The 288358-nt window shown below is 40.4% G+C and overlaps 1 protein-coding gene and 1 pseudogene across 1 annotated transcript; one reads left to right on the top strand and one right to left on the bottom strand.

Annotated features, from left to right (window-relative positions):
• Positions 1 to 160461: 160461 nt before the first annotated feature.
• LOC124621776 (sorbitol dehydrogenase-like) lies at positions 160462 to 244108 on the bottom strand. Its single transcript, XM_047147212.1, has 8 exons — positions 243990 to 244108; positions 223594 to 223627; positions 191318 to 191482; positions 190972 to 191131; positions 176729 to 176913; positions 170437 to 170615; positions 170230 to 170351; positions 160462 to 160709 (listed from the first exon to the last, which is right to left on the bottom strand). Exons 1-8 carry the CDS (start codon positions 244041 to 244043, stop codon positions 160547 to 160549), a joined length of 1062 nt encoding a protein of 353 aa, XP_047003168.1. The 5' UTR covers positions 244044 to 244108; the 3' UTR covers positions 160462 to 160546.
• Positions 244109 to 279050: 34942 nt separating this feature from the next.
• Positions 279051 to 279168, top strand: LOC124623262 (annotated as a pseudogene).
• The last annotated feature ends 9190 nt before the right edge of the window (positions 279169 to 288358 follow it).

Genomic DNA, 288358 nt, shown 5'->3' with positions numbered 1-288358 from the left:
AAATAGCGATAACTTCGCCCACCGTCTCCCAGCATTACCTTTATAATACACTAATGGCCGTGAAATACGAATAAAATCAATAAAATTCAATTACAGAATGAAATATTTCGATAATGGCCACTGTAATGTAAATATGAAAATATAATAGAAGAACGTGCAAAAGAGAAATAATAAAGAAATAAATCAATAACATTAGAGTTAGCCACATGGTGCTCTCTACGGACACCTGTGCATAAAATATGTAGAGAAAAGATGGGTCAAAAGGACGCCGCCTTATAAAACTAATACCAATATTACTTATATTTATATTATCTAGTTCTTTGTCTGTTTTTACTTAATGTCACATCTGTATAACCACGTTCTTTTATGTAACATCTATGTCAATGTCTTATTCATTATTTACCCCCATTTATGTCCCTAAAATTAATCTATGCATGGAATTTTAAAAGTAATGTTCCATAAATGAACAGAAGTGTTAAAAATTTAACAGTATTACTAGTTCAAGCATAGGGGATCATGTAGAGCATAAATGGAAGTCTCTCTGCAACTAAACTGACTTGACGGAATCAGAAAAGTTGGATTTGGTGTCGAAATGGAAGGCTCCTTTGTGGTAAGAGTCCGTCGGTGATTAGGAGGCAAAGTGTTCGCATTTTCTGTGCTGAACGAGGCAAAAAGAGCAGCAAGATTACGTAATAGAGCCTCGGATATGAAAGCATTTTAGCTTATTGCTCATAGCTTACATTGGTTTATTCTGTACTACGAAAATCCGACGCTAAGAAGAGAGTTTTCAGAGCTTGTTACACAGCAAGTATATAGTTAACAGCGTATGTCGTATTATGTTGTGACTAAAACTTTCATCCTAGATCTGAGTCTAGTGACAGATCACTTTCCGGACCCTCAAGTTAATTGTTGAGTCAGATTTAAATTTCATGTTACAACCACAGACTTAATGAATTGCACTTGACAATTCTATGACATTTGTATGCTATAATAAGTAACTAGTTACGACTATTTAGACTATGTCAGATTCAGGGACCACCTGTTTCATTTGTGCTCTACAATGATCCTTGAGAAAACAAATAGTAACTATAGAAGAGAATATAATTATTACAAAATCATTTCAATGACAGATTCCCCTATAATTAAGCTGATGAAAGAACCTCACGTCTAAGTTAGTAGTGTTCCACTATTAGTAATCATTTAATTCAATGATCGTTAGTTTTCGGCTTTAAATGCAGATAGTAAGTATTACTGAGAGCCAGTTGTTGCCTAAACGTGTTAATACCCATTGTGTGTTGTTCTTGATAAACCACTGGCATATTGTTTGCTGAAGTGTATTACTGTCTAGTGACCTAAGCTAAACTAGTATTTCAGTATCAAGCAAATACCAATAGCTGACTTTCTTTATAAGCGGTGCAGATATCTGGTATATATTTGACTTATTTGTCTGGCAACCGATCTCTTTATGTAACTGAGGTTTACGTTATTGCTAACAGAACCTTGATTCGAATCCCGTTTGTTTTGCTTTTGCTTCCTTTCAACTGAAATCTCTCAAGAAAGGGAAAACAGACCCACACCTTTCCATTAAGCACGATCATGGTCATTTGCAAATCTGTTCACAGTGGTGACACTATCGGTGTATTGCTAATGTAGTAGTAGCCGACAGTGTTAAACTTGACTTACCCCGCGACAGGGCTAATAGTGCGTTGGGGGAGATAGTTACAACCAATAACCACAGTAAAGGTATGAAGATCGATATATATTCCGATTACAGGTCAAAGATACAATCAAAATTTTTGATTCGAAATATATTATGCCATAACATAATTTCATAAAGCAGAGTTAACAGGTACATTAGAAACAAGGGGATCAGCAACACTGACGATAAAAAATAAAAAGAACTACTAAAGAACAGGAAAGCAATAAACCACTGACATTAGAATTAGACACAAGGTGTCCTCTGTCCTAGAGCACTTCAGGCTCCATGTCACCGTCCCCAGCAGTCATAATGGGTATTTCTTCTTCTATTTATACTGCAGTTAAGTCATTTTTGTTGTTGTGCTTATTTTTTACGTATCCTCTAATGACTAAAAATGCCAGCGACTTCATGCTTCACACCAAACTATTCGAAATATGAGCACTGTTGAACTTATGTTCGAAGTATCGTGGTAACTATGAGCATAACGAAAAGAGATCCAGTTCATTATGAAGCTAGGACGTCAGACTATCAGATGCTAAAGACTAAATTTCTTTATCGAATAGTTTCCTCAACATCGAAAGAGCAAGACTGCATAGCGAAGACCGTCTGTGAATGCCAAAACAGTGGTTTCTAATGTCAAAGAAACGGTTACGTCACGGTCAGCTGTAGAAACTTTTGAAAGGACTGACGGATCCGTTTTGTTGGCGAGAAGAAAGGTGCAGGCTGCTTTTCAGTGATTTAAAAATTCGCAGGAGCGGACAAGTCGCAGTCAGGAGATGGTGACAAGAATAGTTGATTCACTTTCAAGTGGTGGGGTCGTCTGGGATGCAATATTCGACTCCTCAGCTGACCAAACGTAGCACTGAACTTCAGGCCAGGGAGCTGCAGTGTCTCCACTCTTCTCACAATACATTGAAGGCTACCATGAGCGTCGCTTGCAGCTCCGTCGTGTTAGGCCAAACAAGGGTATTGTAGTTCAAATTAAAGATAGGTTTCACTGCCTCATATTCTTCAGCGCTTCTTCAGATGTTTGGGATTCTTAGGTTCTTGTTGCAGACGAACCGTCATTGAGACTGTAATAGTCAGGTTGCAAGAACTTCATAGTTAGATGAGCGATTATTAAGCAACTCTATCTCATTTAGTAACTTTGCCAACTCGTAATTTTAACTAGAAATACTTAACAGAAAATACCTCATTGTAAAGTTCAAATTCACATACTTGTTTTTCAGTGCTTTATTACTTCAATAGTCATTTTTAACAAAATATATAGTATATTAAAAAATTTTTGAAGTTAGTAACACATTCAATTCCTTGCAACGAAAATATTATGTCAATTTCCACACCATCAGATTCATCACTAGGGCTAAATAAATGATAGCATTAGTTAATCCGTTGTGTACATTAAATTCAGGTTTTGTACGATTCATGATTAATTCAGATTCAGCTAAACTTCACTTTCACGTATACGTATACGTTTTATGTAATTAACTTTTCTTAATTCAGAATCAATATCGACACTATAGACAAAATGTAAACCAAATACTAGCCCACATGATACTCATATTTATCTGCTACAAAATAAACATTACCGTCTGAAAAGACATACAAATAACGTCTACAGTTGTAGTTACTACACCGTTTTTGATAATAAAACGTCAATAACTCATTCTTATAAGCAATATAATGAAAAACGGCGAAATATCTTGCCCCGCTGTTACGGCTGTACGACGCCAACAACTGGAACCCGAAATGCAGCCGTAGCAGCTGGTATAAAGCGACACAACTGACACGAGAAGTGAAAACAAGCCAAGAAAATAATTCTACAGACTGATCCACACACTTGTGTGGAACAGGGATTATAGGCCTGCGCCCGTCATTCTGTGTCCGTGAACAGTTAATTTAACATTTATAAATGAGCAGTGGCCAATCGCTCGGTATTTTACTGCGAAGAGCAGTTGCAATTTATTAGTCAGAATGCTCTGAGATTAATAACATCGATTCACAAAAATTTTATTCAATTCATAAAACATAATAATCCCCTTCCGCAGCTGAATTGTAGCGGGCACGCTATTCACATGTTGGACCTGGGTTTCAGTACTAATGACAGCAGCAATAAATCTGCCACGCTCTTCACCATGGGCGTGCGCAGGAACTTTTCCAAGAGGGGGAAAATTATCAGTTTTTGTATAACTGATTCAGTGAGTTTGGAAACGTGACATGCCGCAAAAACTACACAAAACTTATTCTGTCTCAAAAGATCGTAAATTATCTACTTAACATTTGTAAGGCAGATTACTTTAGTGCACAATGGTAACCATATTGCAACAGCATACGCAAACTACAACTTTTGTGTTAATGATATGAGTGTGGATGTCACCTTCTTGCTTCAACGATCTGAAATTATATTCTCATGTGATTAAACCCGTAGTATACAACGAGTTATAAAATAAACCTAGAAAATAATAACAAAAAATTATTCCCATTCATTTAATGTTAGTTTGGAACTAAAAAATAAAAATTGGAGATAGGAAAAACGTCAGTGCGACTGAGAAAATCCCACACTAATTGTTCTCGATGTGCAGAAACAGGGAATAAACGTAGAAAAAGGACTTTCTAAACTTGGATATCATATGCAAAACTTTTTTCGCTTATAAAACTTCACATCTCATCGTGTTAATATATTTAAGGCATTATTTTCATCCTTCATAATTTTTGCTGAGAGTGACGTAACTAAAGTTGAGTAAAACCAACATTCTTTGTTAGTTAGATAGAATGAAGCTCAGTGCCAGAAAAGTCTCGATGAATTTGGGAAATCTCCAAAATGTACCCTCAAAATGATCAGCAGAATGGATTATTAGCAACATAAGACTGAAACAAGTCAATCTTCGTCCCTCCAGTTTGTCACATTACCGGGCAGCCATGCCAACTGCAAAGCACAATTCATAGCTCTGTGGTGCTGTGTTACACCCACAGACTTTGAAAAGATCCCAATCCTCAAGAGGACATCTTTTGTATCATGAAATTCCAGACTATTATCCCTCTCTTCTAACACAGAAATTTGGATTTTCTTTTTCCGGCCAATGCAAATGGCTCTGAGCACTATGGGACTTAACATCTGTGGTCATCAGTCCCCTAGAACTTAGAACTACTTAAACCTAACTAACCTAAGGACATCACACACATCTATGCCCGAGGCAGGATTCGAACCTGCGACAGTAGCAGTCATGCCGTTCCGGACTGAAGCGCCTAGAACCGCTCGGCCACAACGGCCGGCCGCAGGATTCTAGTACGAGTCGTTTACGAGATTACTTATTTTGAATAGTTCTCACACCAACACTTGTACAATACCTGTAGTAACACACACTAAAGAGCAGTACAGTGCATAGCCTAGTTATGTAGATTCTGACCAATAACGAGATCATCACAGGATGTGTTCAAAGTGACCAACGACAGCGGCAATACACGCTTCCAGTCTGATATGGAACAACTGCTACCCACATGCTAGTCTTTCAGCGGAGATGTCCGAGCAGGTTGTGGTAATATGTCTTTGTATGTTGTTGTTGTGGTCTTCAGTCCAGAGACTGGTTTGATGCAGCTCTCCATGCTACTCTATCCTGTGTAAGCTTCTTCATGTCCCAGTACCTACTGCAAAGTACATCCTTCTGAATCTGTTTAGTGTATTCATCTCATGGTCTCCCTCTACGATTTTTACCCTCCGCGCTGACTTCCAATACTAAATTGGTGATCCCTTGATGCCTCAGACTATGTCCTACCAGCCGATCCCTTCTTCTAGTCAAGTTGTGCAACAAATTTTTCTTCTCTCCAATTCTATTCAATACCTCCTCATTAGTTATGTGATCTACCCATCTAACCTTCAGCATTCTTCTGTAGCACCGCATTTCGAAAGCTTCTACTCTCTTTTTGTCTAAACTATTTATCGTCCACGTTTCACTTCCATACATGGCTACACTCCATACAAATACTTTCAGAAACGACTTCCTGACACTTAAATCTATACTGGATGTTAACAAATTTCTCTTCTTCAGAAACGCTTTCCTTGCCATTGCTAGTCTACATTTTACATCCGCTCTACTTCGACCATCATCAGTTATTTTGCCCCCCAAATAGCAAAACTCCTTTACTACTTTGTGTGTCTCATTTCCTAATCTACACTCCTGGAAATTGAAATAAGAACACCGTGAATTCATTGTCCCAGGAAGGGGAAACTTTATTGACACATTCCTGGGGTCAGATACATCACATGATCACACTGACAGAACCACAGGCACATAGACACAGGCAACAGAGCATGCACAATGTCGGCACTAGTACAGTGTATATCCACCTTTCGCAGCAATGCAGGCTGCTATTCTCCCATGGAGACGATCGTAGAGATGCTGGATGTAGTCCTGTGGAACGGCTTGCCATGCCATTTCCACCTGGCGCCTCAGTTGGACCAGCGTTCGTGCTGGACGTGCAGACCGCGTGAGACGACGCTTCATCCAGTCCCAAACATGCTCAATGGGGGACAGATCCGGAGATCTTGCTGGCCAGGGTAGTTGACTTACACCTTCTAGAGCACGTTGGGTGGCACGGGATACATGCGGACGTGCATTGTCCTGTTGGAACAGCAAGTTCCCTTGCCGGTCTAGGAATGGTAGAACGATGGGTTCGATGACGGTTTGGATGTACCGTGCACTATTCAGTGTCCCCTCGACGATCACCAGTGGTGTACGGCCAGTGTAGGAGATCGCTCCCCACACCATGATGCCGGGTGTTGGCCCTGTGTGCCTCAGTCGTATGCAGTCCTGATTGTGGCGCTCACCTGCACGGCGCCAAACACGCATACGACCATCATTGGCACCAAGGCAGAAGCGACTCTCATCGCTGAAGACGACACGTCTCCATTCGTCCCTCCATTCACGCCTGTCGCGACACCACTGGAGGCGGGCTGCACGATGTTGGGGCGTGAGCGGAAGACAGCCTAACGGTGTGCGGGACCGTAGCCCAGCTTCATGGAGACGGTTGCGAATGGTCCTCGCCCATACCCCAGGAGCAACAGTGTCCCTAATTTGCTGGGAAGTGGCGGTGCGGTCCCCTACGGCACTGCGTGGGATCCTACGGTCTTGGCATGCATCCGTGCGTCGCTGCGGTCCGGTCCCAGGTCGACGGGCACGTACACCTTCCGCCGACCACTGGCGACAACATCGATGTACTGTGGAGACCTCACGCCCCACGTGTTGAGCAATTCGGCGGTACGTCCACCCGGCCTCCCGCATGCCCACTATACGCCCTCGCTCAAAGTCCGTCAACTGCACATACGGTTCACGTTCACGCTGTCGCGGCATGCTACCAGTGTTAAAGACTGCGATGGAGCTCCGTATGCCACGGCAAACTGGCTGACACTGACGGCGGCGGTGCACAAATGCTGCGCAGCTAGCGCCATTCGACGGCCAACACCGCGGTTCCTCGTGTGTCCGCTGTGCCGTGCGTGTGATCATTGCTTGTACAGCCCTCTCGCAGTGTCCGGAGAAAGTATGGTGGGTCTGACACACCGGTGTCAATGTGTTCTTTTTTCCATTTCCAGGAGTGTAATTCCCTCAGCATCACCCGACTTAATTCGACTGACAGCAAAGGACCTGGAAGAGCAACTCTACGGAAAGGACTGTGTATTGAAAGGAGGATATAAGATGTCTTTGTGTATGACTTGGGTAATTGGTATGTCCTTGCAAACAAAGTGTTTCAGTTTTACCCACAAAAAAATTTCTACAGGCGTCGAAGACAGGAAACAGCCCGGTTAAGGTACAGGTCCTCTGCGTCTAAACCAACGATTTGTAAACAATTCGTGAAGACATGTTGTAGTACTTCGTTTTTTGTGGGCTGGACAGCCATCGTGTTGGAATCACAAGTTCCTCCTAGTCTGCAGAGGAAACTCTTCTAACATCCGTGCAAGATGGTCTGTTAGTAGGCTGCAATACGTGTGTGCATTCAGTGAAAAACGGGTGTATGACTGATGGTGCACGATCCCACCCCACATGCTTACGCTCCATGGACCCTGATGTTCCACCTGATGAAGCCAATGGGGCTTGTCAAGAGATCAATAGTGCATGTTTTGGCGGTTTACTCGGCTATGATTGGTAAATGTCGCTTCATCACTGAAAAGGATGTATGATACATCTGGAGAATCCCGTCTTAATGCCAATGTACATGAGTTAACACGATACTCATAACCGTTTCCATGCAGCTCTTGGTGGAGAAATATGTGATAGGGATGGAACTTATGTCGATGGGGAATGCATAGGATGCTTGCCTGACTGGTGCAACTTCCTCGTGTGGTTATGTGGGAGCTAAAGTGCGGATCAACTGCAACAGCAGAAAGAACATTAATTTCCCCCTCTTCAGCCGTTACTTGCTTCCTTCTGTTACGTTCACGTACTGGTTGAAGAGGTTAATGAATGATTGCCCGGATGGTTGTCGTCTATTGGTATATCTTGCCGCATACACCGCACACGAACGAATTTCTTTCTTCCTACACACTCAGTAAACCATGAGCATGTCTGCTTTTTCCGCATTGGTAAATCCCATCGTCCACTCACGACCTATTACGTGGACTGTCACACACGAACTGAGTAGCAAGTCGCAGTGCACTCAATGAAAACACGAGCATACCTTAAGCAAACATAGCAACATCGTACCTAGCAACTATGCGGGTTGAAAAGTACAAACAAATGTCGCTTGGAAACTTTTAAAAATGCGATATGTCGTAAATGACTCGCACTAGAATCCTACAACAGACACCACTGACATTCTAATTTACCCTAGTTTCAGTTTGTTAACGTCAATAGGTATTGTTCCATTTACAAACATGTATGTTTCACAAAAATACACTTTCGAAGTGTTATTACAATCTGTTTGTTGGCTAACAGTACGAGCCCCTGACTTCCATTCCATTCTGTGAAAACCGTTCATCAGTAGCACTTTCCATTTCGGCAATATTGGCAGTGCAAGTTTTAAGTGATTCAGCCTGTAAAGAAAACGTGAGGTGTAAATACATTTCTACTGTCCATTTCATAAGAAATGTTATCCGTGTATTTTGACTGATCTTTTCTTACTATGTCCTGGATGGGTCATGCTCTGTGTGATAGTAATTCTTTGGTACGCCTGTTTCATGAAGACAAAAATTGATGAAGTGACTGAAGTTACGTTGAGATGTTGGACGAAACGAATTCATGGCTCCTGTCTATTGTTACGGCCGATGACTTTAAATCCAGATGCTGGCTACCAAGATGGACCATAACAAAACCGAGTGACGTTGCCTGAAGGATTTCTTTGGTACCAACTCCCCTGGTCATCTACTGCAACGTGTGTCTGATCCTGAAATGCTCCATCTCATAAAACAGAACATCTGTTAACCGTACCGCAACAAAATGTAATAACCAAAGACGTATGTTGATCATCCTCAACTGCAACGTGCAGTGAACTATACCACGAGGTGATTCAAAGTTGTTTTTAAAATCATTTACGAGCAATGGTTTACGTGTTCTTTCATGTCTTCTGCTTACAAAACTTTATTTGAAAGCCGGCCGCGGTGGCCGAGCGGTTCTAGGCGCTTCAGTACGGAACCGCGCGACTGCTACGGTCGCAGGTTCGAATCCTGCATCGGGCATGGATGTGTGTGATGTCCTTAGGTTCGTTAGGTTTAAGTAGTTCTACGTTCTAAGGGACTGATGACCTCAGATGTTAAGTCCCATAGTGCTCAGAGCCATTTGAAACATTTTTATTTGAAAAAAGAGCAATCTGATATGAAGTGACAGTTTTATCCAAATAACTGGATAGATTAGACAATACAACTACACTCCTGGAAATGGAAAAAAGAACACATTGACACCGGTGTGTCAGACCCACCATACTTGCTCCGGACACTGCGAGAGGGCTGTACAAGCAATGATCACACGCACGGCACAGCGGATACACCAGGAACCGCGGTGTTGGCCGTCGAATGGCGCTAGCTGCACAGCATTTGTGCACCGCCGCCGTCAGTGTCAGCCAGTTTGCCGTGGCATACGGAGCTCCATCTCAGTCTTTAACACTGGTAGCATGCCGCGACAGCGTGGACGTGAACCGTATGTGCAGTTGACGGACTTTGAGCGAGGGCGTATAGTGGGCATGCGGGAGGCCGGGTGGACGTACCGCCGAATTGCTCAACACGTGGGGCGTGAGGTCTCCACAGTACATCGATGTTGTCGCCAGTGGTCGGCGGAAGGTGCACGTGCCCGTCGACCTGGGACCGGACCGCAGCGACGCACGGATGCACACCAAGACCGTAGGATCCTACGCAGTGCCGTAGGGGACCGCACCGCCACTTCCCAGCAAATTAGGGACACTGTTGCTCCTGGGGTATCGGCGAGGACCATCCGCAACCGTCTCCATGAAGCTGGGCTACGGTCCCGCACACCGTTAGGCCGTCTTCCGCTCACGCCCCAACATCGTGCAGCCCGCCTCCAGTGGTGTCGCGACAGGCGTGAATGGAGGGACGAATGGAGACGTGTCGTCTTCAGCGATGAGAGTCGCTTCTGCCTTGGTGCCAATGATGGTCGTATGCGTGTTTGGCGCCGTGCAGGTGAGCGCCACAATCAGGACTGCATACGACCGAGGCACACAGGGCCAACACCCGGCATCATGGTGTGGGGAACGATCTCCTACACTGGCCGTACACCACTGGTGATTGTCGAGGGGACACTGAATAGTGCACGGTACATCCAAACCGTCATCGAACCCATCGTTCTACCATTCCTAGACCGGCAAGGGAACTTGCTGTTCCAACAGGACAATGCACGTCCGCATGTATCCCGTGCCACCCAACGTGCTCTAGAAGGTGTAAGTCAACTACCCTGGCCAGCAAGATCTCCGGATCTGTCCCCCATTGAGCATGTTTGGGACTGGATGAAGCGTCGTCTCACGCGGTCTGCACGTCCAGCACGAACGCTGGTCCAACTGAGGCGCCAGGTGGAAATGGCATGGCAAGCCGTTCCACAGGACTACATCCAGCATCTCTACGATCGTCTCCATGGGAGAATAGCAGCCTGCATTGCTGCGAAAGGTGGATATACACTGTACTAGTGCCGACATTGTGCATGCTCTGTTGCCTGTGTCTATGTGCCTGTGGTTCTGTCAGTGTGATCATGTGATGTATCTGACCCCAGGAATGTGTCAATAAAGTTTCCCCTTCCTGGGACAATGAATTCACGGTGTTCTTATTTCAATTTCCAGGAGTGTACGTTATGTAACCACACAAAAAGGTAAACCCTGATTACTTACTATTAACAAATGGTTGCATGACGGTTCAAATGTCTCTGAGTACTATGGGATTTAACATCTGAGGTCATAAGTCCCCTAGAACTTAGAACTACTTAAACTTAAGGACATCACACACACCATTAGAATCCTGCAACAAACATCACTGATACTGTAATTTACGCTACTTTTAGTTTGTTAATGTCAACAGCGATTGTTCCATTTACGAAAATGTATGTTTGCACAAAAAACTCACTTTCTAAGTATTATTACAATCTGTTTATTGGCTAACAGTACGAGCCCTTGACTAACAATCCATTCTACGAAAACCACACATTAATAGCACTTTCCATTTCCGCAATATTTGTGATGCGAGTTTTAGGAGATTCACCATGTATACATTATGGATCTGTATAAAGTGTGAGAGGTATTTGAATTCCCTGTGATTAGAGCATGACCTCACTGTTTTGTGTTACGTTGGTTACATGTGAGTTCATGCAGTCTAGATGAGAATTTGAATAATAACTTAGAATTCATAGTGTGAGATATCTTGCGAAATACCCTCATAAGCTTTGATTCATGTTATAAGTCAATAATGACGGAACACCAAGTAAAGCCAATTATAATGAGAATTAACTTCATCCTTAGCAGAGCGGTTAGCTCACAGCAGTACACAGTTGCCTCGCGCACAACGGCTGCGTGGAATTCCTTACAAGGGAAACTCCGCATCGCTCCCCCCTCAGATTTACTGGTAAGATCGCCCAGTGGACAGCAGATCAAAAGCTAAACACAAATCAAGCATGAAAACAGGAAGAAAGTGTAGTAAACTGTAAAACAAGAAAAAGCAAAATAGGAACTGTGAACGGTCCAAATCTACGAATTGCAATATTTAGGAAAGATAAACAGCCCCAGCGTTGTGGTGAAAGGGTTACGGCATTCGACTCCCCAGCGGATTAGCCGCGTTCGAAACTCCCTCGTGCCGTTTAATTTTTATTTTCACGGCATGAAATCATCCGGTCATTAAAATGTTTGTTCACTTTTAGTAGTCTTGGCGGTTGCATACTATACGTTGGTTGTAGAATATGTTTCATGTGGTAGGAATACGTCACCGTCGCAAGTAAACGTGATGAATAGTGACAGCAGGCGATATACCATAGAGACGTCTCACAGAAATGAAAACCGCAAATAAACAGGTGTGAACTATTTTACAACAAAGGAATTAAAGTCAAAACTTCCAAAACGGAACGCCACCTAGAGAAATTTGACATTCATGCGAACACTCAAATTAGGCAAGGAGGCATATCTCAGTCACCACGCGTACAAATTAGATGCGTCGGTAAGAGATTCCCATCATGTGACGCACGTGCTGTCACTAAAGTCGTGTATGGCACACCAAACGAGTTTTCCGATGGAGGCTGCGGTTGACTTGTCGCCTTGTCATCAAACGTTTGCGGTTCCCGTTCGAAAGCCAATTCCTTTCGACTCCCAATAGAGTAGTTGTGCAGAATCAACTGTCATTATAAGCGTCTTCCTTACACCCTGCCTCTGCAAACGAACATTACACCACGACACAAACACAAATTTGAATACAGTAAACAGAGAAAAAAAATCGGATGAAGGGAGGCTTGAACACAACTCGCTCACGTGGCAATCCAATACCGTGACCATCCTCTTTTTTTCTGGTCTCTGTTCGTTATTGTTCGGGGCATATGTCCCATGACAACTGCTCAAGTTTATCGTTGACCCATTCACGCAGCTTTTTTATTACAGAGGGCAGCTAACACACTGACCGGCCGCGACGCCGTTGCTATTTCACTATGATCTATATTGCACTTCATGTCCTTGGATCTTGTTTTTTTCAGAGTTCAGTACTCCTTCTTCCTTTTTTCCATGCGTGATACGTGTTCAGGTTTTGACGGGCTGTCCACTGGGCCCTATTACCACTAAATCTAAGTGGGGAGTGATGGGGAGTGTTCCCTGTTAGTGCAGGTCCGGCCACGGCGTACCAGACTTCACCCACACAAAGTGTGCACGCCGCGTGGGGGCAAGGCTCAACCTGTGTCAGCTTTTCTCTTCCCTTCCCGGAAATACATGGCATTGCACGACCTTCCACTTAGCACTGCGGTGTGGCATTTTTTGTTCGGTACACCTCTCTTCATTTCAGCGAATTCGGCAGAATCGTGGTGTTAGCGCTGATTTTCATTTGCCATTTCTTCGTCGTATGAAGGACGTTCACGGGTCCACTGGCTGTTGGCACAAAACGAGGCAGTCTAGCGATCCATCGTCACAAGCCTTTAAAAATGAGTAGGAAAGACAGAGGGATGAGAATCCTGATTATCTGTTTTGCAGTCGTATAACCGACGGGTACTGCAGATTCCATCTGTTGTTGCTGTTGTTATTGCTGTTATGGTTATGACGGTAATTCTGTCACTGGTCATTTCACTTCCACAGACATCCAGAGAATATTGATTGTCACTTCTTTTTTTATTGTCTGGAGAGCCGCTATCTGTTTGCCATGAATTTCGCCTCTGAGGAGGTTCTGACTATGTCATGTCATGTACTCTATTCTCTTGAGCTACTGTGGATGTTGATGCTATAGCACATTACGAGAAATACTGCAAAATATTAAAGACTGTAATACAGACATCAAAGCAAATATATTACAAGGAAAAAATAGTCATCTCGGATAACAAAATAAAGACAATATCGGATATAGTGAAGGAGGAGACAAGTATAACCAGACATGAAGAGGGGCAAATAGCATTAAGAGCATTGTGACAGATGTGTATAGTGTTGCAGAACTTTTTAACAAACATTTTATAACTGTTACTGGAAAGATGGGGTTGTCATGTTCTGTAGATGCCATGGGTGTCTCAGACCAGACATTTCAAGTAACTTACATAATATTAATTTGACCCTCACTACCCCAGCAGAAGGAATGGCCACCATAAAATCTTTAAAATCAAAAACATCCAGTTGGTATGATGAAATATCAACAAAGTTAATTAAAGGATGTGATTCTGAGATAAGTAACACATTAAGCTATCTGTGTAACCAGTCGTTTAGCAATGGAATATTTTCTAAATGGTTGAAATATGCTGAAGTTAAGCCACTGTTTAAGAACGGAGATAAAGAAATAGCATCCAATTTCCATCCAATTTCACTTTTGCCAGCTTTCTCAAAAATTCTAGAAAAGGTAATGTACAGTCGGCTTTATAACCATATTATCGTAAATAACGTACTGTCAAAGTCACAGTTCGGGTTTCTAAAGGGTTCTGATATTGATAAGGCTATCTACACTTACAGTCAAAATGTACTTAATTCATTAGACAAAAATTGCGGGCAACTGGTATATTTTGTGATCTGTCAAAGGCATTTGACTGTGTAAATCACAATATCTTTTTTAGTAAATTAGAATATTATGGTGTAACAGGAAATGCTGCAAAATGGTTCACATCTTATATCTTTGGCAGGAAACAAAGGGTGTTATTAGGAAAGAGACATGTATTATCATGCATCATCCAACTGGGAATTAATTACATGTAGATTCCCACAAGGTTCCACCTTAGGGTCTTTACTTTTTCATGTGTATATCAATGACCTTTCATTAGTAACGTTACCAAACGCCAAGTTTGTTTTGTTTGCCGATGACACAAACATTTCAATAAGTAGTAGCTCAAGTGTAGTCTTAGAAGGATCGGCTAATAAAATATTGGTGGACATTAATCACTGGTTCCTAACCAATTCCTTGTCACTAAACTTTGAAAAAACACACTACACGCAGTTCAGAACTTGTAAGGGGTGTCCCATGAGTATGTGCCTAACATATGATGACAGGCAGATAGAAGAAGTGGACAGTGTTACATTCTTGGGATTACAGCCCGACAATAAATTCAACTGGGAGGAGCACACCACAGAATTGCTGATGCATCAAAACAAATCTCTATTTGCAATGCGAATTCCGTCAGACACAGGGGATATAAAAATGAAAAAGCTGGCTTACTATGCTTACTATCACTCCATAATGTCATATTTGGATTGTTTTTTGGGGTAATTCATCAATACAAGCTAAAGTTTTATGAGCACAAAAACGTGCAGTAAGAGTTATATGTGGTGTGATGCAATAAGAGTTATATATGGCGTGAACTAAAGAACATCCTGCACAGGCCTGTTTATGGAACTAGGGATACTAACTACTGCTTCCCAATACATTTATTCCTTAATGAAATTTGTCATTAAAAATATATCACTTTTTCAAACCAACAGCTCAGTTCATGGAATCAATACTAGAAATAAGAATAATCTTCACAAGAATTTATAGTCAGTACGTAAAGGTGTGCATTATTCAGGAACACACATTTTCAGTAACTTGCCAGCAGACATAAAAAGCTTAGCACCCAATGAAATTCAATTTAAGAGAAGCCTAAAGGATTTATTGGTGACTAACTCCTGCTCCATTGATGAATTTCTCAGTAGAACCACCTGATTTTGTGTGTGTGTGTGTGTGTGTGTGTGTGTGTGTGTGTGTGTGTGAGTGTGTGTGCATAAAGTACAATTTAACTTCTGCATCATTTCAGTGCAGTAATGTGTTTATTGTAAATAAGTATTATAGTAGTTCTATTATATGTTTATTACCTTATAAATAAAAAAAAACATGTTCCATCTGTTCTAGCAATAATAGGTGACGAACTATTCACACACTACTCAACCTTGGCTGCATTTCTTTTACTTGTGACATGACATTCTATTTCCACTGTGGTAAAACTTTTTACCTACTATGGTTTTTAGCTGTTTTATTTCTGAATTAACAACCTCCCGAGACTACTTGCTTGGAACAATAATTCATTTACAGATTTCTGAACAATGCGTGGCAGATAAGACTCTAGGCACTCATTTACAAATTTACGATTACTGGAAAGCCACTGAAAATAATCTTTGCAAAAAAGTTCCCTAGTTGTGCATCTAATTGCAATTTAACATAAGCCTGGTGCTCTGTAGCAAAATTTTCTACCTTTAGATTTAAATTATCTACAGATTCAGCAATAGTTTTGTACTCTTCAGACAGCTGTTTCATATCGGTAGGTAAATCCTTGTTTGTATTTTTCAGAACAGCTACGTTATTATTTACTGTAGTTTACTCAGTTGTCATATTAGCTAGGTCAATGCTAAGTATATAAGATCGTAAATTTAATTTAGACATATTTGTAAACAGACTTGTTATTCGACTAGAAATTTCATTACCAAACTCATTACGTTTGGTGGAAATGTCCATTCTCTAATTTAGAGGACGGTTCATCAAACTTGCCTGACGTGTCTGTTGATAGTTCAGCGCAGATCTCAGTGGACAATTCATTTTCTGTGCTAGCATATCACTTTCAGTACACATTTCATTATGTGAGGTGGACATGTAATTGTTAAGAGTGTACATGTTAGTGGACATTTCATATGATAATTCAGTGGACATTTCATTCATCTTTTGTAACACTATGTACGACATAGCACATTTGTACTTCACTGGTAGTTTCCGTTGCCATAGCGTTAGTTATAAGATTAATTGTAGTATTGAGCACAATAATATTAATTTTGTCTTCACCTCGTGATTCACCTATGTGCACTAAATTGTGCATATTGCCTACAACTGTATCACCAAAATCATTTTCATCAGCGCTAGATTCAGCTATATGTTGTATTACGAGTTCCATTGTGGTTAATTGTCCTGTCTTTACCATAACAGCACAGCGTGACTGAATATTATTAGTTGTAGACATATAACACAGTTAAGGTGAATTAGTTTCAGTGCACAAGAATGTTTTCTCAGTAGAATATGGCTAAGCTAAAACGTGAAACGTCGCCATAACGCGCTCCTGTGACAATAATTCCTCCATCTTGTATGGTATTGTGCCTTACATCCTACTGTTAGACCTCACGATAATGAAACTATCTATCTTGTTATAGTAAGCAAACAGCCAAATGAATACTGATTGCACTGGCATTATTCTACACATAAGATATTGTAGTAGACTGTATTGTACTTACCTGATTTGATACGTTTAGCGAGTCAGCAATTTCTTTTATTTTGATATTATGATTTATCTTGTGGCTCCAATAAATGGTTTATCATTCAGTTCCTCCCTTGTTATACTCGACCGGTCTTTTGTATCATCATTTGTGCATAAAACAAAGGCAGACAGATTTCAGCGATGCAAAGTAATCAGAAACACAAACACACACACACACACACACACACACACACACACACATACACAAACACACACACACAACATACTTAAAACATTTACACAATTTATCTGAAATCCTGACTAACGGAAGCTAGTTCTAACATAGCCCGCGCTAATCTTTGCAAAGTTCTGGAAGCATTTTAATTGTTCTGTGGTGGAATATATTATAAGAGTTGCAATGGGAGTGGAAACGTCTCACATTAACTTTGAAATGAAATGCATTTTGAATAAAATTCCTGCTGCGCGTGTTACGGTCCTTGGTGCTATTCTGATGGAGTCAGCGGAAAGCGATAATCGAGTGATACGTGACCATGTGAAAACGCGGTACAATGCGACGAAGTAGGTCGCAGTGCACAGTAAGAATAACCGGACGTCGCTTTTAAAACAAATCAGACAGCAGGCTCTAAAATAAATTAAGTAATTAAGCAAGTAGCGGTGCGCGAGTGAATGAAATCAGTGCATCACCGAACTAATGCTTCACTGCAGAACTCAAGAGCTGAAACATAGAATGCACATATATTGATAATTAGTGAAAGATGTAGGGCATATGTAATGAACATTAAGTCATTGTATATAAAATACGATTACTGTCAAAAGTTAGCTTAACAGTGCAAATATGGACGTCTTGCTTTTAAGAAAACAGATGCTGGAAAGAAAAGTGCAAGACCTCGAAGGAAGCTAGTTTTTTTTATAAAACACCCGAACTAAAATATATCATTGATATCACTAAATCGAGATCAGAGATGTTTCTTCATAATACTCAAGTAAATAGATGAAAATTAATATGCTACAGTGTACTGCTACCATATTTACGATGCACTGGGAATTGAAGGCATATTCTGCGCACCGGGTATTGGAACGTCTTGGTAAGTGCTGGACGAGGAAGCGACAGGAAAATATTGAAGGGATTATTCTGGAATTGTGCTGTAGAGGTTCGCATCCAACTTGATAGCAGAACAGCGACAAAACTGCAGCCGCATGGAGGAATTTTGGCGTAATTTCCCGTGAACAGATTGACAATTAAGGAACGACCATATACGAGTATAACCGCCCCTCGCGGACGCCAATGCTATTCCCTGAAATGGCGTCAGACGAAAATAACTGAACAAGCTGTGAGCCATACGAGATTCATTGCTTTGTCTATAAACATTATATTAATAATTTTGTTACTGTATGTACACGATGGATCACAAGTAACATCGAAAATTGATTCGTGCGAAATTATACGATAACAGCAACAACAACGTTGCAGTAACTATGGGGCAGCGATCAAACTTTTTGCGAAAAATTGCGAATGTGTGATTACGATACGCCACTATGTTCAACAAAAAATAGTATCCTAGTTAGAACAAAAGTTTTTGAAATGTAAACTTCTCGATTAAGTCGCCATGTAATTGGGCTCAAATTCCAATCATGGCCTACCTTAACTTGCGCAACATTGGAGAATGTATTACATGAATGATGGGGCACAGGCATGTTTTGCTGCTGACAAAAGACGATATCTAATAGGCCAATACTGTGCAAGATACGTACGTCGAGCGCAGCCTGTCCTTAGCCTCCAGGATCTGTCTAGCGTCATCCCAAATGTGAAGTGTGATACGTTTCAAGACCTGGAGCACAGTAATCTACTGCCTTGTCAAAGTTTACGAGATGGTCGGGGGATGTTTGAAAGAATTCGTAACGCACTGCACAGACAAGTGCAGTATTGTCTCCGAATATGAGGACGACACGTATAAAATCTCCTTTCTTTCAGGTATGAGTGTACAGTGAATTTCACCGTGTAACGTGCTGAAATAGTATTGTATTCCTTGTGAAGCTAAGCCTTGCGTGAAATTTGAGGTCAAGTGGATGAAGGTTAATTGAAAGGGTTTCAATTTCAGTATATTTGTACTCAATAGAATAATATTTCATACTTTAGTCAGTGTCGCTCATACACACATACTCGTAATCACCTCGCAAACGGTTCGTTCGCAAACCCATGTTTACTAGCACGTTTTTACTTCTCTTCTACATCCACAAGTACATGATTACTCCGCAGTTCACACTCAAGTGCCTGGCAGAGGGTTCATCGAACCATATTCAGACTATTTCTCTACTTTTCCTCTCTCTAACGACGCGCTTGAAAAACGAACACTTAGCTCCGATTTCTCTTATGTTATTGCGATTATCATTTCTCCCTATGAAGATTGGCGACAGTAAAAAAAATTTCGTGTTCAGAGCAGAAAGTTGGAGACTGAAATTTCATAAAAAGATCTCGCTGAAACGAAAAACTCCTTTGATAATTGCCACACAAATTTGCGTATGATATCCGTGACACTCTTTCCCCTATTTCGCGGTAATATAAAACGAACTGTCTCCCTCAATCCTATCTGGTTAGGAGCCCATACCACAAAGCAGTACTCTGGCCGAGGACGGATAAGCGAATTTTAGGCAATCTTTTTAGCAGATCTGTTGCATCTTCTAAGTGTACTGTCAATAAGACGCGGTCTTTTTGGTTTGTCTTCCCCACAACATCATCTATGTGATCGTTCCAATTTAAATTATTCGAAACCGTATTTCATAAGTATTTAGTTGAACTGACACTCCTAAGATTTGTGTGATTTATCGTGCAACCGAAATTTAGCAGATTCCTTTTATTACTTGTGTTACTTTATCGTGCAAACGAAATTTAGCGGATTCCGTTTATTACTTGTGTTGATGACCTCACACTTAAGTTAGAGTCAATTGTGCTTTTCGCAAAGTACAGATATCCTATGAAACTACCGATATCCTATCTAAGTAATTTGCAATTATTGATTTTCATCTGCTGATGGCTGTCTAGACGGTAAATGACAGTGTCATCTATAAACAGTGTAAGAAGATTGCTCTGATTGTCTCCTAAATCGTTTATATAGATTAGGAATAAGAGAGGGCCCACAACACTTCCTTGGGGAACGCCAGATATCACTTCTGTTTTACTCGGTGATTTTCCGTCGATTACTACGATGGCGTGCTGAAAAGTAATACTTCCGAATTTTTTATGTGAAAACTCTTAAATCTTCTTAAATGAAAGAAACGTTATTAACATTCTACATCTTTATCCGTGTATCTATATATTTGCAGCCCTCTGCTGCTAGAGGGCTTCGAAGTGTAGCGTGCAACTGAAGTGTCGAGACATGTAATTCCACCTTTTACGCAACGACACAAACTCAGCACAATAGACTGTAGGGTGGTAGGACTGGACCAAGCTAACATCAGGTAATCACCATCGATAGTTGCACCGAACATTTTATTTGGTGCCTTTAAACAAAGGAACTTGACAAATAAAAGCATCACGTGTTTAAAATTACCACACATCTTTAAAAAGTACCGTTCAGGTGAAAATAAATTACTTCAGTTTTAAACATTTACAAAAACGCGCCGCTTATGGCCTATTACACATTTACTGAAATTAGTTAAATTTTATGTACTCTAAATTGTTATCAAGCTGAAGAACAATTTACTAAAATTTAACTAATGTACCCTTTCATTACGAAAGTGATTGTTATTGCCAAAATAATTCAGACTTCAGGCAACAATCAGATACCATGGCACACAGCAGGTTACTTAAATGGTAGGCACAACATAATTCAGCATATAAAACATAAAATTTCATGTGAGCAAAGAAGCTTGTGAGATTCAACAACTACGCTTAGAAAACGGACGCCCGCCCGCTCAGTTGTTTCCAATACAGGCTCGACGTGCACCCCCAGATGGGATCAGCAACGCTCACGAATGGGCACGAGAAAATGCCAGAAATAGTGGGTATCTCCAACAGACTGACATCTGCCTTAAATAACTAGAAACACAATAACTCATTACAGCACATCATCAGTAAAATTAATACATGAAATTAATTACAATATCGATCTACTCTCGTTGAAGGAATTCTAGTACCACCATCAATAGAATCCGTTTCAGGCTATTAAACGCACCATAACAACTGGCCTCTTAATAACTGGTAAGAATTTAGGAAACTACAGATTTCAAAATTATACACGTGTCTCTCAGACGCACCCTTATATATATATATATATATATATATATATATATATATATATATATATACATATATATATAGCGACTGCCTATCTGAACTGCGTGGTGTGATGTAAATACAACAACCAGGCGGTACTTAAACAAGGGCCAGCTAACTGCTTTCAATGGCGGATAATCCTTGACAGTAGGGATCTACAACGGAATGTCCCAGCACTCCAGACCCTCGTAAATATTAATGATCACACCACATACACGTTAAAACATTACGTATTAAACCAATTAAAATCAACACATTGAAAGCCAGACTCAGTAGGAGTAGCGACGGCCGCCCAACAAAATACAGTCAACCGCACAGAACCCAGTAGTGGATTCCGACCACAATTTACATGACAAGCAAGGTGCTTACCCTCTTGCTTGTTCGACAAGGCCAGCCACCGCAGACCCCGATGCCAGGGAACATGAAGCAAGCGGAAAAAACACTAACGGCTTCTCAGTAACCTCTCTTTCCGCGCCGGCGATATTTGCCAAGGCGCCGTCACCCGGTAACAGCCCCCTTTAGACGTGCCCTGCTTGCTGGATGACACCGGTCCTTAGCTATCCGCCATAGTTCCTAAAACGCCGTTACTTCTCGGCGTCCAAAAGCAAAATCACACGAGGTTATGGATTTTGACGCACTCCAGGAACTAGCAACGAAATGAGCGTAATTTATTTTAAAACACAGCTTCGCGCTGACAGCGTCAGTTTTTATGGAATCTCTTTGAGAGAAGTCACTTCTAAACAAGAAGTAATGGCACTGCAGATTACATAAAGTAAAATAAATCGTATATTTTCTCGAACATCAAATCTATAGATTATGCAGAAAAAAAGGCATCCATAAAACCTGGTAACGCTGTGGATGCGAAATATTTTCTCCCTACTCAAGGTTGTTTGCGTATAAAATATCCTCATTTAAGATATGATCTCCAAAATTTAAATTGTTTCTAATATAAAAGTCAGGCATTATTTGATTCGCAGCGCAACTATTTTTAGTCCAAGAATGACCTGTCCCAAAGAAAGTAACTATAATTTTGCCCTATTAGTGCGACGCAGCTAGCTCTTTATTCGCACGAAGTAATGGCCGCTATCGAGGGGGGATCTCAAGTTGATTCCGTATTTCTAGATTTCCGGAAAGCTTTTAACACCGTTCCTCACAAGCGACTTCTAATCAAGCTGCGGGCCTATGGGGTATCGTCTCAGTCGTGCGACTGGATTCGTGATTTCCTGTCAGGAAGGTCGCAGTTCGTAGTAATAGACGGCAAATCATCGAGTAAAACTGAAGTGATATCAGGTGTTCCCCAGGGAAGCGTCCTGGGACCTCTGCTGTTCCTGGTCTATATAAACGACCTGGGTGACAATCTGAGCAGTTCTCTTAGGTTGTTCGCAGATGATGCTGTAATTTACCGTCTAGTAAGGTCATCCGAATACCAGTATCAGTTGCAAAGCGATTTAGAAAAGATTGCTGTATGGTGTGGCAGGTGGCAGTTGACGCTAAATAACAAAAAGTGTGAGGTGATCCACATGAGTTCCAAAAGAAATCCGTTGGAATTCGATTACTCGATAAATAGTACAATTCTCAAGGCTGTCAATTCAACTAAGTACCTGGGTGTTAAAATTACTTCAGGCGCTTAGTCCCGAACCGTGCTACTGCTACGGTCGCAGGTTCGAATCCTGCCTCGGGCATGGATGTGTGTGATGTCCTTAGGTTAGTTAGGTTTAATTCGTTCTAAGTTCTAGGGGACTGATGACCAGAGATGTTAAGTCTCATAGTGCTCAGAGCCATTTGAACCAGTTTTTTGTTAAAATTACGAACAACTTCAGTTGGAAAGACCACATAGATAATATTGTGGGGAAGGCGAGCCAAAGGTTGCGTTTCATTGGCAGGACACTTAGAAGATGCAACAAGTCCACTAAAGAGACAGCTTACACTACACTCGTTCGTCCTCTGTTAGAATATTGCTGCGCGGTGTGGGATCCTTACCAGGTGGGATTGACGGAGGTCATCGAAAGGGTGCAAAAAGGGAAGCTCGTTTAGTATTATCACGTAATAGGGGAGAGAGTGTGGCAGATACGATACGCGAGTTGGGGTGGAAGTCATTAAAGCGAAGAAGTTTTTCGTCGCGGCGAGATCTATTTACGAAATTTCAGTCACCAACTTTCTCTTCCGAATGCGAAAATATTTTGTTGAGCCCAACCTACATAGGTAGGAATGATCATCAAAATAAAATAAGGGAAATCAGAGCTCGAACAGAAAGGTTTAGGTGTTCGTTTTTCCCGCGCGCTGTTCGGGAGTGAGTGGTAGAGAGATAGTATGATTGTGGTTCGATGAACCCTCCGCCAAGCACTTAAATGTGAATTGCAGAGTAATTATGTAGATGTAAATGTAGATTGCCAACTCCACTGGTCGACTTCAGTGCCATCTTTTTACTGCACAGATAATCTCCCCATCATCCTTCATTGGGCCAAACTGATAGAAGTCGGCAGGTGCGAGATCCGAGATGAGGAAGAACAGTCCAGTGAAGTTTTGTGAGCTTCGCTTGGATACGCACACATGTGTGAGACCCGGCGCAGTCACGAAGAATGAGAAGTTCGTAAGAAGTCCATGACTAAGGAATTTTGTGCTAGCGCACTCAAGCAGATGTAACTTCGATGGATTGCTCACGCGCTGCCTGCGATATGTAAGCTATAAGAGAATCTCAGACCAAAGAGCAGTGTTGGCTGCAGTAGGAACTGTGTGGCAGTTGGAGTAAGTAGAAGCTAGGAGTCGTGTGTATCGAGTTGGCTGGGCCGGACATGGGGAGCGATGGCGGTGCCTGAACGTTGTAGTATAAGGTAAAAGCAGCCTCGCGCATATGTACTACTGTTAAATCAAGCCCCATGTGAATATTATTTAAAAAACTCTCTTAATAATAATCTTTCATATAAAAATTAACTTTTGACTATCGTTCATCTCAATTTAAAGAATTTACTAATTTCTCCAATCCATGGTCATTCCGATTATTGTAAAGAAAAATCAGTTGTTTCTTTTATACATGACAAATCTATCGGCCAGCACTGCACTGGGCTGTGCCAGAAAAATTTATTATAGGAGCAGATATATACGCGTTATCTGGCGACTTCATTGTGGTAAGAATTTTCAATTTATCCGGAAGATCTTTCAGGGCCATGACGCAGCACTGCTGACGTTCAAATTTTTCCAGTTTAGATTCACAGTCAGTTAATTACTGAAAGGTTATAAGTGAGCCGCAATTTTATTGAGAGCTTAGTCACGTTATTATTGCGAAGTTACTGAATAATAAACTGTTGCCATGTTACGCTGAATGTGAATGATATAATTACACTCCTGGAAATTGAAATAAGAACACCGTGAATTCATTGTCCCAGGAAGGGGAAACTTTATTGACACATTCCTGGGGTCAGATACATCACATGATCACACTGACAGAACCACAGGCACATAGACACAGGCAACAGAGCATGCACAATGTCGGCGCTAGTACAGTGTATATCCACCTTTCGCAGCAATGCAGGCTGCTATTCTCCCATGGAGACGATCGTAGAGATGCTGGATGTAGTCCTGTGGAACGGCTTGCCATGCCATTTCCACCTGGCGCCTCAGTTGGACCAGCGTTCGTGCTGGACGTGCAGACCGCGTGAGACGACGCTTCATCCAGTCCCAAACATGCTCAATGGGGGACAGATCCGGAGATCTTGCTGGCCAGGGTAGTTGACTTACACCTTCTAGAGCACGTTGGGTGGCACGGGATACATGCGGACGTGCATTGTCCTGTTGGAACAGCAAGTTCCCTTGCCGGTCTAGGAATGGTAGAACGATGGGTTCGATGACGGTTTGGATGTACCGTGCACTATTCAGTGTCCCCTCGACGATCACCAGTGGTGTACGGCCAGTGTAGGAGATCGCTCCCCACACCATGATGCCGGGTGTTGGCCCTGTGTGCCTCGGTCTCCATTCGTCCCCCCATTCACGCCTGTCGCGACACCACTGGAGGCGGGCTGCACGATGTTGGGGCGTGAGCGGAAGACGGCCTAACGGTGTGCGGGACCGTAGCCCAGCTTCATGGAGACGGTTGCGAATGGTCCTCGCCGATACCCCAGGAGCAACAGTGTCCCTAATTTGCTGGGAAGTGGCGGTGCGGTCCCCTACGGCACTGCGTAGGATCCTACGGTCTTGGCGTGCATCCGTGCGTCGCTGCGGTCCGGTCCCAGGTCGACGGGCACGTGCACCTTCCGCCGACCACTGGCGACAACATCGATGTACTGTGGAGACCTCACGCCCCACGTGTTGAGCAATTCGGCGGTACGTCCACCCGGCCTCCCGCATGCCCACTATACGCCCTCGCTCAAAGTCCGTCAACTGCACATACGGTTCACGTCCACGCTGTCGCGGCATGCTACCAGTGTTAAAGACTGTGATGGAGCTCCGTATGCCACGGCAAACTGGCTGACACTGGCGGCGGCGGTGCACAAATGCTGCGCAGCTAGCGCCATTCGACGGCCAACACCGCGGTCCCTGGTGTGTCCGCTGTGCCGTGCGTGTGATCATTGCTTGTACAGCCCTCTCGCAGTGTCCGGAGCAAGTATGGTGGGTCTGACACACCGGTGTCAATGTGTTCTTTTTTCCATTTCCAGGAGTGTATATATATATATATATATATATATATATATATATATATATATATATATATTAACTGTTGGGAGGTTACAAGTTCTTTTCAATTTCTATGGCGACGAACACACTCAATTAGTTTCATCAATTTCCCAAGAGTAGCACAAGACATTTCCGAGCTGATCGTTGCACCATGAGGGAGTACGTATAATAGAATCACCACTTCAGAGTCCCAAAATATCTTAGCCATGACTTTACCGTCTGAGAGTGCAGCTTTGAACTTTCTATTTGGAGGAGAGGCAACGTCGCGCCACTCCATAGATTGTGTTTGTTTTCAGTTAGAATTGATGAACCCATATATCATAGTCTGTGATGATGTTCGACAAAAAGTTGTCAAGATCAGCAATGCCGCGCAGATGGTTCTTCGTTGTTCTTTACGGCCTTTAGTTAGGCAGCGAGGAACCCAGTGTACACACGCCTTTGAGTACCCCACCTGATGGAAGAACGTGTCAGCACTACCAACAGAGACGTCAACTTGAGCAGCGTGGTGTTGGATTGCGATCCATCGATCTCCTCGAATCAGCGCTTTCGCACATCCCAAAAAATGGTTCAAATAGCTCTGAGCACTATGGGACTTAACATCTGAGGTCATCAGTGCCCTAGAACTTAGAACTACTTAAACCTAACTAACCTAAGGACATCACACACATCCATGCCCGAGGCAGGATTCGAACCTGCGACTGTAGCGGTCGCGCGGTCGCACATCCCAACACTACAGGAGTCACAGCAGTGAGAGGCCGGCCAGCACACGGGAGAGTGGACAGGTTTGCACGTCCGTGCTTTTGTTCATTGTCAGGGCTCCGTAGACATTCCGCAAGCTCTTTATCTGTGATGCTCTGGTTTTCCACCGAAAGAAACGCAATGAAAGCTGTTTGCGACGGACGCACCTACTGTAAGGGCTAATGTCCCACAGCAAATTTAGCATTTTTTTCAGCTGAAACTGGCCGAGAGAAACGTGTGTTGCATTACTTATTGAAAGCCCCTCGTACCTCACGACGTCGCCAGCGCAGGAAAACAGTGAATGAACATATTACAAGACATACACTATGTGATGAAAAGTGTCCGGACACCTCGCTGAAAATGACCTACAAGTTTGTAGCTCCCTCCATCGGTAATGCTGGAATTAAGTGTGATGTTGGGCCACCCTTAGCCTTCATGACAGCTTCCATTCTCGCAGGCATACGTTCAATCAGGTGCTGGAAGGTTTCTTGGGGAATGGCAGCCCATTCTTCATGGAGTGCTGCACTGAGGAGAGGTATCGATGTCGGTCGGTGAGCCCTGGCACGAATTTGGTGTTCCGAAACATCTCAAAGGTGTTCCTTAGGATTCAGGTCAGGACTCTGTGCAAGCCAGTCCATTACAGGGATATTATTGTCGTGTAACCACTCCGCCACAGGCTGTGCATTATGAACGGGTGCTCGATTGTGTTGAAAGATGCAATCGCCATCCCTGAATTTCTCTTCAACAGTGGGAAGCAAGAAAGTAATTAAAACATCAATGTAGGCTTGTGCTGTGATAGCGCCACACAACACAACAAGGCGTGCAAGCCCCTCCCCCCCCCCCCCTCCATGGAAAACACGACCACACCGTAACACCACCGCCTTCGAATTTTACTGTTGGCACTACACACGCTGGCAGACGACGTCCACCAGGCATGCCACACCCACATCCTGCCATCGGATCGCCACATTGTGCACCGTGATTCGTCATTCCACACGACGTTTTTCCGCTGTTCAATCGTCCAATGTTCACGCTTCTTACACCAAGCGAGGCGTCGTTTGATATTTACCGGCGTGATGTGTGGCGTATGAACAGCCGCTCGACCATGAAATCCAAGTTTTCTCACCTCCCGCCTAACTGTCATAGTTCTTGCAGTGGATTCTCATGCAGTTTAAAATTCCTGTGTGACGGTCTGGATAGATGTTTGCCTATTACACATTACGACCTCTTCAAATGTCGGCGGTCTCTGACAGTCAACACATGAGGTCGGCCTGAAAGCTTTTGTGCTGTACGTGCCGCTTCACGTTTCCACTTCACAATCACATCGGAAACAATATACCTAGGGGTGTTTAGGAGTGTGGAAATCTCTCGTACAGACGTATGACGCAAGTGACACCCAATCACCTGACCACGTTCGAAGTTCGTGAGTTCCGCGGAGCGCCCCATTCTGCTCTCTCATGACGTCTGATGACTACTGAGGTCGCTGATATGGAGTACCTGGTAGTAGGTAGCAGCACAATGTACCTAATATGAAAAACGTTTGTTTTTGGGGATGCCCGAATACGTTTGATCTCATAACGTATATTACACAAATCTCACAAAGAAATTCGATCGTCTTAGAGAAGCTGAATTAGATTTTCAATGCAAAGGGAACTACGACTGCTTAATGCACCGCTGCCATTCACGTAGCTCCTAATGGCAATACCTGTGGTATGTGTCAAAAACCACGAGCTAATCATAAGCTATAAACCCACATAGAAAATAAAATCATTGTAGGGAGACTTCAGCTTGTAACAACGAACGAGTTTATTAGTCTGCTTTGCTGCACATTTGATTTCACTAAAAACGTGTGTTATTTAAAAGAACACATCTGTGACGGTAGCCGACAGCACAAAAGTAAATAAAGACATCAATAGAGACATTTCATACGCACATCTCAGTGTCAACCAGTATCCAAATTTCTCCACGCTGTGTGTGTCTCATTCGAACTTACAAAAACTTTGCACCAAGTAGCTTCAGCGGGAAACTGTGCTACCCGTATTTTCATATACTTATGACTTCAGTAGCTACAGACAGTGATATGACTTCGATAGCCATTGCGATTATAAGTTTTGAGTAATTGAGAAACGACAGATTCAAATGATCTCAACAACAGTTTGACAATGTGCGAAATTTGTCCAAACGGCGAGCTTTCGTGTTATCTTAGGAATAACAACGAATAAAGTGAAATTCTTTGTAGTGTGGGAACTGTAATCCACGACTGAATGCCACATTGTAAATATCAGAACTTCATTACTTTAATCAACGGCGAAAATTTAGGAACAAAATATTGTCGAGTGAAAAAAGAGAGATCTTACAAAAACAAGGAGAACACGTAATCAAAGATGCTGTAAACTCGTCCATCATGTGGACACAAAGATAGTCCACACTTTCAGTTATTTGTTCCACTGCTTGCGTCGCCACACAGTCCCCTCCCGTAGAGCGGAGCTCCTGGAATGAAAGGATACTTGTGCCGAATTATCCTGCCCACTTTAGTGCGAAACAGCGCCGGTGTCGATGAGTATGAGTGCTCGTTGAAAGGAGAAGTGCTTGTCGACGTGTGAGAGTACGCAGCGGCGGACTCTTAACTGCTGATGACGACAGGGCGACAGCTGGAGCCGGCGGCGTGGGGCCTGGTCAGCAGGGAAAGATCTAGAAACAGGCGTCGGCCGATGGAAAGGCCGCCGTTGCGCAGTGTCATCTGACGGAAGCAGGTATGCTGGTTTTACCCGTTCAGTGGAAACCCTGTTTGGCTTGAGAGAGTCATTGTGTGCGCGTCTCTTTCCAAAATTGGAAAGGGGCCGATGTAAGGCGGTTGCAAGGATACTCTAACGACATCTGTGCGGAGCATAACATAGGTACATTGAGCGAGATCTTTATGCACAAAAATGGATGGATTCGTATGGCAAGACGCCACTGAAGGTCGGAAATTTGCAATGCAGCTCCTCATTGGTAGGATCACTGAGCAAGGATCTTCAGTTTGATTTCCTTGTTGTGTAGAAAAAAAAAAATCCGACGGAAGTCTCAGCGTTTCGCAGTACATCATTTCTGCTGCTGAAGAGATGAGATCGATTTTGAACGTAGTCCACAGCCTGTGTAATACCAGTGGCAATGTCGGCAACTAGGAAGACTTTTGAAACATTAACGCCGACTTGAGTGTTCATTCCATGATACCTTTGCTTTTCGGTTTGTAGCTGGTGGAATGGTGATGACTGAACCCATATAAAGCAGCTAGTTCGTTGAACAAAGAAGACTCAAACTGTCACCCTTGTTCTATTGTCACGTCTGTCGGGCACCCAGCCCTCAAAATCCACGTTTTCAAAAACCCTCGTGAAACTGTCTCTGCAGAAATGACCATAATAGGCGTGGCTTCCACCCAGCGAGTAGACCTATCAGTGTCCTTGCACTGGGATGGTGGACCTACGAGGTCTATGTGGACATGAGAAAAACGGTCTGTTGGCTCTCAAAACGTGCCGAAAGGTTTGTGGACGTAGTTTCCGACTTGACCAACAGTCGTGGTAAGTGCATCTTAACCCACAAACGACAGTCACGTCGTAGCCCCAGTCAAACATAAATGCCTGTTACCAAACGAATAACCGTGTTAGCTCCAGAGCGTGCGCGGCCGTGAACCACTTCAAAACCCTTCTTTTGTACAATGGAAAAGGACGACAGGTCAAGGCCAGCTCTGCACAACGTCACACCAGGTGATGAAGTTACCAATAGGTACTTGTTTTAGCTGCATTCCCGTCGTTTGCTTCGGAACGAACTCTTCCAAGTCCTCATCTCCCACAGGTGACAGAAATCGGCAGTGAATTCTAACTGGCGAAACTGTCGAGGAGGAACTTCGAGGGTTCGTAAACGCCAAAGAAACAGGTTTATGGTCTATCAAGACAGTGATGTGGCATATCTCATCTTGTTGTCGGAAATGTCAAATTTCTTTGTAGACTCCTAACAGTTCTCGGCTGTGGGCACTCTGTTTAGTCTGTGCGTCAGACAACATGCGGGAGAAAAAAATCGAGGGGCTGCCATGTCCCTATAGCCACACGGCTAGTGTCTACGACCGCAGCCAATGCCTTTGAAGGAAGAAGGTGAGCAAGAAGTACTGTCTCTCACAAGGAGAATTTGACTCTGTGGAAGGTGACAACATTTCTTGTGTCCATATGGCGGGGCATTTTCCTCACGAAGTGTTGCCAGAAAGCGCTGCTTGAGCGGTGCCTGGACCGCCGCTGCTCGTGGTATGTGTTGCATGCAGAAACTGGCCGAGCCTAAGAAACGGCGTAATTGCAGATATGTTTTGGGTAGGGGAATCGATTGAAACAAGTGCATCTTAGACCGTAAGGACTTAATGCCTCCGTTAGTCACCCAATGTCCCAAAACGTCCACTGCTTGTTTGCTAAGCATGCACTTGCCACTGTTTATCTTCAGTCCATAATCAGAAAGCCTCTCAAAGATAATACTTAAATGAATTTCGTGCTCAACAGCAGATGCAGAAAAAATTAACATGTCGTCAAGGTACACAAATCAGAAATCCAACCATGGAGAACCTCGTCGACAAAATATCGCCATGTTTGTGTGGCATTCTTTAGGCCGAATGGCATCAGAACATATTCAAAGAAGGCAAATGGTATGATTACTACGCCTTTCGTACATCCTCTGCTGTTACCGGAATTTGATGATAGGCCTTCTGAAAGTCAACAATACTAAATATTTGTGAGCCTGCCCGAGTGGTCGTGAAACCATTCAAGTGAGGAATAGGTTAGCGATCCGGAGTGGTATGCGCATTCAGGTTACAACAGTCACCACACGAACGCCATGAACCGTCTATCTTCCGAACTAAGTGCGGGGGAGACGCGAAAGAACTGTCAGAACGTCTAATGATCCCCAAAGTTAGCAATTCCTCAAGCTCTTCCTTTGCAACAGCATAATTACTAGCAGGCAACCCAACAGGCCATATAAGCAACTGGCGGCCCCGGAATAGGTAGAATATGGTGTACAGTGTTATGTTTTACTTGGAACTGTTTTACTGGCAAGTGTTCTACTGAAAATGCTGGTGTCGTCTCCTGTGGGGGTCGATTGCCGCCGACCCAAAAGCGTCTCATAGCATTATCGTATGCCCATGTTCAACTCCATTCTTATATTATAACTGTTTCTTCCTCCCTTGCGTATTTCGTCATTTTATATCTCTTCTTTTACAAAGAAGGGATGACATGAAAAAAGTTGATCCCGTGAAAGGTTTAGTGGTTGGGTATTCGATTTCGGAATTAGTGAATGTAATTAAATTTAGCTCCAACCAGATATAAAGAAACATCTTATTTACGCAATGGCGTAAGTGCGTGAGACTGGCTGGAACACCTGTAATCTTATTGCGAAAAACTTAGAAGTTGTGCCATTGCCTGTATAACAAAGGGATGCCGTGACAGTGTTATTTGAAATTGAACCAATGACAAAATAATTCAAAGGCATCGGACTTTAAAATCCCCAAACTATAGTTCGAGCAGTGAGGTTCTAAGATATTTTGGCCGTGCAGTTCTAACAGCATTAACAATTTCTGCTGGCCAGATGCATCTCTTAGTTGTTGGCATATGACAACAGCCCATAGAAATCTAAAACAGTAATGAGAAACATGGATAATTATTTAATGTAGTGGTGATGAATGTTAATTAAATTATTACAACAACTGACTGAATTAACTTAAATGTATTTTACGATATTTACGTAAAAGTTGCACAGTAGCAAATGGTTACCGCACCTGTAACGGAAAAACGCCTCTAGTAGTAACTAGAGGTAAATCACAAGTGTGTCTCCTTCGCGGAAGAGAGGGAGGCGTGTAACAGTCATTCATTTATTTAAACAAAATATATCAGAGAGATTAGTTAAAGGCTCATAAACGCAGCTAATCGCCGCTTTATCGATATGCTGTGTGTGTGTGTGTGTGTGTGTGTGTGTGTGTGTGTGTGTGTCTCATATGGACACAGTTAGTTCATAACAGTGGAAAAAATCCGTACCGAGTAATGGCTCAGTGACGTTCGAGATCAGAAAAATCCACCAACAATTCTCTGAGAATACTAAACTGACAGTGGATGATTGTAGAAATACTGGAACTGTTCACTGCTCTAAACCATTATCCGACAGATGGACGACTTCTTTATGTTACAGGGAGAACACTGACGTCTGAACCTGTGTCAGTCAAATAAACCAGCTCGTTCCACTTATCCTTGATATACAGTGGCATTGGAACGCTGAGAAAAATAGAGTGCACATCAGCTGTGTTTAAGACATATATTGCCAACTCAGGGTATCACTCTGCTCTCACATAGCGGAGTACTGGCAGCAGACTTTCTTTTACTGGAGGCAGACTTGTTTGCAATAGTGGCTATGCACTGAACGGCAGAGCAATCGGTCATGCTTAATTCTGATTGCTGCTCCCATGTCGATAATCACATGGCTGCATGCATTAGCGCGCGAACTGTCCAAAGCAGGAATGACACTATCGCAGTTTTGCATGCTGGCTGACGTGGTAACGGGAGCTCCTCGGAGTTGCAGCAGAGCGTTGACGTTGCGATATAGCGCAATCACTTCTTTTGTGGTGAGAGCTGCTACTCCTCGACAGTGGTGTCCACAATCATACCCACGACGCCCTATTATCCAGCTTGTGGGGGCCCACATACGTCATTGAACGACACCGCATTATAAAGTTGATCCACAATCAGTAACTTCGAGTCAAAAGGTGAAGCGGCACCGGAAATCGTGGCGCTTTTCACCGCTATAGGTAACTGCGCCCGTCCAAATCTGTCATCAGAAACCTCGGTCGTGGAAACCAGTGATCGCAGGTGATGCCAAAAATAGTTTCACCTTGCAGCACTAGTTGAATGCGGGCGTCTGTCGGTTTGTACATTCGGTGAAGTACACTCGTCTTCTTGTATTTACATTTACCCTTAGGAAGCATGTTGTGCACTACATCCGATAACAACAACAATGTTTGAAAGTCCAAAGCATCAACAGTGAGGGTGAATTGCATGTTATCGTCTGAGATGCCATGGACCTCAAAGGAAAGCTCAAGAAAACGGGACCGAAGATCAGGCTGTTGTGGCGCTTGTACAGTGGTGCGACAAATATACAAGCGTTGGCAGAAAGTAATGCATCGCATTATTTTTCTTCACCAATTATTTATTGAACATAATGAGAATTACACACAAGAAAGAATGGTGTTTTATCTACACACCATATTTTTCCACATAATCTCCATCCCGTTTTATGACCTTCCCCTAGCGCGAAAGAAATGAGTGTACACCCTGCCGGTACTAATATCCAAGAGAGCGGACATCTGCATCCACACTTTTCAATTGATAAATGCAGCGCCAACTGGCGAGTCGTAATGCGTCTGTCCTCGTGAATGACAACGTCAGCTCGCTGCCGTGACAGCCGTGGATGGTCTCCCTCTAAACATCCTGCGTGGTGTCTGTTTGTTCTATATCGGGTCTCCCTACCACTTTCGCGCAACGACGCTCTGAGCGTGTTCTTTAGGGAATTGACTAGTTTGAACCTGGGACCTGTTGCTGGTAAGGAGACGTCAGACCACACATGACATGTAGAATTCAGAAGAGTTCAGTGAGACTAGCGATAATATAACCAAATACTTAATGATTTCAGCGTCAGCTCCACTGCACTCCCTGTAAAGGAATCTTAATACTAACTAACTTTAGTGGAAGGGGTTCAAGGCTTTCCTATTTTTAGTTAGCTGGTAAAATAACGTCGAAAAAGCAGCTAAGTTTACCATTGGAAATTTTATTCTACTCACAAAACATCGTTTATAAATTGCACTATTGATAAAAGGAAATGTTTTAATACAGGATGGTAAAAACCAACTGCGTTCAACAAAAGCCGTGGCCGGCCGCGGTGGTCTAGCGGTTCTGGCGCTGCAGTCCGGAACCGCGGGACTGCTACGGTCGCAGGTTCGAATCCTGCCTCGGGCATGGGTGTGTGTGATGTCCTTAGGTTAGTTAGTATTAAGTAGTTCTAAGTTCTAGGGGACTTATGACCTAAGATGTTGAGTCCCATAGTGCTCAGAGCCATTTGAACCATTTTTTCAACAAAAACGTGAACGAATATTCCCTGAGTGGGTTTCCAAGTTCTACAATGGATCGAAGGATGACCTATGCCATATCACATCTATAATCTAGGTTTAAATTAAGTTTCACAAAAGAGAAAACTATCCAAATGGTCTACAGTTACCCTCAATTATCTTTAATTATGTATCTAACTTGTCATAAATTACAGTGGCTGATGTGGCTTCTCAATAACTATATAACAGAAAAATCATCGCGTTTCAGATTTTTACTTCAAGTGGCAAATGTGAACACCATGAGCTTTAATTGACGATCGACACTAGTATTACGCAAAAAGGGGATGTAACAGATGAGACTTCTGCAGTTCTGAGTGAAGCTTTATGCGCTGTTATGCGGCATCGCGTGCGTTCATTACCTTGCCGGTGTTCGTCAGGGGGCGGCGGCCAGCGCAGCTCCACTCACCTCGCCGTCTCGGAAGTAACTCTCTCTCCTCACTTCTCCTTACTACAATTTACCGAAGTTGGTTTAAAAAAACTATCTGGCTGTGTTTTCATCTGACCAATCAGGGTCTCAATGTTAACCTTAGCCTACAAAAATTCTGTCTATCCAATGAGAAACGTTATACTTTTCGTGGTGAGGCAATGTTTTTTAAAGTTTGCAACGTAACAGAGACGCGAAACAGTCTCACGCTAAATCTTGCAGCTGGTGTGGTCCTTTTAGCGTTATCGTAAGACCTATACTGTTCTTCTGGAGGGCTCTATCTTTTAACATGGGCTGGGGGTGGTTCTAACGTAACAAAGACGCGAAAAAGTCTCACGCTAAAACTTGCGGGTGGTGTAGCCCTTTTTGTGTTATCGTAAGATCTATACTGTTCTTATGGAGGGCTCTAGCTTTTAACATGGGCTGGGGGGTGGTCCTAACGTAACAGAGACGCGAAAAAGTCTCACGCTAAAACTTGCGGGTGGTGTAGCCCTTTTTGTGTTATCGTAAGATCTATACTGTTCTTCTGGAGGGCTCTAGCTTTTAACATGGGCTGGGGGGTGGTCCTAACGTGACAGAGACGCGAAAAAGTCTCACGCTAAAAACTTGCGGGTGGTGTCGTCCTAGCGGTAAGTTGGCGACGTGGGTGTCCATCCGTCCCTTATTGTAGGGCCTTCCAGTTAACGCGGTTCTGCTCTCGGCTTCTATTCTCGCTTCTCCCCTAGGAACTGCGTCTGTCCCACGGTGGGAAGGTATGACAGGCATTTAGGCATTCTTGTTTTAGTCTGTGGTATTCCATTTGCTCACTCGTTACTCGTATTACTTTGGTTAATTTAATGTCACAATTTATTCGGAGCTATGTGATATGCTACTGGATTTGCTTATCATGTCAGGGTTTTCATGTGAGGTGTTGGATCTGCCTGACACCTTACATCCCTGACCGCTGCAAATCGTGATGCTCCGCCGAACCGCTTTCTGATGACCTCCGTGCCCAGCGACTAACTGTACCTTTGTCGACAGCAGATGTTCTATAGACTTTTCACAAGCGTTTGTGAATGTTCCCCACAGTTTCTTTCTCTGCAGTGAGAAATTCAATGACGGTACGTTGCTTTGTAAAGTACATCGCCTACAGACGCCATTATCAAACTCTCCTGCAGCTCGGAAGTGACGAAAATTTGGCGCGCTCACTCAGGAGACTTCAAATAATACATACATAACGTTTCGGTTTCGCAATCGTAGCACTTTTTTCAGCTGAGAAAAAAACGGTGTATTACTATCTGGACAATCCTCGTACTGCGCGGCGCGGAAGGCACGGTGCAACTTGGCGGCTATCTGTCTGCGAGCTGCATACGACGTGAGATGTCCGGCACTTGCTCGGAAGTTGATACTGGTCGTGCAATAGTATGAAAGTCTTCTGGAACGCCCAGTAGGTGTCTTGGGAGTGTAGCGCCCAAGATATTAGGCGAAATGATCTCGGTCTTGATTAATTTATCGTTATCTACATCTACATCCATACTCCGCAAGCCACCTCACGGTGTGTGGCGCAGGGTACCTTCACTACCTCTATCGGTTCTCCCTTCTATTCCAGTCTCGCATTGTTCGTGGAAAGAAAGATTCTCTGTGTGGGCTCTACTCTCTGATTTTAACCTCATGGTCTCTTCGCGAGGTAAACGTAGGAGGGAGCAATATACTGTTTGACTCCTCGGTGAAGGTATATTCTCGAAACTTCAACAAAAGCCCGTACCGAGCTACTGAGCGTCTCTCTTGCAGAGTCTTCCACTGGAGTTTATCTATCATCTCCGTAACGCTTTCGCGATTACTAAATGATCCTGTAACGAAGCGCGCTGCTCTCCGTTGGATCTTCTCTATCTCTTCTATCAACCCTATCTGGTACGGCTCCCACACCGGTGAGCAGTATTCAAGCAGTGGGCGAACAAGTGTACTGTAGCTTACTTCCTTTGTTTTCGGACTGCATTTTCTTAGAATTCTTCCAATGAATCTCAGTCTGGCATCTGCTTTACAGACGATTAATTTTATATGGTCATTCCATTTTAGATCACTCCTAATGCCTACTCCCAGATAATTCCCGGAATTAACTGTTTCCAGTTGCTGACATGCTATATTGTAGTTAAATGATAAAGGTTCTTTCTTTCTATATATTCCCAGCACATTACACTTGTCTACATTGAGGTTCAATTGCCATGCGTCAATTCGTTGTAGATCCTCCTGCTGCATTTCAGTATAATTTTGCATTGTTACAACTCTCGATATACTACTACAGCATCATCCGCAAAAAGCCTCAGTGAACTTCCGTTGTTATCCACAAGGTCATTTACATATATTTTGAATAGCAAAGGTTCTACGACACTCCCCTGCGACACACCTGAAATCACTCTTACTTCGGGAAACTTCTCTTCGTTGAAAATGACATGCTGTGTTATTTTATCAAGGAACTCTTCAATCCAATCACACAATTTGCCTGTTCGTCCACATGCTCTTACTTTGTTCATTAAACTACTGTGGGGAACTGTATCAAACGTCTTGCGGAAGTTAAGAAACACGGCATCTACCTGGAAGCCCGTGTCTGTGGTCCTCTGAGTCTCGTGGACAAATAGCGCGAGCTGGGTTTCACATGATCGTCTTTTTCGAAACCCATGCTGATTCCTACAAAGCAGATTTCTAGTCTCCAGAAAGATCATTATACTCGAACATAGTACGTGTTCCAAAATTCTAAAACTGATCGATGTCTGTTAATGGCAGGATCATCACTTATGATAACTACACTCCTGGAAATGGAAACAGAACACATTGACACCGGTGTGTCAGACCCACCATACTTGCTCCGGACACTGCGAGAGGCCTGTACAAGCAATGATCACACGCACGGCACAGCGGACACACCAGGAACCGCGGTGTTGGCCGTCGAATGGCGCTAGCTGCGCAGCATTTGTGCACCGCCGCCGTCAGTGTCAGCCAGTTTGCCGTGGCATACGGAGCTCCATCGCAGTCTTTAACACTGGTAGCATGCCGCGACAGCGTGGACGTGAACCGTATGTGCAGTTGACGGACTTTGAGCGAGGGCGTATAGTGGGCATGCGGGAGGCCGGGTGGACGTACCGCCGAATTGCTCAACACGTGGGGCGTGAGGTCTCCACAGTACATCGATGTTGTCGCCAGTGGTCGGCGGAAGGCTCACGTGCCCGTCGACCTGGGACCGGACCGCAGCGACGCACGGATGCACGCCAAGACCGTAGGATCCTACGCAGTGCCGTAGGGGACCGCACCGCCACTTCCCAGCAAAGTAGGGACACTGTTGCTCCTGGGGTATCGGCGAGGACCATTCGCAACCGTCTCCATGAAGCTGGGCTACGGTCCCGCACACCGTTAGGCCGTCTTCCGCTCACGCCCCAACATCGTGCAGCCCGCCTCCAGTGGTGTCGCGACGGGCGTGAATGGAGGGACGAATGGAGACGTGTCGTCTTCAGCGATGAGAGTCGCTTCTGCCTTGGTGCCAATGATGGTCGTATGCGTGTTTGGCGCCGTGCAGGTGAGCGCCACAATCAGGACTGCATACGACCGAGGCACACAGGGCCAACACCCGGCATCATGGTGTGGGGAGCGATCTCCTACACTGGCCGTACACCACTGGTGATAGTCGAGGGGACACTGAATAGTGCACGGTACATCCAAACCGTCATCGAACCCATCGTTCTACCATTGCTAGACCGGCAAGGGAACTTGCTGTTCCAACAGGACAATGCACGTCCGCATGTATCCCGTGCCACCCAACGTGCTCTAGAAGGTGTAAGTCAACTATCCTGGCCAGCAAGATCTCCGGATCTGTCCCCCATTGAGCATGTTTGGGACTGGATGAAGCGTCGTCTCACGCGGTCTGCGCGTCCAGCACGAACGCTGGTCCAACTGAGGCGCCAGGTGGAAATGGCATGGCAAGCCGTTCCACAGGACTACATCCAGCATCTCTACGATCGTCTCCATGGGAGAATAGCAGCCTGCATTGCTGCGAAAGGTGGATATACACTGTACTAGTGCCGACATTGTGCATGCTCTGTTGCCTGTGTCTATGTGCCTGTGGTTCTGTCAGTGTGATCATGTGATGTATCTGACCCCAGGAATGTGTCAATAAAGTTTCCCCTTCCTGGGACAATGAATTCACGGTGTTCTTATTTCAATTTCCAGAAGTGTATAATGCACAACTAAATATGGGCATGGTAAATATTACTGCTTTATTACTTTAATCAACAGTGAAAATTCAGGAACAAAATACTATAGATCTAAAACAGAGAGATATTACAAATGCAAGGAGAACCATGGAGGTAAAACAAGAAGGGAGCTGGCACTATGGACTTACGCTGCACGTTGTTTTGAAGCCAGAGTGGAGTGGGCCTGCCGCCAATTTAAGTAGCACAAAACAATAATAGACTACTGTTTACGATTGCTTCTTGCTCATTATTTCTGTTGTGAACATGTAACAACTGTTTTAAATATTAGAAATTATAATGCTTACATGAATAACATAGTGTTATAAAGGCAATTTCGAACGTTTTTCTGTTCTTCAATGCGTATTTGCTCTACTAATATGGCACATTCGACCTAGTTAATGTAACTTGTTTTTGTTGATATTCAGTTCAATTTATTATCACCCATTTTATCATATACCGGTACATGATATAGGAATTGTCATATGAAAGAGAGAGAGAGAGAGACTACAACTTATATTTTTAACAATTAAGGGAAATAATATTTTCTTAATTGTGCTTTAACATTTTTTTCATATTTATAACAACGAAGAAGGGAAGAAAGTGAAGTGAAAAAGATGCTTTCGTAACGCATTTAATCCACTTTTACTCTATTTGCTTCGATAGCAAATGAAGCTGTAACTGCACAGAGCTATATTTCCACGCACAATATTCTTATTTTATTATATTGTCAGTGCATTAGTCTCACTGTAGTTTGAGTATCTTCTCACTTTGAAATCTTACCTATAATTAATCAATCAGTGTGTGGCCTATAACATCAATTTACAGGGTAAAAAAGGTATAATTTTTAAAAGTCTTCCAGAATTGTGGAATGTTGCAAATGTGGTTAAGGGAATGCCTCAAACACTTAATACCCTGTAAAATTTTAATCTTTCTTTAATAGCTACGAAAGTATTTTTTTTAGTTATGATAGCTTAAACTATCTAAGATGTAGGCCTGCCTTTCCAACAGTAGCCTGTTTGCTTCTTTTTCTGGAATATTTATGTGTAGTAACTCCGTCAGTTTTTGAGGAATAATCAGATGCAGCACAATTGAAACTTATGTCTACCATGATCATCCGATTGATTTTATTTTTGAATTTCATTTTGAGGTTTTCAAAGTATATGAGCCTATACCACACATTTTTATGTACCCATAATTAGTTAGTTAGTTAATGAATTAGTTAGTTTCATGTTCCATGTATGACTTACACGACTCATTATATACTGACATCAATTTTTTTTATAAATATGCTTCCATGCTGATCATTCATTAGTTTTTTCGTTTTTTAAATTAAAGACAGACAGATGTTAGTAATTCCTGCCCATCACCATTTACACAATAGAGTAATAGATAACCTTCGGCAGAATAAAAGGGGTTGTCAAAGAGGAATGTTTTCTGTTTAGTTTCAAATTTTACTTTGCTGTCTGTCAGACACTTTATGTCAATGGATAAGTGATCGAAACTTTTGATTGCAGCATTGTGAACCCCTTGTTTGCGATACAGACAATCTTAATGTGCTGTAATGAATGCAGTTTTTTTTTCTCCTGGCATTGTAGTTATGTACATCATTGTCCCTGTTGAAATGTAGTGGTATTTACAACAATTTTCATGAGGGAATCACTGTACTGTGAAACAGATAGACTGCTTCTCACATGCCAAGCAGCAGGCAAGCTCGATGGAGAGAGTGTTCACATAAGTTTTCAGCCAAAGCCTTCTTCAGAAAGGAAGCAAAGCACACATACACATTCACACAATCGTACACACTAAACTAACACACACACATGATCGCTGTCTCTGCCTGTTTTTGCCACAATCTTTTTTAAAGGGGGAGGAAATGAGAACAGTGAACAGTTATCAGTGGGATGAATTTAGGACATGAGATGCTGTCTCAAGAATCAGCATGGTTACGTAGCCATGTGTTGTGTGGGGACAACACCATTGATACAGCGTGGTTCATTCATCAGAGAGATTTGGCAGGCAATGAAAAACACAGGAAAGTAGAGAAAGAACGGTCACTGAGTTAAGTAAGACAAATCTAAATTCTAATGACAGAAATAAATCCACTACAATAAAATATATCTACACTAAACCCACTACAATTTCATGTATTCAAAAAAAAAATATTGCTTGAATGTCTCCTCGTATGAATGAAATGTGCATCCTTTAAACTTTAGATTACGATTGGACCGATTAGCACACGTGTAAACAACTCAAGCTGGCATTTTTGATGAAACAGTTATGCCTCCATACATTCAAAGCACCCAACACAGTCGAAACTCAGCATAGCCACATCAGAGTGAAGTCACAGGAAGTGTCACCAGTATGAACCTATTGTTTAGGGCTACTTAAGATGGCGGACTTCAGCTTCAAGTTCGTGACGTAATGACAACGCACTTCCTTTTTCACCTCCATGAGGAGAACACACAAATAAAGATGCTTTTAACTCTTACGTCACGTAGACACAAAGACAGTCAACACTTTCAGTCACTTGTTTAACAGCTTGCGTCGCCCATAGAGCATAAATGTCTATGGAATGACCATTCGGATGCACAGACTGAGAATCCTGTTCGCAGCATCACCTGCAGATCACGTCACTTGATTTTGGGACGGCTCATTTTAGTTCCGTATAGCATACGTCTAGGGTTATACAGATAGATCACTTTCAGAAGTACTGTGAAACTTGGTATACTATGCCTTTTACAGACATCTTAATAATTTGATAATAGGAACTGAAATTGGCTTAAAGAAGTGAAGAGCAAGGGTATGGAGCTTTTTCGCCACAGTAACATAGCTCATGTTCCACTTTCTTCACGATTTTTCGATAACAGGATAACAAGTGCCGGCCATCAATGTTGCTTTTTTACGTTTTCTGTTGCACTCATTCATATTGTCTAATCTCTGTTCTAATTAATTAAGTTATTATGACACTGTATAGGAAACGCACACTACACACTTGCAAACTTTTCTAGCACTTGTCTCGTATTGTCCCGTAAACACATGGCCATAAAATCACAGAAATTGTCTCTACAATACTAGACTTTATAATAACATGCCTCGATATTTTTCAACGTATAAAGTGCCGAGATATCAGTACGACTTTACAATTATGCATTTGTTGTAGATACCCACGAAAGGTAACTGGTCGTCCTTTTACATACTTCTCTTTACATCTGTAGCAACGAAATGCTGTACCATAGCTGTTACAAAAACTGAAATGTGCAGAAATGTGTATAAAACAAGGCGAATCCGTGCAGTATTAAAGTTTCGCCATTACTGCAAATCGTAAAGGAGCAGCGTCGTTCCCAAATCAGCATAAAACAAGGGGAATAAGTGAAATATTCAAGTTTCGTCATTACTGCAAATAATAGACAAGCAGCGTCGTCCCAAAATCACATGGCTAACCCAATGTGATGTTGCCACAGTGGTAGTGTTGTTCTGTTGTTCAGTTGCCAACTTACAATTTCAACTTCTGTCGGGTGTCATTAGTTAACAAAAAATATCGACTACCGCAAATCCTAATTTCAAAGCAGGCAGCGGTTGGTCTGAGTTACACTTTTGTCAGCTTTCGATGCTCTCAGTGAATAAACAAATGGACAGTTAGATCATTCCTGTCGATGCAGGGGCGACTCTCTTCTTAAAGCATCGGTGAAATACCACTAAAACAATTGGTGGGGGGATGTGATTAATACTTTAAATGAAATGAATTTATTGGTGTCTAGTCCCATGTATCAAACAATGCACAAGATATAGGGCACTGTTATGTAACCATAGTATATAGGATGCATGAGAGAAAATTAACAAATAAAAATGTTTCTCCCTTTCCATGTACTTTGGGGGCACATTAAAACCCAAAAAGAGACTTTACTGGCTACTCATAAGACACATAAATTAAAGCCATTGGTTGTAAAATACTACTACGCAGCATTTACACTATAAGTGGTTTGCTGTAACAAATGATTTATTTCAATGAATTTATAAGAATACTTAAAATAAATTTACAAAGTGAGATTTCTTACTATCATACAAGAACTTTATTGGAAACAATGAAGGAAAGGGAAACATATTGTTAAGTAATGCTAGGTCCATTAGGCAGCGTAGAGTGTATATGTAGTTAGGTAGTTAGTTTCGTGTTCCATGGATAACTTGCACGAAAAACTGTAATGATCTGCAATGAGTCGTTTTATGTCCACGTTGCAAATTGATTTGTAAATATGGCTATTTGCTGATGATTAGTTTTTCTTGTTTTATTATTATTATTATTATTATTATTGCAGTATTAAATATAGAGATGTGAATTAGTAATTCCTTCCCATCACCTTTTATACATTACAGTCATAACAATTCTTCTACAGAACAGAAGCAGATGCCAAAGAGAAACTTTTTGAGCCTCTTTTCAAATTTTACTTTGTTGTCTCACAGGCATTTTTCGTCATTAGGTAAGTTGTAAAAATTGTAGTTGCAGTATTTTGAACCATTTTTTGTGCTAAAAACAACCTTAATGGGGAGTAAGGAACATCATTTTTCCTTCTGGTATTGTAATAATGTGCATTATTGCTCCGTTTGAACTGCACAGTTTATTTACAACAGACTTCATGAGACAATAAATATATTGCAAAGAAGTGGTCAGAACGACTAATTCATTAAACAGATTTCTATGAGATGACCATGGGTAAGTACATCATATTATCCTTAGCCTGCCCAGTTAGCCGAGCAGTCTAACGTATGGCTTTCCGGAGCGGGAAGGAGCGCCTGGTCCCCGGCACGAATCCGCCCGACGGACTTATGTCGAGATCCAGTGAGTCGGCCAATGTGTGGATGGCTTTTAGGCGGTTTCCTATCTGCCTTTGCGAATTTGGGCTGGTTCTCCTTTTTCCGCTTCAACTACACTATGTCGGCGATTGCTGCGCAAACACGTTCTCCATGTACGCATACACCACCACTACTCTACCATGCAAACATAGGGGTTACACTCGTCTGGTACAAGACATTCGACGGGAGGGGGAGGGGGCGGGGGTTCTACTGGAGGCCAAACTGCATAATAACCCTGGGTTCTGTGTGGGGCAGCAAAGGGCTGAGGTGGAATGCAGTAGTCTTCATGGGATTATGGACCACTGCAGCTGCGGCGGCGATGGATCCTCTCCATCGTTTCTAGCTTAACATACAACATATTATCCTTACAGCACGTTTTTTAACAACAAAGACTTCCTTTCTTCAAGATGTTACCCCAGGGCATTATTCCAAATGTGATTATTGAATGAAAGTTACTAATTTGTCTTTCCCCAAGATTTGTAATGACTGTAAGGGCCAATGTGCCTGAATCAAATTGTTTTAAGAGTTCCAAAATGTGCTTTTTCCAGGATAAATTCTCTTCATTATGGACATCTAAAGCTTTTGAAGGTTACAGCTTATTTATTATTTCCTCACAATGTGTTATCGTTATCATTGGTGTAGTACCACTAGAATTGCAGAACTGTATATGTTGTTATCTTTTAAAATTGTGGGTGAGACAGTTCAGAGAAAACAAGTGAATGATACTTTTAAGAAACTTGTTTACCATTTCTTCTTCTGCTATATGTATGCTTGGACTGACTACAGTACTATTGTCATCTTCAAAAGGAACTGATTATGCTTGTTGTATATGAGATGAATGAGGTTTACATTCATGAGGAACAATAGCGGACCTAAGACTGGGCCTTGGAGAACTCCATATGTGATTTTTCCCGAGTCAGAATAATTTCTCCAGACTACACTGGTTAATTACTAAGTAAAATATTTTGCATTCTTTTGGTTAGAATCTAGAAGAATATTGTGATTCACACAATGAAATGCCTTAGATAAGTCACAGAAAATACCAGGTGATGCTCTTTTGTTATTTCATGCTTGTCAAAATTTGGGTGTGAAAACATAAATGGCATTCTCAGTCTCCAGACTTTGATTTGCTGAGGATATTATTGTTGCTTGGGTCAGAAACTAGTCTAGAATACATCATGCTTGCAAAAATTTTGAAAAATGAGTCAGCAATAGATAGTTATTCACATCTCTCCAATCACCTTTCTGGTGACATCAAAGAACATTGGGAAGAATATTGTAATGACTGAATCATGGAAGGTTGCCAGAAAAAGAGAAATATCATTTAAGTATGAATATTAGCAGTAAGGTTTGTAACTTAGGTAGAGATGTACTGTGCAAATTGCTTTCATCAGTCCATTAAGAGTTCAAAAACATTGAGAAACCACTAACTTCATGACCACTGAGTGTGAACTGGAGGTAAGAAGTGATGCAGTTGCGTCATATTTGTAAGTAAACAGTCCAAACAATGGATATACAGGCCCTCAAATTTTAAACAAAGCAGAGTCCAAGAAGGGTTTTCCAGTGAATGGTTGCAGCCATGGAAGCCTACAGCAGATACTATGTAAGTGAGCATCAGGCTCAAATAGCTTTGTACACTGAAAAAGAATTGCAAAAGCTTACCTATACTTACCTCTGGGATAGGGTTATAGGTTTCCACTGTACATTAGTGTACAGGTATCTACGCTTGTATGCCACTTCTGTTATGGTACAGTTTACACTGCTGAAGATACCATAATTCATTGTGATCAGTACAGACGATGACTTTGTGACCTAGTAAAAAATTTTTAAACTTGTTGAATGCCCAATGTACAGCCAAAAGTCCTTTCTCAGTTACAGTGTATGTCTTTTCATGCTTCTGCAATATTCTCTAGCAAATGCAAGTGATATATGTTCAATAATACCTACAACTTCAACCTCCTGAAATAAATGAGCACCCAAACTAACATCACTACCATCTGACATAATACAAAAAAGAAGAGACAAATTCGGTCTGAACAATATCTGACTTTGACACGACTGTCCTTTGATCTCATCAAAAGTGTCCTGATATATCTGATTCCTGTCTCAAACTGTCTTCTTCTTCAAAAGTTCACACAGGCATGGAGCATTCAAAGCTTGGCTGCTATAAAATTTTCTATAGAATACAGTAAACCCAAATAATGATTTGAGTTGCTTTTTGTTGTGAGGAGCAGCAAACTTAGCAATAGCATCAAGTTTCTTTTTATCAGGTACAATTCCTTTCTCAGATATAACATGTCCTAAAATTTTTTTCTCCTTCCATACCAAATTTATGCTTATCATTTTCAAAGTCATACCTCCCATTTCCAATTTTGAAAACACATATTTTAACAGATCCAAATGTTGTTCCCAGGTCTTTTCAGTGACCAAAATGTCACCAACATACACAATTAATTTTGAACACACTTCAGTTCCCAAGACAGAATCCAGAGCTCTTATGAATTCAGCTACAGATTCATTTAGCCCAAATTGCACCAAACAGTATTGAAAACACTTGCCTCCATTAAAAAAATACAGCATACTTTCTAGAATTAATTTCAAGTGGAATCTGGTGAAATCCAGAGGTCAAGTGCAAACTACTCATGATTTTTACTTAATCTAATTTGTGTAACAGCTCGTCCATGTTCTCAGGGTGGTCGTTCTCTCTGATAAGAAACTTATTAAGATGTCTAGATGTAAAACAATTCTCATTCCACCATTTCTCTTACTTGCCACAACTAAAGATTATTGTAAGCGCTCCTACTTCTCTCATTTACTCCCCATGTTTCCATTTTCTGTATATCTTTCTCTATAGCTTTCCTTTTTGAAAATGGTGTACTATAATAGCCTTTCAATTTCCTTGGTCTTTTACTGAACACATTTCTACACTGCAATAACAAATTCCTGGTTGTTCTTTTTCTTGGTCATTAAGAATGTTAGCTTCGCTCACTTTACAATCTACTACACTTTCAAAATCCTGATCCTCAGTCTCATCAAAATTTATATCATCATAAAACATCTGGTGCTCACCTTGGTTCACAGTGTTTTGTGAATTGTTACAACTTTTCCCACAGTTTAAAATATAGAAATTAGTTTTCACATAGGTATTACTTTTAGGTTCCAAACTAAACAATTCTTTAGCATTCCATCCAAAACAAGCCTCAACTTTCACTATCCAGACTGCACCGAGAATTATATTTTCTTCCAAACTAGGGATCACTAAGCGTCCATGTTCAAAAGTCTTGTCTTCTATACTAAAAGTTAAAAGTACCTGAGATTTTACCAGTTTGCTTTGCTTACCTGTAGCTCCTCTTATCTTTACATGTACAATGGGCCTTTCCACAAAATTCTTACTATACTCGGCCTTGTCTCTAAATTGTTCAGATAAACCACAAATCAGATACCTGTATCAATGAAACAGTTCCCTTCCCACTGATCAATCTTAATTTTAATGTAAGGACACCCAAAAACTGAATCATCCTCTCTGTTGTCAGACACTTCACACAAAAAATCACTTTCAGTTTCTTAAAGTGCTCGATCCACACCAACTTCATAAGGTTTTATCAACTTTACAGGTATCATAACAATACTTTTATTCCTAATGTTGTCAGGTAAATATTGAACACAATGGATAGATTTCATGGCACAACTAATGTCACTTGTTACAGAAGGAACATAAAACACATTGTTGTCAAAATTACACTTCCTGCTTAGATCCTCTTTCACTACATTCTGCCAATTGGGATACAAATTCTAGCTAACCACAGGTAACTTATTCCAGAATGCACCTATATCTAAGTTATTATCAATCTGGTCCCACCCAAACTTCTAAAAGTTTTCACCTTTATTTTCCAGGCCCACAGATACTTCACCTTTACTGTTTGGATCATCACTCTGCATGGCATTTGTGAAAACCTATTCTAACTTGACTAGTATTCCATGACCCTCACTTACAACATCATATACATCACTTAACATGCATGTATTGTCAACATCAGTTACAAATAGCTCTGAAACTTAATTATTATTAAACTCCATGAATACCTGGTTCTCATCATCATAATATTCCTCCAAAATTACTTCATCAACAACATCACTGACAACACAAGTCTCATCTCCATCAGAGTCACTTACCTCACCTACATTCATTTGCAATAAGCCACCTCAGTCACTTCACAGCTCTCATTCACATCTACATAAAAAATACCACCTAGTTCAGATCAGATGCAGTCATCACCTGGTTTACATACATCAATAACACTGTTGTCCATCCAAGAAAAGAAATCATTAGTACATACTACATCAAAACTCTCACTACTCTCACATTCTGGTTTGTGATTAGAACTTACATCATCATAATTAAACACAGTATCCCAAAACTTTTGATCAAAACATAAACGAGAAATCTGATATTGCTTCTGTTCAATTTCAGATACATGTTCCATATCATTAATGCTGTTATTTTTGTCTAATTGCAAGTGTAGCTTGGGGTCCTGTGGTTGTTATGATTCCTCACCACAAAACTGTGGACCTTCATTGAGGCGAACTGCCATTTCCCAAGAAGTTACTTGTATGATTGTTTCTCCTATTAAAATGCCCATGGTTATTCCCATTATTCCTATCCTGCTGGTGTTCAGAATTTCTCTCTCTAATGACACTTTGATCCTGATGGAATTACCATTGTCTCTGTTTATGTGGTTACTCCCACTGTGATTTCTATTATTCCTATTATGGTGCACAGTGCCATAGCCAGCTTATCAACATATCATAAAAATTGTTCAAGACGATCATCAGGTCCATGTACTAAATTCCACTGCAATCTTTCTGGTAATCTCCTTTTAAGTGCATCAGTCAAGGTCATTTTGTCAAATGGTTTGTCAAGATGTGCTAATTTTTTAAGTTGATTCTTACTAAACTCTAAGCGCCACAATCAGGACTGCATACGACCGAGGCACACAGGGCCAACACCCGGCATCATGGTGTGGGAAGCGATCTCCTACACTGGCCGTACACCACTGGTGATCGTCGAGGGGACACTGAATAGTGCACGGTACATCCAAACCGTCATCGAACCCATCGTTCTACCATTCCTAGACCGGCAAGGGAACTTGCTGTTCCAACAGGACAATGCACGTCCGCATGTATCCCGTGCCACCCAACGTGCTCTAGAAGGTGTAAGTCAACTACCCTGGCCAGCAAGATCTCCGGATCTGTCCCCCATTGAGCATGTTTGGGACTGGATGAAGCGTCGTCTCACACGGTCTGCACGTCCAGCACGAACGCTGGTCCAACTGAGGCGCCAGGTGGAAATGGCATGGCAAGCCGTTCCACAGGACTACATCCAGCATCTCTACGATCGTCTCCATGGGACAATAGAAGCCTGCATTGCTGCGAAAGGTGGATATACACTGTACTAGTGCCGACACTGTGCAGGCTCTGTTGCCTGTGTCTATGTGCCTGTGGTTCTGTCAGTGTGATCATGTGATGTATCTGACCCCAGGAATGTGTCAATAAAGTTTCCCCTTCCTGGGATAATGAATTCACGGTGTTCTTATTTCAATTTCCAGGAGTGTATATAATATGTCTGCTTGTGTCTGTATGTGTGGATGGATATGTGTGTGTGTGCGAGTGTATACCTGTCCTTTTTTCCCCCTAAGGTAAGTCTTTCCGCTCCCGGGATTGGAATGACTCCTTACCCTCTCCCTTAAAACCCACATCCTTTCGTCTTTCCCTCTCCTTCCCTCTTTCCTGATGAGGCAACAGTTTGTTGCGAAAGCTTGAATTTTGTGTGTATGTTGGTGTTTGTTTGTGTGTCTGTCGACCTGCCAGCACTTTCATTTGGTAAGTCACATCATCTTTGTTTTTTTTATATATATATATATATATATATATATATATATATATATATATATATATATATACTATCGATTCAGATGTAGGTGAATAGTCTCGGATGTTTAACTGAATGAACTTCATATGATATTGTATTTGATCTGACTAGAATGTATCTGGCATACTTAAAATTCATTTTATTAATTGCACAATGGAACAGAACTTTAGTAGTTTAGATAAAAAAATTTTAAATGCTGAAAACAGTATGCTAACTGATGCAAATGTTTAGATCAAAAAATTTCAGTACTTCAGGAAAACTGCATTCACAACAACATGTATTCAAATATGGTATTGCATAGTCCAACAAAATTATATATATATATATATATATATATAGGGTAGTGCTAGAGTGCTAGAGGAGGGTGTCCCATTACAGGATGCTGAGAGCGAGCTCAGCTGCCTTGATGTTGTGATCATGTGTGGACAACCATGATAAATTATTCCCCCTATGAACTATCTAGAGCTTGGTTTGGAGGAAAGGGTTAGCTTGCTTATACCTCACACCATGATTCAGTTTGGTTACCTGCAGCTCACAACACCTCAAATGACTGTGCAATAGCTGAAACCCCAGAGACGGATGTATTTTCACACTGGAGGACACACTCTCATATCTCTGGAGCTCAGCGAATGATACCATCTTTCATCATCTGATCAACTGACTGTTTATGCACACCGGACACACAATGACAGTGATGACTTAAGGCATGGAATTCATGTGCCCATGCTTGATAGGACTGATGTGGTTGCTTCCTAAGGCAGTACAAGTCAACCCAGGGTGCAACGAGACATGAACATGAAGAAGGGCAGTAGAAGTGTCAAATGTTGTGGGTAAGCGAAAAATAGTTCCTCCTCTCCGTCTAAACAGTTTCTTACTTGAAGACACCAAGGAAAAGAAGCCCATAAGGTAAATAGTGCAGAAGATTTAATAGCCCCTCACCATAATGGTACATCTGTGAGGAAAGACAGGTTTGATCTTAAAATATACTATCTTAACATTCAAGGAGTGAGGGATAAGGAATTTTTTGTCAATAATCTTGGAATAGAAAATGGGTTTGACATTTTGTGTTTGAGTGAACACTTGGCTACTGAGAGTGACCTAACATTTGTTAAATTTGATAATTATAGTGTAGCCAATAACGCTGCAGAAAATTGCATTTAAGAGGTGGTGTAGCAATCTATGTTAACAAGTCACTTAGATGTTCAATCAATAGATTGGATCTAGATTTTTTGTGTGATGGACTGAAATTTGAAGCTGCTGGTATAGTTTTAGAAAGTTTTAAGTTATTGGTAGTATCCCTGTACAGATCACCAGGGGCATCGTCAGTGTATTTCTAGAGAAAATGGACCAGCTGTTGCATGTACTTGGTGAAACTAGATGGATAAATTATGATATTGTAATAGGTGGTGATTTGAATTCGGATTTTGATGTAACAGCACACAAATATAGTGTCACTGAACTTAAAAATCTACTAAGACAATCCAACTTACACTGTGTCAATAATAGGCCTACAAGAGAACAAGCATGTCTTGACAATATTTTTGTGAATTTTAAAACAACAGACGAATCATGTGATGTGTCAGAGTTTGCATTTTCTGATCATAGTTCTATAACCTTAAATTATACAAGTGGGTTCCCTCCTGATAAGACTAGTATAATTAAGGCTGTGCCAAAAATTGTGATCACCAGACCTGTCTCAGATGAAAAAATTCACAGATTTTGTAATTCCCTTGCTGACAGAGACTGGTTTGGCCAGTGTTCTGGAGACACACCACATACTTTGAGTAACAATTTGCTGGCAAATATACTATTTGATAGTTTTTTTAAAGTATTTTTGCCACACTTTAATGACTGCATTCCAACAAAGATGTTCAATGTAGGCCTAACTGATCGAGTCCTGAAAACTAAAGTTCCAAAAAGACAAAATACGTGGTATACAGAACAGCTGACCACTCTGAAAAACCAAGCTATGTTGTTGCACAATGTTTATTGTAGATTGAAGACTAATCAGGCTAAACTAGCCTATGTTACATGTAGGAATGAATATGAAAAAGCACACAATCTCAGAAGTATTGAGAAATTCACCAACAAGTGCAAAGCTGCTTGGAAGCTAATAAATAGTGTCACTAAAGATGAAAGAAATGTTACAACTCATATCTCTCCTCAAAAATTAAATGATTATTTTGTTAAATCAGTTGAAGAAGTAGGAAGTAGTATTGCTAAACCTGAAATCAGCTCATCACAGTTACTAGTTACTGTCAAAAAATAGTTGTAGATCATCAACAAATACAAATATCTTCAGTTTCTCTGAGATCTCAACAGATTTTGTATTAAGAATAGTGAAACAGTTAAAATCATCAGACAGTGTAGACATACATGACTTATCCTGTAACATACTGAAGAAAGTCATAGGCAGTATAGTGTACCCCTTAACACACTGTATAAACAAATATCTAGCTGAAGGATATTTTCCTGATGAGCGTAAACTGTCTAGGGTAATTCAGTTTATAAAAAGGGGATAAAGACTCTGCCTCAAGTTACTGGCCAATTTCCATACTCCCATCTTTTTCTAAAGTTCTGGAATGCACAATTTACAAACAATTATCTGATTACTTTGATAATATAGGAATTATTAGTGGATCTCAATATTGTTTTAGGAAAAACATGTCAACCATTGATGCAATAGATGCTGTAATAAAAATACATCCATCAAGTATTTGAGGATAAAGACTTTGCTCAAGTCACTTTTTGTGACCTAAGCAAAGCCTTTGACTGTGTATAACATATACTACTACTTGAAAAATTGGACCTCTATGGTGTTAGAGGTAATAGCCTTAAACTATTAAGATCATTTTTACAGAGCGATAAGCAAGCTGTCTGTGTTGGCAAAGGATTGTCCAGTGTAGAACTAGTTAAGGTAGGTGTCCGAAAAGGATCTGTACTGGGCCCTTTCCTGTTCCTAATAATGATTAACGACCTACCGTCATATATTAAATCAAAAACTGTACTATATGCAGATGATACAATTTTTCTGAACAACAGTAATGACCTCAATGGCCTTAAAACTTGTGTTACAGAGACAATTGCTCAAGCATCATACTGGTTTAAAGCAAATTGATTGTTGCTTAGTGAAAGTAAAACTCAGCAGATAGTATTTAGTCTAAAAGACAAGCTACTATCTGATGATCCTAGTTATGTTAGGGTTTTAGGGGTATATTTGGATGACAATTTATCTTGTGGTGAACATGTCAAGTATCTTAGTGGTAAGTTGTCTAGGGTAATCTATCTGTTAAGGTGACTAATGGATTTTGTACGTAGTTCAACAAAGATCCACCAACTGCTAACTCCATTCGGTGATGGTATGCGCCGTTTAAAGCTTCTGGATGCCTCTGTAAGGGGAAATCAACGGGTCGGCCTGCAGTGAGCGAAGAAACGGTTGAAGTCGACGAATAAAGCAAGCAGGGAGCTAAATGTACCACAGCCAACAGTTTGGAAAATCTTACAGAAAAGGCTAAAGCAGAAGCCTTACCATTTACAATTGCTACAAGCCCTGACACCCGATGACAAAGTCGAATGCTTTGAATTTTTGGCGCGGTTGCAACAGCTCATGGAAGAGGATGCGTTCAGTACGAAACTTGTTTTCCGTGATGAAGCAACATTTTTTCCTAATGGTGAAGTAAACAGACACAATGTGCGAATCTGGGCGGTAGAGAATCCTCACGCATTCGTGCAGCAAATTCGCAATTCACCAAAAGTTAACATGTTTTGTGCAGTTTCACGGTTTAAAGTTTACGGCGCCTTTTTCTTCTGCGAAAAAACGTTACAGGACACGTGTATCTGGACATGCTGGAAAATTGACTCATGCCACAACTGGAGACCAACAGCGCCGACTTCATCTTTCAACAGGATGGTGCTCCACCGCACTTCCATCATGATGTTCGGCATTTCTTAAACAGGATGGATCGGTTGTGGTGGAGATCATGATCAGCAATTCATGTCATGGCCTCCACGCTCTCCCAACTTAACCCCATGTGATTTCTTTCTGTGGGGTTTTGTGAAAGATTTGGTGTTTAAACCTCCTCTACCAAGAAACGTGCCAGAACTGGGAGCTCGCATCAACGATGTTTTCGAACTCACTGATAGGGACATGCTGCACCGAGTGTGGGAGGAACTTGATTATTGGCTTGATGTCTGCCGAATCACTAAAGGGGCACATATCGAACATTTGTGAATGCCTAAAAAAACTTTTTGAGTTTTTGTATGTATGTGCAAAGCATTGTGAAAATATCTCAAATAATAAAGTTATTGTAGAGCTGTGAAATCGCTTCAACCATTTGTAAAAACCCTGTGCATTGCTACAACACTAGGATGAATAGATGTATTTATACTCCAATACACAGACTCTCAAAATCACTGAACAGTTATGAACTAATGGGGCACAAATTACTTAATAAACTTCCACTAGCTATGCAAGATTTACCAGAGCAACCATTCAAACAAGTACTGTATGACTGGTTAGTTGCCCACCCATTCTGCAACATAAGGGATTTCATCAATTGTAATATTATACTGTAATAACAAAGAGATTACTCTTTTGCAACAGGAATTATATAGTAATTTATTATGACTTTGTAGGATTTCACCAATTGTAACATTATCCTGTAATAACAAACCTACTGTTCTTCTTCAACAGGAATTATATTGTATTATATGTATGACCTTGTCAATTGTAATATTATACTGTAATAACAAATCTATTGCTCTTTTGCAACAGGAAGTACAGTGTATTATAAGTATGACTTTGTAGGATTTCATCAATTGTAATATTACACTGTAATAATAAACCTATTGTTCCATTGCAACATGAATTATATTGTATTATATGTATGACTTTGTCTATTGCCTTAATGGTCTAATGACAATAAAATTATTCTATTCTATTTTATTCTACTCTATTCTATTCCATGGGTGTGCTTGCAATAGTACGTAGAAAGAAGTTCACACATATGGTCAAATGTTAAAAAGAGAGATCCTGCGGGGAGTGAGTTGACATTGGACTTGATACATTCTTGGTTGTATCCATGAAAGAAAAAGTTATGAGACAAAATAGCATCAGTAATCCCAAAAGTTTAGTCACAGATGTTTCTTGTATGTGTCCCATTCCTCAATGGACCCATTTGTAAGTAGAAAAGGGAGGCAGATAAACCATTGGTGCCACAGAGGGCAAAACAGCAGGTGACACAGACTGAGGAGCATGCCAAATAGACAAAACAGAAGCCGATGTTTGAAGTACCTGAGTTTGACTTCAGCACTTGTGATTGGTGGTGTAATACTATGATAAATGATTCTTGCTGTTCGACCAGCCAACATACAATGTCCTCCATAACACCATCAGCCATCTTGAGAATAAACAAAGGACCAACCAGAGTAGAAATTTGTGTGCAGAACAGGACCACACTTGTCATCAAATGTATTGGTTGGTTGGTTGTTTGGGGAAAGAGACCAGACAGTGTGGTCATCGGTCTCATCGAATTAGGGAAGGATGGGGAAGGAAGTCGGCCGTGCCCTTTCAGAGGAACCATCCCGGCATTTGCCTGGAGTGATTTGGGGAAATCACGGAAAACCTAAATCAGGATGGCCGGACGCGGGATTGAACCGTCGTCCTCCCGAATGCGAGTCCAGTGTCTAACCACTGCGCCACCTCGCTCGGTATCAAATGTATTGTAATTGTGTATAAGTACAACATGATCACTACAGGGTGCAGCACTTAAATCTGGACAAATTTCAATTTGAATATCCTGCAATGTCATAGCTCTGCTGGAGGTCTTGATTGGCATACTTGAAAGCCATAGGCAGCCAGTAAACAGTCAGAACCTCAAAATGCCCAAGATGTTATGGACAAATGCTGAGTACAACAGAAGTCCACGATTATTGAAAGTCTTAGTGCTGGGCATTTGCCCACTGAAATATTTCGATTCTTTGGGTACCCAAGATCAACTGTTTACAATACTGTGGCCAATTATAATACTTTGGAGAAGTTTGGGGAAGGTTCTGCTCACCCAGCAAGCAAACCTCATTGGAGAAAACATGTGTCTTGAACTGCAGCTGTCATCGAAAATGCTCAGGCACTGACCTATGGTATCATTTTATGGGAAACCCCATCAACTACTACATTTGGAATGCAGTCAAAAGAGATACTAATAAAATGAGGCACCCTAATGTCACATCTCTACACACCACTGTCAAAGCAGCATTCGTGACTATGGGCAGATTTGTTCAGAGAGTGCATGCGATCATTTCAGGACAAGATTGGGAGTGGTCACTGTTGCTTAAAGGGGTTACATTAAGTAATGTTACTCTTGAAAGATGCCACTACTAATACATAAAAGAACTGATTTCAGAGGGCCTGAAGCCATTGCTGAGGAAATTGGCATCAGTATTGAATGTCATCAATGAACAATGCATCATATGGCAGAGAAGGATCTCATATGGGCCATTTAGTCCAAAACTGGCTCTCGGATAACATTACCATGTTCTGTTCAATGGAGTTCTGACCCTCGAACAGCCAGCATTTGAACCCCATCAACTATTACATTTCGACTGAAGTCAAAAGAGATACCAATAAAATGAGGCACCCTAATGTTGCATCTCTACGCACTGCTGTCAAAGCAGCATTTGTGACTACGGACAGATTTGTTAAGAGAGTGCGTCGATCACTTCAGGACAAGAGTGGGAGTGGTCACTGTGGCTTAAGGGGGTTACATTGAGCAATGTTACTCTTGAAAGATGCCACTACTAATACATAAAAGGATTTTCATTTTTATTTGTATTTTGTTTTAATAAATTTCCTTTTTTGAAAAAATTTCATTGATTTAAGCATCACATACTGTAGACTGAGTAAAACTTTATTCCATGGAAGCATTAATAACTTGAACACAGTATTTAAGTAACATTCAGCAGGAACCAGTTAAGTACACAAAGGGCTGTAGCAATATACACAGAGAACCGATTACCAAGCGTAGCTCGGCTAGCCTTAAATAGACTGGGGCCCATGGCGGGCTCTGATTGTGATCTCACATACACAAAGAGATACACACACAGATATATGTGTGAAGTGCCCTCTGTGGATGACATGGCACTGCCGCATGCGCAGCCTTTCGAAAGTAGGCGGCGCACTTGTCACTGCACATATACAATATAATCTTTTATTAGTGATGTTAAACATGTCAAATTTTTATGTCTTGTAGTTGTGCATGACTTACACCACCAAATTGTTCAATGGAACTTGTATTGTTACACAGCTGGTGAACACTCATTCATGTACTAATCTCATGTAAACATCATTATATTTGTCAAATGTCATTCTATCTGCCAAGTATATCAATTATTGCTCATTTAACAGTCAGACTTATTTTCAGTTCAGTTTTTACTTTGTGAGAATTCTGTCCTGATTCTATACATACAACATACTATTTTTGCAGATATGAAGATTATGAAACACAAAACTTATTTTACCTATGTAACTGAAAGTGGATACTTGTTACACTATCATGTTGTTAAACAGTTTTGATTAATTTGTATGATGACTCTGTCATTTGATAAATCAACAGTACAGTATTACTATTCTGCATGAGATTATAAAACTACTGCTTATATATCATGTGGCTTCAGTGCCACCATAATTTGTGTGAAAGAATAAAAACAGTAATGACTGGCACATATGATGGTAACACTAGGTTAGTGGATTTTGTACACACTCCAATTTCAACCCTTTATTCTGTAGTTATATTGTTTATTTTATTTTGTTTCAATGGCAAATAAAATTTGTTATTATGTTGTCTAGATTTGTGATACATTAAGATATTCTTGTTGTCACTTAATAGTTTTATGGGGACTGGGGTTTCACACTACTGTGGCTGTGTGGGATGGTTTCGTGGTCATTCAGGCACTTTGGTCACTACAGTAGTCATTTTACATTGAACTCACATGTCATTTGATTTTTGTTTTTGGGGGTCTTTCACTTCCCCCTATCAACCAGTTCCCTGTGCTATCCCACTTTTATATCTTCAGCCAGTGTGCTGTACACATTCTATCTATGTATCCACTGTTCACACAAAGTATTTAATCTCCCTTTTCATTGACTGAGATGGCTCACTAGTTCTCTCCAAAAAATTTCACTGCCGCAAAGATAACTTCAGTTTATAGATATAAGATATCATAGGTTATACCTATTTTGCGAAAATATCTCTGTAAGAATAATTGAGTGGTTGACACAAAATAATCACACAATGGCTAGATACTTTGGAAACATTATGATTTACTAAAGAAAAGAAATCTGAAGCTTTTAAAGTTAATTCCACATTTGTTATTATGCTTCTAATTAAGTTTTGCCATGTGATTAGTCTTTGTGTAGTTTGTAAGTACATTTTCTAGTTATTTGTGTTACATGTGAATAATTATAATGCTATACCTTACAAAACTGCAATTATAATGAAGCCAGTTAATAGGAAGACAAGGAGTCAGACTTGTCATTTCTATAGTCATCAGTTTATAATGGTCATTTCCTTGGTAAAGCAGATGTGTTGTCAAACTTAATGGGAGTATTTTATACGAAGAGTAGCTTTTACTGATAATATTTAATTAATATTTTGAGGTATTTTGTAGCAGTGAGAAAGGCATATGCTTAGTGATACCATGTAAAATGATGAAGAATTTTGTCATAATTAAGATAAAGTAATATTCAATATACACTATTGATCATGTGGAGAATGGTGTGTCTGTAGGGAGATCTTGATGAGATGGATACTGATGCACTATTTTCAGGCTGTTGCAGTTAGATGAAAAGCAACTGTGAGTTGACGTGTTGAGGTTTATTATGAAGTACTGAGGATTTGTTATGAGATTATTTGATTATATGGATGTGTAAGGATTCTTTGTGAACAATAATAAAAATTATGGTGATGACTACATTACATAGTGGACAATTATGAAGTATTATGTGCATTATCAATGTATTGTGAGGAATTTGATGTGAAGTTAAGGTTATAGATTAATTATAGAGTGAGCAACATAAAATCAATCCAACAATGAAAAGTGCCAAGCAACATGAGTCTCCACAGAAATATATCCAAGAAGGGGGGAGGGGAGGTGGGGATGGAGGGGGGGGGGGGGGAAGGGACAAAATTCTAAAATTTCTATTTTTTTATGTAGTTTATTAGGCGAGTTTGAAGTTGTGTCATGGCCCAGACTAATTTCAACAGGAAGTGTAGCAAAAGTAATTGTATCTCAAATGATTCATAGCTGTCCACTTTGTACTTTGAAGGTACATTACTTTATACCTAAATGGTATGCATATTTCAGTAGTGTGTCTCAAATTTTTATATCATTAAGGGGCTCCGGAACGCCCTATACTTGCAATGTTAAAATAGCGCTTATAAATTACATCTTTCCTCACGAAGTATTTGAGGTAGGAAGTTGAACTTTTTACAGATTATTTATTGGAATATGGGCTACAACTTAACACAGGGATTTTACAAAATTTTAGTTCAGTTATTAAAGATGATTTTTTTTCAGTTGTAATGAAAATTCACAACATTTTCTTGCAATTTTTTATTTATATATTCAAGAATATACAGTTTTTTGGAAAAAGGCTGTGTTAAATTATGCAGAAGGTACTGTGTAACATTTACTGAAAGTTTGAAACAAATATGTTTGGAAGATCCTTAGAAAACATGTAATTAGTATGAGAAAATAAAAGTTTTGGGAATCGAGCGACAAAGATTGGATTAACTTTTTAGTGCATTCCAGGTCCATAGGATGGATTATCTTCATCCTCTGCAAACTCCTCCTCCAGCTTCCTCTTGTTCCTCCTCCTGTTTACTCTTGCTTGTATTTCTAGACTCTTTACAGCCCTGTCTGCAGCCCGAAGGCGTTCCTTGTCTAAAGCAAGCATCTCTCGTTGTTGTGTTCGTAGATTTTGCTACCATTTTCTTCAGTTGCAGTTATTGCAACACTGTTCCAAAAGGTGGTCATGTATGAACACTTATCACATTTCAGTTGTATTTCACTAGCAAGTCCTACGTGCTTTATTATGGAGAGTTCCAGACCAACTTCACTACAACGAATACATCTTACACAGTTTGAAGAAATTCCTTTGATTACCGACATATCAAATATTTCATTCACATCCCATAAAACATTCATAGTTTTCACTCATTGAACCAAGCTTCTTCTGTGAAGTATTTTCTTTCCCACTTTGACTGCTATGGGCAGGTGTACTTGAGAGGTTAGGTTCACTCACTTGGTTATCGTCTTTATTGTTTACAGTAATAACACATACCTTCGGCTTTCCAACATTTCTCCTTTTCTTAAAAGCCTTCAGAGGATTTCTAATAACTTTACTTTTACTCATTATTATACTTCAACAAAACAGAGACTCAAGAAACAGAATTAATTACGAATATTTTTGAGATAACGACAGAGTAAATAAACATGAAACAATCGACAATCACACCAGCGATATATATTGAACCATCACAGGTTAGCCACAACACATCCTTTATCTCACATCACTAAAATGTACCTGATGAACATGGGCGTTAACAATAACACCATTTGACAGCAGTTTAACAGCGCCACAGTGGGTCACGCCCATGTAGAACACATTTCAAAAAAAAATTAAAAATAGTTGTAGTCTTCGGAATTGAATAAATTATATATCTATTAAAAGGTAATAGTCTGCAGATTCAGAAAAAGCAAAAAAGTAAAAATTGAACTTTTCATGATTTTGAGCCTTTCCGGAGCCCCTTAATATCAATATGAATACGACTTTTTTATCCAACAATTTCAAATTATATCATCATATAATTACATCTAGGGTAACATAGGTAGAAAATATTCATGAAAATATGTATATATTGGTTATTTTAGTTGATACCGACAAGCTATTCTCAGTACCTATGAAATTTTATATTTCAGATTTTTAATTTCAGTGTCCACCTAACATTACATAAAAATTCAGTGTAACTAAGAATTTACTGTTAGATAACAACCAAAATAACAAACAAACAATGTCACATTTATGTTCTACAAAGAGGGGAAACAGGGAATATACATGTAAACACTTATTCCAGTTATTCATCTTTCATGACATCCATAACACTTTGCTTACAAGACTTCACATCTGTTCATGTTACTTCCATCGTCTGGTGTACTTAAAATTGAATAAGACATGTTATGAAAGCCACATTTTTTTGATATGGTTGCAAAACGTGTAACAAGGGCCAAAATCAACCGGATGAATGTGGCGAATTTCCCAAAACTGATGTCAGATTCACTGGTCATGCCAAATTATAACAACCTAGGACTGAACCACCAACTGCAGAATTCACAGTCCTATGACTGCATTTGGTGTTATTTGTAATCCATAGTTTGACAGGACATCTTTTTGATGTGGCAATTTTGCATTTTTTCCCCTGTCTACTATTGTAGTTAATGGTATTCTTTCAACTGGTGCATTTAGCTTCCAATATTAGGTATAAATGTAGCCATGTGGAGTGTAGCATGGCCATGTTCTTCAGAAAGCATGACAGTAGTGCTGTCTGACAAAACTGAATGTCTATTCAACAAGCCATCCTCATTCACATGAAATGGATAACTACTGTTGTGATTCCATTCCCCAGAAAAGGGAGGATATGTCCTTATGGGAAATGGGAGACAAATAACAAGCACATATACTGCAACTGTATGATGAAGTGATAGAGAAATGACTGAGGACAATATTTTGGATCAATTCTGTAAAGTTTCATGTCCATTGTGATTATAGAACATGACCAAAATCAACGTCACATTTAGGAATCAGCATAATTTCATGTGAATGACATGACAAACACAAAAGTCCAAGTTATATAGCGACTGCTAAAGTCACAGTACAGCATGGTAGACTCAGTAGTGTTAAATGTGCAGTTCAGTAAAGCCCCTGATAATCATTACTACAAACAGTTGAGACTTCTGTACTAAATAAAAAGCCTGACCCAAATTCCAGGGGGGGCACATGCCCCCTCTTGTTCTCCCTTTGTGGATGCCTATGCTACCTGAACCTATTTACGAAAGATTCACACAAGTAGAGCAGTTAGTGGATGTGGTGTATATTACTACTAATTGTTGCTGACATTTGTCAGGTGGCTACATGTCAGTGCAGTATGCATTTCATTGCAGTGCAGTATTGTGAGAGCAGTTGTCCTTGTGTAAAATGCCTTAGTCAGTTCAGAAGAGAATGGCTCTAATTGAGGCCAATACACATTCCTGATTATTAGAAGAAATATGTGACGTGTTTGTAGAAAAATTTTTGAATTCCAGCATCACAGTACAGAGTAGCACAAATGATGTGGCTTAAGAAATGGCAACCAATGGTTTTTTTTCCAAAAGCAAAATGAGATAGACAGCCTTCTGTTAGGACTCCGCAGGTCATTGCCAATCTTGAAAGAGGAAGTAAGTTACTACCAGTCTAAAAAAAAAAAAATAATAAATGCACAAGATATCTCAACTATCTTATGATAGACAAACATCCCATTGTAAAATTATTCATGAATTGAAATTAAAACCGTACAGCATTAAAACATCACAACAGCTGAGAGAAACAGACAAAACTCAAACAATCTGAATAATCCAACTGGCTTCTCGAAAATATTGTTGGTAGACAGATAGACCCTGTGTCTTATTTCATATCAGATGAGGTATGGTCTAGTTTATCTGGGCACATTCACAGAATAACAAGTATTGGATGCCGAGTATTGCATATGAATATTACAGGTTAAAGATTTATTTCTGACTGCACAATATAAATATTCTCCACATCTTTCATCATTCAGTGTGATTTGCCTGTCTAAAGCACAGATGCTCCATGCCTTCATTCTTCCATGTTGGTCAGTGATGTTCGGGCAGTAATTCACAGCCAAATGCTGATCATTATTTTTGGGATGCTGTTAGTTTCCTGGAGAAGTGTCTAAGGGGCTGTGTATCACCTACCACCTCTTGATGAAAGACCGCCCAAACAGCTGAGTTGCTGGCATCAGTTGTTTGTGTATAAGGGCCCACCAGAGTGTCAATCAGGGGGCCCTGAACTTCAGCTGTGTGAAGTAAATGTCATCAGTAGATGTTCGGGATACCCAGGAACCAGTAAAGTTCATGGTAAACTTGTGGTGGTGGTGGTGGTGGTGGTGAAATTGAAACAGTCTGGAGATGGTTTGATGCCCTCTGTGCTCAGAATGTGTTCAGGAAATGTAAGTTAATTTTTCTGCAATTGGAATTTTGTCTTGTTGATTACCACTGCTGCATCAACGGCATGAAAGGAATTTCAGGTCTCGTTCATGACTGAGGGAGTCAGTGTAGAAAATTAAAGTGTCATCAAGGTGCACACAACAGCAATCACTATTGAGAAGTACTCCATTTATAAAACACTGCCACATCTAAGTCCCATTTTTCAGTCTGTATGGCATTACCAAGAACTTGAATAAGCTGAAAGGTGTAATAATGGCTGCTTTACCAATGTTATCTGGATGCATGGGGATTTCATAATAAGCTGTGTGTCAGTCAGTCACACTAAAAACTATAGCTGCTGTGAACAAATGTGTGAAATCTGGAATATTTGATAATGGAAGCTGTTATGAATTGTGAGACTTAATAGATCTGTAGTCCCTGCATAGTCTCATGGAACCATCTCACTAATTTTAAGGACGACACCCAAGCACTGTCTGATGGATGGTTGATGCCTGATTGCAACAATTCATCTGTTGTTGTCATAGTTGCATGGAGAAGAGCTGGTGTGATGTGCTGTGCCTTGTGGGAAAGAGGTGGACCCGGGGTCATGTTGAAGTGGTGCATTGTGCCATTCCTAGTAGTTCACTGATAGCATCGAACTCCTGTTGAGTCAAGTGAGGGGCCAGAATGCAGTTACAAAGTGGAGATAGTGAGGCAGAAAATGTTGTAGTGATCTCTTTATTTTTTTGGCAAGATGAGTCATGTGTTGCAATCTCAACAGGCAGCAGGAGTGGGGCATGGCAGTCTGGTAGAGACATAGCTGTGTGCACCAGTGCCACTGTCTTGTGTGACATTCATTGGAACTGGTTGCAGGCATGCAAAAATGTGAGGAATGTCTCTTGTATTTGAAAATGCAGGTGTATCACAGCGAACTGATGAGAGTCTTGTAGAGTCGTTCTTGGATTACGGTGATGGTTTGTATCATCATAACACACTTTTGTAAAAGAGGACTGCTGTTGCCCAAGGCTGTAATGTATGTTGAAGGTGGGCACAAGAATTGGTTCACAACCCAGGATGGATTCTCATGCAACATGGCGGAATACGGCATCGTGGTAGAGGTCATGTGAAAGATTGAATTTGAGAAGGAAATCAACCCCAGTCACAGATTCAACAACATTGCCCATGTAAAAAGTCTTAAGTGCAATATAACTCATCTGTAAGTTGTACGGCTAGCTCCACAGCACTGTTTACAAAAATGCTGGCATTGTTACCCATGTGTAGTTACAGTCAGAAGCTTTCAGCTTGTGGTTCAAACATTAGATGGGGCACTGTGCACACATCCAACCCTCTGCCAATAAAAAAATACATGTGTGTGGAATGGCCCCAGATAGTTGCCCTTCAAAAGAAGTCACTGGGGTAGAAGTGAAACAACTTGGTGTTGTAGCCTAAGCTGGTGCACTTATCATGGGCAGCAATAGTAACTTGGATATGAGCTGATCTGCTAACAGTTGCAGTGGGCTGCACCATACTGCACATGGTACTAGCAGTGTTGTAGCCAGGGGGAGACAATATCAGTTGACCTGGAATTTTCTGCAGGTAATGTGGTGCCATTTGCAATCCATGACTCGGCACGTGGAGAGGGGACCATTCAGCTTCGAATGAGGTTGGGCAGCATTAAGATTTTTCAGATTGTGTGCCTGCTGATTGGGAGGTAGGGGCAGGAGTGCCCAAACTGGTGTCTGCCTGTGCTGTACCACTGAGTACAATTTGTCTGCTGGGGCAATTTTTTTTAGCTAATCACTCCACCTTGTGTGCAGTCATTGTGAGCAGTAGTTGAGGCAGAAGTTTGATGATCCATAATGTCCAGAGGCTCAGGTTCAGCATTAATGTGGGGTACACTAGCAAATACAAATGGTGGAATAATTGTGAAGGAGATCCCTCAGTGAGCTGCTCATCATAGATAACCTATCACATCTGCTGCTCAGGGCTGTGAGCGATCCATTGTAGCAGTGCTGTTTTTAGCGTGTCATAGTTATTGTGTGCTGGCAGTGAAAGGATGTCACTGATTAATTCCATGTGTTCTGTGACAGATCAATATTACAAACTTTGAGTTGTCATTCACAATACCTAACACAGCGAATACACACTGGGCTGTGGCGAACCATATGTCACTTTATCAGGCTGGAAATGCATATCTACACTGTCCTGTGTAACCTGATAATGGTTGTACCATCTGAGACAAATAACAAGGCATGACTGATGCCAAAACTTTTGTTTGTGGTGTGGTTGGACCTGGGAACATGGTATCAACGTTGCACTTTGGTTGTGCGTACAAAGTGATTGCTTCAAATCTCAACGATCACAGTGCGGTAGCTGCAAAAGATACTGTTGGCACCATATTCATTCACTCAAAAATTGAATGTGAATTGTCCATGACGCTGGTCAGCATGAGGTCTGCATGTAAGTTCACTGATAAAGGCTCCAGCGATGGCCAATGTTGTGTCATAGTCACTGTGTCTTGTGTTTGTATATGCTTCTTGTTCCGTATTCCACATTGTTTGTTGACAAAAGAAATGAGAACAATGAACTGTAGCTGGTATTGATGGGTTCAGAGCAATAGAGCTTCAAGAAACAATGAACAAAGTGAATTTTGTACCCATTGTTAATGAATAATGAAGTGATGTAAGACAGTATTTTCCAAATAACTCGGCATTCACTGCAGTTGAGGTCAACATTGTGGATGTTTTTGTCTGTGTAACGGAAGGGAGTACATCAATAACAACCACACATGAGTGTTATAGGATAAAAATTTATTTCTGAGAGCGCACTACAGAAAGCCTCTTTCTCTCTCTCTCTCTCTCTCATCTGTCAGTGCAAACTACCTGTCAAACACGCAGATGCTTCATATCTCTTCTTGGCAGCCTTGGCCAGCAGTGTTCTTTACCTTGGAGTTGCCACATGTCAAAACAAAAGTTTATCCCATGAGTTTGAAGAATTAAAAAAGGCCAATATGATCAAGCAATAGGGAATAACTCAAATGTTTCACTCACTTACATTCATGCAGCTTTCACAAATGAATGATTTGTCAGCAGTGAACAGTGGCCTCCTCTTTCCCCATCATTGTCTGCTTGTTATTCAGTGAGAAATCAATACAACTGACAACAGTGTTTTGCATCAGAAGACAATTTGTGAGATCAGTTGAGCACAAAAGTGCATCGATGCCCAGGGTGAGCTTTTTGAACAGTTTATGTAAGAATAATGTTAATAAATACAATATTTAAATTATGTATCATTCACAAAATTTCTATCCAACTTAATGTACTGATTCTGCAGAGGTTACATTATGGGTTTGGGTTTACGTTGCTCACCCTGTATTGTGAAAATGTGGTGTGCTGTCTTCATTGAGTCATATTAAATGTTTCAGTTGGTAAAATTCATTTATTAGAATAATTAAAAGTTTTGTCTTTGAGATGGTGAAATGTAATATGATATCTGTGTAACAGTTGATCTGATGATGATGATGATGATGATGATGATGATGTTGATGATGATTAGTGGTGCTTGGTTTAAACTGTCAAACTTAGTAACTATAATAATTATTAATTTCTTTCAGCTTTATAATATCTTGTAGATAATATGCATATATTTCTTGAATATTGTAATTTGTTTGCTCACTTTTTCAATTTTTAACACACACACTTAAATGTTACAAATAGCTGAAGTAATAAATATTTGATGAACGAAGCACTTCCAGCTGTAAATGAACCTTTATTTATAGGAAAATGACAAGTTTTATGATATCAAATCACAACCTTAGCTGTATGTACATCATTAAAACATTAAAACTACAAGATGGGAAGGAGAGGGTCTCAGTCTTCTCTTAATAAAATGCTGTTACCTGTAACAACCAGGACATCATGAATGGAATTCACCAGTTGAAAATGCTGGTATATTAAAACCACCTTAGCAGGAAGTGCAGACAGCATTCCTCCAACTGCCTTGCCATGCAGGGTTGTGGATTTAAGGCTTCTACATGACTTTAACAAGTAAGTAAAAGAATCCTGTGATGTTTTACAACTGCTACAAATTGGTATCCAGTTTGCACATATTACATGGCACTTTCAAATGAGGCATAGTCAAAACCAACTGGGAAATTGTGTCATTTCTGAGAGCACTTTATTATTTATTTCATGGTTTGGCTTCACAGAGGTCACAACACATTGAGATAACCAGATCTTCACCCTTTTCTACATCAATTTGTGGGACAAGATGGGTTGAAGATGCCAGTGAAGGTGAAACAGTTGTAGAAATTCTTATGTTACTAAGATAAATAAATGGAAAACCATTTCTGAATCATCAAATTTCAGAATTGTTACTGAAGCTGTCAACTACAAATTGCTAGCTCCAATACCGACATTCTTCAGTTCAACACTACATTTTTGGGAACCATTTTTACTTGATTTTCAGAGCAATGTCTTGATGGCTCCATATCTATGTGATGAACTTCATAGCTAACCTTCTGAACATTTTGGTGCAGCAAGTTGTGAAACTAGACATATTAAAAAGCAAAAACTCATCTTTAATGAAAATTGACTTGAAGAATCTAAAAAATCTGATTAACACAAGACAGATGTGTACTAAAAATAGGAATAAAATGTGAATGTATCTGAAGAAGTAGCATTGTTGCTAATGGAAAGCATGCAAACATGCCTCATTGGCATATGAGAGAAGTTGCAGGTAAGCTCACCCCTCAAATATGCATGCAATTTTCTGCTTTAATCCAAAAATCAGATTAAACCACAAAGTAACTCAAAGAACAATTGATAGTATGTCTCAAAATTTTGGTATCAAACAGAAGAATGTTGCGTTCAAAAGGCAGACTGTGCCAAATTTGAGTTGTGGAGATTTTCAGAGGAATAAAAAATTGAAGACAAGATGAAATCTTACAAGAGAAGTGAAAATTGTTTCTTTAAAGTCTGGACTGATGTAATCAAATTATATTCAAAGCAATTCTCAAATTTTGTAGATTTTGTGCTGATTATTTTAATAATGTCACATTGAAACACATATGTTGAGCAAGCTTCTCTATAGACTCCAAAATTATGGTTGGAAAACAAACAGAAGAAACTGTTATTGCTCAAAGATTCACACATGCTACACTCCAGGTCACTAAAGGGACTGGGAGTTTTGATATTGACGAAAGTCTTGGACAATGCCACTCTTCATACAAAGATGATATGAAAAATAAGGAGAATGATGGTGAAAGAGGAAATGAGGAATTATTATTGAACAAATGGAAGCAAGATGAAATCAAAGAATTACATACAAAAGAGCAAATATTTTGAGTGAATCTTCAAAGATTTAGGCAGAGATAGAAAATTTAAAGAAATGATTTATATTCATTTTTATTACGACAAATTTTTAGTTTGTTCCTTTAATCAGTAAGTAACAATGACTATATATGTTGGTTGACACCGAATTTATAATTTTTTTATTTCAAATTTTCTGTTGCCTGTAAATTGGAACATTTTTTTTTTTTTAATGTTAAGAGATTTGACCTTAGTTATGGTCTGTAATCTTGTTCATTAATTCTATTTCTTATACTTTGGTTGGTTATGAAGACATATAGTTTACTGTTTAAAAATCTTGAGATGTGGCTAAGGCCAATAAACCTTTATAAATTACCAGTTTGGAAGAATGTTGGATAACTTGGTTTGTATAGGTTTAGCAGGTCCTTATTATCATGTCACGCTGTTATTAGTTGAAGCCCTGTTCATTTCCTTATAAGATTATCTGTACTAATGTTAATAATTCAGTTATAAATAGACATATATACTGCATTTCTTTTAAATTTTATTAGAATACTAAAATTTTACATAAGTTATGTAGACAACTGCTAAAACAATCTAGTGATTATTGCCTCACGCAGCTTTTTGAACTTAGCAGCCATCAACCCCTCTTCACTGCAGTACTGCCACACATGTTTGCACAATGTGTGTTTCAAATGTGTTTCTTGATAATTTTAATTGTCATCAATTGCAGTATTATTTGGTGCAAATGTTAATAAAATCTTTCTACAATTTTAATAAACACAACAGATACACATAACAGAGACTTAAGTCGTCAATAATATATTCTTCTTCGCCAATAACAACAGTCTGCAGACGCTGGGGTAACTTTTCAACTCTGCAACTGTACATATCATATGTAATTCATTGTAATTAATGGTGCTTGTAAATTATGCAGATAATTTGCCTCTTGTTAATTACACCACCCTAATTTACAAAATTCCGGTATCCAAGGAAACGTGTGTATTTAATTAATGTAATCTGGTGAAGCATGATGTGTATACTTTGAACAAATTTTAGCAATAAATCCATACAATCACTAATTATGAAATCAAGGTAAAATCACAATAATTGTTGAAATCAGATTGTGAATTAATTTTCACACATAAAACCAAAGATGATGATAAATATAATATGTTATTTTACATTATATGTTATAACCTGTGCACATGCAACAATAGTTAGTCTAGATGAAATTGTTTTTAATTGTAAATTACATGTTGTAATAAATTAACAATGGTAACAACAATTTATCATCATCTTTGGTTTTATGTTCCTCCCCCCATGAACTTGCCATTGGTGGGAAAGCTTGCATGCCTCAGTGATACAAATGGCCATACCGTAGGTGCAACTACAACGGAGGGGTATCTGTTGAGAGGCCAGACAAATGTGAGTTTCCTGAAGAGGAGCAGCAGCCTTTTCAGTAGTTGCAGGGGAAACAGTCTGGATGATCGACTGACCTGGCCTTGTAACACTAACCAAAACGGCCTTGCTGTGCTGGCACTGCAAACGGCTGAAAGCAAGGGGAAACTACAGCCGTAATTTTTCCCAAGGACATGCAGCTTTACTGTATGGTTAAATGATGATGGCATCTTCTTAGGTAAAATATTCTGGATGTAAAATAGTCCCCCATTCGGATCTCCGGGCAGGCACTACTCAAGAGGACGTCATTATCAGGAGAAAGAAAGCTGCCATTCTACAGATCGGAGCATGGAATGTCAGATCCCTTAATCGGGCAGGTAGGTTAGAAAATTAGAAAGGGAAATGGATAGGTTAAAGTTAGATATAGTGGGATTTAGTGAAGTTAGGTGGCAGGAGGAACAAGACTTTTGGTCAGGTGAATACAGGGTTTGAAATACAAAATCAAATAGGGGTAATGCAGGAGTAGGTTTAATAATGAATAAAAAAAATAGGAGTGCAGGTAAGCTACTACAAACAGCATAGTGAACGCATTATTGTGGCCAAGATAGACACAAAGCCCATGCCTACTACAGTAGTACAAGTTTATTTGCCAACTACTGCTGCAGATGATGAAGAAATTGAAGAAATGAATGATAAGATATGAGAAATTATTCAGGTAGTGAAGGGAGATGAAAATTTAATAGTCATGGGTGACTGGAATTCGAGAGTAGGAAAGGGAGGGATGGAAACATAGTAGGTGAATATAGATTGGGGGTAAGAAATGAAAGAGGAAGCCGTTTGGTAGAATTTTGCAAAGAGCATAACTTAATCATAGCTAACACTTGGTTCAAGAATCATAAAAGAAGTCTGTATACACGGAAGAACCCTGGAGATACTAGAAGGTATCAGATAGATTATATAATGGTAAAACAGAGATTTATGAACCAGGTTTAAAATTGTAAGACAATTTCCAGGGGCAGATGTGGACCCTGAGCACAATCTATTGGTTATGAACAGTAGATTAAAACTGAAGAAACTGAAAAAAGGTGAGAATTTAAGGAGATGGGACTTGGATAAACTGACTAAGCCAGAGGTTGTACAGAGTTTCAGGGAGAGCATAAGGGAACAATTGACAGAAATTGGGGAAAGAAGTACAGTAGAAGAAAAATGGGTAGCATTGAGGGATGAAGTAGTGAAGGCAGCAGAGGATCAAGTAGGTAAAAAGACAAGGGCTAGTAGAAATCCTTGGGTAACAGAAGAAATACAGTATTTTATTGATGAAAGGAGAAAATAAAAAATGCAGTAAATCAAACAGGCAAAAAGGAATACAAACGTCTCAAAAATGAGATCGACAGGAAGTACAAAATGGCTAATCAGGAATGGCTAGAGGACAAATGTAAGTATGTAGAGGCTTATCTCACTAGGGGTAAGATAGATACTGCCTACAGGAAAATTAAAGAGACCTTTGCAGAGAAGAGAACCACTTGTATGAATATCAAGAGCTCGGATGGAAACCCAGTTCTAAGCAAAGAAGGGAAAGCAGAAAGGTGGAAGGAGTATATAGAGGGTCTATACATAGGCGATGTACTTGAGGACAATATTATGGAAATGGAAGAGGATGTAGATGACAATGAAACAGGGGGATTTGATACTGCGTGAAGAGTTTGACAGAGCACTGAAAGACCTGAGTCGACACAAGGGCCTGGGAGTAGACAACATTCCATTAGAACTACCGACAGACTTGGGAAAGCCAGTCCTGACAAAACTCTACCATCTGGTGAGCAAGATGTATGAGACAGGTGAAATACCCTCAGACTTCAAGAAGAATATAATAATTCCAGTCCCAAAGAAAGTAGGTATTGACAGATGTGAAAATTACCGAACTATCAGTTTAATAAGTCACTGCTGCAAAATAATAACGCGATTTCTTTAAAGACAAATGGAAAAACTGGTAGAAACTGACCTTGGGGAAGATCAGTTTGGGTTCCATAGAAGTATTGGAACACGTGAGGCAATACTGACCTTACGACTTATCTTAGAAGAAAGATGAAGAAAAGGCAAACCCACGTTTCTAGTATTTGTAGACTTAGAGAAAGTTTTTGACAATGTTGACTGGAATACTCTCTTTCAAATTCCAAAGGTGGCAGGGATAAAATACAGAGAGCGAAAGGCTATTTACAATTTGTACAGAAACCAGATGGCAGTTATAAGAGTCGAGGGGCATGAAAGGGAAGCAGTGGTTGGGAAGGGAGTGAGACAGCGTTGTATCCTCTCCCCGATGTTATTCAATCTGTATATTGAGCAAGCAGTAAAGGAAACAAAAGAAAAATTTGGAGTAGGTATTAAAATCCAGGGAGAAGAAATAAAAACTTTGAGGTTCGCCGTAGACATTATAATTCTGTCAGCAAAGGACTTGGAAGAGCAGTTGAACAGAATGGACAGTGTCTTGAAATGAGGATATAAGATGAACATCAATGAAAGAAAAACAAGGATAATGGTATTGTAGTCGAATTAAGTTGGGTTATGCTGCAAGAATTAGATTAGGAAATGAGATACTTAAAGTAGTAAAGGAGTTTTGCTATTTGGGGAGCTAAATAACTGATGATGGTCGAAGTAGAGAAGATATAAAATGTAGACTGGCAATGGCAAGGAAAGCATTTCTGAACAAACTTTCAATCTTAGTTTTTACGGAAACAGTTGATAGTTGTATCATCGTCCTTACATATGTAAAAGTCGTATCCTACACATCCTATCAGTATGCATCAAATGAGCGAGGGGAAACACATACGGCCCAAGTGTTGGCATGACAAGAAGCACTTGATATAAGTGCAAATGTATCTCACTGTTGAGTGATACAAGGATCAACCAACTGATCACCTGTATCCGTTTTTTTGCTTTCAGTACATCATGTACGACCGGTGCCTCTGGAGACATGGTGCATGAACCCACTGCCCTGCCTGGAAATAGAATGTCATGGTTTGAGGAATACTCCATGAATATCAGAGTGATTTTGTGGCCCTCCTTAATCCTGCTAACTGGAATGCCCTGGAGCCAGGAGTGTGTTCTTTAGACACAATTCCGATCAGTTGTAGGAGCCGCTTGATAGATTTAAGTGTCAGGAAGTCATTTCTGAAAGTATTTGTATGGAGTGTAGCCATGTATGGAAGTGAAACATGGACGATAAATAGTTTGGACAAGAAGAGAATAGAAGCTTTTGAAATGTGGTGCTACAGAAGAATGCTGAAGATAAGATGGGTAGATCACATAACTAATGAGGAGGTATTTAATAGAATTGGAGAGAAGAGGAGTTTGTGGCACAACTTGACAAGAAGAAGGGACCGGTTGGTAGGACATGTTCTGAGGCATCAAGAGATCACAAATTTAGCATTGGAGGGCAGCGTGGAGGGTAAAATCGTAGAGGGAGGGCAAGAGATGAATACACTAAACAGATACATTAGGATGTAGGTTGCAGTAGGTACTAAAAGATGAAGATGCCTGCACTGGACAGAGTAGCATGGAGAGCTGCATCAAACCAGTCTCTGGGCTGAAGACCACAACAACAACAATGACAATAACAACAACAATTGTTAAATTTGTATATAAAGTGACACAGCGAGAAAGTCAGTCAATCAGTCAGTCAGTGTTTTGATTACCTCAGAAGTCTGTGCAGTTCACTTAACAACTAAGTCAATAAACAATTTTGTGAAGCTTGAAACTTTCGAATGTTCTTATCAATCATCAATGAACCAGGGAAACACAAATTTAAGTTACGTGTTAATGATCCGAAGAGATCGTTACATGTGGTGGAGTTGAGCTGGGATTGATGTTTGAAGTTAGAATTGTGTTTATTCTACATCTACATCTACATGATTACCCTGCAATTCACATTTAAGTGCTTGGTAGAGGGTTCATCGAACTACAATCATACTATCTCTCTACCATTCCACTCCCGAACAGCATGCGGGAAAAACGAACACCTAAACCTTTCTGTTCGAGCTCTGATTTCTCTTATTTTATTTTGATGATCATTCCTACCTATGTAGGTTGGGCTCAACAAAATATTTTCGCATTTGGAAGAGAAAGTTGGTGACTGAAATTTCGTAAATAGATCTCGCTGCGATAAAAAACATCTTTGTTTTAATGACTTCCATCCCAACTGGCGTATCGTATCTGCCACACTCTCTCCCCTATTATGTGATAATACAAAACGAGCTGCCCTTTTTTGCACCCTTTCGATGTCTTCTGTCAATCCCACCTGATAAGGATCCCACACCGCACAGCAATATTCTAACAGAGGACGAACGAGTGTAGTGTAAGCTGTCTCTTTAGTGGACTTGTTGCATCTTCTAAGTGTCCTGCCAATGAAACGCAACCTTTGGCTCGCCTTCTCCACAATATTATCTATGTGGTCTTTCCAACTGAAGTTGTTCGTAATTTTAACACACAGGTACTTAGTTGAATTGACAGCCTTGAGAATTGTACTATTTATCAAGTACACGAATTCCAACGGATTTCTTTTGGAACTCATGTGGATCACCTCACACTTTTCATTATTTAGCGTCAACTGCCACCTGCCACACCATACAGTAATCTTTTCTAAATTGCTTTGCAACTGATACTGGTCTTCGGATGACCTTACTAGACGGTAAATTACAGCACCATCTGCGAACAACCTAAGAGAACTGCTCAGATTGTCACCCAGGTCATATATATAGACCAGGAACAGCAGAGGTCCCAGGACGCTTTCCTGGGGAACACCTGATATCACTTCAATTTTACTCGATGATTTGCCATCTATTACTACGAACTGCGACCTTCCTGACAGGAAATCACGAATCCAGTCGCACAACTAAGACGATACCCCATATTCCTGCAGCTTGATTAGAAGTCACTTGTGATGAATGGTGTCAAAAGCTTTCCGGAAATCCAGAAACACGGAATCAACCTGAGATCCCCTGTCGATAGCAGCCATTACTTCGTGCGAATAAAGAGCTAGCTGTGTTGCACAAGAATGATGTTTTCTGAAACCATGCTGATTATGTATCAATAGATCATACCCTTTGAGGTGATTCATAATGTTTGAATACAATATATGCTCCAAAACCCTACTGCAAACCGACATCAATGATATAGGTCTGTAGTTCGATGGATTCCTCCTACTACCCTTCTTAAACACTGGTGCGACCTGCGCAATTTTCCAATCTGTAGGTACAGATCTATCAGTGAGCAAGCCATTGTATATGATTGCTAAGTAGGGAGCGATTGTATCAGCGTAATCTGAAAGGAACCTAATTGGTATACAAACTGGACCTGAAGACTTGCCTGTATCAAGCGATTTGAGTTGCTTCACAACCCCTAAGGTATCTACTTCTAAGAAACTCCTGCTTGCAGCTGTTCGTGTTTCAAATTCTGGAATATTCCATTCATCTTCACTGGTGAAGGAATTTCGGAAAACTGCATTCAATAACTCCGCTTTAGCGGCACAGTCGTCGGTAACAGTACCATCGGCACTGCGCCGCGAAGGTATTGACTGTGTCTTGCCACTTGTGTACTTTACATACGACCAGAATTTCTTTGGATTTTCTACCAAATTTCGAGACAATGTTTTGTTGTGGAACCTATTAAAGGCATCTCGCATTGAAGTCCATGTCAGATTTTGCGTGTCTGTAAATTTTAGCCAATCTTCGGGATTTCGCGTTCTTCTGAAATTCGCATGCTTTTCCCATTGCCTCTGCAATTGAGTGATTGTTTCAAGCTATGTAAAAAACGTTAATGCAAGACAACTTTTGCCCAGAGAATTATTTGTGGTGACAGTTTGTGGAAAGATCAAAAGGAAAAAAAATCATTACCTGCTGTGAGAGGATCACAAATCATCTGTTTTGGATATCATTACCTGATGATAATGGACCAAATTCTCAGACTGTGCTGCTGAAATTCAAATGAGTAACTGTTCTTTTAATTTTCTAATTTTAAATAGTGTTGTGTGATGAGAACACGAAATTGAATGAAGAGAAGCATGTAGACTGTAAATTTGTAGAAAACAATTCAGACCTAGGATCGAGTGAACTACCATCCAGCAGTAATCCAAGTGAAGATCAAAGTTTTGGTGGAGAGAGTTCCAGTGAAAATGTCACCATGAGTACTCCAATTACACAGGGAAGAGTAGGTGGAGATAATTTGTTAATGCTATTAATTTTTTTTACTATCAAAAACAGTCTTGATCACAATTTATTTATTACAGTGACTGGTTTCTACTACTACTAGTGATTCTCCATCAGAAGGAGGTTCTTACTCATTGGTCTGAAGATGACCACAGTAGTGGTCAAAACCGGTCACCAAAATAAATAAATTGTGATCAAGACTGTTTTTGATAGTAAATGTTTGTAACACATTGATCACTGTCACTCCCATAATGTATTTAAAAAAGTTATTTATGCAGCATATGAAAGAATTGAAGGAACAGATGGGACAGATTATGCAAGATATTGGTCAGCAAAGTCAACAGGTACAGTAAGTCACAAGATCAACAGTCAAGACAGCATTTATGTGAACAAATGACAGAATTAAAGAATACTGTTACTGAAAATACCAATCAGATAAGGGAAATCAAGGAGGGTTTGGCAGCATTAAGAATTACTATTGAGACATGGCAGGGTGAACTCAGTACTTGTGTGGGAGTGTTAGAATAATGGGTAGATGTATTAGAAACTAATTTCACACAAGAGTTGTCCAAAAATGAGAAGATATTCGAAAAACATGTAGAAGCAGAAAATTCTAAACTTAGAGTAGAGGTTGTTCAGACTAAGAGAATTTTAGAAGAAAAAGTAGAAGCTTACAAAAGGAACTCTAAGTTAAAACTTACAAACATTACCAATTAAATAAATAATGAAGAACTGAAATGTGATGAAAAAGTAGATTTGTGTAAAAATAATGTTATAGATTTAAGTAAGAAACTTGTAGAATTACAAGAGGGTGTAGCTCAAAGAAATTTTGTTGGCAATATTAATTGTGTATGGTGGTGGAATACCTTTAAAATTCTTTCCAGGAGGTGGGAAATTGCATCCTGTTGATTTTTTATAGCATTGTCAGGATAATTTTAGTAATGACATCACAGACAATGTTAAAATTAAATTTCTTAAGCAATTTTTGGATGGAGAAGCAATTGCATGGGCCAATCGGAATGTTAATTCTACCATGTCATATGATGAATTTGAAATAAAGTTTTTAAATAAGTTTTGGTCAGAATCTGAGCAAGCTAGGATTAAAAGTGAGTTCTTGAATGGTCAAATGTATAGGGAAAGTGATGGTAGCTTGAAGTGTTTTTGTGAAAACCAGTTGAGGAAATTAGTACACTTAGACAAACTTTTTGATGAATTAATACAAATAGATGGCTTAAAAAGGAGATTACCAAAAAGAGTACAGTGGGAGTTTGTTTATGTACCAGACAGCTCTGTGGATCAGTTCTTGGGATATGAAGATAAGTCAGATAGAGCCTTTGAGAGAAATGAGAGGTTAAATAATGGCAGATTTGGCAATCAACCATGTGGGTGGTGGAATCAGAGCAGGAATCAAGGCAGGAGTGATAATGAAAACCAGAATAATAACAGTGTTTACAATAGAAGTGATAATAGATGGATCAACCATAGTAATGGGAATGGAAAGACAGGACATGACAACAGGGAGAGACCTTGGGAGAATAGTAACAGAAATTAGATAATCACCAAGCAAGACAAGGCAATTTAAACTGATGGTGCCTCATTGGGAGCCTGTCAGTTTGGGGTGAGAAAAAAGTACCAAAATCAGGCTAAACACCACTGGCCTAGAAACATTAAAAATAATTACATAATACAGAGTAATTGAAGATATTGGAGTAGAAATGACAGTACTAATGTAAGAAGAGCACATCAGATTAGCAAATTACAGTTTGACAGTAACTTCTGGAAAAGTATGAATGAAAGAATTGTGGATAGAAGTATTAGCATCTGTAAGAATGTTGAAGCAGTTCTGTTAGAGGAGGAAATTATTTCAAGTCTATATAATCAGTGTGGTGAAGAAGTTTGCAAAGGTTCTGATAATAATCTTGATGAGTTTGGATAAGGTAAATTAATGGAGAAAGAATCTATTCCTGTTAAGCACTTAAGTGATGATACTTTTACTGGTGTACTTGTCAACAATTCTGATGATCATACTAAAGTGGTTGTAGAAGTATCTAGTATTGGAGATGATAGCATGTGTGGTAATGTTGATAGTGAAAGTTTCAGTAGTAATGATGAATGGGAGGAAGAATTAGATGGCATGATGTATATGGAGGTTAAAGAAGATTTAATTAATGGTGAAGAAGATGATACCAGTAGAATTTGTGAAGAATATGAGAACCATATTGTACCAGTGGAAACTGGGAAGGTATCATCAAATAAGTAACATGTGGACAGCCATCATAATTTAGATGTGATGCTAGAAACTTTAAGGGATACTTACAAGGGTTACAATGACAGTGACCGAGTGAAAAGGGTCATCAAGAGTATTTGTGAAGAATTGCATTCCAACTGGGATGGTAGAACCAATCAGCAGGCTTACAGTGAGATCAGTTCTGGGAAAAGTAGACAGTGTGTAAAAGAGGGACATGACATCAAGCAATCATCTGACGTAGCTTTAAGTAAAATATAGACAACTAAGAGAAATTATGCATGCAAAAATGATATAAATGACATGAACTTTAGAGAGATTGAGGATGATTTGTTGCATGATGATGAGTAATGCAGGAAGGAAAAAGTTTCGGGATGGCCTTATATACATATAAAAGTTGCAAATTATTAGGGAGTTTGCCTCATAGATATGGGTAGTCCTGTTTGTGTCATTTCTGAAAAATTTAGATACCAGATAAGACATAGTGCTGACTTTGAAGATTATCCTGTTATTGGAAACAAAATTAAAGGAGTAACTGGTAGGCACAGCAAAGTTGTAAACAGGCAAGCCATAATACCTTTCACCGTTAATGATGTACAGTATAACCAAGGATGTTTTGTAGTCCCTAACCTCAATGAAAACATTTTGTTTGGAAGGAATTGAATACAAGGAGTAAATGCAGATTTTGATTGGAATAATAAAAAGTTAAAACTTACCAACCCAAAGACAGATGTAATACATGTGACTGAACTAAACATCCAAAATTGCCTAGAGAACAATTTTCAAATGAGTAGAGTGATTTGTGTAAATGAAAAGATTGACTTTAACGAGGAAGACAATGAAGAAGAATTAAGTGAAGGCAAGTAAGCTGAATTAGTGGCCACCAAACTAAAGAAAGCTGGGAGTCTAGGTAAAGAACAGACAGATCAGTTAGGTAGTTTGCTGTGGGAGTACAAAGATGTGTTTAGCTAGAAACCTGGGAAAGTGAAAAACTATGAATGTAGACTTAATCTAAAACATCACGAACCATTTTTTTATCAAAGTGTATGGAGTACCGATCTCAAAAAGAAAAGCTGTGGAGAAAGAACTACAAAACATGGAGGAGTGGGAAGTAATTGAAACGTGCAACCGTGCATACAATAACCCATTGATGGTAGCTTCCAAACATGACAATGGAATAAGACTTGTGCTCGATTCGAGACATTTAAACAAATACCTTGAGAGGGAAACTGATCACCCTGAGAACATAGACAAGTTATTACACAAATTCGAACATATGAAGTAAATGTCTAGTTTAGACTTAACAGCAGGTTTCCATCAGGCACCACTGGAGATTCAGCCTAGGAAATATACCGCATTTTTGTATGGAGGAAGATGCTATTGCTATTGTGTTGTACCATTTGGTCTTAATGTATCAGTTGCAGAATTTATTTGAGCATTAAGTTTTGCTCTAGGAAAATAATTGTTAAGCCTACTAGTCCTTTATGTTGATGACACACTTGTAACAGGATAGAGTTGGGAAGATCATATATGTTTGTTGGGTGAAGTATGTTATAGATTGAGACAGGGAGGTATGTCATTAAAACTAGAAAAGTGCAAATTTGGGGTTAAATAACTCAAGTTTTTAGGCCATCCCATCTCAGAAGAAGGAATCTTGCCTGATGAAGAAGAACTTGAACCCATTCCAAAATTTCCTGTGCCCAGGACTAAGAAACAACTTAAATCATTCTATGAAATTTGTGGCTACTACCATAAGTTTGTCAGCACTCAAGCTTGAAATGCACAATGTTTGAACAACTTGTTGAAGAAGAACACCATTTGGGTATGGGACAAGGATTGTCAGGAGACATTCGACAACATCAAGAAACAGATGTGCAGAAGTAAAATGTTATACAGACCTGATCTCACAGAGCCATTTTGCATCATGACTGACAGCAGTGACTACGGACTGGGAGCTCATTTGTTCCAAGAAAAGATAGATCAATAGCTTTTGCCAGTAGAACTTTACAAAAACATGAGAAATCATATACTGTCACTGAAAAGGAATTGTATGCTGTCTATTGGGCGTTCACCAAATTCAAGAATTACTTATTAGGACATCAAGTAGCAGTATACACAGACCATAAGGCTTTAATCTATACACAAGAGTGTACTTGGCATCACAGCAGGGTGACCAGGTGGGCACTACTCCTCAGCAGTTCAACTATAGAGTAAAGTATATAAAAGGTGAAGAAAATCTAATGCTGATGCTCTATCAATATTGCCAATGGGAGGAGAAGGTAAAAATAACAGTGATGAGTGTGAAAGGGAATTTCAGATTATGTATCTAAAAGGGGTGAAAGATGAAAATGAAAACAGGAAAATTTGTAATGACATCCATAGATATCAGAACCATGATTCCAACTGGGAGTTAGTTAAAAGTTATCTGGGTAAGAGAGGATATGAGAAAGTAGAGCAGTATTATAAAGTGCACAAGTGTATACTTTTCAGAAGATACAATGCAGACAGTGATGCTTGGAGATCGTGTTGGCCAGAGCAGTATATTGAAGTATTGATAAAATATGTACTTGAGAGTGTCGGACATTGTGGGACACAAAAATGTATCCAAAAGATCCAAGAAAATGTATACTTTTACAACATTGCCAAGAGAGTGAGGAAGCAATTATCTATATGTGACAGGTGCCAGAGGGTAAAAGTTAGTAATCAAACCTGCAAAGGATATATGCAAAACATTTTGCCAAAAGAGCAACTACAACTTGTAGCACTCGATTTTTATGGATCATTGCCTAAGGCTAAAGGAGGATTTTGGTACATATTTGTCATGGTGGATCTTTTTTCAAAATTCATTAAACTATATGGTAAAGAAAGCAACAAGTAAGAACATCATTTTGAAAATTATAAAAGACTATTTCACAAAGGTAGGAAAACCGAAGAGCATACTTTCTGGCAGTGGAGCACGATTTACCTATAAACTCTGGAAAGCATTTGTTGAGGATGAAAACATAAACCATATTCTAATATCTGCTTACCACCCATCAAGCAATCTGGCTGAATGTTACATGAGAGAAATATGGAGATTATTTAGAACTTATAGCAACAGATATCATGTAAGTTGGACAGAGTACGTAGACAGCTTTGAAGATATACTGAACAGCTTACAGCAAATGTCTGCTGGGTTTTTCCCATATGAAATAATGTATCACAAGAAACCACGGAATCTGATCAATGAATTAATTGGATTCCCAGCATGTAAGCTATGAGTCCACAGGAAAGAGAAGAAGTGGTCAAGAAAGTGATGGAACAACAAGGGAAATTGAGGAAAAACAGACATGATAAGAAGCTGAAACCTACAAATTTTGAAATCGATAATCTGGTCCTGGTGAAGAGACATGAAAAATCCAAGTCTATAAACAATAAATAAAGAAATTCTTAGATAACTATATCGGTCCATTCAAAATTCAGTCTATGCCATACCCAAATGCATACAAGTCAGTGTATCCAAAATCTGGAAGGTTATTTGGTTTATGTAATACAACTGAACTGAAGCCCTATAAGCAAGTGTCAAACACCAAGAAAAAAATAAGATGATGTAAAAGCCCTCAGGAGAACACCACATCTTTGTGTCAAGTGTGTGGTGAGCACTAGGTCTCCAAGCTGTGTAGCATTCTGTTTTCTTCTTTTACTCATGTATAAACCTGTAATGGAGTTATCTCTTACTGTAAATACTATCCATTCTCTGTAGCGTAAGTTTTCTGTATGTAATATGAGTATTGAGTGACATTATTTGAGGAATAATTTGAAAATGTAAACTGTGTACTAAAACTGACTTTCTCCAGTAATGATTGACCAATAATTTATAATTATTTTGTAACTCTTAAGATGTGTAAATAATGATTCTTTAAGCATTTCAGACAATAGTTACTACTACAGCAGAAACATAAGTGAAAAGGACATTTTAAAACTAGTTCATGAGAAATGAGTTGTGTAAAACATAGTGAGAAAGTTACAACAGCTTTGTAGAGATGAGAATGATATTAGGTTAAAGTGTGTACTATGTGTATAATAAGTATTGTAAGTGTTGTTAAGAAACGAGTTTCTGGCCTTCACACCCTGTTGACAATCTGTATTAGTAAATAACGTTTACTTTTTGTGTGCATGTTGTTAGCTTTGTGAACCTGCGATGATGTTCAGGAGATAATTAGTGGGACAATGTATAGTTCTGGGAATGAAAGACAAATTTCTAGATCCATAAGTGTGTGTACTGGCAGTGTGTAATAGTCATAGATAGCAATACTAGAGAAGGAAAGTTGCTACTCACCATATAGCAGAGAAGCTGAGTTGCGATAGGCACAACAAAAAGATTCACACAATTATAGCTTTTGGCGATTAAGGCCTTTGTCAGCATACACAAATGCTCGCGCACACACACACACACACACTCATGCAAATGCAACTTTGCACACACGTCTGCAGTCTCAGACAACTGAAACCACACTGCGAGCAGCAGCATCAGTGCATGATTGGAGTGGCGACTGGGTAGGGGTTAGGAGGAGGCTGGGGTGGGGAAGGGGAGGGATGGGATAGCATGGTGGGGGTGGCGGACAGTAAAATGCTGCAATTAAGATGGAGGGCAGGAGAATAGGTGGGGCGGGGGGGGGGGGGGGGTGAGAAGTGGAAAGGAGAGAAATAGAAAGAAATTAAAAGACTGGGTGTGCCTGTGAAATGACAGCTGCATAGTGCTGGAATGGGAACAGGGGGCTGAATGGGTGAGGACAGTGACTAACAAAGGTTGAGGCCAAGAGGGTTATGGGAACATAGGATGTATTTCAGGTAAAGTTCCCACCTGAGCAATTTAGAAACGCTGGTGTTGGTGGGAAGGATCCATATGGGACAGGCTGTGAAGCAGTCATTGAGACAAGGGATATCATGTTTGGCAGCGTGTTCAGCAACAGGGTGGTCCACTAGTTTTTTTGGCCACAGTTTGTCAGTGGCCATTCATGTGGACAGACAGCTTGTTGGATGCAGCTTAGCTTGTAAATCACATGACTGGTTTCACAGGTAGCCCTGCCTTTGATGGGATAGGTGATGTTAGTGACCGGACAGGAGTAGGTGGTGGTAGGAGGATGTATGGGATAGGTCTTGCATCTAGGTACATTTCAGGGGTATGAGCCATGAGGTAATGGATTGGGAGCAGGGGCTGTGTAAGGATGGACGAGTATATTGTGTAGGTTCGGTGGATGGTGGAATATCACTGTAGAAGAGGTGGGAAGGATAGTGGGCAGGATATTTCTCATTTCAGGGCGTGATGAGAGGTAATTGAAACCCTGGCAGAGAATGTAATTCAGTTGCTCCAGTCCTGGGTTGTACTGAGTTACGAGGCCTGACTTTGGGAGGTGGTGGGAGACTGGAAAGATAAGGCATGGGAGATTTGTTTTTGTACAAGGTTGGGAGGATAATTATGGTCAATGAAGGCTTCAGTGAGACCCTTGGTATATTTTGAGAGGGACTGCTTGTCACTGCAGATGCGATGACCATGGATGGCTAGGCTGTACGGAAGGGACTTCTTGGTATGGAATGGGTGGCAGCTGTCGAAGTGGAGATATTGCTAGTGGTTAGTAGGTTTGAAATGGATGGAGGTACTGATTTAGCCATCTCTGAGGTGGAGGTCAACATCTAGGAAGGTGGCTTGTTGGACTGAGTAGGACCAGGTGAAGAAAATGGGTGAGAAGTTGTTGAGGTTCTGAAGGAATGTGAATAGGGTGTCCTCACCTTCAGTCCAGATAGCAAAGATGTCATCAATGAATCTGAACCAGGCAAGGGTTTTACGATTCTGAGTTTTTAGTAAGGATTCCTCTAGATGGCCCATGAATAGGTTGGCATAGGATGGTGCCATGTGGGTGCCCATAGCCATGCCCCAGATTTGTTTGTAGGTAATGTCTTCAAGCGAGAAGTAATTGTGGGTGAGGATATAGTTGGTCATGGCAACAAGGAAGGATGTTGTTGGTTTGGAATCCGTAGAGCATGTGGACAGGTAGTGTTTGATAGCAGCAAGGCCATGGGCATTAGGAATCTTAGTGCACAGGGAGGTGGGATCAGTAGTGACGAGCAGGACACCGTGTGGTAAAGGGACAGGAACTGTGGACAGTCAGTGGCGGAAATGACTGGTATCTTTTATACAGGAGGATAGGTTCTGGGTAATATGTTGAAGGTGTTGGTTTTATGAGAGCAGAGATTCTCTCATTGGGGGCACAGTAACCGGCCACAATGGGTCGTCCTGGGTGGTTAGGTTTATGGACTTTAGTAAGCATGTAGAAGGTGGGAGTGCGGGGAGTGGTAGGGGTAAGTAGAGAGATGGGCTCTGGGGAGAGGTTTTGGGATGAGCCTAAGGATTTGAGTAGTGACTGAAGATCCTGCTGGATTACTGGAATGGCGTCACTGTGGCCAGATTTGTTGGTGGAAGTATCCGACAGTTGATGGAGTCCTTCCGCCACATAATCCTTGCGGTTCAAAACAAGGGTGATGGAGCCTTTGTCTGCAGGTAGGATTATAAGGTCAGGATCAGTTTTTAGATGGTGGATTGTGGTTATTTCTGTGGATGTAAGGTTAGTTTGCATGTTGAGAGATTTAGTGAATGATGGTGAGGCAAAGTTCAAGGTTAAGAAATTCTGGAAAGTTAACAGGGGGTGGTTTGGAGGCAATGGTGGTGGATCATAGTTGGATAGAAGAGTGAATTGAGTTAAGCAAGGTTTAATATTGGTCTTAGGTTGAGTATGATTGGTTGGGTCAGTGGCAAAAAAGTGTTTCCACTGTAGGGACCGGGAGAAGAAGAGAAGGTCTTTTACTAGTCCTGCATGATTGAATTTGGGGTGGAGCAAAAGGTGAGACCTTTGGAAAGGACTGATATTTCTATGGGACTAAGGCTTCTGGAGGAAAGGTTCATGGCCGTGTTGTGGGTCTATTTAGGTTCTGGATTCTGTGTGGTGGTGGGAGGGAGTTTTGGTGGGTGGGTAAGTGTAGTAGGTCTGCGGGACAGGCTTTGTCAGCTATAAGGGGACGTGGGGGAGGTTTGGAGGTTGTTGTAGAGGTGGTGGACAGTGGTACTCCAAGGTGGGAATAGGAAGTGAGCAAGATGGAGATCTTTTTGAGGTGGCGTTGTGCATGTTGGTCAAATTCCTGCACGGCAAGAGTTTCAATGTGTGTTATGGGTGCCAGGAATTTGGAATTACATAGCAGGAGAATTTTGCAGATGGAGAGAAGGTACTGCAAGGAGGATTGGGCTTGGTTGATATGGTTTTACAGGACTATGTTGGTGAGGGCTAAGGATTGGCGGAATCTGAACAGGCGAAGTTCCTTGTGGAAGGAAGGTTGGCAACCAGAGATGGGTAATTTGATGGTAAGGTAATTAGGGGGGATTTCATGAGCCAAGCAACAATGCAGGAACAGTATTTAGGACTGGGATCTGGCTAGGGATAAGGAAACTTTTCTGTATTGTTGAAGATGGAATGAGCGAGGATCCATGATGGTGCAAAAAAATGCGAAAAATTACGTAAAAAGTAGAAATACGTCAGAAAAATTATGCAAAAATACACCCAAAAACGTGTGAAAAATACGAAATGCACGAAATGAATGCACAAGGGGAAAAAACGAGATGAAATCTGCGGAAGGTGATGACAGCAGAAGGGGAAAACTCACTAAAATTGGCAAAGTCATAAGGATCAAAGTAGAGAATAACTAATAATTAATAAATATATGAAAATTACTGTGGGTAGCAGGTTTGAGGGGGGATAAGAATGAAGAAGGGGGATGGCAGATGTGACTGAATGAGGTGGATTTAGTGGGTGTGAACAGGGATAGAACGGAGAAAGTGTGGAGTGTTGGGAGGGGTTCATAGGTAGAGATACAAGATCATGTGGCACCAGAACGGTGTGGGAGATAACACGCAAAAATATGGGAACTTACGTAGGGAGAGTGATCAGTTTGAAAGTATAGGATTAATCATATTGACGGGAGTAATGTGGGACGTAAGATGCTGCACCAACAATCAGCATGGTCTTGAGGCTCTCTGTTGCGTACGGTCGGGATGTTTGATTCAGTGTGGATCGAAAGTAGAGCGTGCAGTGCGGTTTGTAAGGCAACAAGAGAAAAACAGAAAAGAAAAGAAAGAAGGATGGACATTGAGTACATCGATGCAAAAGAAAGTTCTTTGTTGTGCCTATCATGACTCAGCATCTCCACTATATGGTGAGTAGCAACTTTCCTTCTCTAACATTGTTACATTCTATCCTGGATATTCCATTGTTTGTTGGTCATAGATAAGTTAGTGTTGTCGTTTTCATGACATAATAGAATCTGGGAGTATATAAGATAATGAAGATTATTATAATTATACCCTGTAGAGCAGGTATTTGATTTGTGGGAAGTGATAGCATGTACAGGTGTTATTAAATGGACAAGTTTCACTGTGACAAAAGACATTTTGTGAAAAGTGTGTCATTACAAGATTGTGTGATGAGGAACAGCCTGTGAGTTTATGTTTGATATGATAAAGAGTTAAATGAGATCTGAGGTGTCAAAATACTGTATGGTGGAAGATACTGAAATACTAATAAAAAACAAAGGATACTTCTATAATTTCATTTTGTTCATTGACTTTAATCAGTATATAGTTAAATCTTTAAAGTTTATATATGCTTATCTTTGTGTGATTTTGTTTATAAATATGCTAATTGTATAGAATAATATGTAAATGATTTTGGTAGATTTATACCTGATGTGATCTTAATTGTAACCTACATGAGTAACTTGAGTAATGAGTTCATCCATGTTCCTACCTAGAGAACCGTATCCAAGATCCTTACTTGACCTGGAAGTAAAAAACCAGAAAACTGTGAAACTAATAGCGGACTGTGGTACTGCAGCATAGAGACTGCCAGAAATAGAGGGTTTGCAGACACAAGATGGACAGTGCAAAAGGACTGATGATTGTGAGCTGCCAATTCCTTAAGATGTGTGAAGTGAACCAGTGACTGGAGTGACAGCTAAAAAAAATTAATTTTTTCTATTAAAACAAATACTATGAAAATTAAAATGTATTGAAAATATGTGAGTTGGAAGCAGCAGATCATGTATATGTATTTATCAGTCATTCTTACAAGTAATACTTGTAAGAGTGGCTGGGTGGGGGGTTAATATAACTTTACAGCCTCCCCCAAGACCATTATGAAGTGTCTGATACCACATTTTTTATATGCATCCGTGTATTTATTGTTCAATTCAGCGCTTCCTAGGGCCTTTTATGTGTATTTTTATAGGTATCATTCAGTTCAGTTTGCCCAAAAAACCTATTCTTCTTTGCAAACACATATAGAATATTATGGAATGATGTACATTCTCATGATTGTTAGTGGTTGGTTGTTGTTAACAAAAATATATACATATTCCAAATTGAATATCAAAGTGTGAAATTGAAATACTAAATGTTTAGCAACAAATATTAAGAGGCAGTGGAAATGTTGGCATAAATGACTAATGCCTCTAATTACCATAATTTCAATTGGAAAATTAGCTGACACAAAAAACCTCAATCCAATTCAAAAGAAAATAACAATTATTATCCAGTGATGTAATTTGATTCGTTATTCATTTTTATTTAATTAATTGTAATTAATGGTGCTTGTAAATTATGCAGATAATTTACCTCTTGTTTGTTACACCACACTAATTTACAAAGTTCCGGTACCTAAGAAAACATGTGTGTATTTAATTTATGTAATCTGGTGAAGCACGATGTATATACTTTGAACAAATGTTAGCAGAAACATCCATACAGTCACTAATTATGAAATTAACATAAAATCAAAATAATTGTTGAAATCAGATTGTGAATTAATTTTCACACATAAAACCAAAGATGATGATAAATATAATATGTTATTTTACATTATATGTTATGACCTGTACAAATGTAACAACAGTTAGTTTAGATGAGATTGATTTTAATTATATTCTAATAAATTAACAGTTGTTAAAACTGTATATAAAGTGATGCAGCGAGAAGGTCAGTCAGTCAGTTAGTCAGTAGTTTTATTACCTCATGAGACTGTGCAGTTCAGTTGTCATCTAATGTCAATAAATAATTTTCTGAAGCTTGAAACTTTCGGATGTTCTTAGCAATCATCAACAAACCAGACAAATGAAAATTTAAGTTAAATGTTAATGATCCAAAGAGATCGTTGCAATATCAACAGTGACAAGGTACTATCAACAGTGATGGAACAGATCAATTGAAAGAGGATGTTACAACTACGACAAGGGACATCAAAAAGGATAGATAAGCACAAACTATTTGTGAAATTAATTTATTTGTGGACTCGTGTAATTGTTAACAAAATGAATAGAGACGAGGGTAGTAGAGATTTAGAAGTGAAAGGTGTAAAGCTGTAGAAATTAATTTATTTGTGGACTCGTGTAATTGTTAACAAAATGAATAGAGACGAGAGTAGTAGAGATTTAGAAGTGAAAGGTGTAAAGCTGTAGGATCCACCTAGACATGTTTGAACCAAGTGAAATCATAGTCAGCAAAGAAACAGTAAAAACTGATATTTTGCAGTTGATTTTGGCAAAACTAGAGGAAACGAAGACAGATAACAATAGAAAATTTAGTGCAGTTAATGATGAGTTAACTGAAATAAGAACTAAAAACAATAGTAAAATGGACAGGTTACAATACCATATAGACCAATGTAGTAATCAGGTTTCAGAGCTAAAAAAATGGGTTGTCAGAGGGACTAAAAAAGTGTGAATGAAAAAGCTGATGTCTTAGAAAATATTGTTATTTTGGTAAAAGGAGTTAACTGATAGATCTGCAAAACAGAAAAAAAAATGTTAATGATGTCAGAGTTGAACAGAAAACCTTATCAGCTTAGATCAAAAAATTTTAATTTGAAAACAATCTGCAAACTAATGTAAATGTTTTAGATCAAAAAATTTCAGCAGTTTAGCAAAACTGCATTCACAAAAATCTGTATTAAAACAATGGTATTGTGTGGTCCAACACTCCTCTCCAAAATTTTGCATCAGACAGTTTACATCAAGTGGATTTTCTGCACCACTGTAGAGATAGTTTTGTGTCAGGCATGGGTGACAATCAAAAAATTAAATTATTTAAAAGATGTATGTCTCCAGTAAATCTAAATTTAAGGCAGTGGGAAACTTATGAAAGTTTTAAAAAAAGTTTTTTAAATAAAATATAGGAATAGGGACAGTACTCTGAATGAGTTTTGTAAGAACTAACTTCAAAAATTAACACACCCTGACAAAACAATTGACAAAATTACATCGATTGATGCACTTAAAAGCAGATTACCAGAAACATTGCAGTGGACTTTAGTAAATGGACCTGACGATTGTCTTGAACAATTTTTATGACATGTTGACGGGCTGGACAGGGCAGTAGAAGAAGTATGAACCATAACAATCAGAATGATAGAAATCACAATGATAATAACTATAGAAATACTGATAATGGTAACTTCTATTAGGATCAAAATGCTAATACAGACAGAAGTTTTGAACAGCAGCATAACAGGAATAATAGGAATAACCATGGGTGATTTAATAGAAGAAACAATCATAAAGGTAATTATTCGGGAGATGGCAGTCCACCTCAATGGAGGTCCACAGTTTTGGGTGAGGAAACACAACATGCGCAGGACCCCCAATTTACACTTGCAATTAGACAATAATAACAGTGTTAATGATATGGCACAGGTGTCTGAAGTTGAACAGAAGGAATATAAGATTTCTCATCTATGTTTTCACCAAAATTTTTGGGATACTATGTTTAATTATAGTGATGTAGGTGCTACTCACAAATGTTAGAGTAGTGATAATTTTGATGAAGTATGACTGACGATTTCTTCTCTTGGTCAGAAAACGATGTTATTGATCTATGTAAATCAGGTGATGACTGTATTAAATTTGAACTAGGTGGTATTTTTTATGTAGATGTGGATGAGAACTGTGAAATAACAGGTTGGTAAGTCTGAGACTGGTTGCTTATTGCAAATGAATGTAGGTGAGGTAAGTGACTTTGAAGGAGATGAGACTTGTGTTATTAATGATGTTGTTGATTAAGTGATTTTGGAACAATATGATAATAATGATGATTATGATGAGTATCACATATTTGTGCAGTTTAAGATTAATGAAGTTTCAGGGTAATTTGTGCATGATGTTGACAGTTAAGGTAAGTGATGTCTGTGATGATGTAAGTGAGAGTCATGGAATACCAGTCCTGTCAAAGCAGTTTTTCATTAATGTCATGCAGAGTAATGGTCCAAACAGTAAAGGTGAGTTATTTGTAAGCCTAGAGAATAAAGGTGAAAATTGTTCTATGTTTGTTTGGGACCAGACTGATGATAAATAGATAAATGTGCAGTCTGGAATATTTTAGCTGTGATTAGTCAAAATTTGTATCCAAATTGGTGGAATGAAGTGAAAGAAGATATAACCAGGATGTGTAATTTTGACAGTAATACATTTTGTGTTCCTTCTGTAATAAGTGATGTAATTGTGCTATTGAATCCATTCATTGTGTTTAATCTTTACCTGACAACATGAGTGACCAAAGTAATGCTATGATACCAGTAAAGTTGACAAAACCCTGCAAAGACAGTGTGGATGTAGCATTTGATGAAATTAAAATTGATCTTTTGCATGAAGTGTCTAATAACAGAGATGATGATTCAGATTTTGGGTGTCCTTACATCAAGATTAAGATTCATCAATGGGAAGGGAACTGTTTGATTGATACAGGTAGCCTGAATTGTGGTGTATCTGAAGAGTTTAGAGACATGATTAAGTATAGTAAGAATTTTGTGGAAATGCCCATTGTAGGTGTAGAGATAAGAGCAGCTACTGATGAGCAAAGCAAGAATGTAAAATGTGAACTACTGTTAACGTTTAGTATAGAGGACAAGACCTTTGAACATGGGTGCTTAGTGATCTCTAGTCTAGAAGAAAATATACACTACGTTTGTAGATTCAAAAGTCTGTATAATTGTGTTTTGTTTGTCATGAATATAGTATGTTAAATGATGTGATTTCTAGAGTTCTGTCTTATCTATAGACAGAGATTAAATCTATTTGCAGATTCATGAGACTGTATAATGTGTTTTGTTTTTTCAGGAATGTAGTATGTAAGATGATGTTACCTCTAAAGTTTTGTCTTAGCTATTGACTGAGTTTAAATCTATGAAGCACTATATAATTACATTTTGTAATAGATTTGTGCTTTAGAATCTGATACATTTATGCCTTGACACTAAATGAGTTGACCCATTTGCAATTTTGAAATGGGACAATTTTCATAATTTGTACTGCAAAAATTGGGAATAGTATCTTAGTATATCTGTGTGCATTACCTTGTCAGTTTTTTTTTTTTTTTTTTTTTCATTGCATTTAACTCTGTTTATTAAAGTTTCATATGTGAAATGTCTCAAAAATGAGATTGACAGGAAATGCAAAATGGCTAAGCAGGGATGGCTAGAGGACAACTGTAAGGATGTAGAGGCTTATCTCACTAGGGGTAAGATAGATACTGCCTACTGGAAAATTAAAGAGACCTTTGGAGAAAAGAGAACCACTTGTATGAATATCAAGAGCTCAGATGGAAACCCTGCTCTAAGCAAAGAAGGGAAAGCAGAAAGGTGGAAGGAGTATATAGAGGGTCTATACATGGGCGATGTACTTGAGGGCAATATTATGGAAATGGAGGAGGATGTAGATGAAGATGAAATGGGAGATATGATACTGCGTGAAGAGTTCGACAGAGCACTGAAAGACCTGAGTTGAAACAAGGCCCCGGGAGTAGACAACATTCCATTAGAACTACTGACAGACTTGGGAGAGCCAGTTCTGACAAAACTCTACCATCTGGTGAGCAAGATGTATGAGACAGGCGAAATTCCCTCAGACTTCAAGAAGAATATAATAATTCCAATCCCAAAGAAAACAGGTGTTGACAGATGTGAAAATTACCAAACTATCAGTTTAATAAGTCACAGCTGAAAATACTAACGTGAATTCTTTACAGATGAATGGAAAAACTGGCAGAAGCCGACCTTGGGGGAGATCAGTTTGGATTCCGTAGAAATGTTGGAACACGTGAGGCAATACTGACCTTACAACTTATATCAGAAGAAAGATTAAGGAAAGGCAAACCTACGTTTCTAGCATTTGTAGACTTAGAGAAAGCTTTTGACAATGTTGACTGGTATACTCTCTTTCAAATTCTAAAGGTGGCAGGGGTAAAATACAGGGAGCAAAGGGCTGTTTACAATTTGTACAGAAACCAGATGGCAGTTATAAGAGTCGAGGGGCACAAAAGGGAAGGAGTGGTTGGGGAGGGAGTGAGACAGGGTTGTAGCCTCTCCCCATTGTTATTCAATCTGTATATTGAGCAAGCAGTAAAGGAAACTAAAGAAAAATTCGGAGTAGATATTAAAATCCATGGAGAAGAAATAAAAACTTTGAGGTTCGCCAATGACATTGTAATTCTGTCAGAGACAGCAAAGTACTTGGAAGAGCAGTTGAATGGAATGGGCAATGTCTTGAAAGGAGGATATAAGATGAATATCAATAAAAGCAAAATGAGCATAATGGAATGTAGTTGAATTAAGTCAGGTGATGCTGAGGGAATTAGATTAGGAAATGAGACACTTAAAGTAGTAAAGGAGTTTTGCTATTTGGGGAGCTAAATAACTGATGGTGGTCAAAGTAGAGAGGATATAACATGTAGACTGGCAATGGCAAGGAAAGAGTTTCTGAAGAAGAGAAATTTGTTAACATCAAGTATAGATTTAAGTGTCATGAAGTCGTTTCTGAAAGTATTTGTATGGAGTGTAGCCATGTATGGAAGTGAAACATGCACAATAAATAGTTTAAACAAAAAGAGAATAGAAGCTTTTGAAATGTGGTGCTACAGAAGGATGCTGAGGATTAGATGGTTAGATCACATAACTAATGAGGAAGTACTGAATAGAATTAGGGAGAAGAGAAATTTGTGGCATAACGTGGCTGGAAGAAGGGATTGGTTGGTAGGACATATTCTGAGGCATCAAGGAATCACCAATTTAGTATTGGAGAGCAAAGCGGAGGGTAAAAATCGTAGAGGGAGACCAAGAGATAAATACACTAAGCAGATTCAGAAGGATGTAGGTTGCAGTAGGTACTGGGAGATGAAGAAGCTTGCACAGGATAGATTAGCATGGAGAGCTGCATCAAACCAGCCTCTGGACTGAAGACCACAACAACAGCATGTGGACCCTTTTTAATCTTATATGATATGAGTTCTACATATTTGCTTTTGAAATATAAATATGGAGATCATATTCTGTGTGATGTGAAGAAGGTATTGGACAGCATATTTAGTACACAAAACAATGTTTCAGGATTTGATGTGAATGCTAGACAGGAATTTCCCTATCCATTGAAGCACCTGATGAGAACTCTAGGAAGGAAACTGAAACATGTGGGCGTATCCACTCCCCACACTGCTGCATGGCTGTATCCGGCTGGACTAATTGACTTAACAAGAGATCATAGGTGCTGGGTAATGTACGCAAGCATCTGTCAGCTACATCAGTGTTGTGACTGAGATGTGTCAATTGTTAGCCAAGACTGCCAAAGACAGTGTTATTTCACATAAATGTATGTTATTTTTCAAGTAGGAGGATTAACTTTCCAATACATTTTGTAACTTGAAACCAGCAATTTGCAATTTTTTTTTCCATTTGTAAGTGAATCTTCTAGATCTCTACGTATGTAGGTTAGTTTGTACGGACAGTCATCAAATAGTGTGGAAGACATTTACTAGTATAGACAATGTAACAAGATGTATACATGTCTGCTTTCATACACTGATTTTCGTCTTCAAGTTACTTGATTATGTCATCATTCAAAACTATTTATGACTCTGTTTACCTGTATTTATCCTGAGTGCTGCAACACTGTATCTAATTGGAACTTGAGTTGTGGGCAGATTCATGCTTGATCCTGTTTTGGGTACCCCCTGATCATCGTGACTGTGTGTGTGTGTGTGTGTGTGTGTGTGTGTGTGTGTGTGTGTGTGTGTACTCATGGAGAGAGTAAAACTATTGTCTGAGGTTAGACACTTCTTATAATTACTCTTTACTTATGATTGAACTTATTAATATAGTTATTCATTTTGTTGTGTCGAAATATTTTTTGGTGGTTTGTATCCAGTGTGGTTTGGATTGATGGGTCAGTCTCCACATTGTAAGCTTGGGCCCTATGTTTTTTCAGTATTTTGTCCTTTCATGACTCACTGTATTCTTAAACATTCTGGTTTATGTGGCTGATTGATTTTGTGCTATATTTCTACTCATGACTGAGTATATTCTTGTGGTCTGTACCTGTCATTGTGAGTTTTCTGAGTTGTCTCACTCATCGTACACCTAGACTCTGAATTTTTTTTCTTTTCTTTTGAAGATTTTGAAGGTTTGGTTTTACGGATGTAAACTTGCTATTTGTAACTCTAGTCATTTACCTTGTCTCTGTATTTATTTATATAGTTTAGTGTTGCAATGTTGTATTTTGACTTTGTATAAATTGTCTTGCGCAACTATGTTCCACAGATCTGAAAATCTGAATGCCATGTACTGAAATATGTATTGATGATCAAGATAATGTTCATTTGTGTGGCTCAAGGTAGAGCAAGAAAGAAAGCCTAATTAAACCTAACAAAGTAACAGTAAAAGATGTAGAAAAAACTATACTAAACCTAAAAAATAAAGTTTCTGTGGGATGGAATAGAATACCTGCCGGTCATAAAGCAGCTACAAATATAACAGCACACACACTACACAAAATAATTAGTCAATCACTTGAAGAAGGCTATTTTCCATAATTTCTAAAATATGCAGAAGTCAAACCAGTATTTAAGAAAGGCTCCAAAGATGATATGGGAAACTACTGTCCAATTTCCCTTCTTCCTGTGTTTTCTAAGATATTTAAAATGATTGTTGCAATTCAAATTCAAAATTTCTGCTACAAATATAATGTAAAAATCAGTTTGGATTCCAGAAAGGCAAAAGTACAATTCATGCAATCAATAAATTTGTACCTAAAGTTAGTTCCACTTTGAACAAGTCACAAAAAGCTGCGGGAATCTTCTGTGACTTATCCAAAGCATTCAACTGTGTGAATCTCTCCTTACTAGTACATAAAATGAAAAAATGTGGAATTATGGGTAGTGCCTTACAGTGGTGTAAGTCATATCTAATGGAGAGAAAGTAAAGGGTTTTCATAACTTCAAGCAAAGGGAAATACTCCTCGAAGTGGAGTACCATCTCACAGGGAGTACCACAAGGCTCAATTTTGGGCCCAATCCACTTTCTTTTTTATATAAATGACTTACCCATCAATATAAATTATCGTTCAGTTTTGTTTGCTGATGACATGTCAGTACTGGTAGAAAATAAAATCACAGAAGAAATTCCTAAAAATGTCATAGAAACGCTAGAAAACCTAGATGTTTGGTTCCATCTAAATGGCCTAAAGCTAAATATTTCAAAAACACAGCTGATGCAATTTAAGACAAAACAGTCTCAAATAAGTAGTATTCACATTATGCACAGAAGCTAGGAGCTAAATGGAGCAGAGCTTGTTAAATTCTTAGGAATGCATTTGGACAGAAACCTATCATGGTCCTCACACATAGATTATCTAAAAAATAAACTAAACAGCCGGGTGTTTTCTATGATGATCTTAGCCAATGTCACTAGTATAGACACAGAAGAAGTAGTATACCATAGTTACTTTGAGTCAGTACTGAGATACGGTATTGTTTTCAGGGGGAATGCTAGCAACATGACAAAAATATTAACTTAAAAAAAAAAATCAGAAACATATGCAGTGCAAAGCCAAGAGAATCTTGTTGGCCATTATTAAGAGATCTTAAGATACTGATCATTCCCTCGTTGTATCTGTATGAAATAATTCTTTTCACAAGTAATGACGCTAAACTCTTTTTGTCAAATAATTTCCAGCATAGTTACGAAACTAGAAACAAAGAAAGCTTCAAGCTGCCTGCACACAGGCTTAATCTTTTTGCACCGACTTCACATTATTGATGAAGATGCAAAGTTAGTTGTTTTTGCTGATGATACAAGTGTAGTAATAACATCCAAAAACCAAGAACTAAGTGATGTAATTGTAAATGATGTTTTTCACAAAATTATTAAGCGGTTCTCAGGAAACGGACTCTCTTTAAATTTTGATAAAACACAGTATATACAGTTCTGTACAGTAAATGGCACAACTCCAGTAATAAATATAGACTTTGAACAGAAGTCTGTAGCTAAGGTAGAATTTTCAAAATTTTTAGGTGTGTCCATTGATGAGAGGTTAAACTGGAAGCAACACATTGATTGTCTTCTGAAACGTCTGAGTTCAGCTACGTATGCTATTAGGGTTATTGCAAATTTTGGTGATAAGAATCTCAGTAAATTAGCTTACTATGCCTACTTTCATTCACTGCTTTCGTATGGCATCATATTCTGGGGTAATTCATTGTTGAGTAGAAAAGTATTCATTGCTCAAAAACGTGTAATCAGAATAATTGCTGGAGCCCACCCATGGTCATCCTGCAGACATCTATTTAAGGATCTAGGGATCCTCACAGTAACCTCACAGTATATATATTCACTTATGAAATTTGTTGTTAATAATCCAACCCAGTTCAAAAGTAATAGCAGGGTTAAATCTGACTTTGGCACAGAAAGGGGTAAATTATGCTGCCACAAAAGTCTTTGGTCACCTACCAAACAGCATCAAAAGTCTGACAGATAGCCAACAAACATTTAAAAATAAATTAAAAGAATTTCTAGATGACAACTCCTTCTACTCACTGGCTGAATTTTTAGATATAAATTAAGGGAGGGGAAAAAAACCAACTTAAACATTAGTGTCATGCAATATTTTATGTAATGTAATATCTTCTACAGACATCTTTTATTAACCTGACACATTCCACATCATTACGAAGTGTCGTATTCATGATCTATGGAACAAGTATTAATCTAATCTAATCTAATCTAATCTAATATGGGAATGAATGTATACAATAAACTGAAAGACAAATTTTAGAATGGTCCAAACTGAGGCAGTAAAAAGAGAATTGTATAACACCCTGGTGCAGCAATGTTAGTACTCTGTTGCTGAATTTTTTAATGAACTGACAATCTGAGCAGGATAAAAACAATAATAATAAATAATATTCAGATTTTATTGTGATTATATAAAAATATTGTATTCCATGTATAGAAGTTATAAGCTAATGAGTCTCCTGTACATAAAAACGATGATTTAACGTGTACATTATGAGACAATAAAATTCTGATTCTAATTATGATTATGACCTGTATAGAAGACATTTTTCTTATGTTTTCTGTAATATGTTGTGTATCAGATACTTCTATACATCTGTATTATATCTTTTGGCATCATTTTGTACACAGTTTGGCAAACCTTATAGTCTGTTAGCAAATATTGTAAACACATTGTTTCCAAGTTTTGTGAGGGGGATATTGTAAAGGACACCCTCCCCTAACATTATCTTTATTCAATAAAAGTGATAAACATCAAACATACTTTGTGCCTTTCAAACAGGTTAATATTATCTCAGCTGCTTAACTAAAAGAATTTCTATGATTTTTTATATCATGTCCTATATTTCAGGCTAAAATGTATAAAAAGAAATACTTTGTTACACTCGATATTTACTAACTCTATATGTACAGTTAAAATTACTCTTCTTTTTTTAGAAATATTTAGCACACTTAAAATTCCTATTATTAATTACACAATCTGACACTAATTATTAAATCGGTTTCTGTTTTCATTTATAAAATAATAAATGAAATTCGTTTGTCAACAAAATTTCTAAACTCTTTGGAATATTGTTAGTATGGCAGAACGAGGTAATAGTGGGCATGCCTCTGATGTGATCAGGTGTGTTTTTATGTTTGGCAATAACAATGTATTTTTGATAATGAAGTGGAAATTGTAAAGACAGTGTGAGATAGAAAAATGTGAAAAAATAAAAATCAAGATAAAAACAGGCAGTTCTTCAGTAGTTATTACACTAGTTGGAACCAAGAGAATCAATAATATCAAAAATTTCAGCCTCAAGAGTCAGCCCCTAAACATGAAGAACTGGAGCCAAGTATGTGAAAAGAAGGTAAGTTAAAAAGCTTATTGTAAATCATACTCCTCTCAAAGCTTATTGAAAGAGTTTATTTTGAAGAGTGACAGTCAACAAATGATGTGAGGGAGGGGTAAGATTACAAACTCCTGTATATATTTTGTCGGTCTAGCAGGATGCAGGTGGATGTTAGTGTGGAGTACTATCACTTCACACAGTCTTCGTGGTTATTGTTCTTTTTTTGTGTGTGTGTGTGTGTGTCCTCAAGGTGGCTTAGTTGTTGACAATAAAATGTCAGCAGTGATAGTTACATCTTGGGGAAGTAATTTGTAGTACACTACACCATCATTGTTCCGCCAGATGCATAACATTATCTTTTTTGGATGTATGCAGGTCTTTGCACAGTGAGTTGCTGCTTTGTTTGGGCTCAACCATTTCTTTCTTTTCCATGTGTGAGCATAATGATATCATTTCTCGACACCAGTAATGGGACAGGATAGGAAAGTTTCATGTTCTTCATGGTCAGTTGATGACGAGCAAGCAGAGATGCACATATGACCACACTGATTTTTGTGATTTTCATTAGTGAATGCAATATGTATATACCCCATTTTTGAACCTTCCCCATTGCATATGACTGTCACTTGATGATGGAAGTTCTTGAGTACACTGATGTGGATCATTATGCATTTAAATGATCTTCAGCAAACCCCAATTGTCTTCCTGAACATGAAGAGTCACTAATTTCAAAATGATCCTCTGTAAAATGAGAAAACCATTTTCTTGCTATGTCTGTCTAGTGGAATTATTCCCATACACAATGTAAATGTTTATGGCTGCCTCCACTGTCATGATCCCTCTACTGAACTCAAACAGAACAGTATGTCAGAAACGTTCAGATTTCTCCACTTGTCACTCCATTTTCAAGTGTCCACATTTCCATTCATTATCTCCATGTGACAAAACGACAATATGTAAATTCAAATAGTAACAGTGAACTACGAATAAAAAGTGACAATCAATAAATAAATCCTTACCAACTGGAATAGCAAAATGCAAAACAAAAACAGTATGAACTTATGCACCAACCAAATAATAATGAACCTGTGAGCCAATACAAATACTTACTAAATTGTAAGTTTTAACAGCATAATGCCTTATGTAATATGACACCTTTTACAGATCTATTCATTCTAGTGGATAGTTATGACTTACTTAGAAATGTACTCTCATTTTTACTGCCTCTTTGTTATCTTAATGTACATTTTCCAGTTTTGTGACCTTTGTTGTGCTTGACTGGCTATGAATGATATTTTACCCATACATTCTGTATGGATGTTGTCTTTTTAAAAAAAATATATTTTAACGATGTTTTCAGTCATTATGGCAGTTACATTAAACAAGAATTGTTTATAGTATTTATTCTACAATTAATTTTTCTTACAGCCTTCTGAACTTCGCTATAATTTTATGTGCAGTTTTTCACTTTGAATCAGTAAGTTTGATTCCTGTAAGCTGGTGTATGTGGCTATATTTTTATGTGCAATTTCATATCTTAAATATGAAGATGACTCATGTATAGCTGAAACTAGTAATCAAAACAAAAAAACATTTAAATAAATAATTTTTCAGTCTTGACTTTGAGGATTTTCAGTCCTGAATATAAAAATTCAGTACTTACTGTAGCATACAAGGATGTCTACTGTGTCTTGTCTTTTTATCTGTTTGATCCTCAGCTGCCTTCACTACTTTTTTGTCTCAAAGCTACCCAGTCATCTTCTACTATATTCTTTTCCCCTGTTCTAGTCAATCATTGCCTAAATTCTTCCTCAGAAACTCTCAATAACCTCTAACAATGGAATCTCCAGGTGGGAATATCAGCAATGTAAGAAAAGGTAGATTGCTATTTACCATAAAGAATCCATTTTAGGTTGCAGACAGGCACAATTAAAAGACACTTACATAAAGCTTTCAGCCACAGCCTTCATCAGTAAAAGAGACACACCCTCCATTCATACACACAAGTAAGCACACCACATGCATACATGACTGCCAACTCCAGAATCTTGGGCTTGAAATGCTGGAGTTGTTGTAACTGTTGTATGTTGCAGCTGCAGTCTCAGACTTAGGATGCAGAGTTGGCAGTTGTGTGTGCATGAGGTGTCCTTGCTTGTGTGTATGAATGGTGTGTGTGTCTCTCTTTTGGTGATGAAGGCTGTACCTAAAATTTTTATGTAAGTGTCTTTTAATTGTGCATGTCTGCAATTTAATATGTCGCCTTTACAGTAAGTAGCAATCTGTCTTCACCTACATTGTTGATATTCTCAACAACCTCTGGTTCTTTCAACATGATCAGGTCCCATCTCCTTAATTTCCTGCGTTGTTGGAATTCCTTAAGTTCTAATCTACAGTTCATAACCAATAAATTATGGTCATAGTGCCCCTATAAATGTCTTACAATTTCAAATATGGTTCCAAAATATCTATCTTACCATTACATAATGAATCTCAAAACTTCCAATGTCTCCAGGTCTCTTCAACACATACAGGCTTCTTTCATGATTCTTAAACCAAGTTTTTGGAATGATGAAATTATGCTCTGTGTGAAATTCTATCAGGTGGCTTCCTCTTTCATTCCTTTTCCCCAATACGTATTCACCTACTACTTTCACTTCTCTTCCTTTTCCTACTGTAAAGTTTCAATCCCCCATCACAATTAAATTTTCATCTCCCTTAACTATTTAAATAATTTTTACCAGAAGAAGGAGCCACTTGCTCCAGAAGCTTCTATACATAATACTTTTTATGCACTATGGGATCAAAAGTATCCAGACACCTGGCTGAAAATGACTTACAAGTTCATGGCGCCCTCCATCAGTAATGCTGGCTGGAATTCAGTATGGTGTTTATGCACCCTTAGCCTTGATGACAGCTTCCACTCTTGTACGCATACGTTCAATCAGGTGCTGGAAGGTTCCTTGGGGAAGGGGAACCCATTCTTCATGGAGTGCTACACTGTGGGGAGGTATTGATGTTGGTTGGTGAGGCCTGGCTTATAGTCGGTGTTCCAAAACATCCCAAAGGCATTCTGTAGGATTCAGGTTAGGACTCTCTGCAGGCCAGTACATTACAGAGATGTTATTGTCATGTAACCGCTCTGACAAAGGCCGTGCATTATGAACAGGTGCTCGATTGTGTTGAAAGCTGCAGTTGCCATCCCCAAATTGCGCTTCAACTGTGGGAAGCAAAAAGGTGCTTAAAACATCAATGTAGGCCTGTGCTGTGTTAGTATCATGCAAAAACACAACCACAACCACAACCACAACCATGAAAAACACAATCACACCATAACAGCACTGCCTCCGAATTTTATTGTTGGCACTACACACACTGACTGATGACATTCACCGGGCATTTGCCATACCCACACCCTGCCATCCGGTCGCCACATTGTGTACGACGATTTGTCAGTCCACACAACATTTTTCCATTGTTCCATCATTTAATGTTTATGCTCCTTACACCAAGCGAGGCGTTGTTTGGCATTTACTGGCATGATGTGTGGCTTATGACCACCGCTTGACCATGAAATCCAAGTTTTCTCGTCTCCCGCCTAACTGTCGTAGTACTTGCAGTGGATCATGAAGCAGTTTGGAATTCCTGTGTGATGGTCTGGATAGATGTTTGCTATTACATATTACGACCCTCTTCAACTGTTGGCAGTCTCTGTCAGTCAACGGTTGAGGTCGGCCTATTCGCTTTTGTACTGTACATGTCCCTTCACGTTTCCATTTCAGTATCACATTGGAAACAGTGGACCTAGGAATGTTTAGGAGTGTGGAAATCTCACATACAGACATATGACACAAGTGACACCCAATCACCTGACCACATTCGAAGTCAGTGAGTTCCACGGAGCGCCCCATTCTGCTCTCTCACAATAGCTAATGACTACTGAGGTCGCTGATATGGAGTACCTAGCAGTAGGTGGCAGCATAATGCATCTAATATGAAAAACATACGTTTTTGGAGGTGTCCGAATACTTTTGATCCCATAGTGTATGTGTGTTCTCCTGCCGCTACTTGGTGAGTTGATTTTTTTATCTGTCCAATTACATTATGTTTTCAAAAATTGATTGTTTTCATTGATATAAACAACTTATTTTATCACATCGTGCATTTCTTCAATCTTTCCATCATCTGCAGAGCTATTTGGCATACAAACTTGTACAACTGAGGTGGGTATGGGCCTCCTATCTATCATGGCTACACTCTATCCGGATAGGATCTGCAAAATGGCTAAGCAGGAATCGCTAGAGGGCAAATGTGAGAATTGAGAAATATATACCACTAGCAGAAAGACAGATACCACCTACAGGCCTACGAAAAAACAGAAGCAGCTATATGAATGTCAAGAGCTCATTTGGAAAACCAGTCCTAAGCAAAAAAGGGAAAGCTGAAAGATGGAAGGAATGTATAGAAGGTTTATACAAGGGAGATAAACTTGCAAGCAGTATTATACAAAATGGGTGAGGATGCAGATGAAGTTGAGATGGGAGATATGATACTGTGAGAGGAATCTGACAGAGCACTGAAAGACCTAATGTGAAATGATGCCCTGGTAGTAGATGAGATTCCATCAGAACTACTGATAGCTTTGGGAGAGCCAGCCATGAGAAAACTCTTCCATCTGGTATGCAAGATAAATGAGACAGGTGAAAGTCCCTCAGACTTCAAGAACAATTAGTATTTCCAATGCGTAATAAAGCAGGAGCTGACAAATGTGAATATTAACAAACTAGCAGTCTTTGCAGAAGAATTGAAAAATTGATAGAAGCCAACCTTGGCAAGATCATATTGACCTTAGATTTATCTTAGGACATAGGTTAAGGAAAGGCAAACCTACGTTCATAGCATTTGTAAACTTATATAAAGTTTTTGACAATGTTGTTTACTGGAATACTCTCTTTGGAATACTGAAGGTAGTAGGGGTAAAATATATGGAGCAAAAGGCTATTTACAACTTTTACAGAAAGCAGACAGCAGTAATAAGAGTCAAGGAGCATGAAACAGAAGCAGTGGTTAAGAAGGGGGTGAGACAGGATTGCAGCATATCACTGATGTTATTCAATCTGTACTTCAGCAAGCAGTAAAGGAAACCAAAGAAAAATTTGGAGGTGGAATTAAAGTTCAGGAAGCAGAAATAAAAACTTTGAAGTTTGTTGATGACATTTTAATTCTATCACAGACAGCTAAGGACTTGGAAGAGCAGTTGAATGGAATGGACAGCATCTTGAAAGGTTGATATAAGATGAACATGAACAAAAGCAAAACTAAGATGACGGAATGTAGTTCTATTAAGTCGGGTGATTCTGAGGGAATTGCATTAGGAAATAAGTTGCTTAGAGTAATAGCTGAGTTTTGTTATTTGGACAGTAAAAGAACCAATGATGTCCAGAGTGGAGAGGTATAAAATCTAAACTCGCAATAGCAAGAAAAAAATTTATGAATAAGAGATGTTTCTTAACATCAGATACAGATTTTCTGAAAATATTTGTATGGAATGTAGCCATGTATCATGTTGAAACATGGGCAATAAACAGTTCAGACAAGAAGAGAATAGAAGCTTTAGAAACGTGGTACTACAGAGAAATGCTGAAGATCATGTGGGTACATCACATAACTAATGAGGAGGTACTGAACAGAACTGGAGAGAAAAGAAATTTGTGGTACAATCTGGCTAGAAGAAGTAGGGAAACGTGGGGGGTTAAAATCATACAGGGAGCCCAAGTGCTAAACATAGTTAGTAGATGCAGAAGGATGTAAGTTGCAATAGTTATTCGGGGGTGAAGAGGCTTGCATATGACAGATTAGGATACAGAGCTGCATCACAGTGGTCTTCTGACTGGAGACCACAATGACAGCAATATAAAAATTATGACAGATCACTTGTCTTCAGTATTCATAATGTCAACAAATATGGCACGATATAGTATTTCATATTTTATAAGTATTTTCTTTCATATCTGTGATTTACACTACTAAACAAATACATTGTAATTAATTATGCACACATATTCTAATTGTTATCCCTGTATCCTTTTGAAACAAGGATGTTTTAGCATCACTCTGTTCACTTTCAATTTCTTTGTTTACACAGGACTATTCTCTCAAGTCATAATGACATGGCACTGAAAAAACAATAACATTTGTTTGCCTCAGCTCATACAATTTTCTTTTTAATGAGATTAAGAGATTAGTTGTTGATCAAATTTTTTGACATGTAGTCTGTATCAGTCCATTGTAATACTTAGGATACCACTCCATCCACTTACATGAATGTTTGGGTTCTATGTAGTTGTGAGTGTGAGTGTGTGCTCTTCCACTAGAGAAAGTGCAAAAGCTCAAAAGCTAATATAAATAGTTTTCTGTTGCATGTTTCTATGTACCATACTTCAGTCAGCAATAGGTGAGTGGTTGCCTTTTCTTTATTTTATGTGTTGTACCATCCAGGAATTTCCATTGTTGTGATACATTCCAAAACTTATCAGTTTTTTAATGTATCAGAAAGTTTTAAAAAATGTGTCATCAACATCATTTCTTATCTTAGAATACCAATATCATCAATCACAGGCAGAAATATTGGAGAACGTTAGTTGAAATGAAAGCAGATCTACACCCACCCACAAATGAGTATTACAACAGAAAAATTATCTAACCTGTGGGAAGCAGTTTACAATAAATTAGTGGAGTCAGCTGGAATCTCACTGAAAATATCAGAAGCAGCATTTTAACTGTTTTTTTAGTTTCAGGTTTGATTCCATTACATTAACCTGGAACCATTTTTTTGAAAGGAGAGTGCGAGCCTTTATGGACGTCAAAAAGTACTTGTGGCTTAGGAAATGAATGCATGAAGGTCAAGAAGTGATATATAATGTTTGATTGGAAACATCAGAATGGGACTGAATTACTATGAAGGACAAGAGATAAGTACTTTGTTTTTATATACATATTTTTCTGCATCACAGTGACTACAGAGCCACAATAGGTCACGCAGTATTATTTTTTTGTATTCAACAGAATGCAAGATCAGATCATAATGACCAAGCAAGGATCAGTTTTGAACGTGAGATTGGCATCATTAAATGGAAATGTTATGACCAGTAATCTGTTTGGTGGAGGAAATTATGATCTGATTGGACATTGTAATATACCTAATATACAAAGACTTAATGAAAACTTTGATTCCCTGACATTGTGTATTACAATACCTCACTTTAAAATGATAGGTATTGTGGTGATTCGTGAATTTCATAAAAATGACACTAAATTGGATACTAATTATCAGACACTATTACAAAATAAAACAAATGATGATGTATTTTAACAAACTGTGGCATTCATTGTAGTTATGGGAAAGATTGAATTAGTGAAAATGGTAGGAACAAAATATATGGTATTAATCATCAACTGTAATTATTCAAATAATTGGACTTTTATGAATGTAGTTTACTCATTCAAGAAGTTATTCTGTTGCTTTCAAATGAAGGCACATATTGTAAAACGTAAATTTAGGATGAAAGCTGTAAAGAACATTCTATCTTAATGACTTTATTAATTAAACTTGTATTGTTGTAACCAGATATACGCTTAATTATAAAATTCTAGGCATCTGTTACAAATTCTGGCAATCAAAACCTGTTTCGTTTTACCCTCTTAGCCTTCAATTATTGTTAGGAATGTGAGTCATTGTGTAATTAGCGTGTATTAATTAATTTTGTTAAGTTCATTATTATACTCATATTTAGATGGAATTTTCACATTTAAAAACACTTTTACATTATAAATTTCGCATATTATTCAATTCTGTAATTTTAGACATATTATTCTGTGTAATCAGAACATCTTAGCTTTGGAACTTTTAATTGGAAATATGATTAAAAATATGTTGTCATTATTAAGTAATAATGGTCCAAGTGACCATCCATTATTTAGAATATATAAATAGGGAAGCAGTGAGGCTGCTGTATCAGGCAGTTTGAGCTGATATCTTGAAGTGTAACCTGTGTTAGTTACTTGAATACTATTTCATTAAGGCTTAAAGTTGTGAAAAAGTATGTTTCTTGATTTGTGAACCAGTCAGTTGTTTTACGAAGACATACTGTACAACTCGGCCTCTTTGCAATGTGTCATTAAGGATTTGATCAGCTGTTACAAATGGGAGAATAAATGTTTAAAAACTGGAACCAATCACTTTCACTGTAAACCACATACTTCGTGAAGATCCAGGCAATCTACGAATATTTCAGTTATGTGGAGAAAACTTTTGTTTTAACCTTCTACTTATTTTTAGATTAGATTAGATTTACTATCATTCCAATTGATCCGTAGTGAGGAGGTCCTCCAGGATGTGGAACATGTCAGAAAAACAACAATACATGACAAATATTTAAACTAAAACAAATAAGCTAATGTACCATTCCACAGGTCCCAAGTGGAATGATCGTCATTTTTTAATGAACACTAAGAGTCATTTTACAAATACTATTGCACTGAATTTAAAATAAAAAAGTTTTTTATTTATTTATAAGGTAAGAAACATGTAATACAACTACTGTAATACTTATTTACAATGAACACATTACTGCACTGAAATGGTGCAGAAGTTAGATTATACTTACACACACACACACACACACACACACACACACACACACACACACACACACACAAATTTTCAGTGAACACATTACTGCACTGAAATTGTGCAGAAGATATGTTGTACTTATATGCAAATCAGTTGGTTTTCCTCAGAAATTCATCAATGGAGTAGAAGGAGTTGGCCACCAATAAATCCTTTAGGCTTCTCTTAAACTGAATTTCATTGGTTGTTAAGCTTTTTATGGCTGCTGGCAAGTTATTGAAAATGTGTGTTCCTGAATAATGCACACCTTTTTGTACAAGACTAAGTGACTTTAAATCCTTGTGAAGATTATTCTTATTTCTAGTATTGATTCCATGAATTGAGCTATTGGTTTGAAAAAGTGATATATTTTTAATGACAAATTTCATTAAGGAATAAATATATTGGGAAGCTGTAGTTAGTATCCCTAGTTCCCTAAACAGGCTTCTGCAGGATGTTCTTGAGTTCACACCACATATAATTCTTACTGCACGTTTTTGTGCCCGGAAAACTTTAGCTTGGCTTGATGAATTACCCCAGAAAATAATCCCATATGACATTATGGAATGAAAGTAAGCATAGTATGCCAGCTTTTTCATTTTTATATCCCCTATGTCTGACAAAATTCGCATTGCAAACAGAGATTTGTTAAGACGCTTCAGCAGTTCTGTGGTGTGCTCCTCCCAGTTGAATTTATTATCAAGCTGTAATCCCAAGAATTTAACACCGTCCACTTCTTCTATCTTCTTGTCATCATATGTTAGACATATACTCTTGGGACACCCCTTACAAGTTCTGAACTGCATGTAGTGTGTTTTTTCAAAGTTTAGTGACAAAGAATTGGCTAGGAACCAGTGATTAATGTCTTATGATTCTAGATAACACCAGATGACATGCACTTTTGATAAATCATTTCATCTGTCTTCGAAGTTTTGAGCATTACCTTACCGATGAGTAGATAATAATTAAGTAGAAGTGTTAAAACATCTTTCGAGAATGTTCACAGAAATGAAAAATGAACTAAGTAATGATTTAGGCAGTAAAATAGATGAAACAAATAAAAGAACTGAACTCATAAATGGAGTAATGTAATGAAGTAAGCAGTGACTCAAGTAGCATGATCAAAGCTTCAAACAGTGAATTAGGTAATGATTTGAGTGGTGGAATTGCTGCTTCAAACAAGGAGTTAAAAGAGTTTACATTTCAACTTTTAAAAAACAGTAGTTATATTGCTGACATAAAAGAATATCTTGTCAGAGAAAAATCAACCATTGAGACAGAGCACAAATAGTTTGAGTTTCAGGTTAATTTATTGAATACTGAAATTGTAGAGGTTGAATAAAATATCATGAATGAAATTGAAAAAACTGCAAAAAAATTTTGAAATCAAGTTTTAAGATTTTAAATAAGCAAAATCTAGATGAGAAACTTGCAAATTTGGAATCCAAAATAGATTATCAGATTTCTGTAATTAATACCAAGTTTGAAGAAGTTGAAAAAATTGTTGCTATCAATGTAGATGCATGCAATAGTAATGTGTGTAATGTTAGCAGAATTTTTTTTGAATTCCACGAGAGTTTTACCAGTAACTGTAATGGAATGTGGGTAAATGTACCCATTAAAAGCTTTTCTAGAGCTAATGAACTCTGTCCCATTGATATTGTATGTTGTTGCTACAATTTTGTTTCTGGTATGACAGACATGTTTGGAATAAAATTTGTAAAGAAGTTTTTAGTTGGGGAGGCACTGTCATGTGCACATCAACACAATGCTTCAGATATGATGCACAGTGAAACTGAAAAATTTTTGTTAACAAATTTGGGTTAAGTCAGGACAGGCTTAAGTTAAAAGTGAATTTCTAGAGGGCCTGATTATAGACAGGAAGTGAAAGCATGAAAGATGTTTGTGAAAAAATAGAGGGTTAATTCGTTTGGACAGACCTTTAAAAGAATTAACAGAAGTAGGTGCATTAAAAAGGAGATTTCCAGGGAAAGTATAATGAGATTTAGTATATGAGACTATGATTCTATTGAATAGCTACTAAAGTCTGTGGAAAAACTTGACAGGACCATGTAGAAAAAAGAGAGACATAATTTCAGTGAGGGTGGATTTGGTGGTTTTCTGCCAGTGGGTTGGAATCAAAATTATAATGAGGGAAATTATGGGAGAAGGTGGATGTGTAATTTCAGGGGCAGTTTGCAAGGAGGTGGTGACAGGAGAGATTTTTAGGAAAATTGCAGGAACAGGAATGGCAACAGGGAATTTACAAATAGAAATAAGCCAAGGGAAGGGAAATATGGGCCACATGAAAGCATGTCTTCAAGATGGCGACACATGTGGACATACTGGTAAATCGCTCAGTAAATATCAGTAGATTACCATCAGTAAATTGTCTACTGTGTGGAAAAGTGATAAAAGGCATCAGAACATGTGTAGCAACACATAAATGGTATCATTCATATTGCTTCATGGAAGCAAATCTTACTAAAAATTTGGATGATTGCGGGACCGGTTGCAAAGCCCTCAAGCTGCCTTAGATATGTGTAATGCAAGACTCGAAATAAGTATGAGGTAAGAACCACAAAACGACTTAACTAAAGCCAGACGATATGCTGAAATGCTGAAAAGTTTGATTCAGCTTGTCGACACACCAATAGAGACACAAAACTGTGAACAGGAGTGTGTGTTTATTAGGCCTAAGAAATGCTCCTACCCTGTGTTAAATATGAACGTGTATCTTGTTCCACTAATGAACAGATATGAGACATTAAATTCAGACAGTCAAAAGCCCTGAAAAAAAAAATCTCAGCGCTGCAGGAAACTGCTCATACATGTCTATCAACCAAATAGTGCCTGTTGCAGCTCGTTACCATTATTTCCTGTTAAACAAAAACATGGTGTTAACAAAATACGTGACAACAAGGAATGGAAGACAGAAAAACAAACAGTGAAGGAAAAAGAAGAAATTTATGTTCTATCAATGAGTCATGGTAAGGGACTAGCTGCAATCGTGTCTAATATCCAATCAGACTATAAAGTCACTGCAATTACAAAACCTGGAGCTCCTTTACAAGAAGTGCTGAAAAACTGTGAAACTGCAGTAAAAGGTGGTGTGAACTGTGTCGTAATTGGAGGACATAACAATGTGTATAAAAATGAGAGTGGCATTGCTGTAAAAGCACTGAAAGAATCACTAGGAAAAATGTTACAAGCAAAAGTATTTGTTGTAAGCATTCCTCACTGACATGACTTAATTGAAAACTCATGTGTAAATAGTGAAATCATTGCAACAAACCAAAACCTCAGAAAGGTCTGCAGCAGTTTTGTGCACACAACCTTCACTGAGGCAACCAGCTCTGTCAGAGAGCATTTTACAAGACATGGACTGCATAGAAATCTGCTAGGCAAGAAAGTCCTGGCCAAAGAAATCCTCCAAGCAATAAAAGCGGTAGGGGTAGACAAGCACAAAAAACTTGTACCACGTACAACAGGTTCATTGCCAATGACAAAACACATGGAGAAGGCACCAACAGCACATGAGGAAGGAACATCTCTTGCTTCATCTCTAGAAGACATTAGGCCTACATTAGCATCAGAATGTGAACCATCGTTGTTACCATTGGCATCATCAGAAGCAGTAGTAGAAAATGTATCAGCTATAGAAGCACCTCCACAAACCACAGCAAAAGTTACACCAGCAACAATAACTACATCCCTGACAAAAGGAGGGAAGAGAACTACAGCAGAAGAAGTAGTAACAAGTGTTGTGGGTAAGCGGAAAACAGTGCCTCCTCTCTGTCTACATGATTTTTTAGTGGGAAAAATTATATATAAAAACAAAGATGAGGTGATTTACCGAACAAAAGCGCTGGCAGGTCGATAGACACACAAACATGCACACAAAATTCAAGCTTTCGCAACAAACTGTTGCCTCATCAGGAAAGAGGAAAGGAGAGGGGAAGACGAAAGGAAGTGGGTTTTAAAGGAGAGGGTAAGGAGTCATTCCAATCCCGGGAGCGGAAAGACTTACCTTAGGGGGAAAAAAGGACAGGTATACACTCGCACACACGCACATATCCATCCACACATACAGACACAAGCAGACATATTTAAAGACAAAGAGTTTGGGCAGAGATGTCAGTCGAGGCAGAAGTGTAGAGGCAAAGAAGTTGTTGAAAGACAGGTGAGGTATGAGTGGCGGCAACTTGAAATTAGCGGAGATTGAGGCCTGGCGGATGACGAGAAGAGAGGATATACTGAAGGGCAAGTTCCCATCTCCGGAGTTCGAATAGGTTGGTGTTGGTGGGAAGTATCCAGATAACCCGGACGGTGTAACACTGTGCCAAGATGTGCTGGCCGTGCACCAAGGCATGTTTAGCCACAGGGTGATCCTCATTACCAACAAACACTGTCTGCCTGTGTCCATTCATGCGAATGGACAGTTTGTTGCTGGTCATTCCCACATAGAATGCGTCACAGTGTAGGCAGGTCAGTTGGTAAATCACGTGGGTGCTTTCACACGTGGCTCTGCCTTTGATCGTGTACACCTTCCGGGTTACAGGACTGGAGTAGGTGGTGGTGGGAGGGTGCATGGGACAGGTTTTGCATCGGGGGCGGTTACAAGGATAGGAGCCAGAGGGTAGGGAAGGTGGTTTGGGGATTTCATAGGGGTGAACTAACAGGTTACGAAGGTTAGGTGGACGGCGGAAAGACACTCTTGGTGGAGTGGGGAGGATTTCATGAAGGATGGATCTCATTTCAGGGCAGGATTTGAGGAAGTCGTATCCCTGCTGGAGAGCCACGTTCAGAGTCTGGTCCAGTCCCGGAAAGTATCCTGTCACAAGTGGGGCACTTTTGTGGTTCTTCTGTGGGGGATTCTGGGTTTGAGGGGACGAGGAAGTGGCTCTGGTTATTTGCTTCTGTACCAGGTCGGGAGGGTAGTTGCGGGATGCGAAAGCATTACACCAACAACCTGAAAACAGCTTTCGCATCCCGCAACTACCCTCCCGACCTGGTACAGAAGCAAATAACCAGAGCCACTTCCTCGTCCCCTCAAACCCAGAATCCCCCACAGAAGAACCACAAAAGTGCCCCACTTGTGACAGGATACTTTCCGGGACTGGACCAGACTCTGAACGTGGCTCTCCAGCAGGGATACGACTTCCTCAAATCCTGCCCTGAAATGAGATCCATCCTTCATGAAATCCTCCCCACTCCACCAAGAGTGTCTTTCTGCCGTCCACCTAACCTTCGTAACCTGTTAGTTCATCCCTATGAAATCCCCAAACCACCTTCCCTACCCTCTGGCTCCTATCCTTGTAACCGCCCCCGATGCAAAACCTGTCCCATGCACCCTCCCACCACCACTTACTCCAGTCCTGTAACCCGGAAGGTGTACACGATCAAAGGCAGAGCCACGTGTGAAAGCACCCACGTGATTTACCAACTGACCTGCCTACACTGTGATGCATTCTATGTGGGAATGACCAGCAACAAACTGTCCATTCGCATGAATGGACACAGGCAGACAGTGTTTGTTGGTAATGAGGATCACCCTGTGGCTAAACATGCCTTGGTGCACGGCCAGCACATCTTGGCACAGTGTTACACCGTCCGGGTTATCTGCATACTTCCCACCAACACCAACCTATTCGAACTCCGGAGATGGGAACTTGCCCTTCAGTATATCCTCTCTTCTCGTCATCCGCCAGGCCTCAATCTCCACTAATTTCAAGTTGCCACCACTCATACCTCACCTGTCTTTCAACAACTTCTTTGCCTCTACACTTCTGCCTCGACTGACATCTCTGCCCAAACTCTTTGTCTTTAAATATGTCTGCTTGTGTCTGTATGTGTGGATGGATATGTGCGTGTGTGCGAGTGTATACCTGTCCTTTTTTCCCCCTAAGGTAAGTCTTTCCGCTCCCGGGATTGGAATGACTCCTTACCCTCTCCTTTAAAACCCACTTCCTTTCGTCTTCCCCTCTCCTTCCCTCTTTCCTGATGAGGCAACAGTTTGTTGCGAAAGCTTGAATTTTGTGTGCATGTTTGTGTTTGTTTGTGTGTCTATCGACCTGCCAGCGCTTTTGTTCGGTAAGTCACCTCATCTTTGTTTTTATATATAATTTTTCCCACGTGGAATGTTTCCTTCCATTATATTGATTTTTTAGTGGAACACAGTAAGACGAAGAAGCCCATAAAATAGGTAGTGTAAAAGATCTTATAGCTCCTAACCAAACTGTTCCTTCTAAAGGCGATAACAGTTCTAATCTTAAAATTTGTTACCTGAATATTCAAGGAGTCAAAGACAAAGAATTTATTGTAAATAATTTTAGACTAGAGAACAAACTTGGTATTTTTTGTCTGATTGAACACTGGACAACAGAGAGTAAACTTACAGCTATCAAATTTGATAACTATAAAATAGCAAATGGTTACTGTAGAAAAGTGCATAAAAGGGGTGATGTGGCATTGTATACTAACCAGTCACTCAGCCACTACATCAGTATGTTAAATCTAGACTATTTGTGTGATGAACAGAATTTTGAAGCCACTGGTATAGTTAGCCACAATTTTAAGTTAGTGATAATAGCCTGATACAGATCACCTAAGGATGACATTAGTGTATTTTTAGAGAAACTGGACATGCTATTAGATGTATTTAGAAAGACAAAATGGCTACATTATGACATTGTAATAGGTGGAGATTGGAATGCAGATTTTGATGTAACAACAGCTAAACATAGTGTCACTGAACTCAAAAATCTTCTAAGACAGTACAATCTACACTTCATCAGTAATAGACCCACAAGAGGTGAAGCATGTCTTGACAATATCTTTGTCAGTTTCAATACTACAGAAGAATCATGTGACGTGACAGTATTTCCATTCTCAGGTCATGATTCTGTAGCATTAAATTACACAAGTAGGTTCTGTGCTGATAAGAGTAACAATGATAAGCCTGTCCAAAAACTGCTAATCACTAGATCGGTCACAAATGATAAAACTGACAGGTTTTGTAAGTCCTTTACCAACAGAGACTGGTTTGGCCAATGATCTGGTGACACAAATCATGGTCTATGTAAAGATCTGTCACCAAAACTAATATTTCAAAGGTTTTTCAAATCATTTTGACACAATTCAATGAGTGCATTCTGATAAAGAAATGCAAAATAATCGACAAAGGCTCCAAAGGCAATGGCATAAACAAACAAAACCCATGCTACACTGCACAACTAACAAATCTGAAAAACCATGTTATGTTGTTGCACAGTATACATAAAAATCTAAAGACTGACCATGCCAGATCAGCCTATGTTGAATGTAGAAATAAGTACCAAAAAGCCATCGTGGAAGCCAAAAGAGCACACAACTTCTGCAGTATTGAGAATTCCACAAATAAATGCAATAGTGTTACTAAAGATGAAAGAAATAAAAAAATTGGTATATGCCCTCAGAAATTCAATGATTTCTGTATTAAATCAGTGCAAGAAGTAGGAAATGCCATCACCAAACCTGTCATTAGCTCATCTGAGATTCTTTCAAAAAATGTCTGTAAACTGCTAGTAAATACAAGAGTCTTTACCTTCTCTGAGGTCGCACTTAGTCTCGTCTTAAAAATAATTAAACATCTGAAATCATCTGAGAGTGTAGACATATATGACATTTCTTGTAACATTCTAAAAAAAGTAATAGATTGTATGTGCATCCTTTAACATCCTGCATAAATAAGTATATATATATGAGGGATATTTTCCTGATGAGCTAAAAGTGTCTACAGTAGTCCCAATATCTAAAAAAGTTACAGACCAATTACCATAGTTCCAGCTCTCTGTAAAGTGTTTGAGTGTGTAATACACCAACAGTTATCTGTGTACTTTGAAAATGCAGGAATAATTAGCAAATCACTGTATGGTTTTTTTTGTCAACTGTTGATGCTATAGACTTGATAGTCAAACACATACATCAAGCGTTTGAGGATAAATGATTTGCTCAAGTCACCTTTTATTATCTAAGTAAGGCTTTTGCCTGTGTAGAGCAAAAAATACTCCTAGAAAAAATGGAGTATTACGACATTCAAGGTAACAGCCATAAACTATTAAAATCATACCTACAGGATCGCAAGCAAGCTGTTTGTGTAGGTAAAGAATAGTCCAGTATTGAATTAGTTAAAATAGGTGTACCACAGGGATGTGTACTAGGGCCTTTTATGTTCCTAATAATGATTAATAATCTGCCATCATTCATTGAGTCCATGGCAGCACTATACAACTTTACTTCATTGTAGTAATGATTTCAGTAGTCTCAAACCTTGTGTTGCAGAGACAATGGCTTAAGTATTCTAATGGTTTAAAGCAAATGGCTACCTACTGAATAATAACAAAACACAGCAGATGGTTTTTAGTCTAAAAGGCAAGCCTCCATCAGATGATACTAGTTGTGTTAAGTTTTTAGGGATATATATAGATGAAACATTATCCTGGAGTCCACACGTACAATATGTTAGTGGTAAATTGTCTAGAATGATGTATTTGCTATCGCAACTTATGGACTGTGTACCTAAAAATTATGTTAGAATGTCATATTCTGCATTTTTCAAAGCATCCTAACATATGATATTACAAAAGAAAACCATGAGGGTAATTGCTGGTTCTCCATATAAAGCACACTGAAAACCATTGTTCTGTGAATAAAAAAATCATGACTGTAATAAACCTATACATTTACTTTAATGGAGGGAAACATTCCACGTGGGAAAAATATATCTAAAAACAAAGATGATGTGACTTACCAAACGAAAGCGCTGGCACATCGATAGACACACAAACAAACACAAACATACACACAAAATTATAGCTTTTGCAACCAACGGTTGCTTCATCAGGAAAGAGGGAAGGAGAGGGAAAGACGAAAGGATGTGGGTTTTAAAGGAGAGGGTAAGGAGTCATTCCAATCCCGGGAGCGGAAAGACTTACCTTAGGGGGAAAAAAGGATGGGTATACACTCACACACACACACATATCCATCCACACATATACAGACACCAGCAGACATATTAAACTCTTTGCCTTTTAATATGTCTGCTTGTGTCTGTATATGTGTGGATGGATATGTGTGTGTGTGCAAGTGTATACCCGTCCTTTTTTCCCCCTAAGGTAAGTCTTTCTGCTCCCGGGATTGGAATGACTCCTTACCCTCTCCTTTAAAACCCACATCCTTTCGTCTTTCCCTCTCCTTCCCTCTTTCCTGACAAAGCAACCGTTGGTTGCGAAAGCTATAATTTTGTGTGTATGTTTGTGTTTGTTTGTGTGTCTATCAACGTGCCAGCACTTACGTTTGGTAAATCACATCATCTTTGTTTTTAGATATATATATTTACTATGTTTTACTTCACACAAAAAAGGAGTTACCAGAAGCAAAACATAGAGAAAATTTACATTTCTACAATACAAGAAGGAGCAGATGCTTTTATACTTCTTACCACAGACTGTCAAAGTCACTTAACAGCTATGAACTGATGGGGCACAAATTATTTAATAAGCTTCAACAATATGTACAAGAACTACCTGAACAAGCATTCAAACAAAAACTATATGAGTGGTTAGTTCCTCACCAATTCTATGACATAAACGATTATTTCAAATGTAATATAATTTTGTAGTATTAATGACATGCCTCTTGTTTTCTTTGAATTAACAGTTATATTGTACTATATGCCTGATGTTGTCTATTGCTGTAATGGCTGAATGACAGTAAAATTACTGTTCAGAGTACAGCATTCACATGTGCTACTGAGAATACACACCTATTGTCTGTGTATTGAATACTTTTGCAATACTTTGCAAATGTTAATTTAAGATGTTATGATTTTCATAGCATGCTATGTGGAATTTAATTATTCAAAATAAAGTCACAGTTCATACAGAAAATCTAGAATTTGCATAATTATCATTTACATTCATCAGAGCTCAGTGCTTATATGTCTGACAATCATGATAGGTGGGCACTGAGTGGTCTAGATTGTCAACTGCACTAGATCTCACTGTACAAAAGGACGTGAACTTGTAATCTTATGACTGGCTGAGTCCAAATGCAGCCAATCAGCTTTTGACTTTAATCTATTCAGTCTTGCATTTTCTATCTTGACCAGTCTCATTAAGAAATTACTTAAGACCAGTTTATGGAACAATGTATATCAAAAAGTCAAATAATAGCAAATTTATTCCCTCTTTAATTGACTGAATTATTAAAATATGCTTGTGTGTTCCCAGTACCAAAACCAGTTTTTTACAATACACAAACTTCCCTTACATATGTTACTTACAGTCAGTATCTCACACTCTGATTCTGATATTTTCTCATTCACCTGAAAAACAAATTCAACTGCCATTATGCTAAACCTACAGACAATGAAAAAAAAAAACAACATATTATGTAAAATTAAGTTCTTTTGCAGAACAGCGTTTTTTTTTTTTTTCTTGTTACTGAAAGGCTAGATAAACACCTCCTTTGATTGTTAGCTATTGTGTAGAAACTTATTGGGATGTTACCATTTTATAGAAGTTCTAAAGTTGGTGTTTTGTTTGATTTTGTATATCTCTAAAAGTACTACAGATCTGAGGCTGTTGTTAGTTATTGTCATAATATGTGGCTGTATGAAGTTGTATTACATTTTTGTGTAGCAAAGGTGGAATTTAATTCATAATATAATACTTAATATTTTAATGTCTGCAAAGTGGTGACAGCCCACAGCTAAAGCCACAGGCTGATTCATGCAAGCCACAGTGACACTATGACTCACTGTGTGGATGCAGCTAATTAAGAATCAGAATGAGATTTTCACTCTGCAGCGGAGTGTGCGCTGATATGAAACTTCCTGGCAGATTAAAACTGTGTGCCCGACCGAGACTCGAACTCGGGACCTTTGCCTTTCGCGGGCAAGTGCTCTACCATCTGAGCTACCGAAGCACGACTCACGCCCGGTACTCACAGCTTTACTTCTGCCAGTACCTCGTCTCCTACCTTCCAAACTTTACAGAAGCTCTTCTGCGAACCTTGCAGAACTAGCACTCCTGAAAGAAAGGATATTGCGGAGACATGGCTTAGCCACAGCCTGGGGGATGTTTCCAGAATGAGATTTTCACTCTGCAGCGGAGTGTGCGCTGATATGAAACTTCCTGGCAGATTAAAACTGTGTGCCCGACCGAGACTCGAACTCGGGACCTTTGCCTTTCGCGGGCAAGTGCTCTACCATCTGAGCTACCGAAGCACGACTCACGCCCGGTACTCACAGCTTTACTTCTGCCAGTACCTCGTCTCCTACCTTCCAAACTTTACAGAAGCTCTTCTGCGAACCTTGCAGAACTAGCACTCCTGAAAGAAAGGATATTGCGGAGACATGGCTTAGCCACAGCCTGGGGGATGTTTCCAGAATGAGATGTTCACTCTGCAGCGGAGTGTGCGCTGATATGAAACTTCCTGGTAGATTAAAACTGTGTGCCCGACCGAGACTCGAACTCGGGACCTTTGCCTTTTGCGGGCAAGTGCTTCTGGAAACATCCCCCAGGCTGTGGCTAAGCCATGTCTCCGCAATATCCTTTCTTTCAGGAGTGCTAGTTCTGCAAGGTTCGCAGAAGAGCTTCTGTAAAGTTTGGAAGGTAGGAGACGAGGTACTGGCAGAAGTAAAGCTGTGAGTACCGGGCGTGAGTCGTGCTTCGGTAGCTCAGATGGTAGAGCACTTGCCCGCGAAAGGCAAAGGTCCCGAGTTCGAGTCTCGGTCGGGCACACAGTTTTAATCTGCCAGGAAGTTTCATAATTAAGAATCAGTCTGACCAGTGTACATGGCTGATCCACACCAAGCAATATTTATCAAAGGCCAGATCTAACATTACCATTTTGTCTTGTGATTGACAGTAGTGATATGGATGTGGGACCATTTATTGCAAGAGAAAATTATAAATGTGAGAATTTAACATTTTTTTTTTTTTTTTAGCTTTTTCCAGCTGAACACTACAAAAACATGAAAGAATTTGCCCAGTAACTGAAAATGAACTTTTAGCTATTCACTGGGCATTTTAATTAATTCAAGAACAATTTACTTAGTCATAAAATTATCACCTATTCTAATCATAAAGCTGTGAACTATTTACACAAGCAAAAACTATACTACAGCAAGATAACAAAATGCGCATTTCTCCAACAGCAGTTTGATTATACAGTTAAGAAGTTATGAAGAAGCCTTATTGCAGACGATTTGTTTTGTTTACCTGGGGGCAGGAGGGGGGGAGGGGAGGGAGGGGGGGGGGGGAGGTGTGAATGTGAAGGCAGTAGTGAGAATTATGAAAGATATTTTGAGTTACGTATTTGAAGGGAATCATAGAAGAAAAAGAAATAAGGTATAATTATAATGAAATAAGGAGGAATCAAACCTCTGGTCAAAGCTGGATGCTTGAAAAAAGTTATTTAGGAAAGGAAGGGAAAGAAAAAGTAAAAAAGGAAACATTACTTAGAAGAAACAGTTCAGACAATGATAAATTGAGGTTAGACTGGCCAGAGCGAGTCACTGCTGTACCCATATTTTTACAACCTTACCAGAAGAGTCAGAAAGAATTTTGCTGTTTGTGATAAGAGTCAGCATGTAAAATAATAATAATAATAATAGTGGTTTATTTGTCCATAATAACTTTTACAGTCACGGACATAGTCAGTCAGTACATACACGAACAATAATGATAGTTTAGAAGTAGAAATACAGCACATACAACATTAAAAATTCTTGATGGAGTACAAACATCCTGAAACCGTGTTGAGAACTTTTTAATATATTGTACTTAGAGAAAAATTATTCCATTTGATCAAGAAATAGCCTTTCCAACAACTTACTAAGTTCTGATGTCAATGAAATAGGCCTATAATTTTGTACATCAGCAGTTTTTCCCTTTTTATGCACTGGTCTTATTTCAGTGACTTTTAACAAGTCAGGAAATGACCCCTGTTTAAAAGAACTGTTTATTAAATGTTGCAGTGGCTTTATTAACTCATTACTGCATTCTTTCAGAAATTTGGCTGAGATGTCATCCCAGCCACCTGATGTACTTGCTTTTAAGTTGGAAATGGTTCTCAGGATTTCCTGTTCTGTAACACACCTCAGGAAGAACGAATTACTGACATTACTGGAATTAAGCACCTGCGGTGGGTTGATCAGATCCTCCTTACTCATCTTACTAAATTGATCTATTAATCTCTCGCATACTTCTTTTGGGTCACTAACCAATTTTTCATTGCCCCTTAATATTATGTTGTTACACAGTGCCTTGTCATTCCCCCCACTTTCCTTCTTTACTATATTCCACGCTGTTTTGCTAACATTACAGGACTGACTCATCTGTTCAGCATACTTCTGTGCCTTTAATGTCTTAAATGCTTCCCTATAAGTTTTTCTACAGGCTTTGTATTTAGACTGAAAGTACTGCATTTTGGTGTCTTTAAAAAGAATATATAGATCATTCATGTCGTTCTTTAATTTCATCACATTAGGGGGGAGTTTAAGTTTCCTGGAACTGTCAGTTTTCTTTAGTATTTTGACCCTTGGGCATACTTGATTTAGACAATGGGTTAATGTTGTATAAAATATTTCCCACTTTCCATTAATGTCTTCTGTTGCATATAGGCCTACCTGATACCAGTTTATGTGTGCCAGTTTTTCCTTTAATGCATGATAGTCAAGCTTTCTTTTATAAGTAAATTGTTCATTATGAGATACTATTTCTTTGTCAGTGTGAAGCTCTAGGACTAATGCACTATGATCCGAAATGTAAAAGTCACTAACCAAATGTGTAGAGGTTATCCACAAAACATAATTTGGAAGAAATAGATGGATCTTGTGGCAATTTACCTCTATGGACTCTTACTGAAGTCAAACTGGGATTTCAGTTATATTTTTGTTATGGTGGGTACATTTATGAAATTGTATTCTATTAGAGTGATGGAGATTCTGACATTCCTAAAAATGGTAGAAAGGGGCCATTTTGAACCCTTAATAAAATATTTTCTTATTTTGCTTAAACAGGTACTTCATTTTTGTTTGTGTTGATCTCTACCTTTCTGCAAGTTATAACAATAATTATTTTACATAATAATTAATACATTACTTATGCATTTCCACAGAAAATATTTTACCTATATACCATTGCTCATGTTAACAATTTTCCCAAACTATAAGCTATCATATATTAACTATTTGTAGAACCTTACAGACACATTTAGTATATATGGTCCATACTACAGGCACATATATTCTACACATGACTCTGTTGTATTTTTTACTCAAGTTCTGGAATCTGCGAGCACTTCACACTGGCGATTTCTGATTGACATGCACATTCTCGACACATGGCTCTGTGACACTTTACACGGTTGTCACTCATTTGTTGCCTTTGCACAGGCCAGTTTGGTACTTCTACTACTTTCAAGATTTTGTTTCCATATACTCTCCTTTTTCTGTTCTTTCTGCTCTTTCATTCACTTGTGTTCTCTCAGCAGCTGAGGTATGAACTCCTTAAATATTATTTCATTTATGCATAATATACACAGTCATATAATATGTAATGTTTATTAAATGAGGGGAAAATTTTCTTTTAAACCTAGCTGTGACATAACAGACAGTTGTTTTTTCTCTTATTCCATTTGGAAGTGGAACAGAAAAGGAAATTGCTAACAGGGGTATAGAATACCCTCTGCCTCGGACCATATGGTGACTTGCAAAGTATGTGTGTAGATGTGATCAGCCAGATGTGCTGGACCTGCTAGTCAAAAGTTCCAGCATATGGGCAATATGAATGGTTCAGGCATTTTGGCTGTGCACTTGACTAGTATAGTGAAATACATGCCTTGAAAATGTCTAGCGGCATGTAAAGCAGCAGGTTCTATGATGGGTGGAGAACATATTGGGAGATAATACTGCCATGTGCTTGCTACACTATGGGTGGTATATTGCTCATACTCTTCTGAAAGTGTAAAATCCTGAGACAATTGTATGTGATCCACTGAAAAATTATGAATGGTAGGATGCATGTTGTATGCATTCAAAAGAAGAATGGCAAATATTTACCTTAGTTCACCATGTCTAGTTTTGTGTTGTGTATCCATTCACTGATTGAGATTATGATATTAATGGATTGCTATCAACCTGCCAGCAACAAATCTATCAGAATACCCTTGAATTTCTTCAGTGTCTTCCTTTAATCCTATCTGGTGGGGATTCCAAACACTCAAGCAGTACTCAAGAATGGGTTACACAAGTGACCTCTAGGCAGTCTCCTTTATAGTTGAACTGCACTTTCTTAGAATTCTCCTAATAAATCGAAGCCCACAATTCACCTCCACTACAACTGACCTTTACGGATTCATGCCATTCACATCCCTTTGTAACATTACACCTTCATACTTAGCGGACATGACTGTGTCAAGCCCCCCTCGCAGGTCTGGTGGTTAGAATAGACCTGAGGTATTCCTACCTGTTGTAAGAGGTGACTAAAAGAAGTCTCACATGTTTCGGTTTTTATGTGATGGTCCCCTGTAGGGTTTGACCTCCATTTTTCAAAATTTTTCTGAAGAGCCAGCCAATTGGGGAAGAACACCTTAATGGTGCATGGTGTGCATCATGCATTGAGATCTTTAGCCCCCTTTCTTGTCGTGGCATTGCAGTCCCACTCATCCTCCATCTCTTGGGTGAGGACACCTTCCTGGGTGTGTTTGCCTCCACCCATTATGCAGTGTCATTTTCTGTGCTGATGATGACGGAATTCTTTGCACCTCATATCCAGCATGGTAGCCAGTCCATTGTGGTGGGGTCACCATGGTTTAGCCCCCTGACTACACAGGTATTGCTCTGCTGATTTCTGTGCCATTAACTCCCGACATATGCCAAGCAGTAGATGCCCATCACCCTAGGGGATCAGGACTCATGGCAATGGCCATCCTGCCAGGTTGCCTTTCCTGTGGCTGGGTGACATCCATGGAAGGGGCCCCTGGTCAGAGTGAGTGGCATCATGGCGGGTGATGTGTGATGAAGTGTACAATGTCATTTCTTGCTGGTGATCAAACACCAGCGGTCTCTAAGCATTCCAAGTCTCTGTACAATGCAAGGAAGTATGATCTTAAATCGTTCCCCTCTTTGGCCACACCATGGGAGGAGTGCCAGGTACCTCATATGTACGAGAACTGACGGGGAATCCTTTGTCTCGATGAAGACTCAGTTTTTTGTAGAACATGTTTGGGGAGGTGGAGGGCTTGGCCAAAATGCGGTCAGGGTAAATATTGATAAAAACAGCATCCCCTGCCCAGTCACAGGCATTACTAGCTTGTGACAAGCTGGAGGATGTTTCTGTTACCATCACACCTCATAAGAGCTTAAATATGGTCCAGAGTAATATATTCCACAGGGACCTTCTTTTGCAGTCTGACTATGAGCTGCGCGCCAACTTAGAGTGACGAGGAGTTCATTTCATCCAACACGTCCATCGGGGTATGAGAGATAATCAGGTGGCCACCAGTGTCTTCATCTTGGCCTTCGAGGGTGACACATTACCCAAGAACATCAGGGTGAAGGTCTAGTGCTGTGATGTCAACCCATATATCCCTCCCCCAATGCAGTGCTTTAAGTGCTGGAAGTTTGGCTATATGTCTTCTCACTGTACTTCCAGCATCACATGTCGAGATTGTGGACATCCATCCCATCCCAATACTCAATGTGCCCCACCACCAATCTGTGTCAACTGCAGAAAGCATCACTCCCTTTGCTCACCAGACTACAGTATTTTACAGTGAGAAAAGAAAATCATGGAATACAAGACCCTGGACCAACTGACCTACACTGAGGCTAAGAGGAAATTTGAGCACCTACATCCTGTGGCTATGATCTCCTATTATGCTGCTGCTATGAGAACAGTTGTAGCCCCATCAGTTCTGCGAGTTCCAGTCAGCTCTCAGAGACAGAAGACTACACCTGCCCCCTTGATAGTGGAGGCCCTTCCCTCCCTGTTGCTCCCACACCACCTACCTTGGGAGCACTGTCCCCCCCAACCATTGGGGACACCAGTCCCCACTTCTCAGCTGGAGAAGTTTTAACTCTTCTTTGGCTCCTCTCGCTAGGAAGGAGTCCCTTGGGTCACTTCCTTCCCAGGTTTCTGCTAGTGGGAAAGATGACACCCAGCAGTGGCTGAAGTGCCCAAAAGCAGCTGGTTGTAGGGCTTCCCGATTGTCCTCAGTCCCAGAGACTGAATCAGTCATGCTCTCCCAGCCAGAGAAACCCAAGTATCAGTGAGAGAACTCCAGAAAGAAGACCCCCAAGATGAAGGGAACTGCAGTGGGACCCACACCACCACTGCTTACAAGCTCTGTGTCTGAAGATGAGGTGAGGATTCTGGCATCTGAAGAGGACCTAGATCTTGCCAGACCCTCAGATACGATGAATAAAGTCTGTTCAGGAAATAAGTTAGTGGCACTAGGTGACCCTGAGGCGTAGACTGCCTCATTGAGTGTTTAATGCCTTCTTTCCATCGCTATGGCAGGAGAGCACCATTATTCCAATGCTAAAACCCAGTAAACATCCACTTGATGTGGATAGCTATCAGCCCATCATCCTCACCAACGTTCTCTGTAAGCTGCTGTAACGTATGGTGTGTCGGCGGTTGGGTTGTGTCCATGAGTCACGTGGCCTGCTGGCTCCATGTCAGGGCGGCTTCCACTGATAAACTTGTGTCCCTCGAGTCTGCCATCTGAACAGCCTTTTCCAGATGCCAACACTTGGTTGCTGTCATTTTTGACTTACGTAAAGCATACTACCCAGCCTGGTGACATCATATCCTTGCTACATTGCATGAGAGGGCTCTCTGGGCCCTCTCCTGATATTTATCCAGAACTTCCTGTCATTCTGTACTTTTCGTGTTCAAGTTGGTGCCTCTGGTAGTAGGGCCGTTGGTTTCCCTTTCTCTGTATGCAGATGCTTCTGTATTTCATATTGCTCCTCAAGTACTGGTGTTGCTGAGAGGCACCTACAGGGAGCCATTCACAAGGCACAGTCATAGGCTTTAGCCCATGGCTTCCAGTTTTCAGCTGTGAAGTCGTGTGTCATGCACTTCTGTCGGCGTCATACCATTCACCCGAAACCAGAACTTATATAAATGATGATCCACTCACTGTACTGGAGACATATCCATTCTTAGGACTGATTTTCAATGCCTGACTGACTTGGCTACCTCACCTTCGTCAGCTTAAGTGGAAGTGCTGGCAGCACTTCAGTGCCCTCCGCTGCCTGAGCAACACCAACTGGGGTGCAGATTGCTCTACACTGCTGCAGCTTTATAGAGCCCTTGTTCAATCTTGCCTTGACTATGGGAGTCTGGTTTATGGTTCAGCAGTGTGCTCAGCATTGCGTTTACTCGACCCAGTGCACCACTGTCCGCCCCAACAGCTGAGTGGTCAGTGTGACTGATTGCCATTCTATGGGCCCAGTTTCAATTCCCAGCTGGGTCAGGGATTTTCTCCACTCAGGGACTGGGTGTTGTGTTGTCTTCATCATTTCAGGTCACCCTATGTGGTGTTGAATGTAATAAGACCTGCACCAAGGCTGGCAGACCTGCCCCATAAGGGGCCTCCTGCCCAATGACGCCAAATGCTCATTTCCATTTTTTTCAGTGCACTACTTTGGCGTTCACCTACTGATGGGAGCTTTTAGAATGAGTCCGGTGACCAGTGTCCTGGTGGAGGCCAGAGTCCCTCCGTTGTGGATCCAATGTGCACAATTGCTCACCAACCATATGTTGCACACAATTGTAGTTCTCCCGAGCATACGAATTACCGTCTCCTTTTCCCACCCATGGCAGTTAATCTCCTGCATGTGCAGCCCAAGTCAGGGCAAATGATTGTGGTTCACATGCGATCCCTTCTCTCTCATCTGGAGTCCTTCCCTTTACCAGCTCTACTTGAGGTCCATTCACGTACACCTCTGAAATGTCCACTAAACCCACTGGGCAGAACAGGTAATAGGATTGTAGAAAGGGCCAAGGGTAAAGGTCAGTTTCTGCTTCTAACTGTCATTTATTGTAATTTAATAAGCTTTACAATCAAAGCGGCACATAGCCAAATCTTTACTGAATGCAACTCTTTCACACCTGAAGGCCTCCAACAAGAAATCTTAACAAGATAAAAATCCAATTAAAATAGCAATAAAACAATTCAAAAAAACAACACACGCAACGTGTAATACAAATGACTGAGGGCCACAATGAAATTCCAAAATTTAGAATGTATTACCACAGATCTTTGAAGACAGAAGGCCAACAAGAAATCTTTAAAAATTCAATTAAGATAGCAATAAAATAATTTAAAACCAAAAAAAGCAACATATGCAGGGTGCAACACAAATGGCTGAGGGCCACAATTAAATTTCAAAACTTCAGAATGTATTACCATAGACCCTTAAAGGCAGAAGGCCAGCATGTTTAACAACAAGAAATACTAAAATCCAATAATTTAAAGAAGCAACATATGCAAGGTGCAATACCAATGGCTGAGGGCCACAATTAAACTTCAAAAATTTTAAAATATGTCACCAGAATCTTTAAAGACAAAGGCTGTAGTGTTTAAGCTCGAAACATACATTTAAAAAATTAATTTTACAAAATTTTAAGAAAATGAAACAAATAACCGTAAGCCTAAAATTTAAAATAGCTGACAACAGATAATTAAACACCGGGGGCACTCAGAAAGCCTGCAGGGAGGTCGGTCTGCCCTTGTTCACTTAGGTGAGACAGGTGGCGAGCCCAGCTGTACTTGATCCATCGAAATCCAACCAGGAGACAGCCACGGACTGACCAACACAACGACTTGCTTCCCGTCAATCAGTACATGAGAACTCAAACCTGCAATGCTACAAACGTGATAATCCACAATGAAGTATGTATTAGCTGTCAAAATTACACACCATGTTGGACAGCGACAACAGGTGAGGAAAGGACGCTGCCTAAAATTACATTAGTGGCTAGGGCAGTTAACCGGATCACTAATGGCCACTAGGCAGAAAATTCCGCTGGTACACTTGAATTTCAAAGATGGTAATAGTTAACTTTGCTCAAAAGGACACTGTCTGAATTTATGTCAGTGCCCAGGGCAGGTAACCATAACACTTATGGCCACAAGACAGAAAATTCCACTGGTGCACTCAAATCGTAGTTGACCAAAATAGTTGATTGCACTGCATGGCGGCTAAATCTCAGCAGTAGAACCACTCGGTGTTGCTCACCAGAAACCTCCCCAACAGCAAACTACCAAAGCAAACCACCACAACATGAATAGATGTGGCTTGGGTAGTTGAAACCACTACTCAACTTTGACGTCCTGGGTCAGTGAACCACGAAGCTCATAGCAATCGGACAGCTCCAAACATGCTCCGACACCGTGCAGGGGTTGCCAGCAGCCACAGCCGACTGCACCGCACGGAGATAACTTCCCTCGTCTGCAACAACCTACCGACTCCCTCCAGACTCCCTTGCCAGAAACTATATGCACCAAACCAAAGATGGTACATGGCGTAAATATTGATACACATCACTGCTGCCACACATAGAAGGAAGAAGAACCACGATGTAACCATGACAAGGGCAGGAAAATAAACACAGATAGACAGCAAAGTTCAAGAAAACGCATAGCTGGGAGAGAGCATGGCTTAACCTCCATGGTGTACAACCCAGCCAAAGCTTCGTCTGGACCTTTTGCATGGCCCTAAACACTCCATTAAGTCCGCTTCTCTCCACTGTCATTTCCTCTCGATTCTGAAGTTGTTTACACTGACTGTTTGATGGCTGATATCATGCTGGCTTCGCCTATGAAGGCATTATTGAACAGTATTTCTTGCCCGCTGGCTGTAGCATATTCACTGCAGAGCTTGTGGCCATATCTCATGCACTTCAGTACAACCGTTCCTGTTCTGGTGAGTTGTTTCTTCTCTGTTCTGACTCCCTGAGCAGCTTACAAGCTAAGAACCAGTGCTACCCTCGCCATCCTTTGGTAGCGAACATAAAGGAGTCCATCTCTGCCCTGGAACGGTCCAGTCATTCAGTGGTGTTTGTGTGGAACCCAGAACATGTTGGAATCCCAGGCAAGGAACTTGCTGACAGGCTGGACAAACAGGTTACGGGGGAACCACCCTTGGAGACTGGCATCTCTGAAACTGACCTGCGTTCTGTATTATGCTGCAAGGTTTTTCAGCTTTGGGAGATGGAGTGGCATAACAGTATGGACAACAAACTATGTGTCATTAAGGAGACTGTGAATGTGTGGAAGTCTTACCCACAAGCTTCTCACAGGGGATAAGTTGTCCTTTGTTGGCTTTGCATTGGCCATACGTGGTTCACACATGGTTACCTCCTCTGTCACGACGACCCACCTCATGTCACTGTGGCTCCCAAATAACAGCCATCCAGCTCTTGCTGGACCGCTCACTTTTAGCCACTCTGCAGCAGACTTTTAACTTTCCCAGCACCCTACCTTCAGTTTTGGGCGACAATGCCTCAACAACAGCTTTAATTTTACATTTCATTTGTGAGGGTGGGTTTTATCATTTGATCTGAGTCTTATCGCATGTCCTTTGTCGCTCTGTGTCCTCCACCATAGGACTTTTAGGATGGAGGTTTTAATGTGTTGCAGAGTGGCTGGCTTCTCCTTTTTTATTCTCATGGTCAGTGAGGATGGTAATCTGCTTTCTTGTTTTCAATCTGTTCTCCCTGTTTCTTGTGTCTCTCTGTGCATTTCTTGTCCTGTTTTGTCCATTGTAGTGTTTGTTGTCCTTCTGTCATTCTTCTGGTTCTTCCTTTCTCCTATTATTGTGCTATATGTCTTCTCTGTTTTCTTCTTTCCCTTCGGTAATTGTTCTACTGGGAACAAGGGACTGAAGACCGTGCAGTTTGGTCCCTTTCCTCCCCTTTTAAACCAACCAATCAACCAACTGTATCAAGCAGCATACCACTAAAAGTGTATTTGAGGACTACAAGATAGTTCTTTCTATCATTTACATTAACTGACACTTTTCCATACTTAGAACAAGCTGCCATTCATCACACTAAATATAAATACAATGTAGGTCATCCTGTATCATACCACAGTTGCTCAAGAGAGACACTACAACATTACAGTAAACAGTTGCAGATTGTTGCTCAATTTTATTTAGTCAGGGAGTGATCTTGGTCCTAGTTGTCCACACTATAACTAAATGAATCAAAGCCAGCCAGTACACTTGAAGAGTAATAGAAAACCTTTTACTAGGTATCTGATTTCTGCTTACCCTATTTATCAAATTGTTTATGTATACAGAAAACACAAGCAGTTTATTACAGTTCCCTGGAGCACTCCTGACAGTGCCTCTGTCTCCAATGGACCCCCACCATGGCTTTGTCTCAAATGAACAGTCACCACCCAGCACAACAAGCTGGGTTCTATATGATACTCCAGTGCCTGTGTTGTTAAGGAGGATGATGCAATGTTGCTTTGGATATGCATGCATGTCTGAAGAAACATGCACTGTGTCCGAAGCAAGACTGCATTGTTCTTTTTAACAACACATGCACTGCAATATCATACGAGGGTAAGTCAATTATTATCCGCAAAGTAGTTACAAAATTCTATTTTTATCAAATAAGAAACTTACAATAACATAATTTTTCAACACAGTCCCCTTGCATTTCAACACACTTGGTCAATCATTGTATAAGCTTTCTGATGTCCTAATAAAAGAAGGTACTCAGGTGAGCTGCGAGTCAGGAATGCACCGCTTCTTTCATTGCTTCACCTGAGGCAAATTGACAGCCCTTTAATGCCTGCTTGAGTGGACCAAACAAGTGATAGTCAGAAGGGGTATGATCGGGACTATATGGAGGGTGATACAGTACTTCAAATTTGAGTTTCTGGAGCGTTTCAGCAGTGTGGGCAGCAGTATGTGGATGAGCATTGTTATGCAACGACACAACACCTTTTGACAGCAACCCTTGGTGTTTGCTTCGAATTGCAGGCTTTAGCCAGGCAGTAAGCATCTCACTGTAATATACACTGTTTATTCTTGTGCCCCTTTCTGCATAATATTCCAGTACTGGACCTTGTGTATCCCAAAACACCGTAAGCATCAGTTTTCCTGCAAACGGTTGGGCCTTGAACTTTTTCTTACACAGCATATTTGGATATTTCCATTCCATACTCTGCCATTTACTCTCTGACTTGTAATGATGGATTCATGTTTTGTCACCAGTAATGATCCTGTCCAAGAAGTTGTCCCCTTCATAAACATAGCAATCCAAATGTTTTTTGCAGATGTCCAAGCGAGTTGGTTTATGCACCTGAGCTGTTTTGGGACCCATCTTGCATAGACTTTAAGAAACCCAAGTCTGTTGTGGATGATTTCATAGGCAGAACTGTGACTAATTTTCAGATGATGTGCCACTTTGTCAATAGTTAATCATCTGTCTAACAGAATCATTTCATGTGAATGCTCAATGGTTTTTTCATTTGTGGTGATAAACGGGCATCTGGCTCCTTCATCATACATAACACTTGTGCAACCATTTCGAAATGTTTCAATCCATCTGTAGATGCTCAGTTGTGACAAAACACTGTTCTCATACTGTACCAAAAGTCTTCGATGAATTTCGTCCCCTGATATGCCTTCTGACCACAAAAACGGATCACTGAACGTTACTCTTCTTTGGTGCAAATAGACAGTGGAGCAGCCATGATTAACAGCATGGCAGTGATAACAAAACTAACCTAGCAGCTTGAAAATTGCAAAGATATAACACCAAATAAACAAAGCAAGTGTCATCAATGTAAAATGACAGTACTGCTAAAATAAACAAAAACATAACAAAATTGCAGATAATAATTGACTTATGTAGTGCAAGATGGCGGCTAGTGTTAAAGTAAATCGTGTATCTCCGCAAAAAAAAGTAAAATTCGATGGAAAAAAGAAATCGTGTATGAGTTGTAAGGACGAGATATCAAAGCTAAATGAACGTATAAAAAGTCTACAATTCATAATCGGTACTCTAAAACAGGATATAAAAGAACTTCAATCGGGAAAATACGGGAAGCAAGAAGACACGGCCTCCACAGGAAAATGGGAATCAGTGACCGAAGAAAACTCTATCCAGGAAGATAAATCTCAAAGAAGCAGTGTAACTTTAATACAAAAAGACAGTGTGCAAAAATCGAGTGTAGTAAATCATGGAATACAGCCATCTGAAGAAAAACTGTTGCAAGGAACTGAAAGTAAACAAAAACGTGTGCAAACAAACAACTATAGCATGGTAGCGGAAAAGCATGAAAACAGATCAAACTTTCCTCGAAATCGCGAACTTCCAAACATACCGGTAGTGAAAAGTAAACTGTCAAATTCTCAAAGAAAGTTATTGACTGATTCTAATATCGTGTGCAAAAACAGATTCAGTGTGCTATCAGAAAAAACGAACAGACAAAGTGAAACAGATATACAAACGAAAGTTTCGGAACCGAAAACAACAAACGAAAACAGTCAACGTAAAAAACAAGATGCTGGCATTATTTATTTATTTTCTGATAGTCATGGAAAAGGACTGGCAAAGATCATGAACGAAAAACTAATAAATGAAAGTGTTATTGGATTTGTGAAGCCAGGTGTTCCACTGCGAGAAGTTACTCAGCATATTGACACACACAGTAACCATGGAAGTTGTAACTCTTGCATTATTTTAGCTGGCGCAAACGATGTCTACAAGAACGAGGCAAAATTCGCTTTGCGATCTTTAAGGGAAACATTGGCAAAAGTTATGGACATGAAAGTTTTCGTAATAAGCATCCCTATGAGACATGATCTCATCAAAACATCGTGTGTGAATGCAGAAATCGAAGCAACTAACCGAAAGTTCGAGAAAATATGTAAGCTCTTCAGCAATGTGACATATATTAATGCAGACAGTCAAAAAAGAGAGAATTTCACTACCCATGGATTGCACAGAAACAAGAAAGGGAAAGTAGCACTGTGCGATGCAATCATGGAACAATTAAACCGAAATCAGCCAGACTTAGTGCAGCCTCCAATTGCAGCAGCAGCAGCAACGGAATCACCAATTTCAAATGAAGGGAATACTACTCCAATGACTTCAGGAAGTGTTGAAGCGGCAAGAAGAGGATCCCCATCTAGCGTGGTTGCGGTTCCTCAAATTACAACTCCAAAAATTACAGCAGAAACGCCATCACACTACAAGTCAACTCGCCCAACACGAAACAGGAAAGAACCACAACGTTTTTTATGGCAAGTGATTCCAGAAGAAATGTTGATTTCATCTTCTAAAACATCGCTCTGGAAAGAAAACTTCGATTGTAAAAGTGTTAAAAATGATATGTCATGTGCAGCTGTCGAACATAAGGTAGGCCAAAACAACCTAGTAGGCCTAAATAAGTCATCGTCGAAATTTATGCTCCTGCACCAAAATGTACAATCCTTATCAAATAAAGTTAGTGAGATAGAAATATTGTTATCAGATGAACTAAAAGAAGTGTCTGTTCTATGTGTTAGTGAGCACTGGTTATCCGAAAATACGTTACATCACACAAGGATAGAGGGCTTTACCCTTTCATCTTTTTTTTGTAGGAAAACCTCCATGCATGGAGGAACATGCATATTTGTTAGAGAGGACGTCAAACACGAAAATTTAAAGTTCGCTAACCAGCTAGGGGAAGAGCAAAACTTCGAAATTTCTGCTACAGAACTGACAAATTTAAATATAATTGTTATTTGCATATATAGAAGCCCAGATGGAAACGTAACTACTTTCGTTGAAAATCTTGAGAAGGCACTTAACAGTATAAAAATAGTTGGTAAAACAACCATCATATGTGGTGATTTTAATATAGATTTCAACAAGAACTCAAAAGACAGATTAAACCTTGAGGCCTTATTAAAAACCTACAACATACATACAACTATCAAATCCCCCACCAGAGTCACCAAATCGTCAAGCAGTGCTATAGATCAGATACTAATAAATACAGATAAATATTTATACAAATCTGGAAATATGAATACAGGTTTCAGTGATTATTATGCACAGTTTATTGAATTCCCAGTAGACACTGCAGGAAATACTGAACAACAAATGACAAGAAAAGGTAGAAATTTTAGCAAGCACAACCTATAACACTTCAGGTTCTTACTGAAAAAAGAAACATGGAATGATATAGACAACTATTAGGACACATGTAAAAAGTTTGACATGTTCATGGAAATATTCTCCCATTATTTCAATATTTCTTTTCCAGTTAAAAACCAAACATTAAAAACTAAAAAAAGAAATGTTACATGGCTGACGAAAGGCATTAATATATCATGTGCTGAAAAGAGGAGACTTCATGAAATCTCAAAAACACAAAATGTTACAGAAGAATTTCTGGTGCATTTCAAGAATTATAAGAGAGTGCTTCACAAAGTCATAAAAGAATCTAAAAAAACAACAAATAATCACCATATAAAAATGGCCAGGAACAAAATGAAAGCCATGTGGAAGATAGTCAGAGAACAAGTAGGAAACGAGACCTCCCAAAATGTAAATCTCCAGGTAATCCAAGACGGCAAAAAAATTACAAATCCAGAAGAAGTAGCCAATGCTTTTAATACATACTTTGCAAATATTAGTGAAAAATTACTATCTGACATAAAATCTTCAAATAAAAATCCTGCTACAACACCATCCAATCAAAATAGAAACTGCAACTCCCTATTTCTTACTCCAACCAACCCTAAGGAAATTATACTATCAATAAGAGAGTTAAAAACAGAATTTTCAACAGGTGTGGATGAGATTCCAGATTATGTCATTAAAAATGTGGGGGACCTCATTGCAATACCGTTAGCCCACATTTTCAACAGTTCATTAACAAATGGAGTATTTCCTTCCTGCTTAAAGACAGTGAAACTAAAACCACTGTTCAAAAAGGGTAAGAAAGAAGACATAGCCAATTATAGACCTATTGCCTTGCTATCTACATTTTCTAAAATACTAGAAAAAATTTTTCATAAGAGGTTGCTAGATTTTCTAGAAAAGTGCAAAATATTATCCACAACCCAACATGGCTTCCGGAAAGGCCGATCAACAGAAACAGCAAGATATGAATTTCTGGGTGAAGTACTTGAAAAAATTGATAGTGGACAAAAAGTAACTGGCTTATGCCTTGATCTGTCTAAGGCTTTTGACATCATAGACCACACTCTATTGCTGCAGAAGCTTGAAAGAATTGGTATCAGAGGTATGCCTAACAGCTGGCAAGTAGTAGAAATACATTTTCACAAAGAAAATAAATCAACAAGACATTATTCTGATTATAAAGCAGTAAAATATGGAGTACCGCAGGGCTCGGTTCTTGGCCCCATCCTATTTTTGATGTATATAAATGACCTAACATCAGCCAACCAGTACCATAGCACTATCCAGTTTGCAGATGACACAAGCATATTAGTCAGCGGGAAGACTGCAGAGATACTACAGACAAGACTGTCTGAGGCATTAACAAATGTTGTAAACTGGTTCAACCAAAACAAACTAATAATAAATAAAAGCAAAACAGTAGCATTAAATTTTCATAATATCAAGAGAAACATTGAAGAGGATATAAGAATTCAGATGTCAGACACGGATATTGCAAGTGTGCCTAATACAAAATTTCTGGGGATCTGGCTACAGGATAATCTTAGATGGGAAACTCACATTGACAACATATTAAAGAAGCTAAGTACCATGTGTTATTTAATGAGAGTTCTAGAAAACTGCTGTCATAGGGACTGTCTAATGACAGTTTACTATTCTAATATACATTCTGTCCTAAAATATGGGATCACTTTTTGGGGTAACTCGCCATCCTGCCTAAAACTATTCAGGACGCAAAAAAGAATAGTGAGAATCATGGCTGGAATAAAAAGGAACAAACCATGTAGACCATTATTTAAAAGGATGGGGATTCTTCCCCTTCCATGTATTTTCCTATTTGAAAGTGCAATGTTTATAAAGAAATATACAATAACAAATCCTAGTATCCTCCCCAAAAATGAAAATGTTCATCATCATAATACAAGACAGGAAACTGACTTTCATGTACTCCATACAAAAACCAGTTTGTGCCAAAAAGGAACATTACACCATGGAAAAATTATCTACAATAAATTGCCAAGAGAAATTAAAGTAATGACAGATGTAAAAAATTTTAAAGCAGCATTAAAAGAATATCTGTTGACACATTGCTTTTATAGTGTGGAAGAGTTCCTCCAAAATCCTCGAGAGTCTAAGTGATGATTATGCAAATACTGTAATCATTAATATTGGCCTATAAATACATTCAGATGTAATTCTCAAGTTTATAATGGGGTTCAAGTATAAGTTGTATAGCAACTTGCCCAGTATATGAAGTAAAATTCTGTGAATGTAATTCTCTAGTGTACATGTCAGTTCATAGTGTAGAAGAGTTCTTCAAAAATCCTTAGAGCTTAAGAGAGGATCATGCAAATACTTTAATCGTTAATATTGGCTTATACATGTATTCAGTTGTAAACTTCAAGTTTCTAATGTGGTTTAATTATAACTTACACATTGACTTGCCCAGTATATGGAGTGCTGTAAAATTTTGTGAACATAATTTTCTAGTTTCTAAAGTGTTTTAATTGTAAGATATACTTTGACCTGTCCAATATCTGATGTGCTGTACTGTACATGTAAGATTTACTGGACCAATAAATACAATACAATACAATACAATCCTTGTGTTTACCAGCCAATACCAAGCAATGACTTTCACTTAAAATGTCCTCCTCTCTATGGGAATTACATAATATGCGTATGAGTATAGGATATGATGCAGGAACGAAGATATATGGAAGTCAGGGTCTGACCATGAATCATACCCAGATGGCCAAAGTGGTTAAGGCAGCCGCTTGTGTAAACTGGGCAATATGGTTTCGAGTTCCAGTCTAGCACAAATTTTCATTGTCACTCCTTTATACAGCTGATGATTGTTCATATTTGCAACTCCAAATACATTTCATGTAACTGGTTCTCTTACTTAAAAATCGTTTGAGGTGCTCGCATATTCGAGAAGCAGTTCCATATGCGCAGACCTTCATTAACAGTCTGCAGTATGTATTGTGTCAAATGCTATCTGGAACTCTAGGAATATGGAATATGCCGTTTAACCTCCATCAGTGGTTTGCAGAATATCATATGAGAAAAAGGCAAGCCAGTTCCTCATAAGCAATGCTTTCTATGCCCATACTTACTTGTGGACAGAAGCTTTTATGTCTCAAGAAACTTATCATTTTGGAACTTTAAATATATTCAGGAATTCTGTACCAAACTGACATTAAGGACATTGTTTGGTAATTTTACAGAACTCTTGGTTCTGACTGTAATTTGAACATGACAAATTTCCAGGAGGAGATTAAATTCAGCAACTTACTTATGAACATAGCAGTTTACCTTCAAAATCTTGATGTTCAGAGTGTCTCTACCTTGTAAATGATCTGATTTCACTCTCTGCATATTGACTGGTGAGCATTCATTAGAGCACCTCACACAGAATTTATGGAACTCTGATTGAGACCCTCCACTCAACTCCAAACCAAAGGAACCCAATTGACACTGGGTACAATAATGCAAAATTTAGCTCTGCTTGCATCCTGCAGGCAAGGCCAGCATTTTCACCAATTCTGCCTGCCATCTTGTAAGGAGTACTGCTGTCTTTGATGTGGTAACATATAAGTATTGTACTCATTACTTAGTGCTGGCTTCTGGAGTTGAATGCTCCTTATCCATGAGAAATAACACTGCCCTAGCACTAGTCATCACACACTGTCATGGTGTGTGCGGAGGAGTTGCACACAGCCCCATCAAGGATAAATGTGGGAAGAATGTGGTAGAAAGTGGAATTAATAATTGAAAGTGTTATATTGATTTGTAGAAGAAAAGTATTTCAGTAATTCAGTTATTTCATGGAAAGGCACTTCAGATGATTGATGGTCAACACGGTGGTGTCTGAGGATCAGTAATTATTGTGAAGAAACATACTGACAATACAGTACCAATCAAAGGCTTGTGTGACCAGCAATTACCTATGCAATTAATTTGAAAACACAACATAGCTGTGGATGCTGTGAATGTGAAACAAACGTAACTGCTAAACGAGACAGGATGAACATAGACATTGTTAAGAGTGTGTGTTGAGTGCATAAGGGTCAATAAACTAATCTAATTTGACTTGTACTGTTATTATTTCAGAGTGATATTATTCATTCTTTAATTGCTTAAGGATACAGGGTACTTATAAATGGTGGAAAACTCGATTTTTTTATGACTTTATTAGATTCTATAGTCTTTCCTGATTACACTGTTATATACATTATAGGGTTTCAAATGAAAAATGACCTATATTATACCAAATTTTGAAGTTAAGGTCATGTATGCTGCCACACCCCTTTTATTTCTGTTACAGAAACCAGTATTATTTCAAAAAGAAATGTGAACTTTCTGTTTCCAGCGATTACACCTATGATACATTGTATATGTTGGTAACAGTGCAGGTTTTTGGTGTCCGTAAATGATTATCTTTGCTAGTATTTACTTTTGCTTTGCTGAAGCAGTTTGTTCACATGTTACTGAATGTTTGCTGCCCAAGTGCTACATATATATGTGGGAGTACATATCCTTTAGTTGTGATGAATACGAACTACGCCACGCATCAAGAAATTCAATAAAAGGAAATTCTGTGGTAATCAGTTCACAAACAAAGGGAGCCACACTGTTGAAAGTAACCTATGTATCAGTTCTTCAGGGAAGAAACTCCCACATGGCATGCCTTCTGGAGATTCAAATTTTTGTGTTAACAATGACACTGTCTGTAGTGGATTTGTTGTTGTTTTGTGGTTTGGTGGAACTTCCTCCTCCTCCCAGTAGGTTCAGCAAGTACATAAAAATAGTTTTAGGTGCCTTGACAGTTGTGTCTAAAGGATCTATGAAACATGCAGTAGAAGAAACTGTAAATGTTAGTGGAACCAAGGACATTGCTGTTGCACTTGATGGGACATGGAAACATCGAGGACGTCATTCTTGAATGGTGTTTTAAGTGCTACTTCTCTGGAGAATGGAAAAGTGGTTGATGTTGAGTGCTTATCTAAGTACTGCCACACCTGCCATGGTGACACTGAAGGACATATTGAACATCAGTGTTCTAAGAATTATGATGGTTACAGTGGAGGTATGGCATGTGAGGGAGCTTTAAAAATGTTTCAGAGGTCGGTGGCCATTTATAATGTTAGATATATGAAGTACCTAGGCAATGGGGACTCTAAAGCTTCCAACAAAATTAATGAGTTCAATGTTTATGGTGATACCTTGGTAATAAAACTGGAGTGTTGTGGACATGTGCAAATGAGGATGAGTGCTAGATTGAGGGAGCTATGAAGAGAAATCAAAGGAAACTTGCTATCTGATGGAAAATCTCTGTCTAGATGAGGCAGATTGACAGAAACTGAAATAGGCCTTCTTCACAGTTATTATGGACTGGCCATTAGACGAACTGCACCTCTGAAAGATGTTACAGCAATGAGAAAAGCTGTATGGGCCACCTAATTTCATAAGTTGTCCACAGATGACCACCCTGTTCATGAACTTTGCCCTGAAGGAGCAGATTCTTTGTGTGGTTACCAAAATGCCTAAGAAAGTGGTCAAATATACCATATAAGCACTCTCTTCCTGAGCCTGTTATGAATGAAATAAAACCAGTTTTTAGAGACCTGAGTGACCCTGTTTTGCTTAGTAAATGCCTTCATGGGGGCACTCAGTTAACAAATGAAAGTTTGAACCATTGCATATGGGAAAGATTATTGAAGAATGTTTTTGTAGGACTAATTACATTAAAAGTTGGTGTACTAGATGCAGTGATATGTTTCAATGAAGGGGTGATAGGAAAGTTGGAAGTCCTGAGAAATTTAGGCATAAAATGTGGCTCTAACATGGAAAATCAATGGCTTGTGTGTGACAGATAATGGGTGCATGAAGCTGAAATATTCACTCTTCAAGTTACCAAAGAAGCAAGAAGTGCTAAAAGGAATGGCAAGAGGAAGCCTGAAGATGAACAAATGCTGCAGGATGAAGGCTGTGCTTCAGCAATGTTGTGAGGCACAGTTTAATTGGACTCATGTCTTCATTCACAATTTCCCACAAGTTGTATTTTTCAGATTTCAGTTACAAAGATTTCCTAAAGTTTATAAAGCATTGCTCTAATTTTTTTCTGTAACTTGCAATAGTCCATACTTAAGCAGTAGACCTAAGCTTTATTGCAGAATCAACTAAATTATAGAAAAAATAACATTTTTAGTAGGAAAAAAATTATAAAAATTAAAATGTGAAATGTGATTTTTTTATCCTTGTAATATACATAATAGGTGGAATTAAATAGGTCTAGTACCTCAGCCATCATGTCATGTATATCTGGTAAAAATTTGGTCTCCTTCGATGTATTACATTGAATTAAATGGTACGTCAATTTGAGGATGTTTTGAGGAAAAAGAAATTTGCATCAATTTCTTTGTAGTTTTTTAAAGATTCCTAAGAAGTTAAACTAATATTCAGAATACTTCTAATTTGTTTAGAAAGTGTGGTGCATTACCTGACATCAATAAAAAATCTGTAAAACATATACTGTAAATTATAAACAGTGCCTGAAAGAAAGAGGTGTTGAGTTTTATATAATATTGAGCCAGAAAAGTACCCTGTATCCTTAACTTTTCGAAATGGATATGAGACACATATTTGTACTAGGCACAGGGACAAGTTTATTTGCTAATGAAGCATGTTCTGTATGTAAAGCTCCCATACTTGATTCTGATTGTTTGAAAGCCACAAAAATAAACAGAAAAGACATTAACAAGAGTATCACAGAGCTTTACAACATAGAGAAACTGAGAACAGCTTGAGAATCCAGTGACAGAACTCATTGGTGCCAGCTTGAGCCATAACTTAAACATGAAGGCATCCGGTACTCTCGACAGCAACAGGCAAGACCTCTTCCACAACGGGGATGAGGCCCCCTAGTAGACATGCAAAGTGGCCACTGGTTTTATTTCCAGCCTTGGACCCTATTTTTTTAAGGGGCTCCATAATGCACCTAATATTGTAGCTCCCAACAACTAACAAACCCATCCCAGTGCCTACCCAGACTCTCCTGGAGCAGTGGCCACTTATCCAGTCATAGATGAAATGTACGAGACGAGATGGCTATTTCTCATCTTCCCCTTCGCCTCAAGTGATGCAAACATTATAAAACCTGTCACTCATCCTGAGGGCAGCATGGTCTCCCCACATCAGTGCGCATCCAAGGTAGCAGCTAGAACATGGCTGACCTTGGCCAATGGTGTCTTCAGCTGTGTGTGATCTTGATAGCTCCTCCTGCCACACAAAGCAAACATACTCCCTAGCCATTCCAATACTAAAATTTGAAAGAAAACAGAAACAAGTCATGCTGCCTTTCAGACATGGATTTGCAGTACCAAACTTCTCAAGCCCAATGCAAGCTACTAGAAACAATGATCATGTGACTAACACTACATCACTGCATGCCAGTAGACAAAAAAGTGCGAATGATTTGGATGCTACATTGCCTCTCCTCTGTATATCTGGAACAAAATTTAATTTAAATGAGTTAGATTAACTAAAACAACTAGCATTTTCAAAGGTAACGGTAGTTCATGTTACCATAACATACTACCTGTGAAGATATTCCTGACACTTTGGTTGAGAAACTTTTTTTTTTCTGAGTTACAGTTACAACTGTCGAGACTCTTGACTATGACACCACAATGTTTTACTTCACACAGTTCTATCTCATGTTATGTCTTGCCTTCCTCCATCTTTTGAACTGACTTACCCACCCAGTTATAAGTCACTGGGGATGGGTTTATCAATCGTTGGGAGCTACAATATTAGGTGTATTATAGAGCCCCTTAAAGAAATGGGACCCCAAGCTGGAAATAAAACCAACGGCCAGTTAGGATGTCTACTAGGGGGCCTCATCCCGGGTGTGGAAGAGGTCTTGCCTGTTGCTGTTGAGAGTCCAGGATGCCTTCATGTTAAGTCATGGCTCATATTGGCACCAATGACCCAGTTATAAGTCTGAACTATGCTGTAAGTTGGCATTTGTCACGGAGAAATTCACTGCCAGAGGTCAAAGAAGTGACAAATGAAACAAAAATTTTGTTACTACCCAAGGATTAAACCCAGAATCTTTGGATTTTCAGTCTCTCACTTACACTCCTTCCTTTTTTTTATCTTCTTCCAGAGGTGTCCATAGCAGCCAGACAGTTGATATCCAGGTCATCATCTCATTCAGTGAGAGATAAACACCCTATAATTACTGTTGATATCACTCATCAGTCTATCCTATGCTATATCTTCAATCTCTTCTCGCACCTTGTACATCCCAATGGTCTGGTGGGTGAATTAACAATGGCCCCATGTAATTCACAAAGAGCAAAGCATACAGTGCCTTGTATCATAAAACAGTGAAATTGCTCATTAAATAGCACCAAAAATCTAACAACTCTGCAATGCCCACATTTAAAAAGTTTAAATACACTGTACCTTTAACCTACACCATGGCGTTATGACAAATAGTGAGGTAGTAAGTGATGTTGGGATGGATCAGTTCAGTGAGTTCTATGGACTGGAGCATCCATCGCAGCAATGCCAACATAGGATGTGTGAGGAGCGCATCTGGGGCAGAGAGGGCCCCCAGCAAGATGTATGGTGTACAAACATTGTCAGGTGGGGAATATTTCAGTAGTTATAAAATACCACAGGTCCCTCACTGCAGAGGAAAGGAAAGGTGAGTGCATGTTACTCCAGACTTGCTTCCAGCCAGCTGCCAGATGTCACCATTCAATCACATTAGCAGGCAGTGTCCATTGAAAGTATTGGTAGAAATCCTTGGTCCAGGAGCCCACATGGTCAGCAGGACATCCAACAGGTAACTCATGCCAGATAGATGCAAATGTGACACAGTGGTGGTGCAGTATATCCAACAGGAATTGCTGGCTTGAGGGATTGAGGTGCCACCTCCTCAAACAGTGTACCAGTGAGGGTGTCCTTGTCTGAAGCACACAGGTGATGCATTATCCACAGAAAGAGAGTGCACCCTCTATTTTGCATGTTTGCCTTTACAATGCCTCCCATATATGTGGGCAAGGTCAGCATCACGTAACAGGTCTTGAACACCCTACCACTGCTGACAAAATGACCAGAGGCCACCTGGAGCTTGGCAGACAACATAGTGGGTATTGGGAGAAGTATGTGTAATGATTAAGTTTTGGGCTGAAGTAGATCAAGTACCCATATGAGCAAGTCAAGTGTTCAAAAAGTATGGAGATGAACTTGTGTGTGGATCATATCACACAATCTGCAATATGTAGCTGCTGCTGTAAGCTCCACATTCCCATGGAAGACAACTCCCAAACACTTTATCGTCGGGGCATTGGTAATGGGCAATGGTGTACTGATATTCAGTCCTCTGCTCACATCCGTGTAGTGTGATTTCCGAAGGTAGGTACAGCTCCTGGCCACCTCACCACAGCAATGAAGCCATGTGATTGCCGTACCTATGTCTTCTACCAACCTCGCCAAGAAAAGTACATTGTTCATGTAGGCACAACATTTAAAATGCACACCACAGAAACAAATACCCTCCAAATGTTGCTGTAGACCATGAAGTGAAGGCTTGAGGGTGACAGTAAAAAGAAAGGCTGAGAGAGGGCAGGCTTGTTGCACTGAATGCTCAATAGTGACTGGTGGCAATCTGTAGCCATTGACTAGGAGAGTGGAAAGGGCCCGATGGATGAGACGGAGAACCACACCTCCTGATATTGGGAACAGACACATTTCTTTTAGACAGCATGCAAGAAATCATGCTCAATTTGGTCAAATGCATGGTATAGATCAACTGCCAGTAGGGTGCCTTCTATGTGAGATGCCAACATGAGCGACAACACATCTGTGTAAGAGTTTAACACTGTGTGTTTATTGCTGTCATGTCCCAGACATGTTTGGTCATTGTTAATGGCATCCTTGACAGTAGTGGGGGAGGCAAGCACAAAGTTTGCGTGCAAACAGCTTGTAATCCATGTCACTATTGTCAACGGCCAGCAGTCTTGTGCTCTGTACCGCCCATTTGGTTTTGGCACAAGGATTACCACACCCTCCTAAAATTTGGATGGGGGGGGGGGGGGGACGCGAAAGTCTAGATCCAGGAGTCCACAGCACATCTGCCATCAAACTTCCCCCATCGTGGCTGAAAAGCTGCATAAAATTCAAGCAGAAGTCCATCTTGTCCAGGGGATCTGTTTCTCATGCCCTGTGACATGGCCATGTATACTTCCGCCAGCATGAAAGCCTCCAAGAACGTGTCATCTCCTTGCACCTACCCAAAGGTGGTAGGACATGCAGCATGTCCTCATTGTTATTGTCAGACCATTGACCCGCCAGATAAAGAGTGTGGTAATAATCTGTGAGGACACAGGGGATGGTAGTGGCTGTCAGAACGTTGCCCATCTGCTGCAATAACTGCCATGATGAGTTGCCTCTTAGACGTATCTGTTTTCTGATTATAAAGAGAAGTACATTCTTCTGGGATGGGATCTTGAAGTCATGCTTGAACCTGCATGCCTTCCAATCTGATAACCATGATCTGCAAAAGCTGTGCCTATGTGTAGTGGATGGCTATTTGGCACTCTGGCAAAGTTTGTTGCATCATTAGTTTCCTCAAAACTGTGTAGTAAAACTGTGTTGTCAATCAACGCCAAAACATCCTGTCTCACCTATACACCATGAGCATGAGGCAAATAGCTGGTTTGGTGCAGTGTCTACCATTGTATCGAAGAGTCGTAGGTATTATGTCAATGTTCACATTTGTGCAAGGTATCAGTGATGGCTAGACAGCATACCTCTTCCTCAAGAATGTTGACATTAAGAGTCTTCTAGTACAGCTCTCCTGTTGTCATGGCAGATTCATGGAGCAGACAAAGGCACGATGGTCAGCGAATGCAGTGGGCCACAGCTTGGCATCGACAGTCACTGCCCGAAGACCATGGAAAACTTAAATCCTGTCGAACCTGCTGGCCCAGTGGCTGGTGGAGTGCATATATCTGCACCAGTCACCATGGATTATTTAACATGTATCATGCAAAGTGAGGTCCCTTGCCATCGCATGAATGGCCAGACTTGAGACATGGCGAGGGATTGTATCCTCAGAGCCTTACTCTATTAAAGTCCCTGCCCACCACTAAGTGTTCTGTAGCACCTTGAAACAATGGAGCTACTTAAGTAGAGTAATAGATCACTTGCTCTTGATACTTTGCAGTAGCAGATGATGCATACAGATTCACAAGGCAGACCACCCCGATGGTGAGCGCAACGCCCCGCACTGATGGCAAATACTGAATATCTGCTGCTTCTGTGCCATCCACTATCGCATAATAGTATGGCCATACCACAACCATTGCTGGTAGTTGGTTTGGCACAAGACATGTATCCATAAACATCTAGGTACAGATCAGGCAGTACCTCTTGGAGAAACATGATATCAATGTCTGCCACGTGGTCATGTCCTTCAACAGCTGAGCTTTGATTTTGCAACTAATGCCTTTGACTCTGACTGCACCTATCTGATAAACCTGGTTCATTGGATAGTATGATGATACATCCTTTACTTGTATAAGCCAGTAAGCTCCACATTGTCTATCTGACTGTCTCTGTCACCTGCAACGTATTGTTTGTTTGAGATAAGATGTCACTCATTCTGACATCATTCTTTCCATCTCCATCTCAGACACCCAGTCACCAAGCTGGGTGCATGGTACATTAGGCGACAGATGATCTGCACCACAAAATTTGCCAGAGTGCTCATCAGTGGTTTGAGCATCATCAAACTGTCTTTGTCCTCAGGCAGACATTGCCAGCAGAGAACCAGGAACCTTTGGAGTAGGGTCCTCAGCTTGGGCTGCAGAGGGATTGTCCTCCTCTTCCTGCAATGTGTCGCCATTTTGGAAAGCATTTCCTGCAGAAAGCCTCCTCTTCTTTCATCATTTGAATGGATTTTGCTTTCAGGAACATATGTCTGCATCCTGTGGATCACAATCTGTGTCTGAGCTTGAATCAACCTTCAGGTGCTCTCCTTCCTCACAAAGATGGAGTGCAGACATGGTTACTGCTGCCAAGCATGTCAATGGTGCCAATTCATGCCGTGGCATCATGAGTGCGGAAACTTGGCCCACAAGGGTCAGTAACTGGATTAGAACAACATCCGTGTCCATCATGTTCCTCACTGCCTCAATGTATGTGATAGGCTGTATCGCTGGTTGTGATGTAAGCATCGAGTCTGCACATAGTATCTGGACAAGATGTTGCTCCAGGCATTCTGAGCGAACATGCCCTTCCTCTCTGTGACCCGAACAAGTCCTCGTTGACAGTCATAAATGACTATCACTCGACAGCCACAAATGCCATGTACGATGGGATGTGTTTGCACAGTTCGATTCACACCTGATGAACTCTGTTCAGAACAGGACATGTCTTGAACATGTATCAATTTTCTTCCTCATGACTTAGTACTTTCCCATAAGACCACAGGGTGTCTACAACAAGCATGGCCGGAACTTCTAATGGCAGCTTGAAGACTGAAAGTGTTCCGAACTCTGAGGCCTGCATGGTCAATAGTCACTACAGGCACATAGATGACCAAGTGGATGATATGATATCCATTGGTAGAATTAGGAATAAGCCATTTGCACGCTGCTCCACTGACAAATTTCAGGTAAACTGTGCTGGAGATGATTGAAAGATGTACATCGAGGAGTTCCTGTGTATCAATGTACATTAGTTCATGCAGGAAATGTTCTACTTTGTATGCCTTAGATTGCACATACTGGGAATGGAACATTAATTTTATTGTGGCCATTCTTTATGAAAGCACCATCATCATTCAAGGTGATTTGTTTACACCTCAGTATGTAACATCATAGATTAAGGGTCGACCTGCGACAGTAATCGCACAACTTGCATACGGGCTGCTAGATGCCGCCGCGAGCGATAATTGTGCATTGCAGCCGCAGACATGTGTGTTGCGTACGGGCCGCGAGGTGGCGCCACGAGCGCAACCGTATATAAGTGCCGACGGAGTTCGTCCAGATCTCATTTTGTTGGCATCTCATTTTTGTCTATTCTCTTATTTGCTTAGTTCTTATTCTTTTATGGCTCATGTTATTGTGCTCTCTTTCAGTCATTCTGATTGTTTTGATTTACTCCCAATTGAGAAGTGCTCATTTTGGCATTTCACTTTTGCATATTTCTCATTTTGCTAATAATATGCTCCTTAGCTTATTACAGTTGATTTGATTAACGTAGTCTCATGTACAGTTTGTTCATTTCAGCCTGTTCATATTTTGATGTTCTTTAAATACTGTAATAATTATTGGAAGCATTTCTTCCCTTAAATTTGTGTAAAGTATTCTCGATGTAGGATTTGTTCTATGACACAGGTATAAGGTTTTGAATATAAATTATATACGAAACTGTGCTTTAAAGGGAATTTATTTTTTCAGTTTTCACTACATCAGACGACAATTCTGTGATATGAGGGAGAAATTTGATGGGCGAACCCATGGAAATAGTCTTAAGTGAACCCCTTTAAAAATAAAAATTTGTGTGACGCTGAAAGACGTGACACTGTAGGCACAAAAAATTTATTTATGTATAAAATTATACATCACAAGTAACATAACCCACAGAAATAAATAATGGCCTGCTCATTGAGTGCCATACAGAGCCCCGCACATGTCTGCTTCACAACACGGCTGAGAGGCAACTGCCTGAGGACTTGTGATGAAGCAAGCTGGGATAATTTTAATTCCCCTCTTGTTTTGCCATCTGTCTCCTTAAATTTGTTTTTTTTTTTTTTACTTTTAACTAACTGCCATTAACATATGTGAATATAATCTGCATATTCATAAAAGAGAAAGGCTGGCCCTAAGTTTTAAAGAATATAACATGATATCTAATTTTGTGCTTAATTTTATGTATGTAATTGATTTTCTAATTTATTTTATCTATTCCTAGATAATATCTTTCATTACAGGGCGAAATCAGTAATTGTTTTATAAATTAATTTCTATTGTTGACTTGTAAACAAATGTAAATTCTATAATAATTATTAACTTTTGGAAGATGAAACACTAGCATTCTTTAAGTATGTATTTGACCATATTCGAAAACATGTTAGCAAAGCCAGCTCTTAATTAATTCCAAAATAATTAACAGTTTTGTCAAAAGTGTTGTTTGCACAACTATATTTATTACTTTCATAATTTAAACAAATAATTCGGCCTGACTCTTGTAGTAGAAGAAACTGTTAAAGCGTAGAAATTTTTAGATATATTCAGTTAATCAAATGAGTTAAGTTTTAATTGTAATTTCTGTAAATTAAACATCAAACAATGTGTAGTTTCAGTGACTGTTATTGTGAAGATATATAAGGACCTTGTTGTTGTAGTTTATGCAGATTAACACAGCTAAATGACAAGTCACAACTATTTAAGAGTCAATATAAAATTTTCCTTTATTTGTGCAACACATAATAATACATTTGGCTACACAAACATATCACATTGCCCATCAACAAACGTGGAACATCTATATTCCACAGAGTCTAATGCACTCTGCACATCACATCTTGTGCACCACTATGCACACTGGAAAATATTTGTTCACATATCCCCAACACAGATTTTTGGTTCTGAGACAGTCAGTCCATAGTCGAGTTTCAGACAAGAAACCTGTGTTGGTTAAGTCAACAACAATACATCAACTTAACTGTTAAGTAAGTGTTACACCAATATGCTGTGTGTTAAAACAATGACAGTATCTGTTCCAAACATACCTTATTATTCTACAAGAACAGTGAACTGTGTGGTTAGGCTTTTACTGCTTGTAGATGTTCAATGTTCAACAGTAAACTATTGTAGCAGTATGTGGATGTTTGCCTGCAACCTATTAATGAGGCTTATCGAAAGTTAAACAATAGGGCACTGGCCATATATAACTGTGAATATTGGGAAGGGGCGGGGGGGTTGTGAACAGTGAAAGTAAACAACTATGAAATGCAACTGTGCCCCTGTCAGCTGCAATATTTAATATTAACAGTAGTCAGTGTTGAAATTACAAACCCCATTTTTCAGCCAGTGTATCAACACAGTATGTCGACACTGAGGACAATCAATGCAAAACATAGAGCAGGCCATCGTCACATTTGTTGCCCCAATGTGAGGATTATTGTATGTGGGCACAATAAATTAGGACTCACAAACTTTGACAGTGAAGCGTGAACTTGGGCAGTTTGCAGCACAGTTTTAAATGGAGGAGATGCAACAGCCAATCGGCCCTGGGGTTTCATGGCTACAGTAGGGCAGCAGCCAATCAGCAAGCAAGTTCTATGGAAGCAGCCATTGAGTACAGGAGCAGCCAAGCAGCACGCAGGTGGACACAACTGACAGAGATAAACAAGAGGCCTCGCCAAGAAAATTACAACTTACAGCAGATGACAAATCGAGATGGTAACTGCAGCAGCAGCAGCATAGGAGTGATTTAGATGAACAAGACAGGGGTCTGGTTCAATAGATGATAGAGCTTATAAATCAGACATGAATGTAACTTTGAATTATGGGGACCAAAGACCTTTTGTAGATGAAATGATAAAAGTGTCCTCTACATTGTATGGTGATGTGAGCGAAATGGACAAAAACAGTACTGAAGGGGATGAAATGATTAAGGTTAAGAGGACGAATCTAGTAGTGAAAGTCAGAAAGGGTAACAGTTTATGGCAGATGGAAAATTGGAAGCGATGTTAAGGCAAATTTGAGTAGTAAGTGTACAAAAGAAGACATTAGCAGGGTGGAAAATAAAACTGATAACATTAGAACTGACATGGTTAGCTTAAAGGATGAACTGGAAAAAGAAATTAAAAAGGAGATTAAGATAGTCAGCACTAATCTTTCAGAATTAAATAAGAAGTTTGAAGCAGTAGTTAAAGATTGTGATAATACTAATAAGAAATTAACATTAATAAGTAGTAAAAGTGTGGAAGAGAGAAAGAAGCTTTGTGATGACAATAGTAGGAAGGCATAGGTTTCTGAGAAACAATGTGCTGCAAAAAGGGGCTAAACTTGAGAACCAAATCGATCAGATTAGAAATGATTTAGAAACAAAGGCAGAAACCAAGTGTGCAGTAGTGGTAGAGGAAAAACTGGAAAAAGTAAATGAAAATGAAGATTCAAAATTGACTAAAACAGAGAAAAAGGTGGAAGTACAAAATCTAAAGCATAGAGAAAGTGACAGTGGGTCTGATAATCATTTTGGTAAGCAGGATGATAGTTTTTCCAGGGAAAAGATTAACAAGGATTTGTTGTGTGAAGAAGATCACATGGTACATAAAAAGGAAATGTGGCACCCTGTAATAACAGCAAGTGTAAAAGGTATACATGTTAAGTGTCTACTGGACAGTGGTAGTGATTTGAATGGCATTACACAAGCAAATTTTGAATCTATTAAGAACCTATAGGGTATAGTGATGACGCATGTGTCTGGAATAAAAATTATTGGTGCTACCGGTAAGCTATCAAAGAGCGTGAAACAAGAGGTACTATTAAATGTGAAACTGGCAGGACAGTTGTTGGAGTGCAATTTGTTGGTGATTCAAAATCTCAGCACTGATGTAATATTTGGGACTAATTTCTTGTGCACTTAGCAAGTAGGGGGATCAACATTCTATAGTGGATTCATTATGTGGTAATAATGCTTACCCCCAGCTGTCTGTCTCATTTTTCGTGTTTCCTGAGACAGTAAAACTCTTCTCCTATCCTATCTGTAGTTTATAAGTGAATCAAAGGCAAGCTACTCTGACTTTCATGTGATTTTTTACTGTAGGATACTTAAGTATAGGGATAGATTACAAAACATTTCTCCAGTGTTGTATATAATATATTATGTTGTGTTAGTTACGAGTTATTAAATCATAAGAGGATGGAAGAAAGTATATTGGTACCATGATTATAGAATTTCTGTCAAACAAAGAGGTAAGGTAAACAGACAGTGAAAGGTGTCAGCATATGTGGACTATAATTAACATCTGAAGTAATCAGCTCATATGTGAAATTAGTATAATTTGGTGCAGCAGCAGGGCCAATATGCAGTAAAAACCATCTTGGATACTATGTCTTAACATTAATTGTGGTATAATAGAAGTGTTTGTGTTCAGTGCAATCAGAATATTGAGATAACTATCTACATACAGAAGTGTGTCATGATACAGCCTTTTCTAACATTAAGGAAGTACAACTTTAAACATAATTGCCTGTAAGAATGTGCGTGGAAAGAGTAGCCCTTTAGGCTAAAATATTAAGCAATTTGATGGAATAAAGTGAAATAACATTTCTAATAAATGATAATTTTGTCTCACCAGTAATGAGAGTTAAGTTTGCCTTAGCATAAGGATCTGTTATTGTAGAGTGTTTTCAGTAGAACCAATTGTGCATTAGATAAGCAGGGCAGGTGTTTATTTATTAGATAATGAAGCAACAAAGAAAGAATAAAATAACGAATAATGTTAGGGTCTTAAAGGTTAGGGAGCCTGTCTCTGCAGTAGTGATATTTTTTGAGAATGCACTCCACTAGCTAATGACGTAAGAGATGTAAGTGAAATAATGGTGCTGGCAGACATGATTAATTCAAAAGATAACTGTATACAAACAAATGTGGTGTGACTGTATTGATGATCTAATTTTTGAACTAGGCAACAGTGGGGTACTGTGTATATTGTGCAATTCGTGATGCTGCAGCTGGGAATGAGAGCTTAACACAAAAGAGCAACATTTTAGTGAGGCACAAGTCATATAATGCTGCATTATTGGATCTATAGGTTATCTGAAAGCTTCTGTTTGTGTTCTGAGGAATTATGACCTTAAAGTGGTAATACTGGTACAAAGAACAATAAGTTTGCTGGTTAACTGATAACTGTGGTGCTAAAGTGATGTGAATATTCTGACAGGTCAGCTATTTGGTAACATTTGGTGATTTTATGAGGATTTAAATTTTGTGGATGAATGAGAATAGTACTCAGAGTGTAGAAATAGGGCAATGACTTGGTACTACTTCCATCCCCTTAATTTTGATTTGAGTAGTAATCAAGTTGTGTGATGGTGACTATCCTTTTTCCATATAGCAATGATTAGTAAATCTACGCTACTGCACATCTTGAGTTTTTGCAAGAAGTAATGTACATATTTTAGACACTAAGGTGAGATTTTGCAAATGGGAAATTAGAGTAATGTTTTGTAGTGTAATGTGCACTTGAATCAAAAATTTCTTTTTAGTCCACACCTTTTGTACTATAGTCAAATTTAGTGCTAACTATTGTAATGTCATGAGAACTATGAAATGTATTTATTTATGATGTAATGACTATCATTTGCCATTAGTGTTAAACATTTTTTTCCTAGACTTAAGCTAGAAGTAAAAGTAAGTGTGCTAAAGTAGGGTATTTTTTTCAAATTTTTTCCATGTACTGCAGCGGATGAGAACCACATTAGAGGGAACTAATAGCAGTGCATTTCCATATAACTGCCTCTTGGACCTCTTGAAGGCACGGACAACTTGGTGAGGAAATATGCTAAAGCTCATTAAAAGAGTGAAAGTGCTTGTGAAAAATACTAAACATTGAGCAAGTGAAATTTTCTGTCTAAAAAGTGAACTGCAGTGTGCAGTATAATTTAACTTATTGCAATGCATGAGGATTTATTGTTTTAAGCAAGACAGGACTTGTATCCAGTGATATGTATCTTAGAATGTAATCTTCGTTACCCAACAAGGACATCTCTTATGATGAAGATGCCTAATTTTTGTTAAAAGTATAACTTGAGGATATTTAGTGACATTGTACAATACACTGTAGGTAAATATTTTGTATAGGGATTTTCATATGGTCAGTTCATGTAAGAATAAATTTGAAAAATCATATGTACTCTAGTTTTTTATAAGATTTGTTATGTAATATTTTTTGTGTGTAAATTGTTAAGTCCAATTCCTGGGATCAATTGTGGTCATTGAATTGCCCAGTTAACTAATTGCAATATCTATTTGGTCAATCCAATGAGGGGGTGATGTGATGAAGCAAACCGGGACGATTTTACTTCCCCTATTGTTTTGCCATCTGCCTCCTTAAATTCATTTTTTCACTTTTAACTAATTACCATTAACATATGTGAATATTATCTGCATTTTCATAAAAGATAAAGGTTGGCCCTGAGTTTTACAGAATATAACAAGAGATTTAATTTTGTGCTTCATTTTATGTCTGTACCGTAATTGATTTTCTAATTTATTTTGACTATTCCTAGTTAATATCTTTAACTATAGGGTGAAATCAGTAATTTTTTTGTAATTTAATTTATACTGTTGACCTATAAACAAATATGAATTCTATAATAATTATTAACTTTTGGAAAATGAAACACTAGCATTCTTTAAGTATTTATTTGGCTGTATTCGAAAATATGTTAGCAGAGTGAGCCCTTAATTAATTCCAAACTAATTAACAGTTTTGTCAAAATTATTGTTTGCATAAATAATTTATTACTTTCATGAACTAAACAAATAATTCAGCGTAACTCTTGTAGTAGAAGAAACTGTTAAAAAGTACCAATTTTTCGATGTATTCAGTTAATCAAATGATTTAAGTATTAATTGTGTTGTTGTTGTTTTGTTCTTCAGTCCTGACACTGGTTTGATGCAGCTCTTCATGCTACTCTATCCTGTGCAAGCTTCTTCAGCTCCCAGCATCTACTGCAACCTACATCTTTCTGAATCTGCTTGGTGTATTCATCTCTTGGTCTCCCTCTACGATTTTTACCCTCCAAGCTGCCCTCCTATACTAAATTAGTGATCCCTTGATGCCTCAGAACATGTCTTACCCACCAATCCCTTCTTCTAGTCAAGTTGTGCCACAAACTTCTCTTCTCCCCAATCCTATTCAACACCTCCTCATTAGTTATGTGATCTACCCATCTAATCTTCAGCATTCTTCTGTAGCACCACATTTCGAAAGCTTCTGTTCTCTTCTTGTCTAAACTATTTGTAATCCATTTTTCACTTCCATACATGGCTACACTCCATACAAATACTTTCAGAAATGACTTCCTAACACTTAAATCAATACTCGATATTAACAAATTTCTCTTTTTCAGAAACGTTTTCTTTCCCATTGCCAGTCTACATTTTATATCCTCTCTACTTCGACCATCTTCAGTTATTTTACTCCCCAAGTAGCAAAACTCCTTTACTACTTTAAGTGTCTCATTTCCTAATCTAATATCCTCAACATCACCCGACTTAATTCGACTACATTCCATTATCCTCGTTTTGCTTTTGTTGATGTTCATCTTATATCCTCCCTTCAAGACACCATCCACTCCGTTCAACTGCTCTTCCAAGTCCTTTGCTGTCTCTGACAGAATTACTATGTCATCGGCGAAACTCAAAGTTTTTTTTCTTCTACATGGATTTTAATTCCTACTCCAAATGTTTCTTTTGTTTCCTTCACTGCTTGCTCAATATACAGATTGAATAACATCGGGGAGAGGCTACAACTCTGCCTCACTCCCTTCCCAACTACTGCTTCCCTTTCATGCCCCTCAACTCTTATAACTGCCATTTGGTTTCTATACAAATTGTAAATAGCCTTTCGCTCCATATATTTTACCCCTGCCACCTTCAGCATTTGAAAGAGAGTATTCTAGTTAACATTGTCAAAAGCTTTCTCTAAGTCCACAAATGCTAGAAACGTAGGTTTGCCTTTCCTTAATCTATCTTCTAAGATAAGCCGTAGGGTCAGTATTGCCTCACGTGTTCCAATATTTCTGCAGAATCCAAACTGATCTTCCCCAAGGGCGGCTTCTACCAGTTTTTCCATTTATCTGTAAAGAATTCGCGTTAGTATTTTGCAGCCGTGACTTATTAAACTGTTAGTTCGGTAATTTTCACATCTGTCAACATCTGCTTTCTTTGGGATTGGGATTATTATATTCTTCTTGAAGTCTGAGGGTATTTCGCCTGTCTCATGCATCTTGTTCACCAGATGGTAGAGTTTTGTCAGGACTGGCTCTCCCAAGGCCGTCAGTAGTTCTAATGGAATGTTGCCTACTCCGGGGGCCTTGTTTCGACTCAGGCCTTTCAGTGCTCTGTCGAACTCTTCACGCAGTATCATATCTCCCATTTCATCTTCATCTACATCCTCTTCCATTTCCATAATATTGTCCTCAAGTACATCGCCCTTGTATAGACCCTCTGTATACTCCTTCCACCTTTCTGCTTTCCCTTCTTTGCTTAGAACTGGGTTTCCATCTGAGCTCTTGATATTCATACAAGTGGTTCTCTTTTCTCCAAAGGGCTCTTTAATTTACCTGTAGGCAGTATCTATCTTACCCCTAGTGAGATAAGCCTCTACATTCCCACATTTATCCTCTAGCCATCCCTGCTTAGCCATTTTGCACTTCCTGTAGATCTCATTTTTGAGACATTTGTATTCCTTTTTGCCTGCTTCATTTACTGCATTTTTATATTTTCTCCTTTCATCAATTAAATTCAATATTTCTTCTGTTACCCAAGGATTTCTACTAGCCCTCATCTTTTTACCTACTTGATCCTCTGCTGCCTTCACTACTTCATCCCTCAAAGCTACCCATTCTTCTTCTACTGTATTTCTTTCCACCATTCCTGCCATTTGTGCCCTTACACTCTCCCTGAAACTCTGTACGACCTCTGGTTTAGTCAGTTTATCCAGGTCCCATCTCCCTAAATTCCCACCTTTTTGCAGTTTCTTCAGTTTTAATCCACAGTTCATAACCAATAGATTGTGGTCAGAGTCCACATCTGCCCCTGGCAATGTCTTACAATTTTAAACCTGGTTCCCAAATCTCTGTTTTACCATTATATAATCTATCCAATACCTTTTAGTATGTCCAGGGTTCTTCCATGTATACAACCTTCTTTCATGATTCTTGAACCAAGTGTTAGCTATAATTAAGTTATGGTCTGCACTACCTGAATAATTTCTCTTATCTTACCATACATTTCTTCAATTTCTTCATCATCTGCAGCAGTAGTTGGCAAATAAACTTGTACTACTGTAGTAGGCTTCGTGTCTATCTTGGCCACAATAATGTGTTCACTATGCTGTTTGTAGTAGCTTACCTGCACTCCTATTTTTTTATTCATTATTAAACCTACTCCTGCATTACCCCTATTTGATTTTGTATTTATAACCCTGTATTCGTCTGACCAAAAGTCTTGTTCCTCCTGCCACCGAACTTTACTAATTCCCACTATATCTAACTTTAACCTATCCATTTCCCTTTTTAAATTTTCTAACCTACCTGCCTGATTAAGGGATCTGACATTCCACGCTCCGATCCGTAGAACGCAAGTTTTCTTTCTCCTGATAACGACTTCCTCTTGAGTAGTTCCCACCCGGAGATCCGAATGGGGGACTATTTTATCTCCGGAATATTTTACCCAAGAAGACGCCATCATCATTAACCATACAGTAAAGCTGCATGCACTCGGGAAAAATTACGGCTGTAGTTTCCCCTTGCTTTCAACCGTTCGCAGTACCAGCACAGCAAGGCCGTTTTGGTTAGTGTTACAAGGCCAGATCAGTCAATCATCCAGACTGTTGCACCTGCAACTACTGAAAAGGCTGCTGCCCCTCTTCAGGAACATGCATTTGTTTAGCCTCTCAACAGATACCCCTCCATTGTGGTTGCACCTACGGTATGGCTATCTGTATCGCTGAGGCACGCAAGCCTCCCCACCAACGGCAAGGTCCATGAATTCCTGTAAATTAAACCTCAAACAATGTGCAGTTTCAGTGACTATTATTGCGAGGCATGCTCTTGTGAATTTAGTACACTTCTAAGTTACTTGTGTAACCAGTCAATTATAACTGGGACATTTCCTGACTGGCTAAAATATGCAGATGTTAAGCCTCTATTCAAGAAAGGGGATAAAGAGATACCATCAAACTAAAGACCGATTTCACTATTGCCAGCCTTCTCAAAAATTTTAGATTATTTTATTTATTTATTAAAAGTAATGTACAGGCAGCTGCTCAACCACCTGACCACAAATAATGTATTATTAAGAACACAGTTTGGATTTCTGAAGGGTTCTGATATCAAGAAGGCTATTTACACCTAGAGTGAAAATGTACTTAATTCATTAAATAACAAATTACAAGCAGCAGGTATTTTCTGTGATTTGTCAAAGGCATTTGATTGTGTGAACCACAACATTCTTTTAAGTAAATTAGAATTCTATGCTGTCACGGGCAGTGCTGCAAAATGGTTCAAGTCATACCCCACTAACAGGAAACAAAGGATGTCAGTGCAAGGGACCAGTGAATTAAGTCATCATCAGAATGGGAAGAAATTACATGTGGTGTCCCACAAGGATCCATCTTAGGGCCATTGCTTTTTCCTTGTGTACATTAATGATCTCTTATCAGTTACACTGCCAGAAGCAGAATTCGTTTTGTTTGCAGATGATACAAGTATTGCAATAAATAGTATGTCGCGTGTAGTTCTAGAAAGATCTGCTAATGATATTTTCATGGATATTAATAAATGGTTTAAAGCCAACTCACTGACATTAAACTTCGAAAATACTCACTATATGCAATTCAGAACCTGTAAGAGGTTTCCACCCAGCATATGCATAAAGTACGAAGAAGAGCAGTTAGAAGAGGTTGACAGTTTTTAAACTCTTGGGATTACAACTTGATAATAAATTCAGTTGGGAGGAGCACACCACAGAACTGCAGAAACGCCTTAACAAATCTGCATTTGCAATTCGAGTGTTAGCAGACACAGGTGACATAAAAATGAAAAAGCTTGCATACTTTGCCTACTATCATTCCATAATGTCATATGGTATAATATTTTGGGGTAACTCTTCAAGTCAAACAAAAGTTTTCAGAGTCCAAAAGCGTGTAATATGTATTATTTGTGGAGTAAATTCATGGACTTCCTGTAGAAACCTCTTCAAAGAACTGGGTATACTAACTACTGTCTCCCAATATGTTTACTCCTTAATGAAATTTGTCCTAAATAATATATCTCTCTTTCCAACAAACAGCTCAGTTCATACATACAGTACCAGGAACAAAAATGATCTGCACAAGGACTTAAAGCACTTACTTTAGTTCAAAAAGGGCCCACTACTCAGGAACACAGGAACACTCATCTTCAATAATTTGCCAGTAAACATAAAAAAATTTAGTTACAAATAAAGATCAGTTTAAAAGGAGCCTGAAAGACTTACTAGTGGCCAACTCCTTCTACTTCATTGGCGAATTTTTTAATAGAAACAAATGATGTATTGTATATATTCATTCTATTAGTATTGTTATTTCAGCTTTAAAAAAAATAAAAAAATAAAAATAAAAAATTGGTATGTTCCCCATCCATGAGGATCCCCTCAGCACGGATCTATGGAACGAAAAACTAATCTAATCTAGGATATATAAGGGCCCAATTTTTGGTCCCGAGATAGTCAGTCCACCCCCGAGTTTCAGACAAAAAACCTGTGTTTGGTTAGATCAGCAACAATGCACCAAATTAAATGTGAAGTAAGTGTTGCACCAATATGCCATGTGTTAAAACAGTGACAGTGTCTGTTCCATACACACCTTATTATTCTAGAAGAACAATGAACTGTGTGGTTAGGCTTTTACTGCTCATAGATGTTCAACAGTAAACTATTGTAGCAGTAACTTTGAACTGATGCACAGAACAACCATAGATTATTAAGCAGTCAGTATAATCACATTCACTGGATATAAATTCAAACATGCCAATGAAGTATTCACTATAGTTATAACAACATGTGTGGATGTGATCAAAGACAGAAATTGATACATAGACTAATACTACTGTTGCTCATTTACCACACAACACTATTGCCCAATCTTCTGTTTAGAGCTATGAACTATGGTATATAAGTCCTGTCCGACAACTGGATCATTTCCTTCCTGACTAATTATAACCAGACAGTGTACATCAAGCACACAAATGTTGAAATGAAAACTTTATCTGAACTCTTATCTGACTATCAATAAATTAAATGTGGTGTACCCCAAGGATCAGTAATGGGACCCCTTCTGTTCCTTCTGTACGTAAATGATCTAAACTTAAATGTTGATGCACATAAAACAATCATATTTGCAGGTGACATGACAATTCTACCAAAAGGGGACAGCAATAAACAGTTACAGCAGTTAGTAATCATGGTCACAAAACAACTTAGCACCTGGGCACAGAATAATCAGCTTGTAATAAAAAGTAAAAAAAAACATGGCAGTAAAATTCCACAATGCTCCTAACAAGAACATTTTTATCCCATTGTTCTCTATCAATGATGAACTAGTTGGTAACAGTAGTGAAACCAAATTATTAGGAACTTGGCTGCAGAGCAATGTAAAATGGAATAATCATACTGAATATCTCAATGCAGAACCGAGCAAAACATGTTACCTTGTATGCTTACTCATATCACGCTGTAGTGAGATAACAGTAATGAATGCATATGATGCCTACCTTCATTCTCGTCATAGATGTGGGGTCACTTTCTGCAGAAACTCTAAAACAGCTAATAGCACTTTTGAACTACAAAAAAGGGCCATTAGAATCTTGTTTGTGTGCTAGCCTAGAGACTCTTGTGAATCTCTGTTTAAGAAATCTGGTATTCCTCCATTACCATGTGTATGCATTATGGAATCCCTTCTATTCTTTAAAATAAATGTAATAAGTAAGGACTGCAGACTGCAAAAACACTGTGGTATATGTGGTAACTTTACCAGATTTAACAGAAACTTACATATAACCTAAATCAGCACAGTTCTGTGTGAAAAAAGTACTTTTCACATGGGAGTTAAGCTTTATAACAAACTTCCTGAAAACATAAAAGCTATTACTGAGGTCAAAACCTTTGGAAAATATCTAAAGTCCTATTTACAGCATCACTGCTTTTACTCCATTGAAGAATATTTAAATGTACGAAGGTGTTATGCAAATACTTATGTATAAAGTAAATTATTGTAGCCTTAAATAAGTATGTCTAGAAATGACTTTCAGCTGTATACTTATAGCTTTACTTGTCCAATGTCTTATGCAGAAGCTGCTTTGTAGACTACAGGACCAAACAATAAAATAAAATACAATACAACTACATTTAAGAATGACATATAAGATGATAAATAATGCAACAGATGAGAAAAGATAATACCTACTATATATGAAAGCCAAGTCAAAATCTAAAGAAATGACTTACATCTGGTTGCTCTGAACAACAGAGAAACCTATTTAAATGTTAGGTCTACTTCATTTGTTTAAAAACATGAGAAATGTTTCTGAAGACTTATAATTCCATAGCAGGCCACCAAGAAATTTTTAAAATGATTGTATTCTGTCTAATCATTGTCTCTGTCTTTTACTTCCAAAATAATTAGTACAACATTCAGTCCATCACTTGTTCTAGTGCTAGCTTGAACATATTCCACATTCATACTTAAGTATGTCATCATTAGACAAGACTTGGGATGAAAATATGGATATGTGTTTCTTTTAATTTATGATGAAAGAAAATTTAAAAGCACACAAGTCAATAAAAATAAAATTTTATTAATCATTGAACAATATGCAAAAATAATAACAATTAATACAGGTTTCAGTGTAAATGTCTTTTCTTATCCTTGTTTATTGCAGTGAATAACTATTTTGATAGGATTTCCACTGCCAGATATTGCAGTCTCAAAAGCTTGTGGAGTTTGTTCCAATGTAAAGTTGTGAGTAATGAGTGGCTTCACATTTGCTTTACCAGAAGCAACAAGTTCCAAGGCCAATGGATAGCTGAAAATAGCAAAAAGAAAAAATCATTCAGATAATTCATTGACAGAGAATTAATTTTTTGGGTAAAATTATGAGAAGACACACAATTTTAGTTATCACCTGGAATAAATAAGGTAAATTTTAACTACCACATGGAATAAATAAGGTTACTACTTTTTGTAGGTACATTTCCACAGTTCTGGTTGTATGGTGTTGAGATTTCATAGACATCTGCCTCCCACTCCCCTCTCTTCAGACTCTCTGTGACCCCATGAACTAAACCATGGCAATTCCCTCTGTGCTGCACTTTCTCCTGGAGACTTCCCAGGTTGGAATCATCTACTTCTGTGATGTCATCCGCCCATCCTTTCCTTTTCTGCCCTCCCTCTTCACCTTGTGCCTTCAATCTTCTCCACCATTAACATGTTTCCCAGTGAATCATATCTTCTCATAATGTGCCCAAAGCAGTTCATTTTTTGTTTCAGTAACAGACCTCCCAAGGAGAAATCTGATTTTATTTGCTGTAATACTGATCTATTTGTTCTTTTTGTGGTCCATGGACCTCTGAGGAGTTTCCTTCAACACCACAAAACAAAGGTGTCTATTGCAACTGTTGAGCCTTTCTTATGGCCCTAGTCTTTATTGATACATCACACCTGGAATGACCATAGTCCTTGCAATACAGTTCTGTGTTGTTAAAAGTTACGTATTTACTTCACAAAACATTGTATAGGTTGCACATTACTTTTTGGCAAATTAATAAGTTCACTTGATTAATTGGTTGCAGTCACCATCAGCAGAAATCTGGGAGCAGAGGTAATTGAACAAATAAGCTACCGCCATTGTTTCTCCTCTTTCATGCCATGAAGTGATAAGTGTAGTTGCCATAATTTTTGTTTTCTTGATATTCACCATTGTACCAATTTTTGTGCATTCTTCTTTCACCCTCAGTGTGGGGATCTACAACCCTTTCATTTTATGCCATCGCTACTGTATCATCCACATAACTAAGCTTATTTACACACTGACGGGGAAAAAATTGCAGCACCCTGAAGGAGTTGTGCAACACAAAAAAAAGTTACATCTGAAAAATGACGACCATTCCAACTGTATGCCAATTGCATGAGAGTGGTGCTGGTAGTGCCGTTATGAAGATGCAAACCAGGTTTGTTTAAATAAATGGTGAAACAATCATGAGCATTAGTTACCTTTGAAACTGGACTTTGTGAGTTGATGTTAGTCAGGAAAGCCTTTAAGGCAACAAAGACGCCATTATCAACACATCACTGAGTTTGAACGAGGTTGTGTAATAGGGCTACAAGAAGCTGGATGTTCCTTCTGTGATACTGCAGAAAGACTTGGCAGGGATATAGCTACTGTACATGATTGCTGGCAGTGGTGGCCATGAGAATGTACAGTTACAAGAAGGCCAGGCTCCAGACAGCAATGTTGTACTACTGAGAGAAGAGACCATCATGTTTGGCATATGACTGGCTTGTGATACAGTATCTGCAGCAGCAATTTGAACAGCAATTGGCACCATAGCGACACAACGTACTGTTACAAATCAGTTACTTCAAAAACAGCACTGAGCTAGTCACTAGTCACCCTCTACAAGGATTACCTCAATGACAGCTCTGAGTTATTCACCATGTACATGCATTCCACTTCCTCACACCATAGCCATTTGTGACTTCAGTGGTGTCAGAACTCACTGGAGGGCAGGGTGGAGGTCTGTTTTGTTTTCTGATGAAAGCTGGTTCTGTCTCTGTGCCACTGATGGCTGTGTGTTGGTTATAACAAGGCCAGTTGAAGGGTTGCAACCAACATTTCTGCATGCTAGACAAACTGGACCTACACTCGGAGTTATGGTCTGGGGTGTGATTTTGTATGACAACAGGAGCACTCTCTTGGTTATTTCACATGCCAAGACTGCAAATTTGTACATCAGTCTGGTGATTCAATCTGTTGTGCTGCCGTTCATGAACAGCATTCCAGGGGGTCTTTTCCAACAGGGTAACACTCACCCACATACCACTGATGTAAAACAGCATGTTCTACAGGCTGTCAACATGTTGTCTTGGCCTGGTTGATCTCCAGATCTGTCTCCAATCAAGCACATGTGGGACATCATCAGACAATGACTCCAGAGTCATCCACAAACAGCATTAACCATCCATGTACTGACTTGCCAAGTTCAACAGACATGGAGCTCCATCTCGCTTGCACCTGTACAACACAATGCATGTACATCTGCATGCTTGTATCTAACACTCTGGTGGTTACAGTGGTTATTAATGTAAAAGAATTTCACATTTGCAATGTCTTATCTCATGCTTACATTAACATGTGATCTTGTAACATTAATCACTTAAACATGCTTCCTAAAAAAAGTGTTCCTGCAATATTATGACTCTACATTAATTATTTTTTGGTGTTGTGATTTTTTCCGTCAGAGTATTTATCCCAGCTATCTTAATTCCAGTTTCTTCTTCAGCTAACCTAGCATTCCTCCTCATAATGTGCTCTGAGCACAGACAGAATAAATTAGGTGACAATATGGCGCCTTCCTTCACTCTTTCCTGAATCTTAACCCATCTGAGTATAGATCCTGTATGAGGTAAACCAGGTGATCTGGCACTCCCATGTTTTTTAGTACTTCCCATAATTTACTGTGGTTGATCCTGTCAAAGTATTTACCATGAACAATATAGCAGAGACATCTTTCTGGAATTCTCTTACATTCTCCGCAATTCACTGGATTTTGGCAAAAGGATCTCTGGTTTCTCTTCCTGTATGACATACAGCATGTTCTTCAGGTAGATCTCTGTCTATGTACTGCTGAAGTCAATTTGGTAGATTTTAAGCATGACTTTACTAGCACTTGAGGTAAGTGTGATTGTTTAGTAATTTGAAGTCTTTGGAAGTTCCTGTTTTGTAATCACAATGAACATTGGGCTTTTGAAGTCTTTTGGCCACTGCTGGGTTCTCCATATTTTCTGACACACTGAATGCAACACTTTCACTGCACTCTTTCCAATGATGTTGAACAGCTCTGCTGGAATTCCATCACATCCACTTGCCTTGTTTTTATCAATATTTTCTAGGGTCCATTTGACTTCAATCTCCAGAATATCTGGCTCTGGTTCTAAAATCAGATTAATTTCATCATCATAATTATGTAGTTCTTTATTATAAAGATCTCCATATTGTCACAGCCTGAAGTGTGTCACAACATACATACTTTAAAAGCTCACTCTCATGTCAGAGGTGACGTGAGATTTTGAGATCAGCCTTTACATGAGCAGCTGCATACAAGAGTGAAAGGTGATGGGGTCAAGCTGAGATTTTTCAAGTCTCTGTGGTTGGAGACGGTACAGAAAGACTTAGATTTTAAGCTGAGGTAGATATGGCGGTGATAAATAAAATGAGACTCTGTGTTGGCTTACTGGTCTGCTTCCTATTCCCTGTTAATATGATTGCAGTAACATGCAGAACGCAATAGATACTAGTTTATAACTTCAGCAAGTGTAAAACATATGTTGTTGTTGTTGTTGTTGTTGTGGTCTTCAGTCCTGAGACTGGTTTGATGCAGCTCTCCATGCTACTCTATCCTGTGCAAGCTTCTTCATCTCCCAGTGCCTACTGCAGCCTACATCCTTCTGAATCTTCTTAGTGTATTCATCTCTTGGTCTCCCTCTACGATTTTTACCCTCCACGCTGCCCTCCAGTACTAAACTGGTGATCCCTTGATGCCTCAGAACATGTCCTACCAACTGATACTTTCTTTTGGTCAAGTTGTGCCACAAACTTCTCTTCTCCCCAATTCTATTCAATACTTCCTCATTAGTTATGTGATCTACCCATCTAATCTTCAGCATTCTTCTATAGCACCACAGTTCGAAAGTTTCTATTCTCTTCTTGCCTAAACTTTTTATCGTTCATGTTTCACTTCCATACATGGCTACACTCCATACAAATACTTTCAGAAATGACTTCCTGACACTTAAATCTGTACTCGATGTTAACAAATTTCTCTTCTTCAGAAACGCTTTCCTTCCCATTGCCAGTCTACATTTTATATCCTCTCTACTTTGACCGTCTTCAGTTATTTTGCTCCCCAAATAGCAAAACTCCTTTACTACTTTAAGTGTCTCATTTCCTAATCTAATTCCCTCAGCATCACCCGACTTAATTCGACTACATTCCATTATCCTTGTTTTGCTTTTGCTGATGTTCGTCTTATACCCTCCTTTCAAGACACTGTCCATTCCATTCAACTGCTCTTCCAAGTCCTTTGCTGTCTCTGATAGAATTACAATGTCATCGGCGAACCTCAAAGTTTTTATTTCTTCTCCATGAATTTTAATACCTACTCCAAACTTTTCTTTTGTTCCCTTTACTGCTTGCTCAATATACAGATTGAATAGCATCAGGGAGAGGCTACAACCCTGTCTCACTCCCTTACCAACCACTGCTTCCCTTTCATGTCCCTCGGCTCTTATAACTGCCATCTGCTTTCTGTACAAATTGTAAATAGCATTTTGCTCCATGTATTTTACCCCTGCCACCTTCAGAATTTGAAAGAGAGTATTCCAGTCAACACTGTCAAAAGCTTTCTCTAAGTCTACGAATGCTAGAAACGTAGGTTTGCCTTTCCTCAATCTTTCTTCTAAGATAAGTCGTAGGATCAGTATTGCATCACGTGTTCCAACATTTCTACAGAATCCAAACTGATCTTCCCCGAGGTCAACTTCTACCAGTTTTTCCATTCGTCTGTAAAGAATCGCATTAGTATTTTGTAGCTGTGACTTATTAAACTGATAGTTTGGTAATTTTCACATCTGTCAACACCTGCTTTCTTTGGGATTGGAATTACTATATTCTTCTTGAAGTCTGAGGGAATTTCGCCTGTCTCATACATCTTGCTCACCAGATGGTAGAGTTTTGTCAGGACTGGCTCTCCCAAGGCCGTCAGTAGTTCTAATGGAATGTTGCCTACTCTCGGGGCCTTGTTTCGACAGGTCTTTCAGTGCTCTGTCGAACTCTTCACGCAGTATCATATCTCCCATTTCATCTTCATCTACCACCTCTTCCATTTCCATAATATTGTCCTCAAGAACATCGCCCCTGTATAGACACTCTATGTACTCCTTCCACCTTTCTGCTTTCCCTTCTTTGCTTAGAACTGGGTTTCCATCTGAGCTCTTGATATTCATACAAGTGGTTCTCTTTTCTCCAAAGGTTTCTTTAATTTTCCTGTAGGCAGTGTCTATCTTACCCCTTGGGAGATAAGTCTCTACATACTTACATTTGTCTTCAAGCCATCCCTGCATAGCCATTTTGCACTTCTTGTCGATCTCATTTTTGAGACATTTGTATTCCTTTTTGTCTGCTTCACTTACTGCATTTTTGTATCAAATTCAGTATCTCTTCTGTTACCCAAAGATTTCTACTAGCTCTCGCCTTTTTACCTACTTGATCCTCTGCTGCCTTCACTATTTCATCCCTCAAAGCTACCCTTTCTTCTTCTACTGTATTTCTTTCCCCCATTCCTGTCAATTGTTCCCTTATGCTCTCCCTGAAACTCTGTACAACCTCAGGTTTAGTCAGTTTATCCAGGTCCCATCTCCTTACATTCCCACCTTTTTGCAGTTTCTTCAGTTTTAATCTACAGTTCATAACCAATAGATTGTGGTCAGAGTCCACATCTGCCCCTGGAAATGTTTTACAATTTTAAACCTGATTCCTAAATCTCTGTTTTACCATTATATAATCTATCTGATACCTTTTAGTATCTCCAGGGTTCTTCCATGTATACAATCTTCTTTCATGATTCTGGAACCAAGTGTTAGCTAAACATAGATGAGGCTTAAAACCAATTTGTCAGAACAAATGGCCATCCTTGCGCATAACTTTATTAACATTAAGGTACACACAGTAGTGTATGGTGTTACAGACTACGAACTATGAAATTGCCAGATGGTATTTCATTAACTGAACCCTTAGGTTTAAGTATTGATAATAATATACGTGGCATACAGACATAGATACTTGTACACTAATGTACAATGGAAACCTATAACCCTATCCCAGATGTAAGTATGGGCAAGCTTTTGCAATTCCTTCTCAGTGCACAAAATTATTTGAGTCTGATGCTCACTTACATAGTAACTGCTGTGGGCTTCCATGGCTACAATAGTTCATTGGAAAACACTTCTTGGACTCCGTCTTGTTTGGCATTTGAGAGCCTCTATATACATCATTTGGAGAGTACTTACAAATAGGACTTGACAGCATCACTTCTTGCCTCCAGTTCACTATCAGTGGGCATGAAGTCAGCAGTTGCTCAATGTTTTCAAACCCTTAATGGACTGATGAAAACTATTTCCACTGTACATCTCTACCTAAGTTACAAAGCTTACTGCTAATATTCATACTTAAGTCATATTTCTCTTTTCTGGCAACCTTTCATGATTTAGTCATTACAATATCCTTCCCAATGTTCTTTAATGTACTCTGCTTCTGTTGAATCTTTATCATTTTCATCTTTTATCATTCCAATTTTCACTTGGGATTTTCTTTGATGTCCCAAATTTTCTTGTAAAGATCCGAGTTTTCCCCATCCAGCTACTTTCTTCAACTTCTGTGTACTATTCATTTAAGAAGATATTCTTATCTCTTCTAGCCAATTTTCAAAACTCTCCATTTAACTTAAACATTGCTCATCTGTCTCCCTTCATTCTGCAGCAATATTCAGTGCCTCAGCTGCTTGTCATCTGGCCTTCTTACTATACTTCTTCTTGGTAATGTGTTTTCTTATTGCCCGATTGATAGTGCCGGGTACTTCTGTCCACAGCTCTTGTGGGTTTTTGTCTTCTAATTCTAATGCATTAAATCTGTTCTTGGCTCGTACAGCATAATTGGAAGGTATTCTTCTATCCATAAGACAGAATAGCTTTGGTCAGTTTTCTCAGTTTCAGCCAGAATTTTGCAATTACAAGCTGATGATCTGATCCACAATCAGGTCCAGGTCTTGTTTCAGTTGACTGAATAGTATTCTTCCACTTCTGATTACACTGTGTGTAATCAATTTGACTCCAGTATTGGCCGTCTGGTGAAGTTCAGGTGTATAGGCATCATTTGTTTAGCTGGAGCAGTATGGTAGTAACAACCATCAAACTGTCTTGGCAGATTTCTGGGTGTCTCTGTCCTGCTTCATATACTATACGAAAGCAAAATTATCCTGTTACATCTTATACTGTTTGAATTCACGCTTTGAAGTTCCATCTCCAACTATGAACAGGACATCATTTTTGGTGTCAGCAGCAGTAATTGTTGGAAATCTCCACAAAACTGGTCAATAACATTCTCTTCAGCATCAATTACATTTAATTTTTTTGAGTGGATAAATAGAGCTTTATGACTACCCCATGCATTATGTCAGAACTATACTGGTATGCAAAACTTAAGGATGTAAGTAACTTTTGTGTGATGTGTCACTACCAAGTAATATAGCTCAGTGATAATTGCACCATACATAGAAGGAAGTGCTGCTGTATAGTACAGAAGGTAACTGAAAGAAATACACAAAGGTGTGAAAAGAAATGACACTTATTCAAAGACAAAATAATTACACAGAAGTCACTGCAATTGAAGATGGTTCCCTGGACATTACAAATGATGCTACATGGTTCTTAACAAAGAGTGTAGTCATCACAGATGACACTGAATCCTCTGCAGTGTGCTCCCATGCTGATCGCAATGTGGGTGATGAGTTTTTCTAGTAGGATGTTCCAATCTACCTCCAGCACAGTTGAAAACTACCCTGTGGTCTTCACAGAGACATATTACAGCATGTCCATGCGCACCAACACATCTCACATGTGCTCAATGGGATTTAAATCAGGGGAACAGGCAGATCAGTCCATTTACCAAATATCCTCTTGTTCCTACAGATCCTCCACATGCGTTGTTTGATGTGATTGCACATTGTCATCCATAAATATGAAATCAAGGGTGAATGCATCCCTGAAAAGATGCACATGGGGAAGGAGTACAGTGTCACAATAACACTGACTGCTGAGCGTACCATGTTCCAACACTTTGGGATCACAAACAAATACCTCTCCACACCATGACACCTGGACCACCTAACCAATCTTGCTCAACAATGTTCCTAGCTGCATTACATGTTCCCACCTCCTAACTGCCACTTTATGAGAATGTATCTGGCATTATTGAACATCATCATTTTGGTGCTCCAGGTGTTATGGTGTGGGGAAACATAATATTGTATGGGTCTACTGACTCCCAAATCTTTGAATATGGTACACTCACCGGTCAACATTATCGTGACACTCTACCCCTTCCACATATACATCTTTTCAAGGATGCATTCAACACTGACTTTATTTTTATGAATGACAATGCATGACCATATTAAACTGCCCATGAGGATGTAGCATTGGAGTGAGAAGATATTATGCAAGTCGATTGGCCTGTTCGTTTCACCAAATTCAGTTCCATTGAATGTGTGTAGGAGATGTTGGAGAGATGTACTGCAGCACATTCACATGCACCAATGACCATCCAGCAGTTATCAACTGTGCTGGTGGGAATTGAATGCCCTACCAGAAGAACTCCTTTCCAACCTGGTGGCCAGCATGGGAGCACATGGCAGAACATTTATTGCCATCCATGGTGATCACACACAATATTAAGAACCATGTTCCACTGTTGGTAATGATCAAAAAACAACCATGAATCACAGTGACCACAGTGTTATTTGAATAAAAGTGTCATTTCTCTTTGTTTTGTTACATTTTTCTTTCAATTGCCTTCAGTAGTATACTGAAGCACTTCTTTCAATGTATGATCTAAACATCACCAAGCTATGTTACTTGACTGTGATCATGTGGAAGTTACATTTGTCCACAAATTTTGCACACCAGTGTATGTTAATTTTTTTTAGGTGGCATTGTTGTTGTTACTGAAGCATAGAAATTCATTAGCATTATAGGCAAACTAAGCATTTAATTAACTAAAAAAATAAATTTAACTTAAAAACATTCTTTATTCATGTTAACAAATTGTTCTCTCTTATACACAGAACAGAACAAATTGCAACACTTGGTAGAATAAACAGATTAATTTTTGTGATCGGAAGATTGTACATGGGCTTCAAAAATGGGAATAAAACTTGATATTTAGGTGAACTTTCAAAAAATTGCCATCAGTTAATAGTTAATGATGAAACTATGACTTCAGTTTAGAGTACATATAAAAATATTCTGTTCAACACTAGCATATAAAAAAGAAACTTTGTTAGGAAAACATATTTTTGGAAATCAAATGAGGTAATCCATATTAAAGCTAGCTACCATTAGCTCGAGCCACAACAGTACTCATGAGGCACTTCTAGAAATTTTATATTTACAGCCACCCATATCTTTTTCTTCTCACTTTTATTTAAAGTGTGACAGTACGGTATATCTTGATCAAAAGATTTTGAAATATTAGATACTTTTGTAGTACTTACTCATTGCAATATCGGAAACAATTGTGAATGTCGACTTCACGGAATGTTGCATTCACCATTGGAAGAGTAACTTGATCAGCTCCCATGCCCACTACACAATGAACACCTCCAGGGCGTGTAACCTGTTGTTCAGAATTAATAATCCTGTTAGTCTGATGAATGTTATTAACAAATTTTTTGCTCAATAAACAAGATATATTTGAGTACCTGTAGTCCAAGCTTTGCTGTGAATTCAACACCACAGCAATCAATGGTCATATGTGGTTCAGTTTCAAGCAGCTCTCTGACTCTTTCTGCAACTTGTTCCACTGTAGCACCCTTAGGAATGACTAGCGTGTAATCTGCTCCACATTTCTTGGCTAATTCTAGACGGTGTGCAACTATGTCTAAAACATAGAAATAAGAAACTTAAGTGGTTTCCAAGATGCAAACTTAAAAAAAAGAAACATTTTTACAATTTATCCTAAAGACATGTTTATTTCAGTGAGTGGCATATGGGTAATGTCTGTCTACACCTTCCTACCTACTTCGAAAGCCACCATATTGTGGTGGACAGTATCTTGTTCCACTGTTAGTCACTTCCCTTCCTGTTACACTTGCAAATGTAGCAAGGGACAAACGACTGTCTATGTGCCTCTGTAAAATCCCTAATTTCTTTTATCTTGTGTTTGCGGCCCTCAAATAAAATATACATTGGCAGCAGCAGAATATTTCTGCAGTCAGCTGCCAGTTCCACTTATCTAAATTTTCTCAGTACTGTTTTGTGAAAAGATTGTTGTCTTCCTTTCAGTGGTTCCCACTTGAGTTCACAAAGCATTTCTGTGATACTCGTATGTTAGCTGAACCTACTAGCAACAAATCAAGTAGCATGCCCCTGAGAGGCTTCAATGTCTTGCTTTAATCAGACATGGTGGCACTCTCAAACTCTCTGGCAGTATTGAAGAATGTGTCACACTAATGTTCTAAACACTGTCTCCTATATATATGAGCTACACTTTCCTAAAGTTCTCTTAATAAACTGGTTGACTATTTTCCTTCCCTGCTACCACACTTATGTGCTTGCCCCCACTTCATTTCACTTTGCAAGATATTTAATCAATGCTACTGTGTCAAGCAGCACACCACTAATACTGTATTCAATGCTCATGGTTGTTTCAGCATTTATTTAAACAAACAATTACAGGATTTTTCCTACTCATCTGCATTAACTTACATTTTTCTACATTTAGGATAAGTTGCCCCTGATCACACAAAATAGAAATTCTGCCTATTTCATCCTGTGTCCTTCTATAGCCACTCAAAACAATACTTTCCCATATACTATTGTGTCATAAGCAAACAATTGGAGATTGCTGTTCATCCATCTGTCAGATAAATTATGTATATAGAGAACAAGAGTGGTCTTATCAAACTTCCTTGGGGCACTCCTGGTAATACCATTGTCTGTGATGAACACTTGCCAGTCACTGACTGACTGATGACCTTACAGGATCATCAGCAAATGATAATATTTTGCTGCTCAATTTGATGTGACTTGACTTAATCAGGGAGTGATCTTATCTCCTTTTATCATAACATTTTACTGTGTGATACTGATCCCTGTCATTCTGGCAAAGCCTTTTATTAGGTTCTTGTTTCCTGTTTACTCTGTCCATCAGATTTCTTATGAATATAGAGACCAAGAGTCCTATCACAGTTCCGTGGGACACTCCTGATGAAGCCTTTGTCTCCAATGAACACTCATCTTACCTTTGTGTCTATTGAACACTCACCATCCAGGACAACAAACTGGATCTTATCGCTAGAAATGTCTTTGAGCCACTCACATATTCAATAACATTTTCTGTATGCTCAGGCTTTCAATAGCAGCCATCAACATGGCACTATGTCAAATGCTTTCCAGAAATCTAAGAATATGGACTCTCCCTATTGCCCTTCATCAGTGGTTCATAAGATGTCACGTGAGAGAAGGGAAAGCTGAGTTTTGCATGAACAATGCATCCTAAACCCACACTGATCTGTGGACAGAAGCTTATATGTCTCAAGAAAATTTATCATACTGGAATTTAGACTAGGTGCAAAAATTCTGTAGCAAACCAACATTAATTATACTGCTGTATAATTTTGTGGATCTGCTCTTTTACCCTTCTTATAGACAGAAGTCACCAGTGCTTTTTGCAGTTGCTTGAATCTTTATGACGGGTGAAAGATTCATGATAAATGCAAGCTAAGTAAGGGGCTAATGCATAGAATATGCTCTGTAAAGCCGAATTGTGACTCCATCCAGACCTGGTGACATTCATTTTCAACTCTGGAAGTTTTTTCTTAATGCCATGAATGTCCATTTTGATATTCTCCATACAAAAGTCTGTGCTACAATCAAACAATAGTATGTCTGTACAATCCTCCTGTTTGAATGATTTCTTAAATGCAAAATTTAAAACTCTGTCTTAGGTTTCACTGTCTCCTACCACTGCACCAGACTTATTGATGAGTGACTTGGTAGAAACCTTTGACCCACTTAGTAATTCTATGTAGGACCAATTTTTTTGGTTTCTCGGAATGACCTTTTGCTAATGCATGATAGTGCAAGTTGTGCATGTCATGCAGCAATCTTATAAGGTTATAGAGGAAGGAAGTTTTTAACACCACTGAAAGTTTGTAGTTCATGCAGTGCAAAATATGAATATTCATGCATGAGAGACCAATGCTGTGGCTTCTGTATGTGACAGTTGACATTTCCTGTTCATTCATAGTAACATTGTTGTAATGTTTTAAAACAGCATCTCTGATTACTTTTCTGACCATTATTGTCAATCTAAATTTCCCATTAGCTGTGTCTAGTGTTTGGACAAGGTATCATTGCCAAGAGGCTGTGCAGACATTTCTCTACTAGTTTTCAAATTGTACATATTAAAAAATGTGTGTGATTTTTGCACATCTCCTCCTAAAGCACTGGACCGATTTCAACCAACCTTGGTACACATATCACATATTGTCAGGCAATGATCACTGTGGGAGTAAAATCTAACTACTTATCACAGTTCAAGAGATATGGTGTCATAAACAATGTGGTGTGAAAAACTGTCACATCATGCATGATGCTTAAATTTATTGCTTCTGTGATGCTGACTCTATCCACAATAAATTTTTCAGACAGTATCCACATATGCTGCTAAATACACCTGAAAATTATATCATTGTGAGACACATAGTTCAGGAGCAATGATGTCATACACACTGCAATGCGCGAAAAAAATACTGCATCATATATGAAGTTTTAATACATTTATTCTTTACTATTAAGTCACTCCTACAGTCCAGTCACCTTTAGGAAATCTCTGACACTGGGCAGTGCTTTTGACAGCCTTCAACTGTGAAGAGCAAATGGCTGTTGGTGAAAAAAGTATCCATCTACAGAGTTATGAGGTGGAGATGCCATGAGGATGTTTACAAAATCATGTTGAAGACATGAAAAGCAACTGCACTTGTACAGTATGCATATTTCTTTGTAATTTCAAAGGTGTTTTCATGAATACATGTAAATCAATTTTTTCAATATTATATAACAAACCAGTTTTGTTTCTAATACAAAATTGGCAAAATGAATTATGGCCAATTGCACGTTTTTCAGCTAGTATTCGTAGAAAAGAACACAGTAAGGAGCCATCCACAATCAGTCAGGAGCTTTAAGCAGGTCTGTAGTGGAAAAGTATCATTATACTATTACAATTTCCCCAACAGCTTCCCACCCTTGTTACACATTATTACTACAGAGATTCTGTGATGAAGCACATAACACCAGAACAGAAATCATATGCATGTAGCTAACTCATTTCTGTGCCAGTACTGTCATTTGATTGCTCACTTCAATTCAAAATCCAAGCACAGTACACAGACCAAATACAAACAAATGTATTGATATGCTTGCTGATATATAAGGTGTTCTGTTCACTGGTCACCTGTTCACAGATGAAATAGAGGACACTGATCACTACTGTGAAGTACTTGAAAATTGTGACTGACCATTCAGAATAGTATGAGTGTTATGCTCAGTATAAGAGTTGTTCTCTGACCTTTATCTGAGTAAGTACTGTCATGAATCAGAGAAATATTGTCTGTACAAGTTGTAGCAGCAGTTGTTTGATTATTGATCTCTCCCACAGACCATTTTCCTACTACGTGAAGAAATTTGTTATTGGTCAAGGCTTCCCTGGCGACAAATAGATACAGCCAAATGTTCGTACACCGTGTGGCATACACCTGACACAAAGACAAACTGTTGATTCCATAATATGGCAAATGTCTCAATTCCAGTGGTAAGCAGGTAGTAAAGTACTTCATCTATTGTTGTGCATGGATGGTCTACATATTTCTCAACCTGATAGTGGAAATGAGAAATGCTCTTTTTTTGTTTTTTTAATTAATTTTCAACATGTTCTTATTTAACATTAATACAGTTCATCAAAAATACTATTCTAACACTGCAATCGCTTCTTAGTTTTAAAAAAAAAATACTCCAGTCTGATACACAGTTTCATTTCAGCACAAACTCTGCTGCAGAGTGAATCTTCATTCTGGGAATGTAAATTAATGTGGATGAGTATGAAAAACTAAACCACAATTTTCAGATACAGCGTTAGCATTGTTCTGCTTAACACAGTCAAGTCATTTAAATATTTGGGTGTAACATTGCAAAGCAATATGAAACAGACCAAGCATGTGACGATTGTGGTAGGAAAGGCAAATGCTCTACTTCAGTTTATTGGGAGAATTTTGGGGAAGTGTGGTTCATTTCTAAAGGAGACTGCATATAGGATGATAGTGAGACCTATTCTTGAGTACTACTCTAGTGTTTGGGATCTGTACCAGGTCAGATTAAAGGAAGACATCAAAGCAATTCAAAGGTGAACTGCTAGATTAGTTACCAGTAGGTATTATGAAGATGGTTTGGGAATCCAAATGGGAATCCCTAAAGGGAAAGCAGCATTCTTTTTGAGTAACACTATTGAGAAAATTAAGAGAATTGGCATTTCAACCCAACTGCACAATGATTCTGCTGCCACCAACACATATTTCATGTAAATAGCACAAAGATAAGATACAAGAAATTAGGGCTCATATAGAGGCATATAGATAGTCACTTTTCTGTCACTCCATTACTACATTCACGAGTAGAACAGGAACAGAAATGGCTATAGTAGTAGTAGTACCTTCCACCATGCATTGTATGGTGGCTTATAGAGTACATATGTACATGTAGAAATAATCCCCAAGACTGTAGCTAAACCATATCTCTGCAATATACCTTCTACCACCTGAGTGATAGTCCCAGAACATATACAGGAGAACTTCTGTGAAGTTTTGGAAGACAGGAGGTGAGGTATGGACAGAAATAAAGCTGTGAGGGCTGGTTGTCAATCATATTTGGTAGCTCAGTGAGTAGAGAACTAACCAGCAAAAGGCACAGCACCTAGGTTCAAGTCCTGGTCCAGCACACAGTTTTAATCTGCCATAAAGGTTCGAATCAGTGCATACTCCACTACTGATGAAAATTTATTCTGATGACTTTTTCCTTCATCAAACTAAGTCTTTCCAAAATTTATGCAACCATATTTGTTATAAGATTTCAATAATACCTCAGAGCTACTGTTTTACCTATTTTACAGTCAGTTAACAGGATTTCTTTTGCATTCCTAAATACCATGCCATGACTTTCCTCACCAATTATGTTGTCTTCACCCCATCTGGAACTGAAGAGCTGCATTCTGACGACTGTTTTGACTGTTGATTCAATTAGGGTGTGAAATACTGAACGCAGGTTTCATCCACTGTCACATAATAACTCAGTAAATCACTTTTGTTTTTATGGAAAGGTACCAAACACTGTTTAAGAATTATCATGCTAATTGGCTTCTGATCTGCTATGAACAGGTAGGATACCCCATCTTGTGTGAAGGATTACCATGTGAAAAATGTAACCAAAATTTTTTTTCTAGAATGATATTTTCACTCTGTAATGGAGTGTGCGCTGATATGAAACTTCCTGGCAGATTAAAACTGTGTGTGAGACCAAGACTTGAACTCGGGACCTTTGCCTGTTGAGGGCAAGTGTTCTACCAGCTGAGCTATCCAAACATGACTAACAACATGTCCTCAAAGCCTTACTTCCACCAGTCCCTTTGGAAGGTAGGAGATGAGGTACCAGTGAAAGTAGTGTTTTACCTATGGGTTGTGAGTCATGCTTGGGTAGCTCAGATAAGAGAGCCCTTGCCTGTAAAAGACAGAGGTCTGAACTCAGAGTCTCAATCTGGCAGACAGTTTTAATATGGCAGGAAATTCCAACAATCTTTTTATTTTTCTCCCCCCCCCCCCCCCCCCCCCTCCCCTCCTCCTCCACTCCTCCAACAGTTCATGGTGTGGTTGCACTTCTTTTTGTGAGGATTGAAGGAGATAGTCACCTTCATATTTATGTGCCATTAATGATACAGGTAATTACCTGTAATTATCACTTTACGTGCTCCCATAGCTTTCGCTGCAAGCAAGGTCAGCAGACCAACTGGACCAGCTCCAAGAACAAGGACGTTTGAGCCAAGACAAACACCAGCTCGGCGACACGCGTGTACACCCACTGAGAAAGGTTCAAGAAGTGCACCTTCCTCAAGTGAAACATGGTCCGGTAACCTAAAAATATGCAAGAAATAGTATGTGTTCTAGCGTACAGCCGAGAAAAATTTAAAACATAAAAGCAATAAATATAATGAAACTTTGTCTAAAATGATTAATTTTAACAGTAGGAACAATTATCCAAATGCAGTGCATTCAGTTATGAACATTAAGTTAATTCTCTAGATGTACACTAAATCAGTTTAATGCATGTTTTTCCATTACAATAATATTTAAAGTTAGATAAGTAGAAGACATTACACACATTTATAATTACTGATACAGTGTATTATAATTATAAACTGATTCTTTCCACACCATAATGAGGGACTGCAATTATGGTCCATGGAACATGCATGTAACTGAACTAAATGAGGTTGCTGCTATTCAGCTTCTCACCCAATGTCTCACTAGTAACATACTCAAATTTTTTTTGTATGTAAAGGAAAATTTCATTCAAAAATTTGCTAAATTCATAAACAGACAGTTGGATAAGCCAATACTCAACAGGAGTTAATTATCAGTACAGCCAGTATATACACATGAAAATAAGTAACACACACATGTACCATTTATTAGCATTTCTTCTCATTACATTCAGTAGCAGCAGCAAAGGCTCAGATATTCTCACCAGGAGTGTCAGATAAACCAATAGCAGCAGAATCACCACAATCATCAGCAGAGCTGTCGTCATCAGCAACAGCATCCAGAACAGCAGACCCCATAATACTACCTCAAGGCAATGATAATGCATGCAAGGAAAACATACAAAGGTCATTAGCCGCAGCAGCTAACAAAGAAGGGCAGTCACCAAGTCGGGGAGCACAGGAGCCACCAGCAACAGCAACCACACAGAAGAGGTGCCTGAGGCCTGGGAGATCAACAGCAGAAGCAGCTTCCAATCAAGACAGATACCTGAGAACTAGGAGACCTGCTACACTAAGTGAGGATTTTTTATGGTACCGAGTAAGCAGAAAGAGAACATGGAAAAAGATGTAAGTAAAACTGTCCATCTTAAATACCAGTGTGACAATAGTGAGAGGAATATAAACACCGGACAAAGATACGATCCAGGTTTAATGACACAAAGTGAAAAAAATCACTGCATAGTACCAGAAGCAAAGGGAGCAAGTGAAGTGCTTAGTATATTACAGGAAGGGGAACTATTACATTTAAAGCCAACTGTTAGAATACTTCACCAAAATGTTCAATACATAAACAATAAAACAGAGGAACTAGAGGTAATATTACAGGAGTATAGGCCAAACATTCTAGTAGTTACAGAACATGGGCTAAAAGAAAATCACATAGGAATTTACAACTTGAAGAATTATGTGAAAGTAGCCAGTTTTTGCAGAACTTCCTATAAAGGTGGTGGGGTTGCCATTTTTTCTAACTATAAATCAACTAAAGCCATAAATATAACAAAATATGCTACAGAATTGAGCTTTGAAGCTACAGCACTGGAAACTAAAATTGCTGGGAATTTATGTTGTGTATTAGGTTTGTATCGATCACCAAATGGTATAATTAAAACCTTCTTTGAACAGCTGGAAGATATAATCCAACACCTCTCAAAAACATATGATTATTTGATCATTATAGGAGATCTGAACATAGACACGAGTAAAAATACAGACAATACTAAGACCCTACTGGACTTATTGTGCATATACAATCTAAAAATAAAAATAGATAAACCAACCAGAGTAACAAAGCATAGTGAAACTATTATTGATCATGTAATAACAAATATTCCTACATGCTATTGTGACACACAGGTAATAAACTCCACATTAGCAGACCATTTTGCAATCATGATAGACATAAATATAAAGACTAGTGATTCAGTGCAGAAGATATGGGAGATGAGAAGACAGAACTACCCACATAACACAAATCTGCTAAAAAAGATGTTAGAGGCAGAAAACTGGGAAACAATATATGCAGCTAAAGATGCAAACACCAAATGGAACCAGTTTTATTCTTTATTCAATTATTATTATGATGTTACATGTCCTGTTAGTAAAAGGCTTGTCAAACAGCAACAAAAAAAAGAAAAGCTGGGTGACTGGAGAAGTAATCCATGCCAGAAATAATCTGAGAGTGTATTATGACCTCTCCAAACAAAAAAATAATGAGGCCTACAACACACTGTATAAAATAAAAAAGAAAGAGTACTGTAGTTTTATCAGAGAAACTAAAGCATCATTCATCAGGATGTCTATAGATAAGGGAAAGAACTACTCAAAAGGTTTATGGTCGTTCATTAATGGAGAGAGAGGAAAAGTAACAAATCGGGCAGAGGACATCTGCCCACTGATGAGTGGGAAAAGCAACGCAAACCCTCTAGAAGTAGCCAATACTTTTAACAGATATTATATTACTGTAGCAGACGAATTAATAAGTCAAAATAAAACAAATGCAGTAAGTAAATTGTTAAACCCCCCACATACAAATCATACTATGGTTTTCATACCTACAACAGATGCAGAAGTGTCAAACCTAATAAAACAACTTAAAATTAAACACTCTTCTGGCTTGGATGGTGTTACATCACATCTCATAAAGGAATGCAGAGAATGTATATTAAAACCATTGACACACATGCTGAATGCTGCGATAGAAGAAGGTATATTTCCAGATTCACTGAAAGTAAGTAAAGTGAAGCCAATATTTAAGAAAGGGAACAGGGATGAATTAGGAAATTACAGGCCAATATCATTGATCTCAACATTTGCTAAAATCTATGAAATGATAATAAAGAACAGAATAGTAAGTTTTATAACAAAGTACAGTATACTGCATTCATCACAACATGGTTTCAGAGAAGGGAAGTCAACAAAAACAGCATCAACAGATATAATTGAGCACATTCTTAATTTACTTGACAGGCAGCAAAAGACTTGTGGGATTTTTATGGACCTATCTAAGGCATTTGATTGTGTGAACCACTCAAAATTAATGATGAAATTATATCAGTATGGAATTAGAGAAAAATGCTATGACATACTTAAATCATACATTACAAATAGGAAACAATGCACAGAAATCAGACACACTAGTGGGGGAAATATAACGAACTACATATCAGAATTACAAACAGTTAAACACGGTGTGCAGCAAGGATCTGTGCTTGGGCCAATACTATTTATACTCTACGTAAATGACTTCCCTAGCTATATAAATCAGAAACTTATAATGTATGCTGATGACACAACAATCATTTGCACAGCTGACACAAAGGAGGAGCTTGAGAAGGAAGCACTCCTGACTATTGAAAATGCAAATAAATATTTAACACAAAACAACCTGTTTATGAATCAGTCTAAAACAATGAATGTAGTATTTCAGACCAAGCATAGTGAAAATTATAATATAAATGTTAATATAAATGGAAAGACTATTAAAGAAGTAACCAGCACAAATTTTCTAGGAACTATAATAGACAAACATTTGGCATGGGGGGAGCACATAGATGCACTGTGTAAAAAGATAAACAAACAGATCTTCATCATGCATAAAACAGCTAAGACTGTGGATGATAAAGTCCTCAGATCAATGTATTATGGACTTGTCTTCCCACATTTGTCTTATTCAGTTCATATATGGGGAAATGCACAAGCTGGCTACCTAAAAAGAATATTCACAATTTAGAAAAGGGCAATGAGATGCATTGCAAAAATACCACCAAGACAGACCTGTAGGCAAGCTTTTGTACACTATAACATTATGACAGTATATTCACTGTATATATACCAAAGCATAATGGTGGTAAGGTCAAGTGATAAACACCTCCTAAATAAAGATGTACACAAACACGGTACAAGAGGAAATGAAAATTACTACATGATAAACAGAATTCTAAAACTGTCTATGACTGCCCCAGAAGAAGCAGGCAAAAGGTTTTTTAATAAACTCCCCAAAATCATTAAAAAAGAAACAGATCTAAAATGTTTTAAAAATCATTTGAAACTATATCTCACAGAGAAATGTATATACAGTTTGAGTGAGTACTTAGATGGTGTTTAAATATATCATTACTGAAATGTACCTGTAAAAATTATCATTTCTGTATGTTTTTTGATTTGTGTGTACGTATAATGTGAAACATATAAAACCTTTGTATGATTATGGACTATTTCTGTTTAATCATTTGTTTCATTTTTTTATTTATATATATATATATATATATATATTTTTTTTTTTTTTTTTTTTTTTTTTTTTTAAATCAAGTTTGATGTTAATAGGCTATTGTATGACACACCCAATACTCTCAGCTGGATTTTCAGCTGGAGTCCATGGGCAAAGAATAAATAAATAAATAAATGTACGGAATGTGGAAACAATGACTACTTTAGAGCATCTGCATGCACTGTAATTAGTCTGTTCTTATCTTCAGAGTCACTATAGAAGCAGTAAACAGGAGGCTATAGTTTGTTCCTAGATTCTTCCCTGAACACTGCTTCTTGAAACTTTGTAAGTATATTTCTGCAGTATAGTTGTCATCATTCTTCTAGTGTCTGCCAGCTGAGGGCTTTTCAGCATTTCTGTGACATTTTCCCATAGTTCAAATAAACCTGCCAACATTCATGTTGCCCTTCTTTGCATATGTTCAGTATTCCCTGTTATTGCTATTTGGTATGGATCCAACACTTGTGCCATATGTTAGATTGGGTCTTACCAGTGTTTTTGTAAGCAATCTGCTTTATAGACTGATGGAATTTTCCCAGTTCTCTTTCAAACCTCCTTTACTTGTGACTTAGTAGATGTGTTGACTCCATTTCCTGTACCTACAGGTTGTTATACTCAGGAATCTGTATGATTTGACCAATTCCAGTTTTGTGAACTGCACAATACATTTCTGTACATTTAAAGCAAGTTGTCAGTTTTGGCACCAGTTTGAAATCTCATGAACATATAATTGGATATCTGTCCAGTTTCCTTCTGGTAGTACTTCATGATAGATAACTGCATTGTCTGCAAAAAGTCTGAAATTACTATTAACACTGTCTGCCAAGCCATTATACAACATGAACGGCAACAGTCTCAATGCAGTACTCTGAGGCACCCCTGAAGTTATGTCTACATCTTATGATGACTTTACATCCAAGATAATATGCTGCACACTGCCTAATGAGAAATACTCACTCAAGACAAAAATTTTATCTACGATATGATGTACTTTCATTTATAAGTGATGCATAGTACAAAGTCGAATGCTTTCCAGAAGCATTTATTTGTGACTTTAAGGATGCCATTAGAGTAAACTGCAAGTTCAGTTTCACATCACCACAGTGGTTGGGAAAGGAGTGAGACAGGGTTGTAGCTTCTCCCCGATGTTATTCAATCTGTATATTGAGCAAGCAGTAAAGGGAACAAAAGAAAAATTCGGAGTAGGTATTAAAATTCATGGAGAAGAAGTAAAAACTTTGAGGTTCGCCGATGACATTGTAATTCTGTCAGAGACAGCAAACGACTTGGAAGAGCAGTTGAACGGAATGGACAGTGTCTTGAAAGGTGGATATAAGATGAACATTAACAAAAGCAAAACGAGGATAATGGAATGTAGTCAAATTAAATCAGGTGATGCTGAGGGAATTAGATTAGGAAATGAAACACTTAAAGTAGTAAAGGAGTTTTGCTATTTAGGAAGTAAAATAACTGATGATGGTCGAAGTAGAGAGGATATAAAATGTAGACTGGCAATGGCAAGGAAAGCGTTTCTGAAGAAGAGAAATTTGTTAACGTCGAGTATAGATTTAAGTGTCAGGAAGTCGTTTCTGAAAGTATTTGTATGGAGTGTAGCCATGTATGGAAGTGAAACATGGACGATAACTAGCTTGTACAAGAAGAGAATAGAAGCTTTCGAAATGTGGTGCTACAGAAGAATGCTGAAGATAAGGTGGGTAGATCACGTAACTAATGAGGAGGTATTGAATAGGATTGGGGAGAAGAGAAGTTTGTGGCACAACTTGACTAGAAGAAGGGATCGGTTGGTAGAACATGTTTTGAGGCATCAAGGGATCACAAATTTAGCATTGGAGGGCAGCGTGGAGGGTAAAAATCATAGAGGGAGAGGGGGGGGGGGGGGGGGGATCAAAGGGACCAGACTGCTACGGTCATCGGTCCATAGAGGGAGACCAAGAGATGAATACACTAAGCAGATTCAGAAGGATGTAGGTTGCGGTAGGTACTGGGAGATGAAGAAGCTTGCACAGGATAGAGTAGCATGGAGAGCTGCATCAAACCAGTCTCAGGACTGAAGACCACAACAACAACAACAACTGTTTTCTAAACCTATGCTGGTTGGAATACAGAACATCATTCTGCACAAGTTGTATCACTATGTTTGAGCTCAGAATATGAGTATGTTCTAGGTTTCTGCAACAAATGGATGTCAGTGATATAGGACAGTAGTTGTTTTGATCACTCCTGCTACCCTTCTTGTAGACATATGTGACTTGCACAACAATAATAGGAAACATTTTCTGTTTGAAGGATCTGTGTTGTGTTATGGTTAAGCAAGGGTCATCTGAAACTAAACTCATACTTATCTCACATAGTATCTTGACAACTTAACATCAAGGCAATTAACTGGATGCAGTATTTGTTGGTTTTCAAAAAGCACTACAGTCAGTAAAACACCAACATTTGTTTTATTGGAAATACCATCATATTACTAGCAAATGAAATTTTTTTACTATACTGAGGATATCTTGTTTGCAGGTAATACATCAGCATTTTATCTTGGATGGAGAGTCATCCAAAGAAGTAAAAGTAACTTCAGATGAGCCCCATGCCAATGTATTTAGACTATAGCTTTTCATACTGTACATCAATAAACTGGTAGACAATATTATCGATAACATCAGGCTTTTGTAGATGACATAACTATCTATCACCATTTACACAAATATCGAGACAGATTTTTTATAAGATCTGAAAGTGGTGCAAAGACTGGTAGCTTACTTTAAACGTACAGAAATGTAAAATTTTTCATATCTCAAAATGCAGAAAAGTAGTATGTTATTGCAACAGTATCAATAAGTCACAACTGGAATCCATCAGCTCACACAAATAACCGACTTTAGCAATTTGTAGGCATAAAAATGGAATGATCAAATAGGCTCAGTCATAGGTAAAGCAGGTTGCACAGGCAAGTTCAGTGGTTATGATAATAGAAAAGTGCAGTCAATTTACAAACAAGATTATGAAACTTTCAAGCAATATTTTGTGGGATCCATACCCAATAGGACTCAGTGAGAAATGGTTGATAATCTACAATGACAAATTTTCACACTTAACACACCTGTCAAAATTGTAAGTGATCAGAAAGGAGAACATTTAACTGGATGAATCTAAGAATGATATCTAGGATGAAACTGGATAATAATGATCCACAACACAGGTGATAAATTCACATCAAATATTTCTGGACAGATTAAAAGACAGCCCTATCTGTTGGTGAGTGAAGAGTGTAGCTCTACAATCACAGACAGACAGACAGACAGACACACAGACAAAACATGTGGCTCCACTGTGGGTCAAGTGCAGACTATTAAACAGGAACATCACAGCCATTAGGGTGATGAGAGCAAAATGCTATCTTTTACTACCTGAAATTCCAACTGAGGTGTGATTTACTCAACCACAATACAATAATTAAGAAATAACTTTGTATAAACTATGCTTCCTTGTCTAGAATCAGAATGCTTCTCTGTTTTCTGGAACAATTTTCTTCAACAAACTCCCATTAAACAAATCAAGAAATGGGGAATTGCTATAAATCCAAAAGAAAATTAAAAATACCAATACCCAAAAAGGGAAATAAGAGTAATCCAATTACAGGCCCATATCACTAATTTCGATTTGCAGTAGGGTTTTGGAACATATAATGTGTTCAAACTTTATGAATTGCCTTGCAGAAAGTGATTTTTTGACACATAGTCAGCACAGATTCAGAAAATATCATTCTTGTTAAACACAATTAGCTCTTTATACTCATGAAGTAATGAATGCTATCGACAGGTGATGTCAAATTGATTCCATATTTTTAGATTTACAGAAAACTTCCAACACCATGCCTAACAAGCATCTTCTAATGAAACTGCATGCCTATGGAATATTGCCTCAGTTGTGTGACTGGATTAGTGATTTCCTATCAGAAAAGTCACAGTTTGTAGTAACAGACAGAAAGTCATTGAGTGAAACAGAAGTAATATCCAGCATTCCCCAAGGAAGTGTTATAGTCCTTGTATTGTTCCTGATCTATATTAATGACATAGGAGACAATCTGAGTAGCCCGCTTAAATTGGTTGCAGACGATGCTGTCATTTACCATCTTGTAAAGTCATCAGATGACCAAAATGATTTGCAAAATGACTTAGATAACATATCTGTATGGCGAAAAAAATGGCAATTGACCCTGAATAAAGAAAAGTGTGAAGTTATCCACATGAGTACTAAAAGAAATCCGCTACATTTCGATTACGCGGTAAGTCGCACAAATCTGAAGGCTGTAAATTCTACTAAATACTTAGGGATTACAATTACAAACAACCTAAATTGGAATAATCATATAGATATTGTTGTGGGTAGAGCAAACCAAAGACTGCAATTCATTGGCAGAGCATGTAGAAGATGCAACAGGTCTACTAAAGAGACTGCTTACACCATGCTTGTCCGCCCTATTCTAGAGTATTGCTGTGTGGTGTGGGATCCGCATCAGGTAGGACTGACAGATGACATTGAAAAAGTCCAAAGAAGAACAGCTCTTTTTGTTTCACCATGAAATAGGGGAGATAGTGCCACAGATGTGAATTTGATTGGCAATCATTAAAACAAAGGTGTTTTTCTTTGCAACGGGATCTTCACATGATATTTAAATCACCAGTTTTCTCCTCCGATTGCGAAAATATTCTGTTGGCACCCACTTACATAGAGATAAATGATCATCATGATAAAATAAAAGGTATCAAAGCTTGCATAGATAAATTTAAGTCCTCACTTTTCCCTGCACACCATTCGAGAGTCGAATGGTAGAGACAGCCTGCAGGTACTTCACTGAACCCTCTGCCAGGCACTTTATTGTGAATAGCAGAGTAATCACGTAGATGTTGATCATTTAGTAGATGTAGGAATCACTACTGTGTGCCATATGAATCAATTTTGGGTCTACAGGGAAGTAAGACAGGAATGCAGAAGCAGGGACAGGTCACCTAGTTGCAGGCAAGAGTAGCTGGATTTTCCACTTGTTGGAAAATGGGTTGGAGAGGTAAGCTAGAGATGGCCAGCCAAGAAAATACTATACAAGACTACAGAGGGTACATAATATGTGAAAGAATGCAGGACAGATAGTCTAATATGTATGTGGACATTTAAATGTAATTAACAAAAGAAGTAAAACAAGTACATAGCTGATGGTGACTAAAGGTAGGAAATACTAAAAAGGAAATTACATGTTCACCATGTAACTACTACATGGCATAATGCAAGAGTCATCATAAAAGTAAATTCAAATGCATAGTGAGTAAGGAACATAAATAGCAGTAACAATATTATTTATTGTATATGAAAGGGAAATGGATAGTTTATAGTTAGATATAGGGGGAATTAGTGAAGTTTGGTGGCAAGCAGAAAAAGACTTCTGGTCAGGTGAATACAGGGTTATAAATATAAAATCAAATAGGGTTAAGTCAGCAGTAAGTTTAATAATGAATAAAAAAAAAAGGGTAAGTGACTATGAACAGCATAGTGAACGCAATACAGTAGCCAAGATAGACACAAAGCCCATGCCTACCACAGTAGTACAAGTTCATATGCCAACTAGCTCTGCAGATGAAGAGATTGAAGAAATGTATGATGAGATGAAAGGAATTATTAAGATAGTGAAGGGAGACGAAAATTTAATAGTTATGGGTGACTGGAATTCAATAGTAGGAAGAGGAGGAAAAGTAGTAGGTGAATATGAAATGGGGGTAATGAATGAAAGAGGAAGTCACCTGGTAGAATTTTGCACAGAGAATAACTTAATCATAGCTAACACTTGGTTTAAGAATCAAGAAAGAAGGTCGTATACATGGAAGAGGCCTGGAGACACTGGTAGGTTTCAGACAGATTATATAATAGTAAGACAGAGATTTAGGAAACAGGTTTTAAACTGTAAGACATTTCCAGGGGCAGATGTGGACTCTGACCACAATCTATTGGTTATGAACTGTAGATTAAAAATGAAACTGCAAAAAGGTAGGAATTCAAGAAGATGGGACCCAGACAAACTGAAAGAACCAGAGGTTGTAGAAAGTTTCAGAGAGAGCATTAGGGAATGATTGACAAAAACGGGGGAAAGAAATACAGTAGAAGAAGAGTGGGTAGCTTTGAGAGATGAAATAGGGAAGGCAGCAGAGGATCAATTAGTTAAAAAGATGAGGGCTAGTAGAAAACCTTGGGTAACAGTAGAGATATTAAAATTTAACTGATGAAAGGAGATAATATAAAATTGCAGTAAATGAAGCAGGCAAAAAGGAATACAAACGTCTCAAAAATGAGATCAAAAGGAAGTGCAAAATGGCTAAGCAGGGATGGCTAGAGGACAAATGTAAGGATGTACAGTCACATATCTCTAGGGTATGATAGACACTGCTTACAGGAAAATTAAAGAGATCTTTGGAGAAATCAGAACCACCTGTATGAATATCAAGAGCTCAGATGGAAAACCAGTCCTAAGCAAAGAAGAGAAAGTAGAAAGGTGATAGGAGTATATAGAGGGTCTATACAAGGGCAATGTATTTGAGGGCAATACTATGGAAATGAAAGAGGTCATAGATGAATATGAAATGGGAGATATGATACTGCATGAATAATTTGACAGAGCACTGTATGAACTAAATCAAAACAAGTCCCCAGGTGTAGACAACATTCCATTAGAACTATTGATAGCCTTGAGAGAGCCAGCTCTGACAAAACTCTGCTATCTGGTGAGCAAGATATATGAGACAGGTGAAATACCCTCAGACTTCAAGAAGAATATAATGATTCCAGTCCCAAAAAAAAGCAGGTGTTGACAGTTGTGACAATTACCGAACTATCAGTTTAATAAGTCATGGCTGTAAAATACTAATAAAATTCATTGCAAATGAATGGGAAAACTGGTAGAAGCCGACCTCGGGGAAGATCAGTTTGGAGTATATTGAAATGTTGGCACACATGAGGCAATACTAACCCTACAAATTATATTAGAAGCTAGATTAAGAAAAGGCAAACCTACATTTCTAGTATTTGTAGACTTAGAGAAAGCTTTTGACAATGTTGACTGGAATATTCTCTTTCAAATTCTGAAGGTGGCAGGTGTCAAATACAGGAAGTGAAAGGCTATTTACAATTTGTACAGAAACCAGATGGCAGTTATAAGAGTCGAGGGGCATGAAAGGGAAGCAGTGGTTTGGAAGGGAGTGATACAGGGTTGTAGTCTACTCTTGATGGTATTCAACCTGTAAATTGAGCAAGCAGTAAAGGAAACAATAGAAAAAATTGGAGTAGGAATTAAAATCCATGGAGAAGAAATAAAAACTTTGAGGTTTGCCAATGACATTGTAATTCTGTTGGAGACAGCAAAGGACATGGAAGATCAGTTGAACGGAATAGACAGTGTCTTGAAAGGATGATATAAGATGAATATCAACAAAAGCAAAATGAGGATTATGGAATGTAGTATAATTAAATCAGGTGATGCTGAGGGAATTAGATTAGAAAATGAGACACTTAAATTAGTAAATGAGTTCTGCTATTTGGGGAGCATAATAACTGATTATGGTCAAAGTAGAGATGATATAAAATGTAGACTTGCAATGCCAAGGAAAGAGTTTCTGAAGAAGAGAAATTTGTTAATATCGAGTATAGATGTAAGCGTCAGGAAATCTTTTCTGAAAGTATTTGTGTGGAGTGTAGCCACGGATGGAAGTGAAACATGGACAATAGATAGTTTAGACAAGAAGAGAATAGAAGCTTTTGATATGTGGTGCTACAGATGGATGCTGAAGATTAGATGGGTAGATCATGTAACTAACGAGGAAGTACTGAACAGAATTCAAGAGAAGAGGAATTTGTGGCACAACTTGACTAGAAGAAGTGATTAGTTGGTAGGACATGGATTGTAAAAATCATAGAGGAAGACCAAGAGATGAATACAAGTAGCAGAGTCAGAGAGATGTAGGTTGCAGTAGTTACTTGGGGATGAGGAAGCTTGCACAGGATAGAGTAGCATTGAGAGCTGTATCAAACCAGTCTCTGGATTGACGACAAAAACAACAACAACAACAACATGAAAGAGTACATATTAAAGAGCAAATTGAACTGCAGGCCTGGCCAGGTTGGTGGCACTGTTGTGTATATACCTGAGAAACAGGGAGGGAGGTGAGGGGGATGGGCTGATACTAACAGGCCACACATTCAGTATTGTTACAAGTGTAGCCTTATCACATGCTTTACAGCACTGCTGATAGGACCTGCTTTCATATACATGTGTGGTGATGCACATGCTATCACAGTAAAAATACTTTTACATCACAATATCCTTGAACCAGTTGTCACAGAGGACATCAAAAGAACAGCAGAATGGATTTTCCTTGGCTCAAGATTACATTAAGAATGCTGAAGAATCCAGTACAATGGAAAGTAAGGCTATTCTCACTAGCAAGTTATTCGTACTAAAGATATTTCAGAAGGATTGTGGCCAAATGCTTCCACAGATATGATTTCAATTTTCTGGGACTTCAGATTTAGTGCTTATTCACACAGAAATCAGTCTTAGAAGCTGAAAGACAAACAAATGATGAAGCCCATAATTCTCAACTGTCACAATCAAAAAGAAAATACTGAAATAAGATGAAAGGAAACTATATCTTGTGTATAATTATGAATATAATGACCTCACTGTAAATGAATTTTGGAGATTAACAGAGTCAGCTACTGATTCTTATACTATGTCTAGTTTCAAACCAAAAAGCACATATTTAAGATAGATTTGTATAAAGATGAAAATACCAAGCATTATCAATCAACTTGTGCTGCTATTTGGTTGCAGTCAAAGGTAGCATCTACCGGACAGTACTTAACTCTTAACATGAAACAAACAGATCAATCAGATAATGCAGCTTGGCACAAACTTCATAAAAATAAATGAACATTTTAATCTCTGCAGCTGCACTTACCCATCACCAGATGCAACAAAAAATCATGAGGCTAACTAGTAAGAAGCTATAACTACCACCTGTGATGCACAAAATAGAAAGTCAAATTACAAGGAAGCTGGTACAGTCATTTCCAGAATTAGTACACATTTCCATGAAAAGTGATGAAAAAACTAATTGAGGAATATGGAATGGATGTACCATAAATAATTATTTCACATTAACTGGCATCAAAAACAAACTGACTATGATGATAGGACTGACTATGAAAGATAGCACAGTGAATTAAAATGTAATGAGTTACAAACACATGAAGATTACTCAAATGTTGTTGGTAAAGAAGCTAATTTGGTTAACAAGAATTCTGTATGATGAAATATATGTACTGTGTCAGTTTAAGGAACTCATGACTTTAAGAAGTGATGGTTTTCAGCCAAGTTAAATGAATGCGTAAGTTCCAAATATTTTCAGGTCACTAACATCATTTCGTAGGCCTTCTGAGAGTATTCTTATGCCATGTACCAAACAGTTACATCATCTAAGTACCACTGATTCAGTCTTTATCTTGTGGTTGTAAAGCATAGTTTTCCTCTAGATACCATGTATCACGAAGCGTGGCATTGCACAAACCCCTGTGATTTTATACAAAGTATCAGGTCAAAAATTATTCTCTCATTAAGTGTGAATTGATGGGTGTGTGGAGGGAGGAAGAATTAGAAAATCTCCATAAATCAGTCTGTGTGTTTGAAAAGTCTCACTTCCATACAAATAACATTACAACACTAAAAATGAAGATAATATAACTTCTATGAATTGTGCTTTAAAGCACAACCATTTTTCTGTTTCAAAATATGTCTGACACCTATTTATAGAAATTCATGTTTACTTGTGGCAGAAATCAGCAGCATGAACATAGAATCTTGAGAGGTTTCCATGATCAGGTGGTGTAGCACAGAAGAAGATACTCTGGCAAAGATTATAACGTCCCTCCTTGCAGAAGTTGCAAGTCCGACAAGGCACACCAGGTTCAATGGCAACACGATCACCTGTCAATGGCAACAGAACATTACTAAATGCTTATTATGATCTTATCACTGTCATGCAGTTGTCATTAATGACTGAAATTATGTAAATTGCAATTAACTATATGACAAGAATACACACACACCTAATTAAAATATGTTTGCACAACAAAACTCTTAATAATGTAAAACACATGTAGGAATACAAACCCCTTTTCAAATTCTTTACTCCAGGCCCCAACTTTTCAACAACTCCAGATGCTTCATGACCAATGATCATTGGTTGTTTCACAATAAAGTTGCCAATGTGACCTTTTGTTAGATAATGCACATCAGAGCCACATATGCTCACACAACCCATACGTAGAAGTACCTCTGGGAAAAAAAAGGAACACATTTTAGTAACTGTTTCCCTTACTGCTGTTTATTCAGCATCTATCATGAAAGCAAACTGTCACAAAATATTAAATTAAGAAGTGAATGACTGAAACATCAATCTATAAAGTCTTTTTCAGAGCAGTTTGAAAGCATGTGTAGGTTTCATTTAACTTTACAGAACTGCATAGTGTTCGAAGATGATGCACAGTACATTTTACTGGAACCAAGACTAAAAAATCATTAGAAAACTTTTGGAACATTGTGCACAAATTTTCAGAGTAAAAGAGGCTATTAGATAAAAATAATGCATTCTCCCCCTCCACCATTCCCCAAATATGTTTGATATTAATTTTGACATCTACAAGGCTGCCTAGAAAAACATAGTTGAGGAAGGGAAGTGGAAACGTTTTTGAGGATGATGTAGCATGTTGTTCTGAGGGTTGCGATATTGGGAGAGAGGGGGAGGCTAGCAACGGAGTATGTACAGGTAGCAATGTTTTACTATCCATGTTGTAATGGTGAAGTTGGTAGTACACCTTAGCTGTAAAGGCCTTCAGACAAGAATATCATATACTGCCATTCACTTTTGTTCTTTCTGAAAGTGCTATAAGCCAGTGATGCATAATTTTTGAGCCACTAAATGAATGAATGAAATTTTATTGTCGTTTAGCTATTACAGAAATTGACAAAGTCAAGTTACATATATACAAGTTATACAGCATATATCCATGGGTTGAAGATCAATATGTTTTCCATAAAATACAATATTTATAATCAAATAATATGAAAACATTGCATCTTAAATTACTCAGTTAAAGAATTTATGCTGTTCTCTCCCAACTGGTACCACTATGATATTTCACAGTCATAAAATTCCTTAAGTGAGTAGCAAGGATTTGCAGCTAACCAACTGAATAATTTGTCTTTAAATAAATCAAATGGAGCTTCCACACATTCTAGTGGCAGTTTGTTAAACATCTTCATACCCACCACTTCGTAGCTGTTCAATGACTTGGATAATCTGTAGTAACGTATGTCAAGATGGCTACTATTACTGGTCCCATGAGAGTGTACATCTCTTCTACCCTGGTATTCTGATAGGTTGCTCTTTATATGCAGTAGGGCAGTGTAAATATACATGTTTGTTACAGTTAATATTTTTAAGTTGATAAACAGTGATTTGCAGTGGGCCAGTTTATCACTGTTTGTGATAATTCGAATTACTTTCTTCAGAAGTACCAAAATGTCCTGCTCCTTCATCAAGGTTAGGTGGTTGATGCAGCCCCTTAGGGAAATAGCGGAAAGGTCAGGGAAGAAGGCCAGTGTTCACTCTGTCTGCTTGCCGGGTGGTCTCATCCAAGATGTGGAGGAGGCCCTACCGGCGGTGATAGAGAGCACTGGATGCACCCGACTGCAAATTGTTGCTCATGTCGGCACCAATGACTCCTGCCGTCTGGGTTCAGAGGTCATCCTCAGTTCGTACAGGCGGTTGGAGGAATTGGTGAAGGTGGAAAGCCTTGCTCGCGGGGTGGAATCAGAGGTAACTATTTGTAGTATCGTTCCCAGAACCAATCGCGGTCCTCTGGTTTGGAAGGCTTAAACCAGAGGCTCAGATGATTCTGCGAAGATCTGGGGTGCAAATTTCTCGACCTCTGCTATCGGGTGGAGAAATGTAAGGTCCCCCTAAATAGATCAGGCATGCACTACACGCCGGAAGTGGCTACAAGAGTAGTGGAGTACATGTGGAGTGCACATGGGGGTTTTTTAGGTTAGAGAATTCCCTCCCTAGGCCCGACAAGACGCCTCCTGAGACGCGGCAAGGTAGGAGTAAGCAAAATGCAACAGGGAATAACAATATTAATGTGCTAATAGTAAACTGCAGGAGCGTCTGTAGAAAGGTCCCAGAACTGCTCTTATTAATAAACGGTCACAATGCCCATATAGTACTAGGGACAGAAAGTTGGCTGAAACCAGACGTAAACAGTAATGAAATCCTAAACTCAGATTGGAATGTATACCGCAGAGGCAGGCTGTACAGCGAAGGGGGAGGCATGTTCATAGCCATAAGAAGTGCAATAGTATCGAAGGAAATTGACGGAGATCCGAAATGTGAAATGATTTGGGTGAATGTCACGGTTAAAGCAGGCTCAGACATGATAATTGGATGTCTCTATAGGCCCCCTGGCTCAGCAGTTGTTGTGGCTGAGCACTTGAAGGATAATTTGGAAAATATTTCGAGTAGATTTCCCCACCATGTTATAGTTCTGGGTGGAGATTTTAATTTGCCGGATATAGACTGGGAGACTCAAACGTTCATAACGGGTGGCAGGGACAAAGAATCCAGTGAAATTTTTTTACGTGCTTTATCTGAAAACTACCTTGAGCGGTTAAACAGAGAACCGACTCGTGGGGATAACATATAAGACCTTCTGGTGACAAACAGACCCGAACTATTTGAAACAGTTAACGCAGAACAGGGAATCAGCGATCATAAAGTGGTTACTGCATCGATGATTTCAGCCGTAAATAGAAATATTAAAAAAGGTAGGAAGATTTTTCTGTTTAGCAAAAGTGACAAAAAGCAGATTACAGAGTACCTGACGGCTCAACACAAAAGTTTTGTCTCAAGTACAGATAGTGTTGAGGATCAGTGGACAAAGTTCAGAACCATCGTACAATATGCGATAGATGAGTATGTGCCAAGCAAGATCATAAGAGATGGAAAAGAGCCACTGTGGTACAACAACTGAGTTAGAAAACTGCTGCAGAAGCAAAGGGAACTTCACAGCAAACATAAACATAGCCAAAGCCTTGCAGACAAACAAAAATTACGCGAAGCAAAATGTAGTGTGAGGAGGGCTATGTGAGAGGCGTTCAATGAATTCGAAAGTAAAGTTCTATGTACTGACTTGGCAGAAAATCCTAATAAATTTTGGTCTTATGTCAAAGCGGTAGGTGGATCAGAACAAAATGTCCAGACACTCTGTGACCAAAATGGTACTGAAACAGAGGATGACAGACTAAAGGCCGAAATACTAAATGTCTTTCTCCAAAGCTGTTTCACAGAGGAAGACTGCACTGTAGTTCCTTATCTAGATTGTCGCACAGATGACAAAATGGTAGATATTGAAATAGATGACAGAGGGATAGAGAAACAATTAAAATCGCTCAAAAGAGGAAAGGCCGCTGGACCTGATGGGATACCAGTTCGATTTTACACAGAGTACGCGAAGGAACTTGCCCCTCTTCTTGCAGCGGTGTACCGTAGGTCTCTAGAATAGCGTAGCGTTCCAAAGGATTGGAAAAGGGCACAGGTCATCCCTGTTTTCAAGAAGGGACGTTGAACAGATGTGCAGAACCTATATATCTAACGTCGATCAGTTGTAGAATTTTGGAACACTTATTATGTTCGAGTATAATGACTTTTCTGGAGACTAGAAATCTACTCTGTAGGAATCAGCATGGGTTATGAAAAAGACGGTCGTGTGAAACCCAGTTTGCGGTATTCGTCCACGAGACTCAGAGGGCCATAGACACGGGTTCACAGGTAGATGCCGTGTTTCTTGACTTCCGCAAGGCGTTCGATACAGTTCCCCACAGTCGTTTAATGAACAAAGTAAGAGCATATGGACTATCAGACCAATTGTGTGATTGGATTGAGGAGTTCCTAGATAACAGAACGCAGCATGTCATTCTCAAAGGACAGAAGTCTTCCGAAGTAAGAGTGATTTCAGGCGTGCCGCAGGGGAGTGTCATAGGACTGTTGCTATTCACAATATACATAAATGATTTGGTGGATGACATCAGAAGTTCACTGAGGCTTTTTGATCGAGAGGTTGTAACAATGGAAAATTGTACTGAAATGCATGAGGATCTGCAGCGAATTGACGCATGGTGCAGGGAATGGCAATTGAGTCTCAATGTAGACAAGTGTAATGTGCTGCGAATACATAGAAAGAAAGATCCCTTATCATTTAGCTACAAAATAGCAGGTCAGCAACTGGAAGCAGTTAATTCCATAAATTATCTGGGAATATGCATTAGGAGTGATTTAAAATGGAATGATCGTATAAAGTTGATCGTCGGTAAAGCAGATGCCAGACAGATTCCTTGGAAGAAACCTAAGGAAATGCAATCTGAAAACAAAGGAAGTAGGTTACAGTAAGCTTGTTCACCCACTGCTTGAATACTGCTCAGCAGTGTGGGATCCGTACCAGATAGGGTTGATAGAAGAGATAAAGAAGATCCAACGGAGAGCAGCGCGCTTCATTACAAGATCATTTAGTAATCACGAAAGCGCGCGCTTCATTACAAGATCATTTAGTAATCACGAAAGCATTATGGAGATGATAGATAAACTCCAATGGAAGACTCTGCAGGAGAGACGCTCAGTAGCTCGGTACGGACTTTTGTTAAAGTTTCGAAAACATACCTTCACCGAAGAGTCAAGCAGTATATTGCCCCCTCCTATGTATATCTCACGAAGAGACCATGAGGATAAAATCAGAGAGATTAAGCCCACACAGAGGCATACCGACAATCCTTCTTTCCACAAACAATACGAGACTGGAATAGAAGGTAGAACCGATAGAGGTACTCAGGGTACCCTCCGCCACACACCGTCAGGTGGCTTGTGGAGTATGGATGTAGATGAAGATGTAGAAGGTGTGAGCTATTGTCCTGTATGAAAAGCCCATAAGATATAATGCTTTGAAAAAAAGCAAAGTAGGCCAATCTTACATACATGGTTTTTTAAATTCCTTAACAAATACACCGCTCTAGACAGCCTTGCTCTAATGTCTTTAATTTGTGGCTCTCAAGTCAATTTACTATCTATAACAATACCTAAGAGCTTAACACTGTCCATGAAGTCTGCTCCTGGCAGATCTCTTAAACTAAATACAATCTTCTCTTGGCTAGTTGAGCAGTATGCCATGGATTCTTATCCCTGTGTCTATTACTGTTACTTTTAGGGTTAACTTTACATTTGTATTGAGGGCAGTTGGTCTCAAATATATTTAAGAAAGAGTGAAAAAGTCTATTGAACAATGTATTGGCAGAGCCTTGGGCATTATTGTTAAACTTATGTGACCAGTCATAATTACTGAGTGAGACCATGAAATTAGACAATTTTTCTTGTGTTATTGGTCTTGTGATGACTATTTTAGGCTCTTTAAACTCCTTATAGTCCATATTAGGCCTATCTGTACCTATTTTTACTCAAACTGAGTCATGGTCTGAGAAATAGAAGACAGCTACATCTGAAGACAGTAACTATCTATTGGCATTTGTAAGTATGTTGTCGAGACAAGTGGATTGTCTTGTGGGTTTGCAGTTTTTAAAAATGAAGTTGAATTGTCGTAACAGGTTTTTAAATTCATTTACAGTGTGCATGTCTTTGTTTACATCAAATGTAGCACTGATGTCACCACCAATCACTATACTATATTTCTTGCACTGAGGACTAAGGAAGAAATTTAGTAAAGTCACAAGTTTTTCTAAAAATACTAGTGCACTTCCATCTGGTGACCTATAAAGAGATACAATAGCAATTTTTAAATGATCCAGATATACACCTGTGGCTTCAAAATGTATCTCACTGCACAGATATCCTAGAACTAGTTCATTACTACAATTTATTAGTTCTTTCTTAATGTAAGTTGATACACCCCTGTGGATACACTGCTCTCTGCTAAAGCTGTTTGCTAAGTGGAAATCATCTAGTACCTGAAAAGAAATCTCATTTGCTTTACACCAGTGCTCACTTAAGCATAATGCATCAAGTAAGTTCTCATTTGCAAATTCATTTAAAATTACATGTTTTCTACTTATACTTTCAATACTGAGATAACCTATCTCGAGAGACAAAGTTAGTGAGTAATTTTGTTTATGGGGGCAATCATCATTACTGCTATATTTCTCTCTAGTGTTACCGACATTTATTATATTATTCTTATCTTTAATCTGGTCATCTAGTGTGAATGTGGGCAAACCTGTTTGTCTCAGCCCTTCTTTGCTACCTCTAAAAAAGAGTTTTCCCTAAATCTAAGTAGTATTGACTCAGAGCTATCAATTTTTTCTATGCCTAACTCATTGGCCCCCCCCCCCCCCCCCCCCCATGAACCATGGACCTTGCCGTTGGTGGTGAGGCTTGCGTGCCTCAGCGATACAGATGGCCGTACCGTAGGTGCAACCACAATGGAGGGGTATCTGTTGAGAGGCCAGACAAACATGTGGTTCCTGAAGAGGGGCAGCAGCCTTTTCAGTAGTTGCAGGGGCAACAGTCTGGATGATTGACTGATCTGGCCTTGTAACATTAACCAAAACGGCCTTGCTGTGCTGGTACTGCAAACGGCTGAAAGCAAGGGGAAACTACAGCCGTAATTTTTCCCGTGGACATGCAGCTTTACTGTATGATTAAATGATGATGGCGTCCTCTTGGGTAAAATATTCCGGAGGTAAAATAGTCCCCCATTAGGATCTCTGGGCGGGGACTACTCAAGAGAACATCATTATCAGGAGAAAGAAAACTGGCATTCTACGGATCGGAGTGTGGAATGTCAGATCCCTTAATCGGGCAGGTAGGTTAGAAAATTTAAAAAGGGAAATGGATAGGTTAAAGTTAGATATAGTGGGAATTAGTGAAGTTCGGTGGCAGGAGGAACAAGACTTTTGGTCAGACGAATACAGGGTTATAAATACAAAATCAAATAGGGGTAATGCAGGAGTAGGTTTAATAATGAATAAAAAAATAGGAGTGCGGGTAAGCTACTACAAACAGCATAGTGAACGCATTATTGTGGCCAAGATAGACACAAAGCCCATGCCTACTACAGTAGTACAAGTTTATATGCCAACTAGCTCTGCAGATGATGAAGAAATAGATGAAATGTATGATGAGATAAAAGAAATTATTCAGGTAGTGAAGGGAGACGAAAATTTAATAGTCATGGGTGACTGGAATTCGTCAGTAGGAAAAGGGAGAGAAGGAAACATAGTAGGTGAATATGGATTGGGGGGAAGGAATGAGAGAGGAAGCCGCCTTGTAGAATTTTGCACAGAGCATAACTTAATCATAGCTAACACTTGGTTCAAGAATCATAAAAGAAGATTGTAGACCTGGAAGAATCCTGGAGATACTAAAAGGTATCAGATAGATTATATAATGGTAAGACAGAGATTTAGGAACCAGGTTTTAAATTGTAAGACATTTCCTGGGGCAGATGTGGATTCTGACCACAATCTATTGGTTATGAACTGCAGATTGAAACTGAAGAAACTGCAAAAAGGTGGGAATTTAAAGAGATGGGACCTGGATAAACTGAAAGAACGAGAGGTTGTAGAGAGTTTCAGGGAGAGCATAAGGGAACAATGACAGGAATGGGGGAAAGAAATACAGTAGAAGAAGAATGGGTAGCTCTGAGGGATGAAGTAGTGAAGGCAGCAGACGATCAAGTAGGTAAAAAGACGAGGGCTAGTAGAAATCCTTGGGTAACAGAAGAAATATTGAATTTAATTGATGAAAGGAGAAAATATAAAAATGCAGTAAATGAAGCAGGCAAAAAGGAATACAAACGTCTCAAAAATGATATTGACAGGAAGTGCAAAATGGCTAAGCAGGGATGGCTAGAGGACAAATGTAAGGATGTAGAGGCTTGTCTCACTAGGGGTAAGATAGATACTGCCTACAGGAAAATTAAAGAGACCTTTGGAGAGAAGAGAACCACTTGTATGAATATCAAGAGCTCAGATGGCAACCCAGTTCTAAGCAAAGAAGGGAAGGCAGAAAGGTGGAAGGAGTATATAGAGGGTTTATACAAGGGCGATGTACTTGAGGACAATATTATGGAAATGGAAGAGGATGTAGATGAAGACGAAATGGGAGATAAGATACTGCGTGAAGAATTTGACAGAGCACTGAAAGACCTGAGTCGAAACAAGGCCCCCAGAGTAGACAACATTCCATTAGAACTACTGATGGCCTCGGGAGAGCCAGTCATGACAAAACTCTACCATCTGGTGAGCACGATATATGAGACAGGCGAAATACCCTCAGACTTCAAGAAGAATATAATAATTGCAATCCCAAAGAAAGCAGGTGTTGACAGATGTGAAAATTACCGAACTATTAGTTTAATAAGTCACAGCTGCAAAATACTAACGCGAATTCTTTACAGATGAATGGAAAAACTGGTAGAAGCCGACCTCGGGGAAGATCAGTTTGGATTCCGTAGAAATGTTGGAACATGTGAGGCAATACTGACCTTATGACTTATCTTAGAAGAAAGATTAAGAAAAGGCAAACCTACGTTTCTAGCATTTGTAGACTTAGAGAAAGCTTTTGACAATGTTAACTGGAATACTCTCTTTCAAATTCTGAAGGTGGCAGGGGTAAAATATAGGGAGCGAAAGGCTATTTACAATTTGTACAGAAACCAGATGGCAGTTATAAGAGTCGAGGGGCATGAAAGGGAAGCAGTGGTTGGGAAAGGACATCTGTATATTGAGCAAGCAGTAAAGGAAGCAAAAGAAAAATTCGGAGTAGGTATTAAAATTCATGGAGAAGAAATAAAAACTTTGAGGTTCGCCGATGACATTGTAATTCTGTCAGAGACAGCAAAGGACTTGGAAGAGCAGTTGAACGGAATGGATAGTGTCTTGAAAGGAGGATATAGCAAAACGAGGATAATGGAATGTAGTCAAATTAAGTTGGGTGATGCTGAGGGAATTAGATTAGGAAATGAGACGCTTAAAGTAGTAAAGGAGTTTTGCTATTTAGGGAGTAAAATAACCGATGATGGTCGAAGTAGAGAGGATATAAAATGTAGACTGGCAATGGCAAGGAAAGCGTTTCTGAAGAAGAGAAATTTGTTAAATTTTTATTTCATTACTCACATACTTCTTTCCGAGTTGATTCAGATGGAGACCATGAGCAGTGTGGAATCTTGTACTTAGTTATATTTACAAAACAGACATTTTTAAAGTATTTACAAATTTTCTTCATTTCTTCATTTACTATTCTCACTTCAGCATTAACACAAGATCAGGATGGAAGATCATGCCAACATTGTATTGAAAAGGTGAAGATTTTTGTATTTTGTAGTTCTTGCAGTTTCTTCTTTAATGATAACAAGAAGTCTTTTCCTTCATTTCTTACTATGTCATTTGATCCAGCCAGAAAAATTGCCAGTTCCATAGCTTCTGCTGATGAAGAACCTGCTACAACATCTTTAAATTTTGCACTAGGTTTTATTGTGGCTGAGATATTGTGGCTTGAATTGTTCTCAACTATATCCCTCAATTTCTTTCCTTGACTGTCTGCATATAAATGTATTTTCACAGGCCTAGGTCTGCATTTGCGGCTTGCTTTCTTGGGGTTTTCGGTTTCATTACTTATATTGACTGCTATCGCCAACACAAGAAAGAACTAAGTAATAATGCTAAAATCAGCTAGACCCAGGAAAAATTGGTTATGTATGGTAGGAGTTATAAGATGCATGTACAAACAGCATAGTACTGTATATAACTTAATAACAGGAATTTATAAGGGCTGTCCCAAAAGTACCCAACCTAAGAAAGAAAAGACAAAAATTTTGTAAAAAAAAAATCTTTATTTCTCTACAAAGACTCCATTCAGCCCAATACAGTTTTCCCAGCATTGTTCAGTAGCGTCAATACCCTGTTTACAGAGATAATCATGTATTCTTGTTTCTCTGACATGTTCTACATCCTGGAGGATCTCCTCACTACAGATCTATTGGAACAAAACATAAGCGTCATCAATTGTCGTCTACTGTGTATTTCATCTCTCCATTTTTCACAAATCTCTTACCATTAACTTATTTATTCAAGTTTGGAAACAGAAAATAATCAGAGGGGACTAAATCTGCTGAACAGGGTACACGAGGGAGCAATGCAAATTTAACTATTGATTTTCACCTTGGTGATAATGTATGCGTGATATGGTGCATTGTCATGCTGAAACAAAACTTTCTTTCTCGTTAAATGCAGCCATTTTTGCTTGATTTCATCATTCAAATGCTGCAATAAGTTTGCATAATACTCGCCACTGGTTGCTAATCATTTTCAATATAATCAATTAAAATTGTGCCACCTGTATCCCAAAAAACTGATGCCATGACCTAGCATGCAGAATAACTGTCTTTGCCTTCTAGGGAGCCAATCCTCTCCTTTCAGTCCATTGTAAAAAATAGCAGCCACCAATGGATGTTGTAGCCCTTGACATTCATTACTGGACCATCTAAAATTGTAAGGCTAAACCTGTGTTTCAAAATTGTTTCCACAGCCTGTGATCAACAGAAAGATCAGTATTCAACCACTAGATCACTGAAGTCTGGGTTCTCCATTCTTCTTCCAGTAGTTAATACATTGCTGCAATTCATCGAAGTCGTTTGTCATGGTAGCTTATTTCTTATGTTTAGTACGAATTCTAACTAAACCAAACATATTTTTGACTATGACATATTTTTATTTCATACATCACTCCTCATTTTTCCACTGTCTTTGCTACTAAAAAACCAGATAATAAAAGCCAGACAATTTCATACGCTATTTTAAAGACCTATTTTGCAAACAAGTGAATATACGATTTGAAAACACTTTAAATAAATAATTTACTTTTTAGCCACTGTTTACATTTCCTGTATTCCCACATTACTCCCCAACACCATGTATGGGTGTCATTCAATTATGCCTGCCAGCTGGGCAGGACATTTCACACACAGCTTGATCTTATATCTTCGTATGGCACTTGGAAACACTTCGTATCTTGGTTAGTTGGCAGCTGATTCAGTGGTTTTGGATGCTCATATGCTTCTTCATCATCAGGAAGAAAATGAGCTGGCTTCAGTCAATCAATAGAAATGACATTTAGTTTATCTTTTGTCTTATGGTAAAGAACCATGAATCAAGATGAAAATCAGTAATGAACTCACAAATATACTGGAAACGATTTAGTCACACTGGTGAAGCCTTTTCATTAATCTGGTTGAATTCGTAAGTTCTGTGTATACAGAAAATGTTGTTCCTTGCAAAAGATATCCAACATTTTATTGATAATAAGTAAATACTGAGTATTTCTGAATCATGAATTAAATAATTATTATGGCCAAGGGAAAACATTGAAAAGGAGCAAAAAGGCTTCCAGATTCCATAGTGTTTCTGTTGTAAGGCTGCTCCTGACGCAAAGTTTGATGCATCCACAAACAATGCAAGCAAGTCCATGCTCCACGCTTGGGAAAGTTAGTAGGGAAGTTCGGGCAATATATTCCCCACATGTTTCAAATTGTTCTGTTGCCTCTGGTATCTAGTCAATGTGTATTTTGTTATTTTTCTTTCTTCCCTTCCAATAGTCATATAGAAGTGCTTGGTTTTGTACAGCATGTTTTATATGGCTTCATTCACCTCCATAGCTGAGAAGTCAGCGTGGCTGAGTGCCGTGTGGAGGACTTGGGTTCGATTTCTGGTGCTACCAAGGATTTTTCCTTTGTGGGCAGACGGGGATGGGGTGCTTCCAGCCTTGTGAGACCAACTGAGGACCTACTCAATCCATTAGTAGCAGTTCAGAGGTCAAGAGCCTGAAAATGATTAGGAGAGTGGTGTGATGACCACATGCCCTCCCATACTGCACCCAAAAACGCCACTGGCGGAGGAGACACAGCCCAATTGGCCTGCCTATAACCAGATAGCTCAACTTTCAAATGTTGGCGATAGAAGTTAGGCATGCCAAGAAATGCTCTCCGATTTTTCACTGTTCCTGGACGGCAATGGTCTGTACTGTCGGCAAATCTGGTCTGGTGTCTTCTGCCGTAATGATGTATCCCAAAAAACTTATTTTCTGAGTGCCAAACACAGATTTTTCAAGATTAATGCTCGGACCATACGTATCAAAACATTCGAAAGGTGCAGTTAAGTGTTTCAAGTCTTCTTCCTCTGAACTAGATGCAGTCTGAATGTCCTCTTTGTTGGCAGAACATAAATTTAATCTTTGCAGTACTTCGTTAACAAATTTCCGAAATTTGCTTAATTTGAATGGTATGAAACTAAATTCTTCGAGGGTAAACGGAGTTGTAATTGCAGTTGTTTGTTCATCTTCTTCCGCAAGTGAGATCTGATAATACGCTTTTCAGAAATCTAACTTCGAAAATATAATACACACGTCAAACAAAATTTCGCATAAACCCAGTTCCCAGAACTCTTGAAGATAGATTCTCACTGTGGGTATTGTAGCACAGATACAGTCCCTTTGACTGTTCAGAGATCTCACTAAACCCAACAAAAGATGTAAACAACCATGCATGAGCAGCCATATTAGATATATGGGCAGTCGCAGAGGGTGGGCTTACTGGTAGTTGGGAGCTCCAACGTCAGGCGCGTAATGGGGCCCCTTAGGGAAATGGCAGCAAGAGAGGGGAAGAAAACCAATGTGCACTCCGTGTGCATACCGGGGGGAGTCATTCCAGATGTGGAAAGGGTCCTTCCGGATGCCATGAAGGGTACAGGGTGCACCCATCTGCAGGTGGTCGCTCATGTCGGCACCAATGATGTGTGTCGCTATGGATCGGAGGAAATCCTCTCTGGCTTCCGGCGGCTATCTGATTTGATGAAGACTGCCAGTCTCGCTAGCGGGATGAAAGCAGAGCTCACCATCTGCAGCATCGTCGACAGGACTGACTGTGGACCTTTGGTACAGAGCCGAGTGGAGGGTCTGAATCAGAGGCTGAGACGGTTCTGCGACCGTGTGGGCTGCAGATTCCTCGACTTGCGCCATAGGGTGATGGGGTTTCGGGTTCCGCTGGATAGGTCAGGAGTCCACTACACGCAACAAGCGGCTACACGGGTAGCAGGGGTTGTGTGGCGTGGGCTGGGCGGTTTTTTAGGTTAGATGGCCTTGGGCAAGTACAGAAAGGGCAACAGCCTCAACGGGTGCGGGGCAAAGTCAGGACATGCGGGGACCAAGCAGCAATCGGTATTGTAATTGTCAACTGTCGAAGCTGCGTTGGTAAAGTACCGGAACTTCAAGCGCTGATAGAAAGCACCGAAGCTGAAATCGTTATAGGTACAGAAAGCTGGCTTAAGCCAGAGATAAATTCTGCCGAAATTTTTACAAAGGTACAGACGGTGTTTAGAAAGGATAGATTGCATGCAACCGGTGGTGGAGTGTTCATCGCTGTTAGTAGTAGTTTATCCTGTAGTGAAGTAGAAGTGGATAGTTCCTGTGAATTATTATGGGTGGAGGTTACACTAAACAACCGAACTAGGTTAATAATTGGCTCCTTTTACCGACCTCCCGACTCAGCAGCATTAGTGGCAGAACAACTGAGAGAAAATTTGGAATACATTTCACATAAATTTTCTCAGCATGTTATAGTCTTAGGTGGAGATTTCAATTTACCAGTTATAGACTGGGACACTCAGATGTTTAGGACGGGTGGTAGGGACAGAGCATCGAGTGACATTATACTGAGTGCACTATCCGAAAATTACCTCGAGCAATTAAACAGAGAACCGACTCGTGGAGATAACATATTGGACCTACTTATAACAAACAGACCCGAACTTTTCGAATCTGTATGTACAGAACAGGGAATCAGTGATCATAAGGCCGTTGCAGCATCCCTGAATATGGAAGTTAATAGGAATATAAAAAAAAGGGAGGAAGGTTTATCTGTTTAGCAAGAGTAATAGAAGGCAGATTTCAGACTACCTAACAGATCAAAACGAAAATTTCTGTTCCGACACTGACAATGTTGAGTGTTTATGGAAAAAGTTCAAGGCAATCGTAAAATGCGTTTTAGACAGGTACGTGCCGAGTAAAACTGTGAGGGACGGGAAAAACCCACCGTGGTACAACAACAATGTTAGGAAACTACTGCGAAAGCAAAGAGAGCTCCACTCCAAGTTTAAACGCAGCCAAAACCTCTCAGACAAACAGAAGCTAAACGATGTCAAAGTTAGCGTAAGGAGGGCTATGCGTGAAGCGTTCATTGAATTCGAAAGTAAAATTCTATGTACCGACTTGACAGAAAATCCTAGGAAGTTCTGGTCGTACGTTAAATCAGTAAGTGGCTCGAAACAGCATATCCAGACACTACGGGATGATGATGGCATTGAAACAGAGGATGACACGCGTAAAGCTGAAATACTAAACACCTTTTTCCAAAGCTGTTTCACAGAGGAAGACCGCACTGCAGTTCCTTCTCTAAATCCTCGCACAAACGAAAAAATGGCTGACATCGAAATAAGTGTCCAAGGAATAGAAAAGCAACTGGAATCACTCAATAGAGGAAAGTCCACTGGACCTGACGGGATACCAACTCGATTCTACACAGAGTACGCGAAAGAACTTGCCCCCCTTCTAACAGCCGTGTACCGCAAGTCTCTAGAGGAACGGAGGGTTCCAAATGATTGGAAAAGAGCACAGATAGTCCCAGTCTTCAAGAAGGGTCGTCGAGCAGATGCGCAAAACTATAGACCTATATCTCTTACGTCGATCTCTTGTAGAATTTTAGAACATGTTTTTTGCTCGCGTATCATGTCATTTCTGGAAACCCAGAATCTACTATGTAGGAATCAACATGGATTCCGGAAACAGCGATCGTGTGAGACCCAACTCGCCTTATTTGTTCATGAGACCCAGAAAATATTAGATACAGGCTCCCAGGTAGATGCTATTTTTCTTGACTTCCGGAAGGCGTTCGATACAGTTCCGCACTGTCGCCTGATAAACAAAGTAAGAGCCTACGGAATATCAGACCAGCTGTGTGGCTGGATTGAACAGTTTTTAGCAAACAGAACACAGCATGTTGTTATCAATGGAGAGACGTCTACAGACGTTAAAGTAACCTCTGGCGTGCCACAGGGGAGTGTTATGGGACCATTGCTTTTCACAATATATATAAATGACTTAGTAGATAGTGTCGGAAGTTCCATGCGGCTTTCCGCGGATGATGCTGTAGTATACAGAGAAGTTGCTGCATTAGAAAATTGTAGCGAAATACAGGAAGATCTGCAGCGGATAGGCACTTGGTGCAGGGAGTGGCAACTGACCCTTAACATAGACAAATGTAATGTATTGCGAATACATAGAAAGAAGGATCCTTTATTGTATGATTATATGATAGCGGAACAAACACTGGTAGCAGTTACTTCTGTAAAATATCTGGGAGTATGCGTACGGAACGATTTGAAGTGGAATGATCATATAAAACTAATTGTTGGTAAGGCGGGTACCAGGTTGAGATTCATTGGGAGAGTGCTTAGAAAATGTAGTCCATCAACAAAGGAGGTGGCTTACAAAACACTCGTTCGACCTATACTTGAGTATTGCTCATCAGTGTGGGATCCGTACCAGGTCGGGTTGACGGAGGAGATAGAGAAGATCCAAAGAAGAGCGGCGCGTTTCGTCACTGGGTTATTTGGTAACCGTGATAGCGTTACGGAGATGTTTAATAAGCTCAAGTGGCAGACTCTGCAAGAGAGGCGCTCTGCATCGCGGTGTAGCTTGCTCGCCAGGTTTCGAGAGGGTGCGTTTCTGGATGAGGTATCGAATATATTGCTTCCCCCTACTTATACTTCCCGAGGAGATCACGAATGTAAAATTAGAGAGATTAGAGCGCGCACGGAGGCTTTCAGACAGTCGTTCTTCCCGCGAACCATACGCGACTGGAACAGGAAAGGGAGGTAATGACAGTGGCACGTAAAGTGCCCTCCGCCACACACCGTTGGGTGGCTTGCGGAGTATCAATGTAGATGTAGATGTAGGAGGTCCGACAGCCGATCAGTTCCAGTCGTTTCACCAGGAAGGAGGTACACGGCTCGTCTTGTCTGTAGTTCAACCATGCCTAGATGGTCAATACCGCGGTTCAATCGTGACTGCATTGTTACTTTGTGTCAGGAAGGGTTCTCAACAAGTGAAGTGTCCAGGCGTCTCAGAGTGAACGAAAGCGATGTTGTTCAGACATGGGCGAGATACAGAGAGACAGGAACAGTCGATTACATGCCTCGCTCAGGCCGCCCATGGACTACTAGTGCAGTGCGTGACCGCTACCTACGGATTATGGCTCGGAGGAACCCTGACAGCAATGCCACCATGTTGAATAATGCTTTTCGTGCAGCCACAGGACGTTGTGTTACGACTCCAATGTGCGCAACTTCACTCCCGAAGTCCATGGCGATGTCCACCTTTGCAACCACGACACCATGCAGTGCAGTACAGATGGGCCCAACAACATGCCGAGTGGACCGCTCAGGATTGGCATCACGTTCTCTTCACCGATGGGTGTCACATATGCCTTCAACGAGACAGTCGTCAGAGATGTGTTTGGAGGCAACCCGGTCATGCTGAACCCCTTAGACACACTGTCCAGCGAGTGCACCAAGGTGGAGTTTCCCCGCTGTTTTGGGGTGGCATTATGTGGGGTCGACGTACGCCGCTGGTGGTGGTCATGGAAGGGGCCTTAATGGCTGTACGATACGTGAATGCCATCCTCCGACTGATAGTGCAACCATATAGGCAGCATATTGGCGTGACATTCGTCTTCATGGACGACAATTCGCTCCCCCATCGTGCACATCTTGTGAATGACTTCCTTCAGACATAAATCCTATCGAACATACCTGGGATAGATTGAAAAGGGCTGTTTATGGACGACGTGAGCTACCAACCACTCTGAGGGATATACGTCGAATCCTCGTTGAGGAGTGGGACAATCTGGACCAACAGTGGCTCGATGAACTTGTGGATAGTATACCACGACGAATACAGGCATGCGTCAATGCAAGAGGACGTACTACTGCGTTTTAGAGGTACTGATGTGTACTGCAATCTGGACCACCACCTCTAAAGGTCTCGCTGTGTGGTGGTACAACATGCAACGTGTGGTTTCCACGAGCAACAAAAAGGGTGGAAATGATGTTTATGTTGATCTCTATTCCAATCTTGTGTACAGGTTCCGGAACTCGCGGAACCGAGGTGAAGCAAAACTTTTTTTGATGTGTGTATTTTCTTTTCATGACGGATCATGCTGATACCTATTCGTGAAACTGAATAGATATCTGTGAGGGTATAGTCATTTAGACGGCGACAGTCTCCATAAACACGACAGTGGCCCTCTGGTTTTGTGACCAAGTTTAGAAGACAGGCCCACTGCGGTTTAGATCGATGAATAATGTAGTGGTTTCATATTTACTAGATTTCTTGTTTCGCAATATACAGTTTGTGAGGATCTAATCTACGAGACTTGCATAAGGCTAGAGGGCCACTAGATACTGAGATATAATGCTGAACACAGTGTTTTACTTCTTTTAGCTCGACACAGCGTTTCGTTAACTCAAAAAAATTTCTTCAAAATTTCGGAAAAGTCGCAGCAGATATGAAATAAATTAAGCGAATCTGCTGCTTCAATAAATGTTACATTCCCTTTCGTTTCCAACTGAGTGTTGTTAATAACATTTTGTTTTCAACATCGACGAGGATGTGAAAATTATGACAAAAATAGGCGTCTAAACATGCCTTTTGACGTACCGTACCTGATAATGACCATTGACAATAACGTCTTAATTCGAGGTCAGTATTCAGCAACTTTAAGCCACAGACTGGAATTGGAGACCTATTTGCTGCAAACAGTTTCTATGCAGCCGCTTTATCCTCACCATCTTTTTGTTACTGGTAGGACAGACATCTGCTCCGCTGACTACCACTAACAAGAGCTCTGCAGTATTATCTTCAACAGACAAGCGATTATTGCCAGCATGTAACAACATCTGTGGTAAAACATTCCCGTTCACCCGATTTTCCCGTTAGCAGCGCTGGACACATTATTTTGGCTTGCAATCAGTGCCAAAAGGAAAATGGCAGTAACAGTGTTCTTTGTCTTTGTGTTTCTGCTTCTGTTACGAGAACGTTGTCACGTTTGATTTCCAATGCGTCTTAGCACTCTTAGTTGACTTTCTTGTTCGTCGATTCATGCGCGCAACTCATCTAACTGTAACGTAGAACTTGTAGCTGATGACAACTTCTGTAATGCAACTGACTGAACTTCATTAACTGATCGTATGCCCATCACTCAGGCTGCCATGAAAGTCAATTTATCTACACCTTCTTCAGAAATAGTTAAAATATGGCTGGGAAGTTAGTCTGACAATGAAGTTTTCAGAATACTTTTATTGACTTTTTTCCCAGTATAACCTCATTTCATTGTTAACAAAAGTTAAACTGGGTTCCATTTCGCCTAACTGCAGTTCACTGATTAATCTTTATGTTTGTCGCTCTTCATTCTCCAGAATGAGTCCCTCTGTAGCTAAGGAATATTAATTTGACTCGGAACTAGCAGCAAAATTCCATACGTTTACAGCAAATCGTGGCTCCGGTTGCGTTAAAACCATGTCCAGACACATTAATGTGACCACCTGTCAAAAGTCTGAATAATCACCTGTTGCAGCGCGGACCGCTGCGGCAACTCCAGGAAGAGTCAGTGGGGTCCTGGAAGGTACTGACAAATGTGGAGCCATGCCGACTCCAGTGCTGTGGCCAGCTGCACTAAGTTTTTCGGTTGAGGATCCAAGGTGCGAAGAGTCCCATCGAGATAGTCCCACATACTGTCGATTGGATTAAAATCGGGGAGTTTAGAGGCCAGGGGAATAACGCTCCTACTGGTGCTCTTCGAACCACACATGTACACTACGAGGTGTGTGACACACTGCATTGTCCTGCTGGTAGGTGCCATGTGCATGTAGGGGTGGACATGGTCCCCAAGGATAGAGGCATACTTGTGTTGACTCATTGCGCCTTCCAGAATGACGAGTTCGCCTCGGGAATGCCACGAAAACATTCCCCAGATCATAACGTTCCCTCGTTTACACGCCAATGGCCGTCGGTCCAGTGGAACATAAAACTTGATTCATCTGGAAAGGTCATCAGTCGCCATTCAGTGAACGTCCAGTTGCCATATTAGTGCGCAAAATACAGCCTTCATTGCCGATGAACAACAGTCGGCAGCCTGAAGCAGAGGATCAACGTTCGCTGAATGCTCATTGAGGAGACACTGTGGGCAGCCCGTTGGTTCATCTGGGTCGTCAGTTGCTCAACAATTGCCTGTCTATGTCCTCGTACACATCTCCATAGCCATTGTCCACCCCTGTCATCTATGGCCCATGATGCACCACAGCTATCTCGGCGCGCCAGTTTTGGGTAGCACCATTTTGCCAAGTACAATATGTTAACCATGGCGGCATGCGAACAATTTACAAGCTTCCACCCCTGACCCGAAAGATACGATGATGCCCTTTTGCACGTCAGACGTATCACTCCGTTTCTGCGTTACGACAGTGACTGTAATGTTCTCGGCATCTCCTCCTTTCCCCCCACCGCCCCCTACACGCCCACTCCCCACACACTTCACATATCCTCCATTACTAGTGCTGCCACCTGCGTTCTGTGAGCGGTTATTGCACGCTAATGTCGAACATAGGCGATGGGTCACATTAATGGGACTGGACTACGTAAACAACTAAACTGTGCAGTTTCAGTTGTTATGCGAGGCGATAAGAAATTATTCTTCACCTTGGTATAAACAGATTTAGGGTTTCCAAACACAAAATGGCGGCAATTTCATACTGCCGTAGTCCATGCCAACTTTTCCTAGAGCTGTAGCGTTTTTGTTAGGAGTGTCTATAGTCTTCATTTTCTATCATGTTTTCTTGATCACGTCGGGGTCACTACTCTTGGGAGTTTATTCCTTATGTTTAGTGTGAAGTCTAACTAAACCGAACACCGTTTTTTACTGCAAAACTATTTCACAATCCACTTTTCCGAAATCTTTGCTCCTAAAAAATCAGAATGTTGACAGGGTAATGGACAGACTTTGATACACTTTTTTCTCAGTAAACCAAGTGAACATAAAATTTGGAACTGTTTAAAAAAAAGTTACTGGTTAGTAACTTTACATTTTCTATATTTCCCCACAGTTATGTTGGTTGTCTTCTCTCCCTTCCCAACACCGATTAATCACTGAAACACGCCAATTCGTGTTAAGTAAAAATTTTCCAAGTGAATTGGCAGCGCTGTTGGTTTTTTATGCAGTGGCGTTCACCAACACTGCAATATTCGCCACTTTCTTGAGCGCTACTCCAGACTGTCCCTATGTAATGCTGTTTTTCCGAGTCCCCCCCGTCCCGTCCCAGTACGGAAACCTGTGTATACTTCAGAATCTATATCATTTCAAGCAATTTCTCCACCGCACCGAAAAGTTGGGTTTTCGTTCATTAAATAAGTTGCATAGTTGCATAGTTGCATAGTTAATGAGATTTTAAGTGCCAATAAAACGCACTGAATCCGGTACAGGTATCTGTATTAACACAACATGTACGGACAAGCAAATTCTTAATGTCTACGTGTTGCTATCTGGCGACTGGAAGAGCTGTTATCGAAGAAAAGTAACGTTTACTTACTATGCAGATTATTTCGGGGTGTGACGACCGTGTGACACGAAAGTACTTCTGTAATCTGTGCCAAGGTATCGCTGATAACGCAAAAGGCAGCTCGAGTACTATTCTCACATCAGCATCGAACGGTAGCATTGTGCGTTATCGCGAGAAGGTGCTTTAAGCAATGACCCTGGGGAAATTTCCATTTAGTATAGACGTTCATTTATGTTTGATTACAACATCTTTCATTACGCCATCTGTAAAGAACAGGTGAAATCAGGCATTTACCAGAAACACTTTGGCGCAGATAACGCAGAAGTAAAAGAATCTGATGGGCGTGTAACCCTCTCCACACTTAAGGGAACACGATCCATTTACATCTTATCTACTATCGTGATCATTTCCAAGACAGTGTAGTAGGTACATTTACTGAGGACTGTTTCGTGTGTGTCGGCCGGATAGGCCGAGCGGTTCTAGGCGCTACAGTCTGGAACCGCGCGACCGCTACGGTCGCAGATTCGAATCCTGCCTCGGGCATGGATGTATGTGATCTCCTTAGGTTAGTTAGGTATAAGTAGTTCTAAGTTCTAGGGGACTGATGACCATAGATGTTAAGTCCCATAGTGCTCAGAGCCATTTGAACCATTTGAAACGTGACCGTACTTGAGTTGAGAATTGTTCCATTTTGCGGGGCGGGGTAGCCGTGCGGTCTTTGGCGCCTTGCTACGGTTCGCGGGGCTGTCCTCCGTCGGAGGTTCGAATCCTCCCTCGGGCATGGGTGTGTGTGTTGTCCTTAGCGTAAGTTAGGTCAAGTTAGATTAAGTAGCGTTCAAGCCCAGTGACCGATGACCTCAGCAGCTTGGTCTCATAGAACTTCCCACAAATTTCCAAATTTGATCCACTTAAAATGTTACAAAACAATATCCCCTGATGAAAACACTTAAGAAACATACAATTTTGTATTGGACGATAGGCGACTAAAAGTGTATGAAATAACTGACGCTACAGGCGTAACAGAAGAAAGAGAGTGGCGTACTGTACACGAAGAACTAACTACGAGATAGATCGGCGTCAGGCAGCTACAGGGTTTTGAGAAAAATATCGAAAAACCGCGAGGAACGCATGCTTGAACATACAGTGAATGCAGATGCTAGTCAAGTCTGGAGGTTGCACTGTTGTATCTTACCACGAACGGTACCTGTGCGATGTCTTCAATGCGGTGTGTAGGACGTGTTCAGAACATAATTTGAGTGGTTATGAGTGCTTTATATCGGACGTTAGCAAACTGTTAAGGTCGTATAGTGCGTGCTTCCGTAAACAAGGGTGCTGGAAGTGTTTGATGTTTCAAGAGGTTCAAATGGCTCTGAGCACTATGGGACTTAACATCTGATGTCATCATTCCCCTAGAACTTAGAACTACTTAAACCTAACTAACCTAAGGACATCACACACATCCATGCCCGAGGCAGGATTCGAACCTGCGACCGTAGCGGTCCCGCGGTTCCAGGCTGTAGCGCCTAGAACCGCTCGGCCACAACGGCCGGCGGGTTTCAAGAGGCGCCATTTCGAAGCTCGAAAGCGGAAAAACATCGTCCCCAAGTCACAACGCAGTCGGAAGTGTGTGCTGAGTGATGGCGGACAGACAGTCTGCGAAAGTTACTCCACAACTGAATGTCGCAGTCGTGAACAGAGCACAAAAACAACACGAAAGGATTCCATACGCAGGGCGTGCTGTGTTTTCAAAACCAGTCACCAGTGATGCAAATGCCCATTTCCGTAACAAGAAAACATGGTGCAGAAGCCAAAAAACTAGGACTATGGAGGAATGGAAGAAATTCATTTGACCGGATGGTCTTCTTTCACTCGGTTTACGATTTCTAGCCGAGTTTACGTCCAAAGGATGAAACATGGAGGGGGTTGGGTGACTATCGGAGCAGCCATATAGTCATATTCCAAGAGTCCTATTTTTACTCTGCAACGTCTTGTTCCTGCCAAGAATTATGTGACCATTTTGGCTCATCAGGTCTATACTACAGTACAACTGATTATGCGTTTCAAGAATGACAGGGCCCCTGTTCACACATCTTGCATCGTCCAGGACTGGTTTTGTAAGCACGAGAACGAATTGTCGCATCCCCCGTGGCCGCAACAATGACCAGTTGTCAATATTATTGAACCTTTGTGATCTAGCTTGGAGAGGAGAGTGCTTGATCGCTATCCACCTGCATCATCATTACCTCAACTTGCCACTATTTCGCTGGAAGAATGCTATAAGACTAGTTTGAAAACCGTAGAGGACCTGTATTTATCACTCCGAGACGACTGGAAGCTGTTTTAAATGTCAACGCCTTTCCTACATCGTCTTAGAAATGGTAATGTGTTTTTTGTGTTTCCACATTTTTGTAAAGCCCCTGCAGGTGCCATACTTGTTCGATACTGACCAATAGCAAATGCGAAACTGAATTCTCAGCATTATTTAAGGAGCTTTAAAAAGAATTAAGCCGATTATCCTCCAAGGATTTGATAGTGAGGATGGTACTGGTACGTAAGCGGCATGAGAAGCGGAAATGCAATCAAGGAGCAGTGGCCCACCTCAAAGGAGTAGGAGTAAATTCCATTAGCCGAAAACGGTAAGTCTAATGTTCTCTGTGATCACAGGAATTTGTCATATTGATTGCCAATAATAATTGACTCATAGTACCCAAATTGTCCGTTCTGACTGAAGGCTAAAATACAAACGAAGAAGCCTGGTTTGGACAAGAAAAATTATCTTTTTTCTGTATTGTGTACTTGCTCACAGAGGTTTTTAGATGACTGGCAGACAGAGGGCTTTGATGTATGAACTGATGCGTCATCCACCCTGTTCATCAGGTTTGTCACCGTCTGATTCTCACTTCTTCCTACCCCAAAAGAAATCTGTTTCTGTAAAACGTTTCGAACCAAAATAAAAAGGTTATGCCGTAGTATGTGAGTAATAAGGTAGCACTCCAGAAATGGAGTCTGCTCAACGGAAAACTGATATATTAAGCACATGCATCTAGAAATGAAAAGTAGCGAAAAATAAGAGCATTTGTAACTAAAACCGTTGTCTTTTATTGCACGCACTCTCTCTCTCTCTCTCTCTCTCTCTCTCTCTCTCTCTCTCTCTCTCGCTGACTCCCTTTAAGTACTGCCACATTGTATCCATGCAACAGTGATCTGCCTAGGCAGAAACGTCAATTTCCACGAGACTTTACTTTTACTTCCCAGTAAGATGGTGTTTACGTCGTTCTGGGAAGAATAGTAAATATCGTCTCGAACGCAATAACTGAATACTATCATATGAACCGTCATGAGCTCAGCAAGATTCTGCACCGCTTGGCAGAGAAAAGTGCAACACCATAAAGAAATCATTAGAGGGATGTAAGGGATGTAAAATTGCTTCCACAAACGAATAATAATGGCCAAAAACAGCAAATCATTGTCACGTCACCAATTTATTTAGAAGGTATTGTGGAACTGAAATAAAAATCTGCTCTGGAGATCGAATCAGAGAGAAATGTGGAGCCTTTCTGAAGCACTATCTGATAGGTTGTGTCGATGCTACAAGTTAACTGATACTACTGTCGAGAATGGTGGCACAATGCCCGAGTCAGTACAAACACACACATCACTAGACATACGAGGGGATATCGTAAAGTTATCATTATCTCCCGGACATTATTACGCTATATTGATAAAATTTTATCAATATTATCATCGAGCGCCCAGGGCATGATGTTCAAAATTTCAATTAATTGTGTCCTTTTTTGTTACAGGGAGTGTCAAATTTCACTGAGGAGTAAAATGGAGAAAATTGAGGCTCATAGTGTGATGAAGTTCCTGAATTTGAAAGCTAGCAGTGCCCGAGAAATCTGTGATGAGATGTCGGCTGTTTATGGAAATGATTGCCCCTCTTATGGCTCTACTGCGAAGTGGAAAAGATGTTCAAATGCCTAAATGTGTGTGAAATCTTATGGGACTTAACTGCTAAGATCATCAGTCCCTAAGCTTACACACTACTTAACCTAAATTGTCCTAAGGGCAAACACACACACCCATGCCCGAGGGAGGACTCGAACCTCCGCCAGGACCAGTCGCACAGTCGAAGTGGAAAAGAAATTTCCAAAGTGGTTACATGCCTCTGACAGAAGAGCCAAATGCAAAGTCAGCCGGGGGTAGTCATGCCTTCAGTTTTTTGGGACTATCGTGGAGTCATCTTCACGTACTATCTTGCCAAGGGCAAACCATCGCTGGCAGATATAGGAGCAATCTTCTGGAGAAGTTACGAGAAGCTCTGATTAAGAAACGCCGCGTATGCTCTCCGGAGGCGTTCGTCGTCTGGCTGACACTGCACTGGCTTACGTTTCAGTTGATAAAATGAAGGTATGTGGCGATGAGATCTCGCAACGTCCGCCTTAATCTTCCAATCTCGAGCCAGGTTACTTTTACTGTTCCGAGAAATGAAGAATCCGTTGTGTGGTCGTCGATCTGACGACGTAGATAACGCCATTAATGAAGTGGAAAGGTGATTTAAGGCAAAATCTGCAGACTTTTACAATCAACGCATTCGTAAGGTCAAGAAACGATGGGAGGGTCGTATAAAACTGCATAATGACAACGTAGAGAAGAATTAACAACAAAAATCAATACAAACTCTCTATCACATTTTGTAATGCAACAAACAACGTCGTGTGGTTTAGTGCTGTCTTAATGTGTAATACGAGGTCGGATTTAATTTTGAACTCTACAACTCGAGTGTGCTCTCAATTTCTGGAGATCGAGATAGTCCCACAGCGCCCTCATAAATTAATTACCTGTTTTAAATGAAATTAACACAGACCAGATAAACAATTCCGCCTCACTTATAACCAGTCTGAAGCAAGCTCTAAGCAATCATCAGACCACGTCTAGTCTTACATAATCTTAGAGAAAACATCTCGTCAGAAGATACACTGGTGTCCAAAATTAAAGCAACAAACCGAAATTTTGCAAGTTTGCATTTACTTTGCGACAGAACAGTATAATCATGTAGAAACAGTATAGAGAATACAGAACGTAAACAACTCAACATGCATAACGGTAGACAAAAATGTTCTTTGTTTTTTCCAACTTAACGGATTTACACACACATTAATGTGCTCAGGACGGGGTTTGACCACGTCTGGCAGCAATACAGACGTGACGAACGATGGGGCATGCTGTGAATCATGTTATCAATCTCATGGTGAGGCAATAACGTACATTCTTCCTGCAACGCTTCCCGCAAGTCTTAGAGAGTGGTTGGTGGATGCTGACGAGATGCAACCCGTGTCCCTAGTGCATCCCAGATATGCTGTATGGGATTCAAATCGGGGTAACAAGTAGGCCACGCTATGCTGCGATGGTGTACTCAACGACGAACCTGGGTGCACGAATGGCAAAACGTAATTTTTTCGGATGAATCCAGGTTCTGTTTACAGCATCATGATGGTCGCATCCGTGTTTGGCGACATCGCGGTGAACGCACATTGGGAGCGTGTATTCGTCATCGCCATACTGGCGTATCACCCGGTGTGATGGTATGGGGTGCCATTGGTTACACGTCTTGGTCGCCTCTTATTCCCATTGACGGCACTTTGAACAGTTTACGTTACATTTCAGATGTGTTAAGACCCGTGGCTCTACCATTCATTCTATCCCTTCGAAACCATACATTTCAGTAGGATAATGCACGACCGCGTGTTGCAGGTCCCGTGCGGACCTTTCTGGATACAGAAAATGTTCGACTACTGCCCTGGCCAGCACATTCTCCAGATCTCTCACCAATTGAAAACGTCTGGTCAATGGTGGCCGAGCAACTGGCTCGTCACAATACGCCAGTCACTACTCTCGATGAACTGAGGTATCGTGTTGAAGCTGCATGGGCAGCTGTACCTGTACACGCCATCAAAGCTCTGTTTGACTCAATGCACAGGCGTATCAAGGCCGCTATTACGGCCAGAGGTGGTTGTTCTGGGTACTGATTTCTCAGGATCTATGCACCCAAATTGCATGAAAACGTAATCACATGTCAGTTCTAGTATAATATATTTGTCCAATGAATACCCGTTTATCATCTGCATTTCTTCTTGGTGTAACAATTTTAATGGCCAGTAGTGTAGAAGTGGCAACTGCTCTTAAATGTTCAGAACGTAGTTTTATCTCCCCTAGAAAGCTTGTAACGTGCTTAGTTCTACAGCAAGCAACTGACGTCTGCGAAAAGCGAGGAGTTGTTTATGTCTGGCGACGAAGACAATGCCACGTAGCCGCTGAAGTGTGAATTTCTTAGACAAACAAAATGACAAAACCTAATGAGAAATTCTTCACGCATATGCTACGTCTCAAGTTTTCTTTCACTTTTAAAACGAAATCAGTCATAATAAGTTACTAAAATTTATACTCAATAACCGCAATATATTTCGGAAACTAAGCTCTGATTAAGGGACCCGAGTGTTTTTTAATTCGTCGTCATAGCGCCCATGCACTTAATGCTGTTAAAATTTTTGCAGATTTGTCCTACTTTCGCTGGTTAGTACTGCATTCTAACTTTACACTTTACTTTCTACTGTGATTAAGTAAAGTTTAGCTTTCGAAATGAATGTCTGGAGGAAAATAGACGTGTGAACCGGGAAGCTACAATGAGGATTGAGTAGGATTAAAAAAAGGTGGACGACGAAAGTCAGTTAACAAAGGACAACGGAGAATTGGGGGAGAGAGTCTAGTTGGTATGATTTGGATTTTCTTGCACTTGATTGTTTGAAACTGGAATACTCAGACTAAAACTTTTAGACATAAGCGTTTCGTGTAACATTTATTTCGTAGTTCAGGTCCCTATCGTCAGATCCATGTAATGAAGGTGCGCATCTGACGAGTCCTTGGAACAAGAAGCATCAAACTGAAAACAATAATGTGACTTTTGCAATTTTGGTCTATTTTCATAGTGATTTAGGAATCCGCTTTTGCATAGATGGGATTATTCACCAGTAAAGTACACTTTCTTTCTTTCACTAGTGTCATGTCCCCTGCTGGCGCAGGGTCGGCTTTGTTAGGAACGGATTTGGCAAGGTTAGTGGAAAGGGGTGGCCGGATGCCCTTCCTGCTGCCACCCCGTACCCCCCCTCCCTCCCCCCCCCCCCCTCGGGACTGAATTAGTGTACCCCTGCCGTCTGCAACTAGTGTAATTCATGGAATAGTGCGAACGTGTTCAGATGTCTGGGAGTCGTGTAACTGAGGCGGAACGTGGGGACCAGCCCAGTATTCACCTAGCGGGATGTGGAAAACCGCCTAAAAGCCACATCCAGACTGGCCGGCACACAGGCCCTCGTCGTAGATTCGATCCGGGGCTGGTGCGCCTACCCGAGTCCAGGAAGCAGCGCGTTAGCGCGCAAGGCTACCCTGGCGGGTTCAGCAGTAAAGTACACTCTAAGGAAAAAAAAGGACGCACCACGAATGAATTATCTGAATGGGACGGAAATCGGTAGATGTGATGTAAATGTACAGGTAAATAAATTGTCACAATTTCAGAGTCCACCCCCGGTAGCTGAGTGGTCAGCGTGACAGAATGTCAATCCTAAGGGCCCGGGTTCGATTCCCGGCTGGGTCGGAGATTTACTCCGCTCAGGGACTGGATGTTGCGTTGTCCTGATCATCATCATTTCATCTCCATCGACGCGCAAGTCGCCGAACTGGCGTCAAATCGAAAGACTTGCACCAGGCGAACGGTCTAACCGACGGGAGGCCCTCGTCACACGACATTATTATTATCATCACAATTTCAGAAACATTGGGTGATTTCTTCAAGAGAAACAGCTTCACTAATCGAGCAAAAAATACCACGTTGGTCTACCTGTGACCCTTATGCAAGCAATTTATCGTGCCAAATACCGTCGAGTTGGTACATTAGGTCATCAAAATCCCGAGCTGGTTGGAGGGTCCTGCCCATAGTGCTGCCAAAGTTCTCAATTGGGGAGTACTGAGCGATCTTGCTGGCCAATGCAGGATTTTCAAAAACGAAGGCAAACTAGAAAGTTTCGCCGGGTATAGGCGGATATTATCTTGCTGAAATGTAAGCTCACAATGGCTTGCCTTACCGCTGTGCTGTAAAGGCGCCGAGCGCCGCGGATGACAACCAAAGGGTGCCTGCTGTGAAAAGAAATGGCGCTGCAGAGCATAACTCATGGTTGTCGGGCCGTATGGCGGGTGACAGTCAGGTAGCTATGCTACTGCTGTCCGGGGCGTCTCTAGACACGTTCTTCAGCCTGGAATCTCACAGACTGGAGTAGAGCTATCTTCATTTATCAGTCGCATTTCGAATTCAGCCCCAATGACGAGCGAAGAAGTGTCTGGAGACGCCCCAGAAAGCGATAGATAGCAACCTGATGCCGGCCATACGGCTGGACAACCAGGTCTGGCAAAAAGATTAAGAAACGCTTATGCAGCCACTTGCAGCAGAGCGGTACGTTGACGATATTCTACGCCCCGTTTTGATGCCTTTCAGGGTGAGACATCCTGGGCTTACATTTCAGCAAGATAATGTCCGCCCGTACCCAGCAAGAGTTTCTAGTTTGTCTTCGTGTTTGCCAAACCCTATCTTGGCCAGCATGGTCACCGGGTCTCTACCCAATTGTGGAATTTTGGAGCATTATGGGCAGGGTCTTCCAAACAGCTCTGTCGTTTGACGATCTAACGTGCCAGCTGGTCGAGATATGGCACAATATCCCTCAAGAGAACATCCAACAACTCTGTCAAACAATGCCAAGCCGAATAACTTACTGCACAAGGGCCAGGAGTAGACCAATGTGTTGTTCATTTGCTGAACTAATGAAGCTCTTTCTTTTAAATAAATCAGCCAGCGTTTCTGAATTTATAAACATTTGTTTATCTATACACGTTCATCACGTCCACCGATTTCTGTCCCATTCGGATATTTCCTTCGTGGTGGCTCAAATGGCTCTGAGTACTTTGGGACTTAACTTCTGAGGTCATCAGTCCCCTATAACAGAAGTAAACCTAACTAACCTAAGGACATCACACACATTCATGCCCGCGGCAGGATTCGAACTTGCGACCGTAGCAGCAGCGCGGGTCCGGACTGAAGCGCCTAGAGCCGCTCGGCCACAGCGGCCGGCCCTCTATAACACAAACCGAGGTTCACAAGATTAGGGAAATACGGGAAGTTCGAATAGGTTTCCATATAGGCTGCGGTGTTACAGATTATGAATTCAGCTGTAATTAGCTCAACGATGAGAGACGCTTTGCTTATGTAACATACGTATCTGATAAAACAACGGAAACCCCTGGCAGAAGAGGCAAAAAGATTAAGAAAGGCTTACGCAGCCTCTCATCTGTGACCAACAGATCACAGCAGCTTGAAACATAAGTAACGATTTCATCATCATACGCAGCTGACGAAGTCTCAGATAAGCGACCCTCTTTCAAGTATCTCCTGTTGAGATTGCATCTGATAAGCAAATCACTGGCGAAACGAAATGTTTAGATAAGATGCAAACGTAATTCGGAGATGACAATCGTGAAAAGGCTATGTTCACTGGAGAGAAATAGAAAATAAATTGGCAAGTAAGAATTGGACTCTCGTTTTGAGGGTTCCGTACAAACTTCATTACGTACACAGACAGTTCATCTATCCTGAGAATCGAAAAGCTGTACTATTTTTGCTTGTCATCGACATTGATACTGGCAAGATATCCGCGTAGAGGGAATTCCAAAAGTTTAGAGAATGTTCTAATTTTAAGTTTGAAGTCGAATAACAAATGACAAGAAATATGTTTTCGCGTGCTTTAACAACAAATTAACAATTTTATGTTTTTTTTCCATTTCTTGTTCTGTGAAACATGGCTTCTTGCCAAATTTCATGATTACAGTTCAACGGGGATTACCCATAGGTTATGAAGAGTGAGTTTTTAAGTATCAACATGTGTGACAAATGAGCGTATCTTTTGATTGCATTGACTTAAAAGCTTCAGTTATTTACTCTGCCAACAAAAAGGGTGCTTAACATCGGACAGGCAGGCAGGCGGATGGACAACAAAGGGATCTTATAATGGTTCCGTTTTTACCAACTGAAGTACGAACCCTGAAAACGAACAAAAATGATGCCCACATCCCTCACTTTCATATTGGTGCCGTCATAAAAACAATTTTTAATGATTTTGGTCTTTAATATTTTCTAGCAACCCGGCCCGACTTCGCACAAAAACGCATTGCGTATATACGGCCAGACGCCTAGATGACTTGTGTGGCGTAGCGTATTTTGCCTAGGGGTCCACTGCATAGAGTTGCGACTAAATTTCAGAGAAAAACGACAAGTGAAAAGTATCATCGCATTCGTATAACATACGCGATGTAAAGTAGCGCAAGGCAGGAAATCTGTCTGGAGGCATGAATGTTACTTGTTGCATATCGAACTGTCGATCCCATAGCAATTCTGGGGGCACATCGTGACGAAAGTGATGCTTTACAACGAATGTAAATATTGAATGCAAATCGTGGGTGTGTATGCGTGGGCGTGATTCACTATGTATCGAAGGCTGGCTGACGTGGCACAAATAAAACAAAAAAAATAAGAAAAAACGCGCATGAAGTACATATTTAGCTGGTGTTGCAAGTGCTGCTCTTGTGAAGCTTAGTACGCCCTGTGATGAAGTGGTGAGACCCATTGCCACAGTTATTTGTCGCGGACTCTTTTTTGCTGACTATTTCCGCCGTGCTACGCAAAGAATTGTGTCCACATCTAAATTTGATTCAATGAAGGCAGAAAGCTGAAACTTGAGTCATTTGCTGAGCTGTTGAAAGTACGTACTGTACGTAAACTGAGTAAAGTTGTTGAAGTTGTTTTTTTTCGGAAAACGTGTCACCTGTAGCAAAAAAAATTAACCACCTCATAGTTCGGATTCTAGTGTTTTCTTTTACGCTATGCAGTTGTTCTCAAACGATTGTAGGTACTCTACTGGTAAAAAAATTTGATTATTTCAAATTGTTAGTCTCATTTCACAGCCTGATGATGAAGTGGATATCTTTCGCTTATTGGCCATATTTATTAGGACAGTTCAAAAGATAAGAAATTCACTCCTCATTGTTCGAAGAGTCTGCAGTTAAGGGTGCGAGTTGCGATTGCTTATCTGACAGAAGCAGAAACTGGAAGTCTGATATTGTCGTCATGTTTCGAAATACGTACGTCCACATAATTGAGGGGCGAATGTTAGGTTAAAAGGTGGCGTGAGAAAAAAAAGAAGACCCAGCTAGGATTCGAGCTGACAACCGTCGGTTTCCTACCACATTCTGTAGCACTACCAGCCCTCTACAACAGATGCGAATTAGACCCCTCTCGTCGCGTTCTCGAGGCATTACCGTTTTCTCGTATTATGGCAGTTGTTCAGTAGGTGGCAATGGCATCGTTTTCACAACTTAACTTTTATCCATCATAATTCAGACAATTTGTACGAAATATTTATAAATTATGTATAAAAACCTTCCTCGTGAATCACTGTATTTATTAGCCAAAATCAGCTCCAATTCCTTACAGCAATTCATCAGATTAGCCTGCATATACAGACGGACACGAGAAGGCGACATCAATTTATTATATAGAGAAGATAGAGACTCACCATTTTCCTTCGGCTCCGGGATTGGCCACTCTTCCTGCAACACAGACAGCAACCACTTAATGGCTTCGTTACGTAATTTTTCTTAGCCATGCAATCAGATCGTTCGGTTCTTTTCTTTTCCCACTTTTATATCTTGTTTCTAGAGATACGTTTATCTAGTGACACTATAAGAATTACTCTGGCAAAACAGAAATTATGGGATAAACCTTAGTGAAGTAGTGAAAACAACAGTTTGCGGACGCATTTATAAGGCGGGTTATAAAGAGATGACTTAAAATTAAGGAGCACGAATGAATCATTATTATGGGATCTACCTTGGAGGTAAAATGGATGTTCAGAATGATTCGACCCAGGAATATAGTGTTAAAATCATTATTACCCACTACTGGCAATGTAATAGTTAACTATAACTTCAACATGATCAAGGTCAACAACGGCCGGGGAGAATGGCCTCAGTGTAAGTATTTAACAAAATACACTGGTTAACGTGACATAAGAAATAGCGCGTTATCTTACTGGGCATACGTTCGTAGAAACATCAACTCGCAGATCGCTACAACAGGACTGATACCGTGCAGACACCGAAATGATACTTTTTGCTGGGAACAATCATAGGAGCCAATGAGCGTGCAACAATTAAGGTATGATAATTGTGTTCACTGAGCACGACCGGCGGATGCCGCGAGTTTGCAGAGATTGGAGCATAAAACGGACGGGTAGAGCATGGGAACAATGTGACAAAAAACGTCTTGACACTAGAAAGTTCCGTTATTGGAGCGTTAAGAGGCTAAATAATCTCAGAAAGCATTTACAAAGGTAACTTTCCATGAAAATGTCTACGAACAAACACTCTCAGTCGAGTCGGTCCGGTAATCCCCACCATTCACGAAGGCGTCACGAGTACACACGAGAGTGCCCACCGTCCGTGAGTGTGAGGAATCAGTTTACAGAGCTTTTCAAGACAACAGGAGAAACATTTTTAATGTTGTTGAGGTGTGGTTAAAAAAATGGCTCTGACCACTATGCTACTTAACTTCTGAGGTCATCAGTCGCCTAGAACTTAGAACTAATTAAACCTAACTAACCTAGGGACATCACACACATCCATGCCCGAGACAGGATTCGAACCTGCGACCGTAGCGGTCGCTCGGTTCCAGACAGCAGCGCCTAGAACCGCACGGCCACTCCGGCCGGCTGAGGTGTGGTAAACGAGGCTAATCTACCACAGTAATCAAAGCAAAATAAAAAAATATGAACTTGAGGTAGTACCGTAAGTGAAGCTAATCTCAACACATTTGGGATTACAGTCTTTAACGGCCGCACGTGTGGTGCCGCTGTGGTTTGGATGGCGGGTTTTGCCGCACTCGCTGTTAATATAACGGGCTCTCTGAGGCGGATACTACACTCTCGGTGGGGTGGCCGCTGAATCATGTTGCTCTGAAGTATGGTATCAATCTCGCCTGGCGTCGCGAGAACGTGCAGTGTTGATCGCTTTACAGACACACACAACCGACTCACTATTCATGCCTTCAAGCGCCGTGAGCCTATCTGGTAACTCCACGGCAAGCCGTTAAGTTCTGATAATGAAATAACAAACATAAACGTAACACCAAATCAACATTAAATCGCTGCACTCGTCATGTGGAAAGCTCGGCGACTGCGCAGGAAGTGCCGACAGTTGGGAACGCATCATATAGCATGTTTTACGGAATAATACCACCAGCAGCGGCAAAGAGGTGCGCAGTAGAGAAGAGTCTTGTCCTCGTATGCATACAGTTCGCTATGCGGTTTTTTATCGGACAACCCGTCATCTGCTACAGCACGCGATCATCTGCTAGGGCAGACGGTGACGGGCATAAACGCATAGTAGTGCGTTGTCGCAAAGGCAGTTTTTGAGATGAATCTCCCACGATATGATTTTCGTGCAATGATTTCTTTCGGTTGTAAATAAAGTATAAAATAGAGAAAAATTCCAGTTTCTTTGAAAAACCTTTTAGTGCGGTCTCTCTCTTCCATGGTGAAAGTCTGGAGCAAATGTCAGAAGCTAGTAGCGGAATGGGCACAGAAAACTGATTAGGCATTCACAGTGAGTGAATGAATGTACCCAGTATTGAACTGCTTAGTTATACCTGTTACAGCCGGACTGCACGCATAAAAAATGGCTAACAGTCAAAGCTCCCTCCCATGCTCAACTGTGCTCGCTTGTCAATTATTTTGTTATTCTGACCTACGTATGACCGCGCGGAGTGGCCAAGCGGTCTGGGGCGCCATGTCACGGACTGCGCGGCCCCTCCTGCCGGAGGTTCGAGTCCTTCCTCGGGAATGGGTATGAGTGTTGTTCTTAGCATAAGTTCCTTTAAGTGGTGTGTAAGACTAGGGACCGATGACCTCAGCAGTCTGGTCACTTATAAATTCACACACACATTTTCTCAACCTACGTACGACGCCATTACAGTGGGGCACATCGGTCCTTTGTACATAATTCTGCAGCCGGCCGAAGTGGCCGTGCGGTTAAAGGCGCTGCAGTCTGGAACCGCAGGACCGCTACGGTCGCAGGTTCGAATCCTGCCTCGGGCATGGATGTTTGTGATGTCCTTAGGTTAGTTAGGTTTAACTAGTTCTAAGTTCTAGGGGACTAATGATCTCAGCAGTTGAGTCCCATAGTGCTCAGAGCCTTTTTTTTTTTTTTTTTTTTTTTTTTTGCATGATTCTGCGTGGTGGAATCCAGTGTCGTGTGGCGCGGTGGCTGTTATAATGCTGACCACCATTGTTTCAGATATGTATGGATAAAAATCGTATGTTATATCGCAAATTTTCTTTATTGATTGGCGGTTTCGGCTCACTGCCGAGCCATCTTCGTATCAGTCTAAAATTTTAGTATTTTCAACATTGCAGCCCAGTCAGCAATCGTGATAATCTAACATATAAGAAACTATCAGCCTCGATTGTGGTAATGAAACCAACCTTTACCTAGGTTTCAGCACAAGTAATGGAGCCTTCTTCAGAAGATAAACCTGATTCTGTAATATGTCTACGAGGGCATGGTTTAGACGCCTATTCCGGCTGTTTTATTTTTATCTTTAGACCACGCCCTCGTACACATATTATAGAATCAGGTTTATCTCCTGAAGAAGGCTCAATTACTTCGGCTGAAACCTAGGTAAAGGTTGGTTTCATTACCGCAGTCGAGGCTGATAGCTTCATATATCAGTCTAAAATGTTGTTAGATTGATCTGAAGCTGACTCGACAGTGCGCCGATACCGCTAATCAATAAAGAAAATCTGTGATCTTGTCATTTTTAGCAACACGTTTTAAATCAACAGATCGGTTATCTCCCATTGACATTGTCAACGAATAACCAATGTTTCAGTGTTCGGTGGGTGCCGAAAGTCACTGAAGTAACTATGGAAGAGGTGTTCGTAATCCAGTACCGCATATTTGAAAAATAGACGAGATGGTGTAGCAATTAATATACTTGTCTTGAACATTATTTTCAATTTTTTATATATATATATATATATATATATATATATATATATATATATAATTGATTTTATGACCACTGTCTGGCTACACAGGTTTAGCTCCCTTAGTATAATGTCTACTCACTATCAGTGTGATCTCTCCTTGGGAGTATTTCTGATTTTTAGCACGCCATGTGAGTGAGTGTATGATAGCGAAACGAAATGCATGAGATGACGAGGACGGAAATTAGCCTGACGTTGACAGCAAACATAGCGAGAAGGCTCAAACTTTACTGGTGTGTTCGTTGTCCGTCGAATGACGTTCGCTAGCCACGAAACTTTTTCCTGTTCCACGGCAGGAAATGAGGGCAGAGGATAAGGTTTCAGTTTCATTAAACACAAGGCTACACCAACACATACTAGCAGCACGAGCACGTATTTACGAACCATCGTGCCCAGCACAATACTGTAATACGTTCAGGTCAGTCTGTAAATTGAGCTCTTACATTACGTAACTTGTTATCAACGTACATTATTCTTTGTTGAAATATATACGAACATTAAAATTGTGTCATTTCAGTTTTTGCCTCCTTCATTAGTGTTATCTACAACTAGATTTTTATTTAATATCCTGTCAGTCCGTCGTACAATGTATGTTATTTAGTAAGTTTTATAATGAAATATGCACCACTTATCACACAATCTCAGTCGTCAGTTCTGCCATCTAGAACATTCAGGATACTGTCGATTTAGTGCTTTGCCCTTCCCTACACTTTCCACACTGTCTCTCTCCCCAACCTCCCCCCCCCCCCCCCCCCTCCTCTTCCTCCACCCCACTAAACCCACCAGCATATCGCCTGCATTTTCAGTTTATTTTAATTAAGCATTATATAGCTTCGATCATGTTTGTTAAAAAACATTTCCCATCAGTTATCTAAAAGTTGCTCACAAATAAGTTAGAGCGTATAATTTCAACCAATTAAATCTCTATTTTCTTGTAGAAGTTGATGAGGGTATAGCAAGTTTGCGAATGGGACGTTCTCTCTGCTGAATTATCTACAGAGCGACGTTGTAGCTTCTTACCCTTCACCTTGTCAACTCTCATCAGCTTTTCTCTTTTATTCTATGTAAACGATCTTACATAAACCAATGTGTTTTACACGACTTGTTTTTTCCTCCAGAAAGTGAGTGGTGCGTACTGTATTGTGTACTTAGTGTTATCCCATTGGTGGGGAGGGGGGGGGGGGGGGCATATTAAAGTACACTCCTGGAAATGGAAAAAAGAACACATTGACACCGGTGTGTCAGACCCACCATACTTGCTCCGGACACTGCGAGAGGGCTGTACAAGCAATGATCACACGCACGGCACAGCGGACACACCAGGAACCGCGGTGTTGGCCGTCGAATGGCGCCAGCTGCGCAGCATTTGTGCACCGCCGCCGTCAGTGTCAGCCAGTTTGCCGTGGCATACGGAGCTCCATCGCAGTCTTTAACACTGGTAGCATGCCGCGACAGCGTGGACGTGAACCGTATGTGCAGTTGACGGACTTTGAGCGAGGGCGTATAGTGGGCATGCGGGAGGCCGGGTGGACGTACCGCCGAATTGCTCAACACGTGGGGCGTGAGGTCTCCACAGTACATCGATGTTGTCGCCAGTGGTCGGCGGAAGGTGCACGTGCCCGTCGACCTGGGACCGGACCGCAGCGACGCACGGATGCACGCCAAGACCGTAGGATCCTACGCAGTGCCGTAGGGGACCGCACCGCCACTTCCCAGCAAATTAGGGACACTGTTGCTCCTGGGGTATCGGCGAGGACCATTCGCAACCGTCTCCATGAAGCTGGGCTACGGTCCCGCACACCGTTAGGCCGTCTTCCGCTCACGCCCCAACATCGTGCAGCCCGCCTCCAGTGGTGTCGCGACAGGCGTGAATGGAGGGACGAATGGAGACGTGTCGTCTTCAGCGATGAGAGTCGCTTCTGCCTTGGTGCCAATGATGGTCGTATGCGTGTTTGGCGCCGTACAGGTGAGCGCCACAATCAGGACTGCATACGACCGAGGCACACAGGGCCAACACCCGGCATCATGGTGTGGGGAGCGATCTCCTACACTGGCCGTACACCACTGGTGATCGTCGAGGGGACACTGAATAGTGCACCGTACATCCAAACCGTCATCGAACCCATCGTTCTACCATTCCTAGACCGGCAAGGGAACTTGCTGTTCCAACAGGACAATGCACGTCCGCATGTATCCCGTGCCACCCAACCTGCTCTAGAAGGTGTAAGTCAACTACCCTGGCCAGCAAGATCTCCGGATCTGTCCCCCATGGAGCATGTTTGGGACTGGATGAAGCGTCGTCTCACGCGGTCTGCACGTCCAGCACGAACGCTGGTCCAACTGAGGCGCCAGGTGGAAATGGCATGGCAAGCCGTTCCACAGGATTACATCCAGCATCTCTACGATCGTCTCCATGGGAGAATAGCAGCCTGCATTGCTGCGAAAGGTGGATATGCACTGTACTAGTGCCGACATTGTGCATGCTCTGTTGCTTGTGTCTATGTGCCTGTGGTTCTGTCAGTGTGATCATGTGATGTATCTGACCCCAGGAATGTGTCAATAAAGTTTCCCCTTCCTGGGACAATGAATTCACGGTGTTCTTATTTCAATTTCCAGGAGTGTATTTTACGACATTAACTGAATTTTACGTCAGTGTTTGACAGACCATGTCAACAGAAGTAGATAGGAAACACTTCCCTGAATATTTATTTCAGAGTACTTTAAAACACCAGGAACGTGTGTCCTACTTAATATTTTTGCTTTTTACATGATCATAGGGAAGGTTATCAAAATCCGACAAGTTTTTCAGAGGTTAGATGTTATGTCTTTTCAGAGAACAAGTGTAATTAATATTTTGTGTGTGAGGCGGAAAATCATGCACGTTAATATAACGGAAGCAAACAATATAATTTTTCTTGTTTCTTAGTAAATATTTAGGTCATTTCAATACTATTTGAATACACTCTTCAAGTGTCCTGCCAGACAGTGACACAACTTACTCTGTAAACTCCTAAAAGTCTGCCGCAGTGTCCTTATCAAAAAAGTTTTTTTAATCCATCCACGTGCCGTACTTACCGTCTCGGTAAATGTCACGCGATATTCAAAGAAATAGGCAAGAGAATTTTTTTCCTGTGAGAGTGTACAGTCTATGGAAATCATAGTTTTTCATCATTAAATGAAAGTAATTCGAGATTGAAAATTGCATTCTTTTTATATGAAGTAGATGGTAAACTTTTACTGATTAAGACTATAAAAGGACATAACTGTGGCTACGTTGAATTAAAGAAACCATCTAGTATCAGTTCAATAGACAATGCGAAATGTAAACCAGCCAGTTTTTTGAACATACCTAATTTGGAATGTGAGGCCGGTGCACCGATTCTCAATCCACTGTCAGTATTTCTGATGAAAGTCTTGTTTTGTAAATACCGTTTTAGTTCTTTAAGCAAACCTTTCTGTGATGGGAGTATGAAGATTGAGAGTAGTGAAATAGGGAATTAAAGAGAAAGCAGACAATGCTTTGCTGGTGGAACACAGTGAGGCTTAGCAGATCGGTGCAGAGTGCACTAGTTTTTGTGTTGGAAAACTGTACTCATTTGTCGTCATTAGGACGCCATTTATCTGGCTGATTTATTGTTAAATCATATGAATTACGAGGCGTGTTTTTTAAGTAAGTAACGTTTTGAAATTTAAAAAAAAGACGTGCTAAGATATCTCAATAATTTTGTTTTTATATGAAAGCCTGTACCTTAATCTACTTTTCTACATAATTTCCGTCAATATTGAGGCACTTGTCATAACGTTGTACCAATTTTTGAATACCCTCCTCATAGAAGTCTGCCGCCTGAATTGTTAACCACTGCATCACCACTGTTTTGACTTCGTCATAGTCTTGAAGACGCTGACCGCCCAGGTGTTTCTTCAAGTGCAGGAACAGATGGCAGTCACTAGGCGCAAGATTGGGGCTGTACGGAAGATGATCTAGAGTTTCCCATCGAAAAGATGTGATAAGATCTTTGGTCTGATTCGTCAAAGGCAGACGGGCATTGTCTTTCAGCAAAACGATGTCCTTGCTCAACTTCAATGGACTGTTGCTTTGATTCTGGTGTGACGTAGGCCACCCATGTTTCATCGCCCGTAAAAATTTGACTTAAGAAATCATCACCGTAGTTGTGGTACCGCTCAAGGAAATTCAATGCACTGTCTAAACGTTTGGACTTGTGCACATCCGTCAACATTTTCGGTACCCAACGCCGCACAATACAAAACACTACGAGAAACATTAGGAAAGTCATCCCGTAAGGAGGAAATCGTAAAGCGTCTGTTTTCTCTCACCATATTGTCCACTTCCTGCACCAAACTTTCATTAACGACCGAAGGACGTCCACTCCGTTGTTCACCATGCACATTTGTGCGGCCACCTTTAAATGCTCTCACCTACTTTCTTACCTTTCCATCACTCATAATGATTTCTCCGTAAACTGTACAGATCTTATGACGAATATCGATCGCTTTTAGGCCTTTGACACTAAGAAATCTTATAACAGCCACTACTTCACAGTCGGCAGGACTCACGATTATCGGAGGCATCTTAAACAATCAGTACACAAACAAGGAAGAATCAGACTGTAATGGCGTCAGTGCGTAGATTAAGGTACGGGCTTTCATGTGAAAATAAAATTATTGAGATATCTTAGCACGTCTTTTTTTAATTTCAAAACGGTACTTACTTAAAAAACACGCCTCGTACTTTTTGCTGTTAGTGGCACACACTACTGTTGGAATCAGTTTTCCGAGGTATCACTGCCGGCACGGTAGTTCAGCTTGTTCGGTATGGGACTCTGTATTAAAAAGCTGAGTAAAGGTTTTATCGGTGGAATATGAGAGATATCATGCGATGTCCGCACAGAAATGAAGAAGGAAAACAACGAAGAAACAGATAGAAAGCAAAGACAGAAAGAAGTGGTAAAGTGACAGATTGTAGGTCAAAAGCTCTCGTTTTCATCCCCAGTAGTCCGACGATTTTGGTCTTTGACCTCTGGCAATATACTCTAAAACAAAATAAACGACGCATCACGAAGGCATTATCTGAAAGCGACAGAAATTATTAGATATGATGTATGCCTACAGACGAAAAAGTATTGAAATTTTAGAAGAACTGAATGATTCATTCAAGAAAAAGAGATTCACAAACCGAGCAAGTCAATAACACGTTGGTCCACCCGTGGCCCTTATGCAAGTAGTTATTCGGCTTGGCACTGATTAATAAGAGCTGTTTGGTGTTCTCCTGAGGGATATAGTGCCAAATTCTGTCCAACTGGTGCGTTGGATCGGCAAAATCCCGAGCTCGTTAGTGGGTCCTGCCCATAAGGCATCAAAACGTTCTCAATTGGGAAGAGATCCGGCGACCTTGTTGGCCAAGGTAGGGTTTGGCAAATACGAAGACACACTAAAAACTCTTGCTGGGTACAGGCGGACATTATCTTGCTGAAATGTAAGCCCACGGTGGCTTGCCATGAAGGGCAACAAAACGGGGCGTAGACTATCGTCGACGTACCGCTGTGCTGAAAGGGTGCTGCGGATGACAACTAGAGGGTCCTGCTATGAAATGGAATAGCACCCTCGATCATCATTACTGGTTGGCGGGCTGTATGGCAAGCGGCAGTCAGGTTGGGATCCCATAGCTGTCAGGAGCATCTCCAAACAGGTCTTCAGCCTGGAATCTCATTGACTGAACTAGAACTGTCCTCTGTGATAAGTCCAGCTTCGAGCTGAGCCCCAATGACTTGCGAAGACGTATCTGGGTTGGGGGTTGGGTTGTTTGGAGAAGGAGACCAGACAGCGAGGTCATTGAATTAGGGAAGAACGGGGAAGGAAGCCGGCCGTGCCCTTTCAAAGGAACCATACCGAAATTTGCCTGGAGCGATTTAGGGAAATCACGGAAAACCTAAATCAGGATGGCCGGACGCGGGACTGAACCGTCGTCCTTCAGAATGCGAGTCCAGTGTGCTAGCCACTGTGTCACCTCGCTCGGTGACGTATCTGGAGACGCCCTGGACAGCAGTGGGCTACCAATCTGACAGTCGCTCGCCATACGGCTCGACAACTAGGAGTGATGGTCTGGAGTGCCATTTCTGAAAAAAGTACGAGGGGTAATATACCTACGGCATGATGGTGCTCCATTACAATGCTCTCTGAAGTGTGGAGCTAAAACACTAGTTCCGACAAAACGTTGCAAGTTGTCTGGAGTCTACTCAAGTGTGCTATCAGTAATCGAAAACTACACTGTCGAAGTTCATTCACCTCCACCTTCAAGTGGATGTACATTGCCTAGAACAAATTTTCGGACAAATTCCAGTATGACTTTTTGTCGTCATCCTCTCATTGTAGTTGCCTTATATTCATCCTTTCTGAGGCTAGTTCCCTTGTTGAAAGCTGGTTGTTGATTAACACTGTTGGCTAGCTAGGCCTATCACAGCCACGTCAGAACCTCATTAGCCGCCACTTTTCGGGAGTTCCTAATGTGCCTTCACAGCTAACGTACCCGTCCCAGGTTACTCGAAGTGCTCACTGTACTTCACCATTGTAGGCCACGCCCTACTTTACAGTGTTCCCATCTGCCACAAGCTGGGTTGGTCTTCTGAGACAGCAGAATAGCAATATCATCGCTAAGACGGTACGGGCATGTAAAGAGAATGCAAAACAAGAGGATTCACAAGGAGATACATGAAATAGAGATGCGATGGAAACGACACAGAAGAAGTCCAAGGGATGTGGAGGGATGTGTTGAAAAATGAGGCGAGGGCTGTACCAGAGTGAACACAGAAATAAGGTGAGAAAACATGACTAGATGGTCTGATTATGTTGCAAACACACCCAGCCTGGGGCTAGAAACTGTTCAGGATGATGATGATCCTCTCAGGCCGCGCAGGATTAGCCGAGCGGTCTCAGGCGCTGCAGTAATGGACTGTGCAGCTGATCCCGGCGGAGGTTCGAGTACTCCCTCGGGTATGGGCGTGTGTGTGTTTGTCCTTAGGATAATTTAGGTTAAGTAGTGTGTAAGCTTAGGGACTGATGACCTTAGCAGTTAAGTCCCATAAGATTTCACACACACTTGAACACTTGAACTTGATCCTCTCTGGGATCATGTCCTGCAGTTGGTTCCCATTTAGCGAAAACCACCCAGTATACAACCTAGTACAGATCTCGGAAATTGAGATCCAGCAGCCAGAACCGATACTGGACTGCGTACATGATGAACCAGAACTGGAATTGGGTCGGCCGCGGTGGTCTAGCGGTTCTAGGCGCGCAGTCCGGAACCGCGCGGCTGCTACGGTCGCAGGTTCGAATCCTGCCTCGGGCATGGATGTGTGTGATGTCCTTAGGTTAGTTAGGTTTAAGTAGTTCTAAGTTCTAGGGGACTGATGACCTCAATAGTTAAGTCCCATAGTGCTCAGAGCCATTTGTTCGGTGTTCCTTCTCTGCGGATAGTTACGGAAATGAACAGTGGGGCAACTTGTTTCTGAAATTCATGCCACTTCATCTGGCGGAATTGTTTAGAATACTGAAAGCCACTACGAGCCTCGTGGTGTAATTAAGCGCTGGAGCCAACATTGCGTTATCCGCTGATAACCCTGGAACGATGGTGTTATTCCGGCGGCGCTTATCGGACAGGGCGTCAGCTTACTGTTTAGTCAACAGCTCTGTCAACAGAGCCGCTGCCTGCCCCTCATTGCCCGCTAAGTGCGCACGGCCTCGTTATCTGAGTGTACCATTCGCGGCATTGGGGGGCGGGACTCTCCTGACCCCGGACACATGACCCTACCGCGGGCTCGCCGCTTACGTAACTGGTCGCCCGACTACCAGCAGACGCACCGGCGTTCAAGGCCGGCCAATTAGCACGAGCCTCAGCGCCGGCAGCTACAACGCAGACAAACAATTTGCCACCCTAGTGACGAGACAGAGAAGCTCTACTTCTACTTTTATGTTCTACGTGCTGGCCGATACTTCGTACAAATATTAGCGATTTTCTGTCAAATCCACTCAGGGAAACACGACTGCCTATATACCTCCGTACATACCACAAACTATCTTTCCTTATTCCCGTTAAGCATACGCGCGAAACACAAAGAGGGGACAAAAGTCATCGGATACCTCCTAATACCGTGTCGGGCCCCCCCCCCCCCTCTCCTTTTGCTGGGCATACTGCAGCAACTCGACGTGGCATGGACTCAAGACGGCAGAAATGTTGAACCATGTTGCCTCTACAGCCGTCCATAAATGCGAAAGTATTGCCAGTACCGGATTTTATACACGAACTGACCTCTCGGTTACGTCCCCTTCGATGGAACTCATGTCGGCGATCTGGATGGCTAGATCATTCGCTCAAATTCTACAAAATGGTCTTCGAACCAACTGCGAACCATTATGGCCCAGTGACTGGGTGCATTGTCATCAACAAAAAATTCCAGCTTTGTTTGGGAATATGAAGTTCATGAATGGCTACGAGTTTTCTCCAAGTAGCCGAACGTAACTACTTCCAGCTAATGACCGATTCTATTGGACCAGAGGACCCGGTCCACACCATGCAAACAGAGCCCACACCATTAAGGAGCCACAACCAGATTGCACAGTGCATTATTCACAACTCGGGTCCATGGATTTATGGGGTTTGCGCCTCACACGAACCCTCAGCTGATACCAAATGTAATCGGGGCTCATCTGACCAGGCAAGTGTTTTCCAGTCGCCTAGGGTGCAACTCATGTGACCACGAACCCAGGAGAGACCTGCAGGAGATGTGTTGTTAGCAAAGGCACTCGCGTCGGTCGTCTGCTGCCATAGCCGATTAACGTCACATTTCACCGCACGTCCTGACAGATACGTTCACCGTACGTCCCACATTGATTTCTCCGGTTATTTCACGCAGTGTTGCTTGTCTGTTAGTGCTGACAACTCTAAGCAAAAGCCGATGTTCTCGGTCGTTAAGCTAAGCTCGTCGGCCACTGCGTTGTCCGAGGTGAGAGGTAATGCCTGAAACTTGGTATTCTCGGCACACTCTTGACACCGTGAATCTCGAAATATTCAGTTCCCCAACGATTTCCGAAATGGAATGTACCATGCGACTAGCTCCAACTACCATTCCGCGTTCAAAGTCTTAATTCCCGTCGTGCGGCCGAAATCACGTCGGAAAGCTTTTCACATTGATCACCTGGGTATAAATGGCAGTTCCGCCAATGCACTGCCCTTTTATACCTTATGAACGCGATACTACCGCCAGCTGTATATGTGCATATCGACTTGACTTTTGTCATCTCAGTGTGCTATTGTAGCACAGTCTTTCTCGCTTGCTGTTTCTTTAAATTTAGGAGCTAGTTTTTCGTAATAACGGCGAAACCTCACTGCCAAAAGAGTCGCATTTAAGTTCCTCGAGAAATTCTGTTATATGTGATCTCTCAGGTTCTCTCTCGTATGATTAATGCTGTGCTTTCGGGTATAATATTTCAACGACTGATCCAGTCTTCTTCAGATGCTGCGAGCTGTTACGTATGCTCTTTGCCTGGACTACTGGTGGTGTCACGCTGATACAATGTCTGATCAGTAGTACCCAGACACCTATCAGAGGACCTTAGTATGGGGTGCGTCCAGTCTTCGTCTTTATGATGGGTTCAACTCTGCTGAGGGCACTTTCAGTGTGGTGTCTGAATGTTGCGGAAAAACGACAGCGCATTCTTCGTCAAGAGCGGGAACCAAAGAAGGTAGCAACGTTGCATGCTGGTGTCTGGAGAGAAATTGACGTCCTAAGTCATCCCATATGTTTTCCATTAGGGTCAGATCGGGACTCTAAACAGTCCAGTCCATTTTAGGAATGTCACTGTACACAGACCTCACAGTTGACAATGTGCACCGTCACGCTGATACAAACGAGCATCGTCTCCGAACTGTTCCTCTACTGTATTCAGTACATTTTTAATTTTTTTAATTTATTTATTTATTTATTTGCGGGATACTAATACACAGCGTCACCGGTTCAGATCCGGTCCAACTGTTTCGGTGGACAAATAAGAGGAGACTCAAAGTAACGGCTGAATAACAGCCGAGCATAGCACTTTGAAGGTGTTGCGGTGAACTTTAAGTTCCGTGCCACTCTCCGACGGTGGAAGGACAGAGGAGGTGTCCAGTAATGCGCCAACTCTGTGGTCAGGGAGAAAAGTGGCTGGACGTGAACAGGCCACTGCTAGCGACTGCATGAAATTGGCAGAAAAACGTTGTCGTATTGGGCCTATCGTCAGTCAGAGCCCGAATCCGAGTCCTCCAGAATGGTGAGCGGAACTGGGTGCCGGTGCCAGCGCCGTGGAACTGTAGTGCCGGTGGTTTGGAGTCCAGCGATTGTCTCGCCGAGGACGTCCACTTCTGTGTGCAATTGGCGAGCCTTACGGCGAATGGTCGCCTTGAGAAGGGCTGTATTTGTCTCCTCATGCAGAGTGACAATCCTGGTGAGCGGAGGGGCGTGAAGACTCCACCTGAGAACTTTACTCTGTAGGCGCTGGAGCGTCAGCATCCGGGACTTACTAATCGTGGCCCACGCAGAGGAACCATACGTTAGTGAGGGTAGGACAACGGAGTGATACAGCCGCAGCTTGGTATCTAAATTGAGTTCTCGGCTGGAGAAGAGCGGGTACAAGGCCTTTGTCAACTTTAACCCTTTATGGGTGACGTATTCTGCGTGGCGGTGGAAGAAAAGTTTCTTATCCAACCAGACCCCGAGATACTTGGTAGCTTGGACCCACGGGACCCGGACGCCCCGATTGAGATCTTGTTTCGGAGTACAGGGCGCCGTTTAGCGAAATACACGACCATGGTTTTGGCGGCATTGAGGGCCATTTTACTGGAGCGACACCAGGTGACTGTAGCGTCCAGTTGCCTTTGGAGGCGGGCAATGAGTTGATCAGGATTGCAGCCGGTCGTATAAAACGCCGTGTCATCGGCGAATTGCACCAAATGGCAGTGACGGAGGACGGGCATGTCATTTACATAGATATTAAAAAGAAGAGGGGATAGCACAAACCCCTGAGGAGTACCCATTGACATGTGGCGTACACTGGAGCGCTTTCCCCGCTGAGCAATGAGGAAGGTCCTCTGGTGAAGGGCAGTACACAATGCTGCAAAATGATTTTATTCTTCCACATTTAGCATTTTCTAAAGCGCAAGACGACGACCACATCCTAACGACGAAAACGTTACCATGCCGTAACACCACTTTGTCTGTGCTTCATTGTTGGTACTACATGCTCTGACAGGTAACGTCCTCCAAGCTTCCGCCAAAGCCAAACCCATACATCGAATTGCCACAGGGCATAGCGTCATTCATAACTCCATGTCACTAGTTTCCAGCCTTCCAGGGTCCAGTGGCGTCGCTCTCAACATCATCTCAAGAGTCGCTTGACAATGACTGCAGAAACGTGTGACCACTCCATCCCTTTCTTTTTTAACTCCTTACACACGGTCATTGCGCTATCTGGGTTGCTGGTAGCATTTTGAACTCAAGAGTGATTTTTTCCGCTTATTTCACGCGATCTTTTACAACTATCCTCCCGCAGTACACCCTGTCGGTCAGTACATGAGGCCTGGTTGATCTGTTTTTACTGTGGTTGTTCCTTAGCGTTTCCGCTTCACAATCACATCACCAATAATTGACTTTGAGAACTATAGATGAACTGAAAAGTTCCTGAGAGGTTAGTTACTCAGGCGACATCCAATGACTAGACCACCTTCGCAGTCACTGAGCATTACTGCCCGACACATTCCACTATTTCTCTTTTGACAACCATTATACTTCCCGCCTACTAGTCAATCCCGCATTGCACAGGGGTGCCTGTTACTTTTTATTTGATTACTGATTACTTACAACTGAGTTCGACTTCCGGCGCCTGGTACGTCCTTTTTAATGCTTCTCTTTTTTCAGAGCCCGCACTGTTATTCCATGAAACGCATATCCTCCTTTGCTGGATAAGATGGTCGGGGAGATCTTAATAAATTGAGTGCGGGAGGCCAAGTCTTGTTTAAATTCGAAGGATGTGTCCTAGTTCATTATGTTGCCACCATCTTTGTTTCAATAGATTCCTCAATCACACAGGTTTCTGGCATGATACTGGTCTTGCCGTCTTTCATTTCATGCTATATGTAAATCTCCGAAACCTGAATCGCTGATACAGTACCTGAACTTAGTTCTTCTCGAGGGACAGCCCCATGTTTTAATATCTACGCCACCTCGATATCTAGACAAAATAAATAAAAAAAACCTCCATTGGATCATCACTTTTTTCTTACAGCTTCCTTAATTCATTGAGCTTACCGAAGCTTTCATCTGCTATGAAAAGCCCCGCCTCAGTACCCAAGGTCGCTATTATACATTCTGAGCCTTGTTCGAACATTCGTAGCGAATAAAAAGGACGAAAAGGGGAGGTGAGATGATGACTTACGTCAATTTTCACCAACCTGCGCTACAAAATCATAGCTGACATCCGAACGCTCGCCGCAGCTTCTCAGGGAGTCCTTGGGATCTTCTAGTACGACCCGAAACGCTAATGTTGATGCCCCCACCCTCTTATGTTAATGGAAAGAAGCAGATGATGTGCTGCCACAACCTCTTCTTCTTGCCTCATCACCACAAGCAACACCCCTTCTACACGGACTCAGAACGCCATTCATGTCAACATCCGTACAATTTGGCATTGTACTCGTTTTCGGCTTAATCAGTCTTACGTGGCATTTGCTGGGGGTGTTCTGAAGCAGAATAAACAACTAACATATCTTTCGGGCAACTTTAAACTTCACTAGAATCATCCTCGCTTCTTTGGCACGATTGGTAAGCCGACGGCTTCGTCACTTCGCCACAAGGCTGTTGTAGCGGTAGCACCTTTTCCTTGTGACCCAAGGTCGCTGCTGTCTTTGGCGCGCTCTTCCGCCTGCAAACAATACGTTCTCGCACTCCACGAGTAGGGGATTCGTGTATCTCGTCTACAGCTGCAATACGTTAGTTGTGGATCTGAAGACAAGCCACCGCGTTCAACAGCGCCCTGTACAATTATAATGCAAGTGGGATGTAAGTGCATTAAGTTAGTGTAGTGTATTCGCCCACGGATATTAAGTACCGTACTTTGGCATTTCTCCATAGATCAATATTTGTGACAAAAAGCACAGACTGGAAATTTAGACGCTGTTGCAGCTTTCTACCACTTTATTTCCTAATGAATTCAAAATTAATATTTAGTGCACGATTAGCATTCCATCGAAAGAGACAGAAATATAGTAAGCTGATTAATGGATAGGACCTGACGATTAATGGTCTATCGAATCATCGAAATTTTTTGTTCTTTTATGAACAAGTAGAGTGAAGTGTGCGTACAGAAAAACAATGGATGTGTGATTGGGAAGACAGAATGAGTTAGTGCAATAGTTACGGATAGCCATCTCGCGTTCTTGCAGTAATAAAACCACACAGAAGCTTACTGAATGAAGTGTACCTTTTAACTATGGTAAACCGGCGTACTCACAGTTGCTATGGGAGCACAATGGAGTTCACCAAATAATGTAGTGTTACGACACAATTCAGTAAGTAATATCTCGTTCCACAGAGAGAATACTGGATAATAGGAAGAACGAGATTGTAGACGGTGAAACGAGACTACATAAATGGCCATTAATGTAATTGGGGTAAATGTTCATCTTAAAATGCGTGATGTTACATATGTCCAAAACTGTCTCAATAATTTAAAATTGATCTATGAATTATTCTGAATGTTTCGATTATATTCTGAATATGTTTTCTGTGCACCGAGTCTTAAATTATTCTATATGCTCCACCTCCTCAGTTCTGACAAGTCTGTACTACGTAAGGAAAGCTGTTATTAATGCCAAGATTGACCTGAGTGCAACGAAGCTTAACTACACGAATTGCTCCAATGGAGATTGTATGTCCTTGCTTTTTTTCCAACCCTCGAACAGGCTAATCGAACCATTTTGTGTGTGTGTGTGTGTGAGGGGGGGGGGGGGGGGGAGGGGAGGGGAGTTTAATTTAACGTGGAAACTAAATCATAGTCCATTTTGTCATATTTATCAAAGTCTCATAGCAATGCCAGAGATGAATGTTATGAAAGTGCACGAAACAAAACAAAACTTATAAGACCGACTAGAATCGAACCCTGAATCCTTGCATTTATTCTATGATATAAACCCAAGCAAACACAGTGACACACTAGATATTCTGTAACAGTGTATTCATATTTCGTTTTGCATTGCATGGAGATGATACATTGATGACGAGACAGAAATAATGTAACTTAACTATATGTTTGGCAGTAATGTGACAGCCCAGCTGGCCGGGGTGGCCGTGCGGTTCTAGGCGCTTCAGACTGGATCCGCGCGACCGCTACGGTAGCAGGTTAGAATCCTGCCTCGGGCATGGATGTGCGTGACGTCCTTAGGTTAGTTAGGTTTAAGTAGTTCTAAGTTCTAGGGGACTGAAGACCTAAGATGTTAAGTCCCATAGTGCTCAGAGCCATTTGAACCATTTGTAACAGCCAGCTTCTGGAATATCAAGCTAAATATTGCAAATACAGGGTGATTCAAAAAGAATACCACAACTTTAGGAATTTAAAACTCTGCAACGACAAAAGGCAGAGCTAAGCACTATCTGTCGGCGAATTAAGGGAGCTATAAAGTTTCATTTAGTTGTACATTTGTTCGCTTGAGGCGCTGTTGACTAGGCGTCAGCGTCAGTTGATGCTAAGATGGCGACCGCTCAACAGAAAGCTTTTTGTGTTATTGAGTACGGCAGAAGTGAATCGACGACAGTTGTTCAGCGTGCATTTCGAACGAAGTATGGTGTTAAACCTCCTGATAGGTGGTGTATTAAACGTTGGTATAAACAGTTTACAGAGAATGGGTGTTTGTGCAAAGGGAAAAGTTCTGGACGGCCGAGAACGAGTGATGAAAATGTAGCACGCATCCAGCAAGCATTTGTTCGCAGCCCAGGAAAATCGTTCCCTCAGCTCGAACAAGAAGCACAACAATTGATATTTCAGCAGGATGGAGCGCCACCACATTGGCACTTATCTGTCCGTAACTACCTGAACGTCAACTACCCGAGGCGATGGATCGGCCGCCAGGCAGCCCATGACAGAGCACTTCATCACTGGCCTCCAAGAAGCCCTGATCTTACCCCCTGCGATTTTTTCTTATGGCGGTATGTTAAGGATATGGTGTTTCGGCCACCTCTCCCAGCCACCATTGATGATTTGAAACGAGAAATAACAGCAGCTATCCAAACTGTTACGCCTGATATGCTACAGAGAGTGTGGAACGAGTTGGAGTATCGGGTTGATATTGCTCTTGTGTCTGGAGGGGGCCATATTGAACATCTCTGAACTTGTTTTTGAGTGAAAAAAAAACCTTTTTAAATACTCTTTGTAATGATGTATAACAGAAGGTTATATTATGTTTCTTTCATTAAATACACATTTTTAAAGTTGTGGTATTCTTTTTGAATCACCCTGTATTTTTCTATTTTCGCCTATAGCAATATCACGTCCCTCATCATGCTACATTTCAGGTGACTACAGTGTAAGTCTTATGCAGCCAGCTGATCGTTCAAACTGAACAGTAACAATTCGCTCGATAACTTGATTCTTGGATCTACCGTCATTAATAAATTGTGTAGCACTCTTGGATGGGCTGGTATCCTTGTCATAGTAAGAAAAGGTTTAATTTTGCCTTCACCTTTTCTACTTTGAGAGATTTTTCCATTATAAAATATGTTTTATTAAGTCGACGTCCTCATTGCATTTGCTATAAATGCTTGACGGATTAGAACGATGAAATATGTTAATTTGTAACCATCGCTTACGAACTTACGAATAAGAAAAGTATAAATGGGGAAACGCTGATCAGATGTTTTATTCAGCTTCACAGACGTTAAGACACGACATCACGGGGATTCCCCCTCTCCATCGCATACGTGTCGCAAATCACTCTGGGCAACTGGAAAAATATTCTAGTGTGGTTGAAGGGTGTTTTAGGTCTATACTTCCTCATGTTCTTAAACTTGTCTCAATAGTATGCAGTAGTTCCTTTGAATTTAAAAACACAAAGGAATGTCAGCGGAGAGAAGAATGTCAAATTCTCGACACAAAATTTACATTCGTTTTATATTTTGTTTGATTGATAAACTATTATTACAGGAGCAAAACTTATGTTTTCTCGCAGCAGCTATAAAGAAACCGTGTTTCAAATTGTCTACCATACAAATAACTCGAGTGGTGTGCGCTTCTATCGCAGAAACGGAAGCGCAAATTGTCGAATCTAATCCGAAAACACACTAAATTTTTCGGTATGATAGGAAATGTTACGGGGTTTCAAAATGATGCTCACACCAACAAATCGGAAAATGCAATGCTATTAAACTTATAATAGAAACACGATTTTTACTTCAATTTAGTATTCGTTTGCTTCTAAATTACTTCTAAGGCACTTTACGATTTTAAAACCCTTTGTATGGAGAAAAGTTGTATCATCTCCTTGCGAATAAAATGGATGACAGAAACACGTGTACTGTACATGTTTTCTCTACGCTGTTTACGACGTCCGATTCCGCTGGTACCAGCGTGGCACGCGAATACAGCACTGCTACTTCTACAAGACAGACACATATGATCGTCAGCAGACGCAGAGAAACGCCGAATGCAAAGCGCATAGCAAGTGACAGCGACGGCGACAGAGAAAGCGCATCCGCTCTCTGGGATCAATACAACGACTGCAACTACCGCCGTCCGACTCTGTACGGATGCACAGTAACTGGGCTAGTACTCACCAGCCTCAAGTCGTTGGCCTTGTATAGGACGGCTGTCAAGTTCTTCTCGGCCATCTTGGTGTCGACTGCTGATGCTGCTTCGATGCTGGAATAGTTTCACTACGCACGCGGAGCGTGGTGGCAGTGTTTTTAACCCGGCTCGCGCGACCGAGCGCCGCGCATGCGCAGAGCTATTTCATGCTTATTGGCCGCGCTGCAGGCCCCTTCAAATTCGTCAACGAACAGCGCGCCTAGCCGTGGAACGCACGTCGTTCAGTCGACGATGTAGTAAACCTGTTATCAGTGCATAAAACGAATGATATACATGAGACCATGCAGTAAACTGCTCACGAAGTGTCGAAGTGAAGCATAAAACAAATAATACATGTTCAGGAAAATACTCTTTCTTAACTTACGAACACCGAGCGAGGTGGCGCAGTGGTTAAACACTGGACTCGCATTCAGAAGGACGACGGTTCAATCCCGCGTCCGGCCATCCTGATTTAGGTTTTCCGTGATTTCCCTAAATCGCTCCAGGCAAATGCTGGAATGGTTCCTTTCAAAGGGCACGGCCGACTTCCTTCCCCGTCCTTCCCTAATCCGATGAGACCGATGACCTCGCTGTCTGGTCTCCCTCCCCAAAAAACAACATTAACTTACGAACAGTGCTGTAGCTCTTCCGAGAAGGAAGTTTTGACCACATGGTGTTCACACGAAAGGTCTAATAGAGAAATAAGATATTACAACATATTCCAGAGATTTCTTTCATCGACGGAGTGCAGTTCTGTCGACGTACTTTCAGTCCTCCCTGAATGAAGAAAGAAACTGCTAAACAGATAAATTAGAAAGAAAGATTTACAGTTAAAAGTGTTCTTGCTTAAGAAGCTTCAAAAACCACGTTCCACTAACTTCATTTTGGTCCTGATTTTAGTTACGAAGAATGAGTTAAAACTGAAGGCATTCTTGGGTTCAGTTGTTAATACCTGTATCAAACAATTCATCCAACCATAGGCACAACCAAACGTGGAAGTAAGACACATCAGTCAAAATGGTGACGATTTATGGCCCCTGTTTTCAACATAAAATTCCTTCTTCAGTAACACAAGATGTCTAAGGTAAGCACAATGAATATGTCTAGGCAAAAGTTAAAGAAATATTCTCATCAACGACGACGTCAAACAACAATTCGAACAGTTATTGGCTACATCCGCAAAAAAAAAAAGAAAAAAAAATGCGCGAGATACACATTAATGTGGCTGCTCAAGTAACTTTCATTGACTGCTGCACTAAATTTCAGTGTGAGTGACACAGATACATTACACAATTTTCCGACGTACTCACCAGGTCTCTGTAACCAACGGTCGTAACGTACTACTGATCCGCTCCTTGATCAAGGAGGCATTCGAGAACGGCTGTATCAACATCCTTATCGCTGGAAAATCTCTTTCCGAAAAGATGGAAATCGTAAGGGCAAGATCTTGGCTTCTCGATCAGTATCACCGTCGTCTGTGAGGCCTCGGTCAAACTGTTGACATCATTTTACTACGGCTGCTTGCGACACTGAATGTGGCGCATATATCGCCAGAATTTCACGGTGAATTTGTGAGTAATTTAGACGATTCGCACTGTCCCGCGTACTTAGACTCTAGTATACGTTTCCAGCTGTCGCGCCATGTCACTCCCACACTGACGCACCTGGTTCCCGCACCACAGAAGAACTGTGTCTGCTGGAAACTCGGACGATGTGCCGTCATCTGACTTTGCGTCATTCTTGTTGCGCAATGGTCGTAGCGTGGAATGACATGTGTAACTTACTTGCTGCAGTCCCTACGTACAATGGGCGGTAACTGGGGAAACGACAGTCTGTGTGAACCTTGTTTGATAAGAATGCAAAACAACCAACACACCTCACAAGGGCTTCCACTGTTTTACACTTTACGAGCCGTTGTGCTGAGGTAATGATGCTAAAAGACTTTGGAATTATTTACTTGTATATCTACATCCGTATTCTGCAAACCAATGCATGCCAGAGGGTACTTCCCACTATATTACGTACTGGGCTTCTTCGTTTCGGAAATACAGAAGCGTCCGATCTTACCCGTCGGCTTTGACCCATGACGTCACAAATGTAGCGGAAACGACTATAAACGACAATTCCAATATGGCGGATATAAAAACATCGCATACGTATTATCCAATATGGCGGATATAAAAACATCGCATACGTATTATAAACACTGAAATACACAAGTTTCACAAAAAGCCTAATGACTCTAACGGGACAAGCGTGGGAAATTGGGGGTTTTTGGGTGGGGACAAACTAAATATACACAAATGTAGCCACCGACCGCCATACAAAACCACGCAAAACAACGAAATAAATCAACATCACAAAACTGACCAAATACCAAAAAACACATTCCTATCCAGAATCGGACACTTCCCTTGACCTATGTAGCTCAACAGAACCTACCGATCACATCCTCCAATACAAAAAAAAAAAAAAACGAACACTTCCCTTACACCTACATACATCTACAACAGCTCCCAATCACATAAATTACGATCGAACACTTCCGTTGACCTATATAGCTCAACAGAACCTACCGATCACATCCCCCAATACCAACCTAAAAAACCAACACTTCCCTTACACCTACATACATCTACAACAGCTCCCAATCACATAAATTACGATCGAACAAAGATAATAATAAACAAGTGGTACTCGAGGCCAGGCAGGGGGGGGGGCTGCGCCCCCCCCCCCTGACACCCCCCCCCCCCCCGCCAAAAAAAAACCTCCCAACCTAACCTCGTATTCAGGGCTACGCTACAGATCAATGTGTAGGTCCCTAACGTCACGGGTCAAAGCCGACGCGTGAGATCGGATGTTTCTGTTGACACAAAACACACATCAAAAACAAAAAAAACGGAACTTACCTCAAAAAAGTTCCAGCCCCACAAACTAGATTGGCCACCACAATCACACACAAATGCACCCTAACTAACCACTTTCGGCCTATACATTTTACCCACAGCCCTTAAAAAAACCCGAAAAATGCAATAAGCCTCTGGGACACTCTTCCGCCAACAGTACTCATCTAAATGAGACTGAAGGTTGGAAGAGCGCCTCTTCCCCCTCCCAAGAACTGACTTAACCGCCCCCCACATCCCCTCAATTGTGTTAGTGCAAGCCCCAGTATCATAATTCTTAAATTCTAGACTGTGGTTCACTACTAAATGATTAAATCCCCTGTCACCCAACCCCCTATAAGAAGAAAAAGCATCAGAAACTATTGTGGACCCGGGCTCTACATACTCCTCAATTAACCCCACTAATTCAGCCTTCGACCTCCCCTCCACAACCCTAAAAACACATTCAGTACCCCCACCCCCGTGAACAACAGCCCCTCACACCCAAAGACCAGCCACAGACTTCCCCCTCCCATACTTCCTTTTACCAAACTGCGACTCGTCCACCTCCACAAGCACCCCATGCCCACCCAACTTACCCCTGTACTTAATAAATTCCGAACACACTTCACGACAAAAGGAATACCAGTCTAAAACAGTCCTCTCACTCACACCAGTCTCAAACGCGCAAAAACTCTGTGGGCATCTATAACAAAAATAATATGTAATAAGCACAATCTCACGCATGCCCAATCTAGACTTCTCGAACCAGGTACCACGCCTTATAGAACGCCATACGCCATCTTTCCGGCAACACCACATGTATCCGTCGCTGGTCCGAGAGGCCGGAACTTTAACCAATTTCATCGCCTCAAGGCAAAGAGAACACTTAACAACTTCGGCGATTAAACCGAATAGTTGTAAGAACTTGATAAGTTCTAACGCTGTCTCGCCCATCATCGCCTTCAACCGAACACTATTAAGGCGGTCTTTCATATCCATTCCTAAACAAAAAACCACAACCAAATACACTCAATAACAAACTAACTTGATAAGTTCTAACGCTGTCTCGCCCATCATCGCCCTCAACCGAACACTATTAAGGCGGTCTTTCATATCCATTCCTAAACAAAAAACCACAACCAAATACACTCAATAACAAACTCACCCGACATACAGCAATGAGCATTAAATTAAAACAAACGAAAACCATGAACACACCACCAGAGAGCACCACAAACAAAAACAAGACTAAACTCCGCGCCGTAATGACGTCACACACCACAACACGCTTACGTCACGGGTCAAAGCAGACGAGTAAGATCGGAGGTTTCTGTTGACCCTTCGTTTCATTCGAGTATGCAAGAATCTTTGTCTGTTGGGGTATTTAGACATGCAGAATACAATTCCACAATCATAATGATAGTTCATCATAGAACGTAATTTCAATAGTCCGAATATACGAGGGTAAGTCAATTATTATCTGCAATTTAGTTATATTTTTGTTTATTTTGATAGTACTGTCGTTTTATGTTGATGACGCAAGCATTGTTTATTTTTTGTTATATTTTTGAAATTTTCAAGCTGCTAGGTTAGTTTCGTTATGGCTGCCTTGCTGTTAATCATGGCTGCTCCACTGTCTATTTACACCGAAGAAGAGCAACGTTCAGTGATCCTTTTTTTGTGGTCGGAAGGCATATCAGCGGCCGAAATTCATCGAACACTTTCGGTGCAGTACGGGAACAGTGTTTTGCCACAACGGAGTGTCTACTAATGGACTGAAAAATTCCGAAATGGTCGCACAAGTGTTATGCACGATGAAGGAGCCGGACGACCGTTTACCGCCACAAGTGGAGAAACCATTGTGCGTTCACGTGAAATGATTCTCTTAGACAGACGATTAACTATTGACGAAACCTCGTCTGCAAATTAGTCACGGTTCTACACTCGGAATCATCCACAACGCCGGCCGGGGTGGCCGAGCGGTTCTAGGCGCTACAGTCTGGAACCGCGCTACCGCTACGGTCGCAGGTTCGAATCCTGCCTCGGGCATGGGTGTGTGTGATGTCCTTAGGTTAGTTAGGCTTAAGTAGTTCTAAGTTCTAGGGGACTGATGACCTCAGAAGTTAAGTCCCATAGTGCTCAGAGCCATTTGAACCATTTTTTCTTAGGCAGGGTCATTACTGGTGACGACACATGACTCCATCACTACGAGCCGGAGAGTAAACGGCAGAGTATGGAATGGAAACTTCCAAATTCGCCGTGCAAGAAAAATTTCAAGACCCGACCGTCCGCATGAAAACTGATGCTTACGGTTTTTTGGGACGCACAAGGTCCAGTACTGGAACATTATGGGAAAAGGGGCACCACAATATACAGTGTACGTTATAGTAAGATGCTTACTGCCAGGCTAAAGCCTGCAATTCGAAGCAAACGCCGAGGATTGCTGCCAAAAGGTGTTGTGTTGTTGCACCTACAATGCCCGTCCGCATACTGCAGCCCACACTGCTCGAACGCTCCAGAAACTCAAATTTGAAGTACCGGATCATCCTCCATATAGTTCCGATCTTGCCCCTTCTGTCACTTGTTTGATCCACTCAAACAGGCATTAAGGGGCTATCGGTTTGACTCGGACGAAGCAGTGAAAGAAGCGGTGCACTCCTGGCTTGCAGATCAACCGAGAACCTTCTATTTTGAGGGCATCAGGAAACTTGTACAACGATGGACCAAGTGCTTTGAAACGCAAGGAGACTATGTCGAAAAATGATGTACTTGTAAGTTTCCTATTTGATTACAATAAAATTTTATAACTACTTTGCGGATAATTATTGACTTACCCTCGTAGCTGGCAACAGTGATCTGGCGTGTAACAGCTCGCTGCTCGGCTACAGCGGCCGGACACACATCGTACTAAAGGCCAAACACACGTCGTATCCCAACATCCTGATTAAATAATTGTACAGCTGCTTTCAGTCAGTAAGAGTACTTCCTTATACTGTAGATAACTGTATCGTCAGTGTGGTCCACAATAGCATGGTAAAAACTGAATCTGTTCTAGTCGTTGCTCCACATACCTTATTATTATCCTCCAGGGTAGTGTAATTGCTGCGTGAAATTTGAGCTTAATGAAATTATATTTAGTGGTCGCTCAAGTTCTTTTTATTTCAGGCGAACGAATAACTGAATATGGCTACTACTAATACTAGTCTCAGATCTTCTCCTGCGAACTTTCTCCTTGGAAAGGCAGTATCTCAGTTGTCAACATCAAGATTACCTCATGTATTAGATATGCGCAAATGCGTTGAATTCTATCACCTAGAAGAACATAAGACACTCACAGATAGTTATAAATTGACCTATGAATGTGCAGTTACAGTGTGGATGCGTGCAAGGACTCCAACACAGCGATTAGATTCATGTGTCAGGAAACTATTTAAGTTGAATGAGCAATATCTTAACTTTTAAAGTCACCAGATAACCAAAACGAATTGCAAAATGATTTAGATAAGATATCTGCATGGTGCTAAAAGTGGCAATTGACCCTGAATAGCCGGCCGCGGTGGTCTAGCGGTTCTTGGCGCTCAGTCCGGAACCGCGGGACTGCTACGGTTGCAGGTTCGAATCCTGCCTCGGGCATGGATGTGTGTGATGTCCTTATGTTAGTTAGGTTTAAGTAGAACTTAGAGTTCTAGGGGACTGATGACCACAGATGTTAAGTCCCATAGTGCTCAGAGCCATTTGAACCATTTTTTGACCCTGAATAAAGAAAAGTGTGAAGTTATTCACATGAGTACTAAAAGAAATTCGCTAAATTTCGATTACGCGGTAAGTCGCACAAATCTGAAGGCTGTAACCTCAGCTAAATACTTAGGGATTACAATTACTAATAACCTAAATTGGAACGATCACATAGATAATGTTGTGGGCAGAGCAAACCAAAGACTGCGATTTATTGGCAGAACATTTAGAAGGTGCAACAGGTCCACTAAAGAGACTGCTAACACGGCGCTTGTCCGCCCTGTTCTGGACTATTGCTGTGCGTTGTAGGATCCTCATCAGGTGGGACTGATGGATGACATCGAAGAAGTACAAAGAAGGGCAGCTCGTTTTGTATTATCGCGAAATAGAGGAGATAGTGCCATCGATATGATACGTGAATTGGAGTGGCAATCATTAAAAGAAAATCGTTTTTCGTTGCGACGGGATCTTCTCAAGAAATTTCAATCGTCAGTTTTCTCCTCCGATTGCGAAAACATTCTGATGGCACCCACCCACATAAGGAAAAATTATCACCACGATAAAATAAGAGAAATCATTGCTCGCACAGAAAAATTAAAGCGTTCGAGAGTGGAACAGCTTGAAGTTGGTCCATTGAACCCTCTACCAGGCACTGTATTGTGAATAGCAGAGTAATCACGTAGATGTAGATGTTAAAGAGGAACAGAAACAGACAGAGAAAAGTTGAAATAAAGACACAAATATATTCAAAAAATGATGTTATTTGATATTGCTACGAAAAATGCAATAAAAGAGATTATAAATGAAGTGGACAAGCAATTTCTTCAAAGGCAAATAGAAAATGTCTTTTCTTATACTATGGCAGGATTTGATCTGAAGACAGCAACAAAACTAAGAAGAGGGATCGAGAAAAAAGATATAGAATAACGCAAGCTTGGTATGAAGAAGAAATGAATTTACCCACGAAAGAAGCTGCAATCATCCTTTCTTCTACTTCATCATCATCATCATGTACATCTGCTTGGCTGATGACAAAGACGAGAGTCGACCATCCAAACCATTAAGTACACCTTCAGCATCATCACTAACAATCCCGAACCACCAAATATACATGTAAACACATTCGAGTCACGTAAGATTGTTAGTGCTTTGGACAGAGTTTTCCAGATCGTGGAGCAGCATTTGTAGCTGGAGCCATTGCACAGGGGCCAAGTCATAATGTTTCTGATTTAACTATCCCTATAAGTTCTACGGTCGCAGGTTCGAATCCTGCCTCGGGCATGGATGTGTGTGATGTCCTTAGGTTAGTAAGGTTTAAGTAGTTCTAAGTTCTAGGGGACTGATGACCTCAGAAGTTAAGTCCCATAGTGCTCAGAGCCTTTTGAACCATTTGAACCTATAAGTTCGATCAGGAGGTCAAGAAGAAAAACTAGGTAAGCAGTTTTAGGAGAGGAAGAGAAAGGTAATAATATGTAATCCACTTCTTTTACATTGGGATATCAAAATGCTTCCTTATACCAGTTACTGAGGGAAAAAGTTTGACCGAATTTCTGTCTTTGTTGCTGGAAATGGACAAGCAAAGCTTTTAGGAGTTTCAAAAATAGAATGGGGAACTGGTGAATCTCAGGCTCAGGCTTGTATAAATCTAATTAAAGAGTCGAATCTGATGTCGAAAATCAAAAGACTTGTGTTCGATACAACAGCTATAAGCAACACGGTGCTTCACATAGGAGTGCGTACAAAGACCCAAGAAATCAGTGCAGAGTTGTTGTGGGCTGCTTACCGTCACCATGATCTGGAAATAATGTTATCAGACGGATTTTCCTCTACTTTTGGTACTTCTACAAGTCCAGAAACAACACTGTTCAAACGTTTTCAACAAAAATGGTCTTCAATTAACTACTCTAATTATTCTGCAGCACTAGACGAACTATTCAACGCTCTAGTAATGGAAAAATTGCGGATGAAATACTGGATTACTTGAGAAATTCTCTACAACAGCCAAGAGATGATTATAAAGAATTATTAGAATTATCTTTCTTGATTATTGGTGGTGAAAGACGTACTAGCGAGGCATTACGAACTCCTGGTCCAACGTATCGTGCTCACTGGGTGGCGAAAGCCATTTATGCATTCAATATATTTCTTTTTAACCTCAATTTAAGCTAAAACAACGAGAAGTCCAGAATATAACTGACTTGGTTTCATTTGTCAGTCTTGTTTGCATCAAAGAGCGGGATTAAGCGCTTATTATTATCAGAAGTCCTTACGATTCGCATTCGGGAGGACGACGGTTCAATCCCGTCTCCGGCCATCCTGATTTAGGTTTTCCGTGATTTCCCTAAATCGCTTCAGGCAAATGCCGGGATGGTTCCTTTGAAAGGGCACGGCCGATTTCCTTCCCCATCCTTCCCTCACCCGAGCTTGCGCTCCGTCTCTAATGACCTCGTTGTCGACGGGACGTTAAACACTAGTCTCCTCCTCCTCCTTACGATGATGTCAGACTTATTGCACAGAATTATCCCATCAAAACTGTAGCTAATTAAGGCTCTTTTCAAGCATTATTGTTATTTCTCTGAGCACTTAGCTGCCACAGCCATCTTTAATGATAGAGTAGAAACAGGGACAAAGGAAAACATGGTGAAAAACTTGCAACGCCCACGACTATCTGATTTCCTCGTTCACTCAAGATAATGGAAGAGTTGGAAGACTTTAAATTAGAGAATCTTGTAACAGAACAGACCACTTGCTTTTTCGATGTGTTGGCTGAAGCAGAAAGATTTAAATCAACATCTTTCTACAGTTATTTCCCACAGAATGCCAGATCATCCAGTATCCAAAGAACTTCGTCACCCCTGCTATCGGATGAAAGTAGTAAATGACACAGAAGAACGCGTTATCTGCCTGATATAAAAGTGCAATGCAACAGTGACTAAAGATGAGGAGTAGAAACAGTTTCTTCTTCGAATTATATCCAAACATCGAGAACAGATCCTTACTTTTTCAAAAGCTGCTATAATGGCAAAATTTCGAAATTTTTTTCTTTTACTGTAAAACTTGTGTGCCCTTGATCGACCTCTGAAAGTAAATATTTCTTGATGAAATTTTGTGTGTATTACTTTTATACATAAATGCACAATATAAGCATTGTGTTGGGGGCAGCTTACAGCGGATCGGCAGATGTCATTTGAAATCTGTCCTACCTGTGTGCCCTGGTTGGAGCCTCAATCACGTGTCTTTGAGTGTTAGAGCAACATGGTTGAGTACAAGTTTGCAGAATACACTGACATGGTCCTTCTGTGCGGCTATGTTCTTGGTAACGGAAGAGCTACTTGTCGCCTTATCCACAACAACCGACTCCATCGCAAGCTCTTTATGGCACAATTACGCAACGGCTTCGAGAAAAGGGTACCTTCTCGTCAGCAGGGGTGACTTGGTGTCCCAAGGAGACGCCGTACACCTGTACTGGAAGAGGCCGTACTGCATCACGTTGAAGAGAAACCGTCAACGAGTACACGAGCAATTGCACGTGCAATGGATATTGCTCCCAGCACCGTCTCGTTTGTTCTGCATGACCCATCACGAGTTATGTATGTAGTTTCTGCGTCGCTGCATCAACGAGCCTTAGTAATGGCACATTCTATTCAGATGAATGCAGATTTACTAGGGATTGTGACTTCAGTTCGCGAAACAGTAATGTTTTAACAGACGAAAACCCATGCACCACCCATGTCCAGGGATACCATCACAGTTGGTATCAATGCGTGGGCAGGTATTTGGGTGGTCATGTGATTGTAACAAACATACTTCCACTCAAGCTCACGGATTACATCTACTTGACTTCCCTAAAGCAAGTATTTGGCGTGTTGTTGAATGCTGTGCCACTGAACGTCCGTCAGGACATGTAATTTCAGCAGACGGCACATCAGCTCACTTTTCACGTCATGTTCGGGAACAGCTTGACCAACGATTCGGATATAAATGGATAGGCTGAGTTGTTTCAGTCGCATGACTATACTGGACTTTTTCCTCGCGGTCGAATGAAGAGTTTGGCTTATGAGCCTCCTGTAGAGACAGAAGAAGACCTGGTGGTGCGAGTTGTGATCGCTGTAGGACAGACTGCAGACGTATGTACCACAACACCATTCATAAGCACAATGTGTGCACCGAACTTGCTGGTCGCCACATCGAACCTTACTTGCAATGATACAGAAAGCTAACCGTCCCTTGAAAAGGGAAAAAAGAGGTTTAAGTTTATCTGTAAGCAACAGTATTTGTGAAAACTGATTAAGTTCCTGGCTCCTGTCACAGCCATGGGAATTCTGAGAACAGGGAATTTTCCGGCTCGTTAAACAGTGGGAGAAGTTGTACTCAGGTCTTTGGAAATTACTTTTGAATAAAGACTTTCATCCACGTAATTTTTCTTTTGAACCCCTCTCATAATTTATATACAACCTGAATAGCAAGGGTACCAATATGTTTTCCTGAGTTACACCTGAATTTATGGCAAATGTAGGTGTCCTCCAAGTAAATACTCCCCAGGAGCGCTATCCGTGAGAGCGAGAAGGTTTGTGCTTCCGTAATGTGGAAGGCCATGCTGGCTGTAGCGTAGCTAACGGGCCAAGCTGGTAGAGCCTTTGTGGGAGGAGTCAGACGAAGTGTGTCTCACAGCACCCTTTCTTCCTTTATTCTGTCCCGATTCTTTCTATCGTTTCGGTTTCGGAGACTTTGCCAATACTGGTCTCCAATCCGTATAAGGAAAGGACACGGAACCAAACCTCGGAATTGTTACTGCAAATGGAAGTGGGTGCGGTGCAACAGGAAATATGCGGCAGTACCTGCAGCCGATCTCACTCCACACATAGTTGTTTGCTGTTCCTGATGAATCAGTCAACAAGGCCGAGAGAATGGCATATTTTCTTGCTTGGTTTAAATCTATAGTCTCTGCAACTCAGTCAACTTATGCTGCCCTCAAAACTTGAAAAACAGGAGCATAAGGCCATGATCTGAGAGCCCACTTTATTCAATTTTTGTAAATTGCGGGTGTTATTTATAAAAGACATAATTATGAGCTACAGGTCCATAAAATTCGTGGAGCTTTTTAATGAGGCCCGCTGCTTTTTGACACTTGTAAGTACTATCTAAACTGAAGTACAGGTGGGAGTTGAGAAGTAGATATTGGTTAGCTGCACAGTCCAGTGTTGTATATATTGAGCGTTGGGATAATTTATAGAGAAAACGAATGATTACAGTTTAGCGGTCCATGTCAATCAGCCTCGGTGCAGCAGCTCAGCCAGACAAGACTGGGGCACGTGATTGGCTGTGGACTTGTCGAAGAATCCACGCCAGCACACATCACTTCGAAAAGACACAGAAACTTTCAAGAAGGGCGCCTGGAGGTGCCTTGCATACACTCTCTCGAACTACACTGTTGGTCATTAAAATCATAGCAACAGTAGGGATAGAAAATAAAGGAATTTTGTAGCATATCAATTCATGTCGGCCATGAGCGCTAGCCCTGCTCACTGTTGTAGTCGCCTCGGTCATTTTCCGAAAAAGGAAGTTATCATTCGGCCTGAACATGGTGGACCGTTCCCTCCCTAATCCTCCTAAAAGGCTGGCAGTCGGAGCTGAATAGTTTGACTTAAAGGACGAGTAAATTCCCCATAACGGATGGTATCCCGACACCTGTTACAGAAAAATTCTTTAAGGTCCTGCCAGGAATCAGTTCATTGCAGAAGCTATATTAGTGGGAATAGGAACTGGCCAATGAAAATACCTACTTTCTGTTCCTGATTCTGGTCGGCTGGAAGGCCTGAATGTAAAATTATTTTGTTCAAGCGGTCTGGCGCCAGTGAAATTGAGGAGTCGGCCTGCAGCCCACGTGGGATGTAAAAAGTTGTGTGTGTCGTCTGGGGCGGAGATTGTCTTTCGTAGCGTTTTTTTTTTTTTTTTTTTTTTTTTTTTTTTTTTTTTTTTTTTTTTTTTTTTTTTCCATGAGTCAGGACAGGTGACCCTTCATGGTCAGCCGAGTTACTTCTTGCAGTTCCAAGCTTTGAGAGAGTCCGGAAGTACGTTCTTATGCGCAAAAGTGGATTTCGGGTGGAACCTTCCGGTATCCTAAGGGAATTTTCAGATATACTACCTACTTTAACTAGAAATATAGTTAGTGGGGTATTTTCAATCGTTAATCAACTAAACGATTACAGTCAATGTTCTGTGTGATCAGCCTTAAATATGCTTAAACTAAAAATAATGAATAAACAGTCTCATAATTTTGCAGTTTTAATAGCAAATATGTGCTCAGTCTTCTTCCTAAAACAATCTCAAGTCAAAATAAACTATAAGTACTGGTAGGTGGAAAATGAGTGCCAGAGGCCTGCCGCACACGACTGCCCTCGATCTCTCCTCGGTCCTTAAGCGGTGTCTCATTGGACTGCGTGCTTTACAAACGCCGGGAACCGTTTGGTCTGCCTCTGCTGCGTGCAGTGTACCCCGGGCCCGCAGGAGTTGTGACGCGACTGTTTCTCCGGAAACAGCAAAACGGGAATTAACAGTCTCTGAACGCGGAATAGTAGCTAAAGCTAGACGCATGGTACATTCCATTTCCGAAACCGTTAGGGAATTCAATATTCCGAGATCCACAGTGTCAAGAGTGTACGAAGACTACCAAATTCCGTCAGGAAAGTGCGGCGAAATTGGCATCAATGGGGTATGGCACCAGATGACACGCGAGTGCTTTTGTTAATAGCACGACGTCGCCTGCAGCGCCTCTCATGGGCTCTTGATCATATCGGTTTGACCCTAGACGACTGAAAATTTGTGGCCTGGTCAGATCAGTCCCGATTTCAGTTGGTGGTCACAATTTTTCACGACTGGTTTGGAAGACATTCTGGATTTGGCCATCCAAATCGCCCGACGTGAAACCCATTGAACACTTATGGGACATAACCGAGACGTCAGTTCGTGACAAAATCCTACACCAGCAACATTTTCACTTTTATGGACATCTGTAGAGGCAGGTTGGCTCAATATTTCTGCAGGGGATTTCCAACGACTTGTTGAGCCCATGCCAAGTCGAGCTGCTGCACTATGCCGGGCAAAAAGATGTCCGACACTATATTAGGAGGTATCCCACGACTTTTGTTACCTCAGTGTAAATGAGAGGATAAAAGAGAGAACGTTGAAAGCATTCTGGACAGTGCAGAAACACGCGGGTTGCCACAGGAGTAAAAGTAGACCACCATTATCAGAGCAATTTGCAGAAGAATGTCTAAGGGCGACGCAGGTCAATAACGCACAGGTCAGATAGCTCTTTGTATTTCCACGCTTGGACATCGAAAGCACGGCGGAGATAGGATTTCCTGTGATGCAAGACCCCTCCCACAAAACATTTTACATCCAAGGAGAAGGGAAAGCCGAGGGAAGTTTTCAGAAGAAGGCACTACAGCGCATAAAAGCAGAAAGTAGAAATTTTCTCTCAAAGCATTGTACGCCACAGATAAACATCTCGAAAATGGAATGGAGCTCGCAATTTTCGGGCGTTGAAGGCATGAGATTACCCTGGACGTCTTGACACTGCAAGAACCATATGTTTTCGTCAGTATGAGAATCACAGGGACTGGCTAACATAAATAAACAAGAGGTTAGACAAAGATGCTCTGACGAAGATCGCCTCTTTGGTCAAGGAGAGGGAGTGAGACGACTTATTTCTGTGTGATATGACAGAATACACATTACTGGTTAACCGAATAGAGCTGAGGACCAATTTTTTCTGTTGGCACTCTGAAGATCTGAATCCCAGTCAACCTGAATACAGTAAGACACACGAAATGTGGCATGCGAGATTTCCTTGTACAAAACATGCAATCAGAAATCACTCCATTCACACTTCATTTTCTACTTCATCTTGGACTTCAGACACTGCCAAGAGCCGCCGACGGCCTGCTGCCACCAGAGCTGATGTATAGAGGGATTTAGAGAAATTTCTGGCTGATTTGCACTTTGCCATTGGGGAAGGTCGTTGGTGCCACCAATTACTGATTCTGCAGCCACTTCAGCCGCCTACAACACTATGATGAGATCGAGGAGCAACTACGAGATGATGTGCAGGAAAATTAGAGTTGTTTCATAACATTTCAGTTACTTCGAGCTTCACTGCGAAGACTTCTTTTTAGCTTAGTGAACAGTCTGCTTTCACCTCTGACACAGGTGTGATGTGTTCTCTTCTGTAGGGCTATTTGCCTTTCAGTTAATATCACGACAATCACTGGGCGCTGCGCGGAGTAGCCGAGCGCTCTGTGGCGTCTTGCCATGGTTCGCGTGGCTCCCCTCGTCGGAGGTTAGAGTCCTCCCTCGGGCATAGGTATGTGTTGTCTTTAGCGTATGTTAGTTTAAGTTAGAGTGAGTGGTGTGTAAGCCTAGGGATCGATGACCTCAGCAGTTTGGTCCCATAGGAACTTACCATAAATTTCCAAAAACAGGGTTGCAAATAATTAACTTATGCTGTTATTAAAATCCTTCACCCAACTTCTTTTTCAGACGTGCCAAGATCTTACTACATTAACATTGCCATTGTTGGTCAAAGATAAGTTAACAACGTCAAAGCAGTGCCCACTTACAGACTGCACATTCGAGCGCAGCCCGTTGGACAAGACCGGCCGTGTTGCCAGCCTCTCGCTTTGCCATCTTGAAGCGTTGGTTACTCGGCGATCCAGCCTACCGCGACTACTGCACACAAGCGACTACTATCGCGAGCTCACAGCGTCACTTCCTCTCGTGTTTCATCTGTACATGCGATAGAATGGAGCCACGCCACACTACAGCAGTGAAGCTGCGAAGACGTGGCCAGAGGATAGCGCCCGCCAACCACTGCCGTTCGCAGCTATCTCTCCGATCGCCGACAAGCAGCACCGGCGCGGAAGAATTGGGCACTGAACACGTCATCACAACCCCAGCAATAGCTGTTGCCAGCCTGTCATGGATGTAGGCAATTTGGATGTGGAACTGTTTGTTGAAGACGCGAAGAAATAGCGGGAAATACTGGAAACGTCTCGCAGAGATTAAGAAGAGAGCCACATGGTTTCAAATGAGTAAAAAGTTTTGTGAGAGATTCCCTGTGAATCAAGTTCACTAGAGACACCATATAGGGTGTTAGGTGTGTAGGTGCTGATATTATTACTAATGACTGAGTACAATGTACTGATCAACGTTTAATTTGCAGACTAATAATTATAGCTATTTCGAGTGGTATATTTTTATGTTAGTTAGCACTTCCTAGTACGCTTGGCACAAGCAAGGCATTAATGCTTATTTTCTTCTGGGCAGCAGGTCAGGTACTGAACTCTGGGGAAAAGATTGCAAAACGATAGTCTATATTGACAGGCATAGTCCAGCTACGACTGTGAAGAAAACATTAGGTAGGCGGCCGCTGTGACCGAGTGGTTCTAGGCGCTTCAGTCTGGAATCGTGCGACCGCTACAATCGCAGGTTCGAATCCTGCCTCGGGCATGGATGTTTGTGATGTCCTTAGGTTAGTTAGGTTTAAGTAGTTCTATGTCTAGGGGACTGATCACCTCAGATATTAAGTCCCATAGTGCTCAGAGCCATTTGAAAGCATTAGGTAGTAAACTGTGTGAAGCCCGCACGGTTAGCCGCGCGGTCTAATACGCTGCTTCCCGGTCCCCAGCACGAATCCGCCTGGCGGATTAGTGTCGAGTTCAGATGTGTTGGCCAGCCTGTGGATGGTTTTTAAGGCGGTTTTCCATCTACCTCGGCGAATGCGAGCTGGTTACTCTTATTCCGCCTCGGTTACACTATGTCGGCGATTGCTGCGCAAACCCAGCTCCACGAACGTGTACACTATAATTAATCTACCATGCAAACATTTGAGGTTACACACGTCTGGTCTGACACATTTCCGGGGAGGGTCCACTAGGGGTCGAACCGCACAATAACCCTGGGTTCGGTGTGGGGTGGCGGTGGGGTGAGGGGAATGCTGTAGCCTGTTGTGGGGACGTGAACCACTGAGGGCTACAGCGAGGACGAAGCCTCTCCGTCGTTTCTAGGTCCCCGGTACGATACACGATACACGATGGAAACTATGCGATCTGTTTGTGGGAAGACTGTTAGATGTAGCGAAAAAACAACTAACACTCTGAAGTGCATACATACGAGTATTACGGTACTAATTATTACGATATCTGTATCTCTACCGCTATCACCTTGTATAAGCAAGTTGCAATATTTCTGGCTTTGCAGCCATCACATTCAACTACTAGAAGCCCTTCCTAGAGCAGGTGAGAAGGCAGCTATGGGGAGATGAAGTAATGTGATGTGAGGTAGCGATGACAGATGGTTTGTTCGGTAACGGTTTCACGAGAAAGACCGCCTATATTGTGGTCGTCCTCCCCAATTGGCTGCGGCGTCCGGAAGAAGAATTCTATTATTAAATATCTTCCTTAGCCCGTCACAAGTCCTGTTGAAAAAGGAGGAGGGGGAGGAGTAACACATTGTTAAAGAACCTTGGTTCACCTGGCCCGGCTGATAGTAACTTGTAAGGGTTCTTTCCAGGATAACGAGGAAGATCTCAGTGGCAGTGAAAGCGGAGAAGCAGATCATCGGAACTGGTAGAAGAGGCAAGTTTTATAATAAAGGTAAAGCATATTTAAAGGTCCAGACACGCCTGTGTGGTAACCACCAGTACTCTGGCCAGCGTCTATTCACCGTGTGAGGTGCAGCTGAACACTGAGCTCCAGGAACTAACAGTCCATGGTTCTATCCAACCAGCGTTAGCTGGAACCTAATTACAAGCAGAATGATTCGTACAAGTAATATTAACATTACCCCAGGTGGTCAGTTCACTCGCCCTGTGGTGACAACGAAGCTATCGGATTCTGCAAAGCTTGGGCTCGTACGACAAAGAAAGTCGGAGTCCTCTGGTACATTTCCACGAAAATCTCATATATATCGCCACTTTTAACATCTAAACACTTATAAATACTGGCAGATTTCAGAATCTTACTACAGAACTCCACAGACAAAAAATTCAAATCCTTGCACTTCAGGAGACTAGATTCACAGATTCGGGAACAACATACTACAACAACTACTGTATCTTTAAAAGCAAAACAGACAAGAAAACATGCTGCGTCCTTTGGCATGGCCCTTAATGTGAATTAGGACATCCTTGAATCTGTTACAAATGTAAATCCGATCATCAACAAACTAATGACCATGCGAATTAAGCACACGAACAAAATATATACCAACATTGGCAACAAAACAGAACTCGAGAAGACAAAAAAATTGTGGAAAACTTCAGGTTGAAATGTCCAAAATTCTGAAAGAGGACATAAAAATTCTTCTTAGTGATTTCAACGCACAAATTGGTAAAGAGAGGAAATATAAAAACACAGTGGGCAATTACCCTGCACACAAATTCACGAACAAGAACAGTGTCAGGTTCATCGAGTTGTGCCAACAAAACAATCTAAAAATCATGTCAACAACGCTTCGAAAGAACACTAAGAAACAAAAAACGTGGCGATCCATAATCCTTCAGGTAGGTGAATTTCAAATAGACCACGCTACGATTTCCCATGATTTCCAAAAAGGAATTCATGTCCGCAGTGGGGCAAATATAGACTCTGAGCACTATCTTACCAGAGTCAAATTTAAATTCACACCAAAAAGGAGACACCGAAGAAAACACCATTAATTACCAAAATCGTTTTGCAAAAAATCCAAGAATCAAAGCAATTAGACAGCTTTCCAAACGAAAACAAGAGGAATGATCCCATTAAAGAAAAAATCCGAGCACCCATCGTGGAATTCCAATTGTGATAATGCAATAAAAGAGAGACAACGAGCCTTCTTAAACTACAACTGTGACAAATCAGAAACCGCACAAAAGAAATTTTTCGAAGTTAGAAAACAAACAGTTAAAACACTTAGACAAACTAATAGAAAGTATCTAAATGAACATCTAAACTCAATTGAAGATGACTTTAGGAACCACAAAACATACGACTTTTACGAAAAGGTTAGGAAATCAAATCATAGGATACACTTTACGAAACCTCTGTTTCAGGAAACAAAATGGAAAATTGGCACTAACTATCAAAGAAAATTGTCAAGAATTATCCAAATATTTCTCACAACTTCTGAATTGCTCACAACCAAGTACTAGATTCCCCAGGTTACAGCTAGAACACACGAATGAAATTTCACTACCGCCAGCTCAAGAAGAAATTTGTAGTCACATTAGAAAGCTCAAAAATAATAAGTCATCGGGGGAAGATTGAACTGCAGCTGAACTAGAGAAGAACCTTAGTCAAAATTCCTTAAAAGAGATTACTCAAAACTTCCAAGAAATTTGCAGCCAGAAAAAATTCCAGAGGATTGGGAATGTGCATAATTCATCCATTGCACAAAAAGGGAGAAAGATCAGATGTAAACAGCTACAGAGACATTTCACTTTCGCCGGTCACTTACAAAATTTTATCCGTGTGTCTTCTAAAGAAGGCACAGGAACAGCTAGAACATACAATTTCAGATTACCAAGCAGGCTTTCGATCTAATCTTTAATCTTAAAAATATTTTAAAAATTAAAGCAAGCAGGTCGAAACCAACCGCCTGCACATTTGTTGATGTTGAAAAAGCATACGATTCTATAGATAGACAATCTCTACACAGTTTTCTAGAAGAACGCAGACTAGACACCAAAACTCGAAAACTGATCTAACAAACACTGTCAGAAACCAAATCAAAAATTAAATTCATAGATGCAGTTTCGGAATCATTCTTAGTCAAAATCAAGGAGTAAAATAAAAAGTAAGATAAGAAGATGGGATCTCGCCAGTATTATTCAACATAGTTTTAGACAAAGTGATGAAAGAATGGGAACGAGAACTAAGAAAACAAAACTTTGGGAAGTCAATCGAACTAGGAGGAGATTAAGGAAAATTGAATGTTGCATACTTGGTGTTTACAGATGACTTAGAGATTCTAACCGACAGTGAATAAACTGCTGTAAAACAAATCGAGGCCCTCAAAGAATGTGGAGAGACGTTTGGCCTGCAAATTTCCTTTGGGAAGACTGAATTCATGTGTATCAAGTTAGATATTCCGAAACTTAAAACAAGTTATGGCGAACTTAACAGAGTTGAACACTTTAAGTACCTTGGTGAAATTATTGAGCCAACAGGACTTGAAAAAATAGCACAAAAAACAGGTTGCAGAAAATCAAGAAAGCGTCCAGACAAAAAATGCCTGTCAAAAGGCACTAAAATCAGACACTGAAACACAGTAATCAAACCGACAGTCACATACGCACGCAAAACACTCTCATTGAATCGAAACCTAGATTTACAAGAAATTAAGAAAGTAGAGAGAAAGATTATTAGAAAAATTCTGGGACCACGTTATACACAAGACTGATACAAACTGCAAACCATCGAGACAACAGAAAAAGTGTCAAACTTCTAAACTGACATCAGGAAGAAACGAATGAAGTTCTATGGACACCTAAACAGATTACCTGGAAACAGACTAACTAAACGTCTATTGGACTATGACAACCTTTAAAGCATTGATACCTTGGGTAACTGAAGTTAAGAAGGATTTGACAAAAGCAAAAATTGACGTAACAAACACATTAGACCGGGATACACTAAGAAGCAAATTGATAAGTGGAAGTTTATTCCAGAGATGGAACCTATGCCATACCGGCCAAAGTGGACCGAAGAAAGAAATGAGGCCTTCGGGTAGAAAATGAAGAAATATTGGGAAAATAAGAAGAGCTCTAAGAAAGACTGAAAATCACCTGCTTATCGTTCTCCATTGGGGATATGATTATAATAATAGGTAATCTAAACAGTGAATTAAATTGCATTTCATATAATATCATCTTTCAATAGCAGGCGATCATTCCATTATTTCAAAAGTGTTCATTACCGGTAGAATAGTAAACAGTTTCTACACAAAAAGGCAGACGAAGTACTTCGGAGCTCTTCGGATCGCGCCTATCTTGGGTGGCGGGCGAAGTAGTTCGGCTCCGCAGTCTCAGAGGACAAACATGTTACGGTGTCAGTTAAGGACATAAACAGCAATCTCTGGTTATTTGGAAATGTAATTGAGAACAGTTTGATAGTAATCACGCATATACACGGTTCATTGTTTTGATTATTTTTTATGAAAGTGTGAAGATTGAAAATTATTTGTGGTTTCCAGAATGACTTGCGATTTTTTGGTTGATTTGGGGAAGGGGACCAGACAGCTAGTCATCGGTCCCATCGCATTAGGGAAGGACGGGGGCCGGCCGGAGTGGCCGAGCGGTTCTAGGCGCTACAGTCTGGAGCCGCGCGACCGCTACGGTCGCAGGTTCGAATCCTGCCTCGGACATGGATGTGTGTGATGTCCTTAGGTTAGTTAGGTTCAAGTAGTTCTAAGTTCTAGGGGACTGATGACCTCAGAAGTTAAGTCCCATAGTGCTCAGAGCCATTTGAACCATTTGAAGGACGGGGAAGGAAGTCGGCCGTGCCCTTTCGAAGAAACTAGCCCAGCATTTGCCTGAAGCGATTTAAGGAAATCAAGGAAAAAATAAATCAGGATGAGCGGAAGCATGCTTGAACGGTCGTCCTCCCAAATGCGAGTCCAGTGTGCTAACCATTGTGGGCACCTCGCTCGGTATTTGGGTTTCACGAAGCGGAATATAATTGTGCAGCTTCTCGTATTCTGCTAATAAAAGGCGAGTAGAAAGTTTCATTATTCATACAATATCAGTACCTCGCTGAGAGTTTATTACAACCTCAAGATAACGGTTTCACGACCAACAACTGTAGAAGATCGGTGAACATTAGTTAGAACTTATGCATTCCACTCAGGGTGGTGAAAGCAAATAGGCATTTCGCGTGTACTGCAATCTTAGTACAAATGAGATCAGTGACACGTCACCTGTGGTAACACAGAGGAGATATGAAGGAGAGAAATTGTCGAGGGAAGGGGTTTATCACATGCAAGTATATATCTCCTGCCTCTTGTGACAGCCAGAGCGAGAGCACCAGCAGCAGCGAGTACTGTTTGTATAAAGCGTTTATTTTGCATTTTGTTTACGGCCTTCCACTAAGGAAGGGATTCTATTTGTGTTTATCTGCTCTGCATAGTAACTAACAGTTCTTGATAAAACTTTACGTAGTTTTCGTGTTAGATTTCTTAGTGTTTTCTTGATCGTTTAGAACAGAAAGCGCCCTAAAACCGTCTTTTGTTTGTTTCGCGGCCGTTAGCCACTAGTCACTTGAATCAGCAGTTGTCTTGTGACAGCCAGAGCGAGAGCACCAGCAGCAGCGAGTACTGTTTGTATAAAGCGTTTTTGTACTTATTTGCTGCGCTTAGCTTTTAAATAGTTTTTCTGGGAAAACCTAGCGTAGTTTTCGCGTCTCGTATTTCAGTGAGTGTTTCTTGATTATCAGAGTAGCTCATCAGAAGATTATCTTGGGAATTTGTCACCGTATAGAGTAGGGTAAACATAGTCATGTGTAGGGACTGTGGTTGTTGTGAGCGGACGCAAGGAGAATTGGCCACTCTTCGGGGGCAGGTGGAGGCTTTGTCTGTTAGGCTCATCGAGCTCGAGGCGCAGGCGTCGGCTCGTAGTGGCGTTGGGGCAGCTGTGGTGAGACCTATGCCTACTTCGGTGGCCTTGGAATCACATGGAACCCCTGATGTCGCTGCGTCTTCCGGCAGTGAGCATCTTACCGGTCAGCCATCACTCCAGGGTGAATGGCGGACAGTGGTGGGCTCGCGCGTGCCTGGCCGAAAGGCGAAGGTGGGATCTGGCCGCGTGGCAGCTGCCTTACCCCTTTCCAACAGGTACGGGGTGCTTCCTAGTGGTGATGACATCGTTTCCGAGCCACCACAGGATGCCTCGCCTGTTGGGCCAGTGGCCGATTCTCCGGCAAGGTCCCGACAGTCACAGAGGGCGGGCCTATTAGTTATAGGGAGCTCCAACGTTAGGCGGGTTATGGAGCCCCTTAGGAAAATAGCGGGTAGGTCGGGGAAGAATGCCAGTGTGCACTCGGTGTGCTTGCCGGAGGGTCTCGTCCGTAATGTGGAGGAGGCCCTTCCGGCAGCTATTGAACGCACTGGGTATGACCGGCTGCAGATAGTAGCACATGTCGGAACGAATGACGCCTGCCGCTTGGGTTCTGAGGCCATCCTTGGTTCCTTCCGGCGGCTGGCTGATTTGGTGAAGACAACCAGCATCGCACGCGGAGTGCAAGCTGAGCTTAATATCTGCAGCATAGTGCCCAGAGTCGATCGCGGTCCTCTGGTTTGGAGCCGTGTGGAGGGTCTAAACCAGAGGCTCAGACGACTCTGCGACTATAATGGTTGCAAATTCATCGACCTCCGTTATTGGGTGGAGAACTGTAGGGCCCCCCTAGACAGGTCAGGCGTGCACTACACGCCGGAAGCAGCTACTAGGGTAGCAGAGTACGTGTGGCGTGCACACGGGGGTTTTTTAGGTTAGAGGGACCCCCCCTTGGGCGAAACGATAAAATACCTGACGGCTTACCAGAGAGGACATTATCATCGTTGATAAAGAACGTCCGTCCTCAGAGACCAAAAACAGGAAAAGTTAACGTAATATTGGTAAACTGCAGGGCAAGGTTCCTGAATTAGTATCTCTTATTGAAGGAAATAGTGCGCATATAGTATTAGGAACGGAAAGTTGGTTAAAACCGGAAGTGAACAGTAACGAAATCCTAGACACAGAATGGAATATATACCGCAAGGATAGGATAAACGCCAATGGTGGAGGAGTATTTATAGCAGTAAAGAATTCAATAATATCCAGTGAAGTTATTAGCGAATGCGAATGTGAAATAATCTGGGTTAAGTTAAGTATCAAAGGTGGGTCAGATATGATAGTCGGATGCTTCTATAGACCACCTGCATCAGCAACCGTAGTAGTTGAGCGCCTCAGAGAGAACCTGCAGAACGTCGTGAAGAAGTTTCGTGATCATACTATTGTAATAGGGGGAGACTTCAATCTACCAGGTATAGAATGGGATAGTCACACAATCAGAACTGGAGCCAGGGACAGAGACTCTTGTGACATTATCCTGGCTGCCTTGTCCGAGAATTACTTCGAGCAGATAGTTAGAGAACCAACTCGTGAAGTTAACGTTTTAGACCTCATAGCAACAAATAGACCGGAACTTTTCGACTCCGTGAATGTAGAAGAGGGTATCAGTGATCATAAGTCAGTGGTTGCACAATGACTACAAGTGTAATAAGAAATGCCAAGAAAGGAAGGAAAATATATTTGCTTAACAAGAGTGATAGGGCACAAATCGCAGAATATCTGAGTGACCACCATCAAACGTTCATTTCTGAGGAAGAGGATGTGGAACAAAAATGGAAAAAATTCAGAAACATCGTCCAGTACGCCTTAGATAAGTTCGTACCGACTAAGGTCCAAAGCGAGGGGAAAGTTCCACCGTGGTATAACAATCATGTACGAAAGGTACTACGGAAACAAAGAAAGCTTCATCATAGGTTTAAGAGTAGTCGAATCATAGCTGATAAGGAAAAGCTGAACGAAGCGAAAAAGAGCGTAAAGAGAGCAATGAGAGAAGCATTCAACGAATTCGAACATAAAACATTGGCAAACAATCTAAACAAGAACCCTAAAAAGTTTTGGTCATATGTAAAATCGGTAAGCGGATCTAAATCCCCTATTCAGTCACTCGTTGACCACGATGGCACCGAAACAGAGGACGACCGAAGAAAGGCAGAAATACTGAATTCAGTGTTCCGAAACTGTTTCACTGCGGAAAATCGTAACACGGTCCCTGACTTCAGCCGTCGCACGGACGCCAAAATGGAAAATATTGAAATAAACGATATCGGAATTGAAAAACAACTGCTATCACTTAGTAGCGGAAAAGCATCCGGACCAGACGAGATACCCTTAAGATTCTACAGTGATTATGCTAAAGAACTTGCCCCCTTTCTATCAGCAATTTATCGTAGATCGCTGGAAGAACGTAAAGTACCTAGCGACTGGAAGAAAGCGCAGGTCGTTCCCATTTTCAAGAAGGGTCATAAATCAGATGCGAATAATTATAGGCCTATTTCGCTTACGTCAATCTGTTGTAGAATAATGGAACATGTTTTGTGTTCTCGTATTATGACGTTCTTAGATAATACAAATCTCCTTCATCATAACCAACATGGATTCCGCAAACAGAGATCATGTGAAACTCAGCTCGCCCTATTTGCCCAAGAAATTCACAGTGCCGTAGACACTGGCGAGCAGATTGATGCCGTATTCCTGGACTTCAGGAAGGCATTTGATACGGTTCCGCACTTACGTTTAGTGAAAAAAATACGAGCTTACGGAATATCGGACCAGGTTTGTGATTGGATTCAGGATTTCCTAGAAGAAAGAACACAACATGTCATTCTTAACGGTTCAAAATCTGCAGATGTAGAGGTAATTTCGGGAGTACCGCAGGGAAGCGTGATAGGACCTTTATTGTTTACAATATACATAAATGACTTAGTTGACAACATCGGTAGCTCCGTGAGGCTATTTGCAGATGACACGGTTGTCTACAAGAAAGTAGCAACATCAGAAGACTCGTACGTACTCCAGGAGGACCTGCAGAGGATTAATGCATGGTGCGACAGCTGGCAGCTTTCCCTAAACGTAGATAAATGTAATATAATGCGCATACATAGGGGCAGAAATCCATTCCAGTACGATTATGCCATAGGTGGTAAATCATTGGAAGCGGTAACGACCGTAAAATACTTAGGAGTTACTATCCGGAGCGATCTGAAGTGGAATGATCACATAAAACAAACAGTGGGAAAAGCAGGCGCCAGGTTGAGATTCATAGGAAGAATTCTAAGAAAATGTGACTCATCGACGAAAGAAGTAGCTTACAAAACGCTTGTTCGTCCGATTCTTGAGTATTGCTCATCAGTATGGGACCCTTACCAGGTTGGATTAATAGAAGAGATAGACATGATCCAGCGAAAAGCAGCGCGATTCGTCATGGGGACATTTAGTCAGCGCGAGAGCGTTACGGAGATGCTGAACAAGCTCCAGTGGCGGACACTTCAAGAAAGGCGTTACGCAATACGGAGAGGTTTATTATCGAAATTACGAGAGAGCACATTCCGGGAAGAGATGGGCAACATATTACTACCGCCCACATATATCTCGCGTAATGATCACAACGAAAAGATCCGAGAAATTAGAGCAAATACGGAGACTTACAAGCAGTCGTTCTTCCCACGCACAATTCGTGAATGGAACAGGGAAGGGGGGATCAGATAGTGGTACAATAAGTACCCTACGCCACACACCGCAAGGTGGCTCGCGGAGTATAGATGTAGATGTAGATGTAGATCTCCATCTCTCCCTGTCTCTCTCTTTTTCAACATGCCGTAAAGTGTCTCTGTTAAACTGTTTTGTGTTTGTGCTCTAGTCGTGCTGTTCTTGGTCGAATGTGGCCAATCAGAACTTAAAATGCACCCAAACTAGCAAATGCTTTGCTACCAGGCGAGAGAAATGCACAAATCATCAGTGGATAATAACAGTTTAACATGATTATATTCTGTTATTTAGACACTTCGCTGTGATCACTGCTTCATTATCCAACAGCCACACTACATCATTCTTCTTCCTACATTCATAATGATGGCCTCCCAATCTAGTGGCGCAGTGCAATCGTCGCTGCGATGTCGCCGTTTGTGTACTGAAACAATTTTTGACGCTCCAAGCAAACGCGCGGCTGTTATTGACGTGCATAGATCTCTACGTTCTACGCCTGTCTGCAAAGACCTGCCTTTATCCTCTTCCTTGTCATTTCTATTTTCTACGCACGGGATGGTTGTCAACGTTTTCATTGGCTGCACAAATTAGCATGCTTAACTTTAGCGCCAGTTTATCCATTTTTTACCTCCAGCTAGTTGCAATACCAACATAGGTATTTTTATAGTTTAGAAGAGTGTATGTGATAGCAATAACAATTACAAAATGTCATCAGTCTTGAGATATTCTGCTAATTGTACATCTGAAATTCCAAATAGCGCAAATGAATCATAGGGCTTGTGCTGCAGGAATTAAAAGCGTAGGAACCTTGTAGGGTGGAATCGCTGATAACCACTGCGTAAAAATCCATTGAGACGTTGTAGGAATTACTTAGTACACGTCATCAAACAATCATAATTTTTCCCCATAAATTTTAATGTTGTAGCTAGACGCAGTGCGCTCCACAGTACAGTGGATGGGATGGAATTGTGGGTGCTGGGAGAAGCGTATACAGCGCAAACAGCTGGTCAGTCAAACCGCTGACGTGATGGGCTGCACGAAAATCAGTTCGCCATCCCGTCGGGCTGGTGTATGGCCCCTTGCAGGCCAGAGGACGAGACACGGTTTGAGCAGGCAGAAACCTGCGCCGTGCACGACTCTACTTAAGTGCACAAGCACTTACGAATGATCATCAGCAGTTTGTCTCAATCCGTGAGGCACTGTAGAGTGGGATAGTATTTACTCAATGACAGGGCTGCACGGTCTGGCGATAAGGAACGGTACGCAACAATCTCTTCTCCCTTTTGTTAGTGAGGAAAATTCTTGTACCACCAGACAGTCCAGCGGATTAATACAGAATAACGCCGTCACACTAAAGTACACCATCGACCATTGGCGCGTGTGTGGATTATCTAGCCGAACCTGTTTGAAAACAGCTTTTGTGACATGGCCCAGTCAGACATTTGCTCTGTTAGTTGATTACTTACTTATTCATCCATAGATATTTACGAAACCATATCAAGTATGTCGTCCCCATTGAAAAAGGAAACAATTTTCTAAGAAATTAAGCAACTCCTGCATAGAGAAATATTAACTCACGTAGCTGTATTTACATATTACAAAGAAGTTTCAAATTTATCTAGAAAAACACTTTTATAGTATTTATTTGTATCACTTCACTGGTCAGTGGCCATACTACACAGCCACAACACACACACACACACACACACACACACACACACACACACACACACCACACCACATCACACACACACTTACATAAATACTCTCACACTCACGCTTTCGGATGGCATCAGAACTCTGACGATATTTCCGCCGCCCTATTGAATTCTTGGTGTTGTCTCATTCGCTCTGTCAAAAAGCTGAGTCAGTGCCTTACCACAATGAATGGGATGTTGAGCTGAAGAAAAGATTATACATTAAGATTAATAGACTATGACAGTTGTGTATTAGTAAATAATTTTAATTTTTGCCATTTCCTACTCTGTGCTATCTAAATACGAGAGCCTTGACTCTGTAATGTGTGTACTATTTAAGAAGTATGTTTTAACAGCATCATAAATATTGAGTTTTCAGTTGTCCATTTAATCTTCTTGGGTAATTCACCGCACAATTTTATTCCGTGCAACAAAATATTGTATTGTGTTTTTTATTTGTTTACTCATGGTGAACTCAAAGTAATACGGTTCTTCTTCCGTGATCTTGAGTCTTGCTGTTTATGAACTAATCACTGGTATTCTTCTTGATATACATAAACAGACTGGTAGACATACTCACATAACGTGACGAGACAGAGCTCTACAGGGAACTCAGTTACTATCTTCAGCTATTATTATAGCAGCCTTTTTCTACAGGTTGAAGACTTGTGTCCTTGTTTTGTGTATGAGACCCTAACTAATGATTCCGTAGCTAAAGATGGAATGGATATAGGAGTAGCATGTAACCACACTGTCAAGTCACATTAATGTGGCCACCTGTCAAAAGAGTGAATAACACCCTTTTTCTGCGCGGATCGCTGCGAGACATGCAGGAAGATACTCAGTAAGATACTGGAAGATACCGACAGGGATGTGAAGCCATGCCGACTCCAGTGCCTTGGCCAGCTGCGCCAGATTTCTCGGTTGAGGATCAATGGCTCCAACAGCCTGATCGTGGTGGTCACACATATTCTCGATTCAGCTAAAATTCGGAGAGTTTGGTGGTCAGTGGAGTATGTTAAATTCATCCTAGTTCTCTTCGAAGCACACACGTACACTGCGAGCTGTGTGACACGTTGCATTGTGCTGCTGGTGGATAGCATCGTGACCATGCCGCGAAAACACTCTCTGACTATAACGCTACTTCCTCCGGCCTGGAATCTTCCGACGATTGTTCCAGATGTTTGCTTTCAGAAATTTTGGAAATTTGTGGTAAGGTCTTATGGGACCTGCTGAGGTCATCGGTCCCTAAACCTACACACTACTTAATCTAACTTAAACTAACCTACGCTTTGGACAACACACATACTCATGCCCGAAGGAAGACTCAAACCTCCGACGGGGCTTGCTTTCAAACGTCTCATGCTGTATACGCCAATGGCCATCTGTACAATGGAGCACAAAACGTGATTCATCTGAAAAGGCCCCATGTCACCATTCAGAAGGACGCCCAGTTGCGGTACTGGCGTGCAAATTTCAGCCTTCGTCACCGATGAACAGCAATCAGCATGGGTGCATGAACCAGGCGCCTTCTGCAGAGGCCCATACGCAGCAACGTTCACTGAGCAGTCGTTGCGGACACATTGTTGGTAGCCAGCCCCATGGTTCATCGGGGCGAGTTGTAGCTCAACAGTTGCACATCTAGTCGCCTGTACACGTCACCGCTAACGTCTGTCATCTATCTCCCGTCGTGACCACAGCTGCCATAGTGCCTTTTTTGGAAAGCGCCATTTTGCCATTCACGGTATACCTTAACCATGGCGGCACAGTAACAGTTTACAAGCTTAACAGTTTCGGAATTGCTTTAACCCTTGGCCCAAAAGCCAAAGATCATACCCTTTTGCACGTCAGATAAGTCGCTCTGTTTCTGCAATACGATACCGATAGTACTATTTTCAGCGTCTGCCACCCTAACCCCCCCCCCCCCCCCCCCCCCCGCGCCTTGTCACCCTCCTCCCCATAGACACGCTTTATGGGAATTGGAATATGTGGTGCTTTCATCTAATCTGTTGGACCCTACATCCTGGATCTGGGGGGTCGGGGTTCTTTGGGGGATGAGACCAAACTACGAGGTCATTGGTCTCATCGGACTAGGGAAGGACGGGGAAGGAAGTCGGCCGTGCCCTTTCAAAGGAATCATCCCGGCATTTGCCTGGAGCGATTTAAGGAAATCAGGATGGCCGGACGCAGGATTGAACCGTCGCCCTCCTGGACCTGGATGATGGTTAAAACCCAAACCGATAGATGACTAATAGGGCAAATAAACAGCGATTGGTTAAAATGCATTTTACAAAACGGTTTATATACTCTCCACTGCTAGTGCTGCCACCTGCTGTCTGTGAGTGATTGTTATTCGTTGATGTCTAACACACGCGGTAGGCACATTAATGCGACTGGACTGTGTATAAGGCGACTGTGACACACTGATGACAGGAATTTTTTTTAAGGTCTGCTGATGACGCTTCTGTTTGCTTGCGCATTTGTGTGTTCATTCCACTGCAAGCGATCTTCAATATTAATTACTAAACTTTTGTGTTTGCTATGTAATATATGAAATATTAGTCCACATTTAATTTTAAAGAATTATTTTCCCCTTTTAAGAAGAAATACATGCTGTTTATCATATTTATGCTCATTGTAACGTTATTGCGTTATGATCAAATACAGGCATCCCCAAGGGTTTCATTTGCAATTTCCACTAAGAATTTTACTATTTTATCGGTAATTACGATTTTGCTGGATCAGCAAAAAGAATTTTTCCCCATGTCTGTCACTGATGTAAACCAAAAACAACATTGGTTCTAAGATGTTGCCCTGAGGGATTCCTATATTAATATACATTCGAATTGACAAATGTTTCAGTAAAATTATACTTTAGTTTAATCTTGTTCTACATCTATCTCTGCACATTCTTTTTCATATATGATCAGAACCTCTCATTCACAGATCCTTTTATTTCCAATTATTCTAATTTTTAGTAGAATGTTGTTAACCTTTTGTTAGGGCTAAAAATATATCTCTGACACATTCATCCTTCTGTACCGCATCGAGTACCACATTTATAAATTCTACGATAGCTGATTCTGTACTTTTGCTGCACCAGAAACCGAATTATTCCTCAGTGATGAAATTATATTTATGCGAGTAATTCATTGTGTGTCTTCGATAATGATTATATTATTTTTTAGAAAGAGAAACTGACCACTAGTTTTCTGTATGTTCTGCTTAACCGTTCTTTAGCCGAGGCATACCTCTTGCCTGTTTCAGATACTCTAGAAAGTAACCTGAGCTGAAAGGCTCATTTATTATGTTAGTTAACGGGCTTGTATTTTGACTTCATGTCGTTAATTTTTGTACTGTTTTCCTGACTTCATAGTCTGTAGTGGGTAACATTCGATTCTGGGAATTTTTGTTTCTCTGTTATACTTGAAAAATATTCATTCACAAAATACGCTAGTTTCTGCAGATCATTTAAAGATTTACCACTGTCTTCGGTTCAAGTGGTTCAAATGGCTCTGAGCACTATGGGACTTAACTTCTGAGGTCATCAGTCCCCTCGAACTTAGAACTACTTATACCTAACTAACCTAAGGGCATCACACACATCCATGCCCGAGGCAGGATTAGAACCTGCGACCGTAGCAGTCTCGCGGTTCCGGACTGAAGCGCCTAGAACCGCACGGCCACCGCGGCCGGCCACTGTCTTTCTTCTGTAAATTATTGTCATTGTGTTTCTGTTTTCTGTTTCGTGTGTTACAACCTTCCAGACTGTTTTGCTTTTATTTTCAGCATTAAATATTGTTTTATGATTTGCTGTAAATATTTAATAATACTTTAAGAACTGTGGCTCCCTGTGAACATTTATTGTGGAAGTCAGGTATATCATGGTCTGGGAGGACTTTCTTGCACCCCCTGTTTATCCACTTGTTTCTATGTGCATTGACCCTGATTTTTGGCCCCATAAGCCGGTTCACAGTGGCTTTCACTCATCACGTTTACTGTGAATACTTCTGAGAAATACCCACTTGTTGAGTGCTTCCTAAACAACCGGCCAGTTTCATAACCGCTTCTTGGAACAGAATCAGCTGCTCCTCCAATAACAATGGGAAATCGTACAGCACAGGCGCACACGGCTTCTGCGAGACGGGATGCCCTTGCGACATGCACTATGCTTTGGTTCTCCGAATCCGCCGGCGTTCCCGGTACATTTCCTCTTTAACTGCCTTCCCTGTAATGCCACGAAGCGCCGTAACATGTATATTACGCGGAAAATACCATCTGGACTGGAGCCACAACTGGAAGTTATCGATCAGTCCTGGCATTAGGTGCAACTTCAGATTTCGCAGACGAAGCGATTATCCACCGCGAAGCCTTTTCTTTAATTTTTTTTTTTTTTCGTCATAAGTAGGTAGCGAGCAAGAATATTCGCAGTTTATGCCCAGATAAACATTATTTTAAGTTGTTTTAGCAGGCTCTCGCGATATATGCGGCATCTTTCTTGGAGTGCCCGCCAGTTAGGAAATTTTAGGATTTCTTTTATTTTATCTCGTCAGTCAAACAAGCATTGTGACAACTCGTACCGCCCTCCTATACCATCACTCTCTGTCCATCTCCTCTTCTCCCACTCTCTTTCCACTTCCTCCACTCCCTCTCCCTGCCTACCAAATCCTCCACCTACTCTCTGTCTATCTCCTTCTGCCCTCTCTCTGCCCATCTCCTCCTTCCCTTCTATCAATCTTCTCCTCTCCCCCCTTCTGTCCATTTGCTTCTTTCAACGCTTTCCTTTCTCTGACCACCTGTCCGTCTCCTTTTCTCTCCCCTCTCTATCCATCTCCTCTTCCATTTCTCTGTTCGTTTCCTTCTCCGTCTGTTCACCTCCTCTCTGCCTGTCTCTTCCTCCCACGGTCTCTATCCGTGTCCTCCTCTTTTCTTTTTCTGTCCATCTTCTCCTCTTACCTTTCTCTGTCCATCTTCTTCTTTCTGTGTCTATCCATTTCGCACTCCTCATCTCTTGTCTTCTCCTCTTCCCTTCTATCTGTGCCCTTCTTCTCCTTCCCTCTCGCTTTCTATGCATCTCTCCCGTCCCCTCATTTTCCTCACAACGTAATCACGCTCACCCCAACACGAGGCTGGTGGTTCTTATCCCCACAATCAATATTTCTTTCCAGATTGTACCAAATTTAGTTGAAATCATTCCAAGGGTTTAGTATGAGCTTTTAACCATGGCACTGCCCATGCACAAGTCAAATATATTTCACATATATTCAACATATTTGTACACATATTTCGCATGTATCTCTATCGGATGTCCAACTCAATTTTTATGACGTCATATCTCCTCAACTATTTGCTGTGAAATAATATACAGCAATTTTTCAGGTATATTCATTAGTATATTTTATAGTGTGTGCGAAATTTTTTGCGGGTAGAGTAAGTAGTAAAGAAGCAATACGTTAAAAGTCATACATGGCGCCACAATTTTTCGCGCCTCACAGTATTTGATTTCATACGTCCTAAATTATGTGTCGTGCAATGAAATATTTTTGCAAGTACACTCACCGACATAATTATACTATGTGTCTTACAGTGATATAATATTTTTGGTACCTTCAGTGGTATATGTGGATTCTGTCTGCAAAATGTCTCACGAATACAGTTAGTAGTAAAGAAGTAATAAATTAAAAGTCGTGCTTCATGCGGCAGTTTTATCGCGTGAACAGTGAAAATGTAAGCGACAAACATTTCCCCGTTCTTTGAGGGCGTCGTTATCGAGAAAAAGGGTAAAGATTTAAAATAATGTGTAAAGCTTGTCGCAAGTCTCTAAGCGCCCTCATTCTCGAACACTGGATTACTAAAGTAATCGCGCGTCGTGGGCTACACTGCAGTTTCACCCCCACGCCTTTGATAGGTAGGTGGTTCTGTTCTCATAGCGATGATTTCCAGACAGTAAATGATCTGTGTATCAAGTTTGGTTGTTATCGGTCTAGTGGTTTAGAAGAAGATGTGGAACATACATACATACATGTACATCTACATACATCCTTTTTTATAATACGTATGCATTAAAGTATGGGGCGTACAAGTTTTCTGTACGCAATCTCTATTCCGGTCCGACTGAAATTTCACGGTGTTACCAACGAATCGTAGCATGTTACTTGTTTTACACACAACTTGGCATTGCCGTTTGTTACACTTACCGTATCTATAAATTGTATTTCCAAATATCTGTACAACTTGAGTGACTCTAGCTGTGACTCAAAAAGGCTTGTAGTCAAAAAATCCCACTCTTTTACATTTCATGTAGTACACAACTGCAACTTTATCTACAATAGCAGATAATTGCCAGTCTTTGCTCCTAAGCGATCTGACTAGATACAATTGCATTTTTTGCCAGTTCAGGGCAGCACGTTCAGCAGTTAGAGATATTGGCGTGAAATGGGCAAAAGAAAGATACAAAACCCTGAGATCAGCTGGGACGTTATCAGACTGATGTCTTAATGCACTGTCTGATCAGAAGTACCTGGACATCAATTAGTGGACATAAATATGGAGTGGGTCTACCCTTCTTATTCGTGACCGCTTGAACTCTGCTGGGGACACTATCAAAGATGTGTCTGAATGTGTGTGTGTGGAGAATGGCAGCCGATTCTTCCAGAACAGAAACTAGAGAAGGTAGCGATGTTTTTCACTGGAGTATGTAGCGAAGTGGGTGTTGTATCTCATCCAAAAGGTGCTCCATTTGGTTCAGATTGGGATATTGGGCAGACCAGTCCAGTTCAGGAATGTTATTCTCCACAAACCATTCTCTCACAGTTACCGCTTTATGACACAATGCACTGTCGTGCTCATCCAAATAATCGTCGTCTCCAAACTACTCCTTTACTGAACGCAGTATGCAAAGCTGTAAAATGTATTCATATCCTTCCGCAACGCTAACCACGAAAAAAAAATTCATACCATATAGCACAACCTTCACCATAATTAACTGTTGGCACTGCATATGGTGGCCGATAACGTTCTCCAGGTACTCGACAAACCAAAATCCTCTTATCGGATTGCCATAGAGTATGGCGTGGTTCATCACTTCAGAACACTCGTGTCCAGCCATCCGCTGTCCAGCAGCGTTGCTCTTGAGACCAACTCAAGCTTCGCTTAGAACTGACTGCAAAAATGTGTGGTTTATGAGAACATGCTGGACCATTGTACAACTTTCTTTTTAACTCCCTATGCACAGTCGTTGTGATGGCTGGACAGGTGGCAGCACTTTGGAATTCAGGGTGACCCTTCCAGCTGATTTTTTACAAACGCGCTCCGCAATGCTCAACGGTCCCTGACCGTAAATACATCAAGTGTGTCTGGCCTTGCTGTAGCTGTACTTTGTTCCTTCACGCCAACGGCCTTACCGCAGTGTTAGCACCGGTTCCCGTCAGATCACCGAAGTTAAGAGCTGTCGGGCTGCGCTAGCACTTGGATGGGTGACCATCCGGTCTGCCGAGCGCTGTTGGCAAGCGGGGTGCACTCAGCCCTTGCGAGGCAAACTGAGGAGCTACTTGACTGAGAAGTAGCGCCTCTGGTCTCGTAAACTGACCTACGGCCGGGAGAGCGGAGTTCTGACCTCATGCTCCTCCATAACCGCATCCGGTGACGCCAGTGGGCTGAGGATGACGCGGCGGCCGGTCGGTTCCGCTGGGTCCACCAGGGCCTGTGGACGGAGTTAACGTTTACGTTGTTCCTTCACGTTTCCAATCGCAATCACGTCAGCAACAGTGGGTGTTGGGCAATTTTAGAAGGGTTGAAACGTTTCTGATAGATTTGTTACTCAGGTGACATTCAATGATTAACCCACTTTCGAAGTCAATGAGCTCTCCTGACCGAGCCATTGTGCTGTTACTGCTTCTCCACTGACAACACAATACGACCCGCCTTCTTATGTGCAGGAGTGTCTGCCCCTCTTGACATCTAGCGGTCAGTTCTGTATTACACAGTGGTATCAGGATATTTTTTATGAGATAGTGTATAGGCAAGAGTCGATCTGGTGAGGTACAGTAGAAATCTGAGGGTGGATACCATTCAGCTTTCCGTGAGTGCTTTTTTGGTTTCATGGACGACCTGTAGCGCAATGACTATTAATTATGAAACTACACAGTAGCCGCTGCTAAAGTGGGGCAAAACGCATCGGCTTTGGATTCTAGAGCAGTGGACGAGCAAAATGTGGGGTGAAAAATTCCATATGACCTTGCGATAGTTAAACTGACACGAATTTGTCAGGTGAGTCCCTTCCCTGAGTGCATCTGAACGCTGTGAAATAAGGCAGTGGGTATACTATGGCACAGTCCAGCATTTCGTGCATAATATTCCGTCCATAAGCTCTAGTTCTTCAAACCTAGCATATTTCAAGTATTGCAGAGAAGTTAAAGCAAAAATTCTCCAAAACAAATATAACACCTGTAAATAATGTTACACTAAATACAATGATGTTACTTCCAATCACAGAGGTTAAAGTCCATAAAACTGTTCAAAAACTAAAAAATAAAAAGTCAATAGCCTTAGATGAAGTACCAATGAGATTATACAAGGTCCCTTAACAAATATAATAAATGAATCCTTCACATCAGTGACATTTCCAGAGCAGTTAAAACAGGCAAGTGTTGTACCTTTGCTTAAGAAAGGTACTACAGAAGACATAGAAAATTACCGGCCCATTACCCTCCTGTCACAATTCTCAAAAATAGTAGAAGCAATTATGAAAGACAGATTAATAAATTATCCAAATAAATACAAGCTTTTAAGCGAATCACAGTTTGCTTTTCGAAGCGGCAAAAATATGGAGTCAGCCATAGTAGAATTCACAAAGGTTGTACTTGATGCTCTTGACAAAGATGAGTGTGTCACAGTCATATTTTTGGATCTCTCTAAGGCCTCTGATACAGTTGACCACAAGATTCTATTAAATAAATTAGAAGCATTAGGAATAAGAGAGGTAGCTAATGACTGGTTTCTATCAGACAGGGTACAAAGAGTAGAGATAACACATACTTCAAATAGATCTAATCGTTTAGTAAAACACTTATCAGAACCAAATTACATTGATATAGGCGTTCTGCAAGGTAGCATATTAGGACCAATACTATTCCTGATATACATCAATGACTTTCCCATTAGTGTTACTCATGGTGAAAAAATTCTCTTCGATGATGGCAGCAATATTATAGTCTCTGACATATCAAGAGAACTCCTTGCAGAGAAAGCAAATGAAGCTCTCAAGGAAGTTTACGATTGGTCAATAAGCAGTAAACTAACATTGAACATAAAGCAAACTAACGACATGAATTTCGGCTTGAAGAGGGAAAATGACAATGTTAAATTAAATGTAGATGGCACCTCTATAGACTGTGTAACAAATGCAAAATTTCCAGGAATGTATGTTGATTCACAGTTGAAGTGGTGTGAACACACAAAGTTACTTGCAAAAGGAATGTCATCAGCATGTTATGCCTTTAGAATCCTATCATCCGTGTGCAACATGCAGTGTCTTTTAGTTACATATTATTCATATGTACACTCAGTTCTTAGCTATGTCATTCTTTTTTGGGGAACAAATGCACAAAATATGAACACAGGCTCCAAACTCCAGGAAAGAGCCATAAGAATCATAATCAAAACTGGTAGTCGAGCTCATTGTAAAGATCTGTTCAAAAAACTGGGGATTTTGACTGCTCCATGTGAATACATTTACAAGAAAGTTGTAAACATAAAAAATAACATTGGGAATTACTGCACAAACAGTTCTGTCCATGACCATAGAACAAGAGCTAGACTCAACTTACATTTTCCAAGAAAAAATAAACATAAAACTCAAAACAGCATTTTCTACCAAGGAATAAAACTGTACAATAAATTACCAAAAGAGATAAAAAAAATTGCAAAAATATACTTATTTAAAAAGACAGCTAAAAAGTACCTGTTATGGAATACATTTTATGCATTGAAGGATTACTTAGATAAAACAGAGTAGGCGTTTGGTAAAAAAAGTTATACAAATAAATAATAATAATTATTATAAAACATATAACATTACACATAACACCTTCGCACTACGTTTTTCCCTTCTTTTTCCTTTACTAGAAAAACTTCCCCCAAAGCTATGCATTGCACAATACTAACACCTCTTCCTCTTTCTGAGTTCAACATCTCACTCATTATAGAAGGACGATGACTCAGTTTTTCAGATAGCAAATGGCAAGTTGTGGTACAGAAAATTGTCCAGAGATCACCAGTGTATATGTGTTTGTGTGTGTAGTGAGTGAAGAGTTAAGAAACGATATGTGTATAGTGTGTGCAGTGACTGATAGTGAGATATGAGTGAACAGTGTGGCATTACATTATTTAATAACTTATTTATAAAAAAATATTGTATGCCAGGAGTAAATCTAATGATTGTCTCTAACTAGAAGTCTGTAAATGTATGTGTATACGAATTAGCTTATTTTAAATTGGTCTAAACTTGTAAATACTTTGACACGTCCTATATACTTGTAAAAAGAGATATATGGATGAATAAAGCTGCTACTACTACTCGGTGCATCACGAAGTACTAGTCAACGTCTTGCAACCATCTCACCACCAACCACGGAGCTTGCTGAAATGGAATGGCTTTCGTCCTTCGACGAAACAAATCTTACAGTCAAAGCGCAAACGGAACCACATTAGTAGTGTATCTGTTGAGAGACTACAGGAAAAGATGATCGTCGCAACCTTCTCTGCAGTTACAGGGGCATCAGCCTGGGTGACTGATCCAGCACTGTACCATTAGCCAACATGGCCATGGTATGTTGGTACTGCTGCTCGGCTGAAAGCAAAGCGGAACTACTACCATTATATGCCCCAAGGACATGCTGCCTTACCACATGGTTCATTGACGATGGCATTTTATTGGTTAAAGTATTCTGGGAGTAAAACAGTCCCCCATTCAGTTCTCCACGAAGGAACTATTCATGGAGAAGATATCAGAAGAAAGACAAATAAGACGTGCTACAGGCTGTGGTATGGAATGTTACATTTTTTATCGGGTAAGTACGTAAGACAATTGAAAGAGAAATGGACAGGTTAAAATTAGATTAGTGGGAATTAGTGGACTGTGGTGGCAGATATAGCAGGAATTTTGTCAGGAAAGTACAGGATTATCAAAGCAAAATCAAATAAGCGTAATGGCAGGAGAGGGTATAATGATGAACAAGAAAATTAGAATGCGAATGAACCACTGTTATCAACATAGTGAACAGATTATCATAGCAAAGATGACACAAAATTACGATTCACAACTGCAATACAAGTGTACATACCTACTAGCTCCGCAGATGATGAAGTGATTGAAAAAGTATATGATGTAATAGAAATTATTCGTTATGTTAAGGGAGACGAAAATTCATAATGGTTGATTCACATTTGAGTGTAGAAAAAGAAAGAGAAAAAAATAACGAGTAAGTGAACATGGTTTGCTGGGCAGGAATGAAAGGGGAAGCAGCTTGGTAGAAAATTTTACATAAAGCACAGCTTAATAGCTGCAAGCTCTCCTTGATTTAAGAATCACAAAGAAAGATTGAACACGTGAATAGGCCTAGAGACACCTGAGATTTCAAATAGATGATATGACGGTAATACAGAAATTCAGAAAGCAAGTTTGAATCTGCAAAACATTTCCAGGAGCATATAAGAATCCTGATAGTAATTTCGTGGTTGTCAAATGCAGAGTAAAGCTGAAGACATTGCAAAATTAGAAAATTAATACTGGGCCTGGATAAGTTAAAACAACAAGAGTTTGCTTATAGTTTCAAAGGGAGTATTGAGCTGCGAATAACTGCAACGGGTAAAAGAAATACAATGGAAAATGAATAGGTAGCTTTGAGGGATGATATAGTAATGACTGCAGAGAACAACTTCTCAGACAAGATGAAGCAGGAATGTTTCCATAACATGTGGGATATGAAATGATGAAAGGATAAAATACAAAAACGTTGCAAACTAAGCAAGCAAAATAAAATAGAAACCACTAAGAAGTGAGATTTATAGAAAGTGCAAAGCAGCGAAACAGAAGAGGCTAGAGAAGAAACGCAAAGTTGCAGGAGCGTGAATGACCAGATGCCGTGGATGGGAAGATGAAAGAAATATTTGAAGAAAGGAGAAGCAACGGTATGAACATAAAGAACTTAATGGTAGGCCAGTACCAAGCAAGAAAGTTGGAAGGTAGAGCGACTGGATAAGGGAAAAAAACCGAGTTGTACAAAGAGAAGAGGAATTTAATAAAGATGAGATTGCAGATTCGATATCGCGATATTAGTTTGACAAAGCACTGAAAGATCTAACAATCAGTAAAGTACCTCGAGTAGACATTATCTTAAAATTATTATGGCTCTTGGGAGAGCCAGCCATGTCCAAACTGACCCAAATTGCGTGCAGCGAATACGAGGAACGCGTATTACCCTCAGAGAAGAATGTAATAATCTCAGTACCTAATAAGGCATATGCTTGCAGATGTGAATATTACAGAAGCGCCAGTTTAAAGTGAAAGTGGCGAAATACTAGCACAAATTACGTACAGAAGAATGGAACAAATGGAACATATGGCAGAAACCGACCTGGTTAATGATGAGTAAGGTTCTGGAGAAAAGTGGAAGGACTCAAAATTATGTTAGCCCCACGATTTAACATAGAACATACGTTGAAAAAAAGGCAAAATAGCACATTTAATAGCACCTGTAAAGCTATAAAAAGATTTTGACGGTAGAGATTGACATGCACGAGTTGAAATTCTTAAAAAATACAAGGCGAAAAATCTACTGCTTGCACCAAAACCAGACTGCAGTTATAGGATTCTCATGCGTTATACGAGGGTTGGAACTTTAATAGTGGCAACTATTTATTTACAGCTCGTACAAAATAGATATTTGTTTCAAAGGTTTACCGACCTACAAAGTAGTCACTAGCATTGTGTATAATCCGTTGCTAGCGATGTGGAAGTCGCAGGATACTCTTAGCAGTGCCAGTTGTGTTGACAGTTCGAGCGGCGCGATCTATTGCCCGACGAATTTGTAGCAGTTCTGAAGCGAATGCCGTGAAGTGTTTCCTTCAGTTTAGAAATCGAGTTGAACTCACGAGGGCTTAAGTCAGGGGTGTGCAGTAGGGGGTACAGCACTTAGCAGCCCCATCAATCAAACAAATCAGTAACAGCTTGCAGTGTAGGTGCTTGAGCACTGTCCTGCAAAATGATGGTCAGGTCCTGCAGAAAGTAACTTCACTTCTGTCTCTAAGCTGGTCGTAGGTTGTGTTCCAAAAATTTTGTACGAGCTGTAAATAAATTGTTACCGCTATTAAAGTTCGAACCCTCGTATTTTTAAGTACTATCTAAAGCACTCCTTATATGATAGAAATGTAAAGATCAAAGAATTTTTTTTTCTTTTTCTTCGAAATGAAAGTGAACGTTTATTGAAGAAGTCGACCTTCTGCACTCTGTTAAACTTCTACCCATTGCTGTTTATAACAAACGAAGGTGTGTGACTTCAACTGTCTCGTAAACGCTTTCGCATTTTTTCCTGTGTCAGCTCGGTGTGTTGAGATGTAAGCGTACAGAATTCCTGTTTGCTGGCAATAATTGATCTGTTTGTTATAGTTAGTCGTGTTTAATTATTTCGGAAGCAGTTACCTTCTTCAGTTTCTCTGTCATGAATATAATTTTCATGGTATTTTGATGAATTCCGGTGAACCCCGAGGAGAAGTTGGAAGCGGATTGTTCGATGGTGAAACGAACGAACAATATTCATGTTCTACTGTTAATTATTCTCTAACCGAAGCCAGAACGCCCCTGAGATTAATTTGCCGATCGTTTGCTTTATCTTGTGTGTCTTTCTTGCGTAAGAACTTTTCTCAACTGATCGATCATACATCATTGAACAGTGACATAATCCAACATACTCACTGCCCTGATGCGGTCCTACTTTTATTATTGCGACTATGTTACAATTAAAAGTTAAGGACTTATATTTTCCATAATTATCAACTTATTTGCACTCCACGGTGCTTCCATGAAATCAGTTTTGCCCGTCGTCATTGGAAAGTGCTTCCGTGTTGCAATAACTTATAAGAAGTCTTAATCATTCGCAATATTTTGTATCGTCGGTTGTTGAGAAACTTCTCATTTGAGTATCTCAGCATACAAGAAAGGCACATTTCAAGTCGGACATTTTAAAAGCAAGCAGGGAGTATCCCCACATTATTCAACTTATGCGTATATAGTTCCATAAAATGTGTATATATCTAGCAAGAAAGGAAACCAGAGATAAATTTAGAAAATAAATAAAAAATCGGAAGAACGGAATAAAAATTGTAAGTTTACCAATGATGCTATAATTCTGAGATGGCAAAGGACTTGGACCAGAAGCTGAATGAAATGGCATGTGGCTTGGAAAGAAGTTACAACGCAGTCATAAAAAAAAGTAAAATAAGGATATAATATAGTCGAATTAAAGCAGACTACCATAAAGATAATTAAATGAGGAAATTTGTGACTGAACCCTCACGATCTTACGCAAATTCATGTCGTGTTTTTTAAATGGCGAAAAATTGCGTACAATTGATTCATGTTTATTATTTGACAATTATTACACTACTGGCAATTAAAATTGCTACACCAAGAAAAAATGCAGATGACAAATGGGTAGTCATTGGACAAATATATTATACTAGACCTCACATGTGATTACATTTTCACGCAGTTTGGGTGCATAGATCCTGAGAAATCAGTACCCAGAACAACCACCTCTGGCCGTAATTACGGCCATGATACGCCTGGGCATTAAGTCAAACAGAGCTTGGATGGCTTGTACAGGTACAGCTGCCCATGAAGCTTCAACACGATACCACAGTTCATCAAGAGTAGTGACTGGCGTTTTGTGGCGAACCAGTTGCCCGGCACCACTGACCAGACGTTTTCAGTTGGTGAGAGAGCTGGAGAATGTGCTGGCCAGGGCAGCAGTCGAACGTTTCCTGTATCCAGAAAGGCCCGTACAGGACCTGCAACATGCGGTCGTGCATTATCCTGCTGAAATGTAGGGTTTCGCAGGGATCGAATGAAGGGTAGAGCCGTGCGGCTGGTCCCGGCGGAGGTTCGAGTCCTCCCTCGACCATGGATGTATGTGTTTGTCCTTAGGATAATTGGGGTTAAGTAGTGTGTAAGCTTAGGGACTTATGACCTTAGCAGTTAACTCCCATAAGATTTCACACAGATTTGAACATTTTTTGAAAGGTAGAGCCCCGGGTCGTAACACATCTTAAATGTAACGCCAACTGTTCAAAGTGCCGACAATGCGAACGAGAGGTGACCGAGACGTGTAACCAGTGGCACCCCATACCAACACGCCGGGTGATACGCCAGTATGGGGATGACGAATACTCGCTTCCAATGTGCATTACCCGCGATGTCGCCAAACACTGATTCGACCATCATGATGCTGTAAACAGAACCTGGATACATCCGAAAAAATGACGTTTTGCCATTCGTGCACCCAGGTTCGTCGTTGAGTACACCATCGCAGGCGCTACTGTCTGTGATGCAGCTTCAAGGGTAACCGCAGCCATGGTCTCCGAGCTGATAGTCCATGCTGCTGCAAACGTCGTCGAACTGTTCGTGCAGATGGTCGTTGTCTTGCAAACGTCCCCATCTGTGACTCAGGGATCGAGACGTGGCTGCACGACCCGTTACAGCCATGCGGATGAGATGCCTGTCATCTCGACTGCTAGTGATACGAGGTCGTTGGGATCCAGTACGGTGTTCCGTATTACCCGCCTGAACCCACCGATTCCATATTCTGCTAATAGTCATTGGATCTCGACCAACGAGAGCAGCATTGTCGCGATACGATAAACCGCAATCGCGATATGCTACAATCCGACCTTTAGCAAAGTCGGAAACATGATGGTACACATTTCTCCTCCTTACACGAGACATCACAACAATGTTTCACCAGACAACGCCGGTCAACTGCTGTTTGTGTATGAGAAATCGGTTGGAAACTTTCCTCATGTCAGCACGTTGTAGGTGTCGCCACCGGCGGCAACTTTGTGTGAATGCTCTGATAAGCTAATCATTTGCATATCACAGCATCTTCTTCCTGTCGGTTAAATTTCACGTCTGTAGCACGTCATCTTCGTGGTGTAGCAATTTTAATGGCCAGTAGTGTATAAAACTGATATTTTGTGACCTATTGGTCTTATAATTGTTTGTTGCTTATGTTATTATCGTTTAAGTGTACCAAGTGTGGCCAAAACTTCTATATTGAATAACGAAAGCTGTTGTACTCTGTCATCGGCCGCTGCGTGCAAAATTGGACGCTGTAGCTGTCTTCTGCTCAGCTGTTGCGCGTGACCTCGGCCTTAGCAAAGGTTACCGGTGAACACAAAAGATTCGCCCTACCATTCCCTGTTGTACTTGCACTGCATTTATTTAGGCAGCTCACCTTTCTTTTTGAATTGAACCGTGTGCGTTCTAAATTGATTGTTCTTAAGAAATTAATGTGATCAACTATCAATTCCGCAGTAACTCATTTACGCATTGACTCGACTATAAAAATCAAGAACAATGCCTTAATTATAGGACTGCCTACCTTTAGTATCGTTTCGACACTGTGACTACATCCTTCCGTTGA

This window comes from Schistocerca americana, chromosome 7 (assembly GCF_021461395.2).
Source record: "Schistocerca americana isolate TAMUIC-IGC-003095 chromosome 7, iqSchAmer2.1, whole genome shotgun sequence".
NCBI lineage: Eukaryota > Metazoa > Arthropoda > Insecta > Orthoptera > Acrididae > Schistocerca > Schistocerca americana.
The sequence above is the reverse complement of the archived record's forward strand: the minus strand, read 5'-3'. Positions and strand labels throughout refer to the sequence as shown.

Bases quoted from the DNA above. Each gene is read 5' to 3' on its own strand.
- LOC124621776 (XM_047147212.1), bottom strand. From the start codon at position 244,043: ATGGCCGAGAAGAACTTGACAGCCGTCCTATACAAGGCCAACGACTTG. The intron at 223,628-243,989 runs GTGAGTACTAGC...TCTGTGTTGCAG, and splicing joins AGGCCAACGACTTGAGGCTG to GAAGAGTGGCCAATCCCGGA. The intron at 160,710-170,229 runs GTAAGTACTACA...TGCTATTTTCAG, and splicing joins TGTTTCCGATATTGCAATGA to CTATCCATTGGCCTTGGAAC.